This window comes from Balaenoptera ricei, chromosome 13 (genome assembly GCF_028023285.1).
Source record: "Balaenoptera ricei isolate mBalRic1 chromosome 13, mBalRic1.hap2, whole genome shotgun sequence".
Classification (NCBI taxonomy): Eukaryota; Metazoa; Chordata; class Mammalia; order Artiodactyla; family Balaenopteridae; genus Balaenoptera; species Balaenoptera ricei.
The window spans coordinates 80,342,345-80,552,697 of NC_082651.1; the positions used below are offsets into that span (position 1 = coordinate 80,342,345).

At 46.9% G+C, this 210,353-nt stretch overlaps 1 protein-coding gene across 1 annotated transcript; it reads right to left on the reverse strand.

Moving 5' to 3' along the window:
* Positions 1–47,618: 47,618 nt before the first annotated feature.
* PLB1 (phospholipase B1) lies at positions 47,619–170,387 on the reverse strand. The gene is made up of 58 exons (XM_059942613.1): positions 170,333–170,387; positions 149,551–149,612; positions 148,225–148,297; positions 146,967–147,025; positions 143,578–143,618; positions 142,953–142,996; positions 141,111–141,201; positions 140,724–140,775; positions 138,420–138,506; positions 131,860–131,922; positions 130,995–131,074; positions 130,048–130,123; positions 128,997–129,101; positions 127,853–127,909; positions 123,105–123,176; positions 122,222–122,296; positions 120,113–120,176; positions 112,705–112,763; positions 110,773–110,846; positions 109,200–109,243; positions 106,077–106,185; positions 102,832–102,883; positions 102,402–102,482; positions 101,120–101,185; positions 100,667–100,767; positions 98,555–98,636; positions 95,801–95,905; positions 95,593–95,688; positions 95,287–95,358; positions 94,159–94,197; positions 93,529–93,589; positions 92,629–92,687; positions 91,604–91,677; positions 87,343–87,386; positions 86,743–86,851; positions 85,328–85,379; positions 84,535–84,615; positions 83,899–83,964; positions 82,660–82,760; positions 81,602–81,683; positions 80,825–80,929; positions 79,678–79,773; positions 79,050–79,121; positions 72,914–72,979; positions 69,707–69,767; positions 69,079–69,137; positions 67,068–67,135; positions 66,778–66,821; positions 66,462–66,561; positions 62,371–62,422; positions 61,307–61,387; positions 59,813–59,878; positions 59,179–59,273; positions 57,896–57,977; positions 56,968–57,066; positions 56,352–56,447; positions 49,562–49,636; positions 47,619–48,030 (listed from the first exon to the last, which is right to left on the reverse strand). Exons 1-58 carry the CDS (start codon positions 170,385–170,387, stop codon positions 47,827–47,829), a joined length of 4,386 nt encoding a protein of 1,461 aa, XP_059798596.1. The 3' UTR covers positions 47,619–47,826.
* Between the last annotated feature and the right edge of the window lie 39,966 nt (positions 170,388–210,353).

A 210,353-nucleotide genomic window follows, 5' to 3' on the forward strand; every position in this document is an offset into this window, starting at 1 on the left:
TATATAAAATAGATAACTAATAAGGACCTACTGTATAGCACAGGGAAATCTACTCAGTACTCTGCAATGACCTATATGGGAAAAGAATCTAAAAAAGAGTGGATATATGTATATGTATAACTGATTCACTTTGCTGTTCACCTGAAACTAACACAACATTGTAACTCAACTATATTCCAATAAAAATTTTTTTTTAAATGTTGGAGCACGTGTTTCAAGGAAAGGAGAGATGGGAGAGGTCCATTAGGACTTCATAGCAATTTAATTCTATGTGAATGAATGCCGAAGCTGAACAACAAAGGATCTCCCCAGTAGGCTTCTAGTGGCCCTGACCATCACCTCATGAGAGGGAGCAGGTGTGACTCGTGCAGGGGAGCGGGGCCAGTGGGCAACACGGAGGGGGTAGAAGCACAGAGAGCTCCTTTACTGTGTGGGACTCTGGTGAAGGGGGACAGAGGGGACAGGATGGGGACTGATTTCAGGGAGCTGCCAAGTTAATGGAGTGAGAGAGGCCCGTCCTGGGTGAAGTGTGACAAGTGACACCTGTCAGGTATGAAATGCAAGGTTGTTTCAGGAGGGGGGGGCGGCGGGCAGGAACGGGGGTGTTGGGGGAACAGGGAAGCCTCGGTGAGGGAAAGGGCATTTGAGGCCGCCCTGAGAGAGAGGGGACAGGATTTCAACAGATGAAGCCAGGGGAGAGTGTTCTAGGTGGGCGACCAGCATGAGTACCGGGGTGACGCTGGAAGGGTACCTGCTGTCCGATGACGGGGGTTGGGGTACAGGATGCTGGCTGAGGAGCTGACGTAGGAGCTTGGCAGCAGAAAGCAGCCCCTGGAGGTTTAGGGCAGGGAACAGACGACAGACGTATGATTCAGACTGGCTTTCAGAGAGTTCGGAATGGAAGTCCCACCTGCCATGGGTTGATATAGGGAGTACCTGGTGCCAAGGGGACCTTCTAGAAGGCTGTTCTACAGCCTCGTGGAACTTCCTGCGGGAGCCTGAGCTTCTTCATTTTCCGCCTGGGGACCTGGAACCACCTTGCCGCCCTCCTTGCTGTGCTGGCCCTCACTGGCCGTTTGAGACAGGGCTCCTGATAAGGCGACCGGGTTACATAGGCCAGCTCGGGGGGTGTGTCATAGATAAGCGGGGATCCTCTCTCACAGCCTGACCTTATCCAGTCACTTTGGGTGGGGCTGGGGGCGGATCAAATAGCTGCCCTGGCTCTTCCCTTTCCCGTCAGACCTCTGCGTGGAAACTCAGGGTTTTGAGCCTTTGATGGTCCTGGGGGTCACCCTCCTTTCAGATTACTTGTTCCTGTCTTTCACCACAATTTATTTACTCTCTTGTATCAGGGACTATCCTGAAAACAAAGAGTTACTTCTTTTCTACCTTTGTATATCTCACGCCATGCTTTGCAGGTAGTAGGCATGCAACATTCTTGCCAACCTCAAACCCAACTAAACAGACTCTTCCCACTCCCCCAAGAGTTTTTCAGTCCAGTCCAGTCTCTGAGGTGCTCAGACAGATCCCTGCCCTGCTTGACTGGCACTATAGGATCTCATCCAGAGGAGACAGGATAATAACCAAATAAAAACATTCCCTTGGCATCAGCATTTTCCGTGGAGAGAGGAGGAATTGTTCTCCCATGCTGAGTTTTGCAAAGGCATGTGAAGAGTTAATTAAATCCCTGCCCACGGGGCTTGGCCAAATAAAGGCAGTCCACCCAGAAGGAATGAGGGAGTCGTGCTGGGAAGCAGGTTTCTCTTTAGGCTTGGGGGCCTGGAGGGCTTGTACCAAAGCTAATGTCTGGGGCTGTGTTACCAACACTGGGAGACACAGGTCTCTGGGGCCACGGAACGTGATGTAGATTTCCTGGCTTCCTCTGCCCGGCTTCCTTTTGCCTGCAGTGGAGATGCCCACGGGAGTCCAGTGATGTGGCTCCTGGCAGGGGAAGACTCACAATGACAGTCGGTACAGCAGCTGCCTTTGCTGGGTGATCACCGTGATCAAGCCCTCTGCCAAGAGCTGTCGTCTGTGACCGTGTGTCCAGCCCTCACCCTGGGAGCCCGTGGCTCTTAAGGACGCGTGGCTGTGGCATCCACCTGGAATGCTGGACTTCATGGCCTTTCATTGGCCCTGGACCTTCTGCACATCTTCTGTGTCAGTTTTGTTCTCAGCTGAATCCCCAGTACCAGGTGCCAGTACCAGGCACATAACAGGTGCTCAAGAATGAATGGAGTTTATTGTCTCACCTTTAGTCTAATTCAAGCATGAAGGAAACAACTCCTAATCTTCTCCCCTCAGTTTCTCTGGCGCTGTGAAGGGTGGTGTAATTATCCCTGGGCTGGCTGGGTAGAAATACTTGCCTTTTCTCTCCTCTTGGTTGATCAGTGTTTACTTGCTGTACGATCTCCCTCAAATGCAGGTATTCTGTGAAGCCTTACTAACTCCGCTCTCAAATCCCCCTCAATATGTTTGTAGATAGTTATCTATTATTGTCCTAATCGAAGTTTCTTGTTTTCTTTCTCTCCAAGTATTTTGCTTCCCTGCCGTAACCGACCTCTCTGCCACAAGCAGCCAGGCCTTTCTAAACCTGTCACCTCAGGGGAGGGATGTGATAGGGCAGAGGAAGAAACAAAGGCATCTTCCCATCTTTGGGACCCCATAAATTTATATTTAGGAGACCAGAGGGGACTATGGGCATAGACAGAAAGTTTGGGGGAAACACAAGAGAACTGAAACTGGGGGGCAAGAGAGGGGCTGAGAGGCTGTTGGCTTCCTGCAGTGGAGCCCTGGGGAGGTAGCCAGACCACAGAGGGGTCGGCCGCATGGTAAACCGTGGCCTATCAGGCCTTGGCTGGCCTCACAGAACTTCCTAGGGCCAGCGTGGCACACAGTCGGGGAGTGAGTCCCCTGCCCTGAGCATGGCACCCCGCTGGAGGACAGGAACAGGGGACAATGAGGGCCACCCATGTGGGACATGATTACTGAGGCCCAGATGGGTCAGGGAAGCCCAGACCACCTCTGGATGAGATGCCCCTTTGGCATTTTGCAGATCCCACCCTCACCCCACCCCCGCCACTGGAACTTGTACACACTTCAGAGAAAAGGGAAGAAGAATCACAAAATCACAGAACTTAGGTTTCTGCTTCCCCAGTGGATGGGGAACTCGGTGTAGAAATTAAGTTGTTACAAAAGAAGGTATAATGGTTAAGTACCAGACTCTGGAGCCAGACTGCTTAGGTTCAGATCCCGGCTAGCTGTGTGACCTGAGGCAAGCCATTCCACTTTACTTCTCTATGTTTTGCCCCAGATTTTGTTTGTTTGTTTTGTTTTGTTTATTTATTTATTTGGCTGTGTTGGGTCTTAGCTGTGGCATGCAAACTCTTAGTTGTGGCACGCATGTGGCATCTAGTTCCCTGACCAGGGATCGAACCCGGGCCCCCTGAATTGGGAGCGTGGAGTCTTATCCACTGCGCCACCAGGGAAGTCCCTGTTTGTTTGTTTTTGTTTGTTTGTTTGTAATCTATAAAATGGCTCGCTCTACAATGGCGGTTCATATCATTTATAAGACAGACCCGGGTTCCAGTCCTGGCTCAGCATTAACTACCTCTGTGACTCTGGAACAGTCATTGAACACTTTGTGACAAGTTTTCTCAGAATAGTCCCTACTGACCTCACCAGGTTGTCATGAAGATCCCAGAAGACATACGGTCTTCCTTCGGTGGTGCCCTAATATGGAGTTAATTTCTGAATTCTCATGCATTTTATAAATACCATTGATTATTAGGATGATCCTTGTGACTTATAAGTAGATTACAAATAACTTGAGGGCAAATTCTGATTTAAGCTATGCTAAGAAATGGATGTGCCACACCTTTGTCCCATCCTGCCCCGATGTAGTGCAGGGCCCAATCACAGGGACATCTCGATAAATATCTATTATTATTGGGGATTCTGAAGGAATAGATGCAATTTTATTTACAAAGAATCTGAAAACAAGGTTTGGTTCAGAAGGTCAGGAGATGTGAGCTGGTCAGGATTTGCTTGGCAGTGGCCCATAGAACTTAGAATTGTTTGTTTATTTTTTTAATTGAAGTATAGTTGCTGCACAATATTACATAAGTTACAGGTGTGCAATAATAGTGTTCACAATTTTGTTTTTAAAGGAACGTACTTTTCCTTTTTTTTTAAATTTATTTACTTTTTAAATGTATTTTTGGCTGCTTTGGGTCTTCATTGCTGCGCATGGGCTTTCTCTAGTTGCGGTGAAGGGGGGCTACTCTTTGTTGCAGTGTGCGGGCTTCTCATTGCGGTGCCTTCTCTTGTTGCGGAGCACCGGCTCTAAGCGCGGGCTTCAGTAGTTGTGGCACACGGGCTCAGTAGTTGTGGTGCATGGGCTTAGTTGCTCCGCGGCATGTGGGATCTTCTGGGACCAGGGCTCACACCCGTGTCCCCTGCATTGGCAGGTGGATTCTTAACCACTGCGTCACCAGGGAAGTCCAGTGATTCACAATTTTTAAAGGTTATAGTTATCATAAGATATTGGCTATATTCCCCGTGTTGTACAATATATCCTTGTAGTTTATTTTATTTATTTATTTTTGGCCGCACCGCACAGCATGTGGGATCTCAGTTCCCCAACCAGGGATCGAACCCGTGCCCCCTGCAGTGGAAACACGGAGTCTTAACCACTGGACCACCAGGGAAGTCCCTGCAGTTTATTTTATACCTAATAGTTTGTACCTCTTACTCTTCCACCCCTGTGATGTGCCTCCCCACTTCCTTCTCTCCACTGGTAAGCACTAGGTTGTAGAACTACAGTTTTGACTTTGCTTCATTCTGTGATTAGCCTTTGAGAAAGGCAGCACAGCTAAATGTGCCTGAGCTCAGGTAGTGGTCCCAGGAATAGATCTATCTGGGTGGTGGGGTTTTTCCATCTTTCTCAGTTCTCATTTCCTGTGTACTGTCAGCAGAAGCACGCTGATTTTAGACATAGGTCTACATATCAACTCCACCCTGGACAAATGTTGTGATCTTGCTTGAGCTACCTAATGAATCGCCTTGCGTCTCAGTGCCCTCATCCATAAACTCTAGCCAGTACCACCCATGTTATTGGGTTCCTGTTGGGATTAAATCGGGTCATGCACGCACAGCCCTCTGTCCAACGCTTGGCACAGAAGATGTGCTTCCAACATTTGTTTTTATCTTCCTTCTTTCCCTTCTTGAGGAGCTGGCTTAGAAGGAAAAACCTAAAAGCAGGCAGTGGGAGCTTTCATCCTGCCATGAAAAGGATGGTACACCCTGCGATGTTTGCCCCTGACAAGGGCAAGATTTACTAGATGTGCAGCCACTTAAGGGATGTGGAAGCCCTCACCCTCCTCTGGGGTCAGAGAAGGTCAGGCTTATGTTTGAGAAGTGGTGTATTGTGTTCGGAAGACATTATACACTCTATCAATATTTGATGAAGCCCCGGGGGTGCGGTGTGGTTGGCTGATCAACTCTGCAGTGTGACTACAAGCTGTCCTGTGCCTGACTGTGACAGGTCAAAGACCGATGTCCTCAGGGAAGAAGTGGCACATTGTTCTTTAGGGAGGACAGCAGGGCTAATCTGGCTCCAAATTGGCTTCTCCCTTTTTCTTGCTCTCCCACTGGAAAGCACAGTGATACTCGTATCTAGCAATAGCTGACTGCTTATGCTTCATATCTGGCAATGGCTGACTGCTTATCCTGTGCCAGGCACGTAACAGGTGTTATCTCTTGTAGTCCTCAGAAGGCTCATTTTACAGTTAAGAACACTGAGGCCTAGAGAATGAAGATACTCCCTCAAGGTCAGATAGTAAGTTGTGACCTGAGGAGGGCCAGCTAACCAAGGCGAAGAGGTACATGAGTCAACTTGACCTCAAGAACAGGGGCCTTTAGGAGAGATGTTTTCACCAACTGGGGGCTGTGAAGCTCTAGAGAATCTTAGGGAAACAGAAAAAGGATGGGAAGCCGTGTTCCCAAACACCCGCAGACCCGCCTCAAGTCTTAGCACAAGAATCATGGAATTGACCTTAATGCCTCCTTCGATTTTAGCTTCCCTTCTCCCATGACTGTTCTCTTTGCCTGGCCCAGACCTGTCCCTTTAAGAGCAAAGAGAATGACCCAGGAGCTTTATTGCTTTTTGTGAGTATGAAATAGTGTCTGCACTGCAGCCCTAAACAGCTCCCTCCCCACCCATAGACTAGGCAGCAGGCACCCATTCCCCCCGGGGTCTGTTTCATAGTGCCCACCTGTCTGCCAGCCCCTCACGGTTGCTGCTGTAGGGGGACTGTGGGTTTGTTTGGATGCCAGATGTTCGCTTCTGGATGCTCTTAGCATTGTATCATCTTTAGTGTCCATCCCTGGATGTCTAGCCTGAGCACAGCTCCATAAACTTGTCTGGCTGGGAAGTGAGTGTGCAGCGCGGGAGTCATGGATTTAATAAGACCGTGCGTGCAAAAGCACTCATCATGGTGCCTGGCCCATGGTAGGTACTCCATGTGTGTTATTGGAATTTAATTTGGAGTGGAAGCATTGGATTTTAGGTCTGTAGAGGCACTTAAAAATTCTTGGCTCAAACCCCACATTTTATAAATGAAGAAGTTTGCCCAGAGAGTTGAAGTGGATTGCCCAAAGTCATGGGGAATGATCTGGGTGAGAACTGAGTTCCTGGATTCAGATTTTACATAATAATAATGCCCTTAGATGCCCTCTCTTACTCTGGACCCTGGGCTTTACAGGACCCCCACTATGACCCTCCTTCAGCTATGCCTCTCTCTACGGGTAAGGAGTCTGCAGGGCCAAGGAGATGTGACTACCTGGAGCCCATGTACCTCCTCTAGAACATTCTCTGGGTACCTAGAGAATTCTAGAATATTCTCTGGGTACCTAGAGACTCTCTGTGGTACCTTGATTTCCTTGCCTGAATGATCCCAAGCCTGTTTCCAGCCTTCTTCAGGCCTTTTTTCCAGGTTCATCCTATGAAAGGCAGAGGTCACAGCCAGTAGGGCCAGTTTGTACAAAGGGAGGCAAACGGGAGGCTGTTAGTGGGGTGTATAGCGGGAGCTTGGGTATATGGGCTGGGATATGGGCAGGCGGTGGCGGATGGGAAGAAAAGTCCATGAGCCCAGGCCCAAGCGTTGGGGCAGGCTCTCCCTATGCAGCAGAATTCTGAGGAGGGTGAGAGTTCTAAGTTTGAAACTGGCCTTCTAAGTCATTGGGAATATGTATTTATTAGGATAGGATGGTATAGCATTTTATTTATTTGTTAGCTTGATCTATAACCTTTAAATATTAGACCTACATAAATGGGGCTCTATTTATACTCTTGTGCTGGGCCCTGCAGATGTTAGGGGTGGCCTGCTTCATAGTGATCTGTTATGAGAGCCCCAAGGGGAACCCTGATGAAGAAGACAGAGAATCCATCACTCACTGAGATGACTGGGAGAGCATGGCTGAATGCTTTTCCTAATGCTCTGTGGATGTTCAAACATATCAAAAACACGGACAACAGTATGAGAAATGTGAATGGGCTGTAAATGAGGGCAAGAAGAATCAGTTGCATTATTGTATTAACATAATATCCATTCTTGAAAAAAGGTGACTCTTTTGGCCTTCAGATTAGTTTTGCATTAAAACTGAAGGAACCTTTGAAAATGCCTTGAAGGGTTTATGTCTAGGCCTTCATCCACACCAGCAAGGCCTTTGATAATAAGTAGCCCTTTATTCCCCATTCCTCAAAACCAGAGGTTCAGGGGAGGATGTGCAATTTGCCCTAGATATGTCTTCTTCCTTTTCCTTCTCTCCACAGATTAGTTTCTCAGACTCCAAAGTGAGGGGATGGACTCCAAGGGGAAGGGTTAGGTTAGAGCCTTCATTCCACCAGAAGGAAAGCCCTTTTCCGTGGCCCTTCTGTTTTTCTAGAAAGCTGGTGGAGACACCTGGCTCCAGACCCGCCCTCTTGCTGTGAGGTGAGCATGCCCTTGGCTGCGAGGCTGCACTGCCAAGGTTTATAGGGAGCTACGTCCTGGGCTATTATGCTGCCCTCCCTGAAGGAAAACCTCTTCCTTCCCATGATGGCACGATCCATGGTCTCTGTTTACTGTCTTGCGCAGAGTCCAGTTCCCAGAACTCCCTGGAGGATTTTCAAGGCTCAGACAATAAGGTGTCTCATCTGGAGAGAAGGGAGGGGCACGGGAGTCACCAGAGTCCATGTGGATGAGGTGACCTCGGAGTGGCCTTGACTGCTTATTCTTGTTGACTTGAAGCCACCTAGCAGTGCTCAGGGTCTGACCATGTTACCAAAATGAAGAGGGGGTAGAAGTGCTCTAGTAAGCACTTTGGTGGAAGGCTAAGGGCTCATCCAAGAGGTCAGAGGAGTGAGACCCCTCACGTAATACCACACACTGTAGGTATTCCCCTACAGCCTAAGCTGGAAGGACCGATCTTTCATGAAATTCTGAGGCCAGCCAAGTTTGTGTTGGTCAAAGTACCCTCCATTAACTCTTCCCCTGGAACCCAGATGGGTGCCATGCTGCTCTGTTCTCTCATCCAGCATTGGCCCACGTCTCGCAGCTCCCAGGGCCTACACTGGGCTTCCTGGGTGGGTCCCATCATACTACCCTCTCCTGCCACACCCTTGAGGATTAAGGTTTACACACACACACACACACACACACATACACACACACACACGGAATTTACTGGTTGGCATTTTATTTCTCCCGAGTTCTGTTTACTAATGGGAGGCAGTGGAAGAGTGACCCTCACATTTCAGGGAACATTTGTTCATTTAAACCCTGATCACTTGTTTCCTAACTTCCAGGTGAAGGATGTGCTGGTCCATATGGCAGGCCGCCCATGAGAATTAGAGAAAAGCGCCCCTCCCCGTGGGCAGGCACAGGCCCTGCTAGGTGGAATTGAGGTTGGATTCGAGTCCCTACTTGCCCTTTGCCTGGATACCCTTGGGCTCTGAGCTCTCTCGCAACTGAACGTCCTCCATGGGAGTGATTCTAATGGGAAGGGTTCTAGGCTAGGGAGGAGGGGAAAGTTTTGGAGGCAGATGAAGAGTTGTAGTTGCCCACAAATCGTCTCATGTAGTGTCTGTCTCTTTCACCTACTCTGATGCTGGAGCTGGTGCTATAGGCTGCATGTGCCTCGCTGGCTCAGCCGGGTTAATTACTAGGAGTCCCTGCTAAGTGCCGGACACTCCCAGGAGTACTGATGCCCAGTGTGTGATGGGCTTTATAGTGGACCACATTTTTAGAAACAATGATCTTACTTGACCCAGTGATGACTTTGGGAAATAGGCAGGGCCAAAGATTATATCCATTTTATAGATAAGAAAACTGAGACTCAAGAAAGGTGAAGTGGGGACTTCCCTGGTGGTCTAGTGGCTAAGACTCTGTGCTCCCAATGCAGGGGGCCCGGGTTCGATTCCCTGGTCAGGGAATTAGATCCCACACGCACACTGCAACTAAGAGTTTGCATGCCACAACTAAAGATCCCACGTGCTGCAACTAAGACCCGGCGGAGCCTAAATAAATAATTAAATAAATACTAAAAAAAAAAAAAAAGAAAGGAAGAAAGGTGAAGTGGTGTGCACGCAGTCACCCAGCTAGTAAATGGCAACGTTGGAATCATGATCCTCCAGTTTTACTGGATCGACAGCTATGCCACATTGCCTCTTGCCAGACAGACGCACAGAGTCCAGCTTTCATCTTAATTTTCCAGAACGTACAAATCTTTAAGGAGTCCTTTGTGCCTCCAAACTATGGACTATTTGCCCCACACATTTTCTAACGTCCTACCAGCCATTTGACAGGATTCTGCTAACAATATGACACATCTGTTTAGCATTTAATGTTTTGGGGAGGCCTTTCCCAACACTCTTGTGCGCCGGCAGGGTGGGCATTCTGTCCGTTAGAGATGAGCAAATGGAGACCCAAAGAGGATGAGTGAATTGCTGACTCACACGCCTGGTTCGGAACCAGCATCCAGGTCTCTTCACTTTTAAGGCTACAAGCTTTCAGCTTTGTCATGCTGCCTCTTCCCCAGAGAGCTTAGGAAGCATAAGAAACTGCCTACAGGAAATATGCTTCACCTTCCTAACAGACACGGCATTCCAGAACCAAACTCCATGGAAACGGAACACAGAGGGTATGTACATGCATCTCCTCTAGACCCACTCCAGTTCTCATTAGAAGCTGATGAGCCACCCCATGTTTTCATGGTAGGTCAATCCTAATCCATATCCTCTTCAAAGCCAGAAAAATTGAATCAGAGAATATCAGAAAAGAAAGGGAACCGCAGAGTCTTCCTTCTAGTCAAATGCCTTAATTTCACAGATGAGGAAATAGTTTTTTGTTTTGTTTTGTTTTTCAGATTTATTGAGGTATAATTTATAAAATGGTAAGACATGAATTACGAGCTGATTTGAAACACTTATGCATTGTGAAAGGATTCCCCCCATCAAGTTAATTAACACATCCATCACCTCACATATTCACCTTTTTTGGCGTGTGTTTGAGAACATTTAAGTTCTACTCTCTTAGCAAATTTCAATTATACAAATATAGTGTTATCAACTATAGTCACCATGTTATACAGTAGATCCTCGGACTGTATTCATCTTGTAACTAGAAGTTTGTAGAATTTTACTGACTTCTACCTATTTCTCCCACTCCCATCTCCTAGCAACCACTTTCCTACTCTCTGTTTCTGAGTTTGACCTTTTTAAAAGGTGGGGTTTTTTTGTTTTTTTTTAAGATTCTACAAATAAGTGATACCATGCAGTATTTGTCTTTCTCTGTCTGGCTTATTTCACTTACCATAATTCCCTCTAGTTTCATCCATGTTGTTGCAAGTGATAGGATTTCCTTCTTTTTTAAGGCTGAATAATATTCCATTGTATTTTTATACCACATTTTCTTGATCCATTCATGCCTCAGTGGACATTTATGTTGTTTCAATACCTTGACTATTGTGAATATTGCTGGCATGAACATGGAAGTACAGATATCTCTTGGAGGTAACAGTTTCATTTCCCTGGGGTATATACTCAGAAGTGGGATTGCTGGTTCATATGGTAGTTCTATTTTTAATTTCTTGAGGAATATTCATACTGTTTTCCATAGTGGCTGTACCAGTTCACATTCCCACCAACAGTGTACAAGTGTTTCCTTTTCTCCACGTCCTAGCCAGCATTTATTGTCCTTTTGATAACAGCCATCCTAACAGGTGTGAAGTGATTGTGGTTTTTTGATTTGCATTTTCCTGATTATTAGTGATGTTGAGCACTCTTTCATATACCTGTTGACCATTTATATGTCTTCTTTGGGAAAATGTCTAATCAGATCCTTTGCCCATTTTTAATTGGGTTATTTGGGGTTTTGCTGAGTTATATGTGTTCCTTATGTATTTTGGATATTAATCCCTTATCAGATATGTGGTTTGCAAATATTTTCTCCCATTCCATAGGTTGCCTTTTTATTTTGTGATGGTTTCCTTTAGATATTCTGTGCTCATGGATTGAAAGAATTAATAGTGTTAAAATGTCCATACTACCCAAAGCAATCTACACATTCAATGCAATCTCTATAGAAATTCCAATGCACCTTTCACATATATAGAAAAAATAATCCTAAAATCTATGGAAACACAAAAGACCCCAAATAGTCAAAGCAGTTTTGAGCAAAGCAAAGCAAAGCTGGAAGCATCACATTTCCTGATTTCAAGCTATATTACAAAGCAATAGTAATCGAAACAGTGTGGTACTGGCATAAAAACAGATACATAGACCAGTGGAAGAGTATAGAGAGCCTAGAAGTAAAACCATGTATGTATGGTCAGTTAATTTTCAACATAAGAAACAAGAATATACCATGGGGAAAGGATAGTCTCTGAAATAAATGGGGAAACATGGACAGCCACATGCAAAAGAATGAAATTGGACCCCCATCTTACACCATACACAAAAGTCAACTCAAAATGGATGAAAGACTTAAATGTAATAACTGAAACTGTAAAACTCTTGGAAGAAAACTCAGAGAGATGAAGCTCCTTGACATTGGTCTTGGCAGTGATTTTTTGAATTTGACACCAAAAGCAAAGGCAACAAAAGCAAAAATAAACAAGTGGGACTACATCAAATTAAAAAGCTTCTTAGTACGGATAAGGAAAGAGTTTGTGGCTACAATAGAGACAGGTTAAATGACTTGCTCAAGGCCACCCACTTAGTTATGGATATAGGGAATATTTCACAGTCTTATGTTGAAGTTGTTAGCTTGGCTTCCGCCTACACAGATCCATCATTTGGAGACTGGGCCCTGGGAAAGGTGAATGGCTGCTGTCATTGGAGTCCTCTGCTGTATTCTGAAGGAGACCCAGGAGGGGAGGTTGACAGGGTGAGGAATATGAAATAGAAGGTTGGCATCTTATTGCTTGCTCTCAGTCTGAAATCTGGGCTCTGTTGGCTTCACCTGAGTCCTTATAACCTGGAAGAAAAACCTTTCTACCTCTGCACTGACCTGTGAGGACTCTCTGGGCCCTGGACCTGGGCCCCACCCTCTGCAGATCCCCACTTTACTCTGGGAGCAGTTGCTCCCTCCACACACTTACTGAGCATGTATTTCATGCCAGGCTCTGGGCCAGGCTGGCGATACCCAATAAAAGACAGACATGGCTTCAGTCCTCAGTCCAGCAGAAGCAGAAGGCTGCTTAAAATATTTAATCCTGGAATTATTCTACAATTAATCCTGAGAATTTCCTGGAATCAGCATTCATACCTTGGTTGGGCTGTTAGGTGACCCCACTCACCTATTCTGGATCCTGAGCCACCTTTCCTAGCCTCTGGGTCTGGACACTTTTCCCTGATTGTTTTCTGATGCCCACCTTAGACCCCAAACCTTGACTTATGGGTATCTACAGAGATGACCACACCTCTGTGTTCTCCTGCCTGGCCTGAGCACCTGAATTATCACTGTGCCAGGTACTGGGGATAGGGTGCTGAACATGTCAGAAGCGAGCCCTATTTTCAGGAAAGGATGCTGGCTCCTGGCCTCTACTCTCTGGCCAGGGCTATGCATGTTTTCCCTGTTCACTTGGAACTGCTGAGCATTAGCCTTGGCTCTCTTACGCAGATTCAGTATTATGTGTGTCTTGCCTTTGATCTCCTGTCAGTCTCTGCCCTTGACTTTGAAGTTTGGGTTCATGGTTACTGCACGTCTCCTTGCCCGATGAACCGACCCTGAACTGTAACCTTTGACGCAACAACTTCCTGCCACGATGCCCACCAGCTTGGCCCACCTCCTAGTGCCTGGCCCACTTCATCTGAGGCAGCCGATGGCCTTGGAGCTGACCCATCATCATAACAGGCCCTCAATTAATATTTATGAATTGAATCAACTCCAGAGTGGTTCAGAAATTACAGGCGCCTCTAAAAGAATCCAGAAGAGTTGGCTGTCGTCTAATGGTATTGAAACCGTGAACCTCAGACTGAGACTCAAACCCACATGGCCGGGACTCGAACCTGGCCAAAACTCAGATTGGGATTTGAATCCACGTGGCCGGGACTCGAACCTGGCCAAAACCCACGGTCTTCCAACTGAGATCACATACCTGGTCTCAGGACTTAATGAAGCTCAGATTCTTGATGTCTCATCGCAGAAAGAATTCAGTGAGAGACAAAGTGATAGGTAAGAAGTGGATTTATTTAGAGAGAAACACACTCCACAGACAGAGTGTGGGCCATCTCAGAAGGTGAGAGCGGCACCAGGGTATGGGGTTGTCAATTTTTATAGGGGTGGGTAATTTCATAGGCTAATGAGTGGGAGGAGTATTCCAGCTAATTCAGGAAGGGGCAGGGATTTCCAGGAATTGGGCCACCACCCACTTTTTGATCCCTATGGTCAGCCTTGGAACTGTCATGGCGCCTGTGGGCGTGTCATTTAGCTTGCTGATGTGTTACAGGGAGCGTATACTGAGGCTCAAGGTCTAGTGGAAGTCAACTTGTCCGCCATCTTGGACCCATTTGGTTCTAATCAGTTTATGTCATGTCCTCAGGCTATGTCATTCCTTTAAAGTTTGTGCCCTGCCCCCTTCCCTCCTGTTTTAGTATGTTCCAAGTTGAGAATACCTCTCTTTTATCCCTGTGCTTCTCTCTGTCTCCACAGAGAGTCCCATGGGGAATGTGAGTCAGGATGAGACAAGAGGCTACTCTCCATACAGGACTTTTTTTTTTTGGCTGCGTTGGGTCTTCGTTGCTGCGCGTGGGCTTTCTCTAGTTGTGGCAAGCAAGGACCACTCTTTGTCGCGGTGCATGGGCTTCTCATTGCAGTGGCTTCTCTTGTTGCGGGGCACAGGCTCTAGGTGCGTGGGCTTCAGTAGTTGCAGCATGAAGGCTCAGTAGTTGCAGCATGTGGGCCCTAGAGTGCGCGGGCTTCAGTAGTTGCGGTGTGTGGGCTCAGTAGTTGCCGTGCAGGCTCTAGGGCACGCGGGCTTCAGTAGTTGTGGCTCATGGGCTCTAGAGTGCAGGCTCAGTAGCTGTGGCGCATGGGCTTAGCTGCTCCATGACATGTGGGATCTTCCTGGACCAGGGATCGAACCCATGTCCCCTGAGTTGGCAGGTGGATTCTTAACCACTGCACCACCAGGGAAGTCCCTCCACACAGGACTTTTATTCTAGGGTATAGTTGGCAGTCTCAAGCCCAGCCTTCTAGGGGGCCTGACCAGCCCTGGATATTGGAGGTGCGGGAAACAGGTGCTGCCAGTTACTGGCTGATCTGGTGAGCCTTTCCTTCCCTCCATACTTCTCCATAACAGGTCTGCCTACTCAGAAAGCAGAGTCAAAGCCGGCCTGTGAGGTGCTTTGTTTTCCTTGAATGCCTCTTTAGATTTTTGCTTGGGCTGTTCCTCCAGATTAGAAACCTTTGTTGGCATTCATGAACTTTCTTCATACCCAAATGAAGTAGATGCAGACAACTTGCTTGGGCACCAAAGCTTAAATCCCTGTAAAGCAAATGACCAGGTCCCTGCTGAGGGGCAGCCAACGGCAATGATTTCTGCAGTCAGGCTCAACTCAGGCGCTGTGTCACTAACTGGAGCACACTCTGGTTTCTGCTGAAAGTGAGCTTAGAACTTTTCCCAAATTCTGTTTGTCTCTTAAATGATCTCACCCCCAGGATGAGAGAAAGATTTTGCTTTCTCTCTCCAGTAATGATCTCACTGGAAGAGTGGTTGAAACTTGATATCCTGACAGGCAGCCCCTAAGATGGCTCCAATGATCCCCATCTCCCAGTATTCACACTCTAGGGTACTCCTCTCCCTTTGAATGAGGGCTGGACTTACTGACCTATTCTAAGAACAGAATAGAGCAAAAAGGATGGGATGTCACTTCTGAGATTAGGTTATAAAATGACTCTGGTTTCTGTATTGGAAATGTATCCACAGTTTTCTTTTCCTCTCCTCCCTCCCCCCTCCTCCCCTCCCCTTCTCCTATCTTGTTTTCCCCTGGAAATGTATCCATGCTTCCTTCTCCTCTCCCTTTCTCCCATCTTCCTGTCCTCTCTCCTCCCCTCCCTCTCTTTCACCCCATCCCTTCTCTCCATCATCTCTCTCTCTTGCATCATTCACATTGGGGGAAGCAAACTGCCGTGTTGTGGGCAACTCTATGGAAACGCCCGCGTGGTGTGGTGAGGAACGGAGACCCTCAGCCCAACGACTGGGAGGAACGGAAGTCTGCCAGCTTCCCCATGAGAAAGCTCCGAAGTGGATCCTTCAGCCCCAGTTGCGTCGAAATCACTGCAGCCCCAGCCGACAGCTTTACTGCAGGTTGATGAGATACCCTGAGCCAGAATCACTGGGCTGAACTGCTCCTGGATTCCTGACTTACAGAACTGTGAGATAATAAATGTTTGTTGTTTTAAGCTGCTAAATTTTGGAGTAATTTGATATGCAGCTATAGATAAATAGTATATATACCCATGTAGGAGCTCCAAATGCATGGCTTTCATTTCTTCACTAGCGATTTGTTTATAACCTTCGTGCCGTCTGCCTTCTGTTTCCACCAAGGCTGCTGCTGGCCCATCACATTGTGCCAATTAAGAAAAGGGACCCATTCCACAAGATACTTTTCTCCCTTTGGCTGGAAAATTGTCATGAATATCCACTCTGTGATGACCGGGAAGGGAGGATGCCTTACAGATGGGCTGCCTTTGTGCAGTGCACAATCCGCATCGTTGCATGTAGCGTCCCTGACCTTTACTCCTGCTGAAAAGTTCCTTTCCACTGTCATCAAATCTGATGACCTTTCCTTAGTTCTCCTTCTCTTTGATCTCTCAGTTTCATGTGACATTAGGAACCACCCCCTCCTCTTTGCAACTTGTTATGTTGGATTGAAGGAGACAGGACGGAGCCGGATTAAGGATACAAGTGGTATATTGCTAAAAAGATTGATTGGCTATTCCAACAGCCGCAAGCCCCAGCATGGCTCTTCACCAAGCCAGACCTTCACGGTAATCTACCCAAGACGTTCATTGCCTGGGGGCTTCCTGCTCTCATTCTCAAGGTCACCTCTGGTTCCAGTTTCCTGTCTCCAACCAGTTCTTGTTCTCTGCTCTGGCCTTGGGCCTTTCCCTTTATTGCTACCCTGCTGTTTGTGCCAACAGGGAATTCATCCTTTGTTCCTTACTTTTTACCCAAACCTCCCTACTCCAATAAAGTTTGAGGAGACGGAAGGAGTGCGTTTTCATTACAGAGCTGCAAACAGTGGACTGTGAGAACCCTCTACTTTCAGAAGTCCTCTGGGGACTCTTTACTCCGGCTGGTCCCCCACTCTGTTCTCCCATCCTGTCACCGATGCAGCCCTATTTAACCTTTTCCTTCATAAGCTTGTCTCCTGCTAGCCTATGCCTCCAGTCACACCCGCCATCTGAAGGCTGGTAAAGGTACTATCCGGTGGGAAGACAGTTTCCTCCCTAAGAGGAATTCTGTTACCAGACATTAAGCCAGGGTGTTTTTCACAGGCCTCAGTTCTTAAAGTGATCCCAGATGGATCAAGTGTTAAAGGTCACCTGTCCAGACCGACTCAAAGTGGAGGGAGCAGTTTTAAGACAGTGAAGATTCTTTTCTAGAATTCTCTCTGGGACCATTTTTTTCCCTCTTCCTGGGCATTTCCCCCAGTGTGCTGCTGACACATCTTACCCTGCCTTTCTGGGTTCCTACCATAGCTCAGAAACTGACTTCTGATTGGATGGATTCTCCACTGCACTTCATGCAAGCAATGCATGAAAATAATTACAAAAATAATTACAATGGAATGGGTGCCTGGGTTGCTCTTCACGCAGGCCCAGTCTTGCTGTACATGACATTTCCTTTGACCAGCTTTGAGAAATCCAATTTAGATGATCACCACCTGCAGTTTCAGTCTTGCATGCAATGCTAACTCACAGACTCTTTTGTTACCAAAACAATTTGGTTAGACTTTGCTGAACAATCTCTCTCTCTCTCTCTCTGGCATTGCTACTTTCCAAAAGTTTCTGAATCATGTCACAAATTCTCTCCCTCTTTGCCTTTTGTGATGTAAAGCCTTTCCTCCCTCTCCTTCCACCTCTCAGACCAACTGTCTCTCTTTCTTTAGACCAGCTTCCTTCTTCTGTTTCCCAAAGGTGAGCCCTTCTGGCTCACTTTTCCCTCTTTCCCAGGAAACCTCATCTACTCTTGAGGTTGGGCTATTACTTTTAAAAGTTAATAGATATCTCCTTTATTTATTTATTCATACACACACACACACACACACACACACACATATGTATATGTTTTTACAATCCTAGCCATTTTTAAGTGTACATACAGTTCAGTGGTATTAAGTATATTCTAAGTATATTCATACTGTACAAACTTCACCACCATCCATCTCCAGAGATCCTTTCACCTCGTAAAACTGAAGCTCTGTCTCCATTAAACATTGACTCCCCATTCTCGCCTTCCCAACCCCTGGCAACCATCATGCTACTTTCTGTCTCTATGAATTTGACTACTCTAGGTACCACATAGAAGTGGAATCATACAGTATTTGTCCTTTTGTGACTGGCTTATCTCAGCATAATGTCCTCAAAATTCATCCATGTTGTAGTATGTCAGCTATTACTTTTATACAAGTAATTCCTATGGATCCAGTCCTTACCTCTCTTTTATGATTCGCTTCTACACTCCCAGTTACCTTGTGGATTCTTTAACATTGAATCACTGCAGTCACCTCAAAGACCACAAGTCTAAAATCATGCTCACCTACCTTCCCTTCAAATCAGAGGTTCCTCATTTCTATCAACAGAAATAAATTTCCACAGTCTCTTTACATCTTGGGTCATTTTTTTTCCTTCTCCCTTTATCTTTCCACCTCAAGTTACTCCACAGCTTGTAAACTGTCTATAGCTCCTTATTGCCTATATAATGAAGTCCAAAGTCATAAAGCCACTCACAACCTGGCTTTGAATTAGTTGGGATTAGGCTCAGTTGCACGTGTCAGAAAACCCAGAATAATAGTGCCTTAAAAATGAGATAGAAGTTTATTTACTTCTCTCATGCAAATGAATTCTGGAGATAGGCAACCCAGGTCTGGTACATAAAGCTGTTAGGGACCCAGACTCCTTTCTAGTTCACTGCTCTATCATTTCAAGGACATCTCTATCCTCATGGTTTAAGATGCAGCTGGAGCTCCAGCCATCACATCTGCATTCCAGGCAACAGGATGGAGGAAGGGGTAAGAAGAAAGGGCACATGCTAATTGTTGTCTAAGGGCATTTCTTAGAATTATCTCCATACCATTTGCAATTATATCTCATTGGCCAGAACTTAGTCACATAATCACATCTAGCTACCTGGGAGGATGGAAACTATAATCTTTATTTGGGTGGCCCCATATCAAACTAAAAACTGGGAGTTCTGTTACTAAGGAAGATGGAAGACTAAATATTAGGTAGGAATATTAGGCCTCTCTTCTGCTTCAGAGTGCCCTCTGCACACCCTGGTATCAACACATCCCATTAGAATGGGATTATTTGACACTTGCTATCACTCCCACTAGGCTGAGAGCTCTTTAAGGCTGAGAATCTTGTCTGCTTCATTTTTGTGCTCTGGTATTTGGTGCAGTGCTTGGCAAGGAGGAGGGGCTCAACAAGTGTTTGATGAAACACTGGCAAAAATTATACAGGAGGGAAGGGCCAGGAAAGTGTCCCAGAACAAGGAAGAAGCTGCTTTGGGGTAAATAATCCTCTCCTAGAAAAAATAACAATAATACTAATGAAATTAAATAATGTCCTAGAACATCATTATGCATTTGTGATTAGGACAGATATTTTTTTTCCCCCTAACAGAAGAAATAAGCTATTCAGTGATGTTGAGACGATGCTTGAAGTCACATATCCATTTAGTGCTGAGGAGGCCTGGAGCCTGCATTCCTTCACTCCAAGCCCAGCGATCTCTTCCCTAGAATGGGGAGGCCAGAGCAGACTGCTGAATGACCTACCTCCAGTGCACCAGCTCCAAATTCCTTTTGCTTTGTAAATAAATGAAGTCCTGGAGGCCTGCTTCAGAGCGAAGCAGCAACTCCAGGGAAGGCCCAGAGAGGAGCTTCAGAGTGTGCCTTCTCCAGACGGGGACACCCCACCAGGCTGTCTGGCCTCTGTCAATCACCAGCCTTGTAAATTCATGGGAGGCCCAGGACCTGTAATCTGCAGCTGCCTGGACTTCAGTAAAAGTCTATCTTGGGGCCCATCCCACACAGTGTGTTCTTAAAGTGCCATAAAGGTCTCATTTAATTGTTGATTGCCCTCAAACAGGAACTCAAGAACAATATTAGAGCCAGGCCTCGCTCAGGGGGAACCATGTCTTATACTGGACGAGAGAGTAGGGCTGTTGACGTGCTTTCCTGTCTAGTTCCATCTTGGGCTCAGGACAAGTTTTGCAAGACAGTGAAGCATTAGCTGTGCCTTACACTGATTCAAAGCACTCTCAGGCCTTCACTAACACAGTGGTTGGCTCGCCGAAGGTGGTCCTGGGACCAGCAGCATCAGTATCACCTGGGAATTGTTAGAAAGGCAAATTCTTAGACTCCCTCCAGGCTGACTAAATTAGCAGCAATCTGAATTTTAAGCTCTCCAGGTGACTCTGAGAAACACTGCTCTAGTAGGCACCCAGGTGAAAGTTATAAGTGTTGGAAGCAAGAGCTGGCGGCTCCTTGGGCTGCAGTGAGAGTCTCGGCAGGCTGGTCAGGTATATCCTGGCGTGTTTGGGGTGTTGGCTTTGAAGAGGCACTAAGGTGTCTGTCCAGTGCGTGCTGCTTCCTGAGAGGAGAAGGCGCATCCCAAAGGAGGAACCACGGCCAGCCAGGGGCAACAAGTAAGGGAACTGGTGGGACCCCGCCATGGAGGAGGGTGGGCAGCCAGCTGGGACAGGCAGGTCCGGTTAGGCACACCAGGGCCTAACGTGCAGGCCGGGCCAGAGTGGATGCTGGTCTCTCGGACAGCTTTCTCTTGTGCTCTTGGGTACGGGCCAAAGATTCTAGGCTGCCTGGTTGTCAGTGAGTTATCGATTTCTGCCCTATTACTTGGTAATACCCTTCCTAGGTGCCTTGCATGAGCAAACACTGTCAATGAGCAAATTGCATTCTCCACATTCACAATATGCCTGGCACCTGCCATACTTCTCATTACCCATCTCCCTCCAGCTCCTTGCCATGGTGATGTGTGACAGCACCTCCCTCGGAAGGGGTGCACTTGGATGTTATGCCATGAGTACTGTCGGCTTGATTGGGCTTTCAGGCATTCGTTTCACATCTCTACCTGCCAGTGCTTTGTCATTCCAGGGACGGGAAGATGAATGGGATATCAGTATTACATGCAGTCAGGAACTGGTGTGCCTGAGTTGGCTGTGTCATGTTAAAATCAATAAATCATCTTATGAAAAGTTATTGGTAAAAATCAATTGTCCCAGTGCTGTAATTAAATCCTGTAACTCCATGTTTACTAGCAGGCGGTGAAAGTTCTAGCCTACGTGTTTTACACATTGACGCTAAATAATGCACCAGTCCTTGCGGTCACATCACCATCATTGTGTCTGCACCTGTGAAGGTCGTGGCTCAGTTGGGCGGAGCCGGAAGGAATGCCAGGATCTTAGCATTGGGGGTGGGGAAGAGGTAGGCACCCATTTGGGGAGTTGGATTCTGAGGGAGGTGACCAAAAACTTACTGTGTCCACATCAGTAATTGGGTTTGACAAATGATAAGGGTTTGCTAGTGTCCAAGTGTGGGGCATGGAAAGGGGAGTCTCTTGGTCTTGGGGAGAAGCAAGAGTAGACAGGTAGCCACTTGAAAGTCCATCGGGCTTAGAGCTGGGTGAGCCAAGGGCAAGTCTTCATAGCAGGGACCAGCCAAAGGGGTAGGGACTCCAGGCCTAGAAACAGGAGCTACCCAAGAACTCGGTGGTGACTGGACGGTTTAGAGAAGGTAAGTGGACATGTGAGTGTCTGTTGCAACAGATGTGTGCCTGGAAAGGTGACTCCAGTACACCAGCTGGTGGGTGAGAGGCTGTACACCTACCAGGATTGGCTCCAGACCAGGAAAGGTGTCGGGGGGCGCTGAGGGAGGTGGGACTGTTGATGCCTGGGCCCCAATTCCACTGCTGGGAAACGTGGGGTGAATGATCAGTTAGATAGTTTCCAAGGAGGTCATGGATTTTTTCCGAGCTTTAATTACAAGTCTACCTTTCCACATGTGCGCCCCGCCCCTGCCCTCCCTGGAGGAGGTTTCTGGAGCGAATGCAGAGGGTTGTAGAAGAAAGCAGTTTGGAATCGGGCCAACCAGGCTCTGAATCCTGGTTTTGTTCTGTGAATCTGGGTATTTTGAGGGAATTTCTCTTCATCCTGCTGAGTTTCAGTTTTCTCATCTCTGAAATGCAATCCCTCGTGCCTCCTTCACAAATAGTGCAGTGTGAGGGTGAAGGAGGTCAAGCACCTACTTCATCACGAAGGCTCCTGCTCCCCTCTCCCAGCCCACATCCTGTACAGGGGACTTGAGCCCTCTGTATTTTGCAAACCCGAGTGACTGCCTCAAATAAACACAAATTAGCCCATCTGCGTCAGCTTTGCTGTAAACAGGGGCTTGGGGAGAGGGAATCTATTTCTTTCACTTGGAAAGCCAGAGGCAATTTTCTTTCCTTTTCTTTCCTTTTCGTAAGAGAGAATCTATGCTGGATATTCTATCCGAGAGATCAAGTTCAGTCCTCTGGGCATGGAGTCACACGATATCCATCGAAATTACAGGGAAGGCTGAGGTCTGGGCCTCACCCACAATGTTGGTTGTGGATGTGGAGGGAGTCTAGCTCTGGTTGCATGTTGGTGAGAACCAGGGTGGGGTGTGGGCTCCGGCACTTAGGCCATCTACTCTATGCTGCCACTTTGGAACAACCCAATACTTCGTTCCCCTCTGGAGGAATGAATTTCTAAATTCCTGCCTCATAGCCAGAGTGTGAATTTGGATTATACCACTTCAAACAGCCCTGTTTGCTCTGTGCCCCGCCTGTGCCCCGTGCCCCCTTGGGTTTGAGCTGTGTTTGCTGCTATTAGCCAAAAAGGGGAGGTCCTTTGGCCCTTCAAAATATCATCCAGTGGCAGGGCCGCCTGGCATATCAGAGCCTTACAGCTGCATCTAATCTTCCTGGAGTGGGCAGCTGAGGCACCCCAGCGTCCTGGCGCCTGTGGGCGGGTGATTGGCTTGCCCCAACTATGCATTTGAACTGAAGAGCCTTCAAAAGGAAGAGTCACGTTACAAAGCTATAGATGTTCCTAAGTGCTGTGCGTCAGGGGTATGTGATATGTGTATGTCATCCTGGCTTAAAACAAACTCTTGAGAGCCATTGGATCCCCAGCTGTTTTTGCTACACAGATTGGTAAAATGCACATGGAGATTTTTGGAAGATGTAGGGGAAAATGGTAGAAAAGAATAAAGGAGGCCTTTTGGGGGACAATTCTGGAGGAGGAGGAAGGAAAGGGACAGAGGGGATGAAGAAAAGGGGAGAAGAGAGAAGGCTGGGGGAGGAGAGGCAGTCAGCCGTAGTTGAGTGATCCAGTTCTATGTGCATACAGTATGTCGCTACTGTATGCCAGGTATGAATGCCAGCACCTGCAGCCATAAACGCTCACTGTGCTCTGCTGTCAACAGCAAGGTGAGGTTTCCACAGGGGAATGTGTCACAGTGAGTGTCCAGCGCTCTGGACATCTCCCTGAATGCAGCCAGGGAAGCATCTGCCCTGGAGAACTGGCTATGGCCATGGCCTTGGTTTCCATTCCTTTGGAAGACATCACCACAAGCTCTTCAGGACCTAGACTGGTGTTGTTTACTGCCCTGTCCCCAGGGTCTGGTGCAATGCTTGGCACAAGGTAGATGCATAGTAAATATCTATTGAATGAACAGGAATGAATATTTGATTGAATACTGTGAAAAATGCCACCAGAGACTGAGGAAGGACTTCAGTCCAAACATGGCTCACTATGTGAGTGCTTCTTAAATTTTTTTTTGAATATTGTATTACTGTCTTTGAAGATGGAGTAAGGGGTCTTACAGCGAAGGAATACAGGTAGCCTCTACAAGCTGGAAAATGAAAAGAAGCGGTTTATCCTCCTAGAGCCTCCAGAAGGAATACAGTCTTGCTGACACACACACACACACACACACACACACAAAATTACTCTCCCAAGAATCTTGTTTAGATGTTGATTAAGTAGGTCTGGGGCAGGGCCTGAGCCTCTGCATTTCTAACAAGCTCCCAAATGATGCCGATACTGCTGGTCTGTGGGCCACTCTCTGAGCAGAGATCTTCATCTTTCCTAAAAGCTGGCCAGTCATCTACTGATTTGATCTAGCATCCCCCTGACCTCAGAAGTGAGGGCCACTTGGGTCTCACTGAGAAGTGGTTAGAAAGGCTGAAGTCTCCTTCACCAGAAAGTAGAAGATTATAGTTTGGAATTCAAAAAGAACTTAGTTCCCAGCCTTGTCTGCAACTTGCTGAACTCTGTGGTCCAGTGACCCAGGACCAGACAGAAAGAGAATGCAAGCATTTCCCCTCTTCCCACGGCTGGCCCCCTGGGACATCCCTGCGGTGGAGAGGTTTGGGTCCTGCAGCCTTACCAAGCACCCCTTGTGACCAAAGCCTTCCTAAACTCCAGGGAGGTGGTTGCTAGGATCCCATGGGTATGTTAGGGGTCTTTTCTCTGTTCTGGGATCTTTTTTTTTTTTTTTTTAAACATCTTTATTGGAGTATAATTGCTTTACAATGGTGTGTTAGTTTCTGCTTTATATTGAAGTGAATCAGCTATACATATACTTATATCCCCATATCTCCTCCCTCTTTCGTCTCCCTCCCACCCTCCCTATCCCACCCCTCTAGGTGGTCACAAAGCACCGAGCTGATCTCCCTGTGCTATGCGGCTGCTTCCCACTAGCTATCTATTTTACATTTGGCAGTGTATATTTGTCCATGCCACTCTCTCACTTCGTCTGTTCTGGGATCTCTGAGGCTCTCTTTCTAGGATGGACATTACTCCCGGAGATTTTGGACAGACCCAATTCTCCTCTGGAATCCAATCCAGCTATACACAACCACCATCACTTCCGTTTCCACCAACTTGTTACTTCCACCACTGCCTCTGCCACTTCTGCTGCTGCCTCTCCATCACTGGCACCACGGCACCAACTCCATCATCTCCACCTCCACTGCCTCTAGCTTGCACTCATAGAGCTTTTTAAAAAATTTTTTATTTTTTATTTATTTTTGGCTGCATTGGGTCTTCGTTGCTGCACACAGGCTTTCTCTAGTTGTGGCGAGCAGGGGCTACTCTTCGTTGTGGTGCGCGGGCTTCTCATTGCGGTGGCTTCTCTTGTTGCGGAGCACAGGCTCTAGGCGCGAGGGCTTCAGTAGTTGTGGCGCGTGGGCTTCAGTAGTTGTGGCTCGCGGGCTCTAGAGCGCAGGCTCAGTAGTTGTACAGCACGGGCTTAGTTGCTCCGCGGCATATGGGATCCTCCCAGACCAGGACTTGAACCCGTGTCCCTTGCATTGGCAGGTGAATTCTCAACCACTGCGCTACCAGGGAAGTCCTCACATAGAGCTTTGGTAGTTTTCACAGTGTTGTCATGTCAACCTGTGTGGTAGGCACTGTTACCTCCATTTAAAAGAAGTATAAGGGCAAAAGAAACTAAACTCTACGTCTGAGGTCTCAGAGCTAGTAAGTGGCAGGGTTGGAACACAAATCAGTGTCATCTGATTCCAGAGCAAGTGTCATCACCCACTGTTCCAGTGTCTCCTCGAAGGGGCCGTACAGTCTATTCCAGTCTCATCAGTGGGTTTACCCTGGCAGGGAGGGCCTGCTCCGTGGAGAGGGGCAGATTTATCCTCCCCTGGGCGTGGTGCTTATCCAGCCAGAGAGAGAACTCAAATCTCCCGGAGTCCAGTGGCCAACCCCATTCATTTATGGCCATGTTTCTGTGCCAAAGCAGCAGGCTGAATGGTCACTTCGTTGAAACTTTTAATTCAATGGAGTGGATGGGGGAAGTGGTCAGCAATGTCACTGTCACTTCATGACTGCTTGTAGAGCCAACCTTTGAAAGACATTTATTTGTATCTTAAAAAAAAAAAAAAAAAAGCAACAACCCCCTTCACCCTGCTCCCATCCTGAGCCTGTGATGTGGGCAGAAGACGCTAAATTGTAAAACACTGATCATAATGCCTTACATTGTTATGGCAATGTACACCTGCTAATTAGCCCATAACACTTTGTTTCATCTTACTCCTCCTGATGCCTCCTTTTAAGCTTGGCAGGACAGGTATTATTAACCTCATTTTATAGATGGGAAAACTGAGGCTCAGAGAGGTTAACGGACTTGCTCGAGGTCACAGATCTAGGTCCATAATGCAAATTGTCTGCCCCCAGTTCTGGTGCTCTTTGGTCACATGCACATGCTATGGTGGTCACCTGTCTTGAATGCACAGTGTCACCAACCAGCAGAGAACCTTCAGAGGGGACATTCCATCCAAGCCCTGGCAGATTTATTACCAGTAGCTGTCATGCCTTATTTTATTATCCCCAAATGCGACTCTTTAGAAAAACACCTGAAAATTAACCAAAGTGCTCTGGGAGCTGAGTTGGCATCTGAATGAGAACAGGACGTGGAACACCCAGGGGAGGGGCAGGAATGCTTCTAGAGGGAGGGGCACAGGTACTAGAAACAAGCAGGTCCAAGGTCACTCCCAGAGATAGCTGATGTAGGGAGCAGCAGGCAGGGGTGTGCCACCCAGCAGGCCAGGCTCAGGTCTGGAAGAGCCGGGGCAGGAGTCACGTCAGGCCCAGAGTCTGGGTTTTCAGAACCCAGGCCCAGAATTCTGAAGAAGAATTGTCAAGGACTCATGTCTGGCAACAAACAGCCTGGGCAAAAAAAAAAAAAAAAATTGTGTCTAGGCAAGAGACCAAGAATACCAAGCATGGAGACCGACACTAACTAGGGTTGCATAAAGCAGAGGCCGTTTTTAGACTTCCTGTCCAAGACAAAACTAGGTTTAAGTGTTTAGGTTGGTCTGAATCCACGGCGGAAGGCAAGCAGGCCAGTAGACTGCAGTGAGAGAAGCAGGAGGTGGAGCGCAAAGGATGTCTCTGACAATTTTTGTAGATCTGTGTTTCCCAAGCTGACAGTCTGCAGAACACTGCTCCATAGGATGCTTCTGAGCGTGTCAAGACAGAAGGGTCTGTGCTCAATAAAGATGGGAAATACTGGATTAAATGAAGCTATACAGGTTCCTTTATTACAGGAGTCCTCAGCACCTTTAATATGCAAATATGCAATGTGAATTTCCAGGTGAGAACAATTAAAAGCAGAATTTTCCAAACTTTTTTGACCCCTCCCCCTTTTATTTTTGCCTTGACACACTTGTTAACATCTCCTGGAACAGTGTTTGGGAAACTCAGTCCAACCCTCGCTCACCTGGGCCAATGGCAACACCTGCAGTGCTTTCTGCTTCCATATTGGGACCCTGGCCTTCTCCCTCCTCACGAGTGTGCTGGAGGAAGGGGTGGTTAGCTTCAGAAACCTGAACAAAACAGAAGATTAGCCCACCCTTTCATCTCTAATTTGGCATGTTTCCTTCCAGTCTTTTTTTCAATGCCTTTTTAAAGCTTGGTTATCACAGTCTGACACATTTTAAACTCGTGTTTGGGGTCTTGTATCCGGGGGTTGGCAGCCTGTCTCAATCAATGTGCCAAACTATACTGAAATTCAGAATAAAAGATCAACAAAGCCGGGGGACCCCAGCCTTTCTCTGCTTACCAGGACATAAGCTGCCCACCTTGTTCACCCAGCGAGCAGGACCCAGAGGGACAGAGTGGAGTATGGGGCAGTCAGTCCTTATTGTCTTTTTGGGTCAAGCATAGTCCTATGTGTGACCATAGCCATCTGGGCTGGAACCAGCAACACTCCCTGATTTTTTTTTTTTATGGATCTGTTCCCTTGTTGTTCCTCCTGCTCTGGCCTCAGCCCCTCTGTGTTGGGAAGTCCTTAATGGTCATTGACTACTACAGTGGTTCTCAAACTTGGATATTGATCAGAATTACCTGGAGGGCTTTTTAAAACACAGATTGCTGGGTCCCACCCCCAGAACTTCTGATGGGATAGACCTGGGATGGAAACTGAGAGTTTGCATTTCTATTATGTTCCCTTGTGATGCTGATGCTAGTGGTCAGAGGACCACATTTTTAGAACTATTAGCCTGTAGTTCCCAGACCTGAGTATTAGAATCGGCTCGGGAGATTGGTTACTTGGAGATTCCTGGAGCTCACCTCAGCCCTACTGAACTGGAATCGCCAAGGGTCAATATCTTGTCTGCCTGGCCTGGCCTCTGGTGGCCTGCTTCCCTCTCTCCTGTGCCAAATAGGAATACTGGGATACTGGCCCCTCCTGTAGTGAACTTCCTCAATTGCCCATTGGCACAGAAACCCATCATCTCCAGTGTGGCTAGGAAAGTTGACAAGGAGGATTTGTATTTGCCATTTGATTAGTTTTAAGAAGGTCCCTATCTGGATGTAATCTTTTTTTTTTCTCTCTAGTGGAAGTAAAACTATCATTTGTGTAGCACTTACAGTTTGTCAAGTGTTGATCTTTGACAGTAATACTATGTCATAAGAATCATAAACCCCATTTTACACATGAAAAGTCTGTGGCTCAGAAGGTTTAAGAAATCGGCTAATGACTCCAAGTCCCATTATTTTTCTGTTATCCACTGCTGGAGAGAAAGCTCTAAGAGAGTGTGTTTGCACCTGATTTGGAGGGCAAGCTCCTCCCCTGTCTACCTTGGGGCAGGTGTGAAGGCAGACCTAGTAGCTCTGCCTGATCACTGTGGTGAGCCCGTGGCATCAGGCTGCACTTTATTTCAGGTAATTTTTATACAAAGACATCTTGATAGGGCTCTTAAATTTGAACCTCAGACAAACTAGTCTTCAGAATTGAGACTAACTGAATAAATACAATGTGGAAGTAATTAGATGTGCTAGACAATTGAACACATAGTTTTCATTTTCACTTGCCACGTCAAATTTCATTGTATGAATATTATTCTTATTTTAAAAATGCGGAAACTAGATTCAGTAAGACCAGATGACTTATCCAAGGTTATGGGGGTAGCAAGTGGCAGAACTAGAATCTGAAGTCTGTTTGACTTCAAAACCTGTGCTCTTGAAATTAAAATGATCAATAATAACACGTGTTGGTGAGGATGTGGAAAAAATGGAACCCTTATACAGTGCTGATGGGCATGCAAAATGGTACCACCACTTTGGAAAGAAGCTTGGCAGTTTCTTCTAGAGTTAAATGGACCCTTATCATATGACCCAGCAGTCTCACTGCTAGATATTTACCCAATAGAAATGAAACATACATATACACAAAGGCTTGTGTTTGATAGTTTTGTTCACAGTAATCCCAAACAGGAAACTACCAAAATATCCAACAACAGGTAAATGGGATAAATAAATTGTGGTATATCCATACAGAGGAATACTACTCAACAATGAAAGAATAACAACATGGATGAATTTTTAAAAATTGAAGAAGCCAGACATCAAAGAGCATATTCTCTATAATTACATTTACATTTATACAAAATTCTGGAAAAGGTAAAACAAATCTATAGTGGTACATGTGCAAGAGTTATAAAACCCTGTTTTTTTTGTTTGTTTGTTTTTTGTTTTTTTTAATTAATTAATTTATTTTTGGCTGTGTTGGGTCTTCGTTTCTGTGCGAGGGTTCTCTCTAGTTGCGGCGAGCGGGGGCCACTCTTAATCGCGGTGCGTGGGGCTCTCACTATTGTGGCCTCTCTTGTTGCGGAGCATAGACTCCAGATGCGCAGGCTCAGTAGTTGTGGCTCACGGGCCCAGTTGCTCTGCGGCATGTGGTATCTTCCCAGACCAGGGCTCGAACCCGTGTCCCCTGCATTGGCAGGTGGATTCTCAACCACTGCACCACCAGGGAAGCCCCCAAAACCCTGTTTTTTTATCTCCATTTTACAGCTGAGAAAATGAGGCTCAGCAAGGTTAAATAGCTTGTCCGGGATACACAGCCAGCAAGCTACCCTTCTCTTCTTGATCTCAGGCTGTCTTGCTTGACCACACTCTTTTTGCTGGCTCCCTCTTCCATTTGGAAGAGTGTCAGCTTATTTTGCTCAGAGCTGAAGCCTGGGCTTACTGCTTCCCTCTGCAAGTGACTCAATACCCTGTAAGGCTGGCATCACTTGGACTTTTCTGCCCCTGTTTTACATCTTTAATCTCACTTTATTTTCTTTCTTTTACTGCCTCTTCTGTTCTCTCTCCAATCTCTTAATACTCCTGCTTGCTCCCTTCAAATCCTCTCTCCTTTGCTTCCTTCTATTTTCACTGTGTCTACACCCATATCTCACTGTCGGGGTGGGAGCTTTCTGCCAAGGTGTGATTCTCAAACATTTTCTTTGGTGAGAAATTAATTATCTGCCCCTCCTAAGGTTGACAGGTTTAGGATGGCAGGATGCCCCATTAAATTTGAATTTCAGCTAAGTGATGAATATTTTTTCAATATAAGTGTGTTCCAAATATTGCATAGGACACACTTATACTAAAGCATTATTTGTTGCTTATCTGAAATTCAAATTTAACTGAGTGTCCTGTATGTTACCTGGCAATTCTAACCCCTCTTGATAGCCCATCATTTTGTTAAGAAAGGACAGGTTTTTGGCAGAACCTCTAAGAACACAGTCTCCCTGGGGAGCAAAATAAGACTGGCCCTTCAGGGTTTCTCCACCTGTGTATCTACCACCCAAGCTCATCTTGTTTAAGTGAGGGATTTCCCTCACTCCCTGCTCTGTCCTTCACCTCTTTAGCTCTGGATACCTTGCCTGTCTCCGACTTACCCACTCACTGTTGTCCTTGCCCTGTTGTGGATCCACGTTCTCTAGCCTTGTCTCTCTCTCTCTCTTTTCTTTTTTTTGGGCCATGCAGCATGCAGGATCTTAGTTCCCCGACCAGGAATTGAACCCGTGCCCCTAGAGTGGAAGTATGGAGTCTTAACCACTGGACCGCCAGGGAAGTCCCCCTTGTCTCTTTTCAGTACCAACTTGCCCTTGCCCTGCCCAATCTGGCCAGGCTCAGGACTCTATATGCCAGGGTCAAAGCCACAGTACATTGAAGATATCAGTGCATTCCAGACCCCAACTGGGGTCACAGCAAAAAACACTAACTAGGAGCCTTGGCTCTTCCATCCATCTCTACCCATTATGTGTAAGTTACACCAGCAGACTCATTCATTGCCAGGGTTGAAACTGGGCAGGTCTCTGATTCACTAGGCTGTTTTCAAGTGGTTACTGGGTAAAAGGACTTAGAAATATATCCTCAGTAGACAAAGGGCAAAAAGGGCCTATATTTAGTTTATGTCAATAAAATTCAGGTGATTGTTCCCGGAAAGAAACAAGGAAATCTTATATTAAGCTACCTGTTGAGATTATTTTGCAATTCTTACTATTCCCGTTGAGATTTTGCAGGCACAAAACACATGTAAACTCTTTGGTCTGTGGAAAACTAAATGAGAAGCTGTCTGTGGGAGGGGTTGGTTGGTTTACGGTTATAGTATTTTTTTTAATTTATTTTTTTCAGACTTATTGAGGTATAATTGACAAAAAAATTACAAAATATTTAAACTGTGCAATGTGATGATTTGATATACATGCGCATTTTGAAAGGATTCCCCCCATGGAATTAATTAACACATCCATCACCTCACATATTCAACTTTTTTAGTGTGAGAACATTTAAGTTCTACTCGCTTAGCAAATTTCAATTATGCAATACAGTCTTATCAACTATAGTCACCATCCTACACCATCATTAGATCGTCAGCCCTTTTTCATTTTGTAGCTGAAAGTTTGTAACCTTTTTCCAGCTTCTCCCGACTTCCCCCACCCTCAGCACCTGGCAACCACTTTTCTACTCTCTGTTGCTATAGTTTGACCTTAATTTTTAAACTTTTTTTTCTAGGTTCTCTATATAAGTGATACCATGCAGTATTTGTCTTTCTCTGTCTGGCTTATTTTACTTAGCATAATGCCCTCCCGTTTCATCCATGTTGTTGCAAATGACAGGATATTATTCTTTTTTTAAGGTTGAATAATATTCAGTGTGTATATAAACCACATTTTCTTGACCCATTCATCCATCAGTGGGCACTTAAGTTGTTTCCATACCTTGGCTATTGTGAGTAATGTTGTGATGAACACAGGAGTATAGATACCTCTTCGAGATAATGGTTTCATTTCCTTTGGGTATATATCCAGAAGTGGGACTGTTGGATCATAGGGTAGTTCTATTTCTAATTTCTTAAAGAACCTCCATACTTTTTTCCTTAGTGGCTGTACTTTACATTTCCACCAACAGTGTACAAGTGTTCCCTTTTCTCCATATTCTAGCCAGCTCCTGTTATCACTTGTCTTTTTGATAACAGCCGTCCTAACAGATGTGAAGTGACATCTTACAGTTTGTTAAAATTTATTTTAAAATTTTCTTGGAGTATAGTTGATTTACAATGTGTGAATTTCAGGTATACAACAAAGTGATTCAGTTATACATATTCATATATTCCTTCTTTTTCAGATTCTTTACCCATATAGGTTATTACAGAATATTGATTAGAGTTCCCTGTGCTATACAGTAGGTCCTTGTTGGTTATCTATTTTTTTTTAAAAATATTTATTTATTTATCTTTGACTGCATTGGGTCTTTTTTTAAAATTAATTAATTAATTTATTTTTGGCTGCATTGGGTCTTCGTTGCTGAGCATGGGCGTTTCTCTAGTGACAAGCGGGGGCTACTCTTTGTTGTGGTGCGCAGGCTTCTCACTGCAGTGGCTTCTCTTGTTGCAGAGCACGGGCTCTAGGTCCGCGGGCTTCAGTAGTTGCAGCATGCGGGCTCAGTAGTTGTGGCTCACGGGCTCTAGAGCACAGGCTCAGTAGTGGTGGCTCATGGGCTCTAGAGCACAGGCTCAGTAGTTGTGGTGCACGGGCTTAGTTGCTCCGCGGCATGTGGGATCTTCCCGGACCAGGGCTCGAACCCGTGTCCCCTGCATTGGCAGGCGGATTCTCAACCACTGCGCCACCAGGGAAGCCCCCTCGATATGTATATTCTTAGTGCCATTTTGTTAATTGTTTTGGTTAAATTCTTTCCAAAGTATCCTTTGATGCTATTGTAAATAAAAATTTTTTTCTTAATTTCTCTTCCTGATAGTTCATTGCTGGCATATAGAAATGCAACTGATTTTTTAATATTGATTTTGTATCCTGCAACTGTACTGAATTTGTTGTTATGAATTCTAACAGGTTTTTGGTGGAGTCTTTAGGGTTTTGTACATATAATATCATATCATTTGCAAAAAAAGGACAATCTTACTTCTTCCTTTTGAATTTGGAGGATCTTATTTCTTTTTTTCTTGCCTGATTGTTCTGGCTAAGACTTCCAATATTATGTTGAATAAAAGTGGTGAGAGTGGGCATCCTTGTCTTGTTTCTTAGAGGAAAAGCCTTCAGCTTTTCACCATTGAGTCTGATGTTAGCTGTGGGCTTGTCATATGTGGCATTTACTATTTTGATGTATGTTCCATCTCTACCCAGTTTGAGAGTTTTTATCATAAAATGATTAATTTTGTCAAATACTTTTTCCACATCTATTGAAATGATCATCATATGATCTATTTTTAAATTTTTTTTAAATATTAAGGTATGAGGGTTTTTTATTTAATTTATTTTTTTTTGGGCTGCGTTGGGCCTTCGTTGCTGTGCACGGGTTTTCTCTAGTTGCTGTGAGCAGGGGCTACTCTTCATTGCGGTGTGTGGGCTTCTCATTGCGGTAGCTTCTCTGGTTGCAGAGCACAGGCTCTAGGCTCGCAGGCTTCAGTAGTTGCAGCATGCGGGCTCAGTAGTTGTAGCATGCGGGCCCTAGAGCACATGGGCTTCAGTAGTTGCAGCGTGTGGGCTCAGTAGTTGCAGCGTGCAGGCCCTAGAGCACGCGGGCTTTCAGTAGTTGTGGTGCGTGGGCTCGGTAGTTGTGGCTCGCGGGCTCTAGAGTGTAGGCTCAGTAGTTGTGGCGCATGGGCTTAGTTGTTCCACGGCATGTGGGATCTTCTGGATCAGGGATTGAACCCATGTCCCCTGCATTGGCAGATGGATTCTTAACCACTGTGCCACCAGGGAAATCCGATCATATGATTTTTATCCTTCATTTTATTAATGTGGTTTGTCACATTGCTTTTGTGGTTGTTTGCATCCCTGGAATAAATTCCACTTGATCATGGTGTATGATCATTTCAGTTTATTGTTGGATTCAGCTTGCTAATATTTTGTTGAGGATTTTTGCATCTATGGTAATCAGGGATGTTGGCCTGTAATTTTTCCTATAGTGTCCTTGTCTGGCTTTGGTATCATGGTGATGCTGGCCTCATGAGTTTGGAAGTATCCCCTCTTCTTCTGTTTTTTAGAAGAGTTTCAAAAGGATTGGTAGTAGTTTTTTTTTTAATTTTTATTTATTTATTTTATTTTATTTTATTTTTAGTGGCTGTGTTGGGTCTTCATTTCTGTGTGAGGGCTTTCTCTAGTTGTGGCAAGCGGGGGCCACTCTTCATTGCGGTGCGCGGGCCTCTCACTATCGCGGCCTCTCTTGTTGCGGAGCACAGGCTCCAGATGCGCAGGCTCAGTAATTGTGGCTCACGGGCCTAGTTGCTCCGCGGCATGTGGGATCCTCCCAGACCAGGGCTCGAACCCGTGTCCCCTGCATTGGCAGGCAGACTCTCAACCACTGCACCACCAGGGAAGCCCAGTTTGTTTTTTTTTTTAATGTTTGTTGAATTCACCAGTGAAGTCATCTAGTCTTGGACGTTTGTTCATTGGAAGGTTATTGATTACTGATTCAGTCTCTTCTACACTAGTAATCGGTCTGTTCAGATTTTCTATTTCTTCATATTCAGCCTTGGTAAGTATTATATTTCTAGAAATTTATCTCTTTCTTCTAGATTGTCTAATTTGTTGGCAGGTAATTGTTCATAGTAGTCTCTTATGGTCCTTTATATTTCTGTGGTATGGCTACAGTATTTTAGAGGGGGCAAAGCATGGGATTTACTGTTGGCATTGGTTCAGTGGTAAAGATGGAATCAGTCAATCAGTCCATCAATACAGCACCACTGCCTTGTGAGAACAGCTGTAAAAAACTTTTATCAGAGACATTAAGGAAGACACACAAAGCAATTAGCATACAGGACAATATCATATGCAGTATAATTAAGCTGTTCATGAGGAGGCAAGGTAATAAACGAATTCAGAGGCTAGAAAGGGAGTAGTGGTCTTGGCAGGGAGAAGTTGGAGAAGGAGTCAAGGAGAAGGTGCTGCATGAAGTTGCATCTAGATGGCTGAAAATGTTGAGTTCCAGGGAATGGAGGAGATGCCCTCCTTCTTCTTCCAGAAGCCCCTCCTCAGTGTGGGAGGCACTTGGAAGGAGGCCAGGGTAGGTGACATCTTTGCCATTGTTCCTGGCTTGGGCTCCCACTAGGTTTCTTGGTGGTGCCTGAGGAGGGGCATGGAAGTACTTCTCTCCATGATGGTGCCTTTCTAGCTCAGTGTGGAGAAGTTTCCAGGGGTCCCTGCCTTTTGGTTCCCTAGCACAGACAACAAGGAAAACAAAAGCTGCCCCCCCACTGGATGGGGGCTCAGGCTAAACTACACTTAGGGATCAGTAAAGGAATAAACTTGGCATGATATTGCACCAAAATCACACTTGGTCACCAGGGGCAGCTGTGCAGCCTCCCAGGCCTCCATTGTAGATGCCACAGCACATTACACCATTCACCTGGTCTGTGGGCAGAGTGTGTGATTTAGGGTAGAGCTAGGGAAAGAGGCAGTGTGGTTTAGTGGGAAGAGCACAGGTAGTTTTTTTAAAAATCTACTTTATTGAGCTATAACATATATGATATAATCACCCATTTTCAGTGCACAGTTTAATGAGTTGTGACAAATGTAACCCTACCACAGTCAAGATATAAAGCAGTCCCATCACCAAGAATTCCCTCGCTCATCCCCTTTTGCACTCACTGCCCCTGCCCCAGCAGGGAGTCCACTTATCTGCTTTCTGTCATTATAGATCTGTTTTAACCTCTTCTAGAATTTCATATAAATGGAATCACAGAGTATGTACTCCTACATATTTGGCTTCTTTATGTTTTTGAGGTCCATCCATGTTGTGAGGATTGGTTGTTCATTCTTTTTCATTGCTGAGTAGTATTCCATTGTATGGATATACGGCAATTTGTTTATCCCATTCTCCTGTTGTTGGGCAGTTTGACAGTTTCCAGTGTTGGACTATTATGAACAAAACTGCTATCAACATTTTTGTACAACTTTTTGTATAGATGTATGTTTCTTTTCTTTGGGGGCAAATATAGGAATATATTACTGGGTCATGTGATAAGGGTACATTTAACCTTAGGAGAAACTGTCAAACTGTTTTCCAAGGTGGTTGAACGATTTTGCATGCCCATCAGCACTGTATGGGGAATTCCAGTTCTTCCACATCCTCACCAACACTTGTTGTTAGTGTTTAAAATTTCAACAGCACAGGTTTTGAAGTCAGACAGATTTCAGATTCTAGTTCTGTTACTTGCTAACCCTGTAACTGTGGATGAGTTATCTCTTCTTATAGAGTCCAGCTTCCAGTCTCATTTTAAAAATGAGAATCCTAATACCTTCTTCATGAAGTTGTTGTAAGGATAAAATGTTTAAAGGTAAAGCACCTGGCCTTGGCTACATGATTTATGTAAAACTTGGGAACCAGGAAAAGGAGAGGGATACAGGTTTGGGAGAGGGGAAGAGTTAGACACTTTAATAACAACAGACTTAAAGTTGAAAAGGAATGAACATAGAATTTCAAGTTTGAACCTAAGAGTAGCTTAGGTAACTATCAGATAGAAGTATAATAACTTGCTGACATATTCTAGCTCAAAAACCAACCACACAGTTATCTCCTAAAACCAGTAATGTATTTGTTCTCAATTTTTTAAATTCTTAAAAAAATTTTTTGTATTAGTTTTTGTTCTCAATTTTTAATGTGCACCTGAACCGTTCTAGGTGGAGGTGAAGCAGTAGGGTGATAGATCAATGCAAGAAAAAAATTTAGCTAGAGAGTTTTGAAATACAACTTGCTGTCTGTATGCATCCCTGGAAATTCTGATTCTCATGATTTGGGGCAGGGCCCAGTAATCTGCATTTTTTTTAACAAGCTCTCCAGGTGATTCTGATATCAGTGGAACTTGTACTGTATTTAAGCATGTTCTCAAGAGTGCTGTGGAAGGTATCTAATCATGCCATGCCTCTACTTAAAACAAATCCTTCCCTTCTGCCTCTAACATACTGTCAAATGCATCCTGGACAAAGTCCAACTCCTTAGCATGGCTTCCAAGTTTCTTCACAATTTCCCAGGCTCAAGTACTAAGGAGGATAACACTAGCAGACACTGTTTCTCATCAGGGAAGAAAACAAATCTCCCATTCTCTTTTAAGAAAACACTGCACAGTGTTAATGTGAGGAGGGCACATCTTAAGTCCTTAACAGAAACCAGTTTCGCTACCTGTTTCTTCTGATCAGCTATGAATATTTCCACCTTCCCCAAATATTTTGCCACTCATCCCATAACTCAGACGCTTTTTCTTCCTCCCAATGAAATCCTACCCTTCTTTCATAACTTACTCAAAGGTTCCATTACCTCTAGTCTGAAATCTTCCTGAATTTCTCCTCATTCTGTCTCACGAGGGTCCTTGTATTGTATGCAACTTTACTCAACATTCACTACATGTGTTTACTTGTCTGTCTCTCCATCTAGCACAGTAGTTCTTAATTGTTCACGCCCACTACCTAGGACAGATAACACAACCCCACCCTTCAGGGATCACTCCATGCTCAGGTCCTATTAGGCAGGAGTCCAGAGACCAGCTTTATCTTCAGACCATTCTCTCTGTCTTAGGAAAGCACACTGGGTTGCAAGAGTGTTAGAATGATGGGTTGAAGTGATAACTGTGATTTCAGTTGAGGACTTGTCCCGAAAGAGAATTATATAGGATGACCCATTAAGATGTGGAAGAAAATATTACATGTTCTACTTATTTGCCATTTTAACCTAAAAATAAAGAAGAAGCTGGCCTTCCTAATATTTTCTTTGTGGATTGACCCTGGCATTCTCATGCAAGTGTAACATGTATGGGTGGTTTCCTGGGTGTGGCAGTGTGAACCCAGCACAGAGGGATTGAAAGTGGTCCTTTGCTCAATTGTCTACTTTCAACATGCTGTGATGACTGTCCTCCCAGGTCATAGAGTTAGAGAGTAATAGAACCAGAGTTGAAATCTGTCTGACAACAAGCTGTCAGACAAATTAAAGCAACAAGAAAAATGGCAGAGCTGACAGCCATGAGAGTAAGGGCTCATTCAAAGCCACACTGAGAAAGAAAAACAACGATGATCTAAGCAGACCTGACAAGGAGACCAAAAAAAAAAAAAAAAAAAAAACCAAAAACAAACAAAAAAACCCTACAACCAAAACCCCAAAAACATTGACATTGATGTTATCAAGAAGTCAAGAAGTCTGTATGGAATATGAATTTATAAGCACCTCTTCCTAGTACTAATAAACCCCTCCCTAAGTGCATTATTGTACATTCAGATTTAAGCTAATGAAATGAAACCACATGGATTCGCAAGACATTTAAAAACTAAGCATTTGGTAACATGTCAGCAAACCACTATATTTTTTAAAAGCAATGTTTGAAATCATAGGGTTTTGAATTCAGCACCTCACAAAATTCACTAAACTGACTGATAAATGTTTAGAGGTAATTTTTTTCCTTTTTTTTTTTTTTTTAGTTTTCTTACTAGCAGAGGCGAAGAGCCACATGCCATAATGACTAAAATAAAACAAGGGAAACCACACAGTGCAAAAAGAATAGGTACATGCTTGTCTGTGTCCATTGTTGGAAGATGCATAGAAAATATTGCCAAGTGTTAGAACAGATTATGAAGCTTTGGGCATCTGGATAAAATATAGATAAAAAACCCAATATAACTTAGCTTACGGTGTTTGTTGAATTGTTTCAGTTATGAAATATACATACAGTTGCTCTTTCTCTTTCTGTGTGTACCATTAAAAAAAGAAATATGTACCAGTGAAGACATATACTCAACAGAAAATTACTTCTTAAAAAAAAAAACCCTGGAAGCGTCTTCACTAATAGAGGTACTCCATTGACTAGAATAAAAAAGATTCCCAGGTAAGAGTACAAACACAGCACTGTCAATGAAATTCTTTCACTGTATCATTTATTGGCAAGCTATTGCAGCAAAGCCAAAAGCATACAAAATGAGATAAGATATCATCAATGTGGTTATTGTTACTGGAGCCAGAATTTTAAGTGTAATAGAATCTTTGTAACATTTTGTAATGAGATGGGGAGTCACCGTGAAAATATTTTGGCAATGTGCTTGTATAAACCATCAAGCCTCAAGATGAGTTATACATTTTAAAAATCAATAGACAACTGTTTCAAACTTGCTGACCTTTTCTCTGATGACAACTGGTTGTTGGTAACATGTCACCTAGCAAATATTAAAAACAAACAAACAAAAAAACCCACCTCACTTCATGGAAAAGGAGAGGAAGTAATTGCTTTCTGAAAGTAAGTAGTAGAGTGTGGTGTGTGAAAATACTCTTTAAAAACAAAGGTAGGGGAGTGGGAGAGGGATGGACTGGGAATTTGGGATTAGAAGATGCAAACTATTATATAGATAATGGATAAACAACAAGGTCCTACTGTACAGCACAGAGAACTATATTCAATATCCTGTGATAAATCATAATGGAAAAGAATATGAAAAAGAATGTATATATGTGTATAATGGAATCACTGCTGTACAGCAGCAATTAACACAACATTTTAAATCAACTGTAATTCAGTAAAATAAAAAAATAAAATTCAACAAAATGACAACAGCGAAACAAACAAAAAAAACAAAGGTGGTGTTGGGAGCTGGCTTTGAAAACACGTGTTTGGAAATGTTGCTACTATTATGTGATTCCGCTGCTGACAATGAGGAGCTTCCTCCATAAACTCTCATATCTGTGTACATTAAAAATATCTGGGAAGTAAACTTTTTAAACCTGCTTTTAAAATTTCAAAATGACTTCATCAGTGGAGTGTGAACCCATTTGTGACAAATCGGATACCTTCCAGTTAGTTTGCTAAAACATAAAAAAAAGATTAACATCAGGAAGAAGGGTATTTCATGAGTGACATTCAACAAAAATCTGTACAATTGAATGAGAATCATGACTTAGCACAACCAACCAGGTACATCTTCTGTTTGGAACTATCCATCTTTGTGAGGAATCTTTTTTCAGCCATGATTTTTTTTTTTTTTTTGGTCCGTGCCATGTGGCTTGTGGGAACCTAGTTCCCTGACCAGGGATTGAACCGCGGGCCCTGGCAGTGAAAGCACTAAGTCCTAACCACTGGACCACCAGGGAATTCCCAAGCCATGACTATCTTTGAAAGCAAGTTCAGAAAGAAAATTAACCTGAAACAAGGCCTTTGAATAGTCATATCACAAAGCTCTAAATCAAGAGTCTAAAAATAGTGAAACATATTCAATCAAAACGCTGTCCTCCCCCCCAAATATTACTATTTTAGCAAGAGCAAAACCTTTATTTCACCTTTATCTTGTTCTTTACAAATGTCTATTTTTGTGAGTTTTGTGATTGATATATCAGTATAGTTATATACCTATATAGTTTGTAAATAAACATCGCTATATTGTGGTTCACGTGCTGACATTTTTTGCAGGTACATAATCGAAATAGTGTGGCAATCCCTACAGCAGAATGTAAATCCCTTGGAGGTGACCCGAGTCTTCCTCATCCAAGTTTACTCCTCGCCCACACGAGCACGTGATAAGGAGCCTCACTCAGTTCCATAGGCTGCGTGGCGAACTGGCTGAAGGAAGACATCAATCGGTAAAAATGTTTCCATCATAAGAACAACATAAACATCAACTCGCGGAGGGGGGCGGGGGTACTGAATACATAAATAAGCATTTGGCAGAGGAACAAAAAACATCAAATTTGAATCCTGAGGTGCGTCTATAAATAACACTAATAAGAGCTAAATTCATTGAGTGTTCACTCTGTGCCAGGTGTGTTCCATACTCAACCCTCAGACCCTCCCCGAACTTTCACAGCAGCCTTGTGAGATATGCCAGCACCAGGCTGGTGTCACAGGTACCTGTGCCGCCTTCTATAAAGAGGGCTGCCCTGGGGACAATTCTGGAAACTGTTTCCTTGTCTCCTCAGGGGATTTCAGACCCAAAGACATCCTGATCATGTGCCCTCCTGTGTAAAATGAGTTACAGAAATAGAACTGGAAAAGAAAGGTCGACATGGAGCCTCCATATATAACGATGTTATCATGGATCTGCAGGGCACAGGAGATACGCTCTGAGCTATTTTTCCAGCAAGTGGAAAAAACCAAGCTGCCCTGTAGGCCTCCCTGTGGGTAGGGCATCCTCGGCTCTGCCCCAGGGTCCGGCACTTCCTCTCTAGGGGGTTGAGGCCCCTTGGCCTCCTCCTTCCTCTCCCCACAGACAGGGGACAGGGGTGCAGGGAGGTCCTGTCTCACTCTGGCTTTTGAGAGCGCAGAGCACGAAATGGTCTAAGGCAGGGCTAGCTTTTTTATTTTTAAACCTAGACAGGTTTAGAAATCAACTAAAACCAGACTTTGTAACATTACAGCGTCCCCTGGCCCAGTGAGCAGAGGAAACGGCTGCCGCCCAGGTGATTTGGGGACTGGGAGGTGAGAGCCTGCCCTCCTTTGTATCCTGGACCCTGAGATATTCCCCAAGTTAGAGGAACCAAGATGATAACACTTGGAAGGCTGTACTGTCGACTTCTTTCATAGTCCTTTTGGGATGTCAGCAATTCAGACAATTCCGAATTGAATTCACTGATGCTCAGAAAGGAACCGTCAGAGGCACCTGAGGCCACGCTGTTCACCTCTGCGTGCGGGACCCAGGGCTGCTGCCTTAATTGTTCCATCCAAGGGAGACGCCTCTTCTTAGATTACCAGGGGGGAGCCTGAGCTTCAGCTGGAAGGCCAATCGCTTTATTCTAGGCTTAGGTTGAAAATGTTTGGAGAACCAGAGTGGACAACGCACTGCCGAGGGTGGGGAGAGGATTCATGGACACGCTTTCAGCCCAGTTTGCACACAGGAGAGGAGAATAATTACAGCTGCCATTTTATCAAGCTCCTCCTCTGCCAGACCCTTTTCATACATTTTTTTCTCGTTTAATCTGCTGACAGCCTTTTAAGGTAGACATTATCCCTGCTTTATTACAGTTGAAGAAATAAGGTCACTCCTAATCATTCAGGACTGGAATCCCTTTTTGCTCCCATCTGATCCCCAGCTCCCCTACTCCCGGAGCCTGCTTGTGCTTGAGACTTTATTTGATCATAAAGAGTGAAGTTCAACTGACTGAAATGCCATCTGGGTGAATGTATTTAGGAGAAGCCTCTGTTTCCTCCCCTCCTTCTTTCATCGTCCTCACTTCCTGCTCACCCAGCACTGTGTGACAGTGTCCTGATGGCAGCACTCTTGTTAATGGATGGGGTAGCCAGGGCCCAGGAGGGGTAGACTCTGGGCCTCCGGGAAGGCACGTGTTCCCTTGGCCCTTGGTGTATCACAGTGCCAGCTGCCAGAACAGTGGGACAAGCTTACAGTGACAAGTCTTCTGGACTTTGCATGGAATACAGGGGGGACACACCTGAGTGGCCACCTATTGCTGAAGCCTGGTGAGCCCTGGCTGCCACCCAACATCGCCATGCTGCTCAGGAGCTGGGCCCAAACTGGCCTGCTGCAAGGAGGCTGATTCCTCACCAGCTGGATGTGGGATCTCTTTTTCTTTGCCCGGATCAACTTTGACTTATGTTTACTTCACTTTAGTGACTTTGAACACTCACCAAAGTTCTGTAGGTGGCCCTTGGGTAAAGAACTTCCTCCAACTGGTCACTGAATGAATAAGCAGCTTAATTTAGCTTGGTTCTTTTATAAAACATCTTCCTCCTTCATTCTTTTAACTTAAAAAATATGAAATACACATACAGAAAAAGCCTGAAATATATATACATTCACTTATAAGAATAGTTATCAAGCAAGATCTTGTGAAACTACCACCCACGTTTAGAAATTGCCATTCCAATATCTGAGAAGCCTTCTGTATATCCCTCCTCAATCACCAACCCCTCCTTCTCTCAAACGTAACATTACTGGTGTTTCTGATAATGGTTACACTGATTTCCTTTTCTACTTTTACCGCCTGTCTCCATGTTTAAATGGAGTCGTCTTACATGTGTTCTTTGTAATACTTTCTTCTTTTCGCTCAATGTTATATGTAAGAGTCACCCAAGCTGATGAATGCAGCTGTAGTTATTTTCACTGATGCATAATTACTCCGTTATATTAATGCACCATGAGCTGTTTTCCCAGTCCATTATTGATGGACATTGACCTCATTGTTTCCGGCTTTATTGTTTTTATGAACAACACTGCCATAAATATTCTCGTACACATCTCCCAAGAGAGACACATTTGCAAATGTTTCTTTGAGAGCCATCACCTAGGGATGGAATTACTGGGTTGTCGGTTTCCACTTGTTCAAATTTACTAGGTTTTTATAATATATCCTGTGGTTTTATATACTTTCGTATAATTTTTAAAAATTAGTTTTCCCCTTAGGTATTTTTTAAAAGTCATTTCTTTCTAAAAAGTTTAAAATATGATTCTCATACAAATATAGGATGAACGTATGTCAAGACTTTAACTCAGTGATTAATGAGGGAATTATTAAGATGGTCAAGTCTGATTCAAAGGAGAATTTGAGGAATGGAGATTTATGTTGTTAGCTGGTCAAAGGAATACTGAAATGATGTTGCTAATAGAAAACTAGTTAATGTTCTACAGGGTGATAAAATCATAACCTTGATTTTATCTTTTCTACCAGTCAGAAATCCATTAGTCAACATAACTTCATAATATCTGGACTCTAATCAAATAGTAAATAGCGAAGTCAAACACAAGTGTATTCTAGATAACTAAATATTTCTTAGACGAGCTTTGTTCAACAGTGACATTAATAGGACACGTGGTCACTCTCCTGCCTTCTTTCCAAGTTTGGGATATTTTTTCTTAATAATACTGCACTTTGCTTCCAAGTTTGTGGTGAGGATCAAATGAGAACGTATAAAAGTGCTTTGCATACTGTAAGGTACCAAATATATTTTCATTATTAAGGTTGTTTCACAAAGCCCTCCTAAATAATCTATTGGATTTAATATGGGATATGGGAAGGGATATGGGAATTATTGAATACCTATTTTTTAAACTATTGTTTTTATCTAATTTAATTCTTACAAAAAGACTGAAAAGACACCGAATCTGCTTTAGTTTCTCTGTCTGTAAGATTGGGATAATAGTAGTACCTATCTCATTGGGCTGTTGTGAGAATTAATGAGTAATATAGACTTACTGTTAAAAACAGTGCCTGATACACAGTAAATACACAAGACATGTTGGTTCATTGAGTGTCAGATCTGTTATTTGAACAAATCTACTGAAGATTATTTTTAATAATTTATTTTTAGAATTTCCATTTGGTTCTTAGTTCTTTTATAAATCTGCCTTCATTAAAAAATTACCTTAGTCTTGTCTCATGTTTTAAGTTCCTTTTTTTACTAATATACTTTATTTTTAGAGCAGTTTTAAGTTTACAGAAAAATTGTACAGAAAATACAGAGTTCCCAAATACCCCCTCTCTACCCCTGTACAGTTTCTCCTATTATCAACATCTTGCATTAGTGGAGTACATTGTTACAATTGATGAACCAATATTGATGCACTATTAAAGTCCATGGTTTCCTTTAGGGTTCATTCTTTGTGTTGTACAGTATTTTTGGTTTTGAAGGATGCATAGTGTCATGTATCCAGCACTACAGCATCATACAGAATAGTTCCTTTTATCTTTAATCTTTCAAAATCTGCTTACATATAGTCTGTCTTCAATACTATTATGTAAAATGTGGGTCTAATCCTGTCATTTGTTGTGTCTACTAATTCTCACTGGGATTGTTTCTTCATTTTTTTTTTTCCTAATTAAAAGATTTGCTAGCTGCTATAACTCCACATATACTCTAGCAAAATAAATCTTAGTCCCTATAGTTAATTTTTAAAATCATAGCTTACTAACTAGAGATGGCTGAGTTCTTCAGACCAGTTGGAGGCACAGGAACTCGTGGTGCCATCATAGCCTTGTGACGATAATGTGTATCCCTCTTTCCTAGATTTTTCTTTTATATCACATTTATTTGCAGTTCAGCCCAATTTACTGCTAGAATCATCTGTTTTATATTTTTGGGTTATTCCCCTACCCTGGAAACCAGTATTCATTTTGATGAATGTCCCATTATGTAATGAAAGTATAACTCTGGGCCAATTAACTCTTCTGAGTCTTGGTTTTCTCTTCTGTAAAAGGGGATGATAACAGGGATGTGGAAGTTTAATTATTCTGCACCATGTTGCCTGTCATAGTGTAAGCACTCTAAGTCAACTCTTATTGATATTATTTTTCTTTGTACCAATCTTTTCCCAATAGCATTTTAGTCCCAAATCAAATGCAGCCTGGTATTACAACCATTATAACAATATAATCACTATTAATTCCTTGTCCTTTCCATAGTGTCCCCCTAATCTGACTGTATCTGGCTCATCCATCCTCATTTTTTCTGGACAACATCTTTCTTGGTGTCCCTATATACACACCATGCTCATTCACCTCTCCACTTAGATGGAGTTTTCCCAGTCTCCATGACCCCATTCTTTTCAGCCTCTAACCAAATCACCTCTCCATTCTTCAGAGCTCAATTAAAGTTCCATGTCCTTTGTGAAGTCTTTTGACCAAGTTTAATCCACACTCATCTTTCTTGAACTCGAAAGCCTCTATGGAGAGTACCGCGGAGTGTAGCTTTCTCAGGATTTGGTGGTTTTGTTCCTGGTGTGGCCGTGATTGTCTTCCTAACTAGACTGAACATTTTCCTATAGGAAAAGGACATGTTCCAGTGTATATATAATACCACCAGGTTCAAGTAAGTGCTCTCATGTATTTTTAAATTTTGGCTTTTTAGTGTATATTTGGTGGGAATTTGGGGCCTGGTTTGTGGTTGTGTCCCTCCAAAGAGGATTTCTCTTTATTTCTGCAAAGTGTTCCTTGGTTACCAGCCTGGGAACCACACCTTTCACTAACTTTTCAGACTGGGGGCACCTGGATTACTCAGGTAGTGTAAATTGCAACCCCCAACCCAAGTGAGGGGAGACTTGTGGTTATGAATTCCATGGTTCTTTGAAGTAGGAGCGACTGGAAGGGAAACTTAAGGGATTAAAAAAAAAAAAAAAGTCGAACTCTTCAACTTAATGAGTTATCTTGGTTGTCACACTGTGTTAAGCCAGGAACACAAGCTGGGATTGGTGGTTCTTTAGGGTATGTGATATTGTTTTTCGTCCATGGGAAGAAGTGGGGCAGGTATGCTGTTCCCTTTGTACAGAAGCAGAAATTGAAACCAGCAGAAAGCTGGGACTGGGTAGGTCGTCTGCAGACTCTATTTTTGCCAAAGAGAAACAATATGATGACCCTTCATGAGAGGAAGGCAGGCAGTCTTCGTCCATACATTACTCCCCAGTTCCCAAACCCATCTTTGGACCCCTCCACACCCCCAGCAGTCTAGACCCTAGCTCAACTCTTCATAGAGGAGAAGACAACCCACTTTCGTGGGTGCAGTATTTTAGAGTTACAAAGCACTTTTCTACAGCTTCTTGTTTTTTAGCAGTGCTGGGAGACAGGCAAAATGGGTACTCTCATTCGAATTGTATAGATGAGGTGTCTGAGAAACTGGGACTTAGGCTGGTGATGGGGTTTGCTGTGAAAGCCACACATTCAAATGGTACATCTGGGATTCTAACTCATTTTCTTTGTCATCTCAGGCTTTGGGGTCAGAGAGGTACTTAGATCCTGATGATAACGGATTTTTGTTTGTTTTTTATTGAGGTGAAATTCCCATGACATACAATTAGCCATTTTAAAGTGAACAATTCAGTGGCATTTAGTACATTCACAGTGTTGTGCAATCATTATTTCTGTCTTCAAAAATGTTCATCAACCCCTCCCTGGGTTTTTGTGCTGAATGAAAGAGCTTATCTGTGTAAGACATCCAGCTCAGGGCCTTGCCCCTGGTAGGGGCTGAATGAAGGAAGCCTGTGTTATCAGACTCTCTCTAGCTCTCTCATAAACCTGGTAATGTAGAAAGAGGAATTCTTTCCTAAATTTAGCACCTTGAGAAAATCAGGTTGAGGATATGTGAAGTATTCATGTCCCAATCCTTTTTTAAAATGACATTCCAAAATTGCTCTCTTCCAGGAAACGTTTCCCAAGGAACTCCTATTCTTGAAAGCAGACACATTTACCTGCCACTGCCCCAGGACTGAATCACACCCTGTCACAGAGCATCTTGTATTTTTGAAAGAGTTCGTCTCTTGGCCAGGCTGTGACATGCACAACCTTGGAGGTACCACAATGCTCTACCTTGTCCTGGGTACAGAAAAGATGCATAACAGGTATGTGTTGGATGGTACTGAGTGATGGCAGGCAAGCTCCAAAATTCCAGCCAAACCCTGGTGACCAAGGTTTTTCCCACATTTGAAATAGTGGTTTTGGTGATTGAGGATATGCTTGTTGGGTGCCAGTCTGGGCTCAGGTTGGCCATCCCTTGGGCAGCTCTGGCTGAGACAAGACAGGAAAGGTCCCAGCTCTCACATCTGCGCCACACAACAGGTTGGAAGGCGAGAGCTTCAAGCAGGCAAACCCAAGAATAGAACGGCTTTGGCCTTTATTTAAATGTGCCAATTCCAGGATCATAGGTCCCAGGCCCCAAGAAGTTGTGACTGTCCTTTTGGCTTCCTACATTACCAGGTGTTGAAGCGAGTGACCTCCGTAGTGGCCAGGGGTGGCCAAGGTAGAGGGCTGCTGAGGAACGTGGCTGGGGAATTCAGGATGAGAGCCCGCACAGGTCTGGAGGGCCTAGAAGTTCATAGTGTTCAGACTTATGGGAGGATTTTCCCTCTGGCGACCTCTTAGGGCTCTCCAGGCCATCACTGTGCCGACACCAAGCGCAAGGCCGCCTCCTGCTGCCACTGGCATGGCCCAGGAGGGCACTGAGGAGTCTGCTTTAGCCTGGTCTTGGAGCAGCCGACTGTTCCTCAGGGTGCGGATGTAGGGGTGCTCCTGTGGAGGAGGAGAGGGTCAGGGGTCACGGCCTGAAAACCACCCATCTGAGGCTTGCGTAGTCCCCACCCCAGAGATGGTGCAATAACCTTGTTTCCACAGCTCACCCCTGTTTGTAAAGCTCCTTCATCCACACTGTGCCCCAACCCCCTGAATAAGGAGGGGTATCCAAAGTGGTCAACACCCAGCTATAACCTCCTTTCCTGTCAACTCAGTTTTCAAAGATTGGGAACTGATAGGTGACCCATGGAAGAGAGTCCTGGGGAGCTTGCAGAGTCCCCACCTCTGTTTCCTCTAGGCCGCCCCTGGACAGCTATTCCCATCCTCCCATCCCAGGAGTGCCCGTGAGCGGGGAAGGTCGGTGTGGAAGGACAGCGGGTTCTGCAGTAGGTTAAGAACCCAAATGTGAAGGGCCTGCCTTCCTGGATCCTTTCCTTCCCCCCGGTGAATGCTGGTGGCATGGTGGCCGTGTGGAGCCCTGTGCTAGAACTGGGAGAGGGCCTGAGGGTTCAGATGTGACCTCGCTCGCTCACGGTCCAGTGGGAGATAAGACATGTTCAGAAACAATCACATCACAAAGGAGCCTGGGTCAGTGCTTGTGAGAGGTGCGCACAGAAAAGAGAGACCAATGCTGATGTGTGTGTCTGGGGCGGGAGTGGTAGGGTGAGATAAGGAGAACAGTAGCCCAGAGAGGGCAACATCTGGGCCTTGCAGCATGTGAAAATTTCCCACAGGCGGAGATGGGGGATGAGCCTCCAGAAGGAGCAGATGGCAGAAGCAGATGCACAGACGGGGGCTGTCGTGGGGCTTCTCTGGGAAGCCGCTCCATTTTCCAGGAGCGGAGTGTGTGCCTAAGGTGATAGAGGAAGGTGGGCCTCTTGTCTGGACTCTCCTCCGTGGGCGCGGGGACCAGGGAAGGGTTTCGACAGCCTCAACAAGACTGGAATTCCTTCCAGGTGGGCCACTCTGTGTCTGGCAGCGATTACAGGATGGACGGAGAAGGGAGAAAGGAGAGCTGGGGAGACAAGGTTGGGGATTTGTCCCTGGTCCGGGTGAGGGCGGTGTGGGCCTGGACACTGGTGGTGCTGGAAAGCCAGGAAGAGGATGCGGGCACCCAGAACAGACACGACGTCTTATTTCTCTTTTCTTCCCAACCCCCAGCTTCCCAGGAGCGTGCCTGGCATGGGAGGGCTCCTCGACGCATGTTTAAGACAGAGGATGCCACAGACCCTCCAGGGTCATGGGGGTAATGAGGTTCTGGCCAGTGCTCGCTCATCTGCCTCCCCGGGCCTCGTCCTGCTTCGGTGAACCCATTCCTTTGTCCCTTCCCTCACTCCTGGCTGCTGCTTCCTGAGGACCTGAGAAGTGTCGAGGCAGCCAGGAGAGGTGAGATTTGAGAATCGTGGTCGTGAATGAACGTGCACGATGGTAAAGCCTCCCAGGGGACTTTTGTACCTCCAGATGGCCAGGACCTCCCCCCTCCCCCAACCCAGGCACCTGTTCCACTCCAGACAGGCAGGACCTTACTCACAGGGGAGGGGCACTTGAGTTTGGTTCGGCTATAGGTGAAGTTGTTGGAGGTTGTCTTTTGACCCACGGGTTCCAGCTGAAAAGAGAAAAGGAAACCTTGGTTCCCTCCAAAGCTGGGAGAGACCTCCCTGTCGGAGGGAGGAGAATCTCACACCAGATTCCCTCCCTTTGCAAGGCTGAAAGCAGCAAAGGGGCAAGACCCATGGCAGACACTAGCGGCCCTGGGGCCAGAGCTGGACCTGACTTCTGACTCACAGACTGACAGGTCAGAGTCCATCAGAGGAGGGGGCAACCCTGAGTCTGTGTCCTGGATTTACTAAGGAGGACACTGAGGCCCAGGAGAGACTGACCGGTCCAGAGGCTGCAGTGAGAGAGTGGAAGGGCAGGGCCCAGGACCTCCACCTCCTGCTTTCCTTGTGGGTAGTTGTGACTGCAGACACTCTGCATTTTCAACTTTATAAAATGGTGATAATCATTATTTACCAACTTCTTGAAGTGTCTGGGGATAGTCAATTTCAGGAAAATTTTGAAAACATACTGGTTACCATGATTCATTACTATGCTTGGCTTGTCAACCTTAAGAAATTGGCATTTTCTCACTTGAGCTACTTTGGTGTGTTTTCTGCATAGCTGAAAAGATTTACTTGAAACCTCCCGGGGAGCAGCTGTGGTTCAGGGAGCTTCTGCTTCATGCTTTTGATCCTGGGACCCTCTGAGAATGAGCTGGAAGCTGCTGTGACTCCCTCCCCAGCATCTTAAGCCAGTAGCCTGCCCCCTGGCAGCATGTGGCCAGCACCAAGGAGAATGGATCCCTGGCACTCACTTATCCAGACTCTGTCCTGAATGTCTAGCGTCCACCCATCATATGATCTGCTTCCCTGCCTGTTCCTGACCTCATCGGCTCCTGAACCCCAGGTACTGCCCAGGAGGGAAGGGAAAGTCCACTATGCCGGCTAATGACCACACCTCGCCCATGACCTTGCTTTTAGTTGTCTTAAAGCCTTTTACACCTGTCTGTTGGTAACAATGAGAGGAGGAAGGGCTGCTCTGGTCTTGGGAGAGTCACCACGGTGACTGGACAGAGCACGGTGGGCACATCCACTGGGGTCCTGGCTCTGCTGATAATGAGCTGTGTGGTGCTAGGCGGGCTCCTGAACTGCCCCAGGCTAGGGGTGGGGCATTAAACCATGACCAGACCACTCCACATCCGGTGTTGTGAGCGTCAGATGAGAAGATGAAACACATGTGAGCGGGAGGAGGCTTATGGAGGTAAGATAGCATTTTTCCTACTGTAACAGAACCACCTAGTGACAGAACAAATGCTACAGATCAGGTTGGCTGAGTCCCAGTGGTATTCCAGGAACCCAGGAACTAACTGGTGTGGAGGAAGGTAATGATCATATGGGTTTGATGACTGTATCAGTTTCTCCCTTTCTACTGGTTCCTCGGCATCGGTGCACAGCCTACTCTATTTCCCAGCCTTGAAATCCCCTCCCCATCCCACCTCCCCTCCAGCTGCCTTCACCATTACTCCTCATAACTCTAGAAGAGTTGTTTGTAGCCCCTGGTTGCACTTCCCAACCTCCCGCTCTCTCTAACACCCATTTGATAGGTCTTCAGTGTCTACCACTAGACTCAGCTCTGGTCAAGGTCACCAAGGACCTTGCCAGATTCACTGGTCACTTATTTTGGCTTCATCTTGCTTGACTTTTCGGCAGAATTTGTCAAAGTTGATGCCTCCCTTTCACAACACTTCTCTTGTTTCCCTCCCACCTCCCCCTTCTCTCCTTCCCCTCAGTCGTTGGGTCAAAAGTTGGAAGAAAGCCCCAGGCTTGGTGGTTGGTCCTTTGCTCTTTTCCACCTATTCTTTCTCTAGGAGCTCTCAGAAAATCCCATGGTCTTGAATACCACTTCTATGCTAATAACCCCCATATTTTTTCCCCTAAATCTCCATTTCTGACTCTCTCTGAGCTCCAGAATCATACATTTAACACCGTACCTGATACCTGTAGGTGGATTTCTGGAGGGCAGCTTACACTGACCATGTCCAAAATAAGAACTTTTGATTTTCCCCTCCCAACGCTATTTCTCTCTACACACCTCAACTGTCCACCCAGTTTCCTTGACCCCAAACTGAAGAATCACCCCTATTCCTCTTCTGCCTCATCCACCAGCCAGTCCAAAACACATCCCAAATCTGACCACTTCCCTCCTCCCCCACTGCCATCCCCTGGTCCCGGCCACCTTCACGTCTCACCTGGACTTCCAGCAGCTTCCTAATGGTCTTTCCAACTCCTCTCTTGCTTCCTTCTAGTCTGTCTCTATGCAGCAGCCGGAGGGCAAACCAGAACACATGGCTCCGCCGAAAGCCATCCAAGGACCTGGCCCCTGCTCTTGCCCACCTCTGACCTTGCTCCCCTGCCTCCAGGCACACTGGCCTTTACGCTCCTCACACACTTCAAGCTCCTTCCTGACTCTGGCCCGCACAGGTCCAGTTTCCTCTTCCTGCAACACTGTGGCCCCAGACCTCTGCGTGCCCGGCAGCCTCTCGACATTCGGTTCTCAGTTCACACGTCACTCTCCGGTGAGGTCTCCCTCTCCCCACTGTTACTCTCTGTCACATGACCCTGCCTTATTTATTTGTAAGCCATGAATGTGGTCAGAAATTACCGCATTGATTTATTTACTTTTTATCTCTTTTCCCCATTAGACTGGCAGCTCGCCAAGAGCAGGGACGCTCTTTTCCCAGCACCTGGGGCAGTGCCCCCACATAGTGGTGCTCAGGAAATAGTGGTTGAGGGGATGGACGGATGAACTGGAGGCATAAAGGCCTGGGGCTGGCCACAAGAAAGGGAATTGTTAAAAAAAAAAAAAAGAAAGGGAATTGTTTTTCCTAGAACCTACCTTTCCTAAGACAGACACTGTGGATACCAACGATGTGGCAAATGACAGGACTGAGACAAGGTAGGGTGCCATGGGGCCAGCTCTGGGGACTCGGAGAAGGCTTCTTGTAGAAGCTGGCACCTGAGTTGAGTGTTGAGGTGGGTCAGAGTTAGCCGGGGGAAGGAGGCTGAAAGGGCAGCCCGAGATAAGGGGATGAGCAAGGGCAAACACACGGAGGCAGGAGACAGCATGGGTGGTGCAGGAAACTTCATTCCTTGCTGGATTGCCAAATGCAAATCAGGGAGATGGGAGCGGCCGCTGGAGAGGTTAATTGGGGCCAAGTCCCTGAAGGCCTGGTGTGCTGCACTACGGGGCCTGGCCTTTCTTCCTCAGGGAGGGGCCCGCCTTGGAAGTTTGAGAGCAGGGTCATGACTTGGTCAGATTTCATTTATGCAGACTATGCGGTTGCCCTGGGGTGAGGAGATCTAAGGCAGCGGTTTGCAAGCCCTATGCAATAATATCACCTGGGGAGTGTCTAAAACGTATTGAACCCAGGTGCTACCCCAGACAAAGTCAGAATTTCTGGGGATGAGGCCCAGGCAGTGGGTTTTTGTTTTGTTTTTGGGTTTTTTTTTTTCTGGTTTTTCTTTTAAATAATTTTTTTATTGAAGCTAACGTACATCTAGAAACAAGTACAAATCATAAGTGAGCTGCTGATAAATTATGACAAAATGAGCATACCCACATAGTCAGTATCCAGATAAGGAACAGAATATAATCAACACTCAGAAGCTGCCTCCTACCCTCTTCCAGTACTATCCACTCCCCAATAAGACCATGTATTTATTTGCTTGTTTTTGAAATTTATATATATAGTTGCATGTTGTTGAAGTTCTATTCTCATTGCTGTGAGGTATTCTACTTTATGAATGTGCTGCTTGTTTATCCCTTCTGCTTTGGGTAGACATTTGGGGAGTTTCCTGTTTGGGGGTTATGAATAGTGCTGCTATGAAAATTCTTGTTGTATCCATCTTTTGGTGAACCTTGTGTATACCTTTCTGTTGGGGAGATATACGTAGGAGTAGAATTTTTGGGCCATAGGGAATACATGTGTTCAGCTTTAGTAGACATACCAAGGTTTCCCAAAGTGGTTGTAGGTATTAATTGTTTTTAAGAGTCCCCGGATAACTGTAATACACAGCCAGAGCTATTCTAATGGCTGTAAGCCTGGAGACAGGGAAACCAATTAGGAGGCTAGCGTTGTTACTCAGCGCCCAGGGAGACGCTAATGTTAGCTGAGAGTAAGATTTCCACAGAAGAGGGAGCAGGCAGCAGTAGAGGAATAGGCATCAGAAAAGAGGAGAAAAAACTGTTCATTAGAAGACAAAAGAAAAAGGAAAAGTGGACTTCCCTGGTGGTCCAGTGGCTAAGACTCTGAGCGCCCAATGCAGGGAGCCCGGGTTCAATCCCTGGTCAGGGAACTAGATCCCACATGCCGCAACTAAGAGTTCGCATGCTGCAACTAAGGCCCAGCACAGCCAGATAGATAGATAGGTAAATAAATATTTGAAAAAAAGAAAAGAAAAAAAGGAAGAGAAAAAATTCCCTAGTGCCGTTGGTATTTCTGGCTTTGCGGAAGTCTCTGGAGAAGGATGCATAAACTGTTCAGAGAGGAGGGGCAGGAGATGCAACAGTTTCAAGTGTGTTTGTTGCCACAGTGGGGTACTCAGGGTGTCGGCCAAAGCCTGCAGACACTATGTCATAGGACTCTAATTATGAGACATGAATTCACTGGTTACACATGTGCTTATCAGGCTGGGAGCAGGGAGGCAGGGTGGTGCTGTGGCCAGGACGCTTGGCAATTAGACCCGTGTTCTAATCCTTGTTCTGCCACTAGCTGGCTGTGTGATCTTGGGCAAATTGTTCCATGTCTCTGTATTTTAGTTACAGAGCATTCTGGCTAGATGACCTCTAAGAGCCTTTCCAGGTCTATCGGTTCGTCATTTATTTTATGTCACTTCAGGGGTAAAATTCCAGGAAGAAGACGACCTGAAAAGTTGGCATGATGCTATAGCTTTATATCTGAGATGGTTTTGGAGGAAAACACTGGACCCTGTAATTATTTCCACAAATCCTATAGCACAGGATAGCACACTCATAGATGATTTTAGGTTTGTTTTGCTTTGCTTTGTTTTTGTTGTTGTTTTTTAAATTTGGGTTATGGCTGGGACAGAGGTGGCTGGGGAGCTGTGGACAGTCTTGTAGTATTAATAATATGGCTCCATGACAGTGTTTACCTTTTGTTTTCAGATCTAAATCCCTTCCACTTGCTTTTATGAAACAGAAGCCTCTCACCTGGGTGAATGGGAAGACCTACTGAGCTGTTTTGGAAGAGAAAGGCCAGAACTACATTAAATCATGCAGAATGCGACCAATGGGCCCTGTAATGTTCAAGTCATCAATACGGCCATCGACCCCCCAGGAGACTTATGGAGGGTCCTGGTCCTCAGGCTCAGAATGCCCTGAGGTAGGAAGACCATACCCTGATGGGGATGCTGGGAGGGAAAGGCTAAGGGCTTAGCACTCCTGCCCCTCCTTGGAATCTGTGGATTCCCCCGAGGTCACAGGGGGAGAAATGGACCAGGCAGAGAGATCCAGTCTTTGTGGGGGGTGGGGGGAGGGGATTTTAAAAGGAATGAAATTGAGTGACTCAGCCACTGAAGGACAACTGGACTTCAAAGCAAAAAAGTCTTCAAAAGAAACATAACTGCTCTCAGGAATTGTTTTAACATTGATTTAAAAAACTACCGTGGAGGTAGGGTTGGGAGGGAACTCAGAGGTATTCTGATTGCAATTCTGAGTCCTGGACTGACAGGAGATGACGAAAGTTCCAGGAGGGGGCAGAATGTGGTGTCAACAGGAGGAAAACACCAGGAAAACAAAAGCAGAGGAAGGCTGAGTCTGCAATTAAGTAGGCCAAGGAGAAAACCTCCTTACTTGCTGTTCTGAGAGGAGGAGGAGGTGGTGTAGCTAAGGAGAAAGACAATATTGTGAGTCAGCCGAGTAAGATACTGGCCACACTGGCGGAGCTGACAGGTGTGGGAATATTTGCACAGTGGTGCCTGCGGAGCCGGGGCCGCAGCAGGCCTGAAACGGCAATGAAAGGAGCAGGCGTGTGGATTGTTTAGTCACCATGGGAGAAACGAGGGAGCAGGCAGGTTGGGGTGGGGATTGGGTTACCCGCAGAGCCTAGATCAAAAGAAGCCAGTGGGTTGGAAAGGCATTCACTTGCTCCGTGCAAGAGGATACAGCACTCAGGGTTACCGGTCCAGCTCTGTGCAAACATAGCTGACTGTCCAGTCATGAGTGGCCAGCCGTAAAGGGCAGAGCAAGGCACAAGGCCGGGTTGTCCCTGTGGCCTCTGGGCTGTATGTTCATTTCGTAAGTTCCCCTTTTTCCCCATTAGGGCTAGAATAGGTGGCAGCCTGGGAAAACAGGCTGAGTGGCTCTTTTCTCTTTGATGTTTAAAGAAATAATAGTTGGGACCGTGTGGATTATTGTGCTGGGTGCGGTACACATATTATCTCAATCTTCTAAGACCTGTGTCATTTTTGTTGTTTTTGTAGATATTGATACAAATGGCCAGAGAGAGATCATTGGCCCAAGGTCACACAGTAAGGGGTTGATGCTGGTATTTTCATCCAGTCTATCTGATGACAAAGTTATCCCCCGACAGCACTGGGGCATTACCGAAAGAATAGAATCTGTCAGGACAAATACGTGAGCTGCCATTTGGAGCTTTGGAGAGAAGGGAGCCACATCAGCCAGTAGGTTTTTCGTTGTGGGAAAGAGTCAGCATCCTCGGGTTGTCCCCTTGACCCAAACCCACTCGACCCTCAGGCACTGACCATGTTATTCCAGAGAGCGATGGCCATCTCAGCATGCCCGCGTTCTGAGAAGTGGAAACAGTCCTCGGAGAAGAAGGTGAGGTCAGCGCCCCCTCTCTGTGACCAAAGGCAAGGGGATTATCTTCCTGGGACAAGGGCACTGCTACCCCCCCATCCCACGGCATCCTGGGCATTTCAACTTTCATCCTTTCAACTCTGCTGCCAGTTGGCTCAGATGTTGATGGAGAAATTCCCTGGTTTTGGAATTTTTATTTTTTAAAAATTATCGCCACCTATAGTCCACATCCCTTTTCCTTCAGCATCCCTGCTCTAATGGTTGAAAAAGAAGAATAATATTTTTAGGAAGCTTTCCATTTTATCCCAGCCCAGCAAAGAGCAGGGCCATGTCTGGGGAGCTTGGTCACTATTAATTTTCACCTTTTCTTTCCAAGTACATCTAAGTTCAAGTTATACTCAGAAAAGGTGGGTGCAGGGGAAAGGAGGAAAAGCAAAAACAGCAACCCTTTGGGAGCGCTCCTGGAGAGAGATGGTCCAAAAAAGCCCATGTAGAAAAGGAAATACATCGCCTAAGATACGGCCTCTGCACACGCACCTCCCAGACACGCCCGCAACTTACGTCGTTCAGGGGGACAAGAGTGTTTTGGAAGAAAGGCTGCACAACCACGGCGAAGTCCTCACGCTGCAGGTACTGGTAGGAGAGCCTGGAGAGGCCACTCTGGGGATGGGGAGAGAGGCTGCTTAACCGCCCGCGAGGCTGGGCAGACGGTCTGTTCCTGTGGCCTTGGGGGAGGTCACGTCAGGGGCAAGGGACTCAGAGGATCTGCTCTAGTGCCTAAGCACCCATTTAGTCTGCACCAGGTGTGGGCGCCACCCGGCTCTGCCCTGATGTCTGCTTGGGCCCAAGGCCGCCTCTGCTCTCACTTCATGAAGAGGTGAATTAGAACACGGGGCCTCAGTTCAAATGGGGAGCATTTCAACACCAGCTCCTCAAAATGCCTGTGACGTTGGGGGATGAGTATCCATGGTCTTTGCATCTCTTAAGTGCCAAAAGGTGGACTGTAAAAGGGCTAGACTAGCTGTGCTCATCCTCCAGAAGCTTATCATTCATCTGGGGGATGGAAAAATCAAAACCACATAGGGCTTTAGGGGCAGTGAAGTGCTGACTGAAATTGCCAGGGGTACTTAGTGGGGAGAAGCTTCTCGGAAGAGTTAAGAAGACAAGCCCTGTGCATGAGATGGATACACTGCGGAAAGGCCCAGGGCACGGGCAGGTCAAGGGAGGGCACGGCAAGAGCAGAGACGGACGTGAGAAGGTAAGGAGGGAGGAGCCCAAGGGCAGTGAACACAGCCCGTCTCCCCTCTGGGAGCTGAGAGGTGGGAGTTCTCCCCGGCTTCCCTTCTGAGCTTCTCACTCCCCTCCCCTGCCTTGGTGTCTGATTCACCTGGACACATATTTCAGGGGCTGTGATCTCAGTAGAGCCCTCACTCCAGGAGTAAAGATGGGAGGGGGGTAGGGAGAAGATGGGGGGGGGGGACAGGGTCACCTGGAAGTCCCAGTTCACTGTCTTCAGTTCTTGCATCTCCAGGGAGTTCTCCTGGGAGCCTCGGAGGCAGGTGCAGTTGCTCCTGTGAGACAAGGAGTCCTGAGGCTCGGTGCCCCCAGGAGGCTGCCCCCCCCCACCAGAGTTGTCCCCAAAACACAGCCTTGCTTCCTCTTGGGCCCGGATCACAGAACCATAACTCAGGGGCAGGAGGTCCAGAAGGTGCTTGTTGGGAGAGAAGGTGGAAGGGCTGGCACCAACGCCCGGCTCTCCTGCGGACAGGCTGCCTGTTCCCCCGGCCGCCCGACTGCTCCTTCCCAAGCGTGCAGCTCCTGGGGTTTCTCCAGGAGGGCTGGGGTTTGGGGAAGACTGCCAAGGTGGCCCAGCCTTTCTTCCACGTGTTCCTGAGGCCTCCCTTCTCTACCTTCGGCTGCTTAGGACTCTCCCGCAGGGCTCCAGAGTGAGGGGTCTCTTGGGCAGCACTGGCCACTCCATGCGAGAATAGGGACCAGCTGGTCACCTTCCCAGCGAATCCATTTGACCCCATATAGGACAGGACTCCTCAGCTCCCTGTAGAATCTCCTCCCCCCTAACAATAGTCACAGGAACTCTGGGCGAACCTCTGGACTCAGAAGATGGCAACTTCCTGCAGGGTCACAGCTGAGCTTTAATAAATTCCAGACCCAACAGAAATTCTTGCACATTGCACCTTAGCTCCAAGCCTGGCTTTCATGGACAGTCCTATCAATCAAGCACGTTAAAAAAGCTATTTCCTGAGCACCTGCCCCACAGCGACCATGTACTTTATATGCACTTCCGCTAGACCTCACCTCTATCTCCCAAGTGAGGAGTAAGAGGCCCAGAGAGGTTACGTGGTTTGTACCAGGTCCCACAGCTCCTAAAATGGCAGAGCCAGGATTTGAGGCCGGATAGAGCTGTCTTGCAAGCGCATTGCCTTGTGCTGCCTCTCAAACAAACAGGAACAACTTGCTGAAGTTGGAGTTTGGCATCACGGACAATGTCAGGGGCCCTCACGGGTCATTTGACTGTCTGCCTCACTTTCCAGAAAAGCAAACTGGGATCCAGGGAAATAAAGCGACTTGCGTACAGTAGGCATTCAATAAGGTAGCAGCATTTCTGAATGGTTTTCCAAGCCCCTGGCTAATTGCTGATGTCTGCTCCCCAGACAAGAAGGTCTGGCTCCGCCTGTATCAGTCTCACCCACTGACATCTAAGCCCTGCTCTCCCCAGGTGCCCTCCCCCTGGAGCCACATACATCTACTTACTGGGCTGCCAGTGGCATGACACATTTCCCACCTTGGCCCTGGTGCAGGCCAGCCAGCTCCATGACCTCTACCACGTTGACGAAAGCCCTTGGAAGCTGTGGGCAGAGGGGTGGGCTTCAGTAGTCCCCAGGCACTTGTGGGGGGCACTGGTTACTGCTGGAAAGAGCTTGGGGGATCATCTACAATCTATGTCCTCCTCCCCAACTTTAAATAAACTGAGGCCCAGCGAGGGAACGTGCCTTATATTATCTCACAGAATCTCCTTTATTGGCCCTGCTTTATAGATTGGGAAACCGAGACACAAGGCACTTGCCCAAAGCCACATCGCTAGTAAGCCACAGTACCTGGCTACAAATCAGGCCGACTGGCTCCAGAAGCAAGCTCTTTCTTTGCCACCAAACAGATGCAGTCGGATCCAGTTAGCATCTTCCCCACAGAGGAGCTAGGCAGCTGCCTCCCCCCCGCCCCCATCCCATCCAGGGACCTGCTCACGGTGGGGCTCTGCTTGGTGTGCATCTAACTGAACACAACTCATCTAGATGCACGCGGGGAATGACCCCTGAGGAACGAGCACACAGCCTGGCTGCTGCCAGGAAACAGAACCCAGGAACGTGCCGCCCCTGTGCTGTCTTACCTCCTCGTAGAGGATGCCCAGGGCCTGCTGGATGTGCCGAATGTACTCCCTGGCTGAGTGGGCCTCCTGTGAAGAAGCAAGGGGCTCTCCTCAGCTCCTGGGAGGAGGAGGAGAGTGGCCTGAGGCCCAGCACAGGAGGGCACCGCATGGGCTGGGAAGCCCAGCCCTTACGGCTGGTGGACACAGTCTCTTGGAAGAAGTCATCCCTTGACCCCTACTAGGTACCATGAACAATCCCCACCCCACCCTGCTCCCGGCTCCTCTAACCCAGAGCCTGTCAGTGCTGGACCCCACTGCCACTCCAGTCCCATCCGTTCCCCGGCCTCTCCTTCTCCAACCAGGACAGGGCCCCTGGTGGCCATGCTGTCTCTTTCCTCTGGGCTTTGGTCCATGCTGGCCCCACTGCCTGGGACCCTTTGCACTGCCTCCCCCTCACTCCCATCCCTGTAACTCAGCTCAAGGGTCTCCTCCTCTGGCCCATCTCCCAACTGGAGGCTGATTTAGCCCCTTCCTAAAACGTAGCTGGAGTTTATCCTGATGGAGGCCCCAGGTCTTTCCACAAAAAGCTGCTCTCAGGAGCATAACCCTGATTGTTTGCATGAGGACAGGTATTCTGGGGTCACTTCTGGCTCCCTGGACCCCAATGAGTGCAGGACACAATGGCATTTAAAACCCCATGGGATTGGGTCGCTTCTGCCTCTGGAGTCTGGGCAGGGAGGGAGAAAGCTCCTGGGTTGGGGGAGGCCGGTTCTCATCCAGAATTTGGTCACTGTGTCTGAGCCAAAGGAATGATAAATGCCTTCTCCCCGCCGCCTGGGACTGTCAAATATTCTACCACAACCTCTGAATTATGGAAGCTACTTTTCTTTTTTCTTCTGGCCAAATAAAATATAGCACATCCTCAACTTAGAACAAGATGTATTCCAAAAGTTATTACTTCCCACAGTTCGTAAGTCTGGACATATTTCCCCTTGGAAACAACGTTAGGAGCGGGTTGGGTTCCCGGGCCGGCAGAGGTTGGTTAACGCGTGTTGTCCTTGAAGGGGCAGTAAGCCATCGATCAGGACTAGTTCAGCTGAATCAACCCTGTTTATGACATTGTTTCATCCTCCCCCTGCAACCTCCCCACCACCAAGAGACGCCAAAAAAAGTGGGCAGGGACTCCAAACGGGTGAGGGTGGGGCTCCCTAGTTATCCACTGGATACCAGAGAACAGTATTTGTGTGCATAAGAGAGGCCGCCTTGGCAGTGCCTGAAGAGTGGGGACATCCAGACACTTCTGGAATCAGGGAACCAATGCAGCGGCCACTCAGCAGTGGGAAAGGCAGGCCTCTCCTGGCACGTGTGAGCTGGGGCTTCCTGGGCAGACTCAGGTGCCTAGGAGAGCCGGCCCGTGTGCCTCCTGTGAGGGAGGTCCGGGCCCTGGGCTTGGATGGTGACCTTGGCCAGCAGCTCCCCTCTCAGGGGCCCCCAGGGGGCTGCTCAGGGGCCTACCGGATTCTCGCAGTAATGGCACAAATCGTTGCTCCCAATGAAGAGGGTGATCAGCTTCCAGTCTTTCTGTAGGTTGATTTCCTGAGGGGACAGAAGATCCCATTTAGGCCTTGGTGGGGGGCACGTGCATGTGCCAGACGGTCCCCCAAGTGCCTTTTCCTCTCTTTGTTTCACAGTGGAGAGAAGAGGCCAAGTGCAGGCTCTCCTGCCCTCACCCTGGTGCTGGGGCAAGGACTCCGCCAGGGAACTGTGCGTGTGTGTGTGTGTGTGTGCGCGCGCGTGTGTGCGCGTGTGTGTGTGCACGTGTGTGCTCACTCAGTACAGAGGACCTTTTCCCCTTTGAGACCCTCTTAAGAAAGTTGCAGTCCAGGAGGAGGTGGTGTGTATTAACCCACCCCTAAAACGGGATCGAAAGGCCTTCAAAGGAGCCGAGGGCACAAGACACATCTAGAAGCAAAAGCCCAGAGCTGGCCTCTCTTCAGGCCTGGGTCCAGGGACGGGGGGGTGGAGGAGGAGCCCCGCGTGGACTGAGAGGTGGGAGGGGGACGGGGAGGCCCCCGGAGGAGCAGGAGCGTGCTTTCCGCTCAGCGCCGCCATAATAGGAGTCCTTCCAGGCGCTGAGTTCCAAGGCATAAACACAGAGCGTTCAAAAAAGTGCTGGTGGCGAGGTTTAGAGGGGCCGGGTTAGCGGGAAGGAGGAAGGGTTGGAATGAGCAGCCTATTTTTAGAAGCCAAAGTTTACATAATAGGGCTCTGGAAGCCAGCTCCTGGGTAAAGTGGAAAGCTGCCAGAGGCCGAGGCCTGCCACCTCCGTCCACTCTCTGCCCCTCTCTCCTCCTGCAGCCGGCCCTGGGGGGTGGGGGGAGGGCCTGGGGAGGGGGGTGGCAGAGACGGGCGGCGTCTTGGTGGCAAGGCCTGCTACTCTTGGCTCGTTTGGCCCCTCTTAAAGGCCAGCCAAGAGCCTGAGCTGCAGTGATACAGAGGGGCCCCTTTTAGGGCGGCTTGCACCCACCCCAGCTACAGACAGAGCGCCTTCCAGGGGTGGCCCAGGGTCCTGTACTCACAGGGCTGTTCTTCATTCGCTCCATGAGGTCCCGGGCCTGGGCTGGCATGTCCCTGGGCGGGGGAAGAGAAGGGGACATTAGGGCTGGCTCACGAGGGAGGGCTCAAGCTATAGGATTTGGGCCTGGCAAGGAGATGTTGCAGGAAGAAAAATGTTATATAAAGTTCATTCCTTCAGAATGCATTGAAAGGCTTTCAATTCTCAAGAAATCTCAACCTATTTAAAAATCAAAGATCTGCCATGGACCTTGGAGCCATAATTGATCCTGACCCTGCCAAGGGCTAATCTGCATCTCACCACCCCTTCTGCAGGCCTGGTCCTCTGAAGCCACTTCAGGGGGGATCTGCTCGACCTTCCCATCAGGGACATTCCCTTATATTTCATCCAGCTCTTTTCGTTGCAGGATGAAACTGAACTGAGCCTGTTCAGTTCTTATTTGGCTACCTGTTTTAAAAATAACCTTTTGTATATTTGAAAAAATTCATCGTCCCAAATGATCCCTCAGCTTTCTCCTTTCCAGGCTTCACGACTCCTTTAACCTTTACCTCTAAGTCCCACTCTCTGTTCCTTTAATCCTTTTGTTATTCTTCTCTGTAGTTCCTTTGGATTTCCACACCATTCCCCATCTCCTCACTTCTCCCGCTTGCAACAAAACAGGATGGGGGAGACAAATACGGACAGGACTAGTTCTTCCTTCATCTCCTAGATACCTGCCATGAACGAGGAATTGAATGCTTCTGGATAAGAGACAGGTATGTCAATGGAACCTTACCCAGCAGTAAAGGGGAATGAACTAGTGATACACATAACAATGGGGATGTATCTCAAAATAATTTTGCTGGGTGGAAGAAGTTAGACAAGAAAAGAGTACATAGTCTATGGTTCTGTTTCTGTAAAGTTCTAGAAAACCGAAACTAATCTATAGTGACAAGAAAGCAGGTCAGTGGTTACCTGGGGCCCAGGGAGTAGGGTAGAGACAGGAAGGGGCGGGAAGGAGAGATCGATTACAAAGAAATACAGGGAAACTTTTGGAGGTGATGGATATATTTATCATCTTGGTTGTGGTAATGGTTTCACAGGTATATGCATATAACAAACTGATCAAATTGTACACTTTTAATATGTACAGTGTACTCATGTCAATTACACCTCAATAAACTGTTATTTAAAAAAAGATATGTATATGAGAAGGGATACAGCCAATGGAGGCTTCCATGGAAGAAGTCATAAAAGCAGTAACTGGTACAGAATGGGCATTTTAAATCTTTGCATGTCCACAATGAGCTGGGCATGTGGTCAAGCATACATGGTACCATCCCTGCCATGTTTCTCATTAATACATTCAGGACCGTATCTCATATGCTACTGCTATTGATGCGTGTGTCAGAAAGCTATAAAGAAAGCCTGTCCTGGGCTTCCCTGGTGGCGCAGTGGTTAAGAATCCGCCTGCTAATGCAGGGCACGCGGGTTTGAGCCCTGGTCCGGGAAGATCCCACATGCCGCGGAGCAACTAAGCCCGTGCGCCACAACTACTGAGCCTGCGTGACACAACTACTGAAGCCCATGTGCCTAGAGCCTGTGCTCCACAACAAGAGAAGCCACCACAATGAGAAGCCCGCCCACCACAAGGAAGAGTAGCCCCCGCTCTCTGCAACTAGAGAAAGCCCTGGCGCAGCAAAAAAGAGCCAACGCAGCCAAAAATAAATAAATAAATAAGATAAATTAAAAAAAAAAAAAAAAAAAGCCTGTCCTGGTTAAAGGTGACCACAGAAATCCCTGTAACCTTTTAATAGGTTCAAGATATGAATAGGGGAATCCATGGGTGATAAGCCCTCAAGAGCACTAGGGGAAGTCAGGAATGCCCTCTTCTCCCCTCTTCCCAGCCATGTTCTTCCCATGCTTCAGGCTCAGCGCAAGCCCTACCCCCCCCCGCCATGGGCCTTCTCTCTGGGCTTGTTTATCCACACCTCCTCTGTTTCCTTTTTCAGTCTTGATGTGAAGAGCCGTGCTCTGGGAGTTACAGGACCAGGAGTCCCCTACCAGCTCTGCTACCAACGTGCTGTGGAGCTCACCCAAGTTACTGGATCCTGCTAGCCTTGAATTTTTTCATCTTTTAAACAAAGAGCCAAGACTAGTTGACTTCTGGGGTCCCTTCCGGGTCTGCATCTGTCTGTATTTAGCCTGCCCGGTTCACATTTTATACCTTTCTCTTCTCTTAGTTGTGCTCCAAAGAACAAAATCATTTCAGTCTGCAACGTTGCCTTACACAACACTGTTTTTTTTTCCAAAAATTATATCCTGTTGGTTTAGGCTTCTTAACTAGAAAGCAAGCTCTTTATAGACAGGCAGTTCACTTTTTTTATTCTTTTGCATCTTTTAGTAACCATCTTGGGGCTCAGTCCTTCTCAGGTGTTCAGTGAATTCTTGCTTATTGATGGATGGAAAGGAAGTTCGATCTTGAATAAAACTTTGAAACAAAATACTCTAATAATGACAAACTTTTTTTGCATACATATTATATACTGTACTAAGTGCTTTCCATGGGTTATTGGTCTCATTTAATCCTTGTGACAACTCTGAGAAATAGGTACTATTATTATTCTCACTTATAGATGAGGAAACTCAGAGATACTAAGTGACTTGCCCAAGGTCACACAGCCAGCAAGTCTGGGAGCTGGGATATGGACACAGATGGTCTGACCTCAGGTCTCATTATCCTGGTTGCTCTGCTGTGGTATTTATCTTTCTCTTTAGGTGAACTCATCCTTATCCACACCATGCTAAATGGCAGTACAGATAAGGGAAATTCACAGAACAGTTCTCCAAACTTGCTTACTTAAGCTGACTAATGGCTCGCTCTCCTTTCCCCTAACACGGGACCGCAGAGATACTAACAAGAAGCTGCATATCTCGGCTACTTCCCCTGCCACTCTTCCCCAGGAGCTCTTGGTGCCTGATGGAGACACCAAGCAGCAGTGAAATAGAAAAGGCAGTTTAAGAGAAGTGAAGCAGGAAAGGGGAAAGGGCCTTGAATGTCAACAGACTAAGGAATCAATTCCTGGTTAATGAAGCCTGGGCTCTAAAAAAATAATAATAAAAAGGTAATGATAATAATAATAATAATGGTAATACCAGCAACTAGAGGTTGATATTACGGCCCCATGAAGCCCAGTTTTTTGCAGAAAAGAAAATAATTCTTCCTGCTTATGACGTTGAGGACCTGACATCGCTTCCTGTGGCTCAGAGGCTCAAAGCGAGCGTGGGGCCCTCCTTACCGCGTATGAAAGGAACTTTCCCTGTAAACAGGGTGAGTCAAGCCGGTTCTGTTTCCCTGGTGATCTGAGTGCAGCAACCCTTCTACAAAGCAAAGACCCAGCACGCTCTGTGCAGAAAATCAATGAACTCTGTCAGGCATTTCAACTTTAATTATCTGGGTTGTTGTCAACCACAGAAATCCAAGTGAAAACAAACAACTGCCACGTTGTTTTGAGGGCCCTACCATCTAACTCCCTAGTGTCAAAATAACGGCTTTTTCAGAGCCAAGGGCTGGAGGTGCAGAGGCGAGAGAAGGGAGAAGGGAAGGGCGGCCAGCCGTGAGGTCCTGCTCTGTGTCCCCAAGGTGCTGGGAGTCGTCACCTGCACATCCGACCCCAGCCTGCTGTGGGCTGGGAGGTCAGCTGGAGTCAGCAGGAGGGCACCCTGCGCCCCGGCCGCATGCTTCCTGTCCGGCCACCCTCAAGGGCTTCTCCCCGCTGCCCTGAGGGGTGCTAACAGCACAGTGGGCAGAGCGAAGGCTCTGATTCAGCCTGGTCTGATCCTGGCTCCTCTGGTCACTCGCTCTGATAACCTTGCACCATTCAGGAAACGGTCTAAGCCTCTGTGTCCTCACGCTAGTACCCATCTTGAGGGGTGTAAGGATTACAGGAGATAATCCACGTGAGGGGGTAGCTCAGGGCCGGGCAGCAGAAGTGCTCCGTGCACCACGGCTCTTACTGCCCGTCTGTGGGCCCGGCTCCCAGACACCACCCTTCTCTCATCCCCGATCTCTCAGCCTTGCCCGCCTCTGTCCCTCCGGTACCCACGTCTACTCACCAAGCTCTGGCCCCTTCCACTGCTGCATTCAGCCCGGCCGTCTCCTCCCGGGTGCCGGTGGAGAAGCCGAAGATTTTGGGGTTGAACTTCTTCAGAATGTCTTTGAAGAGGGAAGGGGCAGAGAGCACAGGTGAGAGGGAGATGGACGTGCAGTGTTGGGGCACAGGTGTGGGCAGGACGCTTCTGGGTCTTTCCAGGGCAGGCTGACTTCTCTCCTTACAGACAACCTTCTCTTCCCTCGCTCAGGGGGAGGGCCCTGGCCTCAGCGAGGGGTTGTTATGGCCCCGTGATGGTGCCTCTCCGTGTTACTACTTACTGGGCAGTGTGGTGTGGGTCCCCAAGTCGCCATCCCCTCCAATGCTGGGGAAGAGAAAGCACATTTGTTAAAATCACAGGCCATCATATTTCTGAGTCAGAACCAGAGAGTCTGCCCTGGGGCAGGATTCCCATCCCCCTTAGGAATAACAGAAGCATCAGGGCGTCGCCTTGCATCCCAGCACCGGGCCACGAGTACCCAGCCTCATCTCTGGAGGGGTGACCGGGAAACACGCCACCCACGATTCTGTGGGAGCGTCATCAACAGAGGTGAGTAGAGAACACCCTCACCTCCATGAGAGTCCCCTCCAGGATGTGGGGAGGTCACTGGAGTTGCTCGGTCGGGCTCCCACCGCTGTCTGAAAGGCAAAGAGAAGGCTCTAGAGCTGGGCTGGGTCAGGTGCAGGCTGGGGGCACTGGGGAGGGGCCCTCTTGCCCTGGTGTAGCAGCTGGGACCTGGATTTACCTTTTCTGAAAATGGTACCAGCTTTTCCCCAGGCCACTTAATCTCGGAGTCGTCCTGACTTCCCAGTCTTCCACACGCAACCGGTAATCAAGTTGTGGAAGAAGCAAGATTCTTCCTCCCCAACCTCTCTGGCTTCCATCCCTTTCTTCGTGTTCCCTTTGCCATATTTCCAGGTGAGACTCTCATCTCCTCCCCATGGACAGCTCTGGCCTACACCTGACCCCACGGTCTCCAGTGTCTCTTCCCATCTCACCTGCTCTGCCAAGCACACCTGTTCCTCCACGCCTCCCCCTGACTCTGACCTTTCAGCGGGTCTCTCTTACTCACAGGGTCAGAGCCAAACCCCTTCACCAACATTCTGAGCTCACCATGACCTGGTTTCCACTTTCCTTTCCTTGTTCACCCCCTCCTTTCCTGTCCACACAAACCTTCAGGTCTAAACAAGTTGATCTGAAGCATGAGGGCCTTGGACCGGCCTACTACCAGCCACTCCATCCTTTCTGGGAATGCTAAAGTTCCTCCTTTCCAGCCATGAAGTCTCCAGTTCATTCTCTAACACCACTGTCAATTTCTGCCTCCTCCATAACGCTTTTTCTAAAGGCCTTATTTTTTAAATTAATTTTTATTGGAGTATAGTTGCTTTCTAAAGCCCCTATCTTAAAAAAAGAGACTATTCCTCTTTGAAAATTACAAAAGTAATATACATTCACTATAACCAGTGAAATGATACAAAGATGATTTAATTAATAATTTACCCCTACTTTAATAATCTTGCCTCTTGCTACAGGTTCTACATCCCCTCCTCACCCCCTACCCTCATATACACACTACCAGGATCAATTAATGGTTAAGAGCCTGGTGTGTATCCTTCCTTCCACAGCTTTCCCCATGTTCATAGCAAAATTAAAACACACTCACACACATATGGAGAAGTTTTTCTTCACTGAAATGAATACCTGATTTCACAAGTCCTGTTTGTCCCCTATATGATTACGTACCTCCTTCTGTGTAAGTTTTTTTTATTTCCCCAGCTGGACAAGTTTCTAGAGGGTTAAGACTACATCTCATACTTATTATCCCTCTGAATTGCTAGCAGAGTGTCTCACACACAGACAATAGCTAAATAGTTGTCCAATACAACTCCTTTAGTGCAACTGTGCTATGTGCAGGTATTGGGCCCCCTCTGCCCCCAAGAACACATCTTTAAATGGGGTGAGTGGGTGCTGGGCAGTGTGTGGGTAAGACCCACCACCCTAGGAGTCTGGGTGAAGGAGATGAGTTCCCTGGTAAAGGCAGGCAGACTTGGATAAGTACCTTAACACAGGGGTCCCCAACCCCCGGGCCTCGGACCAGTACTGGTCCGAAGCCTGTTAAAAGCTGGGCCGCACAGCAGGACGTGAGCGGTGGGCAAGCGAGCGAAGCTTCGTCTGCGATTCCCCACCGCTACTCATCGCTCACATTACCACCTGAACCCATCCCCTGCCCCCCTCCCCCGTCCGTGGAAAAACTGTCTTCCACGAAACCTGTCCCTGGTGCCAGAAAGGTTGGGGACCGCTGCCTTAACACACGCAGATGAAATGCTTAGGAACAGTGGGGAAGAGGGACGGACGGCTTCTAGCAGGGGATGGAGGGGAGGCCCCGTGGAAGAGGTGGTATTTGAGCCGGGCTGTGGAAGGGTGGAGGGGAGGACATTCTAGATCGCCTGGTGGTGTTTTGTGGCTGCCTGGCTATGTTTCATTGCTGGACACAGGTATGTTCTCAGCTACGTGCTGCACACAGAGCTGACGTGGAGGAAGAGCTGATTCCGCACAGGGCCCGGCCCGGCTCAGCACTCACAGTCAGCGAGTCACCCAGGGCAGCCACCGCTTTGATGTCCGCTGGTCGGAGCTCATGGACTAGGGAGACAGGAAGAAAGATGGATGGTCAGTGGAGGTCTTCCTCTGAAACTATTAACTTGACTAGGAGTCTGAGATTCTGTTCTTATCCCGCAGGTTCCCATTAAACTTATTTCCAGCCTAAGGCTTTAGAAAATTTGTATTTTCCATCTATTCGGAGCAAGTAAGGCACTGAAGGTAATGGGGCTTGATGGCTCTTATCCATCCTGAGAGGAGCCCAGTTCACACTGGAGTGGTCCAGGAAAGTTCCAGCTGGGTGGGGGGGCGGGTGGGTCATGAGCACAGGTAGAGAGGACCCCAATCCCTGACTATACCTACCTCACTGGGCAGGGAGGCCTGAAAGGCTGCCATTGGGACTAAGCCGAGAGGAGAAGTGTGGTCTGTGGAGAGCCTGGGAGCCCAGCAGTGCTGCAGCCTAGCTTGTCATGGGCTACCCGGGATCAAGGTCTGCACTGCATGGGAATCAGCAAGACCTGCTCAAGGCTCCAAGGTGTGTTTGTAGGTTCTCCCAACAACCTGACACTTAGCCAGGCCCTTGACTGAAGGCCCTTGATGATGTTTATACTCACCTGACGTGGGGACACTGTTGGAAGGATTCCACTCCTCACACAGGAAGTCACTGCCCCAGTTCTAAATCAACAGGAGGAAAGACACAACGCCCGACACTCACTGTGCAGGAAGGTTAGCTTCAGCCCAGGAAGAACTAGCTAAGGAATTCTTGGTGGAGGCTGGAGTTATGTTACTGTAGGGGATCGTGTGAGGCTAGAGCTGTGAGTTGTGGATGGAGTGAGAGGGGAATCAGAGAGGAGAAAATAGGTCTCTCCCCACCCGCCATGCACAAAACACATGATGTGTGGACACACTCATGCACACCCACACTCTTTCCCACCTCAACTTATCTACACCCTTAAATGGAGCCCACAGTCATCCAAAGCAGGGGAGAAAACAGTGAAGGTGTGCAACAGGTGGTCTCCCAAAGGAACACAGACTTGGATGCCTAATAAGAGGTTCCATGTGGGTTTTGGTGGTGTCGTTTAACATGAAACTAATGGACACTAATTACAGTGCTAGGACCAAAACAATAATTACAATATATTTAGGACAGTAACGTGAAATTTTTACAATTGCAAAGTTTCTGGTTTCTGCATATCATTTCTGAATATGTGCATATCATTTCTTTTGGCGTATTTAACTTAATAGCCAACCAATTCCTTGTATGTATATAAATTAACATCTATAACCTGGATGCCTTCAGTCCAATTCTCTTGTCTCTGGAATATAAGGCACACTTGCCAGGCGCTGGAGGAGCGGATGGGGAGGGAAGCAGAGGGCGCAGAAGTTGGGGGAGAGAGAGAGTCCCTTCCCTAGTGCCGACGCTTGCACGTGCCCAGAGGGGCCTGAGGGACAAGCCCGGTAGGGCTGAGTGCACAGTAGGGCTGCACACACAGGTGCTGTCCGGTTGACTGATTCTCTAGGCATGTGGTTGCCAAAGGCTTTGGAAGCTTGTCTCTTTCATTTGGTCAGATGATGAGGAAGACATGCCTTGTTAAAACACTCCTCTCACAAGGGAGCAAAAATGAAACTTCCTTTAAATATTAGTTGCTTAATCTGATGTAATTTAGTTTATTCCAAGGAACTGCTCAATTCATCACCCGGATGGAGTCCTTCTTCTGTGTGGGAGTTCTACTGAAATCAAGAACACGTTTGTGTGCAGATGACAAATATCCGGGGAAGATGCAATTTGAAAAAATTCTATAGCCGTGAGCACTTTAGAAACATCTCAGAGAACTGGTGAGCCAGAGACAAGCCCATCCCATGCAGATGAACAGACCCAGGTTGGAACTGGAGCGCTCTCGTCTGTCCCAAGGGAAGAACTGTACTTGGTACCCTACGCCAGCGCACCCGGATCCCCTGTGGGTCTTGTTAAATGCAGATCCTGAGACAGCAGGACTGGGGTGCTGCCTAAGACTCTGCATTTCTAACAAGTTCTCAAGTAATGTTGGTGTTGCCTGTCTGTGGCTAATTTAAATAGCAAGGTATTTAAAAAAGAGAAACAAATCCCACCACTTTCTAGGCCTGGGTTTTTAACTCTTCCAGCAACAGAAGCAAAGATACATGAGACTAAGATCCAAGAGGACAGAATCAGAACCACTGTGTTCACCAGTGTATACCCAGCACTTTGCACAGTGCCTGTGCCATTTAGGCATCCAATAAATATATGCATGTTAGATAAATCAATCAATGCCCAACTGACAAGATGTAGCTGACATTTTAATTCTAATGGATTTTGTCAGTGGTTGGCCTGGGACAAGCCTCTGTTGGGCTAACATGAAGCTGAGAGAATTCAGAGAGGCTGGACAGTGGCATTACCACAGGGCTTGTATCCCAGCGCTTAGCATCTAACGGTTCTTCAATAATTTCAGGTAAGTTAGTCTCAGTGCTTCAGCTGGCTTATAAAAGGTCTTTCCTCAATCACTCCTGCTGCTCCCGAATCCATTTTCCACGCTAGTCAGGGAGTCTTTAAAAAGGTGAAATAGATTACATCACCTGCTCCTAGAATCTCCGACAGTTTCCCACAGCACTCCACCTGAAGTCCAACCTTCTTTCTTAGGGATTCAGATTCTGTGTGATGGGTCCCTCAATCACCGCTCTGGTCTCATGACCTACCCTCTACCTCATTCACATGCCCACAGCCACACTGACTTCTTTCTCTCATCAAATACACCCAACTCAGCCCCACTTCTGAGCCTTTGCACTCCCTGGTCCTGCCGGGGACTCTGGCTCTGGCTCTCCAGATAGCCGGCGTCTTTTCATCATACACAGCCCAGCTCGAATCTCTCCTCCTCAGAGAGGCCTGACGTGGTCTGCACAGCCCATCAGAACATGCCACCCTCCCTGCCCCATCTCACTTTCCTGCATCACCTTCCTCAGAGCTGTCTTCACTATCTGAAATGATTGTGTTTAGCTGTCTACGGGATGCCTCCTCCGGTAGATTGTAAGCTCCATGAGGGGTGCGACCCATCTGTCTGGTCCACTGCTCTATCTTCCTGAAATCAGTGTCTGACACCTAGTAGGTGCCCAGTCTGGAATGACCTCTAACTCCTGAGGGCAGGACCACGCGGACACTTCTCTGAACGCCCTCCGGCCCCTCGCACAAGACTGGACAAACCATAGGTGCTCATCCGACACTGGTGGTTGATCTCTCGATCTGGTGGCCGACACACGTGGTCTGGACCAGGCCAGTCCTGCAAGGCCTGGTGTGGTTCAGGATCCTTCAGGCCATCTTTGCAGTAGCTGTCCCTAAAGCCATGGGCCCTGAATCCTCAGAGCTAGAATGATTGACTTGAACGAAACAAGCCCTGGAGACCCACCTGCCTATGTGTCAGCTTCCTGTTGGGCCCAGCCCCCGGAAATGAGGTTCTTCCCACTCAACTACAGGAAATTGACAGTGCATCATACCCACCGCCTCCCCCTCATCTCTTCTTGAAAGGCTGAGCTGCCTGATCAGAAATGATGTTTGTGCAAAGGTCAAAGAAAACTGATCCGTAGGCGCTTCCTCTAGTTGGTTGCTGACATCAGGTAAACACTTGAGAACATGTTAGGACAATCCTGGGACTTTGTGGTTCAGGAGCCTTTTCTTCACATTCCAATTTCCAGTATGTAAGAGGGGTACGTTTCTGCTTAAGCTAACTCTCTGAAACCCACACCACGCCCCAAGTCGCCGGGAGGTGGAAATGGTTTGTCCCTGAGAGAGGCAGACGTGCGTCAGCGGTTACCTCAATGGATGGCTTGGTGGGGTATGTGTAGTTACTATTCCGGGGAGTTCTCAGGAAGGGTTCATCCTAAGAGAGAAAAGAAACCACAGGGAGAGGTTATCTGACAGCCTGGAAGATTGCTTAGGAAACATTAAATACTAACAATCCTGTCCTGTAGATTTATTTAACATGATCTTCTGCATTTAAATAGAAAGAACCGTACAAACATAATTTCATTCATTCCCTAGAGGGTTTTACAGAACAGCTTTGACAAGGGATGCACAATAAAATGCCTAAAAAGGGTTCCATACATGTTCTATTCAGGGTTCTGCGCTTTTGTTTTCACCCTGACAATTGAACATCTCCCTAATCCTCAGAACGATTTTCTTTCCTTTGTCATTTCTCTGGTAAGAGATTCACATTATAGCACTTTTCTCTTCACCAAAAAGTGTTATGATCATCAATGTATTTTAATGTCTGTTGCTATTATTATTATTTTGCCTCCTTGGACTGATGTATCTTACCCCTTCGGGTTGGCTTCACATACTCTGGTTGTGTTTTTTTCTCGTGAAACAGCCTCTTCATTCCCTGCTCGCCTATTTGTTTCACAATCAGTTTCACACATGCTCAGTCAAGAATCCAGGTCTATTCAGTTGTGGGTGATAAGTTAGTCGAAGAAGGAAGTAGACAAAGGAGAAATGGGGGAAAGCAGGTAATGAGAGAATGTGAAAATGACAGTGAAGCAATAAGAAGTTCATAAGCCAGAGATCAGGCCAAACAGCCCAGGGCTGTCAACACCTTCACAAGGCGTGCTGAGTGGGGTAGAAGGGCCATGGTCTGAAAATTTGGGAATAACATGGGAGTAAGTAGGAAGAACCAGAATGTTGGAGAAGAGGTCATTGGAGATCCGAACCAGTGGTTGAAAGCTGACTGCCCATCTGCTTTATTTTGGCCTGAAAGGTGCTTAGAAAGGAAGAGGAGGAAGAGAAGGGAGAGGAGAGAAGACCACGACTCTGAATGCTTCCAGAAGAGGTGTGTGCCCTTCAGTTCTGGCCCTACCACCTCCTCTTGTCCCAGACCTGATCCCACCCACACAATCGTGTTCCTGCCTGGCACTGCATCTGAGTTTGCAACCCCTGAATGCCCCCGCTTTACAGATGAGGCGCAACTGAGGGGCAGAGTGGAGGAGGGACCTGCTCCAGGTGGAGAGCAGGCAGTGAGAGCAGAGCCGGGCCGACCCGTCAAGCCTGCCGACCAGCAATGGCCTCCTTCCATTCCTCACGGGGAATTCCTACTGATCACGGGGATCAGGTCCGAGAAAGCCCCTGCTGGTCAGACAGAGGGATGAGGAAGAGAAGGTCTTAGCAGTCACCTTGGAGGATGAAATCTATGCACATAAAAGCCCTAGCCCTCAGCACAGACCTTGGCTCCCTGGGCAGTGCACGTCTCTCCTAACCTCTGAGTCTCGGCATTCCTAGCTGAAACACGATTCAGAGGAGTACTCAGGGCCAAGGGCAGGAAGTGTGCCCTGGACCATCTGCAACACTGCAAGGAGACAGAGCTTACGATGGCACGTCGCCCCGGCTAACGAGGCTTGTCTCTGGCCAAAGCTATTCAGTGTCCCCTGAGCTTCACCATCAGACGAGGGCACTCTGGGAGCATCCTATAAATAAATGACCCACCTTTGTAGAGCCCCATGTGTTCAGAGCTCTGTTCTAGGTGCCAGAATGAGGGGAGGATACAGAGGCTTACCAACCCAGTCAGGCAGAGAACATGAGAAGCATCAGGCAGCGAAGCATCAGAGGATAGTGTGTCCAGTAAGTGCAGTAATTGCTGAGGAACGGTTGCAAGAGCTGCGGATGTGTGGTCCTCAAAGACGAGACTCACTGGGAGCGGGGTCACTCGTTATCGTTCTCTCCCCACTTCACGGGAGCCCCAATTGGGCACAGGGCCCGGGGGCTGGAGCTAGTCTCAGAGTGGCTACCACAGGAAGAACCGGAGGGCAAAGACGCCCCCTGCCCTTCCAGACATGCTTAAAATCAAACTGGAGAGTCTATTTTATCACATGATCCAATGGTAGAGGGAGGGGCCAGAGAGGGGAGACTGAACTAAGGCGTCAGGGAGACACTGGAATGCGGTGGGGAGTGAGGCCAGAACAGGAACAATGAGAACAGGTCCAGGACAGTGGCGGCCAGGCGGCCTGGGTGCCCTGGGCCTGTTTTAGTCACCGTTGACTGCACTGTGTGTGCATGAGTCAGACTGGGTTAAAGGCCTGGAGCTGAGCAGAGGGAAGAGGGAGTCCATTTAGCCTGCTGGCTCTCCTAGGCTAGGTTGATAACACCAGTAAGTAGAAAGCTGAGCCTATTGAAGGCCAGCACAAGGAAGTGGTCTCCTAGCTAGAGCTGCGCAAAGATGGTGTGGCCTGCCGGTGGGCACAGCCCGGACAGCCACCTGATGTGAGTCAGCAACGTGAGTCAGCAGCTTCGGGAAAAGGTCATGTTCATCTTGGCAGTGTTACTAGGTGTAAAGTTCCGTGAAGGAGAGCTGGTCTTCTGTTCTGTGCTGCTCGGACCAAACCAGGTGTGTACTGTCAGGGCCGGGCACCAACTTAAGGGGGGGCCACGTTCCAAGGAGACATACCTACTACATGAGGCAGGGTTTGGAACACTTGTCTGCGATAAATAGTTGAGGAAACTGAGGAGAAGACCCAGGGGAGGGTGGTAGTGGTAGAAGAGAGGAGGACATAACAGCAGTACATGGAACACCCTCTGACATTTCTGTCCCATCCCATCCCATCCTCCCATATTATTATCCCATCCTCCCACCCCATCCCATCCTCCCATCCTATCCCATACCATCATCCCATCCCAAACACGACCTACTAGGCTGATTTTACAACTTGTTAACAGGTAGCCACTTGGCTGTTAGAAAAGCACTGCCTTGAGAGTGTGGAAGTTTAAGCAGAGGCCATAGCCTCTAGTTGCCTTGGGAGGGATGTGGTAGAATAATTCAATTATTATATGAGAGATTGCCTCAACAGGACTCCAAGGCCCTCCGCACTGAGATCCTAAGGTTATAAAATTCTCTGTTGCTTTATGATGGGAAGCATCAGGTGACCTTTAACACACAAAGGGATAAGGACCTGAACTGGGGTGGTGGCAGTGGGAACGGAAAGGGTGCCAGCGGGAAAAGCACTAGGAAGAATCCTATCAGATTGCGTGCCTGACGTTTCACACCTGCAGAGCTCTGACAGCCACAACAATATGGACAGAAATAGGAAGTCCTAAGGATCAGAGAGTTTGGGAAGACAACTATTTCATTCCTATTTTGACATTGTTACTCAAACATTATTTTTTGAATGAATATGTTGAGTTTGAGACGATGAGGAGGTCAGGGCAGGAATGGGAGATTTAGAAGTCCAAAGCATTCAAAAGATAATAGACCCCTTATGTAATTCAAAATAGAAACACTGCTAAACAATAAAGTAAGTATAAGGGAATCCAACAAACCTCAGCTTTTTCTCAAGATGAAAGACTGGATGAAATATCACTTGAAATTATTTCAGTTTGTCTCTCCGTGTTTCCCCCTGGTTCCCCCATTTTGTGGGTACCCTGATCATATATTTAATCTGCCTTCTGGGTAAGCTTACACCATAGAGGGCAACCAAAGGGGAAAGATCTCTTAAGGGTTAGAAATAGAGCTCAAGTTTGGGGAAAACAATAAGAAATGACGACACAGGTTGGGGGATCCTAGGCAAAGAAATTTAACGGGAAACCCTGGAAATGGACAGATCTCAGAGTGAGGGGACCTAAAGAAAGAGAAAAGAGAATAGGGCTGAGACATGGAAGTTGGAGAATGTCCACATTTTCAATGCTGGGAGAAAGGAAGGAGGGTCATTAAAAGAGATGAGAGGGGGCAGAAAGACAGAACAATCAAGGTGGTTTTACATCCGCAAATGCAAGGAGGAATAAATTCACGGAGGAGGCGGCTAACTCTGACAAACGCTTCTAGAGAGGGCAAGAAAAATAAGAGCTGAAAAAGGACTCTGCTCATCTTTGGCTGATTTCTTCAAAGCTTGAGGAGGAGCCACAGCCAGCTGCCCTGGGTTAGGGAAGGAGTGGGCAGAGGCCGTGAAGGCAGGAAGGGGACAACAGCCACAGCCCACAGAGCAACTGATCAAAAGTTGGCCATAAAATCCTGTGTCCAACCTTGAAATCTAACAGAAATCCATGGAATACTGTTAAGTGCCCGACCTGGCTGGGCAGAATGCACTTGCAGTTGACTGGGGCTGGGGGAGGAGCAGGCAGGAAGCTGAGAGAGCTCCCCAATGCTTGCGTCCGTCCCTGCCCCCTCCTCCCTGCTGGGTCCTCCCTGTTGCCTCTATGTTTAGACTCAGCTAGGATTAAAATATGTGCTGCCTGGCCCCTGTCAGCTCACACTGAGTTGCTGGTGGACTTTTATATAGCTCCAAGGCACATGGGAGGGAGCAGATGGGACCTGAGGAATGCAGAATTCTACGTTGCCTGGTGCGGTGAAGTTGGGCTGGCCAACAGATGGATCCTTTTGGAATGTGCTCTGGGGTTGCCTGGCAACCGCTTCTCCCAGGCTGGGCTTCTACGGTTCCAGGAGGCTGGATTTGCTCTCCTCTGCTCACCAATGGCTCAGTCAGGTTCTGTCCAGGAGGAGGAGCGGAGCCCAATGTGGCTTGAGATTCTGGGTGAAGCAGCAGCCTTTTGGGGCTCCTTGCCTGGTCTGGGACTTTGAAGCCTATGGTGACAGGGCTCTACCTGCCCCAGTGCCTAGGCTCCAACCTGGTACTTAACAGATATTTGTGAGGAGGAGAGCAAATGACGGCTCCCTGGAATGGGTTGTTATTACTTTTACTATTTAATGGAAGGGGAATTGGCAGATTGGAGAGGGTTTTCCATGGCTGATGTTCAGTACGGCCATGTGGGTTGTTAAAATATTGAAATACTTACCCCCGTATGGCTTACAGCCACTGCTCTGCTCCCCGAATGCCCCCACTACCCAGATTGCCTGGCCCCTCCCCTAGAACTCACTGTACATGGATCTAGCAATTAAAGGCTTTACACCTGGCACAGAAGGGCCCTCTAGGACCTTGCCCACATTGCACTGATTATTACATCTTTTGACCGTCTCCTTTGCTCCAAGCCCTGGACCCAGCATCTGAGCCCTCTGCTACCACCGCCTTCACTCCTGCATCCCTTCTTCCCACCCTCCTGATGAAGCTGATGGTACACAAGGCTGAGCCTGGGCCTGAGACTGGGGAGGGGAAGGCAGCAGACAGGGAGGGGTATACCAGGCAGGGCTGCCCACCGTCTCTGGAGCCCTGGCAGACACACGGGGGAGCTGCAGGTCCTCTCCCTGCTCAGCTGGGGGGGTGCGAGAGGGCGAAGCAGCCCGACCCAGGTGGGAAACCCAGCCTCCCAGACTGGGTCAGCCTCTCCTGCTTTTATTGCCTCTGAGGGCTCTCTGGCTTCAGCCTTATTTGGTTAAAGAGCCATAAGACAGGGGCTAGAAGAGGGAGCTGAAGGCGATGGGCACGTGAACCTGCCCCACCCCTGGGCCTGAAATCAGGTTTAACAACCACTTAGATCTTCCTCCTTAAAAGGAGCCCAGCCAGCCTCACCCCAGTCATGGCAAGGCCGGGCCTGCTTGTCCCTCCCCTACCCAGCTCCAGGGCTCTCCTCTCTGACCCTTTCCCTGCCGGACATTCCCCATCCAGGCTCGACGACCACTAACCACAGCTTCTGAGCCCAGCTGGCTTCTTGCTAGGCCTCCAACCTGCAGCCAGACCTTCCCATCTGCCCCGCGTGCCGCCACTGAAATGAGTGGTCTTGCCACCTTCCGGCTTCTTAACGCCGCTTCTCAAGAATCCACATCTGTCACCCTGCTCCTCTCCCTCTACTGGGCCCAGGCCTCCTCTGCCACCTGCCTCTCCCAAAGACACAGGTGCTTCTGTACCCTCTTCTACCCTCTCTGTTCTCCTCCACTTCCCTCCATCCTCCGAAGTCCATCCGCTCCCAGTCAGGGGGCAAGATGGGCAAAGGGGAAGCTGTGGTGCGGGGTGAAGGGGATGGGTGGGGTCTGAGCTCTGGGTTTCCGGACAGCAGCACAGCGGGCCCTCCCTCATTACCTGATCAGGGCAGGGGAGGGGTATATCTGCCGTCAGGTCCAGGGTATCCGTTTTCTTTCCTAGTGGTTCAAGCTGATTGAGGAAGAAAAGAGAGACATGCGTGTACTAATTTGTTTCCACTGAAGTGAACATTCCCTGGCAGGGCATCCTGCAGTGGGGAAAGCTCAGAATTTGATTTCAGGGGGTCTGGCTTCTACTCCTGGCACTGCCAGTTGCCAGCTGTGGGATATTGGGCAAGTTTCTTAGCTTCTGTAGGATTCAGCTTCCTCATAAACTCCTAAGACTTTTCTTGCAGGGCTGTTGAGAAGCTTAAATGAGATAACATGGCTTAAGCTGCCTAGAACAGCTGCTGACACAGAAAATATTGAATAAACGTGAGGGTCTGTCTTGCATTCATGTAAAGAGTCCCGCACCGCAGTTCAAAGCCCACAAGAGGGGAGGCGGTTGATCCTGGCATCGTAAGGACTCCGTATTTTCAGTTCTATACAGACTTCCACAGATGCGCCGGCCACTGCTCCTCTGTATCTTGCTTGCAAAGGGAGGCCAGGAACAAGCTCCATTCTAGGGGGCCTGGTGCTTTGCTCTAGACTAGAACCCCAGAGAACCAGGGACATCCCACTTGTTTTACCATATTGACCCAAAGGGCTCTGGAGAGCTGGGAGTGGAATTTCTGATTTGGATGGAGGCAGTCTGGGGCGAAGAAGGACACATCCGGGCGCCCATCCTGAAGGAGAGAAACAGACGTCCTTAAGATCCCGTTGGTGCAGAGGGTGGATAGTGGGCCACAGCTGGTGGGCCTGACCCCTGGGGTTGACCTCTCAATGCTCTCCTCCCCCGAGGGTGCTCCCAGCCTGTGGCTTCCTAAGGCCCTGCTCACCTCGAGAGGGAGATCAGAGCAGTCCCACAGATCAATAGCCTTGAGTGACCCCAAACCCCTAATCTGCTTTCTGGTCCCACAATTCCCCTTATTTAATTAAAAAAGTGCTCTATGTATTTTTAGGCACGTGTATGTAACCCATGCCACGGTGGAGGGAATGAGATCCTAGTCCCTGAGGAAGTCTTGGTCAGCCAGCTGGGAAAAGCTACTTCCCAGCCCTTGGCCAGCTGGTCCCAGCGACTTTGGTGGGGAGAAGAGGCCAAGCCTTGGGGCAGGCCTGGGCAAAGCCTAGGTGCCCAAAGCTTCCTCTGGCTTCCCTCCAGGTAGGCCAGGCCCTTGGGATGGAGGCCCAGGTAAAGAGAACTGAGTCCCCATCCTGGTCCATTCACAGAGCTCTCCTGCTCAGAGTGGAAGTGTCAAGTGGAGAGCAGAGCCAGGGGCGGAAACAGTACCCTCCGTTATAACTGCAGTGTTGGCTGTGGGGCAGAAAGTGAATAAGTCTGGAATTGGACATGTTCAAATCTCACCTCTGTCCCTGATTTCCTGTATGATTTTAGGGAAGATGCTTCAAGTCTCTGAGCCTCTGTTATGTGGGGATGATAAAACTCACCTCAAAAGGCAGTTGTGAAGATTTGTTGCATGGTGAGCACAGTGCCTGGCACATAGTAGGTGCTCAATAAAATGGAGGCTGTGATGAGTAGTAATGAGAACAGCTCACGTGGGGTTGCCTCTGGGAATGCAGCGCTGATGTTCGGGGAAGCTGTACCCACCAGACCAGCAGCTGGAGATCTGCCCAGGTCTGCCCCATTTATTCTCACTCTCACGGCAGCACTTGGCATTTCTGCCTTGAATTTTCTCCTCCCTTTGGCAGCCCTGTCAGGGAGGGCAGGGAGCCTACCGCCAGGATGGGGAGCCGGATGTTGTAGAAGAAGGGCTGCAGCACCACGGAGAAGTCCTCCCGCGTGTCGTAGCGACCTGACTCCACCAGCTCACGCATGCTGTTCTGGGGACACACGCATGGGTGCCTTCTGCACGGGCCCTGGGGCTCCAGGTGCCCATTGGGGCAGGGGTGGGGGTGGGTGGGTAGTGTCTTTGTCCCCGTCTCCCTCAACAGGTGGGCTGACTCAGTTCTTCCCTTGAGAACACAGACACACCTGATGGTAAATCTCTTTCCAGAGTATTGGATATGGGTTGTGCCACCTTTTGGTTTTGGTTTTAAGTGGACCTCAAGTTCTGAACGGCCGGGCAGGAAGTCCCGCAAGGAACAGAAAAACCTAGGGAGAGTCTCCAGAGGGCTCCCAGGCTCGGGACCTGCAACCTCCCCATTCGTGCGTGGCCTGCCTGTTGGGGAGGTGGGAGGTTGGGGGGACAGCTGGGCCTCCAGGGTGCAGTGCAGGGAAAGGTAGTCCGATGGGGCACCTAGGGCTGCCGCCCTCTTCAGGCCAAGTGTCAGGGCTGAGCCACCAAGGACAGCTCAGCCATGAGGACTCTGCCACCTGGGTTCCTTGGGGATGACTCCAACTGGGGTGCCTGAGACACGTCAGCCAGGAAGTGGCCTGGAGGGCGATGTTACCCCTCAAAGCCTGCACAGCTTTTCCCTTCCCCGTGTGCCTCCCCCAGGGGGCTCTGGACTGGCGTGCTCATCGAGGGGGAGGAGAGACCTTCTTGGTCTTACCTGGTAGGCTCGGGTGACGGCCTCCAACCTGGCCAGCTCTTGGGAGCTCTCCCGCAGGGTCAGAACGCAGTTACACAAAATGCTGCACAGAGAGGGGGAGGCAGGAGGACCCAGAGCAGAAGCTTCAGTCAGAGACTGCTGCGTGGGGCGGGGTGAGGCGCTCACTGGAGCCCTGGCTTAGGAGGCTCTGCTCAGGGCAGGTTTCAGGCCTGACAGGGGAATGCACAAAGTCCCGAGGGTGCATGGACGGGCACCCCCTCACGTTAACAGAGTACAAGTGTTGGACCACAGGCCCTGGGCCTGCAGCAAATTACGCTGAACACGTGAATTTAGACAATGAAAAGCCAATGTTCAGCATTTAGAAATAAAGTACAAGTGCATGCTCTGGCACTGGAGCTGGTATTTCAGGGCCCCTGATGCTCATGCCTCAGACACCTCCTGAGTTCACACTAGTGCCCCACTGTGTCCCCTTTTGTTTTGTTAGGGATTATTTCACATCCATAAAATACACTTAATGTTGAAAAAGATATCTCTAGAGCACTCAGAATAGTACCTGGTGCACAGCAAAATTTACAAAGTATTTGTTAAATGAGTATATGGATATATAATGTAGGAAGAATAATAAAACACACACCTTGCACCTCTCACGCAGCTTAAGAAACAAAACACTCCCAACTGGAAGTTCCCTGTGTCCTTCCCCAATTCGCTCCTTCCCGACAAAGGTAAGTGAATCTTGGGGACCGTTCCCTTGCTTTCTGTTACGCGTCCACCACCTGTGGACACATCCCTATATGTTGCTCTTTCTCACAGGCTCGGCTGCACTGCCTCTGAGAACTAGTGTTTGTCCCAGCCCTGACCTCTTCCCCGTGGCTTCCCCGTATCCCAGAGGTTCTCGCTGGCACCCTGAGGCTGGTAAGCGGGGGCCCTGGCTCCAACTTCCCAGAAGGAGGTGGTCCTGGCACAGACCCCTTTACAGACTTGCACACATGGACGGACCAAGTCACAGAGACCCCGAGGAGTCCCCACCGCATGAGCCAGACCAGCAAGCACCCGCCTACCTGGCCTGCTGCACCGGGCACTTGTCGGGGTTCCCCAGGAACACGTGCCGCATGACGCGGGGGCTCATGAAGTCCACGAGGTTGACCAGCGCCCGGGGTACCTACGGGAGAGGCTTCAGATGAGAGAGGGGCTGAGGGGCTTCTTTCACAAGCTGCCTTAGGGCCCCAAGAAGTGGGATCTGGCTCCGGGGTCCCTGAGTTGGGTTCTGGGAGGTGTCGACACCAAAGTGACCACCTAGGGCCCTGCAGGCTGTGCCACCCACATTGGCAGCAGCGTGAATGGGCCTCCTGGAGTGGGACAACATGGCAGACCCGAGTCTAAATGCTGAGGGCTCAGCTCATTCAGCCATCAGTGAGTGAACCCTAATCCGTTAGCTTTCTTTTTTTTTTTGGTATTATTTTTTTTTAATCTTTTCTTAAAATTTATCTATTTATTTATTTATTTTTGGCTGCATTGTGTCCTCGTTGCTGCCATGGGCTTTCTCTAGTTGGCAGTGAGCGGGGGTTACTCTTCGTTGCGGTGCGCGGGCTTCTCATTGTGGTGGCTTCTCTTGTTGCAGAGCACGGGCTCTAGGTGCACGGGCTTCAGTAGTTGTGGCACGTGGGCTCAGTAGTTGTGGCGCATGGGCTTAGCTGCTCTGCGGCACGTGGGATCTTCCTGGACCAGGGCTTGAACCCGTGTCTTCCGCACTGGCAGGTGGATTCTTAACCGCTGCGCCACCAGGGAAGCCCCAAATCCGTTAGCTTTCAATTTGGTGAGGTAGGTGCCCCGTTTGCCAGGACATTAGCCCTTGACTGTCTCCTTCCAGCCTGACCCGGGCTAACTCTGCTGAGCAGGCCCAGAGTCTTGGCAACCCATAGAGGCATCTGGTAGTCAGAGCGCCCCCTCCTGGGCAGCTGGAAAGGCTTGTCCATGCCAGGGGGTGGGGAGACCAGAGAGGCGCCTACTGTAGACACCCCCTGCCACTCAGAGAGTGGTGCCCGGCCTGGGAGCCGCCCAGCTGCCTCCACCAGGGAATGTGCCAGGTAGAGGTGGGGGGACTGCCTTCCCTTCTTCAAGCCTGAGACCCTCGGGGCTGATTCCAAATAGAATGAGGCTTCCTTGGGGGGAAGCCCCAAACTCTGGAAAGGGCAGGAGCCTCCATGTCCTTGTCTGTCTCCTTCAGGGGAGGGGGCATTTCACCCTCTTCCCCCCAACACGCTTGAGCTGTGTCCAGCTTGTGGGAGCCCGCCACCCACCTCTCTGTGCAGGATGTCCAGGGCATTTCGGAGATGGTCATAAAAGTTGGCTGCAGAATACAGATTCTGGGAAGAGACAGGATGGAGAAGAGGAGCTGGTTAGGGGGAGAGGGCAGCCTCCCCACCCGGCTCCAGACCCAAGGCCTCGTTCTCCCTTGGCCTCCAACCGTGACCAGCTCGTCATGTCAGAATCTGAGATGAACAGTTGGCTACTCGCTGTTGCCGAAGATGGGCCAGACAGAAGACTGGAGTCTTCAGCCAGAGCTTTAGCTCAGGAGCAGAATGTGTCTAGTACCCCTTTCACGGGCTTGGGCTTTACTGCTTCTTCTCTTTCTGAATTCTCAGGAGTTGTAAGAAACGGGAATAGAAGCACTGTATATCTGCCACTTGCTGCCTCACGCCAGCTGGGACATGGGGGTGGAGCCAGAAACGCGAGGGTTCGGGGGGCAAGAAGTGTGTGTGTGCACGTGTGTGCACGTGTGTGAATTGCGTGTGTGCGCACGCGCACACACACACACACACACAGGTGTAAGTGGACAATCCTAGGGTTGATTCTAGGGACTGTTCTCAAATAGGATCTCCAAGGCTTACAGGTCAAATCAAGGGCGATGAGTAGGTCTGGCCCGCCCGCATTACCGAATCCGTGCAGTAGTCACATAAGTCACTGCCTCCAATCAGCACCGTGATGACCTTCCAGTCCTCGTGGAAATTTACTCTCTATACAGAGGGAGGAAAATGCCTGATGATTTCCAACAAACAAAATCCATTCAACCCTCTAAAACTTCCTTGCCCTCTTGAAATAACAGCATCAGAATCTCAGAGCTGACAGAACTTCAGAGGTTTGTTTATAGACCACAGATTCTTAGCATCAGGAGAGATTTTCAAGGTCATTGTGATCAGCAACAAACCTCCCCCCAGCTGACGTAATCTCCTCCAGAGGGCCTTCGACAGGGGCTGCCCTACTGCTGCTTGAATGCCTCTAGTGACAGGGGGCTCACTGGTTTCATGGCAGACAATTCCATTTGGGGCCTTTAGTGGGTCAGAAAGTTAGTGTTTAAAAATAACCATAGGGCTTCATTGGTGACACAGTGGTTAAGAATCCGCCTGCCAATGCAGGGCACACAGGTTCGAGCCCTGGTCTGGGAAGATCCCACATGCTGCGGAGCAACGAAGCCTTTGCGCCACAACTACTGAGCCTGCGCTCTAGAGCCCGCGAGCCACAACTACTGAAGCCCATGCGCCTAGAGCCTGTGCTCCGCAACAAGAGAAGCCACTGCCATGAGAATCCCACGCACCGCGAAGAAGAGTAGCCCCCGCTCACCGCAACTAGAAAAAGCGGGCGCGCAGCAACGAAGACCCGACGCAGCCAAAAAGAAAAAAAAAGAAAAAAAGAAAAAGCAATGTAAAAGTAACCATAAATCTGACTCACATGGTCATCTTTCATCTTCTGTATCAGAGTCTGGACTTGGCTTGAAAGTTCCCTGAGGAGGAGAGGAAATCAGTCCTGTTGAGGAACAGTGCCCAGACCTTTCATCCTAAAGGGCCTGAACTAGAGGTTTCTATGGCATTAACCCCTCCCCCCCACCATGAGCTGGCAGAGACCCTGAGTCTCAGGACAGGAAGCTACTTGCCTCTTCTGGAGAGTTCTTACAACAAATAACCGTTTGCAAAGCCAGTCGTGTGTTTGTCCTAAAGCAATAGTCAAGGGTACTGACAATTATACTTGTTATGCATGGTCTCCTTTCTAGGACTCCACATGCCAAGGGTCTTTAAGGATTCCATGCTAGGAAACCGTTCATCTCCTTTGGAGGACTGGTGTAGATTCTGAAATCAGATCTAGGAAAGTTTTGGCATGCTTCCTCTTTTTACCCTGGCTGCCAGGAAGCTGAGAGTTTGACGCTTAGGCACAAGAATCGTAAAAAGGCTCATACTGACGCAGTTGCTTCTTCCCCTCCTGCCCCCACCAGTGGCTGTGATTTTTCTCTCTTATGTATAAGTTGTGTCATTTTTGGTAAACTTAGCTAAATGTTTCTTTTAGAAAGAGGTGGGGGGAATAAATATACACCATACAAATACCTGGTTTTAGAATTCATGGAAAGACTAGACCTCAGGCATCCCCAGCTCCTCACTAGTTTAGGTCCCTGTTATCGTGTGAGATGGAGCCACAGAATGGTGATCTCCTGGCACCTGGTGGTGGGTCCATCTGTCCCCAGCTGTTTCTATCACTAAGAAGGGTCTTCCCAGGCTGGGCCAGGAGCAAGGAGACCCAGGTGGCCGAGGCTTCTAGGGGCAGGGTGAGGGGCCTCCTTGGACGATCAACCTGGGAGGCGGAGCAGTTGGCTCCAGCTGCCTCTGGCTTCTCAGCTGCGCTTCCTGTAGCTCCACAGCAGGAGTAGGGACAGGACATGACTTATTGCCCCTCTAAGCAGCCTCTAAGGCTGGAGATTCTGGCTTGCCCATCCATTTGGTTGGTACTCCCTGATCTTTTGGGGGAAGGGCCACTTGTGAGGTGCTGTAGAGAGTACCATGATGCCATGGTAAGTTTTAAAAATTGGCTAAGGTGGGTCAGTTAGTTGCATGATTAGAACATGCTGCGCAGGAAAGCAAGGCCGGGAGTTCAGGCTCTAGGAGCATGGCCTCTGTCCAAGATCCAGCCCTCCAGCCTCCCTGCGGCCTTGGTCACGGGGCAGCCACAGAAGAGAGCGGCCCAGAACTTCTCAAATCATTGCTGCAAATGGATAAATGTCCCCCTGGCACTCAGAGGTCAGAATTACAACCTTAAAGGGGACTACATGCCTCCCACTCCCTACCCGACAGGCCCCCTCCCCTCCCCAAATGCCATACTTAGCCTTTGTTCCAGGAACAGCCTGATTGAGGAAGGCATTTGTGTCACTGGCGTTGCCTGTGCCCACCGCATAGCCTGTGAGATTTCCGTTAAACTTCCGAAGGATATCTGGAAGGGGAAGGGTGCACAGGACACAGAGGGCTTAGGATGGAAGGCAGAGTGTGCTCCTGAGAGGAGGTGGGGCCTCAAATGACTTGATGACAGGCTGGGCCAAGACAACAAGAGCCTCTCAGTTTTTCTTTTCTTTCTTTCTTTTTTTATAATTTACAGTGCAGCAAATACTCACTGTCCCATTTGACTATCTCCACACTCTCTGGGCCACTTGAGGAGACCTGAGGCTCACAATGTTTGGTAACTTGGCCCAGGTCACCTGGCCAGCACACAGAAGGGTCAGGGCTTGAACGCAGGTCTCCGGAATCCAAACACAGAGTTTATTCCACCCTCTTCAGCCACCTGTCACAGGCCTCTCCTCTCATTTCAATGACAGTCCATAAGGAAGATGTTATTCCCTCCTTTCTTAGCTGAGAGGCACTTTCAGGGAGCCTGGGGGTCAGATGGACCCAGAGGACGACAACCTCAAGCCACCGGTGGTTACTTACTCGGTAAGGTGGTCACCTTCTCCAGGTAGCTGTCCCCTCCTGAACTGTAGAGAGTGAGCAAAGCCAATGAGAGAGATTGAATCAATACATAGGCTTTACAAAAAAGTGCTCCCAGCTTTTAACAATGCCCATGCCATCAGTACCTGTCAGATGTGCCAGAGACATCTCTTTGTGTTTGAGGGATTCTGAGAATATTTGAATTCCCCAAGGAGTTGGTTCCCCCAAATTCAGGATTTGAAGCTGAAAGAGGGCTGCTTCTTTTCTTCAGCAAATCAGGAGGGAGCGCACTTAGCTGAGTATATACTATGAGCTCAGCCATGAACCAGGTGCTCTACGTTAGTTACCTCACATCTCCAAACAAGCTTGTGATGAAGATGAACTGTCTGCATTTTACAGAGTAGGAAGCTGAGGCACACAGGGGTTAATCAACTTTCTAAAGGAAACTAAAAACCATAAAGGTAACTAAAAACCAGCTTGAGCTGGAAACCTTTAGAAAATGGATAAGCTCTTCTTTGCCCAGTGGTCAGGTAAATTCCACTGGAAGGTTCGGGGGATGACCTCTCACTGCCTTCCAATGCCGGATCTAATTTCATCTCATCTCATCTCATCTAGTTTTATGGCCCTCAGTCTAACTTCAAGAGACACAAAGTTTCATTGCCTTTCATGCATTTAAACTGAATACATGGGGGAGGCAAGGAGAAAAGTATTTCTATTTGAACAAAGTCCAATGTTCAGATGTATTGTATTTACTGTTATTTTTCTTCTGTGCCTCCTTCTTTCTTCCTTCCTCAGTCCCAGCATATTATCCCAGGCCAAGAGATTTTGAGAACACAGTGTTAGCATTCAGCCCACCAGTATAACCTTCCAAAGGACAGGCCATGAATCAAAGTCTTGGCTGTTCTTCATTCAAAGGAAGGCTTGGAATGAAGCTGACTATTTCACACTATGGTGGTCAGGGGCTTAAGTCAAAGGTTCAAGAACCTCAAGTGGTGGAGAGAAAAAGAAGCCAGGTAAGCCCTACCTTTCTATCTCACTCAGGAATCTCTCTCCTACCTCCATCCAATGTCTGAGCTTCACTTGGCCTTTGGTTGGGCATCTTTTTTTAAGCTTCTGATCCTTTTCCAACTCTGTATGAAGCTACTACTTTAGCTGCTTCCTGATCCTTCCTTCTTTGGACTAAAAGCACTTAATCAGAACACTTTTCACTTGGCAGGAAATTACAAAGCCATATACCTCCTCCAATCACTGTGTTCTAACTCTGCCTCCTTTTCTCCTTCAGTCAACATATAAACACAGAGATAAATGTAAACGCACGCACGTCAAGTACATTCTATTGTAATTTCTTGTCTAAAACTATAGTTGTTCTAAAACAAGTGAGGTAGCTGATCAGGACCAATAGGCTACAGAAATCTCTCTGAGCCCGTTTCCAGGAGAAAAGAGAGAATTATACAAATAAATATGGAGGAACAAAAATATGAAAGCCCTCGTTCTGATCAGAACTGTGTGAAACATGAAAGAAAACAGACCCATATGAAACAGCTGGTTTACACGAGACCCTTCAGATTTATGTAATTTGTATGACACCAAGAGCTCAAAGGCTGGGCTTTGTTCCCTAGTCACACGCAGTGTGCAGAGAGATGCAGAGAAGATGCTTGATAACATCTATTGGCGGAGTTTCAATAACATGAGACTGACCTCCTAATTAATAAGACAAAGAAATGCATTTTTTGATAAATATTATTTTGGTCCTTTGAATGAGTCCAATCAAGCAAACATTTCAATTGGAAAGGCAATTCTCTAGAGACCTCTGGGCCTACCACATTGTTAAGCTACCCAGAGCTGGGGCCTTTCACTGCTGTGTGATTCTTACAGGTCAAGGGGCCTTGGAAATATTCACAGCCAAACCTCTTCTTGCAGGTCCTGCTCACAGCCGCCCACCTACCAAAAATTCTTCTCCCCCTTCTGACTCCGTGAGGTCCACTCTCTCCACTTTGTTTCCTTGGAGGAAGAGGCTCGATTTGCATTCTTAATTTACCTATAATCAATTAATTGCCTCATATTTCCCATCCAGAAGTTTTAATGGCTTCAGAAAATTGCTTTTTCTCAGATCAGTCTACTGCATGGACATTTCCCAGGGGATGCTAATAGGTATTTACAAAGAAAGAGTTATGCACAAAGAAAGAGTTCTGGGATTAAGGGAAACACTGGATTCAACAGACACAATTTAAACAGATTTCTTCAACGTAGGGCGGCTTCTCAGAGCCTTTAGTATGCTAACATGCATGTGAATTCCCCCGAGGAAGGATATAGTAGGAAATATTTTCCCCAAAATAAAAGGCTGGGGCTAGTGTTCTATGGAACACACTATGGGAAACCCTAGTCTACATGTTTTATCAAGTGTCAAACTGTCTCTCAGACTCTGACCAAGAACTCCTATCTTTTTATTTTTTATTTTTTTTTTATTTAAGAGCTCCTATCTTTAACGCACATGGGTCTTGGGGCAGGTCTTTGAAACATTTAGAATAAAGGGTTTAAAGGGACAGCAGCCATTGAGCACACAAGGCTTTGGAATTGGAACCAGAAGATTGAAACATCAGGCCTTATTGGACCTCACTCACAGGAAGAAACAGAGCAATGGCTGAATTTTTCCATAGCTGCAGAGAGAAACCTTTAGCAGAAGACTGTCTCTATCTGAATCCTAGGAATCCGTGCAGTTGAACTGTTTGTGAAGTTGGGGAGATCACCTCACTCCCCTGACTACACCAGGTGTAGCTTGCCTGTCATCTGCTGGCTGGCTTGTCTGCTTTATTTTCTGTTTTCCCACACGAGGATGTGAGGCCACTGCCTTCTTTCGCTCAGACTAAGTAAAGCTGCCACAACCTCATGCTTTTTCGACTGTAATAAGCTCTGCTTTCCTGCTCTCCCTTTGGCTTTTCTTTCTGCTGCAGCCTCAGTAAAGCCTGGGGCCCAGTGGTCAGGAGGCAACTTCCACTCTGTCCCTCGGCAGCCTGGGAGAGACCCCCCACCTGGCGGAGGGTGTGTGGGACCTCGGGAGCTGCGAGGTCTTTAGCTCAGCTCCAGGCGGGGTGATGTCCTCATGCTACCCACACCCTGGATCCTCTCTGTGGGTGGCTCCTGGCTGAGTGAGGATGCCTTTCTCTCACCTGGGAAAAACTTTCTCTCTGGCACTGTCCTCAGGGCTGGCCAGAGAACCGTCACAGTCCTCGCCGTCCCCACTCCGTTCCCTCTCGCTTTCTTAGAAGAAACCTTTCATTTGAACCTCTCGGAAGGAAAGGGAGGGGGCCAGCACTGGGCCGTCCTGCCTCTCATCAGCGCTCTGCCCTCTTGTGGCAGGCCGTGTTCTAGTGGTTTTGAATCCTGAGCTAATCGCCAATGACTGTGAAGGGCTCATAAACAAGAACTTTATTAGGAAAGAAAGAAACTTTAGAATACCCACATCCAACCACTCTCCTGACACGCCTTAAGCTTTCCTACTTCCTGCCTGGAATGCCCTTTCTCGCCTGCCAAATGGCTAGTCTGTCAAGGCGTAACTGGCTACCACCTTCTCCTGGAAGCCCTCCTACCCCAACTGGCAGGGTTGGGTATTCCCTCTTCTATAGTCCTGTGGCACTCAGGCATCTTTTATTTTTAAATAACACTTGCCAACTGAGCATAAGCATTTGCCTGTGCTTCCCATATACTCCTCTCACCCACCCGCCTCCATCATACAGGCACATGGGAGGGGCTCAGCAACGTCTATTGGTTGTGATTTTTGTCTCGGTTGTTTCTGCCTGAAGTGGGTGCTGCGTTTTGGAGTTTTCTGTACAGATGTGTGCATATACATAAAGGCAGAGGTGTGGCTACAGAACATGAATAAACAACATGAATCCATACCTACAGACAGTAAACAAGAGACATGGGAGAATCTACATGTGCACATCTACATGCAAACGGGCAGGTGAAGACTCAGAGATTTGGTGCTTTTCTGGTGCATTTCATGTTGGATTTGTTGACCCAGAAGTCTGATAAGTATCCTGATTTGCTCTTTCTGCACAGTTAAAAGAAAAGCGTTATTAACGGTAAAATATCCTCTCTACTCACCAAATTGTTACATTTGGCAGAAATATATAGGTTTTCCTTCTGAAAGCCCCCTCCAGACCTGGTCCTTGCTGTTTGTTATTTATGCATTTACAGGAGACAAACCCCCAGCCGATCTCTGCGGGTGAGCATGGGGTGGGAAGGGGTCATGGGTTAACATTACCTATATGACAGCCCCCGGTACTGAGTAGTGACATCAGAAAGGTCATTCGGTTTGGAGCCAATCCCATTGCCAGCCTTTGAAAACATATCAAAATCCACAGGAAAATCAGTAAGTCAGAGAAAAGGGAGGCTGTGTATGCGCAGGGCTTCCCAGGGTGCTCTCCGCGCACGCAACATAGCGTGAGCAGAACGCCGCCCTGGGAGCCAGAACGCCCGGGCTTGCTGCTTCCCCGGCTGCGTGCCTTCCTCGAATCTCAGCTGCCTCCTTACGGAGCTGAGGCCATGCTCTGCTTATCTCACAGGATTGTTTTGATGACCAAATTGGATCATAGCTGCAAAAACAGTTTTGAAGCCTCTAAAGTGCTTTACAAATATGAGACACTTATATATTATTAGCAGCATTCTGCTCCCAAGTTCTTTACACGCATGAAGAAAGAGCCCATAGACTGAATGGGCTGCGTGGACAGATTTCTCATACACTTCACATTTCTCCTCTTTCCCTCTGGGACATTCTGTAAGACAATCTCATGGCCTTAACAGTGCTGCCAGAAAGTGCTGTTTGGGGATGGTACAATGGCCCTATTTCTTGGAACTTAAGAGCAGAGTTTTTGCCACAGCTATCCAGCCTTTCCTGCTTGGGGGCAGATGCAAAGATGAAACGGATGTGAAGGTTGGAGCTGCTCGTAAAGTATAATCCAAAGGGAAAAGAGCACCCACATTAGGTTTAGGAGATTTTTTGAGTCAAAAATGACATATTTTTGCAATGGTTCAAAAGGTGACGTTAGGTGTTCAAAACCTCTACTGCCTGAGACAATTCAGTTCGCTCCTGAAAAAAGAGTCCCCCTCGCACACCTGATGGAGGAAGTGGCTGCAAAATCAAACCACTGTCCTGCGCTCAGACTGACAGAGTCAGGAAGGAGGGGTGGGATAATGCAGAGGCCAGGAGCACGGGCCCTGGGGTCAGGAGGACGGGGACCTGGAGCTGACACAGCCATCCCCAGCCACGTGGGGCCCACGAGTCCTTACGGTCAGAGAATCCCCCAGAGCGGCCACAACTTGGATGTCTGCAGGTCTCAGGGTGTGCACTGGAAAGACAAACAGACACACTTGAGTCTGTGCGAAGGAAGCTGCAGTCAGAGTCCAGTGCTTCTTGCTTTAAGCAAGACCAGAAACACGACCCGCGTGTGTGTTCGGCTGTGCAGGACTGAACGTCCATGGCGCCACAGAGGCAGAGCTTAGATGAAAACAGTTTCCCCATCAGAGACACAATAAACGACCCTGGGCCTATGGGAAGGGAGAGGTGCTGAGAGGGAGGGGGAGGAGGAAAGGGGATGCTAGGGTACGGTGGGATCCCACCACTTTGGTGCCAGCAGTCACGTGGGACACCGGCTGTGGCCCGAGCGCATGACCAAACGGGCGCTGGCCCATCCGAGATGCGGTGCAGAGCCCGACGCACGGCCCATTTAGAGCTGGGTTCCGGATTTCCACCAAGAATCTGAGGAATAATCATGTTGGGCCTTTCCCTGCCCCCAAGTCTCTTCCGAAGACTCCAGAGAACTTTCCAGCCCTACGGCAGGCAGCAGCAGTGATTGCAGAGCCTGGGGCCGCAGGGCAACCCGCAGAGCTGGCTCCCTCTGGGGCCTTCCTGGGCACCACACACCCCGCCTCCGGGCCCGGCCGAGGTCACACCCCAGGCTGGGCCACTGAGGGCGGCTCTCCCGTGGCTCCTCCACACGTGCTCCCCATAGCGGGCTGAAATGGGAGGACCCTGGCCGCCTTGGGTCCTGCTGGGTCAGACTTCGCTACAGAAGAGAGGGACAAAGCAGGGACTCGTCCCAGGCGACCAGCCAGATAGGAAGCAAGCCCCGGCCATAACTGAGTTCTTGTGGAGGGGCCCTGGGTCCTGCCGTGCCGCAGGGGGCTTACCTGAGGTGGGTGGCGAGGCAGAAGGGGCTCTGTCACTGCACAGCAGCTGGCTCCCGTGATCCTGGGGGTGTAGCATGAACCCCAGAATCTCAGGGTTGCCAGGGGCCAGAGAGGCCGGCTTGGCATCAGACTCACCAGAGAGCTTTAACAAACACGGATCCCTGGGCCCTACCCTGGGGACGGCCTAGCAGGACATCTGAAGAAGGCTCCCTGGGTGATTCTGAGAATCTGGCTGGGCTCCATCTGCTAACCTAGTTCAGACCCCCCCACCACGGCCCCCACCATCCAGTGCAAAAATCAGGGCATCAACAAAACGACCCAGCCCACCGCATGCCAGCCCTGCTTCTGCAGCAGCTTTATGAGGGGGATGGTTCTCTTGACTTATGTCTGGAGAGGCTGAGAGTTGACTGGCTGGCCCCCCTAACTGTGCTGTTATCAATGGCTCCTACTCTGCCCTCCCCGCTGTCTGAAGGTGTAGGTGGATGGACTTCACAGAAGAGTGTGAATCCCCCCCGACTGCCCATCGGGAACACCTGCCCACATTCCCACCCCGCCTTGCAGGGCTGGTCCCAGCTCGGGGGCCGCCCACTGCATTGGCGGCTGAGCCGAAAGGAAGCAACGAGCGGATACCTGCACAGTGTTCTTGTAGGTGCTCAGAAATGGCCAGGCCTGTGAGGGGAAGGGGGGTGGTGAGCCACCGCAGCAAGTTGACTTGCTTCTTGCTCTGCTCCAGTGCGCAGAAACACTTTCCACATTCCCAAGCCCCCTGCCACCAGGCTGACCGCTGGGCTCCCTCCCAGGACGTACCCGGCCTTCTCTGCAAGCCTCTTGAACAACCGGACTAAACCCTGCACAGCTCCCAGGAATGAGCACCTCTGCTCTTTGCCTCCCACCCAACTGGCTGAGGTGGCTGGGTCACCTCTCTTTCTCCACACTGCCCCTTCCCAGCAGAGCCTCACTTTCTGCTAATACAAGCCCATGTCCCCTACTCCCAGGCCCCCTTCCCACCCCATGCCACTCCCGCCCGGCAGCAGCCTGGGCGCCTCCCGCCCAGACAAGGAAAGCCAGGCGCTTTGAGGTCCTGCCCCCTGCAAGCCCCAGCTGAGTGGGCTCCCGTCCCGGGCCTGGGACCCCTCTGGGAATCTAGGGGAACTGACAGAGGTGAGGGAGCAGCTGCAAAGGTCCAAGAATCTTTCTGACCATTTGTGAGTGAACGTGGAGATCTGCTTTGCCTTTCTGGTGAATGTCTGCTTTCTTAGCTCTGGCTTCCAATGGACCTTCCACCCCCAAACCCCACCTCCATCCTAGAAGATATTCTTCTAGGTCTCAGCCCCTCACTCTTTCCATCCTACCATGGGGACAGTGGCACTATGGAGATGGGGTATCCTCTGTCCCTTCCTGCCCTGGAGGTCCTCTCCACCCCTGGCCTTCAAAATGAGATCTGGATGGTGCTGCCATGTCCCTCTGCCCAGCTGGAAAGAGCCATGTGCAGACCTATGCCAGGGCTCGCTGGGACATGGGGAGACAGAGGCGAGCTGTAGGGTCTCGCGGCCACTGGCTGTCACCCTTCACAGTCCAATCAGATGGGGCATTGTGGATGGCTAACTGGAGTCTGGAATGGGTGGGTAGGTGAACAGAGCTGGGGGTGGGGGTGAGAACGTGGGATGGAAGGAACTGAGAAACTTTAATGAGAGACTTTGAAAGGCTGGGAAAGAGGCTTTAGGTAGACCCCTGGCAAGGCTGCGCTCTTCACCGTACCTGGTCTGGACATGTGATATTGACCTTGTCTTCAAACTCATGCCTTCTTGTCTTCTGGCCGACAGGTTCCAGCTAAACCAAGAAGCAGGAGGATGCAGAGTGAGAAAGAGTTGGCAAGAATGGAAAAGTCAGGATGCAGGGTGGGGCCGGAGAAGGGAGGGAGGGACGGAGGAAATGGGGTTTATTGTCATCTCCGTGCAAGGAATCACACAGCCTGAGTGATGGGCCTCTGAAGTCCGCCGAAAGCTTCCTGGAATCTTTTTCCTATCAGAGGGAGAATAATTTTTCCTACCTCGGTCATCTTACCATGTTGTTCCACAGGGCCCAGGCTGCGTGGGCATGAGCCTTCCTACTGAAGTGGAAACAGTCAGGAGCGAAGAAAGAGCTGTCAGGCAACCCCTCCTGGTCACAGGACAGAATAGAGGGGCTGTGTTATAGGGACATCGGATAACACAAATGATGCTCAGAAACAGCTGGGCACACCTGTGGCTCCCACTTATCCACGAGGCTTTACCGGGGTCTTTGGCATTTCCACTTTCTCAAAGAACGGCTGCACGACCACTGTAAAATCTTCCCTCGTGTCATATCGCCCACTCTCGACCAGCTGGTGAGTCCCCTCCTGCAGGAGGAAGGGGGACAGGGGTCAGGAGACTCTCTGCATCCGCCCGGTCTTTGTGCGAACTCTTTCTCCACTACAGAATTAAACAGAGTCTGACTTTTGAGTAAAATCAATCTGCAGCAAAATCCCAACTGATCAGGAGCCAGCTAGTTACTTTTCAGATCGGGCTTTATCTCAGTCCCTGCCCCTAACCTCTACTGCCTTTGCATCTATTTGACCTAGGCTGGGAAAAAAGAAAAACCCATGTCCATCAGTTTGATCCTCTTTTAAAGCTTCTGATTAAAGACTAGGGTGGAAGTGGGGTGAGTACAAATTTGATTAAATGACTTTTTTGGATAACCCTTACATTTATTTCTGTCCTACATGTGTTCAGAAAATCAAAGGTGAATCAACAATGACGTTTAATGCCTATTTATATCACTCATGCATGAAGTGAGTGTGAGCACGTGTGCTCCTGTGTGTACACACTTGAGATTCTCAGATCTGTCTAGGAGGTAACAGAGCTGTTACTTTCATAGCTTCCACCTGGGCTCAGTTCCAGAAGGACCAGTTACCCCAGTTCTGGCTCCCACTTCTCCCAGACTCTGCCATTTCACTGCTTGCCGGGTTTCCATCATTTGGACCAGGACCTTGGCTGGAGGGGGAAGTCAGGCTTCCACACCCAGAACATTAGAGCAGTCACTTCAGAAGACATCATGACATCAAGAACACCTTCTTTTTCCAGCCAGAAAAAGAGTCCCCATGCTGGGGATACCTCACCTCTGACCTCCTGGGGGGAGTCCCTTCCAGTTACATGTAGAGCCTTGACGAAGCCAGAAGGTGCAATACCGCTAACTAGTTGTGTGACTTTCAGCAAGATGCTTTCCCTCTCTGGACCTCTGTTTCCTCATCTGTAAGTGGAGGATGTTCACCGAGGCCTGGACCACCCCTAAGTCCCTTTCAGTGTTGCCAGTGCCTCCGTGGATCAGCCATAACGGCTCACAGTGGAGCCTTGCACCTCTTGAGAAATAAAGGAAATAGTGTGGAGAATGTCTAGCACATGGTGGTTATTAGCAGCAGTGACCATCTCCAAGGAGAAGGACGGAATGATAGCTTCAGCAGGAAGTAGAGAGTCAGAGGATTCAGAGAGAGGGCATGATGGCCTCACGTGGCTGAGCTGTGAGCCTGTCCAGGATGCTAGATCAGGGTCTCCGTGGTAACCAAGATCAGACCTGGGAACAGCTGGCCAATCTAGAGAGGTCAGTGAAGGCCATTTTTGTGACTAGTTCTCCTTCTCTTTAGTTGCCCAGCATCTGGACCCACTTCCTATATTAAAAAAAAAACAAACTCCACTGTATGAAGACCAGCCTGACTTGCACTGCAGAAGGTGAGAAACCCAGATGCTGGCTTTCCCAATGCCCCTCACACATGCCCACGGGTCCCCCAGTAGATGCTCCCGCTTCAGGCTTTGGTTTGGAAGCTAGTGATAGAAAGATGGAGGGACAGCACAGAATCCATTCTGCTGGGGGTGGCAGCTGCATCCAGTTCCTAGAAGAGCAGTGACAGTGGTGTCCATGGTGTCTCCACTGGACTAGTTCCTTGGCCTGATTTTTATTCTTATGGCTTGGCTCCTAGAATTCCAAGACTCTGCAATTTCTGGTGGCTTGGCCTCTGACCTTAGCTCTTCCAGGTATTCTGCTTAAATAATACATCTGGATTAATAATAAATAATAAATTAACCGGAATTGCATACGCGCTTGTTGCTTGCACCCAAACCCCACCTGGAAAAGGTTTGCTTTCATGGCCATAACCTCGGCTGCCTTCCCTCTCCTGGTGAGGCATGGACTTCCTCACCTGAGACAGAGGCACCTGCTCACGGCAGAAGGAAGTGCAGCTGGGGAGTCACCCAGAGGGCTGGGGGATGGCCTCAGAGGATGATAAACAGAGGTTCATTCCCCTGAGCCCTGACACCGCTGGCAGATACGGCTGCCTTGAAAGAGGCTGCAGGGAAGGGCTCTGCTCCAAGGAGTCCATGGACTTGAAGGATGGATCCACCCTGGAAGCTGTCTGCAGCCCACTCCAGAAGAGCTGGAAGACTACCATCGTTCTCTCGAGTGACTGGATGATTATTTGGGGGAAAACTCAAGAGAGTCAAGGGAGTCAGCTGCTCTGGTCAAAGATTTGATGGAGAAAGGCCTAAAAGGAACAACCCACAGGATGTTGGGAGAGCATCTGCTGACTTTCTTTCTCCCTGTGCACCCCAATAACACCTGTTCCCCTCGGAGGGGAGGGCAGAGGGAATGCATGTTCTCTCACTGAATCCTCCAGACTCTCTCGGGCGGCAAGAGTTCCCCCAACCCCGTCCCCAGGAGTCAGAGCCTCGTACTCATTCTCCATGGACAACTGGAAATACTCGTTTTTGTGCAAGGCCGGGAACTGAGATTTGATGACGTGTGTTCAGTGACTCGGCTCTATAACTTGATTCAAATACATTGAACCTGCTGCCTTGAGGCGGGGGGCAGGGGGGAGTATTAAAATCTGCAAACTGGTCAGTGGTAACGTCACACACAGTCGGGGTCAACATAAACTAAGTGTCTGTTCGTTTTCTAAGCAGAGTGATGAAACCACACAGCGGTTGCTGTGCAATCTTGGAAGCCTTTCCCGGCTTACCTGATACTTCTTATTCACTTCGATGAGGGAGGCAAGTTCTGTTGAGTTATCGTCAAACTTCAAGACACAGGGACACAGATTCCTGCAGGCCAAACCAAAGAGATGCCCCATCCACCAGGACCCCTGGCTGAGTGCATGATGCAGAAGCACTGGCTTGAGATCCAGAATATATTTAACTCGGAGGTACCAGAAGCCTGTGCTAACAGGGCCCTGGCTGGCTAACCTGTCAATTGTACCAAATGGAAGTGAAGAAAATTTCCCAGACCTGGATTTGCCCATGAAAATGAAGTAGTTACGTCTTCTGACATCTGCAGGAGTGACTTTTAAGGAGCTGCGTTACCTTATGAATGTCTGAGAACAGTGTGGTACGGATAAGGCATGCCTCCTTTTAAATAATAGTGACACCAATAATAATAATGCTAACACATACTGAATGTTTACTGTGCCAAGAGCTTTATGGGTATTAACTTGGTTAATTCTCTTAGCAATTCTAGAAGATGTAGTTTCATCATCCCCATTTTATAGATGAGAAAACTGAGGTTCAGCATGGTTAAGTAGTTTCTCAAGGTCACATGGATGCTGAGTGTGGGAGCCAGGACTTGAACTTAAGTCTGCCTGGTCTGAACCTGAGCTCTTAATCCCTAGTTAAGCTGCTTCTGTCCAGTCCGTACTTCTGCCCTGACTAGCCAACTTGCAAATCTGGGCTTTTGGTCCAGGGGGAGGAGGTGATAATAGTGAGGTTGGCTCAGTGTAGAATCAGTGCCACCAAGGAAAGCACAGCCACTGAGACGGGACAGCTGAGAGGCAGGGAGCGCAGGGCACTGGAGAGGTGGCAGGACAAGGTGACCCTGAGTCTTCCTAACCCCACAGCCAGTGACTTGGCCATTCCAGGTTGGACTCTGAACCTTCAGCTTTAATTGTCTAAAGACCTTGCAGTGATGGGCAGCCAGAGACTTTTGGGTGAGCTGCTCTGAAATGGAATGAACAAGCTGAGCCCCCCGTGTGGCCCAGTGACTGGGGAGAGTGGGAGCAGGGGGGCAGGGGATGAGGCAGCCGAAAATAGCACGCCTGACACCGGCTGTGCTAACAGGCACGTGCCACCCTGCAGCCATCCTGCTCACAGCAGCCTCAGGCCTTCCGCAGGGCACCTGCGCGGTCAAGGCCCCCAGGGGCGCTTTGGCATGGATCTCCAGGGAAGAGAGATACCCCTTCCCTTCCCTATCACTGGAGAGAGACTCCAGCCAAGATACCCCTTCACTCCCTGGAGCAAATCTGACGCTTGTGAATTATTCATTCAGTCATTCAGCAAACAGCCACGGAGCCCCTGCACCGCGCTGGCAGTGACTCGGACACAGCGTTCAGGGCTCGCGGGAGAGAGGCACACGGGTCACTACCACGTGATGTGCTCGGGGCAGCGGTGGAGGCCTCTACAGAGCTGGGGAGGGGAGAAGGGGGTGGGGGGCACAGCCACTGTGACCTGGGCTAATGGTCCAGAGGAGACCTTGCAGGAAGGGATGGTTCACGCTTGGGGTAGAAGGACATCTTATTCCTGAGGGTCATGTGTAACATTAGCAGGGGAGCCATCATCGGCTCTGGAGGCTGGGGATGAAGGCGGCCTCTCGGGGCCAGGGCTCTTGCTCTTGGTGGCGGGGGATAAGACTGTCCTCTAGACCATGCTGATTCTGACTTGACCACCCCCCTCTTTTAGAAAGTGACAAGAGCCCTACCTTTGTGAATGCCCAGCCTGGAGCACCCACGCTGACCAGAGGCTCCTTCTGTCCTGGAGCTGGGCCTCTGGGAGGGGGCAGGGCACACTTAGAAGGAGGCCCTAGCGGTGGCCAGTGAGGCTCGTTCCATCCGCCATGTTTTACTCCTCCCTCCCTGGAGGACTGAAGGGTGTCCTGAGCTGTCTGGCAATAGCAGCACGTCGGGTTGCAAACGCATGACCTCCAAGGGTACGGGAAGCCTCTCCTGGGGTGTCTCCTCCAGGCTAGACCGTGGGGTCTTAGCCCTCCTCACACTCCTGCCCTTGGTTTTTCTAACTAACCAGAGTCACTCTCTGCTGAGGGTCCCACGGCTTTTTCAGGAATAGGTGGAGAACTTCCAACTCACCGGAGGATCAGCCTCGGGCACCTGACAGTCTTCTCCTGGTACAGCTCCCTCAGGCTGATGATCTCCATGATCTTTACCAGGTTCACAAACGCCCGAGGCACCTGAGCAAAGGCAAGGTCCGTCCCCAAGAGGATGGAGGCCAGGCCGCTTCAGCCTCTCACCCGGGGGTGGGGCCGGTGTCTCCTGCTGGCTATCAGGTCTGCGGCCTTTCATCTGGCCCCAACCACAGCCTTCACCCCTGCCCCCTCTCTCCCCTCTGCTCCCTGTTGACGCATATGTGCTCAGGCTGCTGGGGCCAGGACTGACAGCACGGTCTGTGCTGGTGTCCAGGAGAAGGGGACCTGGCAGGGAGGTCTCAACAGGAAGCCAGAGCCGCCTCCAGGCTAAGACTGAGGCCCAAGGAGGAGGCCTGTGGCTGAACTGCCCCGAGGCCGTGTGGCCTGGCCTCTGTACCTCTGCATGGAGGATATCCAGAGCCTTCCCGATGTTGTCCGTGAAGTTCTGCGGAGAATAGCGGACCTGCAGGAAGAGGGAAGGTCTCTGACCCCATTCATCGCCCCATCTCTCGGTAGACCAGGACCACTTCCTCTCCTGGGTCCCCTCCTCCCTGTATTTCAGCCAGAATGGGCAACACTGAAACACAGGCTATCTTTTGGGGCCCTAGCTGCCACCCTCACCCCACGGTCCTCAGGCTTGAGGTGAAGGCTGTGACCCTCAGGGAAACGCTCTTTCTTCTGCATGGAGCTATGGAAAGCTCTGGATCCACTTCACGTCAACTAGATGTAGGGCCTTCGCCAAAGCACATCACACCTCTGGGCCCCTCTAAACTGGGGTGTTGGAGCAGGGGACCTCTAGGATCTCCTACAGCTTGAACATTGTTTGGTCCTAGGGGCTGATCACTTCTGATGGAACCTCAAGTGCCTGGGAAGCCAAAGCTCAATCAAATCACTTAAGGAGATTATGAGAGGGGAAGAGGGTCCTGCAAACCGCCTTCCCAAGCATAAATACATTTTAATGGTGATTTCCCCTGATCTCGATACTTGTGGTTTTCAAACTTTTTAAAAAAGCAATGGAACCCTGTCTCTGAATGAAATTTAGCCAAGAGCCCTGCTCTACCAAATGTATCAAAGCCTCAAGGGAGGTGGGGGAGGGACCCATGGTCCCACCTCCCGCCCCGCCCCACCCTGGCAGCCAGCAGCCCCCAGGCCCCACTGTGGGCCCTTCGCATTGCAGCTTGAAACCCCCAGACCCTGGTGACTTTGATGCCAGGAAAACAGGCCTTGAGGGGTCTGGGGGGCAGGGTCACCCCTTGGGACAGGTGCTCCCAGGCCACAGCTAGACCCACCACTTTGCTCTGCTGGTCTCCTTTCTTCCTGACAAAGCTTCTCATGTTTCTGGCCCAGTTGGAAAGTCTCCTGCTCTCTGTAAACCTCTGATGCCACCCCTCCCTCCCCCACCCCCCCAAATCCCATGGCAGCTCTGACCCCAGACCTCTCTTCTGTGTGCAGCTCTAGAAACACATCAGCATGGTGAGTTGTCTGTATCTCCCTGTCCTGGCGGTGTGAGTTCATCGCAAACAGAGCCTGTGTTTCAGTGTCTGCGTGGCCCCAGATACATTGCCCAGGCTGGATCCATGCCCGACTACCAGCCAAGTCCCAACCCAGCTGCACTGCTCCAGCGACCTGGGGTGGAAATCCTTCCCAGGGGAGTCTTGGGTGAGGGCCTGGAGACCTACCGGGTCATCGCAGACATCACAGAGGTCATTGCCTCCTATAAACAGGGTTATTATCTTCCAATCTTCCTGGAAATTTATATTCTGAAATGAATAGGAAACAAACAAGTAAAAGCCTTGCCCCAGAGTCAAGTCCAGGAAAATACAAAGTGCTGAATGCTGTAGGGATGAGTCCTCACACACAGGAGAGTTTAGTGGGGACATTAATAATTTCTGTTCTTTGGTTTGTGGGTCCTGAGGTCAGAGGTCACAGGTGCTAAATCATTAGTTGTTTTTTTAAAGGTGGCCTCTCTGGATTCCCATGTGGCCTTGTCCCCCCCCCCCCCCCCCCACCCCAGAGCTGACCCTCTCTGTCTCCATGACCCTCCCACCCACTCCCTCCTCTGGGCATCCTACCTCAAGTGCTCCCAGGTGCCACCTCCCCTAGACTTACCGTGTAATTCTTCATCAGGTCCACCAGCCTCCTGGCCTGAGCAGATAAATTCCTGCAGGCACACACAGGAAGAAGTCATGTGACCAGCGGGGGTTGTGAAGCTGGGGTCGGGAGGGGACTTAGCAGAGAAATCGGGAATAAGATATATAGCAGGAAAACTGGACTGAAGGCCATGCCCTGTCACACAGCTCCTTCCCCACTTGGTCTCTGCTGGGGGTGGGAGTCATGAGTGTGCCTTGGGAAGGGCAGAGCTCCCTACATATGAGGGGGTGACTGTTAGCGGGACTGTTTTCTGATTGGCGTATTTGACTTCATAGTTTTCTTTCTCTTCCAAGCCAGGCTCATTCAGGATAAATAGAGGGCTGCATATGAGTGTTTCATGTCACACATGGCTATTTCTGCAGGTGGCAAGACCTCAGCTGCAAGGGTGCCCTCACTTTCAACGTGACATGGTTGAGTCAGACACACCTGGGTGTGACATTTAGTTGCCTCTTGCTAACTGTGGGAATGTGACTTAAATTCTCATCCAAAAGATAGGAGATAACCCCCCCTACCTTAATGGGTCTTAGTAGAGATGAGCAAAGCAGCCTCATGGGGTAAGAGCCACTCTTGGTGCCAGGCAGCATATGGGTTTGAATCCTGCTTCCACCCCTGACCAGCTGTGAGACCTCGCCAAAGTACTTAACCTTGCAAACCCTCAGTTTCTTCCTTTGGAAGATGGGGATGGCAAGCATACCTTCTTCACAGAGATGTTGGGTGAATTAAATAAGGTGCCCATAAAGAACTTAAAAGAGCACGTGGTAAACATTCATATTAGAAACAATCCATTGAATTATTTCTACCATCATCACCACCACCATCATCACCATCACCATCAATAAAGTCCCTGGCACAGGACTTAGAAACATTAGTTGTCACCCTCTTCCTCTCTTAATTATTAGCCCAACTGGCCTGCTCTTAGTCATAATAGGCTAGGTATCAGATCACCTGGGTGGAGACTTTGGGGAAACCACTTCACCTCTTTGAGGCTCAGTTTCCTCATCTATTGCTCTGAAGTTAGCAGGGCTGCTGTTCTTTCTATGGACCAGAGTTTTGGATGATTACTTGGCCACTGTGAGCCTCAATATTATCATTAAGAAAACATGGGCATCTGACCCTCTGCTCTGTCCATCTCACAGTTGCTGTTCAGAACACAAGAGATAACAAACGTGAGGGTACTACGTAATTGCACACTGCTATATACACATAAAGGGTCGTTATTGGACCTGTGGTAAAGCCTGGGGGCACAAAGATGACAGACCACGTGGTCGAGATAATGCATTTGTTCAGGCCACTTCATCTCTCTGGGCTACAGTTTCTTCATCTGTAATGGTAATAGTAATAATAATCTGGAATAATAATCCCCAACTCTTCCCTACAACACAGGACATGCTTGGACAAATAAATTACTCACACGAAAGAGCCCCAAGGCCTTGGGGAAATCAGGGAAGAAATCCAGGGCCATATGAATCACACTCCATTTTTCATTACATTTATGCTTTCAACTAAGGTTTCATTCTTGGATGCCTTCCTGACCTAATCATGCTTAGAACTGCCTCTCCTCTTACACCACCAGCTGAAATATGCTTGGAGAAAAGCAAGATTAAGGTAATATTAACGTAAGCCTAAAATTTTAAGCCGTAAACCGGTAGCCTTTCACCCCCTCCCCACCAAAAGGAAAATGAAGCCACCGAATTCGTTATAAAACCTATTAGGTTTTGTATGATCTCTGCTTCAGATAATCTGTCACTTTTCCTGTCCTGAATAAATAAGAGTTACTCTAGTCGGGGACTCGTAGATTCAGGATGGTGTTGAGAGCTGGGAGAATCAGGGGACCTAGGAATCTAAACATAGGAATCCCTAGGAACTACATAGTAAAGTTCGTGATTATTCTGGAAGAAATAGAGGATTAAGAAACAAAAAGGATCTTTCCATTTATTTTTCCTGCATTGGATGTGGCACTCACTGGTTCTCTGACTGGCAGCAAACCCAGAGAAGCACTCGGGGTTCTGGGATGGTGGGGAGAAACGGAGCTGTAGGACCCAGGAAAGCCGACCCCGCTCTCTGGAACCCTGCATCCAGTGCCCCTGGACCACGACTCAGTGGTCCTGTTGCTCGCGAACAGTTTTCCCCAGGTGGGTCCTGCAGCCCTGCTGCACTGTTGCTGGGACCACCATCCTGTCTGTGCTATTTACAGCTCACCAGAACTTTCACTTTCAACACGGCACTGAGGGCCTCCCTGGTGGCGCAGTGGTTAAGAATCCGCCTGCCCATGCAGGGGACACGGGTTCGAGCCCTGGTCCGGGAGGATCCCACATGCTGCGGAGTAACTAAGCCCGTGCGCCACCACTACTGAGCCTGCGCTCTAGAGCCTGTGCGCCACAACTACTGAGCCCTTGTGCCACAACTACTGAAGCCTGCGGGCCTAGAGCCCGTGCTCCATGACAAGAGAAGCCACAGCAATGAGAAGCCCGCACACCGCAACGAAGAGTAGCCCCCGCTCGCCGCAGCTAGAGAAAGCCCGCGCGCAGCAACAAAGACCCAACGCAGCCAATAAATAAATAGATAGATACAACATTAAAGAAATAAAAGATGTTTAAAAAAAACCACCAAAAAACACGGCATTGAGCCTCCCAGCCGGCCCATGGGAGAGGTTCAGCCCCACCTCTTAGAGGCTAAGGCTTAGAGAGGCCAAGGGAGAAACCAGGGCTCGGACTCAGACACCCCCCACTCCCACCGGCGCCAGGACTGGTGCTCTTCCCATGAACCAGGAAGGATGCAAAGCATGGAGCCTGAAAAAGCCGCCTGAAAAGCAAGCCTGAGGAAGAGAGGGAGAAGGTGACACGAAAGACAGAGCATTAACAGAGTGGTGAGACTTGGGGCTCAGTGAGTCCTCCTATGGCTGCTGTCTTATGTGAACATAAGGTTTAGAGACGAGGCAAAGTAATTTGCTCAAAGCATGTACCTGGCATCAGAATCAACTGTGACTAGCTCCTGGGGGCGCGGCTGGTGGGTGGGCCAGCAGGTTTCCGTGTCCCACAGCAGAGGACACCCCCAAGAGAGCCCGCCCAATCCAGCCTTTGACCCTCGGCTCCTCCCCCCGGACCAAACCCCGAGCCTTTAGCCATACACCCTGGTCTAGGCTAAGCCCCCGACCGGGTTCCCAGGGGGCCCGTGTGGTTCACCCCCAAGGCTCCACTGCTCACTCAGCTCGGGCTCCTGCCACGGCCTGGTTTAGGAAGGCCCCAGGACTGTTTTGTCTTCCGGTGCCAACAGAGAAACCCTTCAGGGACGGGTTGAACTCCCGGAGGATGTCTGGAAATATAAGGAAAAGATGTTCATCGTCACTGCCCCAAGGCGATCTTCAGATTCCTTTGATAAGTGCCAGGGCGACAAAGCAGAGCGCCCACCCCACAGCCCTCACCCTTACTGATCGCTTGGCCCCCGAAATAAAATGTCCAGCAGGCTGATGCCGAACCGCGTGTGTGCTCAGCGGATCAGCGTTGAATAAACGCCAGTCTGGTTCAGGTGCTGCTCTCAGGCACTTTGCTCTTTTCTCTAAATATGTAATCCCTTTATTGAGATATAATTCACACAACGTAGAATTCACCAATTTAAAGTACCATTCAATAGCTTTTAGTACATTCATACAGTTGTGCCACCATCACCCCTATAAACTTTAGAACATTTTCATCACCCCCAGAAGAAACTCCGTCTCCACTAGCAGTCACTGCCCATTTCTTCCAGCCCCGCGGCAACCACTAACCTACCTTCTATCTCTATACGTTTGCTTATTCTGGACATTCATACAAATGGAACCATACAATACAACATGTCCTTTGTGACTGGCTTCCCTCACTTAGCAAGTTATCAATGTTCATCCATGTTTAGCATGTATCAGTACTTCATTCCTTTTTACTGGCAAATAATATTCCATTGTATGGGTACAACTGTTCAAAGTATTCTCTCATAATCCTTTTTATTTCTATACTTATGTCTCCTCTTTCATTTCTGATTTTTAGGCTCTCTTCTCACCATCTACCTTGGTCAGTCTAATTGCTTGCTGATTTTGTTCATCTTTTCAATCTCATACATTCTAATGCCTTTACCATGCTGGATCTATACTTTTCACTCTGCATCCCCCCAGCTTGGCTGAGAACTCCTGAGAGCAGGGTCTGTATACACCCCTGAGCCTCGCATGGGCTCAATAAATGTTTATGGACTGAATTAAGAATAACTCAAAGTTCAGAAAGGTTAGGAGAACTGTTAAAAGTCATACAGTTATTAAGAATAGAATCCTAGGCTAGAACCTGATCTCTCAGCTCGTGTTAGAGGGTACTTTCCCCAGACCTACAATCTACTAGGATGTGGGAAAGGAACTGGCTAGGTATCAGTCAGGACTTTCAGGCCTCATGCCATCCAGCAGAGCACTCTCTCCAACCAAGCACTGCTACAGGGCCTACACAACACAGATGGATTGAACTCATTCCTTGTGGCTCTGGGGACATTGTACCAATGGATGGCAATTACTCTCATCTACTCAATAGAAGGAAGAGCTGCGAGATCACTAGAGCTATCTGAAAACGGAAGGGATTGTCCTAGACTCCCCATTACTCGAAGCATCCAGCGTTGGCTAGCTAGGTACTTATCAGGAATGTCACAGAAGGCACTACTCATTGGACAGGACAAGAACTTGCCGGTGCATACAGTTACCTCTGCCAGGAACATTCAATCCCCTTTCCTTATCTGATGAATTCCAGTTCTTAAAGCCCTCTTTCAAAAGGCAGGGTAACAGCCTTCTTATTTATTTTCCCCTAAACTTTGTACATGGCTATAATTATTGGTGCACATGTCTGTCTTTAGGGAGACATGTCCCTAAAGAGACTTCAGTGACGTCATCAGGGCAGGGACCTCACCTCATTCTCCTGTTTCCCAAGCACCCAGCACGGGTGTATTTGCTGGATTACATTGAATAGGGAGTTGAACTGAGGTTCTGTTCTGACCCTACGTTCTCGTAAGTTTTCCAACACATTGCCATGTGATTATTTCTCCATGGATTATCCAGTCCCTACAGTCAATCTGTCTTCACAACTCTAGTAAGGAAGTCTGAACAGGCAATGTTCCACTGCTGGGCTAAGCGTGTCAGGGGCGTCCACCCAGGTGACGCTGTCTTAATATTTTATAAATCATTTTAGTGAAAGATCTTGAGTCAGATGATTTCCAATCATGTTATCAACCACAATAGCATGGGAATCAGAGAGCCCAGCAAGTTGTTGGGTATGCTGGCCCAGCTCATAGCCCAATTACATTCGCAAAAGCAACCCAAATCATCTCCTAGAGATGGCGGAGCTTATTTATAGCTCTTGTGTGTGGACCTAGAAATAAGGAAGATGGGAAGTACTTGTGCCACAGAACTGTACCTACTTAAAATCAACAGGATTTGCAAATAGCAAGAACAGATAACACACATGAAATCCAACCAGTTCTGCCCATGTGGCGATCAAACCACCTTTATCATCAAAGTCTTGGTGACTTAAAGCTCAAATAATTTCTTAGCTGCTAAAGATATATTACAGAGGGATAATTACGAGAAAAGTAAATGAGAATGGGATCGATTAAATTCCTCTCAGGCAAAATCGTTAGCCAGAAGATTTTAAGGGAAAATAATTCAATTGTAACATTTTTTGTACGCGTACTTTAAGAACAAGCACTGTGCATGCACTAAGGAGAATAAAAAGATGAATAAGACCATTCAAAGAATGTAGTCAGGCTTAAAAAAAATCATTCCGAACAGGTTGTTGATGAAGGAATTTAAAGAAAAGGTTGCACCCCAAATATGGCTATGTTTGCACAGTCTGAACAAGGTAACTTCATCATCACTGCTGCAATAGCAGCGTTTCCTAAACCAACACCAGGAATTCAACGTCTTTGTACGCAGTGGTGCCTAATACAGCCCAAGCCTAGATCAACGCCTCCCAGAAAAGTGCTCTGCTCTGAATGACAGGCAAAGCAAACATGGGTTTCCTTTACTTCCTTCTTCAATCATTTCTTAATAATAACTTGCACTAAGAGTTGGCGTGAGCATTCTTTCCCTCTTATTCTCTTCCTTCCTCGGACAAATACAATTTCTCTTAAAAAAAAAAAAGGCTTTAATCGCTCTCAAGCAATAGAGCAGGGCGACCGCCTCGGGGAAGCAGCGCCCCCTGCCGAACGCGGCTGTCTCCTGCCGCCCGGTTCCCTGCCAAGCCCGCGGCCGCCGCCAGGGCGAGCTGCAGAAACGCGCAGGGCTGCGGCGAGCCCGCCCCGGACCCCCGGGAGCGCGTACTCACTGGGCAAGGTGGTGACGCTGCTGAGGTTCTGATCGCCGCCGGCACTGCGTCGTCGTGGGGACAAAAAAGAAAATGAAGGTTAAAACTGCCAGCGACGCTGAAACACCTCAGATACCACCAAGACAGACCTTGCTCCTTCTGAGAAACACCCTGGGGGCTTGGGGCGTGCCCTTTCCTCATTATTTCTGTATAAAAACTGTAAAACCAGAATACAGCAACTTCTCTCTCCTTGCCCCACAAACCAGAACGTCCAAACAAAAAACTGGCTTAAACCGTCATGGCTGACTTTTTGTTTTTTAACTTTGAGCTTTGACCTTGAGGCAGGGGAATTAAGTGGGCCCCTTCAGCCCCATCTTCCAAAGGGGAAGTGGCCCTTCCTTGGATGCAGAGCCCAGCCCAGCGCTGACTAGCCACTGCAGCTGTGCATTATTATTATTTAAAAAAAAAAAAAGTTTGCCTTCATGGTTCTCGTCCTGTTTGGCTTGGGGAAAAACCCGGATTTTAAAGGGTATCTTCTAGAGAGCAACCCATCTTCTGAGCCGCTTCTAAAATTCCAAGGAAATCAAAGTTGGATGGCTTTCTAGGCATGAAAATAAGCAGCATTCCAGAGTTGATTGGATTCCCTACTTTTCCATATCCCCTCATTCTCTGCCAAGTACGTCTGGGAACATTTCAAAGGTTCTCAAAACGTCTGGGGTTTAACTCTGTGTAGCGTCGCCAGGGAGGATACCAGGGATTCAACGCTCAGGTTCAAGCTGGTGCCAGAGATGCTGGATTCCAGGTTGAGGGAACACCGAACCTGCCCTCTCCTGCTTGGCATGAGCTGGGCTTTCATAGCAGAGGTGAAGCAGGAGTGCTGCTCACCGCAGCCTGTGGCGGCCTGGGTTTGATCACAGGCAGAGCAGGAACAAGCCTGCACAATATATACATGATGGGGGATGTGCTGGATTAGGGGTCAGGAGTCACTACTCTACTTTTTGCTCTCTTACCATCTGACTGTGTGATCTTGGACAGGTTACTTGCCCTCTCTGAGCCATGCTTCATCATCTGTAAAATGAAGGCCCTTTAATAATGATCCCAGCTACCATTTATACCTACCTTTGTGTCAGGCACTGTGCTGGGCATTTAAGTTCTCTGTAAGCCTCGCGACAATGCTAAGGCAGTATTATTGTCTCTGTGTCAAAGATGAGACCAGCTCAGAGAGGTTGAATAACTTACCCAAGGTCACACAGAGCGGGCAGCTGGGGCTCCTACACAACCCTGGTTCTGAAGGCTGCTGCCTCCTTCTGAGGTGGCTGCCCAGAGGGAAGAATGCAAGCCACAACTTTTCCAGCCCAAACGTCTGAGTAGTTTTTCCCCTAAACTCCTCCTGCTCAGGTCCTGGCTTGTTTTGGGGGAATATCTGGTTTGGGGAAGCTGATAAATACCTTCCTTAAATTAAACTTAGAAATTTCTCATGGAAAAGCACTAGGCTGACTCATCCTTCTGCTAGAGAACTTGTTTTCTACATGCTCAGGGGTCCTCCCCTGCCCTGCGACGGGGCGTCTACGGGCCTTGCCACGCCTGCACTCACCTCCAGGACAGACCTCGATACTGAGTTGAGACATCCAGGACGTTCCCAGGCTTGGACCCGGCCCCATTACCTGCCTGAAAGGGAACCACAAGGGGGTGATTTCCCTGCCTGCTCGCCAGAGGGTCTGTGTTCTTGTCCTGGCCGGGCCGGAATGTCCGGCACTTTAGAATCTAGAGTCTTGATAGCACCACGTCTTGACCAGCATCCTGCCTCGTCAGAAACGAGTGCTAGTTGCCGCTGGGAATTCTGGGGCCCTCCAAGGGCGGCCTCACCCTGAGAAACCCTGCCCGGACCCTAGGCTGGCAGAAGCGCTCTGAAAATTATACTGCAGTGTACGGTTTTCCAGAGGACACATTTCAGGGCCCCATTTCCCTCATTTTTTAAAAGTCGTGAACTACATCATAAAAGGAAGTATCCTGTAATCCTTTGATATGAATAGGTCTCAAATATGTACAAATGGAAAAATTAAAAGGAAACGCCACGTACCTACTCCTCAGCTAAAGAAAGAGCAGGGTCTTTTAAAACCACACCCTGACACACTCTGCAGGTGCATGTCCCTTGCCTAAAGCATGTTATTTCCCAGCAGAGCTGTTCCAAAGGTCATGCCAAGGGCAAGGGCTAGCCTCCCAGGCAGCCTGTGGGGGAAGGCTGGCCTCCGGGGGAGGAGCCTTGCTGCCTCCCCAGGTAGTCCTGAACAGCTGGGCTGATTCTGTTTGTTGTTTTTTTTTTTTTTTTTTGGCCACGCCGCAGCTCATGGGATCTTAGTTCCCCGACCAGGGATAGAATCTGGGCCACAGTGGTGAAAGCGCTGAGTCCTAACCACTGGAAGGCCAGGGCATTTCCAGCTGTGTTGATTCTTGATGACTCCGTATCCCGAGAGCATCTTCAAAGAGACACGGGGGGTGGGGGCGGGAGGCCATATCAGGCCACACCCAGCAGGAAGTGCTGAGGACCAGCCTGCCTGTCCTTCCCAGAAGGGTAGGAGCCATAGGGCCTTCGGGGTGAAGAGTACCCGAGGGGTCATGGAGGAGACGGCTACAGGGCAGGGACAGAATTCTGGCCTCAGAGTCAGGACCTGGGAGTCCTGTCCTCACCCAGCAGTTACAAGCTATTGGCCGCGGTACTCACTTCGCTTCAACCAGTTTCACCTTCTTTGTTGGTTTCAGTTTGAGGAGAGTCATATGGCCCAGGATTTTGTTGAGGATATTGAGTGAGATCATATCAATGTGAAGAGGCCACAGACATGAAAGGTGTCAGCTGGTATTTGGGGGAAAATTCAGCTGGAGGCCCTCGATTCTGCTGATCCAGAGAACAGCAGCTGGACTCCTCTGTAATGAGTCGCTGTGGACCTGAAGTTCGAGAGCTTCAGAGACCCCCTACCCTGGCTCTCTAAGGACCGGATTCTGCTTTTTCTGGATAGCTTTTTGCTGGGCCTGGGAGGTCACCACAGGCCACCTGCAGACACGGGCTGGGTCATCGTTAGTACCTCTGTCTCTTTCCCTGACCCCGGTTTTCTCACCCCTCCCCCATTAGCACTTGTTCCTGTCCCATCATCCCATTGCCCTTGGGACCTTCCCTTCGCCTTCCTACATGGACAAAACAAAGCACCGGGTCTTTGAAGGGGCCCTACACCCCACCACCGACAGGCTGTGTGGTTTGGGCTGGGTTACTTTCATTTCAGGGGCTCCTTCTGGGGTCCCCCCACTTCCTGCTCTCTCCTTCATTCCCATGTTAGGAGAGGAAGGATGAGGTTAGAATGGAGGTGGGAAAACACGATGGGCAGGGAATGCTGGATTCCAGGGTGGGCATGGAGGTGGGGAGGGACTGAGGTTGGGACCAGAGTTGGCAACGCTTAAGGGCCAGGAGTGAGATTCCCCTATTAACCAAGATCTTCTCCTCTCCTGCCCCTTCCTTCCACCGTCAGTAACTCACCGTGATTGAGTCACCCAGGGCTCCGATGACCTTGATGTCAGCCAGCTTCAGCCTGTGAACTGAAAGCAAAGATGAACAGAAGGTGGGCTTCTTGTCTCCTCTGAAAACAAAGGAGCATCTTCCAGGAAAACTGAGACAAAGTAGAACAATTCAGCTTGGACAAAGATATTAAAAGCCCATCCTTGTCCTAAAGCTCAGCAGTAGCAGCCGTGGAGCCTGACTGCCGGTCTCCTCCTTGGGGCGCCTGGACACAGGGCTCACGAGCTGGAAGGTGGCCCCACTTTCGGAGAGGTGTCTGCTGGTGTTGGGTGAACCTGATGCCACAGGTGGGCAGTTACTCTCAGGGCGTGAAACAGCCCCTGGCGACATGATCTGGGAGTAAGGAGGGGATTGTGGTGGAGGTGAAACCCATACTTCATCCATTCTAGGATCTGTTGATAGTTGGGATAAAATATTATACCATCTTATTAGAAAAAAATCAGCTCGGTTTTTCTGAAGTGAAAAAGGAAATGCCTTTATACCACTTTTTTAAAAACACTATGCCAGGGGCTTCCCTGGTGGCGCAGTGGTTGAGAATCTGCCTGCTAATGCAGGGGACACGGGTTCGAGCCCTGGTCTGGGAAGATCCCACATGCCGCGGAGCGACTAGGCCCGTGAGCCACAACTACTGAGCCTGCGCGTCTGGAGCCTGTGCTCCGCAACAAGAGAGGCCACGATAGTGAGAGGCCCACGCACTGCCGTGAAGAGTGGCCTCCGCTTGCCACAAGTAGAGAAAGCCCTCTCACAGAAACGAAGACCCAACGCAGCCAAAAATAAATAAATAAATAAAATTAAAAAAAAAATGTCTACAAATAACAAATGCTGGAGAGGATGTGGAGAAAGGGGAACCCTCCTATACATTTGGTGGGAATGTAAGTTGGTGCAGCCACTATGGAAAACAGTATGGAGGTTCCTCAGAAAACAAAAAATACAATTACCATATGATCCAGCAATCCCACTCCTGGGCATATATCCAGACAAAACTCTAATTTGAAAAGATACATGCACCCCCATGTTCATAGCAGCACTATTCACAATAGCCAAGACATGGAAACAAACTAAATGTCCATCGATAGATGAAAGGATAAAGAAGATGTGGTACATATATACAATGGAATACTACTCAGCCATAAAAAAGAATGAAATAATGCCATTTGCAGCAACATGGATGCAACCAGAGATTATCATACTAAGTGAAGTAAGTCAGAAAGAGAAAGACAAATACCATATGATATCACTTATATGTGGAATCTAGAATATGACACAAATGAACCTATCTACGAAACAGAAACAGCCTCATGGACATAGAGAACAGACTTGTGGTTGCCAAGAGGGCAGGGGTTGGGGGAGGGATGGAGTGGGAGGTTGGGGTGAGCAGATGTGAGCTATTATACATGGAATGGATAATCAACAAGGTCCTACTGTATAGCACAGAGGACCATTCAATAACTTATGATAAACCATAATGGAAAAGAATATTAAAAAAAGAATGTATCAATACATATATGTATAACTGAATCACTTTGCTGTATAGCAGAAATTAACACAACATTGTAAATCAACTATACTTCAAAAAAAAAAAAATAACATTGGAAATGTATGTTAGGGCCAAGGGCCTTTTATGCCTGGCTAACAAGTTAGGAGCTTAACATGAATATTACACATATATACACACACATACACACATACATATATATGTATGTATTTACTTGCATATATACGCCTGTCCTATATCTATCTACCCCTTTACCTTATATACATACGGACATGAATCCAAGTGCATTTTGGGAATCACACTTAAATTCCTTATGCCATATGTGGCTCTGTCCCCTCAAATCACAAGTTCACCTCCCACTCCCCCGGGGCACCTCCTCCCATAGTCACTCCGACTTTGACACGGCTTCATCTTTCCTCAGATGTGCCTTTCATGGTCTCTAGCGGCACGATGTTGCAGTAACTTGTCAATTAGCTTTCAGCCTTGGAAGAAGTCTAATATAGCATTTGTACCACGGGGTGACCCACTACTTCAGTGGGGAAAGAAACCCATCATTTCAGTGGACCACTGCTTAAGATGGATAAACTGAAAGCTGTCTGCCAGGAGGCTCTCTCGACAGCCCTTCTTTACCAAGTCACTCTATAATGAGGGCAGTAAAACACAGAGAACAAGATGCTTTCGACACCAGCGGGCTACATATAGCCTACTTCACTCATCAACATCCAAATCATGGTGTATGATCACACCTGCGTGGAAAGCTGTGTTAACAGTCAGTGGGAACAATGTTCAAAGAGATCTCTAGGTCTTGTCTCCTTCCATGGAGACATCTTGTCTACCTGACTTCCATGCTGTCTGCAGATGTGGAACTGCTGCTCCCACTGAGGATTTCCTCTCATTGGAAAAGTAAAAGTCCCTGCCTCTTCCCTATGACAGCATGCAGACTAACAAATGCATAGCTGTGAATGTGTGTATGCAAAATATAGAGATTAGTGGTCTTCAAATTCGAGCATGCATCAGAATCATCTGGAGAGCTTGTTAAAACACAGATGGTTGGTTGCCACCCTCAGAGTTTCTGATTTAGTAGGTCTGGGGTGGGCCCAAGGCTATGTGGTTAGAAGAAGATTATCAAATCACAAAGCCAGCTGCACACATTAGCCCACATCGACGGGGCCAAGCCTGAGAACTTTCAAATGACTCTTCTCAAAGAAATCAGGCTCTGGGTAAAAAAGGCAACAAAATGGAAAATAAGACCTCCTCCCCTCAACTCTAGAGGGTTTATTTTAGCTCCTAATGGTGATAGTCAATCACCGTATTCTTGTTGCCATAATGTGTAATTCAGTGAATTCCGTGAACACTAACTGGTGTGCAAAGGTTAGGGGAAATCTTTGGGGCTGGTAAAATGTGGAAGAGATGGATAGATTTGCTTTGAAAGCACATTGCAGTTTGCTAAAGGGGCAGCTGAAACTGGCCATTCCTGTCTCCTAAATTTGTAGCAGGCAGAAAGGAAACACACACATATGCGTGCACTCATGTATGTCCACATCTACGTGTGTGTATATACGTGTAGATAGACTGGTAGGTATGTTGGGAAGGGTGGTTTCCTGTTCGTCATTCTGTAAGGAATGACCTGTAAGAGATAATAAACCAAATGAACCAAGTCTAAATGGGAGGAGTTTGACTCATCTGGGATCTTATTCAAATAGAATCCAACACGCATTTCATTGGTTTGACATTCTGGAGACCTTGATTTGAGCTTTGTTAATATTATCATATATGATAAAGACACAGCCTGGAACCACAGCAAAGCACTTTAGCAATTGCTCTCCTTGGGGAAAGAACTCTTTAGAGATAAGATTAAATTTGTGTGGGCTGATTAGCTAAACATTTTCTGGTACAAACTGTCCACCACCTTGAAAGCAGTTGATGAACACATCATTCACTCATCAAGATTTTTACAGAAGGGGCCGCTTATCAGAAGGCCATCCAAACTATGATAAGAGATCATGAATAGACAGAAAATGCTTGACTAGAGTATAGAATGGGGAAACTGCCCATTGGACATGAAAAGGAACAGCAGGAGAAAGACTTGACACTTGGGAGTTTTCTCTTGTGTAACCCAACAACTTAAACCTGGGGCCATAATCTGAAAAACCAACTTTCTCTCGACTGTCAGCTAGGGCTGCCCAACCCTTTTGCTCTCAGATTTTAGGGACTTATATAAGGACTTCTGCAATGGTGGTAAACTGCTGTCACAGGTTGGGCCTTGTTTCTGTCTTTGAAGTGCTTTGGCATAAGTTTATATGAAGAAATATGTGCCTGACACACAGTAGGAGCTCAAGAAATGTGTTCAGTTGAATTAAAGGCTAAGGAAGAGGCTCTGTGTCAGAGACTACAGCTCTCAAAGCTTTAAATGATGGAAACTGCAGGGAAGGAAAATACATTCATCTGAGTGTCTTGGGGGTGCGTTTGAACTTGTTCAGTAGGCTGGTCAGGCCGAGGGGACAGGCAGGCTGTTATTCCCTGTGGGGCGTCACTACTTCCTAGTCACAGGCTAGGTTAGGTCACAAGACTCATGAGCAGGTGGTGACTATAGAAACAGTTTCAGGACGTACACTGGACAGTAGACAGCTGATTCACAATGAAGTGAAACACCTAGTGGTCACCCAATGCCTGTAACCTGGGCATTTTTCATATCAGCGTTTGAATAGCTCATTTTAGCCAAATGGGTAAAATAAATGACATCAGGGACTTAGAAAGGAATCAATAGCTTAAAATAAATGAACTGTTCTAATTGATACTACTGGTGACAGTGGCATAGAATTAGCTTTGTGGACTCCTATTTTCAAATACTATGACTTCTCCCCTCTGCAAGGAATTAGCAGCTTGACTTCAAGATAGCCAGCTTCAATGGATAGCCAATGAGCCATGTGCCCTCTGGCTCTTTATTGCCACTCTTCTGTTTACAAAATGCTACTCCTTTTCTCACTGGGAGAACCTTAAGTCATCTACCAGGCCCAGCATATTTTTCTTAGTTATCCCAAATATGTTAGGGACAGGGCCATGAAGTAATATAAAATGATGTAAGTACTTATGAAGTTATAAAGTCCACAGGAGGTAGCACTCAGTAAATTGCATGTATGCACTGACCAGAAGGGAAAAATTGGAAGCACGCCTGTGTGCATTCATTTATTCATGCTACCAAATAGCGATTGGTAATAAAAATTACTTACATCAGCTCTATATATCTCATCCCAAGCCCCGTGGATCAGTAGAAGAGGTTCATCACCTGTGGGGTCCAAATGGGGTGAGCGTGAGGCACCTGGGCGGCCAGGGGCCGGGACCTGTTGATGAAGGCAGTATCTTATTTTGAAATTATCAGTTTTCATTAGCTAGGTATATCTGTGAGTTGGTTTGAGAGAGACACTAGAAAAGGGGACTACAAAGAAGGTTTTTGAAAACAACTCTGGAGATAAAACAGCTATTTTATAAGAGAGTCTTAGTGAAAAGGTGTCTTAACGGAAGGCACTTTGATCCAGTTGGTTTTTAAGATCGTTTTCAACTCTGGGAATTTTTGATTTGCTGAAGTAGAAATACTCCATAATTAAGATGAGTTCAACAACGTTCATCAGGCTCCTACCATGTGCTGAGTCACTGGGGTTGTAAAGATAAGATGATCTGCTCTTACAAGTATGTATCAGATGCCTTCATCTCAACTAGAAATTGCCAACATGATCTCCAGAAGAGTGAACGACCTTACCAGTATGATGATTATCAAGGGTAATAATAACGTGACCCTGTGCTAAGTCTTTTTCCCACCCTGACAGCCACAAGTATGATTAAAATGTCCAATCATAGATCAAGCGCAGTAATGAAATGTGTTTTTTGGTTTTGTCCAGTTAGTTGTTGCCATTTTTCTAAAGACACTTTTCAGGGGGACTCAGAGGTGCAGGCCCAACATTAGCCCATGAGTTCTGCCACCCAGTTGGCCGGTGCTAATGTTTTGGTCCCAGGCCCACTTGGTTAGATCAAGGAGGCGTAAATCTATCCATCTGCTTATCCAAACAGCTTCTATCACCAGAGTATCTAAGATCTCAAGGTCTCGAGATTTCTTGTGCTTACATCTTCAAGTGCCAATAAACAAGATAATCTTCAGGGTCAAGGAATAAAGAAGAGATTCACATTTTATTTGGCTTTCAGGTGTTCAGATATGCTCTAATGGATTGCTTGGTTATCACTGTCATGACGGGAACATAATCTAGACAGATTGCAAAATCTTTACACACCATCCTTTCAGAATGATAAGATTAAAAGAGGATGGATATCATTTCACTGTAAAGAGTATGGCTATTAAAACATTCAAATTCCCCCCTCCCTCTCTCTATACATGCATACATCTTTGAGTTTTTGCTGTTGGAGGGCCTACACATGAAGCTAACAATTTGTTTCTGCTACTGAAGTTCTGCTAGTAAACTAACCAATAGGAAGGGGCTGTCACTAAGTACGGGGGGGAAAAAGTCTAAAGACTAAGTGTGTGTGTGTGTGTGTGTGTGTGTAAGACTTTTTTTTTTTAAAGACTTTTATTTATTTACTTTTTGGCTGCGTTGGGTCTTTGTTGCTACGCACGGGCCTTCTCTAGTTGAGGTGCAGGGGCTTCTCATTGCGGTGCCTTCTCTTGTTGTGGAGCACAGGCTCTAGGCACATGGGCTTCAGTAGCTGTGGCACACAGTCTCAGTAGTTGTGGCTCACGAGCTCTAGAGCACAGGCTCAGTAGTTGTGGCACATGGGCTTAGTTGCTCTGTGGCATGTGGGATCTTCCCGGACCAGGGCTCGAACCCGTGTCCCCTGCATTGGCAGGGGGATTCTTAACCACTGCGCCACCGGGGAAGCCCCGTGTGTAAGACTTTTATCACCTATTCCATTATTCTGCAACTTAGTCAAGAACCAGTTACACACCGAAGTTTTGGTGAGAAGATTTTTAACTTACTTGCCTGTCATTTGGCTAGATTTGAGCGTGTAGAGCTAAGACAGGCATGAAGGGTGGGCTGACACTTAAACTTGTTCTACTAATACTCAGCAAAAGGGGACAATGTGACTACAAGGATTTGCACACTGTGACATCTCCAAACTTCGCTTTCCATCCTGGAAGGCACATAAGAGGCATTCAACAATCACCCAATAGATGAGTGAACAAGTGAACGAATCAATGAACAAATGAGTCACCCTCTAGGACCAAGCATGAGAACCTATCGCACTGTTGCAGAAATGCTCCTGGGCTGAGGTTGTGAGTCACGTGGGCCACCACACAGCTCTCCCGTGACCTCCCATGATCATGTGCACAGAGCCATCACTCAGAGTTTGGCTCACCTGGAGGAAAAGTTTCAGCCCTTAGGCAGCCCCTCTTTGGGAAGGTCTCTGCCTAGAATGTTCCATGAGCCTCATTTTCATGGCCCAGCACCAGTCATCTTGGAAACACAGAGAAGCAGTGAAAATGGCACGTTTGTAAGATGGCATGCTTTCCAATGTTTGAGTGCACTCTGCATATGGCTCTGACCCGGAGCTTGGACTGGTTATTTTTGCTTCCTGCTTAAAGGTAGTTTTGTTTTTCAGAGAATAAGTTCACCTCATCAAGGCTTCCCAGCGAGGACAATGACATCAGCTCACTCACCTGACACTGGGCCCTTTGCAGAGCATGGCCTGGCACACAGTTAATGCTCAATAAATGCTTTCTGATAATGTTATCATATTTTAGTTAAAGAATAATCAAACACAGGCATGAACTTACAAGTAAGCCACTGTCATCTTAAGGCTGCTCTTACTTTGATGGTTTTAGACCTCAAATGAGTTTAAAAATCACTTGACTCAAAAGCCGTGTACCTGATGTGGGAATCGTGTCAGAGGGAGCCTTGTCAGGACACCTGACTTCCATTCCATTTCTCACCTAAAATGAGACACACGGAGAAATAAGAAGAAATGGATCTTGCAACCTAAGAAACTGGGTGAGAAGTGGGCCTCTATTTTGGAAGATATCACTTAGTACAGAAACCTAAGCATCATGTAGGATTTCTCCCTCTCTTTCAACACTCACATCTGAGTGTCCACAACACCCTTTCCAGATGCTCCCAAGCCGGCCCCCCTTCCCTCGTCCCTCAGCCTCAGGCTAAGTTCAGGCCTTGTCCCTTCCTCCTGGACCATGGCCCTGTTCAACATCATCACTGCTGCCGGCCTGTGGGCTTCCTCCCCAGCCTTCTGAATCCATTCAGAGGACTCTTTCTCTCTCAATATAAAAATCACTCCCTTGCCCAAATTCTCAGTGAAAGCAGGAATTTTCAGCCATTTTGCTTCTTGTAAGTCCAGAGCCTAGAACGCTGCACAGTAGATGCTCAATAAACACTTGTTGCTTGAATAAGCATATTTCTACTCTGTACTAACATCAGCATAAAGTCCATCCTCCTCAGCACGGCGTAGGAAGCCCCCGACATTCCAAACCATCCGCCTGACTCTCTGTCCCTCCACATCTTTGTCCGAACACCTACCTCTGCTCTTTCTTTCCCTTTCCCTCCGTTTCCCTCACTCCCACCCACCTGGCTTGACTTTTGTCACCCTCAGGCTGAGGTCATGGGCACTCTTGGGGAAGCCTTCTCAACTCTCTCCTGTCTGTCATTTGTTCTTCCGCTGTGTTCCCAGAATACCCCGTGGAAACCTTACAACACTCTTTACATTGTGCTATCACTGCTGGTTGACTCCACTAGACTGAGTTCCTTGGGACAAGCAACGTATTTGTGTTTTTATCTCCTATGCCTGGTCCCCATCCACCCACCCACCCACCCACCCGTTTAGTTATTCGGCTAATGGTGACTAGGTACCTGCTCTGAGCCCCTGCCCTCATGGAGCTTGCATCCTAATGGTACACAGCTGGTATTCAGTAAATGTATCCTGAAGATATGCATTGCTCCCTCTTCTATAAAACTCATGGCATGCCAGATACTGTTATATGTGCCTTATACTGAATAACTTATTACAATTTAATAACTCTATTAGGTATGACTATGACCATCACCATTTCCCAGATTTGGAAAACTAAGGCACAGAGAGGGTAAGTCCCCCTGACACAGAGCCAGTAAGTGCAAGAGTCTGGATTTGAACCCAGAGCCAGCTCTCACAACTCACAGCACCATGTTGCCTCTCAGATGTATCCTTACTGCTGTGATATTAGTTAGAAAGCATGGGACAAGCTGATAAATCAAGTCTTTTACGCTGTATCTCTTGGGCTTTGTGGTGCAGGCCCAGGCCATCAGCTTTGCCTACACCACTGGGAGTAAATCGCACGCTCTTTTATCCAATAGGGAGGCAGGAGTGGTGCTGGGACCACCACCAAATTCGTCTCAACCCATATTGGTCCCCAGTCCTCTGAGAAGGAGGACAACCTTCAAGCGTTTCTTGCATCCTCAGAGGAGTGTGGAGTGCCCTATCTAATCTTGACGGGAAGTATCAGAAAAAGACTCATGAGATAAGTCATAAGCAGGACGTGAGTGTGAGGTGGCGCCTAAGGTGTGGCCCACAGCTGAGGCCTTCTGGTCTCCATGCTGACAGCTTTCAGACTTCACCCCATTTCTCTGCCTTTTCTGGACTTTCTCTTCAGATTAAGGGCTCAGATGAGTTTTAAAGGACTTGTCAGAGATTTGGGGAGGGCCTGAAATTCTTGTCTCACATCAAAATAGACGGGGAACAGCTAGTGCTGAGCCCCCCAACACACCCCGTGAAGCCTGGGATGCTGGTTGCTGAGGCCGTTTTAAAGACGGAGCTGGAGGGCAGCCCTGCTTCAAGCACCAAGGGGACAACCACACATGTGCTCCTTCACTCTTCTCCAACCTACCCATGGGGGTCCAGAACACAAGAACTGCCCTGGAAGCTTCAAAAGACTCAGCAAGCTACCGCCCCTGTTTCATTTGCATGTTTGTCAACCACAGAAAAACCTCTCCATACCTCAGACTTCGCCTGGGATTTTAGCAACCTGGGCAGATAGTTGCTGTTCCTGTAGGTGAACAGATAGGGATTCTCCTGCAGAGAAAGGTGATGCGTTGGAACCATGATCCAGAAATCTGTATCCTATAATCATCAACTTTTATCACCCAGCAATGCCTTTGGCCAATCTGAAACATTCATACCATCCTTCAAATGATGAGAGAAACATTCTCTGGCTTTTCTTCTCTGTACTGACCATTAGTTCCCTGACCATTAGTTCCCTGAAGGAGCTCATTAACATTTTGAAATTTCCCATTTGCAGTAGTCAGCATCTTTTGCTCTCTACCCGAGGATCATGCCAACAGGCAAAGTAGGTATATTTCCATGAAAAGAGAACCTAATCTTAAGTTTCCTGAGAGCCAAGGCAAAGAGGAAAAGAGGGTGAATTATACAGTTCTTACAGCCTAGTAACAAAAACTTACCAATTCATCAAGAAAGCCAAAATTTGACTAGCATTAAGTGATAAAAAAGAATTCTATTCATTTACATTCAGTTATTTTTTCATTAATTTACTCAGCAACATTAATTCTATACCTACTATATATTAGGCACATATTTAAGATACCCATCTTAGCACTTGGGGCCAAGTGAGCTGTGGCTTTGTTCCTATGCCCTCTACAAGCACGGAAGGGGCCTCAGTTCTGTCAAAACAGCTCTCCTCACCCACAGGTACAAACCTTAGGTGTGCCCAGGCCCAGAAGAACAGACCCGAGACTCTCATGGGCTAATGTCTCAACCAGGTAAGACCCACTTCGCAGCAAAGCCCCCTGCTTGGTGACCCCACCTTTCTCCCCAACTCAGCAGGAGATGCCGCCCCCCCCCGCCCCCTCCAGTCCTTGCCTACCTGAGAGGGACATTTCACTGGCCTTCTCTCTTTTGCACTGAATGGCTCATCTTTCTGTCCTGCTGGCTCCATCTAGAAAAGAAGGTGATGTTTAGGACAGAAAAGTCTTACACAGGTGGCAGCATCCTAGGGTACCACTGAGAAAGGCTCATTAGCTCAGTGCTTCTCAGAGTGTGACCCTGGGCGGGCAGCGTCAGCAGCACCTGGGAACACGTTAGAAATGGCAAAATCCCAGCCCCCAACTCTGGGGTGGGGTCCAGCTCCCTGTGCTTTATCAAGCCCTCCAGGGATTCTGACACGCATGCTCAAGTTGAGGCCCACTGCGGGAGAGGAAGCACTGATTCCCAGCCCGCCCCTCCTGTTACAGGGGAAACTGAACACCAGGGAGGTTGAGCTGACACAAGGACATGGATGTCCAGATTCAACCGAATCGCTCTCATAGGGTCACCGGCTACCTGATCACCCAGGAGCCAGTTATTCAGCTTGATGTCGCATCCCCCTCCTTGCTGCCCTGCTGCTGGCCAGCTCCCTGATTAAATTTCCCTCAGGGAGGAGAGTAGGAATGGGAAGGAAGGGCAAATAAATGGCTCTCGTGTAAACCAGCAGGGAATGAATGAAACCCTCTGTCACCTGGCAAGCCCCATGTCTTTACCTGGGACACAGAGGTACAGTGACATGGGACATAGCACGGCGCCACGTTAACAACTAGAGTGTCTAGCAATTCAGGAACAGTGATAGTGGTACCAGTGGCTGATAGAGGCAGCTACTTAAATGATAACTGAAGCCTACCTAACAAGATAAACAAGAAGTGTATGGTGTACCCGCCAGAGAAAGCAGCAGAGGATCGGCTCAGGTAAAAGCCTTGGAGGGAAGATCAAAAAATGAAGGCAGTTGGAGAATTCAATGGAGCAAGGATTTTAAGTTTCTTCTGTTATTTTTAAATGTTAGTTATACATTTGTAAACACTTAACAGAAAAATACAGTGGCTTTGAGAGATCACAGATTTTTCTCTTGCACGCACCGTCTTCTACTGTTTGGGGACCTCATGTTTGCTGCCAGCCCTGCTGCCCGCAGGAGCTGGGCTCCTAGGGCACCCGGTCCCTCCTCTCCCCTCCGCTTCCTTCCCACAGACCTTGACGGGGGACAAAAGAGGCAGGAGGCTACAGGATGGAGCCTCCCCTATCTGGCTCAGTCACGGGCTCTGCCATCTTCCACGAGCCTTTTAGATTCCTCAGCAATATCTTATCCCGGCATCCGTGCCCAGCAAACAAGAAGCAGGGAAAGAACTTTACCCTTCTCAGGTAACCTTCCTTCACCCAAACGGACAGGGTCAGATAAGAGGGTGTAATTAACCTTCTGTAAAAGGAGTGGCAACCTTTTGCTCAGGGGCTGGAGGAGGAACTGCACTCCCCATCTCCTTTCAGTTTTATTCTGATGGTGGACACTCCTAAGTATGGGATTCCAACCCAGAACTTTCAGGGCCGCTCTGAAAGGGAGTGTTCAGTGGGCCTGAGTCGGTGGCCCAATGTCGAAGTGGCCTGACGTCTCTTCTCCAATCTTTCAAGAATTTAATCAATAATAGAATCTGGAAAGAAATGTTGAGAAAGCCACGTTGTGATAATTTTAGTCGAATGGATATAACAGAACCTAATTTTTTAAGGACTCCAAAGGAAAACTCATAGGTTTTCCCAATAAACCCATTTGCACTAAGAACCTTGTCCTAAATGTCTCTTTGTCACCTACATCCTTCCTGCTGCCATTAATCCCCTTCACACACGCTCTGACCCTCCATGCTCAGGATGGGAAATGACTCGGCAATATCAAATGACCCTTTGCGTGTCCCTCCATCCACCACCCTGCACTGCACACACCCACACACACCCTGGGGACTCTGGTCTTGGGCTCTCGCTCCACTTTTCAGCCCTTTAATTGCTTGCATCTCTTCTGCACAGCTTCCCTGCCCCCGAGATGAACTGGAGTGTGGCAGGGGTGGGGGGATGACCTTAGACACGCTCTCAAGAGTCCCGCTTGACTGTCAGCCCTTCTCGCCTTGCCCTGCGGCTCTGGCGCTAGTGCAGGGCTGGGCATAAGGTGGGGGGCCGTGACTGCTGGACCTGGTAATTGAGTCCCCACAGGTGGGTCTCATCAACACTACTGTTACATAAGAATTATCAGAAGTTATTGAGGAGGCAGGAAGGGCCCAGGGACTGAATTACGTCCCAAACACAAAATCCTCCTCCGCTTTGCGCCAGGAGCTCTGCTTCCGTCTGGGTGGCTCATGCAGCCAGGTGTGTTTCCGAAGCAGGGCCGCTCACGATGACTGCGTGCGGGTGTGTGGGGTTTTCTCCTTCACTGGCTCTCAGAGCTTACACGAACCTCGGGACTTAGCCCGGGGAGCAGACACTGTGTGGCCCTGCAGGGTCGCCACCATCGCTGTGTCCTAGGTCGAGGCCAAGGAGAGAAGCGGTAGAAGCTGGGCCCCTCTGGTCACAGCGATTCTGCTGGCCCCTCTCTGCTCCCCATGTAAGAGGGTGTCCCTCACTCGGGGCTCTTGTGTGTCTGCAAATGTGGGCATGACGGACATAGCTGGCTTTTACCTCTGTAGTCGCAGTTAAACACAACACCACAGAGGCACACAGAGGTGGAGGCAGGGAGGCTCCCGGCCTCCCCATGTCCCTGGGAGGACACAGGAGGGAACCCAAGGGTGAACTGCTCCTATATTTTCCAAGGTCCTCTGAGGCTGGCAAACAGAGAAAATGGGTCCCAGAAAGAGCACATGACTCATCTCAAGAAACAACCAAAAGCACAGCTGGACTCAGAACCCAGGTTTTCTGGCTCCTTACCCAGTGCCCTTTTCCCTAACCTGTTACCTTCGTAATTTCTCATAAATTAACCCGGGCCTGCAGGAGCCGTCCATGTGTTCTGGCAGCTGTGCTCACTCGGGAGCCATGGGATGGTCTGGCACTTTGCCCGAGAGGAAGCCAGGGGACACGCTTCCCTCCTCGCTGGCTCGGCTACAGGGACCTCAAGGCCTCTCCCTGGGAAATGACTGCTGGTTGGTTGGGCAGGTAACTGCCCACCTAGGAAAGCCGCCTCCTCCCCAAAGCCCCTGGGACACCTACTGGGTCCCAGTCCTTTGGCCTTGAGTGTGAGACCTTCTGTTCCCCTCTGGGCACCTGCCCATCCTCACCCTCGAGTGGGTTTCAGGACGCTGTGCATGCCATGTGCCTGTCTGATTGCACAGGGCACTTCACTCATTCGTGGGGCCTCCTTATCCCGTTCCTCTCCCACCACCCCTTGCTAGTGCATTTTATTCTGTTCACACGGCTCCTCTTGCCTGGGAATGCCAGCCCCACCTCCTCTGACATATCTCCCCCCAACCCATGCCGACAAAGCCAATTCCAATCCCACCCTCGTGGGGCTGTCCTGGCCTCTTGCCCATATCCCTTTTGGGTGCTCTGTCCAGGGCATGACCTTGTTCCTGCTGTGCCCTTCCAGCTATTCGCTAGGCCATTTGGTGTGTCTCCTGTATCTTCCTCGGACCCAGCATAGGGCAGACACCCTCTAGGCTTTCTTTTGTTGCTTGGGAGAAGGGTAACAGAGGAGGAGAGAGGTTTGGCTGAGCTGGAAGAATCAGCCCTCCTCCCCCAGAGAGAGGGTGGAGGGAGGGAGGCCTGTGCAGGGCTGGTCAGGTTCCTTTCCTCGGCCCTTCACAGGAGATCAGCAGCAAAGTGGTTTTCTGGGGCCTGACCGCTCAGGGGTCAGACCCACCAACAAGGGTCCTCGTTCAAAGAAATCAAATGCCTTCTCCGAAGGCTAGCGTGACTCCATCAATCCGGGCTGCCTGGGCTGGCCCCTGCCCTCCCTGCTGTCTTACTGGCTACCGCACACCCAACTACAGCTGCTCATAGGACTCCGCACAGCACCTCAGTTTAAGGAGATGGAGAGAAATTTTTCTAATGCAAGGAAGAAGAAAACCAAGTTTCTGTCACTGGAATTCTAGGATAGTTTGGATGGGAAAGAAATAAATGGCAAAGTCAGGTCTCTGTCTGGTGCTCTGGAGAGGTTCAAAGTTTTGACGGAACATTCCATCCACTGACTAATCCCAGACAGCCCTGGGGGACCTTCAGAGTCTGGGGAAAGCCCGTCACAGTCAGAGTAAGAAGGGCCACCCATGGTGAATACTCACTGTGGGCCGGGAGGGAGCTATACACTCTCCATGTGTTGGCTCAGGGGTTTTGCAGAAAGGGAGCTGAGACCCTAAGTTCACACAGCTTGTGAGAGCTTTGAACCCAGGTCTTCATCACTCCACACTCACCCCAGGCACCACCCTGGGCATTGGAAACTTAAGTGTAAAATGAGGGAGAGCTGGACCAGGTTGCTACGTGAGCCTGCTGCCTAGTGCCCCACCCCAAGTGAAGTCTCCCAGACAGATGCCAAGGAAACGTTCCTGCGTCCAGAAAAAGCAGGACCGAGGCTGCCCAGGGAGCCCTGCTCACTGTCAGGGCTGCAGCCCAGCTTCCGGGAAGAGGAGGTGAAACTCCCAGGTGGTCCCAGATGGGCTGTCACTGGATGTGGGAGGGGCCCCCGATGGCCCAGAATCATCATCCTGGGGTCCTGCTGGTGTCCTTCAACCCCTCCATCAGAGCGGTGAGCAGACGGGGCACGACGGCAGAGGCCCTGCTCCTCCTTCCATAGACTAAACCCCAGGCTGGCAGGGCAGCGCCCCGGGACTCCCAGCCACTCACCATTCTGTTCCAGAGAGTCAAGGCGAGGACGGTGGGATCCTGGAGTGGTCGCTCCCCCTGAAAGAGAACCAGATGAGAAGCCCCGTGAGCCCCCGGGGATGGGACAGCCCTGCCGCACACTCTGAAGCTCTCCCGGCAGAGATGGGGGTCTTGACGCACCCAGATTCTATCTCTCAGTCCCTCCCCATCAATAATGGCGGGAACTTATAGAACTGCTGTCTGGGGTCAGGGCTCGGAGGTGAGGGCCTGTAGGGGCACGTCACACGTCTGGCTGCTCCGCATCGTTGTGGGATTGTACATACTGAACTAAACAGCAGAAGGAGCAGGTGACAGGGAAGTGATTCAGGTATGGTCTGAGTAGGAGGGGGGGACGGGAACTAATATTCCTCCTCCTATTAAACCACTATTTAAACATCATTGAAGTCCTGGAGGGACACAATGACTCCAGTAGCAGGAGCCAGGAGCCTGGAGGGAGGGGCTGTCCCAGATGTCCAGTGCTGCAGCCCCAGAGGCGTCAGAGACCTTGCTGAGCTGAGCACGTGTGCACCCACCACAGTGCTTGTGGTCTGCACGGCCCCCCAGGGGTGAGGGGCGTTTGCCCAGTGACCTGGGTGAGGAAACAACTCAAACTACCCTCCCTTGCAGGGATAGATGTGGAGGAGCCTGCAGAGGGAGAAGTGCAGTGTGGTGCCTGGAAATTCCATCCTGAATAGTCACCATAGCTGAGACATAACTGCGGGCTTCCAAGAACCAGGTGCTGCTCTAAGTTCCTCACATGTATTTAATCATCCTGACAACCACCTTAGCAGACGGAATGTGAATAACGGCCCTGATTTCACAGATGAGGAACCAAAGCACAGAGAGTTCAAACAACTTGCCCAAGGTCACACAGCCGGCCCATTCCAAAGCCAGAAGCCGTCTGGCTGGAGTCCGTGCTCTTTACCTCTGGGCAGCTCTGCCTCTCGGAACGTTCCTCACGGGGCTATCCAACCCCACGGGGAAGTTGTCCAAAAAGTATAAGAGAACACTGCCGCATTTCCCCCTGAGACTACACATCCTGGGCTCGGTGAAGCTCAACTGGGTTGGGGCATCTGCGGAGGAGAGGGCAGGGGAGGGAGAGGGTGTGGGCCAGGCCCTCACTCACCGAGGGTGGCGGCAGGGCTCTCTCGTAGAAGAAAGGCTGGAAGACCACTGCGAAGGACTCCTGCTCATTGTACTTGCTGGAGGCCAGGAGCTGTTCCCAGGTTTCCTGAAGAAAGGAGCACCAGCGAGGCTCAGCCTGCCCCATCCTCACACCAGGGAGCTCCCAGCAGCCCCCCAGTCAGAATCACCCACCCATGCTATTCTGAATCACATGCTATTTGGAAGCTCCCTCTCATCTCACACCTCAGGGCCCTTTGATTAACTAAATCAGGTTTTCATTTTCCTCTGAAGTCCAGCATCAGGTAAGACCTGAGAACTATTCTCTGGGAGCTCAAGAAGTATACGCCAGCCCAGTATGTAGCTAGGGTCCCCACTCTCTCTTCAAGGGCTGAGTTCTGTAGAGGGATGTGCTATTAACCACTCAAAAAATGTCACTTCCAAAGCAAGAGAAATGACATACAGCTTCATATAGAAAGCTTCTTATACAAAACTTCTTCTTAAATAAAAATCATCATGTTAACGCATGTCAGCGGGAACCGCGCTTTGCACTGTTTGCTGGTGGGGATGGAGGCTTCCACTGAGCCACCCACACTGTCTTGGGGTCTCTCCTGTAAACTAGACGCACACCTTCAGGAGCCAGACCGTAGTCCGGGCTACAGGCTGGGGCATAAGCCTAGTCCAGGCAAAGCAGCCTACCAGCCACAGACGCAGTGGCAGAAGGGGTGACGATGACCAAAAGCACCTCGGAATGATCTGCAAAATTCTTCAGCATCTTCTACCGTAGGTACCACCACCACCCTCCACTTCCATCCACTCCCCCTCCCCCAACCAGTACGGCAGTTCCCACTTTACATGCAGGAAAATCAAGTCAGCACCTGGAAGTGACCCAAGAGCAGCTGCCGTCTTTCGCTCCTGACTCTCAGTTCTGACTTCAGCTGGGGGGGGGGGGGGTCCTACATCAGCAAACGTGCACCCTAATTGTTCCCACCATCCCTGTTCTCATGACCACCTGCCCCTGTGAGCCAACAGGCAGTGTCCCAGAGTGGGCTCACCTGGTAGGCCCACTGGGTCACAACCTTGGACAGCCGCGAGGTCTCCCCTGAACACCTGCAGGGCTCGGCCGTGGGACTGCAGGTTAAAACAAGCCGGAAGTGAGCGTGGGTGCCGCGTGGGGCCGTTTAGACTCCCTCTTGGAGGAAGGTGGGGCTGGGGGCACTGGAAGTTGCTTTGGGAGCAGGGGAAGGGGAAGCTGGAAGTCTCAGACGGCCCAGGAGAAGGAAGGAAGGAAGGAAGGAAGCACACGTTGGAGAGAAAAAAGGGTACGTTATGGAGATGCTCCCTCCCACTTTATCTCCTGATACACCGCTTCCCTCACTGCTCCTCCCCCAGAAACCCATCTCCTGTTCTCCCTTCCCCTACTCTGAGCCCTTCCTTCGCCTTTCTTCCTCTTCAAACCCCCCTATCCTCTCTGCACTGTCCTCTCCTTTCCATTGCCACCACCTACAACGCCCCTGCCCTGACTTTATCCACGTGAACTTCTTTTCCACATGCCAAGCCAGAAATCTCAGGATCTGGGTTCAGAAAGTTTAAATTCTCTGAAAAAAATCTCAGAAATACATGGGTATCAAGTTGTGTGAAAATAAAATACAATTAGGCTAAATTGTCTTTCCAATTTCTGGAAGTAACACTTCTTGGCTTATAGCTGTTTTGCCCAAGCTGTTTTTTAAACTCTCAAGTCACTCTGGTGGGGGTAGGGCACCTGTCACTAGTCAACCAGGCTGCATATTTCGTCCTTTAACTCAGTCCCCAAAACAATGCAGCAGAGGGCCCCTTCTGCAGCCTGACTCTGCCCCCGCTGGCTGTGTGATCTCACACACGTCGCTTTGTCTCTCTCCAACTCCACCCCTTGGATCAGTTGATGCATGTGAAGTGCCCCACGCAGTGCCTGGTGCGTGGCACCAGTCAACAAATGCTGGTCCCTTTTCACTTCCCTTTTTACCTGAGCGGAGTCCCCTGATGCCAGGGCGAGCCCCTCAGAGCCTCGGAGAGATCCACCAGGTTCACAAATGCTTTGGGGACCTAGGGGGATACGAGGGGCAAGATGAGCATTTGCAAAGTCGCTGTCGCTGCCCTGCGGCCTCTCTGGAACCTCTGGTTTGAGCCTAGTTTGGAGTCTGGTTGAGCGCGACGGGACTCTTCTTGGTTAAACAGGCAGGCCCTTTGGGACATGGTTGGTTGGGGTCAGTTCAAAGCTGTCAGCCCTGTCGGCTGTGCCATCCAGAAATGTGTCATTCACCGCCCCTCACGGTGGGCAGGGCACCTCCCCAACACAGGGCAGCAAGACCCAGTGGTAATGGGACTGTGGACCCTCTTCCTCCCTAGGGAAAGACGGGGGAGGTGAGAACCCAGAGCTCCCCTGGGATTTCCAGGACCTGCAGTGCTCACCCTAGGCACTTAGGGAAGCCTTGAGAGTTCTCAAGGTCCCTCCAGGCTCCAGGCCATCACTGCCCCAGACACAGTCAACCGGGCCTCAGGAAAGAGCGGGTCACAGAGACCCCAGGGAGGAACAGGGCTGTATCCTCCCTCCTCCCCAGGGGGCCCTCTTAGTAATATCCTTTGCAAGAGTGAAGAGCTCGATCTGTGACCCGTGTTTTCATCAAAAGTACTCCAGAGCCTTCCCTTTCCCTGGGGTCTTGGTCTCCCTCCTGGGAGTCCATTTCCCCATCCCGGTGGAGTCCATTTGAAAGAAACCAGAACCTATCCCACCAACCCACGGAAGGGCAGCTTCTCCCGGCTGCTGCAGGTGCCCGTGAGGGAGCCCCGGGTGCGTGGTCCCACCAGGCTGAGGGAGTTGCCAACCTCACCTCCTGGTACAGATGGTCCAGCATTCTCGTCAGCTGGTCCATGCTGCTCGCCACGTGTCTTTGCTGTGGAAGGAGAAATGTTCTGAGTGTGGCTGGGGACGGGGGACATGGGGCAAAGATGCCCAGGCTCACGCTGGCCTGTCCCTTCCCCTCCCCAACCCCCCATCCCCCCTCGACAGAGATGATTGTAACAAAAGCCCCATCTAGACCCCAGTTTCCCACACACCAGTGTAGAGTTCCCAGAGCTTCCTGGGATTTTTTGTCCATTCTCTGACTTCCCCAACACATCACCCGCCAGGTAAAAAGTAAACTCTCCCAAATGAGAAGTTCCGTGTCAGGGAAGGGCAAACCCAAGGTCAAGGCAATTCTAAAGCTCACATGAGGGATATGAGACCAGATTTATTCCCAAAGACTGATGGAATTACTTTGATCTGAAGAAAATCAGGTCCAAAGGGGGAACGCTTGGATTTAAGGACCCAGATGAACCTCAAAACTTCCACATGGCATTCTTATCAGACCCTATCAGATGGCACTCACATCTGCCCTAAGAAAAGGGCTCCTGTCACTGAGTATTTAAAGACACCTTCTTCCCACCCAATTCCTTGCAGGTAATGAAAATAAACAAATGAGAGCACTTCAAAAAACGACCCTGGTTTACCTTTTCAGTGTAAAAACAAAACAAAACAAAAATAAACTTTGCAACAAGACAGATTCCTAAGCTGCCTGCAAACCTGCTGTCCCCTGAGGCGACCTGGCTCAGACAGGAAGACAAGCAGGCCTAGCAGCTGTTCTGTTTCCTGGGGGGGGGGGGGGGACACAGGCGGTGACTCTGGAGACAGCTGCCAATCAGTCGGGCTGGGACTGCGTGGAGGGCAGCCTCCCGCTCCTGTGTCCCTGCTTTGGTGCGAGGCTGTCCTCTGGAAGCCAGTCCAGCCCACTCTGCTGCCATAGCCAGCAATAAAGCTTCTGTCTCATTTTTTCTCTCCCTAAGCATGACATTAAGCATCACACTTTCCCTTCTTAAGAGTCATAGGAACTTTGTCTAGAAAGGTCCTCACTGCCTGTATCATATTCAGGGCATCCCTCTTCCCTCGGGGAATCCCTGTATGGGTCTCCTCGGACTGCAAACCCTGATTTAGAAACCTCTTAGTCAAGGTGCCGATTCACTGCTACAGAGTGAATCAGGGCCCACCTAGGCTTTCCAGGTATTGAATGGTTGTACTTGGCGCACCAACTGTCCCTGTTCCTTAGTGGAAGACATGCTGCTCCTATAAAATGTCCCTTGCCTATAAGGTCACACATGATAAACTCCTCCATAACTCGAAGTCAGGAAAAAGCTTATTTCTTCAAAAGAACTTACACATTTCCATATTTTGCCCCCAGAATCAGAAGAATGCTCTGTTATCAAACATGTGCCTGCAACCAGACTTAACTTTTTCTACCAAGTTATTTATCTGGGATTTATTCCAAGAAGTAAGATTATTCAGTCAAAAGACACAAACACTTTTAGGTTTCTTGAGTCATACTGCCAGCATGTCCTCCAAAATGTTGACACCTGTTTCTAAAGGCATCTGCAATGAATAAATGGGTATATTTTTGAAACCAAATGTTGTCATCCATTAGATACCTTAAACTACAACTTGCTTAATAAATAGTGAACTGTAACATGCCTTCACTGATCAAGCTCCCTTTAATTGTTTTTATAAAAACTTGCATGTCCTCCAAGCATTCCATAGCCTAAACAATAAGGTGTTTGCCCAAGTTGTGTTTCAGGAACTTGCAGTCAGCTGTTCACTGGCTCGAGCTCCAACTGGATAAGACTGGTTGAGACCTCCAACTGGGCGTGTGTTGAGTGTCCCATCAGTGACCGTCTGAGGTCAGAGGGCCCAGAACTCCACCTTCAGAACATGCTAACACTACCATTTTCTGAACATGCATCCCATGAAGAAGCATGTGTCCCTTGAAGAAACATGTAGCTTAGTTGCACCTGCTCAGAACGATTACCTCACCTTTTTCTTCTCTCCAATCACCTATCCCCCGCATTCCCCACGCCTTGGACTGCCCTGTTTCTTTATCTCATAAATATCCAGAGGTGGATTTGGGATTTGCTCTCGCATCACCTCACTTGGCTGCCTGGTGAATAAATCCTTTCTTTCTGCAAACCTCGGTGTCCCAGCATTTGGCCTGTCATGCACGGGGCAAACAAACTTGATTCAGTTACAAATTTTTGCAGTGTCAGGCTTTGTTTTTGTTTTTCTTTTCCTTATTTTTTCTCTTCTTGCAATTTTGTTCTTACTCCATATAACTAGACTTTAACTGGAGAGCAGTAAGCAAGAGTCCAGACCCTAAAAGCATCCCTGTGTCACTGCTATGAGCCAGGTTACCAGTTACCTCTGAAGCACCTGCCTTTGAATTGCTGCATCCACCATAGCAGCCCTGAAGAAGCACCATCACTGCCTAATGAATGGTTCCTGGTCTTACTCTCCTATGACTTTGGTCTTAAGAAATCCCTAAAGAACAAAGTGTGGACACAAGCCCTTGTCTATTCCCCATGAAAGGAGCCCAAAGGTCTCTTAGGGAAGGAAAATTCCAGGTCCTAAGTAGGGCAGGACCGGAGTTTAACATTTCTTCTTAACAATAAAATACCTTTTTCTCATATGAACTATTTCAGGAAACCTGACATATGTGTGCCACAGTTAAAGGCAGAGCTGCTCTGTGAGGTCGGGTGGAAGCCTGGAGCCCACAGTCTCAGAGCACCTCCTCCGGCCCCTGGGACTCTGCAGAACAACCCCTGAGGGAGAGGCCATGCCTGGGATGTGCTTTGGGGATGCAAAAGTGCTGTGTAAGGGCTTCTCAGATGGGGGATCCCGGTTAGCTGTGGCCAGAAGCACCACCAGGACGACTAGGAGGTGAGGGGTGGGTCTGGGCTGCAGAAGCAAGAGTGCAGGAGTGAAGGGAGGAACCAGCCCGCCCAGGCCAAGGAGGCTGGGAGCCAGAACCATGAGCCACAATGTCCTTTGGGGGAAATGGAAGTGGAGGTGGGATTTATTCTAGGCTCCAAAGCCTTGGTGGTCTTTGTGCAAAAGGAAAATCAAGACGGAAGGAAAAATGCAATACAGTGGGAATTTGAGTGGATGCTAGTAAACATTGCTACAGTGAGTTCAGTTTACAGAGATTAAGTCACTGGTATGTAGTCATTTAGAAATCAGGAGTGAAGCATGAACATTTGTCATATGTTTACAACCAATTAGAAGTGTGAGGTTCTAAGTGTGAATAAACCTAATCCATATGTATCAACATGACTAGATCCTGAGGGAATTTCACATACTGACAAAAAATCATTAGCTTTGATAACAACAAGTGTTGGAAAGGTTGCAGGGAATGGGTGTGCTCAGACACTGATGAGAATATGTGATATTGTGATTTGTAATACGAGGTATATATTTGGTCTTTGTCCCCTTTTATGGCACAGAGTTCATAAACCATTGGAATTTCCTAAGTGATGAGAGCATAAAAGTGTATTTTGCTATGTTAATGAGGTGACTTTGGGACTACACCTAAGGATGGGGGCTGGTTGCCGGGAGAACCAACCCTGGGATCAGAGAGTTGGAATTTTCAGTCCCCCTGCCCACGACCGCCACCCAACCTGGGGCTGGAAGTTGAATCAATTGCCGTTGGACAACAATTTAGTCAATCTTGACTACTACGTAACGAAGCTCCATAAAAGCGCAAAAGGATGGGTTCAGAGAGCTTGCCCGTTGGTGACCACCTGGAGGTGCTGGGAGAGTAGCCCACCTGGAGAGAGCATGGAAGCTTCTCGCTCTTTCCCCATACCTTGCACTAAGCATTCTTCCATCTGGCTGTTCCTGAATTATATCCTTTTATAATAAGCCAAGAACCTAGTAAGTAAAATGTTTCCCTGGGTTCTGTGAGCCACTCTAGAAAATTAATTGAACTCAAGGAGGGGCTTGTTGGAACCTCCAATCTATAGCCAGTTGGGCAGAAGCTCAGGTGACAACTTGGACTTGGAATTGGCATCTGAAATGGGGGGTGGGGACAGTCTTGCGGTACTGAGCTCCTACCCTGTGGGATCTGATGCTGTCTCCAGGTAGATCGTGTCAGAATTGAGCTGAATTGTAGGACACCCAGCCGGTGTCTGAGAATTGCTTGGTGGCGTGGAAAAGCCCCTTATATATTGGGATTGGTCCCAGGATATTAGAATATGAAGGTGTTTAGCTCCTTTGGAGGGCAATTAGGCAGTCCTTTAAGACTTAAAGTGTATGTATCTGATGACCAGCAATTCTATGTTTACGAATCTACTCAAGGCACTTTCTTCAAACTGCTTTGATCATGACCCACAGTGTGAGATATGTTTCACATCACAACCCGGTACACACATATCTATATATAAATGAAGCAAAAATAATCACGAACCAACACTTACCTTACTACATGCAATGAACTCTAATATTTTGTAGTTGATTCTAGTCTATTTCTTTTTTTATAATTTTTGGTTGTAATCTTTTAAACTGATTTTTGACCCACTAATATACTTCAATCTATAATCTGAGATATAATAAATTACATTGTAATTGAATACAATGAAATATAATCACTGTATTTAGAAAACCACCATGTTCAAGTAAATGAACAAGATTGTTTATATTAGTGGAAAACTAGAAACACCTAAATGGCCATCAATACAGAAACAGTGAAATAAAATGTAGTAAATGTACACAGTGGGATACTATTTAGCAAGTAACAGGAATAAACTCAATCCATATGTATCAACATGACTGGATCTCAAAAACACTTGATTAGTGAAGAAAAACTGTTCAGTAGTACATACGATATAATACTATTTATGTTAAATCTCTCTCTTATATACACACACATAAAGGAATACTGGGATTTACAGATATGCAAAAAGTTTGGAAATAAAAAGAGAGAGAGGATTGGAGGTGGTGGCTAAAGGGTATTTTAGCTTTAACTATAATGTTTCATTTTTTAAAAGAAGAAAGCATCTGTGCATTGCTTGTGTAACTAAAATTTAATAAAAATAAATAATGCATAAATGGACACATGCACACAGGAATACATCATGTATGTATTCAAGAATGCATGTAATGTATTGAAGGAATAAATACACGAAAGAATGCAAGAATTCACATAGGAATGCTTGAACACAAGATAAAATATATGGAAGAAATCATGAATGAGTGTAAGTATCAATGAATATATTCAAATATTAAAAAATCAAACAAATGCTAGCATGAACAAACTCATCATAAATACTATAATGTGTGCCTGCATGTAGGAAGAGAGGATGAATTTATGCATGAACAGATAACTTATGGATGGATGAATGGATGCATGGATGGATGGATGAGTGGATATACAGAGAAATGCAGCAATGCCTAAATGCTTGTTTGAGCATTTCAATGCATGAATGTGTAAATTCATGAGTAAATGTTGGTGTGCGTAATGGCCAAAGTGCAGGGGGTGGTGCAGAGAATAAACAGGGCATGGAAATTTCACTTGGTATGGGAGAAAACAGAGGTGAAGTAGAATAAGCTTCAAGATCTATATGCCACAAACCCAGGAGATCTGCAGGAATATTGTTTAACAAGAGCTGATCAGGGAAGGTGGGCTTCTGTCAGCATTCTCCCAGGGCCTAACATCACTAAAGGGAGGGGGTTTTGGTGGTGGAGCAGGAGTCATGGGGCATTTGGAGGAAGGCAAGAGTACGTATTTGGGAGAGGGGCACAGAAAAGAAGAGGACAGCATCTCAAGAAACTTCACCCTTGTCTGTGCCATGGCCTGGTGGAGGCCCTGGAAGGCTGCTGAAAGGACAGTGGGCAGGTAATTGAACTGCCGTAAGTGGCAGGGCCAGCTTGGTGGCAATCAGGCTTCAGGCTCCAGAAGAGTCATCTGTGTGCCATTTATGTCACCATAGCCTAGGCCTCTAAGCCACCCTCTCACTTTCAATTGATCCTAACCTGGACACTTGTCAATAAAGACTTAAGTCATAGTCAGTCACCCACATAAATATTTTAAAAGTCACATGTTTCATATCCCATTCCTGGCAATGCCAAAGAACCTGGAAGATATAGTCTACCTAATAAACAACTGGACAACTTCCCACTAAAACTAGAGTTCACGGTGAACTAGAGTTCAAGAGGTGTTATCAAAAGTACTGCTTTATTTCCTAAGTTCAGCATTCAAATGAAATCAGAGTTAAAAGAGGCAAAATGATTTTTTAACTAGGAAGCGGATTTTCCTCAGTTGCAGAATGATCATTGACTCAGCTTATCTATACCATGGTTTCCTTTTCCTGAATGGTAAGGATGGTAAGTTAAAAATACCTCTCCCTCAATATGTTTCCTTGAGCCCTTAGGTATCTGTCTGTCTCTCTACCTGCCTGCCTGCCTGCCTGCCTGCCCTAACTCTGAAACAGATGCCATCAGGCCCAGCCTGCCAGATGTACATCAGGCAGGTTTAGTTCCTGCTGCACCCACCCTAGCACCTGCAATCCCTCTGCCTCCCAGCCTGTGGTTTACCTGTTGGGCGGAGGGACACAGGTGACACTGGCTAGTGTTACTGAAGAACACACTGATGAGCTTCCAGTCATTTTGAAAGTCAAGTTGCTGGAAGAAAGGACAATAGCATCAAAAAGAGATGGTGGTGAAACCTGAAGCCAAAAGAACTGCTTTCTTTGCATGTCTTTCCATTTCATACACCCACCCCCATAAAACCATATGTATGGATTTTTTTTCCCCAAAAGGAGATGTATATGGTGGGAATTTAAAGTGGTATAAACTGCTCTACAAGGCAATTTGGCAAAATTTATCAAAACCTTTTTTTTTTTTTTTTTAAAGGGCTTACCATTCGATCCAAGCCTTGTTCATAAGAGTCAAAAATTGGAAACAATATAAATGTCTAAAACAGAGGACTGCTGTGTAAGTTGTGGAATGCTCATAAGACAAAACACCATGTAGTTGTTAAAACGATGCTGGGGGCTTCCCTGGTGGCGCAGTGGTTGAGAATCTGCCTGCCAATGCAGGGGACACGGGTTCGAGCCCTGGTCTGGGAAGATCCCACATGCCGCGGAGCAACTAGGCCCGTGAGCCACAACTACTGAGCCTGCGCGTCTGCAGCCTGTGCTCCGCAACAAGAGAGGCCGTGATAGTGAGAGGCCCGTGCACGGTGATGAAGATTGGCCCCCGCTCGCCACAACTAGAGAAAGCCCTCGCACAGAAACGAAGACCCAACACAGCCATAAATAAATAAATAGATAAATAAAAATTAAAAAAAAAAAAAAAAAAAGAAACTCAGCTCCTGCTCATGAACCTCACAGAGCTCTTCTACTCTGATATTAGCTGTTTCTGAAAAAAAAAAAAAAAATCACCAAACCTCACCCACAAAGACCCTCAAAATCTGACATGTTTAAAACTACTCTGTTTAAAAACAAAGAAACAAACAAAAACAAAACAAAACAAAAAAAAAACGATGCTGGAAAACATAATTATTGTCATGGGAAATATGATACCGAGAAAAGCAGATTATAAAAAGTTTCTACATCTAGTAACGTCCCTATTTTATAAAATATATACAGATAAACGTGCTTGGAAAAAATGTGGAAGGGAATGTACACCAAGTTGGGAACAGTAATTCTCTCTGGGCATCATGTTTAAGGATGATTTTAATATTCTTCTGTTTGTGTTTTCTGATCTTTCTCTAATGAACATGTGTTATGTGGAACAAAAAATAAAATTCTGTTTTTTAAGAGGCAGCATGGTGTACTTGAGGAACATTGGATATGAATGAGGCACTTCAGATTTTAGCTCTTAACTTGCTGAGTGAACTCGGACGGGTCACAAGACTTTTTGGGACTTCAGTTTCCTCATCTGTAAAATTGCAGGATTGGATTCAAGACCTCCTAGCCATTTTCCAGAAAGTTATGACCATTCCAGAAATTCAGGAAGTCTCTTGTGAGGAGGAAACCAACGTTTTACGGCGTCACTTCTGTAATTGTCCCTGTCCTTGTATAACCTGGAATGACCTGGCTTGAACGCCTGAACTCTTTAATGAATGCGTGACTGGCCTTAACAGTGGTTTCCCTTGGTTCCAGTGGTCCAGGCTGAGACCCTGGTTAGAGCCAGCTTGGTAGCAAGGCTTGCCTTGATTTGATACTTGTTCATAAGGAGAGCACAAAAGATTAGAGGTGGCTAATTACAAGCCCATACGTGAGTTTCTGAGTAAAGAGTGTCTGATCTGCTAGAAGAGTGGGGACCAGGGCCCCAGCATGTATGTTACAGAAGCCTCCACCCAAGAACTAAAATGGGTATGGTAACTAATAACGTCAGCAATGGCCACTTCAGTGACCATGACCATGACAGCTGCAGGCTTGCACTGAGCACTGCCTCTGTGCCAGGCACATCCAACACCTCATTGAATCCACCCTAAGCCCTGTGCTGCAGGCCCTTTTATTACTCCCATTTCGTAAGTGGGAAAACTGAGGCTAAGAGAGGTTAAGCGCCTTACCCAGCATCACACAGCTAATAGGTGGAAATTCAGGATTCACACTCAAACTGGTCTCCCTCTGGAACCCAAGCTCTCAACCACCTCGCTGAGCAAGAAGTTATTTAGCCCACCTGCTGACTTTCGGCAGGACCATACTGGGAACATGAGAAGCGGCCCTGGATTTTACTGGCCTCCAGAGAATCACCAGGGGAAAGGCAGTCTTGGAGGGCCCAGGCCACACTGGTTGCCGAGTTCAGGGCATGATGACCCCGGGGCGTCAGCTGCCTGATTGCCTCTCAGCAAACACAGATGGCCCCCAACAGAGTCGGATGGATTCTTACCTGGTTCTCTTTCATGTTCCTCACCAGCTCTTTTGCCTGAATCCACAAGTCTCTGCACAGAGGGAGGGAAGCAGAGAGAAAAATCAGTTAAATACAACTTTGTTGAGGGCCGGAAGCTTGCCCCTTGCCTCAGCCCACATGCCACTCTCTGAGCGGGAGGTTGCACTACACCACTCCTGGGTTCTGGGGGGCAGACATTGACCTGATTTTTTAAGTTAGGCCCATGAAGCAGACTAAAATCAGTGCAGGAGGTAAGTTTCGGCTTTAACACAGATCTCTAGTTTTAAGCCTCTGACTCTTCCAGCCCCCCACCCCAAATCCTCCCATCTAGAAACCCAGGACTGACAGGAGTGCACAACCCTGCAAAGAGTCAGGAAAAGAGCTTACTCAGCACCGTTATGGGGTACCACTCCCTTCCCAGGGCTGCAGACGGGCCTCAGGACAGATGGATTGAAGTGTCTGATGACATCTGAAAGGACTAAAGAGAGAGCTGGTTTGAGGCTGTGGTCTCGGCATGCAGAGGTCACCTGTAAAGACTGACCCCCTTTGGGGTGAGGTACCAGGGTCACTGCCCCTGTTCCGAAGCATGACCTGCCTCGGGCTGTGAGGTCAACCTCGTGGCAGGCCCCTAGAAGTAAACGGAGCTGAAAAAAATGAGCATTCGTCAGGTGCTAGGCCAGGCCACGTGCTAAGCACTCAGGTGTGTGTGAAGGAATCCTGAGGCTGGGGGAAGCCAGGCTAGCTCCCCGAGGTCTCAGGGCTGCCTGAGGTGGCTGGGATCTGAGCCTGAGCTCTCGGACACCAAAGCTCTTCACTGTCCTGCGCTACAGACTCGTTAGGGAGAGTGTGCTGGGACAGGGACCCGGGCAGGCTGCCTTCCCGCCACCCTCCCTCCTCCTGAGAGTGACAGCAGGGCGGGAGATCTCCGGGGAACACGCAGAAAACTCGTCCCAGAGCTGACAGCCAGAGGACCGCTAAAAATAGTGCTGTCAGGAGCAGTTAGGCTGCGTAATGCTCCCCAGAGAGGCGAGGGCAGAGTGGGGAGAGTGTCACGGCAGGGAGGTGGCGCCGCCCCACCCCAGTCCCCCTTGCTTTTTGCCCCCGTCTGCAAGTGCCTGGGGCTTTGTGGGAACGGAATCCAGGAGGCGGCTTTAGAGGGGCTGCCTTTGAAGGGAGCTGGCACTGTGCAGGCAGCAGATGGGGACCCTCTTACCACTTGGGCCATCAGTATCCTCTCACCTGTCAATCAGATCCTGGAGGGCTGCATACCAGGCCTCAGCCTCTCCTGCCGGATGGCGAGGGCTGAAGGCAGGACCAGGACCTTATTTATCCCTAGCCTTGCAGGGAGCCTCATAATTCCAGGCCCTCGGTGAAATTCACTGGCTGACTGACAGGACACCAGCTACCACACTCGTCCTCACGCTCTGCTCAGTAGAGCGTCTGCATTGTCGCCCGAGTCTCCTCACTAATTATGGAGTGAAAAGCGGTGTCCCTGCTCTCGACTTGTGAGCACCAAGCATAGGTGACTCTATCCACCAGGCTACTTCAGCCGGCGTTAAGGGACTCAGGGGTTCCAGGATGACTTAATCTACTTGTAAGGGACCTCTGATATTAAGTGAAAAAAACCAGGTTACAGATAGCATATTCCTAAGCACATTCATATATAAAAAGGCCAAAATGTTAACAATGATTATGTCTAGATAGCAGGATTACAGTTGGTTTTCATTCTTCTCATTTCATTTTCCTGAATCCAACTGAGATATTTATTTTGTAAGTAAGGGAATTACTACAAAATGAAATAAACTGAAAATTAGAGCTGGGTCTTCTCCTTGGTGTGATGGGGGGTTAGGAGGTGGAGGCAGTGAATGGTGGACAGGTTCCCAAATGAAGTGCTGTAAGTCTAGCCCTGGGGTCCCGGGGGGAAAAGCAGCCTCAGGACTCTGGTCCAGCCACCCCCTGACCCCTTTCCCATGTCTCCAAAGCTTATCCCAATGTCTCCTGGAGTCTCTTTGCTCAGGGACCCTCAGATACGTTTCTCATGCCCTCTTTTCAGGGAATGTGTCTTTTCATACCCTGGCTCCCTATCTGTCCTCTCAGAATGCCTCCCCCTTTCCTCAGGCTCCGCCCCGAGGTGGCCAATAGGGTACATCCTCTTCACTAACCAAAATGCTGCTGTGTCGGGAGGGGCAGGGACAATCTGGATTCTGGCCATGAAAACACAGAACTCACCGGTCACCACTCCCATGCACGCCTGTGGTTCCTTGCTTTCAGTCCTGCAAGTAGAAGCAAGCATATAAGCCTCAGACTGCATTTGTCGCCTACCAACCCTTGCCCCCGACTGCTGTGGTCTCTTTCATAACAAGCGTTGGCTTAGAGTTGCTCTGGCTCTGGTTTATCCTTCCTGGAGACAGAGACACACCTCAGATGGCAATGGAGTCACCAAAAGGGGGTGAGCAGGTCTGGACCCTCTTCCCTGCCCCCGTTAGTCTGGTCCAAAGTTGGAAGAGGATGCAGACCCCGTGCTGAACGAGCCTGACCCTGGTCCAACCCTGCTAGTTTCCTCCAGAGCAGAGCAAGGAGAGTGGAGGAAGGAAGCAAGAATCCCACATTCGGCCTTTCCCACTTTTCCTCCCTTTTTCCCCTATTCGGGGGATTCCCGGGCGCGGGGAGTGTTGGCCACAGAGGCAGGAGGCTGCATTCTGGTCCCCCCTCTGCCGCCTGATCCTAAGCGAGCCTGGAGCAGGTGTCTCCTCCCTGGCCCTCGGGTGTCCCTGCCAATGAAGCAGGGAGTTGAGTGCGGATCAGCTCTGAGGTTCCTCTCAACTCTGTTGCTCTGTGGCTCCAGGACAATTACCATTCTTGCTTCTCCAGGTCATCCGCCCCTGAGTCTGGAGGCTGGAAAAGATGCAAGGTGTGAGCAGCTCAGCCAGGGATGGCTGCAGATCCCGTCCTGGGGAGACCCCAGCTGCCTGCCAGACACCCCCTCCCACCAACAAAAGGGAACCCCTGGATCCAGAAAAAGGCCAAACCCACCCATGTTCGTTTTTCAGGGAGGGAAGAGAGAAGGTTAGGTTTTCTCCAAAGCTTGTTGGTTCAAACTCAGATTAATAAAAGGTATAAATGTTTTCTTCAGAATAGAAAACTGGGTGGGAGAGCCTGGACTTAAATGCATCTCTGTAGAATGTTAACATCCCACATAGAAACAAAATAGATTGTTTTATTGTGATCTTCCATAATCTAAAATGTATTTATGTATTGTTTGTCTCCCTTGCCTAGAATGTAAGCGCCATGAGGGCAGGCATTTGTGTCTGTTTTGTCCTTGATTATATTCCTTGGACCTAGAACAGTGCCTGACACATCATAAGTACTCAATACTTGCTCGATACTAATTTTTGATGCTTGGAATTGTGCCCAGTACATAGGGATGCTTGGAATTGTGCTCAGCACATAGAAAGTGCCCAGGACATATTAGCTGTCGTCAGTAGTATTATTTTCACAGGTTCTGACACCAATTTTCTCTCTCAGGACTCCTAGAAGACAGTGTCTGTGGTGCTGACAGGTGATGCGGTACCCACATTACCAACACCCAGCCTGCTGTGGCTTCCCTTCAAAGGACCTGCCTGTCCTTAACAACCCAGCTCCAGTGACAGCCATTCAGTCTGTAGAACTGGGCCACACCTCTGGAGCCCTCTTGGGAGGGCAGGCTGACCATGACCTTCCTCTAACTGGGATGGAGTCCTCTCTGCTTCTCAATAAGAGGGAGCTTGAAAGGAAAATTTCCAGGGAAAGGTAACACATTAAACAGAAAATCACACGCAGATGCAAGTCAGGGAGCGTAAGCATGCCAGACAGGAGAAGTCCTGAGGGAGGCCAGCCTCCGGGGCCGAGGCAAGGGGGAGAGCCTGTGCCCAACCAAACGGGACCTGATGGACAGCAGAGGTTTCCCTCAGAAAAGCTGGATGGGGGTGGTGAGGGGAAGGAAAGGAGAGAACAAGAGGAACAAGGTGGAGAGAGTGGGGAAGAGCTCAGGGAGAGGTCACAGAGGGAAGGCTGGGACGAACCCAGCAAACTCCCATGCCACCATTTTGCCTGCTGCCGCCATTTTTCTCCCCACACTCTTCATTGGCTGCCTGTACTGGAGACACACAACTAAGTGAGACACAAGCCCTGGCTTCATGGAATTTGATATAGTGCGTTATAACCTCTCTGACGTGGAAAATGTCTGTGACTCTTAGTCAAGGGGAAAAAAAAGTCACAGCTAGTATATTGCAGTATAACCCTATTTAGGTTACACACACACACACACACACACACACACACACACACACACACTCTCTCTCTCTCTCTTTCACCCGATATGTTGGAGTGTGTGTGTGTATGTGTGTGCGTGTGTTGAGGCCAGAGAATAGGAGATGTGAATGAGATCTTCAATATTTTATGCTATCTACATGTGCTTTGAGTTTTTTCTTATACTGAACATGTATCACAATGTGATTAGTTTGAAAATAATTTTGATGAATCTGATCTTTAACGTTCTGTGAGGACAAGGAAGTCCAGAGCAATGAGACAAACAAGTGCTAGTAATGGACACAAGTAAGCGATCGGCCTTGGCGACGGAAAGCCTCAGGAACTCGAAACAAAAGCGTCAGCCTTACAGACTTCCGTCTTTTTCATTTCACTGTCCTCCGTTATTTTTCCCTGGCCTGATGTCTTTTATAAACCAGGCTAAGCTCACGACAGGTGACTCTCAGGGCAGACAGAGGAAGGTAGCCTCCTAAGAACTGTGCATTCAGGGCTTGCCCTGAAGGTGGAGGTGCCCGTCAGTGTGATGATAATGATTCCGGGGCTAGGAGACCGTCATGGGCTGAAACCGTCTCCCAGCGCCCTGGGCCTCGGGCTCCCAGGAGGAGAAAGGGTGAGCTGAGTGACAGCAGGAGATGTGGGGCTGAATAATTCATGAGCGAAAGAACTCTCTCAGAGCTGGGACCAGAGAGTGGAAACTGTTGATTGGTTTAACTTTAGAAACCTGACTTGGGGTGGAGATTTCCCTGCAGTGAATTTCCCTGCCCAAGGAAGGAGAATTTGAGTCCTCCAGCTGGTGTCACACATTCCTGGCTCCGCGATGTAGCCATCAGCATGCAGGGACACACAGGCTCGGCGGAGTCAGTGTGCTCTGCGTGACATGAAACCTCTTTTCTCATTATTCCAATCCCCCCTTTCACATCCCTCCCACGGGGAAACCTCCACCTTCACCCTCATACACACACACACGCACAGTCACATGTGCAGTTTTAACACCACCATCACAGGTAGAAGAGAACAAGGGCAGGAGCCCTGGCTGCAGATTTCACTGGGCCCTGGTCAGTTTTCTAATGTGAAGTCCCATCCTTTACACACGGCTGGCGCTGTGCGTGGGGTAGCAGGACGGGGCTTGCAGCGAGGAGGCCGGCTGGGCCCAGGGGCAGGGGCTGAGGCTGCAGGGGGTACAGAGTGCAGCAGGGACGCGGGAGGACACGGGGAAGGACACGTGGTAGGTGGAGGCAGGAGGAAGGCACAGGAGGGCAGAGGCAGGGGAGTCCTGGTTCTGGTGCAGGAGGTACAGCCGGGCCCCAGGGCAGAGCTGAGAACACCTGATTAGTTGTCTGTTCGGCTGGGGGCTGCTAGGACTTGGGGGGCAGCAGTGCTGAGACCAGGGCAGGTGGGACTGTGGGAAGCCAGGACTGACTGGGGAATCACACTGACAATTCCGCTCTGCTCTCCAACCCTCTTCTCTTTCTGCTCACCTCCTCTCTCCCCTCTCTTTCCATCCTTCCCTTCTTATTGCTTTCTTTCTCTGTTCCCTGACCATATAGAACAATACCACTTACAACCTATTAGCAAAGAAGAGTGTATTTTTAAACATTTACCATGCAGGTAAGGACATTTTTGTTCTTTATCTCATAAAGAGAAAGTTTAAGAGATTACTTTTAAAATTCTGTGTGACCTTTGACTTAATTTATCATTAGGTTTGATTTTTTAATGAAACTCCAAAAGTTCCTTCATCCTAATGTAAAGGGAGGCATTCATTTCATTTAAGACAACAACAACATCAACTCAGAACCCTAGATTTTAGTATGTTTTCCAACTCAGAGAATGCTCTTCTCTCCCCAAACGAAGCGTTCTGCCTGGTTACTAGGAGCTCATTCAGAAGGTCACCAGTCCCAAACCCTATACCTCCCACCTCCACCTCTTTGACAAACTCACAGTTTCCACATTGCCAATGGCTGCCACAAATTTAATATCAGAAGGTCTCAGAGAGTGGACTGCAAAGACAAGAACGCATGTAAGAAGGTCAGATCTATGTTCCCCACAATGCGGGCCAAGGGCGCCAAATGGGAGAAGCAGACCCGTGTCCCCCACCCCAAGGACAGCTGCTGAGGCTGCGTCTGTTGGCCATGGGAGTGGGAAGCTGAAGATCAGGCAGTTGCTGGGAGCCCTGGAAACCTGCTCCAAAGAGGCTCACTCCTCTCTGGAGGCCACACTGCTAACTGGACTCAGTATCTCCAAATAGGTGTCCCATGGAAGGTCACTCACAGCCCTCATTTCCCTCTCACCTGGCCCTCTTTCTGCCTCTTACTTCCCTCTATCCCTTGGCTCTGCATTTCTGGGCTACCATTAATGAGTGAGAGAGCAACAAATTAAAACGAAAACCATCTGGGTTCAAAAGGGATCGTGTTAGCTTGAAGGACTCAAAGCCTGTGAACACACATAAACATCAGATGCAAGCTGTATGCAAATGGTACACCAGGAAGCCTCCATGACCCACCTGGGCCCCCAGCATCCTTAGAATTAAGTTTCTTTAGAAACCACTGATATATTCCTTGGTCGTGTTATGGGGGCATTAAAGGTAAGCCTCCTAAAGAAGCCACTTCCTAAGAAGTACATCAATTTCTTTTTCTACCCACATTCCTTACATGACAGAATAGTAAGAATAGCACGCTTAACTGGAAACCCTGGTAAGTCAGTACAATGCAAACATAAACAAACCCATTAAACGCAGTTTATAATGCAGCCACATAATAGGATAAAGCTGGAGAAGAGGACCAGCTCAAGAGCAATATTCATAGCATCCAGGTATTAGATAAATGTAGCCCATTATAGGAATAATATGTCTAGAGCTGCCACTGTGGCTACGTTACAGGATTGGGGAAGGCACGTGAGTGACCAAGCTCCAAGCCACAGCTCCTGTGACACGGTCTACCCACCTGGAGGTGAGCTCTCAGAGGTTGCCCTCACCCAGGCAAACCACTGTGGGGTCATGTCGGTTTTATCTCTGCGTGGTGTGTTGGGCTGTGTCCCTCCATAGGAATGACTGAGGGGGCCAAAAGAGGAAGGACTAGGGATGGGGAAGAGGGAAGACTTGAAGAGCCAAAAAGTGCAAGAGGAGTAGTGTTGGAGCCTCTGCTGGCCACACCAGAGAGAAGACGCTGGCCTTCCTGGCTCATGGCTCAGCGTCACATACCTGAGTTAGAAGGCACATCAGATCCTGACTTCTTTGAGTTGCATGAGAATGGAAAACTCTTCAGGCTCTGCCGCTGAAACCGAACATCAGAAACATCAACTGCCTTGTATGGAAATATTACAGGTCCTGAAAACTTGGTGTAGAAATGACCACGTACTTGTTGTACTAGGCTCAAAATCCAGAAGCAACAACTTTCCATAGTCATGTTCTTCTAACCCCTTACCCAGTTCACCTAGTAAAAGGGGACACGTGCCTATTGACAATGATTTTAGCAGATGGCAGTTAAGGATACCCCAGAACAGTGGGGTGGAGAGGGAGGGAGGATAAAGAATAAGAACAATTCTTGGAACAGTGAGAAAGTTCTGGAGATAGATAGTGGTGACAGGTGCACAACAATGTGAATATACTTAATGCCATTGAACGTGTATACTCAAAAATGGTAAATGTTATGTATATTTTACAATAAAAAAGAAATCATTAAGAAGAGACCCAGTATATCTAGACTGAAAAATTTTTAAATCGATTCTATCCTATTATGTTTTCTGTATTATCTGCTTTCCTTCTTTAAATTTGATTATTTACACGAAAGTAGGTATATGAGGCATTATGCTATTTGCTGCTGGTAACTGGATAAAGTGGAAACAGGGAGACTCTCACATTCCCACTGGAACGGCATGTGTCCTAAGCCCAGAGGGGCTGCTGAGAGCACAGGAGGGAATGGGTGGCCAGTGCTGGGGTCCTCAGGACCTCTTGGCCTCCTCAGACGCCCGTGAAAATCCAGAGCAGCCTCTGCTTCTGTGAATCACATGGAGGGCTTTGGGAAGGGAGGTTATACGTTTTCTCCCCAGAATTGAGAGTGGAAGGGGAAATACTCCAATGGGGTAAAAATGTGCAGTAAATGAGTTGCTTGACCACATCTCTCTGTCACAAGGAGACGCAAGTTAATTTCTCGTGAATTACCAATTTCGGTAAGAGATAAAGCATTTACTCTCAACTCTTATCTTGTAGATGTTCTGGGAAGATCTCACCCAGATGCCTTCGGATAACTCCCAGCATCTGCTTCAAGGTTCACAGAGATAACCAGCCCATCGATACTCTTTCCAGACACTTCTGGGAACCACCTGCTCACTCTGCAGGGATGATGCGCCCCAAATTCCAGGAGGTACGGCTCTGCTCTGTCAGGCAGCCCGGCTGTCCCCGGAGAAGCCACTCATCTAGCCCATTCCCTCAAGGCCTCAGGGAGGGAACCTGCCAACTTGCATCAAGACTTAGATTCACCCTCTAGAAGGGAACTCACTCCCCCTCCTGTGAGGACAAAGCACTGACCTCTGGCCATAGCTGCTCTTCCAGTGTGTTCTCTCCAGGGGAGGTATGGGCCTGGGTAGTTCCTAAAAGAAAGCAAAAACAGTTCAGGTTATTTAGCTGGAAATTAACTCCCACCCAGATTTGCAGCTTTCGTGCCCTTCCTCCCTGCCCGACCTATGTGCCCTGCTCAGTAACGTCCCTTGTGTTAGGAAAGTCCAGGTTCCATTCCTTCAACTATCACCTCCATTGTTTGGGACACTGTGCTTCCATTAATGCAGCCTATTAATCAGAATCCCCAGGATGAAAAGCAAAAGTGCTACCTGGGAGGGGTCAGCAATGACCTTATATCATTCATGGGCACATTACCACAGATGCCTCTATTGGTTCCTTAGCGAAGGGCAGAACTCTCCGGGAGAGTAATGTTGGACAAATAGCTGCTGTTGTTTGGGGATCCAGGACAAATGAGGGAAGGCAGAGGACATCCGGGAACAGTCTGAAGGTGATGTGAGCTTAGGAGCTTAGCCATAACTATACACAGTAGCTGGAGAGGGGCTGTCTCCAGTGGGCTTACTGACTGTGAGGCAGAGAGGAAGAAAAGGCAGGTGGAGAGCTGCTAAGACATTGTCCTTGTCCCAGCTTACTTTGGGCCAGTCTTTTAAAACTTTTAATTTTATTTTACTTTTTAAAAATATAATATATGTACAATGAGAGACTCATTTTATAAGCTAATGAGTTTTCCCATCAAACCTACCATCAAACTTTTAGCTACAGAAATAATAGTGTAGTGTACAATAACAGCACTCATTTTTAAATAAAGGAACCAAGACAATCACCCACGGTGCCACTACCCCTAGAGCCCAAGAGTGGTTTCATATGCTCACACCCGCCTGTCCACCATCAGGCTCCTGGTCAGTCACACATTTATTCAGTTGTAATCAATGTGGATGCAATGCTGTATCCTACAAGCTCCCTTTAATGTTGCATCATGAGCTTTTTTTCACACTGTTACATAATCTTGATGCTTACTTCAACACCTTCAAGAAACATTTATGATACTGATATGTAATCAGAGGTCTGGCTCCCTTGCTTCCTCTGGCTTCTCCCCACTCAGTTCTCTGCCCAGAGCACCCACTCCTTGTAAAGGCATATCATGCAAGAACCCCCAGACAGCATCAGACAAGGCTGAAGGGAGACCTGACTTGGGGGAGAGGGCTTGATTTCTTTGCCACCCCACCCTTCTTTTGCAGCTTTACTTTTTGACCCTGAAAAGAATTTATCTGGAGTTTCATGAGGAACAAGAGTATATTTCCATTTCACGCCCACGGTGAGATCAGGCACTGATTTCCACTTCGGAGCTCGTAACAGGAATGTTGGTTGTATCCTGCCCCCAGATCTCAGTGACCCTTTTGAAATTCCCGGAAGAAATGCTTCTGTGCAGAAAGAACCGCATGATGGGAAGGTGTTGAGGTGTGGACAAACACGGAGTGCTTGGAAGGGCTGGAGCAAAGGGTTCATAACTGGAGGGGAGGGGAGGGGAGGTCAGGGCAGGGCAGGGCAGGGTAGATGAGGCTGCACAGACAGATGGCAGCTGGGCTGTGGAGCTGTGAATGCCAGTCTGTTCCACAGGCAACAGGAAGCCATGACCAGTCTTTGAAGAGATGACTGTTAGGGTGTGTTTTAAGATGATCATCACTCTGGGAGTAGTGGGGTAGGTGAATTCGCAGGGCAGAGATTTGAGACCATTTTGGTAACATTGTTTTTAAGCCAGGATAAAAATGTATATGGTAGTCAACACTTACATGCGGCTTCTAGGTGCCAGGCACTGTTCTAAGCACTTACGTGAAATAATTCATTTACTCCTCACAACAACTCTATGAGATAAATGCTATCATCCCCACTTTACAGTTAAGAAACAGGCCCAGAAAGGGTAAGTGACATTTTAAAGGTGACACAGTGAACACTTGGTGATGGAAGGATTTGAAAATGGGCAGTCTGGCCCCATAGGCCGTGCTCAGAACCAAACTAAGTGTAAGTCACAGCCTAAGATTTAGACCAGGGCCCAGCAAACTTCTTCAATATAGTCAATATTTTAGATTTTGCAGACTATACAGTCTCTGTCACAAATACTCAGCTCTGCTGTTGTACTGTGAAAACCATCATAGATAACATGTAGACAAATTATAGAGACATTTGAATTTCATATAATTTTCATGTGCCATTAAATACCTTTCTTTTTATTTTTCTCAACCATTTAAAAATGTAAAAAACTTTTTGGATATCAACAAACTGATTTTAAAGTTTATATGGAGGGGCTTCCCTGGTGGCGCAGTGGTTGAGAATCTGCCTGCCAATGCAGGGGACATGGGTTCGAGCCCTGGTCTGGGAAGATCCCACATGCCGCGGAGCAACTGGGCCTGTGAGCCACAACTACTGAGCCTGTGCGTCTGGAGCCTGTGCTCCGCAACAAGAGAGGCCGCGATAGTGAGAGGCCCGCGCACCGCGATGAAAAGTGGCCCCTGCTTGCCACAACTAGAGAAAGCCCTCGCACAGAAATGAAGACCCAACACAGCCAAAACTAAATAAATTAAAAAAAAAAAAAAGTTTATATGGAGAGGCAAAAGACCCAGAATAGCTAACAGAATATCAAAGGAGAAGAACAAAGTCAGAGGACTGACACTGCCCAAATTCAAAAGTTACTATAAAGCTACAGGATGATACTGGCAGAAGAACAGACAAACAGACCCATGGAACAAGAGCGAGTGCCCAGACACAGACCCACATAAATAGAGTCAACTGCTCTTTGACAAGAGTGCAAAGGCAGCACAATGGAGAAAAGACAGTCTTTTCAACGAATGATGCTGTAATAACTAGATGTCCACGTGAAAAAAAAATCGATCTAAAAATGTAAAAATCATTCTTGGCTCACAGGTCATACAGAAAGTGGCAGAGGGCTGGATTTGGCCCATGGGCCGTTGTTTGTGAACCAATGTCTGATCTAGACACTATTTTTGTTTATAATTAATTTTTATTGGAGTATAGTTGCTTTACAATGTTGTGTTAGTTTCTACTGTACAGCAAAGTGAATCAGCTATACGTATACATATATCCCCTCTTTTTTGGATTTCCTTCCCATTTAGGTCACCACAGAGCACTGAGTAGAGTTCCCTGAGCTACACAGTAGGTTCTCATTAGTTATCTATTTTATACATAGTACCAATAGTGTATATGTGTCATTCCCAATCTCCCAATTCATCCCACCCCCCTGATCTAGACACTATTGAAAAGAGGTCATCAAGGTGAAATGGGAAGATCACATCTCTGGTGATCAGCAATATCCCTTAGCCCTAGGCATCCCCACTGGGTGCCTGGGATCCATCTCTAGATTACCAGGCTGGTTGCTGCTGCCACAGCTCCTCATTGGCCTTTGCCAGCACCTTCACAAGTAGAGGAACATAGGTGCTAGAGCGACTCTCCCCTGGTCTTTGAGAAATGTCCCACTCAGCACATCTCCTGGTCCTCCAGGCTTCACGCCTGAGAAGTAAAAAAATTGCTCCTCAAAGAAAGCTTTTGGTCTCTGTTGAAACTAGCAGTTTTCTTAAAAAAAAAAAAAAATTATCATCATGGATATGCTTGTACTCTTTAATTTATAAATTTTTAAAAATTGAATAATATAAGCAGAAGATCTGGCCCAGTGCCTGCACAAAGTATATATTGAAATCTGTTAATTTTGACGAAAGAAGTTGTTTCATTATCAATCCAGAGACACAATCTTACAAAATCTATGGGATACAGCAAAAGCAGTTCTTAGAGGGAAGTTCATAGCAGTACAGGCCTTCCTCAAAAAACAAGAAAAATCTCAAATAAACAACCTAAACTACCACTTAAAAGAACTACAGAAAGAAGAACGAAATAACGTCATTTGCAGCAACATGGATACAACTAGAGATTATCATACTAAGTGAAGTAAGTCAGAAAGAGAAAGATAAATACCATATGATATCACTTATATGTGGAATCTAGAATATGACACAAATGAACCTATCTACGAAACAGAAACAGACTCATGGACATAGAGAACCGACCTATGGTTGCCAAGGGGGTGGGGTTGGGGGAGGGATGGAGTGGGAGGTTGGGGTTAGCAGATGCAAACTATTATACATGGAATGGATAATCAACAAGGGCATTTAGAAAAGAAAAAAAAAAAGAAAAAAATAATCCAGAGAGACAGATGTCATTATTAGTATAATTTATAGCAATGAAAGTTTAAATTTTTCTTTAGAGAGGTGGGGCTGGGTTGAGAGACCCTATCTGCTGACTCTAAATCTAAAAGGTTTTAAAGGGGCTCAGAAGAGCTTGTTTTCGAAGACAAGAGATGGATCCCTACATCTTTCCCTGAAAACATCATGGAATCTTCTGGGCCTAATTTTTTTCCTCTGCAGACATTAAATCATGCATTTCCCCATTTTGTGTGTGTGTGTGTGTGTGTGTGTGTGTGCAAGTGTGCCCATCTGTTGAGAGTCATAAAGGCAGCAAGAACTTGAGGAGTAAAGAGCCAGAGAAAAGGACAGTAGAGAGAGTGCGTCCAACATTTGATGCTGTTTTTACCCTTGAAACACTTGCCAAATCATGGGCAACAGAAATCAGCAGCTAAGTGGCTAATATGCTGGGCAGAGCTTCAGACTGTCCACAGAGCTGGGGGGAAACATTGGAGTCCAGTGCCCATCAAGGAGGAGGTGCCCTGGTGAATGTCCCAGTCTTTTATTTGGGACTTCAAAGAGCTAGACCCTTGGAAGATGGATAAAGTGGAAATAGACCAGCCTCCAAAAAGACTGAAGCCCAGCTTTGAGTCAGTTCGATTCCCAGTATTAGATTAGGGTGATCTGCCCCTACCTAACTGCTTGCCCAAAGTAAAGCCTTTATGGAAGAAGACAGCACCATCTGGAACATACAGTTATCTAATTTCTCATACACAATGCCTGGCTTTCAATAAAAAAAAAAAAAAAAATTACCAGGAGATAATACCAAATAAACAGAAACCAAGAGAGAGAAAAAAATCCCAACAGACAATAGACAGTGAAAAGTGGTGGAATAATGTGGAAATAAAGGGATAATATCTGCAGCTTTGTTAGCCTGATGTTTTTTTCCCAGTTGGGGTGAGGAGTAAACCAATGGGATATTCAGTGGGGCGATCCAGGAATGAGAAGGAGGAAAAGGGAAGGGCAGAGATACACCTCACATATTCCTGGTTGGCTGGGAGTCTGTGTTTGTTCTGGGAAGACCTGAAAGAGCCCCATGTAAAATTAAAGTGAAGAAAAACTTGAGAATTGTCTGCAACTTTGTGTTCATTCCCCACCCTACACACAGACCGATAAACAGAGCCTTACAAATTCAAGGTCTTTGGATACTACCTCTGTCCAAATCACTGATCACTAAACCATGCAGACTCAGGGGTGACTCCTAGGATGCCAGGTTAAAAAAAAAAAAGAAATAAAAAACTGAGCAAAGACATCAGTGGCTGTCCACTGTAGGGAAACAGATTCCACAGTTTAATTCCAGGCAGGTTACTGAAAAATGAACCAACAACCCTCAGAAATGGAATATAAAAAATTGTTAAATTTTATCAGACATGTCCAGTTTTCAACCAAAAGTTACTAGATGTGCCATGAAATTGAAAAGTGAGACCCATACTCCAGAAAAAAAAGAAGCCAATGAAAACGTGTTCTGAGTGGGCCCAGATGTTGGGTTTTCCAGGCAAGGTCTTCAAAGTAGCTATTACATATAAGTTCAAAGAATTAATGAAACTATGTTCAAAGAATTAAAGAAAAATGTGAAGTTTAAAGACTCAACAAATAGAAGCTATAAAAAGAAAATTCCAGAGATGAAAAATAAAATAACTGAAAGATTTACTAGATGGGCTCAGTAACAGACTTGAGGTGGCAGAAAAAAGAATCTGTAAACTTAAAGACAGATCAATAGAAAGTACATTTTTGAAAAATACAGAGGAAAAGAGATTGAAGAAACAAAAATAGAGCCTCAGAGGTCTGTGGATACAGTCAAGCATACAAAACATACAGGTAATGAGTCCCAGAAGAAGCAGAGAGAGAAAGAGGCAGAAAAAGATTTGAAGAGATAATGGCTGAAAATTTCCCACATTTGGTGAAAAATATTGAGTCACAGATCAAAGAAGCAGGGATAAAAACAAAAGCAAACAAACAAAACAACCACTTTAGGTAAGAAAAACACAATTTTACTTAGACACATCAACTGTAATAATTGATGTGTCCAGGTGTAGCTTAAAGCCAAGGTAAAAAAAAAAAAAGCTCAAACAGCAGAAGAAAAACAGCTTTTCATGCATAGGAGACCAACATTACAATTAACAGTCAACTTATCGGAAACGGTGGAGGCCAGAAGGCAGTGGAATGACATATTCAAAATGCTACAAGGAAGATGACCCCACATGCAAGCATGGTAATGTAAGAAGAGATGACGTACAGAAAGTAAACATGTAGGCAAATCCAAAATAATATTGCCTGTATAAAACAGAAGCCAGCAAACTATGGCTCATAGGTTAAATCTGCCCACAGCCTATTTTTGTATGGCTCACTAGATAAGAATGATATTTACATTTTTAAAGGGTTATAAAACAAAGAAGAATATGTGGTAGAGACCATACATGATCCACAAAACCAAATATTTACTGTTTGGCCCTTTACAGAAAAAATGTTTGCCAACTCCAATACAAAAAATAAAAAATAATAGTGTGGAGTTTAAAATATATGTAACGTATTGCTGTGGGCAGATGTGAATGGAGTTAAATGGAGTTACACTGTTGTAAGGTTTTTCTTTATCTGGGGAGTGATTAAAGTACTCATTTATATTAGACTTTAATATAACAAGGATGCATGTTATAATCAAATACCAAAATAACAAAAATGTATAATCAGCAAGCTAATATTGGGCAGGATACTGTGGGGGAACTGAAACAATAGAAATGTTTAATCCAAAGAAGACAAGAAAGGAGGAGAAAAGATCATAGAACAGGTACGACACATTGAAGCACAGAGAGTCAGATATCATTTTTAAGCATACTTGGGAAGAACAGAAAAGAGAAGCTTAGGGGGCTGCATGAGAACTTCCTTCAGTGTCTGAAAGGTCTGGATACCAAGGGGGATGGCCTTGTTCCATGTGGCCCCCAAACCAGGACTGGACCAGTGGAGACAGGTTGTCCCTTGGTAGAATAGCTAGAGCTACCTGAATAAGAATGTAGCCGCATAGCACAGGGAGATCAGCTCGGTGCTCTGTGACCACCTAGAGGGGTGGGATAGGGAGGATGGGAGGGAGGGAGATACAAGAAGGAAGAGATATGGGGATATATGTATATGTATAGCTGATTCACTTTGTTATAAAGCAGAAACTAACACACCATCGTAAAGCAATTATACTCCAATAAAGATGTTAAAAAAAAAAAAAAAAAAAAGAATGGGGCCGCCCAGGGCACTTGGTCCAGGCAGCGGGTGGGGACCATGGGGGGCATGTGGTACATACACCAGGCAGGTGTTAGGAGCTTGGACACCCTTGGTCTAGTCAATCTCTCCATGCCTCCGTTTCCTCACCTATAAGGTGAGGTTGATAACACCTGCCTTGTGGAGTTGCTGTAAGGATTAATCACATGTAAACATGATATCAGCATGGTATCTGACATGTGCTAAAGGTTCAGTAACTGGTAGTTATGATTATTATAATCCGTATAAGAGAGATGATTAAGCACAGACCATTTTTCAGATACTTCCAGTCTCAATATTCTGGGATTTCCTTATATAACTAGAGAGTTCGTGTTTACCCTGATGATCTAAATCATCCCTGATAACTGCCCTGGGGCGTCACAAAGAGGCTGTACCTGGAATCTAAGTGTTTAGACCTGAGGACCCGGATGGAGACTTAGGACCCCTGGGTCCTATCCCCACTGACTCCTGGGCCCTCACTCCAGGGCTTCCCACTCTGCTTCCCATTCTGCTTCCCACCAGTAAATGGAAGAAAAATTCTTGCCTTTCCCATAGCACCCCGAGGTATTGTGGGAGAAATTGTCAAAGCACTTGTGGCCTGACTGGACCCCAATCATGGAATCCCAAGGGAATTTTCCCATTTGGAAGGTTGTTTTAGCCTCAAGCTCGTGGATCTATGAAGGGCTTAGAGCTCCCTGAAAAACTACCACCTCAGTATGGTCAATAAGGGAAAAAGACAAGTACTTTTCCACCCTGCTAGGTAGGAAACAGAATGTGTGTGCACACTCTGAGGAACAGGTTTGGCTGAGATCAATCTTCCAAGTTGGACAGAGCTGTGACCACTGGGGTCCTGGAGCCAACAAAGGGCCATCATAGTATTAGGTCTTGGCAAGGCAAAGTCACACACGGTTCTCCTCTGGGAGGCCCCTCTGAACCACTGGTTCTCAACCCACTGCCTGTTGCCCAGCCCCCAACACTGAGATTCAGATTGGATTGGCCTGGGGGTGGGGGGCCTTGGTGTGCTGGACCCCAGCAGATTTTCAAAGCCCTTTGAGTGATGTTCGTGTGCTTCTGAGGTTAACAGCCCTGACTCTTCAAGGAAACCCAAAGCTTGTCAGCCCAACAGCTGGCCAGGGGTAGGGAGTGTGATTTCAAAAGCAAAACTAAAACAACTCATGCTCTCTTAATTAGTAGATTTCCTTTATTTTTTTGTTATTATTTTTTACTTATACTGTGTCTAGAGCACAATTTTCCACCTCCATCCCTGCCTTGAAGAAAGATGGCCATGTTGTAACCTTGATCAAGCATCAATCTCTCTGGACCTTGACTTCCCCATCTATAAAATGGGGATGAGACTGGCTTCCCTGGCTTCTTCACGGGCTTCTTGCGAGAACAGGAAAGCACCGTGTGAATAGGAGAGGCCACACACTTGCAAGGGAGGACTTGTCTCCCTGGATGAATGGGAGGCATATGCCCTGGGCAGTGGGAAGGACAGTCAAGGCCAACACATGCGGAATTAAGGCCACTCTTCAGTGTACATTAAGTCTGGGGGCTCTTTGAAAAAGTGCAATGTCCTCACAGCAACCCTAAAGGGTAAGTAGAGGCAGGATTGACAGGCTCTAGAGAGGCTAGGTAACTTTTCACCAGCTCACACAAACCACACCAGCAAGGGCAGGGTCAGGCCTCGCACCAGCACTGCCATCCACTAACCGGTGAGCTACCTGGGTAAGCTGGGAAGGGGAGGGTCCAAGTCAGCCAGGGTTTGTCTTCTGTGCTGTCCTGGGCTGTAAGCAGGTCTTCTGGGCTTTGCCGGTCGCCCTGTGCAGCATCTTATGCCCATTCACACTTAGGGCCTGTGGGATGCTGTTTTCGACCTGCGGGCAGGCACCGCCCAGGGCCGGCACGGCTGCTGCTCTTATACCAACAGTGCTCTGAGGAGCACAGGATGCTATCGGGGTGCTTGGGCACCCACGTGCCGCAGTCGGTGAGGGCAGCCCAAGGGCCAGAGAACCTTTCTGGGGTAGCTAGACTGACCTCTGTCTTAGAATTCTAGAATGGCTGCGGTGGGCTGAACTTTGAGATCATCTCGTTTAATACCTCAGCAAACCAAGACCCAGAGAGGTTAGCAAACTTGCCAAAGACCACTCAGCAAGTTATCGAAGGCTGTGTGTGGAGCTCAGTTCTCCTTAACCTAGTCTGGCCTGCTTTCCTTGGGACCAAAGTCTGTTAAAATTACGGTTACCAAAGGGGAAAGGTGGGGAATGGGGAGGTTGGGATTAACATATACACACGACTATATATAAAACAGATAACCAACAAGGACCTACTGTATAGCACAGGGAACTCTGTTCAATATTCTGTAATAACCTAAATGGGAAAAGAATCTGAAAAAGAATAAAGATACGTATATGTATAACTGAATCACTTTGCTGTACACCTGAAACTAACAATATCATAAATGGACTATAGTCCAATATAAAATAAAAATGTTTTAAAAGGCAATTATAAAAAGGTTTTTTGCGTGTGTTGTTCTATAGCCCGAGTTGCCAACATACGGAAATTTGTTCTTTTGCCGTGTCTACAAGAAAGGTATTTTCAGCTGTCCTTACCTTACCCAGCAGTCAATCTAAATAGATTTAACAGCAGGAATGCCAAAAAAACGATTTAGAATTAACACTCTTACAACTTTTGGGTAGACACAACCTTTAGTCTGATGAGATTATTAAAAAATCAGAGATAATTTGGGTTGGGAAGTCCCAAACCACCGTTCTTTAAATACCCATGTCCCGTGCTGATGACCCCGGGGAGACACTTACTACAAATTCCATCCTGGACAGAGACCAACGCACCCTCCCGTCTCCATCTCTGATGCCCACCCAACACTCACACTCAAACATCTTGTGCCCCAGGAGAGGGAAGATGGTTCTAAGGAGCAGTCCTAACAGGAGAGAGCACATTCAAAGCTGGCTTGACGTTTGGCCCTTGGCTCATTATATGACCTCAGACAAGGACTGCTTCCCTTTTAGATTGTATTTTCCTTAATCTCCTCATGGGGACACTTGAGGCAGGGCCACAGCCAGGAAGGAACAACCCAAAGAAGAGAGTCCCATGGTAAAGATGAACAAGTGGTCCTGGGCAGTGGCAGGTCAGAGCCCTGACCCCTCCTCCACCATCACTCTGCTCCAGCTTTGCCTCAGCCCCCAGGGGCCAGAATTTAAAGGGACCAGGGACCCCCAAAGCCAGATGGGGGCAGAAGCAAGGATTAGTGAGCTCCAACAGGAGGGGGAATCCCAGGAAACTGTGTGGGGGCCTCATGTCTCCCCCATCGGGAAGGTCTCCTCCCAGAGACAACTGGGAGGTTCTGGTCTGAAGAAGGGAGCATTGCTCGAGGACCACTGCTTCTCCCTGAGATGCAAGAGTGCAAGAGGAAATGGCTGCCTAACTCAGGAGGAAAGCACTTGGCCTTCCCAGAGCCCAGCAAACTCCCTGCTGGGCCTCTTTCTAAGAGCCAGGTGAGCCTCTGACTCACCAGTGTGTTGCCTCTTTCAATGCATGACCTTTTATGTCTGAAGCCAGCAGACTCATCCTGCCCAAAATACCACTTCCATTAGGCCACTCCTCTGCTGAAGAACCTTTAATAGTTTCCCCTTCCCAATACAGCAAATCCAAATTCTAGACTTGCTGCATGACCTTGAACTGGTCACTTAACCTCTGTTAAGGCTTAGTTTTTTGTTTTTTTGGGTTTAAAAAAAATTTTTTTTAATTGAAGTATAGTTGATTTACAATGCTATGTTAGTTTCTGGTGTACAGCAAAATGATTCAGTTATACATATATATTTTCCATTTCATATTCTTTCCCATTATGGTTTATTACAGAATGTTGAATATAGTTCCCTGTGCTATATAGTAGGAACTTGTTTATCTATTTTATATATAGGGTTTAGGTTTTTAAAATGTAAAAGTAACAGATTTGGATTAAATCACTTTAGAAGTCTCTTTAAGCAAAAAGACACTGTAATAATCTCTACTGTTCTTATCTAAGGATTTCAGAACCTCACTTTACCTAACTCGTCACCTCCCCCACACCAGCCCTGCCCTTCAGCCCAATAGGCCCACTCCCTGCTCCTCAAACCCGTCACGTTGAGCCCTGACTTTGCCTTTGGGTATGTCGTTTCCCCCACTTGCATGCCCTCCCTGTTCCTCTGCCTTTATCTTAAGCCCACTCACCCTCCAGCGCTCAATCGAGTTTCACCTCCCACGTGAAAATTCTCCAGCCCACATTCATCTCTCAGTTCTCTGAATCCTGTTGCTTTTATTACAGCTACTTACACCTATTTTGGTACTTAATTCTTCTCCAGTGATTTTTATGCAGATCAGTTCTCTCTCCCCAGAGGGTTCCTTACATTTGGTTTATTATCTCCTAGGCAGGCTCAGCCCTACTTGAGTTCTTAGAAGGCGCTCAGACAGTTAACTGACAGTAGCAAAAATGCAACTTGATGAAAATGATGATTGACAATAAAGTCCTCAAAATCTACAAGGTGCAGATGACATCCCAGGAAAGTAGGACTTCTGAGCCCCCAGAGAAAATCCCATACCTGTGCCCACTACTCAGGGCAGGAATTTGGAGGCATGTGTGTGAGCTGAAGTGGGGGCTGGGAATGGGGATTCAGGCATCTGATGTAGAGGAGAGAGTCTGACACCAGAGTTCCACCATCTGCCACCAACTAGATAGGTGACTTGAGCAAGTCCCCCCGACCCCCCTTCAATAACTGGAAGGACGTGGGCCACCAGAAGTCCTCCAAGATTGCTTTCTACTCTTATTTGGAAAGAGTATTTCTAGAAGGCTGGGCTGGCATCCTCCAGGAAGGACTCCAGGCCCTTGTGAAACAAACGTTGACTAACTTTACTTGTTCTAATAATGAAAGAGGCATTCCTTTCCTCACACAATGAGTTCACCCAGTTCCCACCTTCGGCTTTGCAGCGACAGGCCTGGCATGTGTGTGTTACCAAGGCAAGAGTTTTCATTCACAAGCATGACAGTCTCCTGGGGAACTTCTGACCCATGCCAGGAAAATGAAATTCTAGTGAAAATGGTATTTTACTAGGCACAGGGATTTCCTTGCCAACTTGTTTTAGCCAATTGTAGTTTTGAGATAATGATGTTTCAGTTTTCTAAACCAAAACTTTCAGAGCAGGAATCTGTTTTAATATGGGTTTTGGTGAGCCCATTTTAAAGCTTAAACAAAAGCCCTGGTTTGGTTTGGTTCTTTCCTCCCTTGGGCTCTGCTGTAATGCAGGGAGATGGTGAAAGGCCCTGGCTCTGGACTCAGTCTCAGGACTAAATTCAGGCTCCTGTGCTTATTAGCTGAATGAACTTGCGCAAGTTATTCAACTTCTGAGTCTCAGTTTTCTCATCTATAAAATGGGGAGAATAGTACATCCCTCTTAAAGGGAAGCTGCTATATATGTACAGTGCTTAGCATGGGGCTTGGCTATTCTTCAAACAAATTTAGTTTGAAGTGATCCTTAATGGTAATGTCCCAAGTGCCTGACAGATGATGTTCATATAGTCTCTGAAGACAGCCATCTTCATCCTAGGCCTTCATCCTAGGCCTCAAAGAATCTCACAAATAACTTTTCAAGGAGTCAAAGCATCACACACTAAAAATAACCAAGCACATAAACAAACAAGGTAACCAGGAGCAAGTATTAGCAGAAAAAAACAAAGCAGAAATAGATCAAAAACTTTGGAGACTGAAATTATCAGACAAAAATTATAAAAATAGGATGTTTTAAAAAATAAAAGACAAACTAGGGCTTCCCTGGTGGTGCAGTGGTTAAGAATCCGCCTGCCAATGCAGGGGACATGGGTTTGAGCCCTGGTCTGGGAAGATTACACATGCCACAGAGCAACTAAGTCCGTGTGCCACAACTACTGAGCCTGCACTCTAGAGCCCACGAGCCACAACTACTGAAGCCTGCTCGCCTAGAGCCCATGCTCCGCAACAAGAGAAGCCACCGCAATGAGAAGACTGTGCACCGCAACGGAAGAGTAGCCCCCGCTCGCCGCAACTAGAGAAAGCCCATGCACAGCAACAAAGACCAAACGCAGCCAAAAAAATAAATAAATTTTAAAAATAAGTAAATAAATAAAAGACAAACTTGAGGATACTTATAGGAACACAAAATTATTTTAAAAAGTAACATTGCAAATTTGGTAAAGAACTAAATGTAAATTAAATTTGAAAAATAAAACCAATTTTCCAAATCTTCTATGATCAGGTTAAACAGCAAATTAGACACAACAGAAGGAATGAATAAACTAGGATATGTGTTATAATAAATTTCTTAGAATGCAGTATAGAAAGACAACAAGATGGTAAAATTGGAAGACAGGCTAAGAGACATGGCACATAAAGTGAGAAAAGCAAACAAACATTTAATTGGCACCGCAGAAAGAAAAGACAGAAATAGTGGAGTAAAAGCAATATTTCAAGAGATACTAGCTGGGAAATTTTCAAAACTGATGAAAGATATTAAGCCACACATTCAAGATACACTACAAATGTTGAGCAAGATTAACTCACAAAAATGAATGAACTAGGAAACACATATACAACATAGACTGTATATTTTTCCAAAGATGGCCATGGCATTTCCTTCCATCCTGCATGCCCTTTTGCAATATGACTTTTGCCACTCTTCCCCCTTAAGAAGTGAAGTCTATTTCCTTCCCCTTGAATCTACGCTGGCCTTGAAACTTGCATTTACCAACAGAAGCAGCAGAAATTATTCTTGGGTCTAGGCATTAAAAGGCCTTGTGGCTTCTAATTTTGCTCTTTTTGGACCTGAGTCACAAGGTAAAGAATCCCAGGCTTTTCATGTAGAGATAAAGGCTGTGTGGAGGAGCCCCAAGTCACCCCAGCACCAAGTCCCCTGATATGGCATTTTAGACTCTCCAAGTCAATCCCAGACAACACTATGTGGAACAGAGACAAGATCCCTGAAGTCATCCCAAACTGCAGACCCACTGAATTGTGTGTAAGTAAATGTGAAAAATAAAACTTTCCAAAACTTACTTAAGAAGAAATAAATATGAATAATTCTATAACCATTAAAAAAATTGAGTCAGTAGTCAAAAGCCCACTAAAAAATAATATTTCAGGCCTAAATGGTCTTATTGGTGAGTTCTACTACCAATTAAAGGAAAAAAAATAATTCCATTATTAAAAACTATTCTAGAAAAGAGAAAAATAGGAACACTACCAAATTTATTTTATGAGAATGTATAACATTGGTATCAAAATCCAACAGTAGTGAGAGAAAGGAAAGTTATATCTCAAGTTCAATGTCATTCATGAACATATAAGGGAAAAAATCCTAAACAAATGTTAGTAAACCAAATCCAGCAGTATATAAAAACAAAATACACTGTGACCAACTTGATTTTATTCCAGGAATGTATGGATGATTCAACATTAGCAAACCATTTAACATAATAATAAATCTAAAAGGAAAAAAATAATACACTTATTTCCATAGATGCTGAAAAGACCTTCAACAAACTTTAACGTTCATTCCTGATAAAAATAAAAACACTCAAGAAAACACAATTTTGTGGATACATCTTTAATGTGAACACACAAAACACACATATATGTGTATGTATGTATGTATGATTCCCAAAGTCCATCATCTAACTGAACAGGGGAAATTTCTTTCCTACTAAGATCAGGAACAAGGTGAGAATCCCCACTATCACCCTTGCTATTTAACATTGTATTGGAGAATTAGATAATGCAATCAGAAAAGAAAAGAAGTAAAGGCAGAAAAAGGAAAAATATCTTTATTCGTTGATAATGTGGGACTAACCATGAAAACTCTAGAGAATCAATGATAAAACTAATTCAAACAATGAAATAATTTAGCAAGATAGAAAGTATAAAATTAACATAGCAAAAAGTAAAAGCCTTCATATACATCAATATATGGCCTGGCTTGGTTAGAAGATACAGTGGCCTATTTCTCTCTATTTTGCAAATTTATGGCAATTCCAATAAAAATACCAATACCTTTTTTTTCTAAAGCTAGGCGAATTGTTTCTAAAATTCATAAAGAAAAATAAACATGCAAAAATAGCTATGAAATCCTGGAAAACAAGAGCAAAGAACGTAGGTGAAGTATATTGCAAAATGGCCACAAATCTCTCCCATCCTTGAATGTATGTCACTTTGCAGTATAACATTGCTGTTCCTCCCAACAAGAGGAGAAGTCTATTTCTCTACCCCTTAAACCTGCGGTTGGCCATATGAATTGCTTTGGTAAATGGGACATTATCAAACATGATGCAAGCATGAGACTTGAAAAGTGTTGATGCTTTTGGAACTTACCCTTTTTCATTGCATTTTGGAAACTGAGACCACATGGTCTTTAAAAAAAAAAAAGACAACTTCCTTTGCAATCAGAGAATTTAAAACTAAAATACTACTTCTCATCTGTGACATTTGCAAAAATTCTAAGGCCTGACAATACACTCTGTTGTCAAGCTGTGGAGAAGTAGGCATTTTCATATATATTGCCAATGGGAATGTAAAATGGTATAATCCCTATGGTTGGGGGGAAATTTGGTAATATCTAACAAAACTATATGTGTATTTATCCTTTGACCCAGAAATCCCAGTTCTAGGAACTTACCCTAAGCTCTCCCTCCAAAAACATGAATAAGACATATGTACACGATTGTTCATGACAGCATTACTTAAAGTAGCAAAATACTGGAAACAACCTAATGTGCATATTGGGAGACTGGTTGAATATATATGGTACATAATGGAATATCCTACAGCTGGAAAAAAATAAAAAAGATTTCTGAACAGATATAATGTAATTTCAGGATATACTATTAAGTGAAAAAAAATCAAGATGAAAAAGAAGTTTATAGTAGATTACCTTTGTGCAAGAAGGAAGAAAATATAAGAATATATATTTGCAAAAAGAAACATAGAAATGATATGACAATAATGAAATTGGTTACCTACAGGGATAGGTGGAAATGGGATGGATGGGATAGGGATGGGAATGACACTTCTCCAGGTATATCTTTTCACACAGTTTTGACTTTTGAACCATGTTAATGCTTTATATATTCAAAAACTAAAGTAAAATCAAGAATGGGAGAAACTTTATAAGTGAATAGAAACAGAGACAAATTTAACTACATGTCAAATACATAACATAACCACACAGAGAGAATAAAAGAAAAAGAGTTAATACAAGTGATTTTGATCAAAGTATTTTGATTATATACCCTGTGTGGGACATATTCTAAGGACAAAAGAACCACAAAGAGATTTCGAACTTTGCTTATGGTGGTGTTATTATTTCAGTAATTCCAATATTGTGTTGGATGTATTGTAGGATTCAGCAAATGAATAAATGTATCAATATTTTTGTAACCTCAGCTTACACTGTGGGATAAGGACAATACAAATCCGGAATAGAGGAAGGAGATAAAAGCCTAATTCTAAGTAAAATTAGGAGATATCTGTATAAATTCATCTCATTAAAAAGAAAACAATATTTCTTGGCTCTGTCCACTGAGAGAGCTTAGACACAATGACACTCCAGAAGCAATGAACACCCCTAGCATCTCGATCTTGGTTTCTAAATAAAATCCCCTATCAATTGGCATCTTAAAGACGTTGCTAATTGCATGGTGAGGAAGGGAAAACAGAAGATTAGCCTGGAATAACTTGTTCCATAAAGCTAAAAAGTGCTTAAAAATTGATGGGGAAACAGGAGTCAGCTTGAAGTGGCTCTCACTGGCCAATAACTTGAGCATTAAAATGAGTAATGACAGGACTGGGTTATAATATACTGATTAATAAAAGAATCCATATGTCCATTTTATATTAGAAAGATAAAACCTAAAAAGAGTGGGGCAGAGAAGAGACTTTTTTTTTATGGAGGAATGCCAACTAACAATAGTAGGAGGAATGACAGCCATTTAAAAATCACCATCTTACACTCACCATGGTAATAATTCAGCCAAGAATCATCAATGGATGCTAAAAAACCATTGGGTATAAGAACAGTCACTCGGTATCACAGTATCTCCCTACAGACAAATTATAAATCACATGGGGGGAGGTACCTTTACAAGGGAGAAATCTGGCAGACACCACCTTAACCAAATTATCAAATTTAACATCACCAATGAAAATATTTGCTAATGTCACATGTATCACTGAATGTTACACATCAAGGACACAACATGATCTACATTGTATTTCTACCTGAAGAGTTTAATCTGATTCTAGCAACAAAGAAACAGTTTGGACCAATCCAAATTGCAGTGGGCACAAAAAAAGCCAGCCTCAATTTTTCAAGGACACACACACATACAAAAGAAAGAAAGGGGAAAAAAAGGCTAAAGAACTACTCTAGATTAAAAGGGTTTAAAGAGGCAGCACAAGTAAATGCAATGTGCAGTCTTTGGTGAATTTAACAAGCAATGACTGAAAAAAATGAACAAAATAGTAAAAAGTCAATTAACTTAATTCACCATATTAGCAGATTAGAGTAAATCATACAATCATCTCAATAAGTGCAGAAAAATTTATTCAGCACCCACTCATGATTTTTTTTTTAAAACCGCTTAGCAAATTAGTAATAAAATAGAACTTTCTTAGTCTCATAAAGAGTAGCTACAGAAAAGCCTGTAGCAAACACCACACTTACTGAGGAAACATTAAACACTTTCCTTTTGAACTTGGGAATAAGACAAGAGTGCGTCCAACCATCACTGCTCTGAACAGTTGTAGCGAAGGCACCAGCCAGCACAGTGAGGCAAAAGAAAGAAAAGGCACACAGGCTGAAAAGAGAGCAACCAGACCGTCATCACTGGCAGGATTGTGTATATAGAAAATTCAAAAGAATATACGGATAACTTACTAAAATTTATAAGAGCTTAATTGGGTACAAAATTAAAAATTTATTTCTATATACCAATAACATTTTCAAAATGACAATTTAACATTCCGTTTATCATACACCAAAAGTGTTAGATACCTACGAATAAATTTAACAAAACATATGCAAGACCTCAGAGAAAACTATAAAGCATTGAGAGGCGTTAAAGGTCTAATTATAAGCTCATGGTTTGGAAGACTCAATATTGTAAAGATACCTATTTTCCCCTACTTGATTCACAGAATTAAAAGCAATTTCTATCAAAAGCCCAACAGGTTTGTTTTTGGGAGGGGGGTAGAAATTGACAAATAGTAAAATTTATATGAAAGTTCAAAGCCAAGTCACTTCTAAAGAAGAAGAAAAAACAGAAAGACTTGTTTCTCACAAATAATAAAGCTTACTACAAAACTATAGAATTAAGATAACGTGCTACTGGCACAGGGGTAGACAATGGGATAAATAAAGCAAAACAGAGTTTTAAAACAGATGCATGCACATATGAGTCCTTTATATATGAACAGAGGCGGCTCTTCAGAATGGTGAGGAAGCAACGGACTTTTCAATAAATGGTGCTGAGACAACCAGGTATCTTCACGAAAAAACATATAAAACTGGGTTCTCCTCTTACAGTAGTCACCAAAATCAATCCCAGATGTCTTTAAAAAGACCCAGTGAGAAAAGCAAATTTATAAAGTTTTTAGAAGGAAATACAGGATAATATCTTCATGACCCTGAGGCCAGAGAGAAGTTCTTAAAGAAGACACAAAGAGCACAAACCAGAAAAGATTAAAAAAACTTTAGAAACAGACAGACAGTATACAAACAGACAATGGCCAGACCATAGATGACAATACAACTGTGACCCACACATCTGCAGTAGACGGGCAAGGAATCAGCCTAGAACAGTCAGGACTTGGCTCATGTCTGCAGCTCCCCAACTTTTGTCCCTGCTTCCAACGCAGGACCAACCAGAGAAAGCCACGTATGTTTCCCAAACGAATCATTTAAGATGCCTGGCTTCTAGTTAGCCGCCTGCAGCTAGCATCCCCCTGGCAACAGCCGCCAGTAAGAGCGCCCCTGATGCCTTCCCCTTTTCCGTCGTCAAGCTTTCCCACTCCCCTGCCTGCCTCGGAGTCTCTGCCAAACGCAAACGATAGCAGCTTTTACCATAGCAACCCTGGAATACATGCCTCCGTTTGTTCTCATTTGGCTGGTCTCCCTTTACTTCCCCCCAGATTAAGAAGTTTGTTCACTTAAAGTCTCCATAAAGAGAATGAAAGACAAGCCTCAGAAGATATTTGTTGGTTATACCAACAAATAGCAAGTGCACAGCCCATATGAAAAACTAAAAAAAAAAATCAGTGGGAGAAAGGACAACCCATTGAAAAAAACGGGAAACACACTAGAACAGTCACTGCATGAAAGAATTCAAATGGTCCATAAACATAAGGATTCCTAAGCCTCAGGAATAATCAGGGAAATGCAGTCACCCAGTGCAGGAAGCAGAGCAGGCACTCGCATTCTCTCTGGCCTCGCATCCCACCCAGCGACTCAGAGAGGGCGACTGACATGTCCTAGGTAGGTAGCCGAAGTAGCGCTTGGACCCCAGCCAGGCCCCGGCCTCTGTCCCCACCTCCTCCTCTCCCTCTGGGGGCTCCAGGGCAAGAGCTTTCTGACTCTGGGCCCGGGCCTCTCATTTGGAGACAGTTAAAAAATCATCTTTAAGGCCCTCTTCGCCTTTCTGAACAAAGGGAGGAAGGAAGAGCCAGGGGCTGGGAGAAGAGGGACAGAGGCACTGTCTTCTAACCATTAGCTCAGAAGAAATCCAAAGCCCTGGCTTGGAGTCCACTCGTTTCAGTCAGAGTCAGTAGTACTAAAGAACGCAGTGCAATCCGTTAGAATTCATCATCCTCAAATCTGCCTTCCTCTGCCCTTTCAGCAAAAACAAACAAAGCCCACGTAATGATCAAAATGTGCTTACCATTAGTGGTCATAGTGGTATTTTTCCATGTTAAGAATCAAGGTCCAGGGAGGTAGGACTTGCCCAAGGCCACACAGCACAGAGCATTAGAATCCGGGTCTTCGCGACTCCTACACCTATGGCTTGCTTCCCCACCACGGGGCTGTAGCTCGCCCACACTTCTCACCTGTCCTAAGAACTGCCTGCCCCCCACAGCTGTGGGCACTTAAGCTCAGCGCTGTAGCCTGCTTATTCTCACCTGTGCATTTCGTGCTCATGAAAATTCCTCTCCCAAGCTCTGTGCCGAAGCAACATGGGACACCAGCAGGGCTGACCCACCGGTTGCCCTCTGAGCAAAAGGCAGACTCACCTCGCCCCAGAAGCAGCAGCAGCCCCAGGAGGAAAGTGCGTGGTCGCAGCCCCATGCTGGAGCCCTCCAGACGTCCGCAGACCGATGGGCTATCACTCTTCCTCCTGCTTTTATGCTCCTCTGTTGTCTGATAGGGCGCCTGTCATAAATTTTACTGTCTTCACCTTTGAAAGGGGTCAGTGGCCAGCTGTAAATGATAAATATTAACATTTAGGTAGACGATTTCTCAAGGTAGATGGGTCAAAGATGGGTGGCATGTTCTAGACAAAGGCACCAGAAGACCAGGACCACACAGCCCCCTTCGCATGACCTTCCAGGATGGTGAGTGCCCAGAAATTGCTAGTGTCGGGCGACTGGAAATTGCTGGCACTGGGCTGGAATCCCAGGTCGGCCACAGCCATCAGAGCCTGGGGGGCATCCCTTAGGTTAGCCCCAGCTTTTCCGCTGTAAGCTATGGAACTAAAAGCCGTGAAAGGAGTGAAAGTACTTTGTAACAACTGTAAACCAGCCATCTCCGAATGTGAGATCTCTAGTGGGCAATGTGTTCCCACAGTGTCTCAGGAGTGCCGCTGGGTTCCCTAGTCTCCATGGCACAGAGAGGTTTTTTCCGAGCCCTGCCCCTAGAGCCAGGGGTGGCCAGGAGTGTTGGGCTGAAGTGCGTGCCACACTTTTATTGTCTGCATGTTGAATTGACAGATGTTAGCCAGAGGGGTGAGCCATGGAACTCATCTGATAGAACTAGAAGTTTCCTTTGGCAAACGAAGTCAGAATGCTGGGCTGGGTCTCAACTGGGCAGATGGCACTGGAGTTTAAAGCCTGGGTGACAAAATAGGCTTGAGGGGGTAAAGTTGAAATTTTTTCCCACAAGTGTCAAGGAACAATGGCCTTTGGTTAACAGAACAAATATATTTAAATCATCCTTGCATTTTGGTGACCCTTATGGCAGCAAGGTTGAGAGCCTGACTTCTGAGATCTAGCTAGGAGTCTGGAGCTGGTTTCTATTACCCAACCTCAGGTCTTGATCTGCTGACACTTTTCTCAAATGTTTAAAATCATAGTTGGGTTCTCTTAAGTATAAAGTGAAGACTAAGTGGGCGGCCCTTTGTTTCTGGCTTCCAGATAGTAAGATGTTGTTTTCCTTTTTCACCTGCTCAGAAAAATGTGGCTTGTGGGTGACCACTGGTTTAGCTGTGCCAAAGGCTCAGCCTCAGGGCTGCACGGAGGTCTCAGGTCACACCAAGAGTGTGGAGGCACTGATACAACTTGACCGGCTGACCGTCGGCTGGTCCTGGAGCCTGGCAGAGGGCGGCACACGAGGCAGAGAAGGAAGAAGAAGTAAACCCAAGGCGTGTCTGCAGGGGCCATTGGGACATACATGCTTCTGAGCATCTGACACTTGTTATCTTCACCAAACTGCCCACAAGCTCAGTGGGAGACCCAAAGCTGCTGTCCTGCTACAAGGATGTCAGGAGTCCACTCAGCTCCAGGCCACCAGCAGCTTTGAGGAGCATCCCTGAACCTACTGGGCTGAACGGGTGTTCATAGGTCCCCACTCATGCTTAAGCCAGTTGGAGGTGGGTTGGGAAGCGTGATGGGAAGTGGGCAGAAATAGCCTGGCTCTGCAGTCTGTGTATTCCTTTCCGTCTCTTACTGCTTCTCTGCATGACTATTATGGCCCAGCTGGACTGGCACACATACCAACCTCTCACCTCTTTTCCATTTAGAAAAATTGAGAAATGACTTAAACACATATTTAACCTGTGTGAAGCATTTTTGTATAGTACAGACTGAATTCTCTCTTAGATAAAAAGAATCTTTGAGTCTTGTCAGTGCATCAAGGAATTCTCATCAACTGTCAGGCAGTGGGGGAATAACATTTTTGGGGCATTCTTGTCACCCTCTGTGGTGTGCTCATTACATGTGTTAGCTTAATTAGCACTGATGACCTATGTGATCTATTAGCAGCTGTGAAAACAAGGGACAAAGGACTTGTCAAAAGCCAGAGGCAAACTCCAAAAGCTTATAAGCTTCTCTGATTTTTGCTACTAAAATGTCCTACGAGGACATGTCCTAGAGAAGGTAAGATGCTTCATTTCGGACTTTAGCAACAATCAGCAGATGTTCCTTTTGGGAAAGGCACAGGCCTATGAATTCAAATCTTTTAGGGATGGCAGTCCATGACTTGGTCAGAAGGCATCTTAGTGACTAAAAAAGCTGAGAGTGTGCTGTTGTCCAAGAATCCACAAGGCGGGGCTAGACCAAGCCTGGGCCACAGGGCCTCTGCGGATTAACGGGGCACTGGCCTTAGAAGAGTATTCTTCAAACTGGGCCTAACAACCCATTATTATCCCATGAATTTAATTTGGTGGATGATCAGCCCATTAAAAAATTGAATGGGATATAACATAACATAACCAAGGGCATTGCATATAGTAAGGGTAAGGTTTTGAGAAACTTTCATTTCAACTACATGTGGTGATACAATATGTATTTCTAAACATGGGTCACAGTGAAAAAAAAGAAAACCACTACCTCAGAGAGTAGTAGATCAGATCCATAAAGAAATCCTTAGACTTTGAGAAAAAGAAAACAGATTTGCTTTTCCCTCTGGTGAAAGATGCAGCTACACCAAATTCCCGTGTACCGGGAGCTAGAAGTGATGCCTGTGATTCTTTTTAATGGTTGTGAGCAGGAGTAAATAAAATTGTTCTCTTCTTTCAACAAAGGAAAACCTAATCCCTGGCTCCTGGGTGAGCTCTGCCAGTGTGGTAGAATGTGTGCCTGTCATTTAGGACAAGTACCCACTGGTGCCTATTTTACAAAAGACCCATGGCTAGAAGAGGAAGGGTACACACCAGAACTGTGGGAGGGGTGGAACCAGGGGTGTCAATTTCAGAATAATCTGCACGTATGCCAGTCATGCCCTGAGAATTGTCTGCCCCAAGTTTCAGCTTTTCTGAAGCACCTACTGGCCCTCACCATGACAGCTTTGTGTCACTCATTCCTGCATGGAACTAGTTGCATGATCCTGGTGGGCCTCCTGAGGGAGAAGTTGGGCCTTTCTCTTCCTGTCGTCTTGGCACCCCTGGCACCCCTCCCCACCAGAGCACCTAGCTCGGTGTCCTGCACATATGAGGCCCGCAACAAATCTTCATTCATTGGTTAAATGTTCTCCAAAGGCAGAGACAACTGGTTTAACCAAGCCTGTGTTCTCCAAGCCCTTCCCAGCCACAGAAGGGAAAAGAGGCTTGGATTAGGCATCTCCAAACCTGAATGTTACCTAGATGCCAGTGTTCCTGTGGATACAAAACACAAGCCTGGCTGTACACACACACACACACACGGGCAAAACACTGTCCAGTGCAAGTAACTGAGCAGATTTAGCTTCCCTGGGGCAGTGGATTTTCTTATAATCAATATACTAAAGATAAGAAGAGTTTAATTAAGTAATGAAAAAGTAAGAGACAAAATGAAGAAGGGACCAGCAATGCATGTCTAGAAAAAATACAATTTTCAAATATCACAGCATTAGTAATAAAAAAAATAGGACAGGGCAAATCCCAGTAGAACATACACTCCATGAGACCTGGCCTCCTTGTTCTTTGCTATGTCCCCTGCAGCTGGCACATTGCCTGTTGTAACAGGCATTCATTCAATGTTGGGTGAATAAATAAATGAATGAAAGTCAGAATAAAAAAGAAAGAGACCAAGACTACTATAAAAAGATCAGCTCAACAGGACAGAACAGAAAAGATGAAAGGGATACACATCATGTTTTAGGACAGAACACTGAGGAGAAAGAGACAGGCACAATGCTCTAATACCATGAAGCACGATGGGAAAAAATAATGGAGAAGCAACATTGAAGCTCACAGCCCATGGTCTTCCCCAAGGTGACACGGTTATTCTCCCACCTCGTTGGTTCTCAAGCCTGGCTTGCACATTGGAATCACCTGGAGAGCTTTCAAGAAAAATACCTGTGCCTGGGCTTTACCCTCGGACCTTCTGAATTAATTGGCCTAGGCGGGGAGTTGGGCATCAAGTTCAATGATGGATTCCTGTGGAGCCAGGCCTGCCCGGTGCCCAGCACTGAGGGATGAAGAGGGCTTCATCTCTGCTGTTCTGGACGAGCCAAAGGTCCATGGGACGTGGCTTGATGCCAGAACAGGCCATGGATGCCGACAAAGTCAGACTGACCTGGCAGCCTCTCCAGAGAGGAAACCCACGGGAACACACAGGGTAAAACGCTGGAGCTTCCCTCCGAGGTCAGGGAGTAGATGGGGAAAGCGCCAGATTCTGGCGCCTGGAGAGGCCCAGTCATTGAGTACCAGGATGTGTGGGCTACAGTTCCAGACCAGCCATGGTGCCCGTTACCACCTGCAGGCATTTCCTCTTCCTTGCATCTTGGTTTCCTGGTCTGTGAGACTGATGGCATGAATTCCATGCTCTCACGTGCCGTGTGAAGAACTGGACAACAGCAGTTGGGGAAGGGGTGAGACGAGCTGCCTACTTCAAGCATATAGGGTACCTCCCTCCCGCACAAACCTTTGTGCAGAGAAGGGCACCGTCACCAACTGGCCACCATTTACAGACGGGAAGCATGAGGCCCCCACGGCATGAGCCCTGACATCCTCCAAATCACAGGTTATTCTGCTTGTTGGTCCCTCTCTCATCCGCCATCTCCGGACTCTGAGCCCCCCAGACCCCCCAGTGCTTCCCAACCTTTATGCCTCCCAGCACATGGAAGATGGTGGTATTTACACAACACAGAGTCTGAGCAGATGGGGCAATCTGCAGCCTGAGATGATCAGCCAGACAGCCCCCAAGCCCCTTCCCACCCTCCCCCCACCGAGCAGGGCTTGGGGGGGGGTTGTCAATGCGTTTCCCCATCTGTACACCTTAGTGCACCTACACCCAGGTGAAGACTTGAACAGCATTTGCCAAGCACCTACTAGGTGCCAGTCATCTTCTAATCAAACTCATAAATGAATTATCTCATTTAATACCAGCTACATTCATGAAGGTTAAAAGCCTTCACTAAGGTCACCCAACCACTAAGTTGTAAAGCGGAGGTTCTGACCCAAGTCTTCTACCTCCACAGCTGTGAGTTCCTCCCAGGCGTGACTGAGAGATGAGCCCGGGGAAATGGTCTTAAACACCCTTCCGGAGGGAAGCCCAGGAAGGAGCCTGACTGTGCGTTGGTGGAGGGCAGCCTCTGGCTCGTGCACCCAGCTGGGCAGGAGAGTCTGGCAGTACGAACATTCCCTCCTGGGCGCTGAGTCTGAGCGGGCCACCCAGCCCGACCACCTCACAGCCCGGGCTCCGGGTACCCACTGACCTGTGGAAGCCATCTCAAGAGGACCAGAGAACCGAACAGGGATGCTCTGCTCCATCCCAGCTGGTGACGCCCGGCTGTGACCTCCTTTCCCCTCCTCGGGAGGATCCCACCTAAGCAGCAGGGATTAGGTCAGAACTGGTCAGAGGGCACCTGAACCTTAGCGGCCATCTAGTCAGTCCCCTCCCGCCCCACTGTACAGAGGAGGAGACCGAGGCAGAGAAAGCAGGAGGGCCAGTCTGTGACTAAGGGCCTGAGCTAGGTCTTGGATTCCCTGATTCAAGTCCAGGGCTCTTTCCCCATTCATCATGTAGGGCTGAATCACCCCAACCACTTGCAGCAATGAAATTTTTAGGCCAGTTTTACTGATAAGAAATGAAAACCCAGAGAGGATTAGTAACTTGCCCAATTGCTCAGCTACTCAGGGTAGAACCCGGAGTGCTTGCCCTCTCTACCACAGCCCAGGAGTGGTCAGGTTCAAGTCAGAGAGATTCGGCACAGACCCTGCACTAGCAGATACCAACATAAGGCCCAGGGCCTGCATCTCCATTCTGGGAAGAGGGTTCCCATGGAGACAGGTCGGCCAGCATGGCCAGTAGGCACTGGAACACAGGAGAAGCTCTTCCCTGGATCTTCCAGAGCTGAGATCCCCAGGGCAGGGCCGGGGGAGTGCCCTGGGGAGAGAAGCGGTGTGAGAGTACTCTGCCCACTGAGGGCGGTGCTCCCGAGGGAACTGTGCCATGTGGCTAAGCTTTCCCTTATTCCATTTCTTTTGCATCCTTTGAGAGTTATGATCTGTTCTTCAAATCCAAAGGGAATAGCCACAGTCTCCTGGTCTTTCCTGGGAACCTCGCGTGCTTAGGACCACGCCGGGAGGATCCTGGCTCCTGCAGCCCCTCATGGCCTGACCCTACATGCTTCCCTGGCCTGTGTTCAGAGAGGACTACCTGCTCGGAGGGCTTCTCCCGGACCACGGATCCAGAGAAGGAAGAGCGCCTCTCTACCACCAAATCGGGGCAACTTACCGGCTGTCGACGTCTCTCCATCCGCACTGCTGATCCAGACTGGGGCCTCTGAGCCTTTGGCTGTGGGGCAGGGGATGGCTGTGGCCTGGCGTCACCAGCTTGCTGTGGGGCTGGGCGGTCAGCCACCCTCACACACACTGCACACGGTGTTAATAGCCTTAGTAATGATGACGATGCACAAGTGTGCTTGCTTGGCCAGCTCCCTGTTTACCTGTGATGGGCATCACCTGGGGAGAGGGCCTGCAAGTGGGCTGGGAGTGGGAGGGGGCCGGCCTTCTGTCCCAGGGCGCTGATGCAGATGGGCCTGCTGGGCCAGGCGGGGCTGGGCAGGCAGACCTGCGCTGGGCTCCATTCATCAGCGCAGCCAGGCCTGGATCGGGCACAGCCCTGCGGAGCTTTGTCACCTCAGGTTCTGTTTCCCGGGGAGCGCCTGTGTGCCTCTCTTCAGGGCACTGCTGGCTGAGGCAGGCCAGCCTGTAGTCCTTTCTTCTCTCCCTGATTCTGGAAGGACCATCTTTATAACTGCAGGGTTATAACCTGTTAGAACCCAGAAGAGAAAACCTGAGGAAAAGGAATTTTCAAATTCTTAATTTTCTCCATTCTAATCCCCATACATTTTCATACTGTAACATTTCTGAAGACAGTCTCTAATAAACCACAGAAATGTCTAGAAGCTTGCCCAAGATCACACGGAGAGCAGGTAGTGAGGCCAGATTTTGAATACTGTTTTTTCTGCCCCAAAGGCCAGTCCTCAACCCAAGACACAATACTTCCTTACTTTTGCTCATTTCCGTTTGTTCCTTGATTGACCCCTGTAGGCCTCTTAGGGGCCAAACACGTGTGACCAGGAGCACCCAGTGCTGTAGGCCTTAATCGCAGGCTCTCCAGAGAGCGGCCAGAAGCTCAGTGTGGTCTCCATGGAAACCTGGGATGCCTCCTCCTCCTCCCCACTCCCTTTCTTCTTTGCTCTGGGAGCCACCTGGAGCCAAGTTTCCAATTGTTCCTCTCTGGAGACATTGAGATCCAGGTTTTCTTAAGCAGAGTGAGGCTCCAAGCTCTTGACCTGTAGCATCTCTCACCTGGATTCCTGTACCAGCCCCTGAAGGCTGGCCACCACAACCCCTCACCCATCCCCGAGGGGGGTGACCTTTTAAAACCCTTTCCCCTCGCTCGTCTCCCCTGCCCTCCACCATGGCTTCTGCTCCCATCACTCTACCAGACATACTCTAAGATCAACAATTTATTCAATCCAGTGGACAGTGAGGCCCTCAGACCTCATCCTACCTGACATCTCAGCAGCATTTAACAGCTGACTGCTACCCCTCTTCTCAGAAAATGCTGTCCTGGATTCACAGAAAGATAGACAAGATGAAAAGGCAGAGGGCTACATACCAGATGAAGGAACAAGATAAAACCCCAGAAAAACAACTAAATGAAGTGGAGATAGGCAACCTTCCAGAAAAAGAATTCAGAATAATGATAGTGAAGATGATCCAGGACCTCGGAATAAGAATGGAGGCAAAGATCGAGAATATGCAAGAAATGTTTAACAAAGACCTAGAAGAATTAAAGAACAAACAAACAGAGATGAACAATACAATAACTGAAATGAAAACTACACTAGAAGGAATCAATAGCAGAATAACTGAGGCAGAAAAACGGATAAGTGACCTGGAAGACAGAATGGTGGAATTCACTGCTGCGGAACAGACTAAAGAAAAAAGAATGAAAAGAAATGAAGACAGCCTAAGAGACCTCTGGGACAACATTAAACGCAACAACATTCGCATTATAGGGGTCCCAGAAGGAGAAGAGAGAGAGAAAGGACCAGAGAAAATATTTGAAGAGATTATAGTCGAAAACTTCCCTAACATGGGAAAGGAAATAGCCACCCAAGTCCAGGAAGCGCAGAGAGTCCCATACAGAATAAACCCAAGGAGAAACACGCCGAGACACATAGTAATCAAAGTGGCAAAAATTAAAGACAAAGAAAAATTATTGAAAGCAGCAAGGGAAAAACGACAAATAACATACAAGGGAACTCCCATAAGGTTAACAGCTGATTTCTCAGCAGAAACTCTACAAGCCAGAAGGGAGTGGCATGATATACTTAAAGTGATGAAAGGGAAGAACCTACAACCAAGATTACTCTACCCGGCAAGGATCTCATTCAGATTCGATGGAGAAATCAAAAGCTTTACAGACAAGCAAAAGCTAAGAGAATTCAGCACCACCAAACCAGCTCTACAACAAATGCTAAAGGAACTTCTCTAAGCGGGAAACACAAGAGAAGAAAAGGACCTACAAAAACAAACTCAAAACAATTAAGAAAATGGTCATAGGAACATACATATTGATAATTACCTTAAACGTGAATGGATTAAATGCTCCCAAAAGACACAGGCTTGCTGAATGGATACAAAGACAAGACCCATATATATGCTGTCTACAAGAGACCCACTTCAGACCTAGGGACACATACAGACTGAAAGTGAGGGGATGGAAAAAGATATTCCATGCAAATGGAAATCAAAAGAAAGCTGGAGTAGCTATACTCATATCAGAGAAAATAGACCTTAAAATAAAGAATGTTACAAGAGACAAGGAAGGACACTACATAATGATCCAGGGATCAATCCAAGAAGAAGATATAACAATTATAAATATATATTCACCCAACATAGGAGCACCTCAATACATAAGGCAACTGCTAACAGCTATAAAAGAGGAAATCGACAGTAACACAATAATAGTGGGGGACTTTAACACCTCACTTACACCAATGGACAGATCATCCAAAATGAAAATAAATAAGGAAACAGAAGCTTTAAATGACACAATAGATCAGATAGATTTAATTGATATTTATAGGACATCCCATCCAAAAACAGCAGATTACACTTTCTTCTCAAGTGCGCACGGAACATTCTCCAGGATAGATCACATCTTGGGTCACAAATCAAGCCTCAGTAAATTTAAGAAAATCGAAATCATATCAAGCATCTTTTCTGACCACAACGCTATGAGATTAGAAATCAATTACAGGGAAAAAAACGTAAAAAACACAAACACATGGAGGCTAAACAATACGTTACTAAATAACCAAGAGATCACTGAAAAAATCAAAGAGGAAATCAAAAAATACCTAGAGACAAATGACAATGAACATACGACGATCCAAAACCTATGGGATGCAGCAAAAGCAGTTCTAAGAGGGAAGTTTATAGCTATACAAGCCTACCTCAAGAAACAAGAAAAATCTCAAGTAAACAATCTAACCTTACACCTAAAGAAACTAGAGAAAGAAGAACAAACAAAACCCAAAGTTAGCAGAAGGAAAGAAATCATAAAGATCAGAGCGGAAATAAATGAAATAGGAACAAAGAAAACAATAGCAAAGATCAATAAAACTAAAAGCTGGTTCTTTGAGAACATAAACAAAATTGATAAGCCATTAGCCAGACTCATCAAGAAAAAGAGGGAGAGGACTCAAATCAATAAAATTAGAAATGAAAAAGGAGAAGTTACAACAGACACCGCAGAAATACAAAACATCCTGAGACTACTACAAGCAACTCTATGCCAATAAAATGGACAACCTGGAAGAAATGGACAAATTCTTAGAAAGGTATAACCTTCCAAGACTGAACCAGGAAGAAACAGAAAATATGAACAGACCAATCACAAGTCATGAAATTGAAACTGTGATTAAAAATCTTCCAACAAACAAAAGTCCAGGACCAGATGGCTTCACAGGTGAATTCTATCAAACATTTAGAGAAGAGCTAACACCCATCCTTCTCAAACTCTTCCAAAAAATTGCATAGGAAGGAACACTCCCAAACTCATTCTATGAGGCCACCATCACCCTGATACCAAAACAAGACAAAGATACTACAAAAAAAGAAAATTACAGACCAATATCACTGATGAATATAGATGCAAAAATCCTCAACAAAATACCAGCAAACAGAATCCAACAACACATTAAAAGGATCATACACCACAATCAAGTGGGATTTATCCCAGGGATGCAAGGATTCTTCAATATAAGCAAATCAGTCAATGTGATACACCATATTAACAAATTGAAGAATAAAAACCATATGATCATCTGAATAGATGCAGAAAAAGCTTTTGACAAAATTCAACACCCATTTATGATAAAAACTCTCCAGAAAGTGGGCATAGAGGGAACTTTCCTCAACATAATAAAGGCCATATACGACAAACCCACAGCAAACATCATTCTCAATGGTGAAAAACTGGAAGCATTTCCTCTAAGATCAGGAATGAGATAAGGATGTCCACTCTCACCACTATTATTCAACATCGTTTTGGAAGTCCTAGCCACGGCAATCAGCAAAGAAAAAGAAATAAAAGGAATACAAATTGGAAAAGAAGAAGTAAAACTGTCACTGTTTGCAGATGATATGATACTATACATAGAGAATCCTAAAAATGCCACCAGAAAACTACTAGAGCTAATCAATGAATTTGGTAAAGTTGCAGGATACAAAATTAATGCACAGAAATCTCTTGCATTCCTATACACCAATGATGAAAAATCTGAAAGAGAAATTATGGAAACACTCCCATTTACCATTACAACAAAAAGAATAAAATATCTAGGAATAAACCTACCTAGGGAGACAAAAGACCTGTATGCAGAAAACTATAAGACACTGATGAAAGAAATTAAAGAGGATACCAACAGGTGGAGAGATATACCATGTCCTTGGATTGGAAGAATCAATATTGTGAAAATGACTATACTACCCAAAGCAATCTACAGGTTCAATGCAATCCCTATCAAATTACCAATGGCATTTTTTACAGAACTAGAACAAATCACCTTAAAATTTGTATGGAGACACAAAAGACCCCGAATAGCCAAAGCAGTCTTGAGGTAAAAAAACGGAGCTGGAGGAATCAGACTCCCTGACTTCAGACTATACTACAAAGCTACAGTAATCAAGACAATATGGTACTGGCACAAAAACAGAAACATAGATCAGTGGAACAGGATAGAAAGCCCAGAGATAAACCCACGCACCTATGGTCAACTAATCTATGACAAAGGAGGCAAAGATATACAATGGAGAAAAGACAGTCTCTTCAATAAGTGGTGCTGGGAAAACTGGACAGCTACATGTAAAAGAATGAAATTAGAACACTCCCTAACACCATACACAAAAATAAACTCAAAATGGATTCAAGACCTAAATGTGAGACCGGACACTATAAAACTCTTAGTGGGAAACATAGGAAGAACACTCTTTGACATCAATCACAGCAAGATCTTTTTTGATCCACCTCCTAGAGTAATGGAAATAAAAACAAAAATAAACAAATGGGACCTAATGAAACTTCAAAGCTTTTGCACAGCAAAGGAAACCATAAACAAGACGAAAAGACAACCCTCAGAATGGGAGAAAATATTTGCAAACGAATCAACGGACAAAGGATTAATCTCCAAAATATATAAACAGCTCATCCAGCTCAATATTAAAGAAACAAACAACCCAATCCAAAAATGGGCAGAAGACAATCTTCTAAATAGACATTTCTCCAAAGAAGCCATACAGATGGCCAAGAAGCACATGAAAAGCTGCTCAACATCACTAATTATTAGAGAAATGCAAATCAAAACTACAATGAGGTATCACCTCACACCAGTTAGAATGGCCATCACCAGAAAATCTACAAACAACAAATGCTGGAGAGGGTGTGGAGAAAAGGGAACCCTCTTGCACTGTTGGTGGGAATGTAAATTGATACAGCTACTATGGAGAACAGTATGGAGGGTCCTTAAAAAACTAAAAATAGATTTACCATATGATCCAACAATCCCACTACTGGGCGTATACCCAGAGAAAACCATAATTCAAAAAGACACATGCACCCCGATGTTCATTGCAGCACTATTTACAATAGCCAGGTCATGGAAGCAATCTAAATGCCCATCAACAGACGAATGGATAAAGAAGTTGTGGTACATATATACAATGGAATATTACTCAGCCATAAAAAGGAACGAAATTGAGTCATTTGCTGAGACGTGGATGGATCTAGAGACTGTCATACAGAGTGAAGGAAGTCAGAAAGAGAAAAACAAATATCGTATATTAACGCATGTATGTGGAACCTAGAAAAATGGTACAGATGAGCCGGTTTGCAGGGCAGAAGTTGAGACACAGATGTAGAGAACAGACATATGGACACCAAGGGGGGAAAACTGCGGTGGGGTGGGGATGGTGGTGTGCTGAATTGGGCGATTGGGATTGACATGTATACACTGATGTGTATAAAATTGATGACCAACAAGAACCTGCAGTATAAAAACAAACAAACAAACAAAACAACTAATACTAAACTTTCATTGGGTTATTTGTATGGAAATATGTTAATATAAATGTTTCAGACATTACATGAAATTTCTAAAAATCTTATATGTTCTGGTATAATGTTATAAGTCATAATTCTAGTTATTACTTTAAAATGTATATCTCAGAAAAAAAAAAAAAGAAAAAAGAAAATGCTGTCCTGGGCCTGCATGTCTCCAGTTTCCTGCTTTCTTCTCTCCAGCTCTTCCTTTTCAGCCTCCTTTGCCAGCTCCCCCTCTGCTTCTGGAGCTCCTCAGCACTCTGGCCTGGACCTTCCTCTCTCTCTCTGTCTCCCAAGGTGATCTCACCCCCCAAACCCCCTCCCCCAACGGCTTCATTTAAAATCTATGCATCACTGACTCCTACATTTCCATTTCCAGCCAGCCCTCTCTTTCAACCTTCAAACCCCATAAACTCATTGATTCATTGACTCAGCATCTCCACTTTGATGTTTCATAGGACCTCAAACTCAAGGAGTTAAGAACGGGACGTATGATCTTCCTGCAGTCATTTGCACTCCTACAGGAAATGGCAACAGTGGTTGTAGACAGACCCAAGAATGATTCTTGAACGCTTCATCTCCTCAGCCCCAACAGATCATTCATTGCTGAGTCTCATCAATTCTAGACCCTCAATCACCTCATGAGCCCACTCATCATTCTCTGTCTTCACCGCCCCACCCCGGGCCCATGTCACCATCTCTGCTTCCCTGAATGGCTGCAATAGTTGCTCCATGTCCTCTCTTGCTTGTTCCAATCTTGTTTTTTTTCCACACAACAGCCTAAAGGATCTTTTCAAAGTGCAAATCTGATGTCACACCCTCGTATAAAAGCCGTTGACAGCTTCCCACTGCCCTTTGGACAAAGTCTAACCATCTTGGCATGTTTTCTAAGGCCCTGCATGTCCTCCTCCTCCCTCTAGCCTTAAGCCTTCCTCTACCCTTTTGCTCGGACCCCAGGCTTGCTGGGCTCCTTTCACTTCCTTGAATGTGTCATCCTTTTTGCCACCTCAGAGCCTTAACACATGCTGTTCCCTCTGCCTGGAACTCTCAGGCCACACCAATCCCCTTCCCACCTCTTGGCCTCACTAACTCTCCTTCCAGGCTCAGCATAAATATTTCTTCCTAAAATGTTTTCTCTGGCCCAGCGAACGTCAGGCCCTGTCTCATGGTTCCCTGGCCTTGCTTCTCCTCCAATATTCAACACACATGGAATTGCTTGTTCAAGGTCTATCCTGTCTTTCTGATTGCAAACTCCAGTAGGGCAAGGGCCAAATGGTTCTCTGCTGTGTCCTTAGTACTTAGCACAGGACCTGATGTCAGCAGATGCTCAACAACTGCTACATTGATGAAAATACCCAGCCTGGCTCCAGTCATCCTCCGGAGCCCCTGGTGAACAGAATCCAGTGCTACCTCATGGTAGATTAACTGCTCCTGCCCTCTCTGTAGCTGTGTTACATCACTTACTTAATTTTGTCAGCCATCCAAACATGGGCCTATTGGAATTGCCTGCACAGTCCCTGCAAAGTCCCATTGCAGCTTTGCTCACAGGAGGAAACTTTGTCCCAAGAATTGCACTCTTGGGACCAAGAACACTACATAACCACACAAAGGAAGGGAGCCCTGCTTGGTCTCTGTCTGGCCCAGGTGTCCTCCTATGCTTGAGAAATCTCTCAAAATAATCCTCCTAAAAAAATCCCAGGAAAATCTGAAAATTTCCCAGTCTTATAACTAATGGAGAGTGAACCAATCAAGGACTGGCAAATAGATCTGAAGGTCTATCAGAGTCTCCCCTGTTTCCAAAATCCCCCCGAGGAAAATGCTTGCCAATCAGAGACTGCCAGTATTTCCTTTCTTCCCCTATGAAACTTATTCTCCTTTCAGACACCTTTGAACCCCTGCGGAAATGAAAGTGACTGCAGACGGTTCCCTGTGGCTGCAAGTTTATAAAGAAACAGCCTTGACTAATTTTCTCTTGGGTTTTGTTTGATTTTTTTGACTGCAATCTTGGTGCCATGACTCAGATCCAGCCTGACCTGCCTGTCACTGTGGCCTGTGGCTCTTGTCCAGGTGTGGTGCCCTTGAGCCTCACTGCCCGTGGACCATCGTCCAAATCAACAAGTCAGTTTACACGGGACCTCAACTCCGTTCTCCTTGAGGTTCCTTGGCTGTTTTATTCACTTGTCGAATACTGGGTGTTTATATTTGGCTAGGGTTCCCCTTTAGGGCTGCGTCCTTGGTGATTTGCTTCCACCCATCCCTTTGTTCTGTCCTGTGTCCTTGAGTGTTATTTTGTCGTGAGGAGGAGGACCACACAGTGGAACACAGGCATCATTCCTGTAAGCTGGCTGTTTGAACCAGCCTCACAGAACAGGGAGTTGGCAGTTCTCTCCAGATCAGCACCCTCTGAGAGCAAACTTTGCTGTAAGTCACCAATAAAGCCAGAAAAGAATGTCCTCCCATCCTGGCTGTTTGTCCTGAGACCTTGATTTTGATTCGGAGAGAGCATTCTCTCTCTCTGATATACTCTACCTGCCAGGGACTCTGGTAGTTGGGTCTGTGTTCAGAGGCAGCTGACCATTAGGTCAGGGGCCCGAGACAAAAGATGGTAAGAGCAACTTCAGTTGACTGTAACTTTCAGCTGACGGTAGCCAGGAGTCTTCTCAATCCAACCTGTGTCCCCTCTAGCAGAACTTCACCAAGGATGACTTGGGCCTTCAATGGACACTTTGAGGAACACTTAATTTTTTTCTCTAATTGAAGTATAGTCACTGTGCAATATTATATAAGTTACAGGTATACAATACAGTGATTCACAATTTTTAAAGATTATATTCCATTTATAGTTATTATAAGATATTGGCTATCTTCCCCATGTTGTACAGTTCATCCTTGTAGCTTATTTTATACCTAATAGTTTTGTACTTCTTATTCCCCTACCCCTATATTGACCCTCCCTCCTTCCCTCTCCCCACTGGTAACCACTAATTTGTTCTCTGTATCTGTGAGTCTGCTTCTTTTTTGTTATATTCACTGGTTTATTGTATTTTTTAGATTCCACATATAAGTGACATCCTACAGTACTTGTCTTTCTGTCTGACTTATTTCATATAGCATAATGCCCTCCAAGTCCACCCATGTTGCTACAAATGGCAAAATTTCATTCTTTTTAATGGTTTAGTAGTATTCCATTACATACATACCACATCTTTATTCATTCATCTGTTGGTGAACACTTAAGTCGCTTCCATACCTTGGCAATTGTAAATAATGCTGCTATGAACATTGGAGTGCATGTACCTTTTTTTTAGAAATAAATTTATTTATTTATTTGTTTATTTTTGGCTGTGTTGGGTCTTCATTGCTGCGCGCGGGCTTTCTCTGGTTGTGGCGAGCGGGAGCTACTCTTTGTTGAGGTGCACAAGCTTCTCATTGCGGTGGCTTCTCTTGTTGCGGAGCACGGGCTCTAGGCACGTGGGCTTCAGTAGTTGTGGCACATGGGCTCAGTAGTTGTGGCTCACGGCTCTAGAGCGCAGGCTCAGTAGCTGTGGCACATGGGCTTAGTTGCTCCATGGCATGTGGGATCTTCCTGGACCAAGGCTCGAACCCGTGTCCCCTGCATTGGCAGGCGGATTCTTAACCACTGCACCACCAGGGAAGCCCCTGGAGTGCATGTATCTTTTTGAATTAGGGTTTTTTTTTTTGTTTTTTTTTTTCAGATATATATCCAGGAGTGAAATTGCTGGGTCATATGGTAATTCTATTTTTAGTTTTTTGAGAAACCTCCATACTGCTTTCCACAGTGACTGCACCAATTTACATTTCTACCAACAATGTACGAGGGGGAAACACTTGATTTAAGTAGAACTGCTCATTTGAGAGGTACCTTAGAACAAGACCAGAATAAAGTTCGTCAGGCCCAGTGAGCAGTGTTTATTGATTGGTACCCTGACGCTTCTAAGCAGAATTCCAATTCTTCAAATTTTTTTGGTCAAGGTTAAACAAGGAACTTGATGACTCAAAATGTAAAACCATCTGGGATAAAACCACCTCTCTCACTAACCCCCCACTTCTAACACCCCCCTGCTCTTCATCATACACTCTCTGCCACTCACACAGATCTGACCCCAATCCCTCTACCTCTTCCTTCCCCTTGCCTGGATTTCTTGTCTTTTTCTTAACAAGGCCCTTGACACTCCAAAACATCAGTTTCCTTTAAAAATACATCCTGTTTGAGACTCACACATGCCATCTGCCATAGAGTTTAAACCCTGATCTCAGCACACCCAAGAACTATTGCCCAAGATTTCTCCAAATCTTGACAAGACAGACACCTCCTTTCTGAAGAATTTGGAATCTCCCAGGAGCCTATAAGCCAGGCTTGCCAGATCTCTACCAACAAATTCGCATGTTGGTATGAAGATTAAAGGCTAAATTAGCAATGAAAAAAGCAAAATAGACCAATCCAGGGTAAGACTTAAGGAATCCCAGCATGCATGCTAAACCAGCAGGCATCGAGAGAGCCCAGAAAACAGGTCAGAATTTACTAAAAGTGATTTCTGAGACCTCCCCTGTCAAAATTGATTGGAATCAAGAGAACGAGAAGACAAGCCACAGACAGGAGAAAATATTCGCAAAAGACATATCTGATGTAGGACTGTCATCTTAAATACATAAAGAAATTCTTAAAACTCAACCATAAGAATATGAACAATCTAATTAAAAAATTGGACAAAAGACCTGAATGGATACCTCACCAGAAGACATACAAATGGAAAATGAGCATATGAAAAGATGCTTCACATCATATTATTAGGGAAATGCAAACTAAAATCCACCACACACTTATTCTAGCCAAAATACAAACTCTGACAACACCAAGAGCTGGTGAGAATGTGGAGCAACAGGGACTCTTATTCATTGCTGGTGGGAGTTCAAGATGGTACAGTTTCCTACAAAACTAAACATACTCTTGCCCTACAATCCAGCAATCACACTCCTTGATATTTACTCAAAAGAATTAAAGATTTATGTCTACACAAAAAACAGCACATGGATGTTTATAGCAGCTTTATTCACAATTGCCCAAACTTGGAAGCAAACAAGATGTCCTTCAGTAGGTGGACTGAGAAATAAACCGTGGTACATCCATACTGTGGAATATTATTCAGTGCTAAACAGAACTGAATGATCAAGCCACAAAAAGACATGGAGGAACCTTAAATGCATATCACTAAGTGAAAGAAGTCAATATGAAAAGGCTACATACTGTGTGATTCTAACAATGTGACATCCTGGGGAAGGCAAAACTATGGAGACAGTGAAAAGATCACTGGTTGCCAGGGGTATTGGGGGAGAGAGGAATGAATAGGCAGAGCACAGAGGATTTCTAGGGCAGTGAAACTATTCTGTATGATATCATGATGGTGGATACATGTTATTCCACATTTGTCTAAACCCCAGATTGTACAACACCAAGGATGAATCCTAATGTAAACTGTGGACTCTGGATGACCATGCTGTGTCAATGTTGGTTCATGGACTGTACTGGACGTACCACTCTGGGGGGGATGTTGATGGTGGCGGAAGCTGTGCATGTGGGGTCCAGGGGATGTATGGGAACTCTGTACTTTCTTCTCAATTTTGCTGTGAACCTCAAACTACTCTGAAAAATAAAGTCTATTTAAAAAATTAAAGAACATAAAAATTGATTACATCTTGATTCAGTGTAGTAAGCAGAGAAAAGATGAATCAAAAGGGAGATTTTTAGAGACAGACTAGAAATTACTTTCCAACAAGATTCAGGAGTCAGTCTAAATGCTGATACAACAGCAGTCCTCTCAGACCTGAAATCAGAGACCTGGTTTGCAAGCAAAATGGAGAATGGGAGCTAGCCCCACTGTCTAAACTATAACACCTAGTGGAATACTTTGAAAGGACTTTGAAACGGAAACGATATAAAATATAAAATAAATGCATGACTTTGCAGATAAAACAATTAGATGGTCTAATTCTAATTGGCCTCGGATTGATAAAGATGCCCAGAAATACTGTAAACAGAAGGGACACTGGGATGAAAAGACCAAGCTTATGTCCTCTGTCTTGTTAGGGGAACCCCCTTCCAGGTGTCTAATGCAGTTGCCTAGAGGCAGGGCTCCTTCTAGGTGACACTCCCTGCTCTGAATCCCTTAGCAGCTTGGCTCAGGTGGCCTGACCGGAGACAGCTGCCTTCTCTTGGAGGCCCCTAGGCCAACTGTTGCCTAAATTATGGCTGAGACGGAAGCACTGGATCTGGAGCTGGACCTCACAAGCCCTGCCAACCCTCTGCCTGCTGTCTTCTGGGCTCGATACACCCACGGCTGGAGTCAAGCCCCTGGGCTTCCCCAGCTGCCGTGCATGGTCCTGGGGAACCACTGTGTTTTGCATCCAAGTTTTCAGGCACGCTCTACGTAACAGACTCACTTAGCCCGGCAATAGTTGGCTGAAGGTCAGTGTGTAAATAGGATGGTCGAAAAGGACATTAGGATGGAAAGAGGGCTTAGAGGATCTAGTTTTCCACTCAAAAAACTACAGTCCAGGACCAGCAACCCTGGTAGCATCTGGGAGCCTGGCAGAAATCCGGGCCCTCAGGCTCACCAGGACCTACTGAATCAGGACGCAGATTTTAAGGAGGTCCCCAGATACTCTGTGTGCACAGTAGAATTTAAGAAGCCCTGGTCTAGAACAGTGGTTCTCAAAACTTGCTGCATATTAGAGTTGCCTGGAGCAGTTTAAAAAAATGACTGAGAAAGAGCCCTGTCCTAGGCCAGTAGAATCAGAATCTCTAGGAGTGGGGCCCAGGCACTGCTCTTATTGGTGTTATTTCATTGTGTTGTTGGTAGTCGTGTTGTTTAGAGTTTCCCAGGTGATTTAGATGAGCAACCCCCAGACTGAGAACCTGGAGCATCCCAACCCTTTTATTTCAGAGGAGGGAAAACAGAGGCCCAGAGAAGGGGAGTGGGCTCAAGCCCAGGGCTCCCGACTGCTGGTGCAGAGCTCCCCTACCACCCTGACTTGTGTGCCTTCTCATTACCATGTGAGCCTTGTCGGAGCCCCTCTTGAGTCCTGGGACTTGCCAGCATCGACCCCTGTAGCTTCCCAGCTCTTTTGAACAAAGCATCTGTTGTTTGAAATATTGGAAAGTCTGTAACTGTCCATCACTAGGGAAGGGGTTGAATAAGTTGTGGTATGGCCACGCTATGGAATACTATACAGTAATGAAAAAGAATGGGGTGGCCCACACCAACCAACAAAGCTTTTCAGGGTATAACGTTGAGTAAAGAAACTAAGAAGATAAAGGTATATATTGTGAGAGCTCTTTTTTGTGAAAAGAATAAGAAAAAACAAACAAATAAAAAAACAACCAATAAAATACTATATTTTTCCTATAGGACTGGTGGAGCCAGAGGGACCCTGTGTGACCAGGCTGAGGAGGTGTGGCCTGTGGCAGAAAACCACAGGGAAAATAACCTCAGCGATAGGAGAGGCTCCGAAGTGACCACAGACTCCTCCACCAGAGAATCTGGTACCTGAAGGCAGGGCACCAAGGAGAGATACAGTTGTAAAAAGTCCAGCAGGCCCTTCCCTGCCCTCCCCCGCCTTCCCACCCGTGCCCTCCACCCGAGAGCACCGAGCTCTCCCAGAAGGGGGAAAGGAGATGGAGACAGAAGGGGACTACTTCCCCCGCCCCACAACTTCCCCAGGCTGGCTGGGAGGAAGCTGGGCATTTTGATATCTCTCCCACAGGGCTGGATATTTTATTACATGAGAGCGACCAGAAAATTAGTGGGAGCTGCCTGGGGTTTCCCTGCAGGGAAGAATGGATCCAAAGAAACATTTGCAGGGGCTGATAAGAGAATAAAGGTGCTTTCTTTGTGTGCCATATGTCCAGCCCGTGCAGCGCTGGGGCACCTGGGTTTTTATCTGCCCCATAGCTCGGTGACCAGAACTCGGGAACATCATCCTTGAGAGAGGCCTAAGAGCCAACACATGCTTCTTGAGCTACTTCTACATGCCCCGTGAGGCCCCTGACCTCATGGAGCTTATACGCTAGGCAGGTAGAAAGGGAAATATGAATTAGTTTTACAAATGCACATAAGATGATAATATGAACACATGCGGCCAGGGGACCTCTCCCAGGCTGATTTCAAGGCTCTGTGATTAGCAGGATCCTGGGAAGAGCCAGGGTGGCGACCATGCAGAGGGAAGGGAGGCTGAGGCAGGGGAGGTAGGAGGGGCTATTCAAGCCTTGTAGGCCTTGGTCATATCTGGGTCTTTACCTTGTAGGCCTTGGTCACATCTGGGCCTTTACCCTAAGAGAAACAACGAGCTAATAAAGGGTCGCAAATGGGAAAGTGACAGGATCTGCCTAATATTTTCAAAGGGGACTGATGGCTGTGTGGAGTAGGGACCACAGGGAGACAAGGAGGAAGCCCAGACAGGAGGCTGTTACCCTCTGAGCAGGAGGCGGAGGAGGCTTGAAGCCGGCTGATGGTGGTGGGGATGGAGAGAAGTGGGTAGAGAGATGTTCAGGAAGTAAAACCAATGGATTATGCGTAAGAGGGGAGAAAAGACAATGCCTCAATTTCTGCCCTGTGCAGTGGCATGGACAGTGGTTCACGCACTGAGTAGGGACCACTGGGCAGGGAGGAGAATGCTGAGGGAGGTCATGAGTTCAGGTATGGACACTCGGGAGATGCCAAAGAGGCAGCAGATAAATGGATTGAAAACTCTGAAGAGAATTCTGGGCCAGAGTTATGCGGAAGTCAGATGGCCATTCCAGGTGTGGTGGGATGAGTCTGCCTAGGGAGAGAGGATGGGGGTGGGGGGAAAGAGAAGCATCTAATGACTGCATCCTGAGGAACGCTGGTATTTAGTGAGCAGCTAGAGATGGAAAAACCTACAGAGGAGACAAAGAAAAACTGGCCAGAGAAGTAGAAGGTTTGTGTCATGGAGAGAAGAGTGTATCTGACATGGGAATGCTACTGAGAAGACACGGATCTGAGACCTGGGAAACTGGGTTCTAGCAAAGGGGGCTGTTGCTGGTCTTCATGGTGTACCTTGGCGTCTCGGCTCAGCTCTGTGCCCCTGGGGGCACCTATGCCCCACCTGAGACTTCTGTTTACCAGTCAATGGAGGAAGAAGGTTGGATCATCACCAAGGTCCCTTCCAACTAAGCATCATTCCAGAGAAACATCATGGTGGAGGCATGCTTCAGTTCCTGCCTGGCCCTGCGCCCCACCTGCATCTCACCACATCCTCTGGGTATGTTTTGGGGTCACATTCCTAGAGCCACAGGGCCCATGTGTGGGTGGAAGGGAATTCCCATTCATTTGATGTTCTGTGAATGCTGCACCTTCTATGAGCCAATTTTAGGTATTATGTGGGAGACAGAAAAGATGTAAGATGTAACCCCTACCCTCAAAGATCTCATCATCTCTTTGGGGAGATAAGATGAACATACACAAAAAATGAAGCCTAGAAACTGTGTAAGTAAAAGGAAAGAGCATGTAAGGGTACACAGAGCCGCCAAGCAGAGAACGAAGGGTGGGATCCTGCGGGAAAGCTACCTAGAGTAGGCAAACCTTGAGCCAGGTCTGGAAGAAGTGATGTGCGCTTATCGGAAGAGCTTGGGCAAAGGCATGGAGGTGAGCCATGAGCAGACTGATAGAGGGTTGGCCGGCAGGTCTGATGGGATGGGGTGCGGATTCCCAGAGATGGGGAGGCATGGGCATGGCTGCTTGCATCTGGGTCAAGGGCACAGAGCCTGGCCCAGGGCAGAGCCAGCACCACAGGTCCAATATGCCTCATGGGACCTGTGAAAGCAGATATCATCCCGTGGGGACCTGCTCCCCCAAGGGTGACTTCAGCCCTGAGCAAGATACACGGACTTACAGACTCACAGCACGTCACAGCCAGGGCTGGGACTGAGGAGAATATTTGAGAATTGACTGTGCTTCTCACCAGACCCGCTCCCTTCCTCATCCCCCCAACCCAGCCAACAGAGGGTCCTTTCTCACTTTGACCATTCACAAGCCCCCTCCTCCCTCTTCTCATTGGCCTCGCACCCGGCCTCTCGCTCTCCTCCCCAGGGTGGTGGGTACTGCTGGGTTCCTCCCTGACGTCTGCCTGCTGCACCTTCAGCCCAAGACAGTGCTTCTCTGGGCAGCTCTTCTCCAAGAAACTCCACTGCCCACACGAGGGAGGCGACTCCTCCCCGCTTCCCCTCACCTCCAGCTCACGTGTCCCGCTGCCCACCTTCCTCCTCGGTCTTGGTTTGCTTCTTCCCTTCTCTTCATTATTGGGCCTCCTCCCTCCATCAGGGATTCCCTTCTGGAAAGGACACAAGTCCCTGGCCCAGGCCCTCAAGCCTTCCACAATGAACCTAAGCCTTCCCTTCCACCCTTACCCTGAAAGACTCCCTTTGAGCAAATCACACATTTCTGGCACCACATTGACCCCACATCTCTGTTCAGGCTGTAACTTCAGCCTGAACTACCTTCCTCCTGTTTCCATCTAACAAGTTCCTTCCTACCCTCCAGATTCAGCTCAAACCCCATCTGTCTCATCTGGCAGCCAGGCAAAATGCATATGACTACGTGCTTTGCAGCCAGAGACTTCTGACCTTAATCTCTGCTTAGCCATTTTGAAGCTGTTTGCCCCTGGGCAAGTCACTTCATGTCTTCTGAGCCTGTTTCCCAGTCTATAAAAGGAAGGGCTGATGCATACTTCAGCGAAGCGAGGATGAAATGAAGCCAGGAGTATGAGGTGCTCAATGCAGCATGTGGTTCCCGGCAGCGAGGCAGGAATGCTGACTATTGGAGCTTGTTTCCAGTCACCTCCTACCAGCTGTGATCTCACCCTCCTTTGAAGCTCTAGAATATTTTGGATCTCTCTTTCAGCATCCAAATTGGCTGTCTATTATAGGTGGCAAACTTCCCTAAGGCAGGAACTGCTTTTGTGTCCCTTTGGGTCCTACACAAAAGGTATTTGTTGAATGGAAATGAGGATGGACCAGTAATGACCCGTCCTGGGAAGGACAAACACTTCCCTGTGGCTGGAGATGCCCCAAAACCAACAAAGGCCAGCAGCTACCTTCTCACCTCAAAACTACCTCACCACCTGTCTCACACCTCATCCCCAGGCACTGGGCTACTTTTGCCACTTCCCAGTTCCTTCTGTCCCTCCAACACAGTGACCTTGGGCAGGAATAGGCCTGGATGAGCAGAGAAGACCCCTAACAATGGCCAAAGAAGAAGTTGTGCCCCAGTGGTCCCTGCCTTATCAGCTTGGCCACTCCACATGGCCTCAGGTCTTTGCACTGTGCAAATGGAATGCCACACTCAGGGAGTTTCCTTCCCAAGGCCCCTGGTGTCCTCTCCTACCAGGTGACCTCAGATGGAGCCACCTCCATCCAGTAGAGATGTCAGCATTGCTGGTCCCCAGTGATCAGGGAGCAGGCCCTGGAGGCAGCTCACAACTGCCCACCTCTTCCCAGCAACCTTCAAGCTCTGCCTACAGAGGAATATGTGCAGAGGACGGCCGGCGCTGTCCTGTCACACCCTTCCTCACCCCAGGACAATAAGTGTCAACTTACAGGTGTCCATATAACTCAAGGCAAAGAGAATCTGTTCAGGGTGGCAAAGCAGAGTCTTTCCCTATTCAGTCCCCTTCCTCTGGGATGAGAGACCAAAATGATCAGATGGACCAGGGGTACCATCCACACAAAGAGATGGGGTGAGCTCTTGGTCACAGGGACTGGACTGTACTGAAAAGTTGAGTGGGGGGTGGGTTCATCAGCAGGCCAGCAGCCACCCCAGCCTAGCAGATTCCCTAGACGCCCAAGATAAATTGCCATCTGTGCTCCTGAAAACTACCTTGCCATTCCCCCTGCCCTCCTTGGTGTCCCTCCTCTGGCCAGGCCTGGTGGCACCTGGTGTCTCTCCCTGGAACAGCACTTATCCCTTGCCTTTGGCTGTCTCAACACAGATACAGAGCTCCTGGAGGGATCTGCCTCTCTATAGCCCCAACTGCCAACCATGCTGGCACACAGTAGCTGCTCAATGAAAATTTATTGACATGAATGAAGCAAAGAATTAGAATGTAGATTAAGACCTAGAATTTAAGCTTCTCCCATTGGTGCAAGGAAGAAGGAAGATGAAGCCTCCATCTTCTGACATCCCAAACTGAGAATCTCTGTTCTCCCTGTCTTCCAGTTACCAAACCTCCATATCAGACTCCTTCCTCTTCTTGCCCTTACCACCACGAAGCCTATCCTGACTCCCCAGTCCCCAGAGACCATTTCCCTCTCTGAACCCTCAAGCCTTGGTTGCCTCGCCCCTTCACCTGCTATTTGATTTGTACTATCTTGGTTCTTAATAATTTGCGAGCATGATTTCTCTCCCTATCCAGGACTGCAAACTCCAAAAAGGCAGCAAGGCTGTGTTCTGCTTTTTTGCAACCCCCAAAGAAGCAACACAGGGTGTGGCCCAAAGTCAGCATTTTATAAATTAGTAAAATGACTGAGTGAATTGATGAATGGCTTAATTTCCAAGGGAAGGAGAGTTTCCACATTATCCCACAACTCCATACATACCTATGGGGCACAGGGAACCTCTCGTGTCCTCTCCAGAGCACACTTGCACATGGCACATGCACACACTCCCCTCAGGGTGCACAGGACACTCTGGGTCCCCTGCAACCCCACACCTTCTGAGTGCCCTCTGCTCCCACTCCAAGAACATATGTTTCTTTCACATCTCCAGTGCAGGAGAAATAGCTCAGGGGCTAAGAGAGGCAGCCCAATGTAATCCTGACTTGGTCCTGTCTTGCTGGGAGGTTTGGCCCTATATGCCTTACATTTCTGTGTCTATTCCCTTTTCTTCTTTGTCCCTTTATTGTTACCATAAAACACATGTTTCAGCCTAGCGTATAGGTATTCTCTATGATTCTCTTTGCTTTTCCTCGTGGTTGCAAAATGGCTGCCACATCTCCAAGCATCCCATGTTTATATAACAATGTCCAAAGGCAGGAAGGACACACGGCTCTTTTGGTGTATGTCTGTGTTTTGTCAAGAGAAATCATTCCCAGAGGTCTCTAGCTGACTCTTCCTTGGGTCTCAGCGGGCAGAACTGGGTCAATCACTGGCAAGGGAGATGGGATTACCATGTCTAGCCTAGAGCAAGCATGACTCATCTCTTAGGGCTGGTACCACCTTCCTTGAGCATACTGTTGATCAATATCTAAGCAAAATTGGGATTCTACTCACAAGGTAGAAAGCAGGAATGGCTATTGGGAAGGCAGCCAGCAATGTCTCCCACATCACCAAGAACTCTCAGACCAGAGCAGGTTTCATCCAGTTGGGAAAACAATAAAATGTGTTCAGTGGAGTACCAGGCACTTCATTTCATGTGAAAAATGCATTTTGAAAACCTGCACATTTTAAAGCTCATGCAAATTAAAACCAATCCTGACAGTGTCTGGTAGTAGTTGCTGTTTACTAGCTAAATTTGTAGCACCATGTGGTAGTAGCATAAACAGTTTATAATTCGCTTGGCCTGCCAGGTTTCAAATTATGCAATTTGCGAAGCATTTTTAAAACTTTTGGGGACTTGTATTATTTCATGTGTTACATATAAATGAAGGCTTCATTAATATTTTTATTAATCTTTTAAAATAAAATCGTATCTTAAAATTTATTAATATTTTATGCAAATTTTCTACTTTGCACAAAATGTGATACTATCGCAAAGGTAAGTTGATCAGGCCAGCTGTGATGGGTGTGAGTGGTAGGATGGGGTGAGGGGCAGCTGGGGTTCATTTTCCCAAAGCACAGGAGGATGACGTGAAATAAAGGAACTAGTGAACCAGCAGCAAGACTTTCGGCAAATTACTCTCTGCCTCAGTTTACCTCATTTGGCTGGCTCGCTGGTTGACAGGCCCCTTTTTGCTCTAAAAATCTATGGTTCTGGGCTTCCCTGGTGGCGCAGTGGTTGAGAATCTGCCTGCCAATGCAGGGGACACGGGTTCGAGCCCTGGTCTGGGAAGATCCCACATGCCGCGGAGCAACTAGGCCCGTGAGCCACAATTTACTGAGCCTGCGCGTCTGGAGCCTGTGCTCCGCAACAAGAGAGGCCGCGATAGTGAGAGGCCCGCGCACCGCGATGAAGAGTGGCCCCCACTTGCCGCAACTAGAGGAAGCCCTCGCACAGAAACGAAGACCCAACACAGCCATAAATAAATAAATAAATAAATAAACCCAAAATCTATGGTTCTGTGGATCCCATAATGAGTGGAAAATTTTAGGATAAGCAACTACGTTTTTACACTGTCTTTCATGCTTTACATTTGAACCACACAAAAGTGTTTTTATGTGCACTACTTTGCAAATAGTTAAGCAAATAGAGTCATTGGGAAGGACAGATGAGGTCACTCGGGAAGCCAGAGGCCGAGGAAAGCCTGATTCCCTCCCCCACAGAGCAGGTAATGTTGACCAGCTGGTAATGTTCCCACCCCTTAACGGGGACGGGGTTGGATTCCATTCAAAACCTTCTTCCACCGCATCGCAGCCTCAAATGCTCTCTCCACCTGCCCAGAAAACACTAGTGTGAGACTCCAGCAAGCTCCCTCTGGCTGCTCAGAGAGCAGAGCCGTTTTTCCAAGTTTGGCTCTGGCTGCAGTGTGACTTGAGAACTGTCTGGAGACACTGAAGTAAGAGGAAGTCTAGAGGCTCCACCCAGCCCCAGTGCCCGCCTCCAAGGCCCCCTGCTCTGCAGGTAGAGAACAGAGGTCCAAAAGGAGAACTGAGGGTCACAGGGCTTTGGGCTAGTCTGGACACTGTTGCCTCATACAATATTTTGAACGAAAACGTTGCACTAGTTGACTTTTTAAAGTAGGATGATTCTATATTTAAAACTTCATATTCCTGGCTTTTTGGAAAATGTGGCTGATCTTGAAACATAAGGGCCCACATTCCTGCGTGGTAAGAACCGGCTGGAGCAGGGTAAGTGCATCCTCCCTTAGGGGGAGCGTGTGCCTCCCAAATGCATTACAGTCCCACCACTCATTCATCTCCCTGAAGCTATTTGGGTCTGAGACTCCCTGGTGCAGCCACAGGATGTTTAGTTCTTCCTGGGTGGGCTCGCCGCACTCCTGCAGGTCTCATTCCAGGTCTCATTCTTTCCAGGACGCCAGCTGGTGCATTTCCCCCAAGGGACCGTGCTCTGGAGGGAGGGATGTCACGCCTCCCACTCCTCCATTACTTGTGGGTGCAGGCCTCCCTCTGCTCTGATGTGGGCTGTTAAAAATCCTGGGCAGCGTTATTAGCCACCAAGTGCTCAGGTCACAGGAGGTGAGAGTCTCTGTTCTCTGCCCTGGTACCCCACACGAGGAGTCCGGTGGCCAATTCTGAAGGCTGGTGTTTTCCTAGAAGTATCAACCTGTCAGAGACCCGCCCGCATCAGAGGGACAGTAAGCTGGATGCGAAGGGGCAGGAAAGCACACTACAGCAAGAAGGATTGATGGAACTGCAGGTGTTCAGCAGAGAAAAGAGAAGACCCAGGCAATGCGATGCCTTCTTTTGAACACAGGAAGGGCAGTCACGTGAGAAAAGGGTTAGATTAGTTACTACTGTTAATAGCACTAATACAACCACTGCTAGTCACTAGTAACAAATATCTATCTAGTGCTTACTATGTGCCAGGCACTGTTCCAAGAAGACACGTTGACTAATTTTGACACAAAAAGTAATAAATGGAAGCATAAGAAGACAGGTTTTGGTTTAGCCAATATTGTCCAAAGATGGAAGGGGCTGCCCCAGTCAGTAGTGAGCTCACTGTCTCTGGAGGAATGCAAGCAGATACTGGAGACTACTGAGGTGCATCGAAAGGGTGGTTGTATTAAATGATTCTTAAGGTCTCTTTCATCCTCGACATTCTGTAATTCAAATATTTTAACTTCGGGGACCTCCCATGGGGACTGAGTGGGAAAGATACAGTGCTGGGTTCAAATATCAGAGAAGCAAGGAATGAAGAGGTGCACTCAGCACTGTGGCTCTAATGTCAGGAAAGTGAGTCTGTCTGAGGTCAGGTCAAGGAGGACAAAGTGTACATTCACACAAGTACGCTCTGAAGTTCGTATATGCAAATCTCTGGGAATGGATAGATACGCCAAGGTAATCAGTTGTGCAAGAGACTTCTTGGGATCTTTGTGTGGCTCACCACCCTTGAGAATCAGACAGACCAGAGCTGATTAGCTTATGTGGTTAGGGTGGTGTTTTCCAAACTACTGGTTCAAACCCATTGGTGGGTTATGACATCAATTTGGTTGGTTGTAACTAGCATTAAAAAAAAAAATCAGAGTGCATCACAACTAATTAGTACACACTGTTTCTTTAAAGTGTAGTTTCAATAATGCATGAGTGTATGTATCATATGTGTGCACTGAATTATGATGTGAAATTGGTGAATAAGAGCCAACCTCCTAGACCAACCTCTGATGGACTCTGTTCCCAGTTGTTCAAGGACAGACGGAACAAAAGTGCCCACAAAACTGAGAAGGCATCTTGAGACCGAAAATTGAGGCCGGCAGCTCCATACAATCCATGGGTCAGTCTACTGCAGGGTAACTTACTCACAGGGGGCATCCGGACCAGGCAGACAACAGTCCAGCTGCACCTGCAGCTACACTCTGTGCCGCCAAGGGGCCACTGGGACAATTCTATAGTTAACCCGGGGTAGGGGGGTAGGTGCTTGGAAACAGGACACGCATTCCTAAGTTAAGATTTATGATGGCTAACTAGTCTCGTGGGTGCCAGGAATATGTCAGCAAAGGTCTTCATCATTGTTTGGGGGCTAACAGAGCATAGAGGCTACCAGGTCCAAATGATTATTAAGCAATATCTATTAACTACAGAGCTCTTGATGACAGAGAAGTGATTCACTGCACAGTACTTTTCCTGAGTAGGGTCAGCAAAAGGACAGGAGAAATCGTATAAGGCCCAAGGTGGCATCAGTTATGCTAACAGCCATACACCGGTCAAGCAGCCAGTGGCAGAACGCACAGGCTGATCCCAGACTTTCATCAGGAAGATGCTGTCAATCTTCTCTGCTGAGATTGTTCCCCTGAGTGTCCTGCCACTTGCAGACATCCCTCTCCATAATGACAGCCACCGTGTCAGTGCTGTCATGGATCACTCTCCTGACCTCACCTCAGGATTAAGCCAGAGCTTCTGCACCCACTGAGCCTCTGGAGTCTGCCCAATAATCAGATCTGTTCCCCTGACCCTTCCGTCTCAGCACTTGGATGCCCCTCACCCAAGACTGCCTAAGTGCCTGAATTATGGCAAGGAAATAGCTGCATAATCCGTATCCCCCCTTCCCAGTTTCCTGAATTACTTAACCTGTTGAATAGGTTTATTTACTATTATCTGCAGACTGAAGGAACTGACCAAAGGTGGGGTGGGGGGAAGGAACAATGGTGTGGTCTACGGCAAACCTATGCTGATCTATTCTCCTCACAGTAGCTGCCTACCAGGAGCAGCTATTCCTCAAGGACCCTTCTGGAAGACAACTGGCCATCAGTATTTGTGGAGCAGAAGTACCCTCTTGGCACTCACCTAAGGCCTGGAGCAGATTGTTTAGACACCATTTCACAAGAACTGGAGTTGGGGCAGAGTTATACAATGCCTTTTGCCTTACATTGGAACTTCTTCTGTCAACAACCCATTTCTACCCACTCTGATTTGTGATGAGTGCCCTGAAAGGGCATTAAAAACCAGGATGCTATGACTCATGTAGCTTGAACCTAGGATGGGTTTGTTTTGAAGTTGAATGTCAATAATAAATCAGTGAATGCTTCAAAGACTTAATTTTTCTACAATTTTTGGAATAGGTAATATATGGAGATATTACAAAATTCAAAGGAATGACAGAATATAGACCCTTCTCATTGCAAGTGAAATGCAAGTCTCCCTCCCTCCTCTTCCCCACTCAACCAATTCCCACCCCCACCTCCAGCCCTGCGCACACCATTGAAACCACTGTCATCAGTTTCTTAAGTATCCCTCCAGAGATAGAACATTCTACATATATTATCTCAAATCGCTTAGTAGTCTTCTCAAAGAAGGGCAGCAATGGTCCACAGTAGACTAGACACCTGTGTCTAAAGCCTGAATGATATTGATTGAAATAGGGAGACTCAGACCTTCAGTCTGCTGTGGGAAAACCTGGGTCCATAATACATGCTATTTGTATAAACAGAGTAGATTATATTCTGGTCCATTAAGAATGAATAAACAAATATATTTCAAGCATTAGCTATGTGCTGAAAGTAACAATGGCTGATGTCTGTTGAGCACTTACTAAGCTCTCATATACATCATTTCACTTCATCCTGGTGATAACTTGGGAGGTGCGTGTGGATTGGCTTCCTCAGCCCCCGTAGCAACCTCCTGTGTACCTTCCTACTGCAGAAGCTAGAAAGCAGCTTGCAGCTGATGCTCTGGTTCCCCCAATTAGAAGGACTTGCTTGAATTTTGGAACATGGGAGGAAGGCAGATACTGTTTCTCTGCTGTTTTCTGCACTAAACTCTGATTGATATAAACATCTATGAGGTAGATACTATTATTATGTCTGTTTTACATAGAAATTGAGGCACATTGTAGCTAAGTAACTTGCCTGGAGCCAGGATTTGAACCCGAGCAAGATGACTCCTTTATTACACATTGCTAGGTGCTTTCATAAACCTTTCCGCTTTTAATCTTGTTGGGTCAAATATGAATCACTGCTATTTACAGATGGAGAAATTGGGGCTCAAGTGAGTTTCTCATCCAAGGTTGCACGGCTAATAAATGAAAGAGCCAAAATGAGCCAGTAGCTTCTGACCCCTGTTCTAGTTCTTATTCCACACTTCCAAATACTGCCTGAGTGGTTTCTTTAGGAGAATTCAAAGTTTTCAGGAAAACTGGCAGTCCAAATGTCTGCTAGTGACTTTATCTTAGCTAAAGATGCAGACTTGAGGGTGTGGCCAAGATGGCAGAATAGGAAGACCCTGAGCTCACCTTCTCCCACTGGCACACCAAACTTACAACTATGTACAGAGAAACAATCGATGAGAATGAACTGAAGACTAGCAGAAAAGATTTTTCACAACTAAAGGTATAATGAAGGAACCACAACAAGACAGGTAGGAAGGGTGAGATGTGGTGTAGTCAAGACCCATACTCCTGGGTAGGTGACCCACAAATGAGAGATAATCACAGTTGCAGAGGTTCTCCCCAAAGAGTGAGGGGTCTGAGCCACACATTGGGCTCCCCAGCCATAGGGGTCCTGCACTGGGAAGATGTGCCCCCAGAACATCTGGCTTTGACGGCTGGGGGCATGCATACAGGAGAGCCAGAGGACTGTAGGAAACAGAGACTCTGCTGTTAAAGGGTACACAAAATCTCACCTGCTCTGAGACCCAGCACAGAGGCAGTAATTTGAAAGGAGCCTGGGTGAAACCCAGGCTTGCTGATCTTAGAGGTCCTCCCAGAGAGGCAAATGGGACACGCCCTGACGACAAAGATGCTGGTGGCAGCCATTTTGGGGAACTCATTCTACCACAAACACACCGGTGCTGGCAAGTGCTATTCTGGAGTCCTCTCTCTAGCCTATTAGCAGCAGGGGCTTATACCCACCAGCCAGTCAGCACCAGTCCTGAGACTCCCCCCCCCCCCCACCCGCCACACGCAGAGCAGCCAGGTTAGTGGTGACCTGGCTCCACCTACCAGTGGACCAGCCCCAGCCCCAGGATCTCCTGGGCCCTGTAGCCAGCTGTACCAAGATCTGGCCCTACCCACCAGCAAGCGGGCAGCCTCTGCACAAAGTAGGGCCTGGCAGCCAACAGGGCTGGTGGTGAGCCCCACCCATCTACTAGTGTGCCCATGGTAGTCCACCTGCCACAACAGGAGGACACATGCAGCCCATATACGGGGCATCCCTAGAGCATATAGCTCTGGTGACCAAAGGGAAGTAAGTGTGCTGCTGTGTCCCATAGGATGTCTCCTACATAAGGCCACTTCTCCAAGATTGTGAAATGTAACCAACCTACCTAATACATAGAAATAAAAACAGAGAAGTAGGCAACATGAGGTAACAGAGGAATATGTTCAAAATGAAGGAACAAGATAAAGCCCCAGAAGAAGAACTAAGCTAAGTGGAGATAAGTAATCTACCTGATAAAGCATTTAAGGTAAGTATCATAAAGATGCTCAATGAACTTGGGAGAAGAATGGATGAACACAGTGGGAAGTTTAACAAAGAGTTAGAAAATATAAAGAAGAACCAAACAGAACTGAGAATACAATAACTGAAATAAAAATACACTAGAAGGAATCAACAGATTAGATGATACAGAGGAACAGACCAGCAAACTGGAAGACAGAGTAGTGGAACTCACCCAAGCTCATCAGGAAAAAAAAAAGAATTTTAAAAAATGAAGATAGTTTAAGAGACCTCTGGGACAACATCAAGCATACTAACATTTGCACTGTAGGGGTCCCAGAAGAAGAAGAGAGAGAGGAAGGGGCAGAGACTATATTTGAAGAGATAATAGCTGAAAACTTCCCTAACCTGGGGAAGGAAACAGACATCCAGGTCCAGGAAGCACAGAGTCCCAAACAAGATCAACCCAAAGAGATTGAAACCAAGATACATTTGTAATTAAAATGACAAAAATTAAAGATAAAGAGAGAATCTTAAAAGCAGCAAGGGAAAAGCAACTAGTTACATACAAGGGAACTCTCACAAGACTACCAGCTGACTTTTTAGCAGAAGCTTTGCAGGTTAGAAGGAAGTGGCATGATATATTTAAAGTGATGAAAAGAAAAAAATCCTATGACCAAGAATATTCTACCAGGCAAGGCTATCATTCAGATTTGAAGGAGAGATAAATAGTTTTATGAACAAGCAAAAGGTAAAATTGTTCAGCACCACTAAACCAGCTTTACAAGAATTGTTAAAGGAACTTCTCTAAGCAGAAAAGAAGAGACCACAACTAGAAATATGAAAATAAAGAAAGGAAAACATATCACTGGTAAAGGTAAATATACAGTAAAAGTAGTAGATCAACCACATATAAAGCTGGTAGGAAGGTTAAAAGACAGAAGTAGTAAAATCATCTGTATCCACAATAAGTAGTTAAGGGATACACAAAACAGAAAGATGTAAAATATGACGTCAGAAACATTAAATGTGGCAGGGGGAATAAAAATGCAGGGTTTGTTAGAATGTGTACAAATTTAAGAGATCATCAACTTAATCATATATGTTATATGTTTTATATGTATATATAGTTATAGTTATTATAAACCGCATGGTAACCACAAACCAAAAATCTATAATAGATATACTCACAAAAAAGAGAAAGAAATTTAAAAACTAACACTAAAGATAGTCATCAAATCACAAGGGAAGAGAGCAAAAGAAGAAAGGAAAAAAAAAAACTATAAAAACAACCAGAAAACAATTAACAAAATGGCAATAAGTACATAACTATCAATAATTATTTTAAATGTAAATGGACTAAATGTTCCAATCAAAACACATAGAGTGGCTGATTGGATACAAAAAAAAAAAAAAAACAAGACCCATATATATATGCTGCCTATAAGAGACTCACTTCAGATCTAAAGGTACACACAGATTGAAAGTAAGAGTATGGAAAAAGGTATTCCATGCAAATGGAAACAAAAAGAAAGCTGGGATAGCAATATAATCAGACGAGATGGAACTTAAAACAAAGACTGCAACAAGAGACAAAGAAGGATATTACATAATGATCAAGTGATCAATCCAACAAAAAGATATAACAATGGTAAATATAAATGCACCGAATATAGGAGCACCTAAATACATAAAGCAACTATTAACAAACATAAAGGTAGAAACTAACAGTAAGACAATAATACTAGGGGACTTTAACACCCCACTGACATCAATAGACAAATCATTGAGGCAGAAAATCAATAAGGAAACACTGACCTTAAATGACACAGATCAGACGGTCTCTCTCTCTCTCTCTCTCTCTCTCTCTCTCTCTCTCTATATATATATATATATACATATAAACATTCTATCCAAAAGCAGCAGAATACATATTCTTTTCAAGTGCACACTGAATATTCTCCAGGATAGATCACACGGTAGGCCACAAAACAAGTCTCAATAAATTAAAAAAAATTTTTTTTAAAATAAATCTATTTATTTATTTATTTTTGGCTGCATTGGGTCTTTGTTACTGCACACAGGCTTTCTCTAGTTGTGGTGAGGGGGGACTACTCTTTGTTGCAGTGCATGGGCTTCTCCTTGCGATGGCTTCTCTTGTTGCAGAGCATGGGCTCCAGGCACACAGGCTTCAGTAGTTGTGGCACTCGGGCTCAGTCGTTGTGGCTCACGGGCTCTAGAGCACAGGCTCAGTAGTTGTGGCACCCGGGCTTAGTTGCTCCATGGTATGTGGGATCTTCCTGGACCAGGGCTCAAACCCATGTCCCCTGCTTTGGCAGGAGGATTCTTAACCACTGCACCACCAGGGAAGTCACAAGCCTCAATAAATTTAAGAAGACTGAGATAGTATCAAGCATCTTTTCTGACCACAATGATATGAGATTAGAAATCAACTACAAGAATAAAACTGCAAAAAACACAAACATGTAGGTCAAACAATATGCTACTAAACAACCAATGCATCACTGAAAATATCAAAAAGAAAATTTAAAAAAAATACCTGGAGACAAGTGAAAATGGAAGCACAATGATCCAAAATCTATGGGAAGCAGGAAAAACAATTCTAAGACAGAAGTTTATAGTGATACAGGCCTACCTCAGGAAACGAGAAAAATCTAAAATAAACCATCTCACCTTACACCAAAGGGACTAGAAAAAGAAGAACAAACAAACCAAAAGTTAGTAGAAGGGAAAAAAGCAGAAAGTTTAGAGCAGAAATAAATGAAATAGATACTAAAAAACAATTAAAAAACATCAATGAAACTAAGAGCTGGTTCTTGGAAAATATTTTTTAAAATTGCTAAAGCTTTTGCCAGCCTCATCAAGAAAAAGAGAGAGGGCCCAAATAAATAAAATCAGAAATGAAAGAGAAGTTACAACTGACATCACAGAAATACAAAGGATCATAAGAGATTACTACAAACAATTATACACCAGTAAAATGGACAACCTAGAAGAAATGGATAAATTCCTAGAAATGTACAATGTCCCAAGACTGAATATAGAAAAAATAGAAACTGTGAACAGATCAGTTACCAGTAATGAAATTGAATCAGTAATAAAATTTAAAAAAGAAACCAACAAACAAAAATCCAGGACAAGATGGCTTCACAGGTGAATTCTACCAAACATTTAAAGAAGAGCTAACACCTATCCTTCTGAAATTCTTTCCAAAAATTGCAGAGGAAGGAATGCTTCCAAACTCATTCCACTAGGCCAGCATCACCCTGACACCAAAACTGGACAAAGACACTACAAAAAAAAAAAAAAAAGAGAAAACTACAGGCCAAATCACTGATGAACATAGATGCAAAAATCCTCAATAAAATATTAACAAACTGATTCAACAATACACTAAAAGGCTCATACACCATGATTAAGTGGGATTTATCTCTGGGATGCAAGGATGTTTCAATATCCACAAATCAATCAACGTGACACACCACATTAATATATTGAAGAATAAAAACCATATGATCATCTCAGTAGATGCAGAAAAAGCTTTTGACAAAATTCAACATCCATTTATGATTAAAAAAAAAAAAACTCTCCGAAAGTGGGCATAAAGGGAACATACCTCCACATAATAAAGGCCGTATATGAGAAACCCACAGCTAACATTATATGCAATGGTGAAAAGCTGAAACAATTTCCTCTAAGATTAAGAACAAAACAAGTATGCCAACTCTCACTACTTTTATTCAGCATAGTATTGGAAGTCCAAGCCATAGTCCAGCCACATCAGACAAGAAAAAGATATAAAAAGAGTAAAAATTGGAAAGGAAAAAGTAAAACTGTCACTGTTTGCAAATGACATGATACTATATATAGAAAATCCTATAGACACCACCAAAAACTATTAGAATAAATGAATTCAGTAAAGTTGCAGGATACAAAATTAATATACATAAATCTGTTGTGTTTCTATACACTAACAATGAACTATCAAAAAGAGAAATTAAGAAAACAATTCCATCAAAAAGAATAAAACACTTAGGAATAAATCTAACCAAGGAGGTAAAAGACCTGTACTCAAAAAAAGCTCTAAGACATTGATGGAAAAAATTGAAGATGACGCAAACAAATGAAAAGATATACCATACTCACAGATTGCAAGAATTAATATTGTTAAAATGTCCATACTAGCCAAGGTAATATACACATTCAATGCAATCCCTATCAAAAATCTAATGGCATTTTTCACAGAACTAGAACAAATAATTCTAAAATTTGTATGGAAACACAAAAGACCTTAAATAGCCATAACAGTCTTGAGAAAGAAGAACAAAGTTGGAGGTATCATGCTCTCTGATTTCAAACTATACTATGAAGCTACAGTAATCAAAACAGTATGGTACTGGCACAAAAACAGACACATAGATCAATGGAACAGAATAGAGAGCCCAGAAATAAACCCACACTTATATAACAAATTAATCTAAGACAGAGGAGAAAGAATATATAATGGAGAAAAGATATGGACTTCCCTGGTAGTCCAGTGGTTAAGAATCCGCCTTCCAATGCAGGGGATGTGTGTTTGATCCCTGGTCGGGGAACTAAGATCCCACATGCTGTGGGGCAACTAAGCCCACGTGCCACAACTACTGAGCCCACGTGCTCTGGAGCCCATGCACCACAACTAGAGAGCCTGTGCACTGCAACTACTGTACGCCAAAACTAGAGAGAAGCCCACGCGCCACAACTACAGAAGATCCCGCATGCCGCAACTAAGACCCGACACAGCCAAATAAATAAATAAATACATTTTTTAGAAAGAGAGAAAAGATAGCCTCTTTAATAAATGATGCTGGGAAAACTGGACAGCTACATGGAAAAGAATCATACTGGACTACTTTCTCACGCCATATACAGAAATAAACTCAAAATGGATTAAAGACTTAAATATACGACCTGAAACTATACAATTCCTAGAAGAAAACATGGGGAGTACACTCTTTGACATCAGTCACAGCAATATTTTTTTGGATCTGTCTCCTCAGGCAAGGCAAACAAAAGCAAAAATAAACAAATGGGACCACATCAAACTAAAAGCTTTTGTACAGCAAAGGAAATTATCAACAAAACAAAAAGGCAGTCTACTGAGTGGGAGAAGATATTTGCAAATGATATATCTGATAAGGGGTTAATATCCAAAATATACAAAGAACTCATACAACTCAAAAAAACCAAACAACTAGATTAAAAAATGGGCAGAGAACCTGAATATTTAGACATTTCTTCAAAGAAATACAGTTGGCCAACAGACACATAAAAAGACGTGCAACATCACTAATCACCAGGGAAATGCAAGTCAAAACCACAATGAGATATCACCTCACATCTGTTAGAATGGCTATTATCAAAAACAAAAACAGCAACAAAAAAATAAGTTTTGGCAAAGATGTGGAGAGAAGGGAACACTTGTGCACTGTTGGTGGGAATGTAAATTGGTACAGCCACTACGGAAAACTGTATGGAGGTTCCTCAAAAAATTAAAAATAGAACTACCATAGGATCCAGCAATTCCACTTCTGGGTATTTTTCCAAAGAAAACAAAGACCCTAATTTGAAAAGATATGTGCGCCCTAATGTTCATAGCAACATTATTTACAATAGCCAAGATATGGAAGCAACCTAAGTGTCAACTGATAGATGAATGGATGTATATATATGTATATATGTGGTGTATATATATATATACAATGGAATACTACTCAGCCCTAAAAAATAAAATTTTGCCATTTGTGACACCATGGATGGACCTGGAGTCAAATAAATCAGACATAGAAAGAAATACACTGTATGAGTTCGCTTATATGTAGAATCTAATAACCAAAACAAATGAATAAACAAAACAGACTCATAGATACAGAAAACAAACAGATGGTTGCCAGAGCAGGGGGGAAAGGGTGGATAGGTGAAATAGGTGAGGGTGATTAGAAGGTACAAACTTCCAGTTATAAAATAAATTAGTCATACGGATGCAATGAACAGCTCAGGGAGTATAGTCAACAATATTGTAATATCTTTGTATGATGACAAATGGTAACTGGACTTACTGTGGTGATTATTTTATAATGTATAGAAATAACAAATCACTATTTTGTGCACCTTGAACTAACATAGTGTTGTAGGTCAATTGCAATTCAATGAAGAAGGGGAGGAGGGGCTGTGAGCATGAGAAAGGGGGTGAGGGAGAGAGGGAGAAAGAGAAAAAGAAAGAAAGATACAGACTCACTGTGAAAGGTAAGTGAGAAGAGGAGACCCTCCTGTGGCTCTCTTGCCTCACACACATCTGAGGATTATCTTGTCTCAAAGGAGAAAATTTAACTTCCTGCACATCAGAAATGAAGTTCACATTGGCTATTTTCCTTGACATCAGCGTATGGTGTCTGTTGAAAATATTCCACGAGGTTGAATGGTCAGGCTAACCAAGAGGGATCCAAAAGATGACTTTTTACTCCAAAAGAACAAACTCTGGACAGTGGCTCTTTTCTTTCCCATACTAAGGCTCCAGGTTGCACTGGACTTTCTGTGACAGGTTTTGATCTAAAAAGGTATTTGCCAGGGATTTCCTTGGCAGTCCAGTGGTTAAGACTCTGCACTCCCAATGCAGGGGATGCGGGTTCGATCCCTGGTCGGGGAACTAAGATCCTGCAAGCCATGCAGTGTGGCCAAAAAAATAAAATAAAATAAAGTAAAATAAAAGATATTTGCCAGACTCAACTCCAACTAGCTTATGTATATTTCCAACACCTAATCCACCAACAAAAGACCATGATTTGTCATCCTTGAGGGTATTCAAAACATGTAACACAGATTTTTAAAGTAATTCAAAACAGAATAGAGTCAAAAGATATTTTAAGGTGTGACAATATTCTTTGGAATTGGCTCCCAGAAGTAAGTGAAAGAATGGCAAATACCCATTTGGACTCAGAACTTCTGGTCTGTCTATTATACGAAAGTTCATTACTTT

What these genes read in the sequence shown, in the direction of transcription:
- PLB1 (XM_059942613.1), bottom strand. Translation starts at nt 170,387, where the DNA reads ATGGGGCTGCGACCACGCACTTTCCTCCTGGGGCTGCTGCTGCTTCTG. An exon ending in GAGCCCTTTGGGTCAATATG is followed by an intron (nt 79,122 to 79,677) that starts GTAAAACAAGTG and finishes TTCCTCAATCAG; the next exon opens with CTTGAACCACTAGGAAAGAA. An exon ending in AGCGAATGAAGAACAGCCCT is followed by an intron (nt 61,388 to 62,370) that starts GTGAGTACAGGA and finishes CTGTCCCCTCAG; the next exon opens with GAAATCAACCTACAGAAAGA.